The 288,358-nt window shown below is 39.7% G+C and overlaps 1 protein-coding gene, 1 long non-coding RNA gene and 1 other non-coding gene across 3 annotated transcripts; 1 reads left to right on the top strand and 2 right to left on the bottom strand.

The window, feature by feature from the left end:
• Nucleotides 1–120,347: 120,347 nt before the first annotated feature.
• On the bottom strand, nt 120,348–126,227 carry LOC143662682 (uncharacterized). The gene is made up of 3 exons (XR_013165543.1): nt 126,207–126,227; nt 122,368–122,456; nt 120,348–120,458 (listed from the first exon to the last, which is right to left on the bottom strand). It is a non-coding gene; the product is annotated as an uncharacterized LOC143662682 (long non-coding RNA).
• Nucleotides 126,228–153,085: 26,858 nt separating this feature from the next.
• On the bottom strand, nt 153,086–265,701 carry FNDC1 (fibronectin type III domain containing 1). The gene is made up of 23 exons (XM_077149399.1): nt 265,445–265,701; nt 231,067–231,261; nt 228,630–228,716; nt 228,160–228,228; nt 203,029–203,235; nt 196,863–196,961; nt 194,743–194,860; nt 192,685–192,872; nt 191,862–191,969; nt 188,872–189,060; nt 185,109–187,616; nt 183,244–183,344; nt 181,120–181,231; nt 179,659–180,264; nt 171,990–172,058; nt 170,419–170,562; nt 168,108–168,338; nt 165,728–165,836; nt 160,550–160,629; nt 157,886–157,915; nt 156,991–157,152; nt 155,486–155,608; nt 153,086–153,860 (listed from the first exon to the last, which is right to left on the bottom strand). Exons 1-23 carry the CDS (start codon nt 265,542–265,544, stop codon nt 153,745–153,747), a joined length of 5,751 nt encoding a protein of 1,916 aa, XP_077005514.1. The 5' UTR covers nt 265,545–265,701; the 3' UTR covers nt 153,086–153,744.
• Nucleotides 240,225–240,331, top strand: LOC143675154 (U6 spliceosomal RNA). The gene has a single exon (XR_013171398.1). It is a non-coding gene; the product is annotated as a U6 spliceosomal RNA (small nuclear RNA).
• Nucleotides 265,702–288,358: the final 22,657 nt, after the last annotated feature.

Here is a 288,358-nt window from a genome sequence, read left to right as displayed (position 1 = left end):
AGATCCAAATGGCATTGGGGCAGGGCTGAGAGGATCAAGTTGTAGGAAGCCATGATAGACTAGAGAGTTTCTGAACATTGGGAGTACTCATCATGTAACATTTTCTTATGACACTTTGCCAGCTGCTGTGATTTTATACAGTGGTGGATATAACAGCATCATTACTAATCTAGTAGTTCCTGGGACAGGATTCAATCACAAAAGGTGTAAGAAAGGCAAGGGCTACAATTGAGGCCCAGGAGAGTTATACATACCAGAAGAATAGACCTTGCCCACCCTCTCCAAAAAGGAAATCAAGCAATCCAGTTATGCATTCACCAGCAAATCCTATTCTCTCCAAATGAAAAGGCAGCTGCAAACCTCCACAGGAAGCTCTAGGGGCTGTTCTCTGGGGGCCTTGGACTTGATCTGAAGCATCTGGCATCCAGAGAAAGCTGATCAACTGAGAGCAAAGTCCTGGAGGGGTGCCACAATAATTAGAGCCAAGAATGTGACCAGGCTTTGAGAAACACATCACAGCACATAAGATGACAGCCTGTGTTTTCTTACCACCTATACAAATATTTGCAGATCCTTTCATTGTGATCTAAGCTGATGATAAACTTTTGGAAAATTTATAAGTATCTATTACACAAAACTTTCCTTTGCGCAGGTTTTTCCTTGAACTAAGATTCCTGATGTTAACTATTTACAAATATAAGAGGAAGTTTCTTAGAACAGATTGCCTCAAGAACCTTTTTTTTTTTAGATTGGGAAAAAATATATGTAGAATCGTATCATTCTGTGTCATATGACCTCTGGTTTTATCATCCATCAGTAACTTCAAGATCTCCAAAGAAACTGGCAGTGCCTAACAAAAATAATTCAATGCATAGCAGAGGTAAATAAGTTAGTTCCTTGGCTTCCCAGCAATCAATTTCAAAGTTCAGCCATTTAAGTTCCTACACTGCGAGAGATGGAGAAAAGGCTGAATCAGTCAGGATAAGATATATGTTATGCTGCAGTAACAAAAGACACCAAGAACCTGAAGTGGCTTGAATAGAAGTTCATTTCTTCTTCATGCTTCATATTGAATACAGATCAACAGGGAGCCCCACTCACTACTGTCGTAAGAATCCCAGCCTGACAGATCAACCACCATCTCTAATTGCTGATTGTAGTGCCAGAGGGAAAGAGAAGAGTGGTAACTAGCTTTCAGACTCTTAATGATTCCACTTGGAAATTATACATCTCACTTCCACTGACATTTTCATAGGCCAGAGTAAATCACACAGCCACACCTCCCTCTAAGGGGTTAGTGAAGTGAAATAAATAAATGGGCTCAGGTTTGGAGTGAAGCAGAAATTCTTAGTGAAAAATACTAATGACTATCACAGTACTTGTTTTCAACCTAAACATTGAAACATATGGTGCTGATTGTAAATGAAAAGAACATTCAAAAGGGGGTCTAAAGTAGTTGGAAATATTTCATAGAAGACCTGAATCAAAGTTGGACTTCAGGAAGGGGCAGGAGTTGGATAGATTGTGAGGAAGGCATGAATTACAAAATGGGGATAGACGGTATGGAAAAAGGTTCAGAGGTGGGACTAAATGTGACACTTGCAGAAGATAATGAGGAAACTGGCCTGACTTCTTAGTGCTCCCAGGACCCTTATCCCCCAAACATCTTTTTATTAGTTTGGGCTTCCTGAGGTACATAGCAGTGTAGAAAATATAGTTTAATCTGACTCATAGAATACTAGAAAAATGTAATGTCATGATACATATTTGCACAATAAAATAGGGAATGACTTTCAATAATATGTGGAAATTTATACATATGTTCCAACCTCCTCCCAATTCTGCACTGCCCTAATCATCATAACAACATATCATAAGTTGTTATGACCTAAAATAGTTAGGACATTAATAAAACAAGTTAGAAGAGACATAGTTTGATAGTTCCAACACTAATCTATTTGTACAGCTCTTGTAAAGGATAGTGCCTACCAGGTTCCAGTATGACCAAACTATTAACACTTGTACACTCAAACTCTTAGAAATAAGGAATGACACTTAAACCTGTACCCCTACCAAAATTCAGTTTGCACTCATCAAATAAATCAACTCCCAGAAGAAAGGCAAAGAATTCCCTCTAGCTGTCTCCCTATGCCCTACAGGCAAAAAGAAGCTACAAATAGGCCTCAAGGAAGTGCAAAAAACCACTAGTCCCTACCTTTAGACAAGAAATCGTAGATTATTAAAGAAGCTTTTATAAATCATTATGACTTTAACCTGGAAGAAAACATGAGTAAAAAGGCAAAGCAAAATTTTTTTTAAATGCTTTCCCCCTTAAACTAAGTACTTAGTATAGCTAATCCTGATTCTGTTTGAATATTCACATTTCAAGTCTTTCCAGTTTAGAGTGTAAAGTCCATGTTTAAGAGCAGTAGAAAATAAGATTAGATAAACAGGATGGATCAGATTATTCCTCAACATCTGGCAAAGAAGTAGACTTTATTGCCATGCAATAGGAAGGCACTATAGATTTTTTTATAGGGGAATGATATAAGGATATGACATAATCCTCGCTTGAGAAGATTAATCTGGAAACGGTATGCAAGGAAATTGGAAGAGCAGAAATTGACCTCCAATTTTTATCTTCACAGTACCACAAAACTACTGAAAATGCTGCAGAGTCAGAGAGAGCTCATAGAAAGATAACATATTCATTTTATTTGAGTGATGACTGAAGTCTAAACCAGAGAAATCAGAGAACTTTCTGTAAAGAAATCTTGGTAAAAGAACAGATTTAGAGAATAAAGCCAAGAGAAAGATAACTCCAGGCCTTCCAACCTGAGAAACTAGAAGAGTGGACCCTCAATCAAGATAGGTCTTAATTCTATGACTGAGTCTTTTATAAAAAGTACGCAATTCAGGCAGATCCGGGAGGAAGCCACAGGGAGCAGTCAGAAGCTGAAATCTAACAGAACCGGGAAGAGTATGGAGAGGCCAGGAGAGGCTGCCATGTGCATCGCCATGTGACAGAGGATCCAAGGACCAAGGACTCCAGCAGCCAACCTCAGAACATTACAGTCTTCAGGGAGGAAGTACCACATTGATGATGACTTGATTTGGATTTCTATCTTCGCCTCAGAACTGTGAGCTAATAAATACCCATTGTTTAACCCAACCCATTTCACAGTATTTGCCTGAGCAAATACCCAGAAAATGGAAACAGTGGCCAAGACTTTGTGTTAGTCATCTGGATATGCACAATGAGAGTAAAGGTACCCGGTAAGCACATGATATGTGCTTGTTGAGTGAGTGAGTAAAAGAATAAATGAATGAATGCAGAGTTGATAAGATTTATGATTCTGGCTATGATGAACTAACTTATAACAAACCAACTCTCTCACCAATTATGACTAGAAAGTTGAATAAAGTACACAAAAATATTTCTTAGAGGGCCTTGGAGAGCAAGATGGACAGGATTTGTGGAGCTGTCTTGGAGATAAAGAACACACATAGTCGGGCCTAACATTCTGTACCAATTTTCCTTTGAAGAATTTGCTAATTTATAAACAATGTGTGTCAAAAGGACTAAAAACCAAGAAGAAAGTGTCAACAAAGAAAGTAAGAAGTTAAGCAGACTGAAAGCAGTTTAACAAGATGGTAGCCCCAAAATTAGAATTCAGATCTATCAAGACACCTAACACTCATAGATCTAGGATCCCAGGAAGAAGGGATGTATGAAAAAAATGAACCTACCATTTACCAAGCTTTTCCCCTAAGGCTCTTATTGATTTAAAAGCAGTACCTAAGAGAATGAGAAGCTCTGCAGAATTTTCAGTAGTTTCATGGTGCTGTGAAGATAAAAATTGGAAGTCAAGACCCAACCAGGCTTTCAACTGGGATATCTGAACTACTACACTTTGGTATACAGGTGAACCACAGATAAACCAGTCTTCACAAAGCTTCTCATCACTTCAATCTCATACTGGATCTAAGTGACCTGCCCTTAATCCAGAAGCAAAAATATTGCCACTCTGGAGGAAGATAATTTTACCCAGGGCCTCTGTAATTTTTCATGTACAATGCATGGTATTCATTAAAAAATTATCAAGCATATTAAGAAAGAAGAGCACATGACTAAAGAGCAAAGAGATTATAGAAATAGACAAATTATTCAGATATTGGATTTATCAGTTATGGAATTTAACGTAACCATGATCAATAATTTCAGAAATTATCTGACAATATAGAAAACTTCACCAGAGAGCTAGTATCTATATAAAAAAATCTATTGACTTTCCTAGAACCGAAATATAATAACTGAATTACAAATTCTACGGATGACTTTAATGGCAGATTACCCCAGAAGAAAATATTAGTCTATTGGAAGACAGCTCAGAAGAAAACATGTAGATTGAATCAGAGAGGAAAAAAAGAAGGACAATACAGAAAAGAACAAAAGTCATATGAGACAGGGTAAAAAGGTCTAATATCTTTGTGATTGGAGTTTTAAAAGGAAAAGAGAAAGAAAATGAGACCACAGCAATGTCTGAAATATAGTGGCCAAGAATTTTCCAAAATTGATGAAAGACCCCCATCTTAGATTCAAGAAGCCCAATGATTCCCATATAGGATAAATTTTGAAAAGCCATACCTAAGCATATAGAACTTTTGAAGACTAATAACTGGTTGATATGTTGACAAATTTCACTCTTATAGTAGTCTTTTAATGAATGAAACTGAAAGCAACATTTCTGGAATGAATTTTCTTATTTTAACCCTAGAGAAGTATGACTGCCTAAAATGTTTCCATTTTCTTTCCTAAAAACCTCCTGATTTCTTGTTACATCAAGGCACATTTTAAACATATGAGCTGCAGCCAGATTCTCTCATTGTTCATGCTCAATCTTTTCCATTCAGATCTCTGCAGTAACAGATCTATAAATTATTCAGCAGAGCTCATTGCAGCTAAGTGAAGATAATTTAAACAAGAGAACAAAAACATAAGCTGATTTTCTAAAAGTGCCTTGAACATCCCTTAACAGATTGACCCAACAATGTGAGAAGGGCCACGTGCAATGTCTGCAAGGGAAGATAAAAATGGCTTGGAGAAAGTAAAAAGTTCAATCTCAGAGTATATGTATGTTATAATTCAAGATAATTAAAATGATCACATTAATGATTTAGTTCCAGGAGTATTAGCTCTAACAGTAAAGAGTAAAGAAGATTTTTAAGTTATTTCATGTGAAGTTGCATGGCCTTAGAGGAAATGCAGAACATCATTGCCATTTTAAACTAATCTAATGAATGTTGCCCGGTCATGTCACTCTCACAAAACCACTAATCATAAGAGCTAACTCTTTTCTTCTCTAGGGCATCTATAATTTAAATTTTCAAAAAGGACTTTGGTCCTGGGGAGGCCATGGTGGTTCAGTGGCAGAGTTCTCATCTGGCATGCTGGAAACCCGGGTTCAATTCCCAGTGCCTGCCCATGTAGGAAAAAAAAAAAAAAGGACATTAGTCTTCCTTTCCAATTTCATTATAACTCATCATTTTACTCATTTCAAATGAAGATGAGAAGCATATGTAAGACAGATAGCTGACAAGATGATATATATTTTCAAAACAATGAAGGCTAATCCCCCACATTCAGTCAGATGAGTAATTTGGAAGAACACCAGGGTTCTGCAGAAGACTGCTATGAAGGCATGTACATACACAATTTTTAGTAATGTGACAGTTTTGTCACAAAACTTTTGTGTTTTTCTTAAGAGATTAAAAGTTATCATTGTTCTCATCTTCTCCAAAGAATGAGCCAGTTTACCTACATGGTTGCCAAGTAAATCTTAAGGCTCTTTCAATTTTAGTGAAAAATAAAATTTATAGTTCCTACTTTTTTTATCCCAAAGGGGAACATTCAGAGAGTACCAGTACTGAGTATTGGATGTTTTCAGTAGAACTCAACACAGTTCATAATAGCGTGTCTATTCCCAGAGAATGAATTACTTCACCTATCCTCTGTGTAAAGGATATTATGACTAATACTTTGAATTCTTTCTTGAGCAAATGAATTACATTTATGAAATGTGAAGCCCAAAATAGAATGGAGCTTTAGGAACCGGGGACAGAAGAGCAGCACTTCCCTCACTTTAACACCCTGAGTGAATGTTCATCTCAAATCACAATACCAAAAGCCATCCACAGGCATTTCTCGAGTTATCCCAGGAGGCTCAGCCATGAAGCAAGTATTGGGATTGCATCACTCAGAGCATCAGAGCATATGGACCACATGCTAAAGGAGTTTACAGGCTAGCAGGGAAAGGAGTTACAGAAAATTGAATGTGAGACACAGAGAACATTTACCACACCACTCATCATAGAGATAAGACATGGTTCTCTATTAGCCTCCAGCCTCACAGTGAAAATCCATTTTCCTATCATGAGAGTTCAGTTCTGCATCCATCTCTGCCAATTATTTCCCATGTAACCTGACCATCAAGTACTACAAGAAGGAACAGAATTTATACATCTGAATGGCTCAAAGTAGTCATGTTGGGAAGTTTTATACAGCTGTATACTTAAGCCAGCAAGGCTGGCATCAACTGAGTCAAACCAAGATTGTTACCATGACAACCTGACACTTTTCAAGTCTTGCACAAGATTTTGTTTTATTTTAGAGTTTAGCTATCACTTCACTTTTTTCCTTTTACTTATTTTTCAATTTGCTTAGAGAAAAAAAATCTCTCTTGACATTCAGACACATCAAGTATTCGCTTCACTTCCTTTACTGCTTGGTAACATGTCTCCTAAAGTCTTCTTCCTTGCCCCACCATTCCGGACCAGTTGCTACCTAGGCCTGTTGATAGCACAGCTTTTCTCCAGGACCTCCCACCCATTCATCCCATGAGTTCTTCACCTCAATTCTGTATCAGAAGACACTGCCCGTATCCAATGTTTTCCTGTCCCTGCTGTCTTCCTTCTATCTGGTGGAGCGAATTCTCCATAGCAAGTACATGGGAAATGATTTCTTTTTTTAGACCTTGCATGTATTCTCATACATGATTGCTAGTTTAGCTTCCTATAAAAAGCTAGACTATGAGTTATTTTTCCCTCTAACTTTCAAAAGCAAATTTTCCATGACTTCTAGCTTCTGGAGTCACTCTTGAGACGATGATGCCATGTTGATTCCTGACTCTCTTCCAATCTCCCAGTTTGGAGTCTCTCTCCAAATCTCTCCCTCTCAATCCTTCTCTCTTTTTCAGTTTTTCTCTCTATCTCTCTTCCGCTCTTCCCCCACTGTTTTCTCTACCTCTCTCTTTCTCAAACCTAAACCCTCCCCCACCTCTCTCCACCTCTTTCCCTTTCTCATTCAATTTCACCCTCAATCCTCTCTCCCTCTCTCTTAATCCTTCTCAATCAACTTCTTTTCCTCTCCCTCTCTCTCTTTCTCTGTCTGTCTCTCTCACTAACTCTGTCTTTATCTTTCTCTCAAGAATCTCCTCTTTCCTGCTGTTCTGAAACCACAAAATTGCTCATAGTTGTGGGTCTTTTTACATTTATTATATTATGTTTTCAGTATGAACGTTTAATCTGGACAGTCATGTTTTTCAGTTCTGGACATTTTATTTATTTATTTTTTGCATTTATTTCTTTCATTGGTTCTTTCCTCCTGAAAAGTCAATTATTTGGACCTTTCTACTACTATTTTTTGCTCTCTCTCATTTCTCCTCTCCTTGTCTTTCTTTTTTACTTTCTTGTAAAAACTTCATCTGCTAATTTTTAATTTCTGTGATCATATTTTTAAATATCTAAATCCTTTTTCTTATTCTGTTTCATTTTTCTGTATAGCAGCCTATACTTCCTCCATGCATGCGCTAGCTTCTCTTATTGCCCAGAAGTCATTCATTACATTTGATTTTTAAGTTTCTTTCTGTATTACATGTTGTCTGTTTCTTCCATTGCCTTTTCTTTCTGTTTGAAGCTTTTATACTCATTTAAAGACTTTATATAAATGTTTGGTTATTCTTGGCTGTCTGTCACATTTATGAATAAGAGCTGAAAAGTAGAATTATAATTTAGGGCAGGGCTTATAGACAATGGGCTTCACTGTAGAATAATTAATTGACTGTTCCACCATGGCCCCAAATGCTGGTATTTAAAATTTTTCATCATCAGCCTTGTCCACATAGAGAGATCCTCCGATCTCCTGCCAGGGCTATGTAAGCCTACCTGTCAGTTCTGGCTGCTGAATGGGGAAAAAGGATGCTAGTTCTATATCAGTATTTTGATTTTCACTTTATTTCTCTCCCCTTTTAAAATTTTATAATGTTTTTTACTCTCCCCCCTTTTAAATTTAATGTTAATTCCATGTTCTCACCCATCAGCTAAGCTTGATGTCCCCAAATCCAGAACCTACATGGTTCAATATCACTATAAAGTAAACGTCCCACTTCTCCCAGAATGAGGAAGGCATGACTATCTGGTTATACGGGGTGAAAAAAAAGCATTTGGAAGCCTAATTCTCCTTTTAAAGATTTCCATCAATATTCCTGCTTTTTACCCTTTTTGCATCCTGACCTAATGCTTCTAATTCCTGAGTTTTTCCAGTGTTCTGTGACAGGAATAAGTCTGCACTTTATTTATCTACTTTCCATCTAGAGGTTTAGGTAGCAGCTGTCTCTGGGATTTAAAGCACTTATTTTTCCTCATTATTCTTTCCAGCTTCCAAAGTTATGACTTCTCTTGGCTACAGATATCTCCTCTCTTTTTCTTTTAATTTCTTTGGGTTTATGTTTTGTTATTCTTTTACTACCATTTTAGTGGGATAGACAGAAAAGATAAAAGTATGTTCAAACTTCTTTATTTAACTGGAAGTCAGTTATTACATATCTTTATTATATTACTGGATGTTTATATATCTTAAATTATAACTGGAGCAAAGTGGGAAGAGAGGGAAGGAGAAAGGGAGATAGTGGAACAAAGGACAAGAGAAAATAGGGCATAAAAAGAAGAAGGAAGGAAGAGAGAGAGAGAGAGAATGGAAATTGATGCAGGTTCAATCCAGAGTGTCATTGGCAATCAGAGAAGACCAATATGGTAAGTGGAACCTGCCAGGAAAAGATATTCAAGGCCATACAGATGGGAGGAGACATCGTGGGGGCCTAAGAAATGTTTTTTGGTTCAGAGTATGCATTCAGTTGGCACCCAGCAGTGCAGGGACATGGGCTCAGAACTTTGGGATAAGGTGTGAACAGAACCAAGAATAGTATTAGGTGCTGTGTTTGTCCAGGTCCTCCTAGAAGCATATGCCGAGATGGAATTAAACTTGCAAGATGGGGAGTGAGTGAAAAGAAATAGGGAGGAAGCTGGATACAGCTGGGAGAGCCATTAAATCACCAGGCAAGCTTGATCCTGGGTGAAGAAGAAAAGGAGAGAAGCTTGGGCGGAAGTTACCTACACCACTGTGCAATCTAAGGAAGGTTCATCAAAGTTGCCAGGGCTGTTTGAGTCAAAGTCATAGGACCAAAGTCCCATGTCTTCTAAGAAAGAATCTGTCTTAGTGTCTTTATGCTCTTTGTAATTGACCAGTAGCAGCCTATGAAAGGTAAGGATTTGGTCTCATACATGAGAGATATATTATCTGCTATTGACAATCCCACTGCCTGATAAGAAGGGCAGATCCAAGGAGCATCTTTCACTGAGCAGAGTGATATGATTGAGGATACAAGATTGAAGAATCAAGAAATTCTAATTGCTCTGATTCATTATAGATAGAGAGAGAGAGAGAGACGCAGGAAGAACAAGAAGGAAAATCCAAGAAGTGGAAGAGCTTGTACATAGTGAAGCTATGTAGACTGGTGGGGAAAGGAAGACAGGAAGAGATAGCAGGAAGTCAAGGAGAAAATGGGAAACCCTAACGTGGTTATTGGCTGTATTATGTATGCTTGATAATTCTTCAGTAAAATTGACATGCTTGGCCTCTGTTTTTGGCAATGTTCTCAGTATAACAACCTGAAATTCTCCTCTGTAATAAAATAATTTACACCACTCACAAATGCTTTATGGAATTGCATTTGTTTGGGGGTATGTGGCAAAGTGCTAGATCTTGTTATTCTAAGGATTGAAAAGGAAATTGAGAAGAAACTCAGTCTTACAGACTTGGACAACATTTTAGGTACTTGGGATATGCTTGGTGGGTGAACATATAAGTACATATAGCTCATGCCAGCCACACTTGACACCAGGTGAGGGCAGAAAGACTAATTCCTGCTACCCTGAAACCATCCCCTTCCTATGGTCAAATCAAATAATATTATTCTGTCCTTGACCAAGAGTGGCTCAGAGGGCAATGTCTAGCTGATTTGCAGTTTCCTAACCATGAAAGGATCTAGCCAAGCCAGGGGATCTAGGATTACTAGCACTCTTAGTCCTAGATGACAATAAAGATAATCTCACAGAAACAGTATACAGTAGGACTAAGGAATATTTTTGCATGCAGGCCACTCTGAGTTTATTCATATTCTTGCCAGGCAAGAGAGAGGATGCTAAGAATAGACTCTCAACAATATCTTGAGGAGGAAGTCAAAGAAGAATACAGGGATGGGCCTGTATTTAGGGTTAGAACTCAATTGATTTGAGGGTGGGATTTCAAAAGAAGGGAACAAGTAAAGATTGAATTAGACAGGCAAGTGGAAATCCCTTTTAGTTGGTCAGGGACACAGAGAAGGGTTTTTCCAGTAAGCTGTTTAATGGAACATCCTCTGGTCGTACATTTCCAGAGCAAGTTTTGGGCAATGGAACAGCTCTTGTTTTGTAAATTTTCATGTCTTACTTTATTCAATTCTCATTTCTCAAACTCAATAGATGAGTTATTCAGCAGATTAGACTAAGCCTAAGTCAAATATAGAAGAGAAAGAATATAGAATAGGCAAAACCCAAAGAAGCTGAGTTTTCCAGAACTGATAAAAGGCACAAATCCACAGATATAGAAGTACAATTAAGATAAATACTTCAAATGTCACACTTGAACACAATGCTATGAAACAAGTTAAAGTAACAGAAAACAGAAATCAACATCAAAGAAAAGCAACTAGAATAACAGACAACTTTTCAGCCCAAACAATGGAAGCTTGAAGACAATTGAATGACATATTCAGAGTACTGAGAAAAATAAATTAACTGTGTATCTTAAATTAAGAACTCGGTAAATTAACTTTGAAGGACAAAGGCAAAATACAAGCATTTTCATATGAAAAAAAGAAAACGAGAAGATTTACCACAGCCATAACTTCAACAAAGTAACTTTAAAAGGACATAGATCAGGAAGAGAAAATATCTCCAGAAGAAAGGTCAGAGCTCCAAGGACCATTGAACAAAAAAATTGTTAAAGATGAAGTAAATATAAAATCACAAGGTTTAGAAGAAACATTTTAGATAAAAATGTTTAGATTTTGTGATTAAAAAATCCAGAATTAAAATAATGGACAATAATAATATGCAAATTAAGAAGGGGAAATGGATTAAAAGAGATTATATTGTACATGTGAATTAAAAGTTTAAGATATTAATTAATTTCAGACTTTGTTAAGCAGACAAGGTAAAAGTTTAAGTTTAACCGCTAACAGAATAAAAAAAAAATGAATTTATAACTTTCAGTCAATGAGAAAAGATAGAATGATGAAAACGACAAACCGAATAAATCCAAAAAGAGGCAATAAAAGAGAAAAACTAAGGAGAGTAAATTAATGCTTAGATTATTTGAACAATACAATTAAAAGTTTGGCTTTAAAGGGCATATATAGAGGCTTACTACCAACTTTTAGAAAGTGAATGTATATTTTTCCCAAGTACATATGTAACAGTTTTTAATTACCCACATATCAAACCATAAAATAACCCTCAAGAAAATTCAAAGAATTGGTAAAAACACAGATCATAATTTTTTACCAATTGGAATTATTAGAGCTCAATAATAAAGAGAAAGATATTTAAAATCCCCAAACGCTTGGAAGTACGGAAACATTCTTCTAAATAAATCATAGGTTAAGGAAGAAATAATAATAAAAATTCAAAAATGTTTATAACTCAATAATAAAGCAAATTCTATACAGCAAAACTTGAAAGATGAAGCAAGGTACAGAGTGTGAAGTCTAAGTTCCAAGGTGGGGATCAGTCTGCCCCCTGTACTTAAGGGTATGCTTTGCTTAGTGTCAGGCACATATTCCTCCCCAGACTGCTTCACCCAGCAGGAGGGTTCAGGTTGAGGGAGCAAGCTTGCACCAACCGCTGGCCACAAACATTTCCCTTCATCTCCCCTTTTCCTGAAACCTAGCAATAGAGGGATGTTGAAGTTTGAACAAAAGAGATACCTTGATGCTTTGAGATAGAGACAAACAGCTCTTTTTAGAGGGGGTTGTGATATGTGCAACTCTAATGTGCCTCATATTTGGGAAGGTTTCCATCCCTACATCTGTCTTCTGGGTTTCTACAGAACTTTAAAAATAACTCTTCTATAGGACTTTCCCCCATTATAGTTCAGTTACATGCAGTGTTTCCATCACTAGATTTCCTTCTGTGTTTTATCAGTACCTAGCATAGAACTTGAAGATTGTTAAGAGTTCAAAGTATGTTTGTGGCAGAAAGGAAGGAAGAAAGGGAGAGAGGGAGACTAGGAGTAAAGACTGACAATGACTTGCATGACTTCTTATTCTTTGGGCTATCACACTTGCAGGTCTTGTCTTACCTCTTAGAACACCATCCATGAACACAAAAAGTGCTAGAAATTGCAGGAACCTACATCCTTCTCATATGTAAAATTAATACTTCTAACTATCATTGAAACAAGAGACTTGAGCAGTGTTAGAGATTGGTTTCCCCCTGAGTCAACCACATTCCCTTCCCTGGTCTCTCACATAAGAAAGAGTCATGTCTGAAAGCTGGTTAGCTGCGTGGATAAGAAAAAAACAATCATCATCACTTTGTACTTCATCTTCTTGTAGTGAAACCCTCAGAAATGATGGTGCACCTTCACACAGAAAATCTGACACTTTCAGGAAAAACATACTCCTGTGACCATAATGACTTCATGCCAGAAATCTAGCAGGCAGATTCCTATATTGTCTTGTGTCTCTGCGGTATGTGGAATTGTGGGTCCCCCAAAAGATATGTCCATATCCCAGAACCCGGGACTGTGACCTCATTTGGAAAAGGGCTCATTGCAGATGATGTTATTCTGGATTACCCGGGTTGGCCCCAAATCCAGTGAAAAGTGTTACGTATTTCCTTTAGTCTGCCAAAGCTGCCAGAATGCAACACACCAGAGATAGATTGGTTTTCAATACAAGGGGATTTATTGAGTTAAAAACTTACAGCTCTCCAGAGGAAAGGCAGCTAACTTTCATCTGAGGTTCTCTGTTATATGGGAATGCACAGGGCGATGTCTGTTGACCTTCTTTCCCAGCTTCTGGGTTCCAAAAGCTTTCCCCAGGGCAATTCCTTTCTGCATCTCCAAATGTCTGGGCTAGGCTGCCAGTGCTGAGATGAGGTATGCTGAGCTGCTTGGGCTGCGCTGCTATGAGCTCTCTTCTGACCTCTCTTTGAAGCCTCCAGCTAATTAAGTTAAGCATCACTCATTGCAGAAGGCATCCCCCCTTAGCCGACTGCACATGTAATCAGCCATAAATGAGTTTCATTTGCTTATGATTCAAGTCCACAGCAACAGAACTATGCATCATCACCTGGCCAAGCTGACACCTAAACTTAACCACCGCAGCATTCAGTTGTGTCCTCCCCCCACCCTCCCTGAATTTAGGTTCAAGTCATAATCCTGTATGAATGTAATCCTGTCTGCAAATAGGGTCTTTGAAGATGTTATTAGTTGGGATAAGGCCAAATTGGATTAGGATGGGTCCTAATCACATGACGGTGTCCTTATAAGTTGAGGAAATTGGACACAGATGATGAAAGAGACATGTGCTAAAGGCAGAGGTTGAATCATGACCCAAGCAAAAAATGCCATGGGTTGCTAGCAAGCTACTTCGTGAACCCTACAGACTTCAGAGAAAGCACGACTGTATTGACACCTTGATTTCAAATTTCTAGCCTTCAGAACTGTGAGGCAATAAATTTCAGCTATTTTAAGTTACCCATTTGTGGTACCTTGTTATGGCAAACCCAGGAAACTAAGAAAACAAATATCCTTATAAGAGAGACATAACGAATGAAACAGAGGAGAACGCCTCATGAATGTGAAGGCAGAGATTGGAATGATGCAGTCACAAGCCAAAGAATGCCTGGGACTACCAGAAGCTGGGAGAGGTGAGGAAAGGTTGTCTCCTAGAACCTTTGGAGGAAGGAAAGTCCTGCCAACACCTTGATTTCAGACTCTTGGCCTCCAGAACTATGAGAGAATAAATGTCTGCTGTTTTAAGCCACCAAGTTTGCAGTAATCTGTTATGACAGCCCTAGAAACTAATCCAGTCTCTATCTTCGATTACTGGTAGAGAGGAATATAACAACAGTTTTTTTGTTTTGTTTTTTTTTAAGTAGTAATTTGTTCTCCAATGACCTCCACAAGATTCTTGCCAGTGCCAGGACCCACTAAACTGTCTTAGTTGGTCTGATTAGCTAGTGGTAGCAAGCACAGAAAGCACTGCAAAGAGGGATGAAGAAATGGTGGGCTTTTGTTGGAGTGGGAGGGAAAAAACCACCATCCAACAAGTTCAAGCCAGAGTCAAGGACTACAAGGGTGATCCTGATATTGGGGGGAGGGAGGAGCTGCATAAAAGTTCCTTGGAACTCAGAGGGAAAGGACTTCAGAAAAGAAGGTGGTGATGCCAGTGAAGAAATGGGGTCTCCAAAGACAAACTACACTCTCAACAAATGGAGTCATCCCTCATGGGTCCTAATATCTCAGAAGGCTTTGGAATCAGGAAGCTCTTTCAAATATCTAATACATCCCTTAAGAGAAACAGACTGCTTTTGTTCCTATCTTCTCTCTCTCTAAGCCATATCTCTTCATTCACGTGAAGTTCGAAAGTAGGAGTTTCCCACAGACTCCCATAGAATTATTATGAACTTTCCTTTCAACTGTCTTTTCATTATTTTATACCATCTATTACTTATAGTAATTTATACTATATATTGTATTTTGTATTATCTTAAATTATATTTTCATTACTTCCTTTCCTCTAGATCTTCAATGTATCAAAAGTTGTTTCAGCTATGGGGTGCGGACCTGAGGGAAGAGTCTTCACCGTGCTGTCCTCATATATATATGTTCCCTACACGTATGACATAATATTTTAATTTTGGTGCTGTATTACTAATTAAAATGAGATAATAAAGGCAAATGTGTTTTTAAGTGGTACCAAAAATAATTAAGCATTCTGGGTTCCATGTAGTCACTAAAATCTCATCCATTTTCACCTTCATAAAGATCCTCAACCAATCATAAACCTGTATAATTTGTCTTTCCTACTTATATCAAGGATCTCAGACCACTCCCATTAATTTTCATAAGATTTCTCCTTTTCTTCTTTTCTAAAGGAAAATTGGGTTATTAAATGGTTCTTCTGTTTCTTCTTAAACAGGCAGATTAAGCTAACTCCCAAAACTGGCTGGCACTTGGCTCTTTTGAAATGTACATGATGTCTCTGATGTGATGAGAAATCTGACCCCACAGAGGTCTGGCCTTGCCTTTAAGAATGAGGGTATTGTTGGAAAGGACAGATACTCTTTCTATTGGTTAACAGGCTTTGATGTTCAAATCTCTGTAGCTATACAGGGGCCAATGTGAGAACAAGACTAATCCAAATCTCTCTGAAACAGGGGTCTGGTATATTTTAGTTCAAGCATATGTCCATAAGGTCCTGAGAGCTTGGTACCCCCAATCACCAGTAGGTTTATGTGTTCCTGCAGGGATCATTCTTAGCCCATGGCCCCCTGCTACATTTAGAACCTACACCATACACAGGCAGAGTAAGTAGGAAGAGATCAATGTGATTTGATTTTTTAGAAGCATGAGAATGTGCCAATTTACATTTACTCAATTTACATTCGCTCAAGGATGCTGTTCCTTCACCTACCACTGAAGTAAAGAAAAACACTTCTTAGAGAATTAATTTGCCCTAAGTCTTCCTCGCAGCATAAGCAATGGTTTTCATTCTCTTTCTGGAGTGCAGCTTTGGGAGCAGAATGAACATTATAAAGAGATGGAGGAAAGGAAACTATGTGGAAAAGAAGCCAAGGCCACCACAGATCAAAGGTGGTCATCTTTGATCCTTGAAAGGGAAGCCTTGGATTTGCCCTGCTCCTGCTTAGCTTCTCTCTCATTCTCCATATCCACTCAATTCCTAACCAGCCCTGGTCCATTCTCCACTAAGCAGCCATAATGTCACTTTAAGATGCAAGGGCGGTCACATAACACTCCTGCTTAAAGCTCTTCTGTGGCCTCCATTTTTGTTAGTATAAAAGAAAAGCTTTTATCTGGAACCCACAGACTGCTACAGAGCCTGGCTCCATGCACCACAACAGCCTCCTCTCTCCCCAGTCTCCCCCTCCCAGTCTACCTCCTACTGCCTGAACCACCTGAACTTCCCCACTCAGGTTTCACATGTGCTGCTTCCCTTGCTGGGACTGGTCCTCCTCTCTTGTCCTGACATTCTGTCCAATGCCACTTCTCTGAGCCCTGACTCCTGTCCCCTCCCATCACCAGTGTATACTAGGTCCCCTTATTATTCACCTCCATCATGTTTTTTACCTTTTCTTCATGGGATTTATGACAATATTTAATGGCACAGCTCTTTGTTTGCTTGGTTATCCAATGTCTGCCCTCCCGGTACAATGAAAGCTTCAAGCATACAGAGATTGAATCTGTTTTACTCATTTAACCATTGTTTCCACAGTGCTTGATGCATTGATTGACATATTGAAAGGGCTCAATAATTTGTTAATGAATGAATGAGTGAATGGACAAATGGCTGAGTTTAGATTTCAACAGTGTGCTCTGCCAGGGCCACTGGGATTCCAGTCAAGGCCGTGTTTCCAACCTTTCCTTTGTGGCTTCAGGCCTGGTGCTTGTGGTCATGTCTTCCTCTGTCCCCTCAACCAGGAACTGTCTTGCTCACCTCCACCCAGAGTTAAAAAGTACATGAAATCTCTATGCTTTGGAATAAGAAACTCTACCTTCTTAACCCAACTCCATGTTCTACAGTTAAAGAACTACTGATTATTAGTCCTGGAAGAGACCCCAGCAGCCATCTCCTGGTCTCTCCTGCCCTCATTTACTGATGAGAAACCTAAGGTTCTTGAGAAGTGAAAAGACTCATTAACACCCACAAAGGAAGTTATTGGCAGTGTCTGTTCAGGGCTTCTTGGCTCCAGACCCTGGGGCCAGAGCAGGAATTTTATACACTGGGCTTGCTGCTCAGACACTCTCACATGGCCAGTAACCTCTCCTTCCTATTCTTTGGATCAGTGCTTAGGATCCCAGGAGAGGGGGTTGTTCTTATTTTCCAAGCCATTATTCACAGTAAGCTCTGATTTCAGAATGGCTTTTGAGACATAACAATTTAGGATTTAAAGCAATATTGGTAAAGTCTAACTACACAGTGCTTTATCCAGCTCTTTGTGAAAATAATATTTCTACCATTTCCACTCTAAATATTTCACTTTTGGAACACCCATCCAACAAGCAAATGTCAGATTCATTTTGTTAATAGGTGCACTAGAGCACACACTGGGAAATCTGAGTATCTCTTCTTAGGGACTCCACAGGTCAACCAGATGCAATTTAATCAAGGAAAAAGGATTCTCCTCATCAGCTGCTGAAAGCGAATAAATGACTTGACACCCACAAAAGGAATGAGTAGTGCTTTCCAGCTTTAACAAGAGGTAAAATAATGCAAAAAGAATTAAATATTAAAATATGCCTGGAAAAGGTGATAAGATCCATTTGTAACAATACTGCTGTTCAGAAACAAAACTAATCTAACATAAGCAGCCTGAAATATTTTCATATGCAATAACAAAAATGAAGATTATTGGCCCCAGTGGTTCCTTGGGGATTATTTGTCTGTGAGCAGCATATGAAGAAACCTTTGGAACTGAATCCATATAACAGAAAACATCTGTTTGGGCATCTCTCAATTACAATAATTACAATATGCTACAGAGGAAAAAAAAACTGTGATTTAAAAATTCCACTTTGACATGTAAACTGGCCATTTCTGATTTCAACATTTCTTAGATTTCCTTGGCACCACAACTATGATGCTCCTTCAAATTGACCTCTTTGCCTTTTGCAGTTCTTAGAAACATTTGTCTCTCCATTTTCTTATGTAGTAAAGAGAGTTAACAGAAACATCAACAAAGAAAAACAGTGAGGTCAGTTTCAAAAATATTTCCATGTTAATATGTAATAAGATGGGGGAGATGGAGAGACCTGGATTGGCATAAACTGGAAACTCTTTGTCATTGGATGTGTCACTGATTTTAATTTTTCAGGTGGAGGATGCAAGGAATAAAGGGGGAAAATAACTGCTTCTTCCATCTTTAAAAACATCTTTGATCCCACATTGCCTTCTGATTGCTGTGCTCTCTCCCTTTTTCCCATTCCACAGCCAAGATCCCTAACCCGCACCCTCACTCTAAACACTCTAGCCACTCAAGCTTCCGTTTACTTACAATACATTGAAATGTAAACTTGGCTCTTCCCTGAAACCACCTGTCCTAAAGTCATCAGTGACGTCCTGATTGCCAAATACAATGCATATGGTATATGACGTCATAACTTCCTCTCCTTGAAATTCTCTCCTCTAATATTGGCTATTTATGTCTTCAGTCAGTATTTTACTGATCAGTTCCACCCATACCTTATAAGTTTTCTTAATCTTTTCAAAAAATTAGCTTTTGGCTTTGTTAATCACTTATTCTGTGTATTTTATTTCATTACTTTCTGCTCTTACTCTTAGTATTTCCTTTCCTTTCTTCTACTTTCTTTGCATTTATTTATTTTTTTTTAATTTATATATTTATATGCTGTATGGCAGGGGTCACAATTCATTCTTTTTCCATGTGAGTATCCTGTTATTTCAGCACCATTTGTTGAATTTTTGTTAGTTTGTTTGTTTCTTTCTTTCTTTGCTTGTTTGTTTTTTGGAGAAAGTACAGAAAACAAAAAAACTTCCGTGGGTCATTTGCACTTATTTTTGCTGTTCTTTTTCTAGTTTCTTGAGATAGCTGCTTAGTTCATTGAGTGTTTTTTTCAACCTATATCCTTTTCTAATATGTAGTTTTAGATGAAAATGTCCCTTCCCACATTGTTTAGCTGCATCTCACATATATTGAAAAAAAATAGTCTTTTTGTGGTGCTTTGCTTTCTTTGACCTATTATTTAATATATTTCTTAGTTTTTAAACATATGGTAGTTTCTAGTTATTTTCTATTTATCTTTCTAGTTACTAACTAGAAATAACTAATTTTCTAGTTATTGAACTGTGATCATATTATACACTGTGTAATTTTAATCCTTTGAAATTGTTGAGACTTATTCTAAACTGATGTATGGTGAGTTTTTGTACCTCTTCAATGTGCACTTGAAAAGAAAATATATTGTATTGTCATTGGGCACCTGTAATCAATAGTCAGTATTTTCAGTGCTTTTGCAGCCATTTGCAGATATGCAAAGAGAGGCAAAAAAAAAAAAAAATAGTTGGATCATGCACGCATTACCTGAGTTCAATCAGGCAAGGATCTGCCCGCTTGTTTCCACCCTCCTACTGTAAACACATGTCTTTTCATAATATATTTAGTGCCACATTTCTCACACTTTTGTGGGTTTTGTTGGTGATTTTATTATTTAAATTGACCCTCAAGCATAGTGCTTAAGTGCTGTCTTGTGTTTCAAAGTGCAAGAAGCCTGTGATGTGCCTTAGGGAAAAAATATGTTTGAGTTAGGTAAGCTTTGTCCAGGCATGAGTTATGGTGCCATTAGCCATGAGTTAAATGTCAATTAATCAACAATATACATTAAATAATGTATCCTTAAACAGAAACGTGCATAAAACAAGATTATGCATTGGCCAGTTAACAAAAATATTGTGATCAGAAGTCTGCAGGACATTAATTCTATATTTACCCTAGGAGAAGTGGTTCAGTATTCACTAATTCAGTGTTCACAGGGACTGTTATAGAACATTACTATAGTGAAAACAAGAATTGACTGTATTTCCTTTAGTGAGGGTCTGCTTTTGTTTGTCTGAAACTGTCTTTATTTCACCTTTATTCTTCAAGAATATATATGTGTTTATTTATTTATTTTTTGGTGGACAAGGCAGGTAGGTGCATGGGCTGGGAATCGTACTTCAAGGATATTTTTACTTGGAACTATAGCCTGTATTGCCAGTTATTTTCCTTCAGCATAGTAATAATATCATTCCACTATCTCCTGATATCCATTGTTGTTCTTGATGACTCAGCTATCTTTCTAACCATTGTGCCTTTTTTTAAAGTAATTCTTTTTCTCTCTGTCAGCCTTAAGGATTTAATTATGCCCTTTTTCACTCTGATAGAACTTTTTAAATTTAACCTGAGTAGGATTGTTGGGCTTTTTAAATCTATAGATTAATGTCTTTTAAGAAAATTTACAGCCATTATTTTGCCAAATATTGCTTATTCTCAAGATTCTGAGACTCCTCTACCTCCTTTATTTCTGCGTCTCCAATTGAACATGTAATGGATCTTCTAATTTTATTATCCATATAATATTCCCTTATTACCTCTAGCTTCCTTGCTTTATTTTGTATATTTTCTTCTGACCGACCTTCAGAAGAATTATTAGTCCCCTCTTCAAATATGTTTAATCTGCTGTGAAAATGATCCTTTTGGTTTTTAATTTAATTATTATATTTTAAGATCTAGAGTTTTACTTTGTTTTTATCTAAATCTTCTATGTCACCTGATATGGCTTCTAAATTTCTTCCAAAACTTCCAAACTTACTTTTTTTATTCCTTGGAAATATTAAGTATTAGCTGCTTTACAGAATGTCTCTCAAATTTCTATATCTGGTATCCTACTGAATATATTTCTGCAGTTTCTTGTTTCCACTGGTTCTTAGGTTAGCGCACAGCTTCATGTGCCTAGCTTTTTGTTTTGCTTTGCTTTGCTCACTGTATGATTGACACTGTATTTTAAAAATTTTTATAGAAGTACTTTGAAGGCTAAAATGATGTTGCAACTTTCCAGTTATGACTTTCATTTGCTTCTACAGGTGCCAGGAGTACCATCAGTACATTATCATTTATTTCAGGGTAACTCAAGATATTTTTGGTCAGCCAGATGACCCAGAACTGGTCTGTAGTTCACAGAAGAGATGTTCTAAGTCTAGATCACTTTTTTTCCTAGGGTGAAGCTCTGCTGAATATCAGAGTGAAGAATGTAAGGTCTATCTTGGCAGATCCTGAACTCCATCTTCAAGTCTCCCTAATCTGATAGGGCTGAAAAAGTGCTTCTCACTCTCTTAGCCTACTATGCCAGATTTGCACTTGACCTTTGGTCAAAAGCAGTCCCAAACACCAGTCTCACATCTCTGGATTTTCATCTTCTCCTTAATCTGGACCCAATAATTCCTCATTAACTATCTTATTAGCTCTTTGATGCATTTGATGAGTTTTTCTTTAAATGTTTTCTCATTTTTTGTTGGCTATTTTTAGTGGAATTATTGGTCTGAATTAACGCACCATCTTTATAAGAAGAAAAATCTCTTTTACAACTTTAGAGCAATATTCTTCATCTTTATTCACTGTTATGAAGTAAGTATCAGGTAGTATGTGCCATATTGGCAGGCTGAATTCTTAAACTGTAACATTCCTAGAGAACCAAATGCAGAAATTTGTTCAGTACTGGATAAAACTCTAATGAAGAAACACTGAACTTCTGCCAAACACTTTGTGTCCCCTCCACTGGGGCTCAGTTCCTTCTCTGTTCCATTTGGTCCCTCATTAATGACTAAGTTATTTCCCTCAGTTTCCCCTTGCTCCCTTGTTAGTCTCCCCAGAGTGCCTATTTTTACCCATGCCTTTGTGAAATCAATTCATCTTATAAATTGCTTTTGAATTCATTCTCATTTTTTGTTGTTTTGCATCTAAAAAAGTCAAAAGTGGTTGTTTTTCTTTATGAATTCAAAAGTCTCCATTTTTTTTCCTTAAAAAATTTAGTTCAATTATATCAAGCTAAGGGAGACTTTGAGGAGTGATGCTAAATGGGTGATTCATCAAGATGGTATTAATTGGGAGTGACCCCAAGACACTTGAAATAGTAAATATCACTTAAAAAGATGATTTTTCACGTTCAAAGCAATAATCATGTTAGTCATGTATTCTTTGTTGAGGCTTAAAGTGCCACACTAAAAGCAATTAAGCCTTATAGTCATTATAGAAATATATTCTTAAAATAATTATTTATTGCCTTGCATTGAGTTTTTTAGCCTTTCCCTGGTACTGGCCCTATTGTGCAAGAGGCTGCACTGCATTGCAAGCATCTCCATTCCCTACCTCCTTAAACACGCAACCTCCCTCCAGGAGGAGCATCTGTGAACATCATCCCCAGAGAAGAAGCAGCTATGGGGAAAAAACCAAAAAATATTCACAGCCCACAAGATTGAGATTATTAAAGTAAATGCAAACAAAATCCCTCTATTCCTCCTTTTGATATCTCCAAGAGAAAAAAATAGCCTTTAATCCTGCAAACTAACACAATGTTTCCATCCCAAATAAAACAAACATGGAAATCTTAAAATCCATGGCAAACAAGAAGTCAGGTAACCGCCCTACCAAAAGAGATACATACTTGTAAATAAAGAGACAAAGTAGTAAATATAAGTGACATTAATCACACATACCCATAATTTCTATAGCCACACCTCCCAAATGCCCACCTTTATCTTAATCCTCTCCCCCAATCAATAAACAGTCTAGTAAAATTAAATGCTTGTTATGGAACTGCAGGAGATAGATAGATAGATAGATAGATAGATAGATAGATAGATAGATAGATAGATAATAGATTAGATAGAGAACAATAAAGAAAATACAGTAAAATGTTAATATTTGAGGAATCTGAATAAGGGGTATGGAAATTCTTTGTACTAGGATAGAGAACAATAAAGAAAATACAGTAAAATGTTAATATTTGAGGAATCTGAATAAGGGGTATGGAAATTCTTTGTACTAGTCTTGTAATTTTTCTATAATCTGATATTTCAAAATCAAAAGTAAAATCAAAACTAAAAACAATACTGCAAAAAATCCTGATGCTTGTATTTCTGATCCACATGCTGAACAAATGGAAATAAATTTCTATGTCTAAATCTTTTTTATATAAATCAACACAAACAGCATCATCTCCTACCAGGCAAGTTACAAAACAGTCACATGTCTTCTGATATTCTCTTACATCAACAATATTCCCAAACTGCCTTCTGGAAGCCATGTCTTGTTACCATGATCAAACATAGGAATGTTCCAAGTCTCTATCATAAGTGTATTAAGTCATCACCTCTTTAGGAAGGGAACTTCTGTGGAAGGCTAAACTTATCTATTATGTCGACTTTTCTTGGTGACTTTTGGAGAAGGATCTTCTTCTGACTTTGTCCAAAATTGAAAAATCGCATTGCAATAGAGTCTATAGAGTGACCACACTACATGCTGACATCGCAGTCCCAAAAGTTTGAGTGTCTTCTCTAAAATGAACAAAAACCCGTAAATTACCATTTACCAAATGTTCGCCTTGGTGGACCTTTGAAATTTCAAATTTTATTTATCCATCCATGTGGGTTATAGTCATTTAAGAAAGCTTATCAGTTGTCTAACATAGAGCAGGTACTTGGAACTGACAATAGAGGCAACCATGAACAGGATATAGTTTCCTGCTAATCTATAGCATAGCAGGGCTCAGAAGTCAGTACTTCGCACTAGCATTTGGTGCCACATTACATATTAGCATATGCAAAGTATCATTTGAGTAATATTAATTAACCCTACACACATGCTAAACACCAGGCAGACCTTTGCAATGAACAAAAATTTAATGAGTAATTACCGGAGAGGGTGATTGTGCTAAAAATGAAGGCAATCACAAGATATGAGCATACTCTTTGGAAAACCTATGGGAGTTTAAACTGTCTTTGAGATCAGAAATGAATGTGTAAAAATGGAACTAAGAGCTTATATAAGCCTTTGAACCTGAAGTATTTCCTTCTTTGAAAGAAGCAGGCTATGAGTATAATGCACCTCTAATGGACAAGTTCCAGGCACTGTCAAACCAATGTGGAGAAAGATTTCCAGACCAAATTTTCCAGATACAGTTCAAATCAAAGAACTTACAGTAAAATTGGGCCACCAGCTCTTGTAATTTATGCTCACACTCCTTAACACATAAAGAGCACACAAACACACACACACATAGCCACCTTTGGGAAAAAGAAAGAGGAAGGACTGGGGGCTTAGCACAGCTGTAGGGCTAATGGCAGTATGCTTGGTGAACATAAGGGTCAGAGTGGGCTGGAGGTGATAGCCAAGGAAGAGTAAGCCTGCGGCCAGGTTTGCCATGGGAGTCTCTTAGTCAGATGATGACCCTGCCTTGACTCCAAGACTTCACCCTGGTTGCATTGGGGACCTAGGGAAACTCTGAGAGTCCAGGCATCTGCTCTATAGAAGAAAGGTAGCAGCTGGACAGGATGTAAGTGGTCATTCCAATGTTCTACAGGAAGGACAAGAATGCATTTTCAATGAGGGCAGCAGGGAGCCTTGGGAAATCAATGTATCAGAATTGAATGAAAGGGGCAAGAGCTGGATGAAAGGGGTGTGCTGGTTTGAAAGGATGTATGGACCCTAGAAAAGCCATGTTTAAATCCTAATCTCATTTTGTAAAGGCAGCAGTTTCTTCTAATCCCTATTCAGTACTGTATGTCTGAAACTTTCAGTAAACCATCTCCCTGGAGATAGGACTCAATCAAGAGTGATTGTTAAACTGGATTAAGTGGAGACGTGTCTCTACCCATTCTAGGCAGGTCTTGATTGGTTTACTGGAATCTTATAAAAGAGGAAATATTTTGGAGAAAGCTGGAGATTCTGAGAGAGCAGAGAATGATACAGTCATGAGAAGCAGAGAGTACACCAGCCAGCAACTTTTGGAGATAAAGAAGGAAAACACCCCCTGGGGAGCTTCATGAAACAGGTAGCCAGGAGAGAAAGCAAGCAGATGACTCTGTGTTTTCTATGTGCTTTTCCAGATGAGAGATAAACCTTGACTGTGTTTTCCATGAGCCTCTCACTTGAGAGAGAAACCCTGAACTTCACTGGCCTTCTTGAACCAAGGTATCTCTCCCTGAATACCTTAGATTGGACATTTTTATAGACTTGTTTTAATTGGGACTTTTTTTGGACTTAGAACTCTAAACTAGCAACTTATTAAATTCCCCTTTTAAAAGCCATTCCATTTCTGGTATATTGCATTACAACAGCTAGCAAAATAGAACAAGGGACAAGGCTTCAATCTGACACATTCACCTAGGACAGTAAGATTAGGCCTGGGAATAGCAAGTGCATTTCACCCCCTTGCCCTTGGCCCTTGACCCACACCTGTCTTTTCCAAACATGCTTTCCCCAGAAGACAACCCCTGTGGGGTACTGAAATTGCAGTCAGAATGTTTTTCTCTTTGGACTCCGCTCCATCTCAGCCACTAAGAGACTGTGGGGACATAAAATGGCACATGGAATTACTACGTATGGCCTTTCTATGGAGCCTCTTTCTGCCTCCTGTAGCCATCATGAAAGGTAACCTTAACCTTCTGCTTCTTCCAGAACTTTACCTCCTGGGCTGAGAGGTAAACCCAGTCATGTTCTAAGATGGGAAAATTCTTTGGGGTGGAAAATCTTATTCTAGTCACATGGCAAACAAGTCTGATAATTTGGAGTTCACACCTCATTCCATCTACATCCAAATAAGAGCTTGTGTTTTATGGGTCTGTATGTATACTAACTCATTTAAGACTCTCACTCACACTGTGAGGTAGGTGCAATTATTGCTTTTATTTTAGGGAAGAAGACAATTAGGAACCAGAGTTCTCAGTTGTAACAGGGCCTATAAAATCCTGTTTTGTGATGCTGTTTTTAAAATTAAATGAGACAACACCTATGGCAATATAAAAGATTTTACAAAGTTTCCATACACCAGGGTAACTTTCTAGAAACCTACAACCTCCAGATGGGTCCCTGAACCAGACAAGTCCTGAAACCTAGAGGGGCTAGCCTCTCCAGTACATCAATTATTTGCATTCCCCCACCCCATATTATTGACAACCCCTTCCAACATGAAAAAGTTAGAATGGCCATAGTCCTAATCCCCTAAAGAGTGGGAGAAAGATCAAAGGTGATGATGGAGTTATACAGAGAAGGTCCGGTTTAAGAAATAAATATAATTGCTGAATCGTTGTATTTTATATATATATATTATATTTCTTTTAGTTTCCAGTATCTTAGAGCAACTAGAAGTAAAAACCTAAAATTGTGGAATTGTAACCCATACCAAACTCCGAAATCTGTTCTACAACTAATTGTTGTACTGTGCTTTGAAATTTAATGCTTTTTTGTATATATGCTATTTTTCACACTCAAAAAAGTGATGATAAAAATATATAAATTCCTTTTAGTTTCCAATGTTCTGGAGCAGCTAGAAGGAAAAATCTGAGATGATGGCATAGTAGACCATGACAAACTCTGGGATTTGTCCTGTAACTACGTGTTGAAGAGTACTTTGGAAAGTATTGCTTTTTTCTTTCTTTGCTCTGTATATATGTTATATTATACAATAAAAGAATTTTTTTAAGTTAAAAAATAACTGACACTAAAAGTTTAGTAATTTCTCCAAAATTACATAGCTGCAAGTTATAGAATTGTGATTCTATCCAAATCAGTCTAATTTTAAAGTTCAGAGTCTTGTTACATAATGCCAAATGACTATGAAAAATCTAGTTTTCAAATTAACATTTTAGTTGGGAATTTACTATTTTGTTCCCTCTTGATGGCATCTTACACCATGCACAAATGTGGTTCAAACTTTACGGCACGTCAAATTGTGTTGTTGAGCTTTTAAATACTAAACATGCTTTTTAAATATGTTACTGCAATTAGATTTGTGAATATTTTTTTTTTTTTTTTTTTTTTTTAAAGGAAAGACAGAGAGAAGGAAGGAAGGATAGAAGGAAGGAAGAAAGGGAAACATCTTTAATCATTTTCTTGTTTTATTGTATTTTGTTTCTTTTGTTTTTGTTACATGGGCTGGGGCCGGGAATCGAACCGAGGTCCTCCGGCATAGCAGGCAAGCACTTTGCCCGCTGAGCCACCGCGGCCCGCCCAGATTTGTGAATATTTTGTTTAGGATTTTGATATCCGTTCTAGTTTGCTAGCTGCCAGAATGTGATATACCAGACAAAAATGGCACGTAAAAAGCGGAATTTATTAAGTTGCATGTTTACAGTTCTAAGGCCATGAGAAGGTCCAAATTAAAGCAAATCTACAAAAATCTTTGATCAAAGGCATCCAGGGAAAGATACGTTGGTTCAAGAAGGCGATGAAGTTCAGGATTTCTCTCTCAACTGAAAAGCCACATGGCAAACATGGCAACATCTGCTAGCTTTCTCTCCTGGCTTCTTGTTCCATGAAGCTTCCCCAGGGGCGTTTTCCTTCTTCATCACCAAAGATTTCTGTCTATGTGGACCATCGGCCTCATGGCTCTGCCCTGGTTCTGAGACTGTCTCCTCATTCTCAAGCTTTATCCAAAATGCTTCCTCTTTCAAAGGATTTCAGTAAATGAGTCAAGACCCACCTGGAATGGGTGGCGTCACATCTCCCTCTATTCAAAAGTTCATACGCACAGTTGGGTGAGTCACATATCTGTGGAGATAACCTAATCAAGTTTCCAACCTATATTATTGAACGGGGATTAAGAGAAACAGTTACTCCCATAAGATTGGTTAGGATTAAAACGTGGCTTTTCTAGGGTACATAAATCCTTTCAAAGCATGACGTTATCTATATTAATGAGAAAGATTGTCCTGCAATTTTCATGTAATGTCCTTGTCTGGTTTGAATACCAAGTTTATGCTGACCTCATAAAACAAATGAGGAAGTGTTCCCTCTTTCTCTACTTTCTGAGAGAATTTGTGTAAGATTGATGTTGGAAGAATTCACTGGTGAAGCCATTAGGGCCTGGAGTTTTGTGGGAAGGTTTTTAAAAGTGTAGACTCAATTTATTTAAAAGCATAAATAGATTTTATTCAAAGGATTGTTCAGATTTTCTAATCTTGTAAAATATATTTTTCTAGAAATTTACCCATTTCCATCTAAATTTTCAAATTGATTGGCATAAAGCTCTTCATAATCAATTATGATCTTTTTAATATCTACAATCTGTAGTGATCTCTTCTTTTTCACTTCCAAATTCATTACTTGTGTCTCTTTTTTTTCCATTTTCTTGACCAATCTTACAGGGAGCTTGTCAATATGTTAGTCTTTTTGAAGACTTAAATTTTAGCTTTGCTGATCGTTTATTGTATGTTTCTTTTTTATTTCATTAATTTCTTATTATTTTACTATGTCCTATTTTCTTTGGGTTTCTTTAGATTTAAAAAAAAATCTTCTTGAAAAGGACATTTTTGCTATTTAATGACAGCCTTTCTACTTGTCTAATATAAAAAAAAATTAAACCAGACTATAGGAGAGGACACATTATCATATGACATGAGGCAGAGGTTGAAGTTGAGACACTCCAAGGATTGCAGCAAGCTAGCACTAGAATCCCACCAAATCTGCAAGAAAGCAAGGCTTACTAGCCTTCTAAATGTGTTTAAACCTTTGATTAAAGAAGTGAATTGATTTCCATGAAGATGACAGAATAGCATTGGCTGAGTTCACCCCTACACCATGGAACAACTAGAGAAAAGACAAAAAATAACTAGGACAGTGGTTCCAGAGTACAAGTGACCAGAGAGAGACTTCTACATTATATAGGGAGGATCTGGATGTAAAATCAGAAAAATTATGATTGTGAGGACAGGATGAGTTTAGTCAGTTGTGACTGTACCTGGGGCAGGCTGTACTGCCAGGCTGGAGCAAGTTCAGAAAGAATGGTGCTCTTCCACACTCCCATCTCTGTAGCCAGCTTGGAAGAGCTTCCCTCCCAGCTCTGCAGCCAGGAGGTCCCATGTGGGAATCCAGAAGCATTATTGGTTTACCTATACACAAAGACCTTGCTGTGATGCATAGTGCTTCCCGGGCCCCTGCCTCAAGGCAGGCTGCTGTGGGCTCCCGGTTTGGACAGAGATGGGGGGCCCCTCCCCTCAGGAGGAGGTGGGGAATGCAGAGAAGAAAGACCTGACACTTGGCTGGCGAAAGTGACACTCTGGGTCCTTCTACCTCTGTCATTTCCCCACAGAGGCCCAGAGCACTCATGGCATGCATAGGCAGACAGGCAGAGATGAGGGCGTGAGCCATGCCACCAGGAACTCCTGGGCTGGCCATGGGCTGGGGGAGTCAAAACTTTCAGTTCCACAGCCCAAGGTCATTCCATGAGGGAGCCTGTGAATTACCAGACCCATTGTGCCCACAAGCAGATTCTCCAGTCTCACCTCCACCCCCACCCCTGGGGTAGTGGTGATACCTCAATTGATAGAAAAAAATAATCAATATAGTCCTTTAGCTAAAATGCTGTAGTCTTCAGTAGCTAGAAAAATGTCTTTTTTTTTAATATCACTTCACTCAAATAACCTTGAAGTTATTTTAAGCATAAAAAGCCCTTGTTGAAACATTTTGTTTTTGGTCTAATCTCAAAAGCTTACTCTCTGTTCCCAGAACTCCTTGCTTCCTATGCTTTCAGTAATGAAACATCAAATGAACTAATATCAGCACCTTCCTCCCTTTTGAAGGACAAGATCAAAAGCCAAATAATCGGGTGGGCCATGGTGGCTCAGCAGGCAGAGTTCTCACCTGTCATGCCCAAGACCTGGGTTTGATTCCCAGTGCCTGTCCATGCAAAAGAAATCCAAATAATCAACAACAAAAGGGGCCTCCAAGATAGCAGGACATGTTGGCCAAACCGTTTTTCCTCTTATATATTTTTTCCCCTTTTACTGTCTTCTGGATCCTGGCTATTTCTCTGTCTGTTTGGGTTTTAAAAGTCCAAGCCACCCTTCCAACCTTGAACTGGTCTTGGAAAGTTTTTATTCCAGTTCCTTGGTGATACTTCTTCAATAAAATCACCTTCTTACCAAGATTAAGAGACTTGTTTCTCTTTTTGGTGAGGAATCAAGCAAGCCTGAGTATTTAAGACTGTGTTTTCTGCATAGTTTTCAATATGCACAGTCAGGGAGAGGTGAGCTTGAAAAAAAGAGGTGACCCAAGAGGGCCATCTTCTAGGATGACAGGGAAAGTGCACTCTGGCAAACTGTCTTTCTCCATAGGTTTTAACCCTTAGAGTTGTACCTCCTGCACGAGCCTTGGATTGGCCTGCAGTATCTCTCATTTCCATAAGAGCTCGTATTTTTTCTATTTTTTCTTTCAAATCTTTGCACTTAAAGTCTATTTTGTCTGACATTAGTATAGCACAGAAATGTTCAGTCTTGAGGAGTTCCCATTTGTCTATTTTCTTTCTTTCTTTGCTTGTGCTTTTGGTGTGAGGTCTAAGAAGCTCCCTTCTATTACTAGGTCTTGAAGATGTTTCCCTATATTTTCTTCTAGGAGTTTTATAGTACTGGTCTTATATTTAGCTTTTTAATCCACTTTGAATTCATTTTTTATGGGGTATGAGGTAGCGGTCCTCTTTCATTCCTTTGGTTATGGATATTCAGTTCTCCCAACCTTATTTATTGAAGAGACTATTCTGTCCCAATTCAGTGGATTTGGGCCTTGTCAAAAATCATTTGACCATAGATCTGGGGGTCTATTTCTGAACTCTCAGCTCAATTCCATTGAGCAATATGTCAATCTTTATGCCAATATCATGCTGTTGTGATGACTATAGCCTTATAATAAATTTTAAAGTCAGGAAGTGTAAGTCCTCCCACTTTATTCTTCGTTTTTAGGATGTTTTTAACTATTTTAGGCCCTTTTCCCTTCTAAGAATTTTCTAACTAGCTTTTCCAAGTATTCAAAGTAGGTTGTTGGGATTTTGATTGGTATTGCATTGATTCTGTAGATCAATTTGGGTAGAATTGACATCTTAATGAAATTTAACCTTCTTATCCATGAACACAGAATGTCTTTCCATCTAGATCATCTTTGATTTCTTTTAGTAATGTTTTGTAGTTTTCTGTCTACTGGTCCTTTACGTCCCTGGTTAAATTTATTTCTACATACTTGATTCTTTTAGCTTTTTTTCTTAATTGCCTCCTTGGTTATGCAATTACTAGTGTATAGAAGCATTTTTGATTTTTGTGCATTAATCTTATATTCTGTCACTTTGCTGAATTTGTTTATTAGCTCAACTAGCTTTGTCACAGATTTCTCAGGATTCTCCAAATACAGAATCATGTCATCTGAAAATAATGGGAGTTTTACTTCTTCCTCTCTGATTTGGATGCATTTTATTTATTTTTCCTGACTAATTGCTCTAGCTAGCACTTATAGCACAATGTTGAATAATAGTGCTGACAGTGGGCATCCTTGTCTCATTCCTGATTTTAAGGGAAAGGCTTTCAGTCTTGCACTGTTGAGTATGATTCTGGCTATGAGTTTTTCATACTTGAGCTAATAGACAAATTCAACCAAGTGGTAGGATACAAGATTAATGCACAACAATCAGTAAAGTTTCTATACATAAGCAACGACCTATTTGAGAAGACAATTAAAAAAAAAGTTCCATTTCAAAATAGCAATCAGGAATTAGCATAACCAGAAATGTCAAGGATTTGTACACAGAAAACTGTAAAACATTGCTAAAAGAAATTAAAAATGACCCTAATAGATGGAAAGACTTTCCATGCTCATAAACAGGAAGGCTGAATGTCATTAACATGTCAATTCTGCCCAAATACCAATCAACATCCCAAAATCTGCTCTGAAAACTTGGAAAATCTAGTTAACAAATTTGTTTAAAAGGGAAAGAGACTCCAAATAGCTAAAGATACCCTTAAAAAGAAGAATGAAACGTGAAGACTATCACTTCCTGATTTTAAAGCTTACTATAAAGCCACAATGCTCAAAACAGCATGGTACTGGCACAAAGACAGAAGTACTGATCAATGGAATAAAATTGAGAGTGTGGAGAGAGACCACCAAATATATGGAAAATTGATTTTTGATAAGGCCCCCAAATCCACTGAACTGGGACAGAATGTTCTTTTCAGTAAATGGGCATAGGAGAATTGGATATCAAGAGCCAAAAGAATGAAAAAGGACCCCTACCTTACACACTTTGCAAAAACTAATTCAAAATGGATTAAAGACCTAAATGTAAAAGCCAGTACCATAAAACTTTAGGAGGAAAATGCAAGGAAACATCTTCAAGATCTAGTAATAGAAGGTATCTTCTTAAATTTTACATCTAAAGCACTAGCAGCAAAAGAAAAAATAGACAAATGGGAATATCTTAAGATTAAGAGTTTCTGTTTCTCAAGGACTTTGTCAAGAAAAAGGGGGAGGAAGGCAGTGAATTCAATGGGAGAAAATATTTGAAAACCACATATCAAGTAAAGGCTTGATATCCTGTATACATAAAGAAATCATAAAGCTCAACAACAAAAGAACAAACCACCCAATTATAAAATGGGCAAAGGATGTGAATTGACACTTTTTTGAAAAGCAAATATAGATGGTTGCAAATTACCTGAACAAATGCTCAGAAAATAAAAATGTTGGAGAGGATGTGGAGAAATTGGAACACATATTCACTGTTGATGGAAATGTAGAATGGTGAAGCCACTGTGTAAGACAGTTTGGCAATTCCTCAAAATACTAAATACTGAGTTGCCCTATGACCCAGCAATAACAATACTCAGTATCTACCCAGAAGAGCTGAAAGCAGTGACATGAACAGACATTTGTACATGGATGTTCATAGCAATCTCTATTTACAATCACCAAAAGACAGAAACAATCCATGTGCCCACAACGTACAAACAAAATGTGGCATATACATGCAATGGAATGTGATGCATCAGTAAGACCAAATGAGGCCCCGAAGCATATCACAATATGGATGAACCTTGAGGACATAATGCTGAGTGAAATAAGTCAGACACAAAAGGACAGATACTATATGATTTCACTATTATGACTAGTAAAGATAATCTCAGAGGTTACACTGTAGAATACAGCTGACCTAGGGGTACACAAAAGCTAGAGATGGGGGAAAGGCTACCCAGTGAGGTTGAATCTAAATGCAAGGGAATGGATAGAAGTTATGGCAACTAATTAGCAAGTTTATAAGCAACATTATCATATTAGAAGTGCATATGATTGAAAGGGGATGTATAGTGTCACGTATTCCACTGATTAAATCTACAATTATAAATAAGTTCTTGCATTAACTATTTTAGAGGTTCAATAGTGGACAAAGAGTCAATAGTAGAGGGGTATGAGGAAAAAGTAAAAATGCATGCTATGTATAGTCAATAGTTAACAAGAAGTTACCAACAGTACCATAGTTTGCTGATTTGAAAGGATTATGCGCCTTTGAAAAACTGTGGCTTAATCCCAATCCAGTCTTGTGGAAGCAATGTCTTTAGTCCCTATTCAACAGTGTAGGTTGGAATCTTTTAATTAGATTATCTCCACAGAGACGTGACCCACCCAATGTGGTCGGCTTCCATGGATTTGTGACTCCACTCATTTCAGGTGGGTCTTGATTAGTTTACTGGAATCCTTTAAAAGAGGAAGCACTTTGGAGACAGCAACAGAGCCATGAGAGAGCCATGAGAACCATGAAAGCCCGCTCAGCCAGAGACCTTTGGAGATGACGAAGGAATACATTCGCAGTGGAGATTCATGAAACAAGAACCTGGGAAAGAAAGCTAGAACACGTTCCCATGTTTGCCATGTGCTTTTCCAGTTGAGAGAGTAACCCTGAATATCATTGGCCTTCTTGAAACAAGTTATCTTTCCCTGGATGTCTTAGAGTGGACGTTTCTATAGCCTTGCTTTAATGTGGACATTTGTACAGTTTTAGAACTGTAAACATACAACTTATTAAATTCCCCCTTTTAAAAAGCCATTCCATTTCTGGTATATTGTATTTCTGGCAGCTAGCAAACTAGAATACACAGCAACACCGGGGGCAAATAATTGGGGGGAAGGATAAGTAATAAAGTGTAGCTTTGCTTTGACAGTTGGTGATACTATGTTTATAGGTTCTTTGTTGCTATAAACCAGTGAAAATTGTCTAAAATTGAGAGTGCTACCAATTGTACAACCAAGTGAGGATACTCTAAGACATGGTTTATTTTGGACATTATCCATACTGCCCAATAGATGGAGAGAGCCAAAAGGTACAATGACCGAGAAGCAGAATGACGAGCTGAAACATTTATATGATGGAATATGGCTACAAAAAGGAAGGATATTGAGAGGCACACAATGAACAGAATAAATGTTGGGGATAATGTATTGTGCAAAATAAGCCAGAAACAAAAGAACGTCCATGTTGAGGTCTCTTTCAGAAAATATTTATACGAAAATTGTAGCCTAGATTATAACCCTTATAGCAGCCACAGTTAGTCTGAAGTTGTAACTCTATTACTAAATTCTGAGACACTGAGCTATATGTGTACTCAGCTGGTGTTTCCCTGGAACTTTGAATAACTCTGTGACACTTAAGACCCAGAAATGGAGTGCTACAACCCTGAAAGTTAGCATAGCTATATATATTAGATAAAGTAGATGAAAAAGGGATCAGACCTCAATTAGAGTTAAAAACAAAGCCATTAAGAATCACTGATTGCATATGTAGAATGGAATGATTTCTAAAAAAAAAAAATATAAATTTTGTACCAAAAAAAAACAAAAAACAAAAAACAAAGCCAGTCTAGCTAGGTCTATGGTAAATTAGAATACAGGGTAAAAGATGATAGTGTATGTATCCTAGCCCTTCACCTACTACATGAGACCAAAGGCAGGGAGGTTTATTGTGTCTAGAACCTAAATCTTAGGTAACACAGAATCTAAATCAACCTGTCTGGATAGTTCATTTAAACAACCCAAACTCCTGAAGTCCAGAATGAGAATAAGGCAGGCTGACAATTCAAAAGTATTGCTACAGTTCCTTGAGAGTCCAAAGGGAAATTATATATACATGGAACTATTAAACTTTCTCATCTGGGAAACCCCTGGTGTCCTCTCAACCATTGGGGACTACCAAGAAAATAGACCAAGCCCTTGATCTTGAGGTTTGCCCTTATGATACTTATTTCTGTAGGGGAAAAGCTAAAACCACACATAACAAGGCCCAAGAGTTCCTTCTAGGAAATCTCTTTTCTTACTACTCAGAGGTGGCCTCTCTCTAAGCCCAAATCTGCAAGCAAAATTATTACCCTCCTGCCTATGTGGGACATGACATTCAGGGTGCAAATCTTCTTGATAACATAGGCTGTGACTTCTGGGGATGAGTCAGTCTAGCTCTGGCCCTGTGGGATTGACAACACCTTCTGGATGAAAAGTGTACAAAATCAGTCATCAGTGGCCAAGTGTGATCAAATAGAGTCAAGAGATGATTCTGGAGGCTACTCTTATAGAAGCTTCAGTTAGATAGTGCTAATTGCCATGATTTGCCAACCCCCAACCAATATCACTCCTGTTGACTCTTAAGAATATCTAGGGCTCAAACTGGAACTTTATAAAGGTTTCATTTCCTAAGTTTTCTTTCCTGGAACCTGTAATTCCCAGAAAGTTCCTAGGTCAGCTAATCCTGAAAACCCAAAGGGACCAACCTCTCCAAGATTATCAATTGATTACACCCCCCTATCCTCTAGTGTTGACACCCCTTCTCAACAAGAAAAAGTAAGATTGCGCATTGCCTAAATATCTCCACAGACTGTGAGAGGGATCAGAGAAGAAAGACGAGATATAACAGAGAAAATAGGATTTAACAAATGAGTATGACTGCTGAATCACTATATTAATATTCCTTCTAGTCTCCAGAATTTTGGAGCGGCTAGAAAGAAAAATCTGAGATAGTGGAATAGTATACCCAAAGACAAACTCTGAAATCTTTTCTGTAACTACTTACTTAAGTGTGTTTGAAAATCATTGTTTTTTCTTTCTTTGCTTTGTATATATGTTTTATTTTATAATAAAAAATGTTAAAAATGGATTTAGAGAAAAAAATATTTGTAAACTTCCTTGAGGTACAGGAGGAAAAAAATGAAATTTTTAAACATCCCCACCTGGGAAATTCCTGATATTCTCTCAAACACTAAGGACTCCCAATTTAATAAGCCAAGCCCTCAATCTTGAGGCTGGCCCTTATGAAACTTATTTCTGTAACAGTAAGCTAAACCTACTTATAAACATATCTAAGAGTCACCTTCAGGGAACCTCTTTTGTTGTTCAGATGTGGCCTCTCTCTAAGCCAAACTCTGCAAATAAACTTGCTACCCTCCCTGCTACGTGGGACATGACCTTCAGGGATGTAAGTCTCCCTGGCAACATGGGACATGACTCCCAGGAATGAGCTTGGCCCTGGCATTGTGGAATAAAGAATGTCTGGTTGACCAAAAGTGGGAAAAGAAATGTAATAAAATAAGGTTTCAGTGGCTAAGAGATTTTGAATAATGTCGAGAGATCATTCTCATGGTTCTTCTTATGCCAGATATTACAAATTGCTATGGTAGGGCAAGAGCCAACCACAGTATTCCTGATAACCCTAAAGAAAACACAGGGCTCTATCTAAGACTCTATAAAAGTTCTACCTATTGTTTATTTTTCAGAAACTTAAAACCTCCAAATTATTCCTATGCCAGATAAGCCTTGAAAATTAGAGGTACCAGTCGCTCCCTGAACATCAACCAGTTGCATTCCCTTATCCCATAATGTCAACATGCCTTTTCAACATGAAGAAATTAGAATGGTCATTGCCCAAATATCCCTGAAGATTGAGAAAAATGATCAAATGAGAGGGAGGAATTGTAACAGAGAAGTTGGGATTTAACAGAGGTATGGGGGGAAACTACTATTGTATGCCATCATCCATATTTAACAAGAAGACATCAACAGTACAACAGCAATACCGGGGGTAAATAGTTGGGGGCGGGGGGACAAGAGTTAAGGGGAGGTTTGGACTTTCTATTCAGTGAAGGTATGATTATCAGTTATTTTTTTCTCTTGCATGCAATGAAAATTGTCTAAAATTGAGAATGCTGATTGTACAACTAAGTGATGACAATGTGAGACATGGATTGTTGACTTTGGATATTATATATGTTGCCCAATGGATGAAGGTGGCTGAAGGATGCATTGACTGAGTAGAATAGCAAATATATACCCGTGGTGTATACATATGATTGAATATTGTGTTGCTGCTACAGAAAGCAACAAAATTGTGAAGCATGCAACAATGTGAGTGAACGTGGGGGGACATTATATGATGCCAAATAAGCCAGAAACAAGAGCACAAATATTGTATGATCTCATTTAGAAATACTTATGAGAATATTAGGGCCTAGACTGTAAGATCTTATAGCAGTCACATTTAGTCTAGAGTTGTAATTGTAATTTATAGAGTTTGAAAGACTGCAGTACATACGTATAACCTGGCATTTCTCTGGAACTTTGGGGACCTGTGTGACACCTAAGACTCACAGTGGGAGATCTGCAGGTCTGAAAGTCAGCATTGCCACATGTAACAGCTGTTAAAGAAACTGAAAAAGAGATCAGGCTTCAATTAGAGATAAGAATGAAACCAACCGGGTTAGGACTAAGGTAAATCAGAATACAGGGGTAAGGAGGACAATGTCTGCATTTTAGAACTTCACCTACTCTATGAGACCAAAGGAAGAGAGGTTTATTCTGTCCAAAACTTAAATTTTCTGTAGCACATAATCTAACTCAACCTGTCTGGATGGATCATTTAAATAGCCCAAACACAAGGAACCCAGAATGTGAATGACAGCTTTTAATTTTGTGTAGCTTAATGTAATGCCTGGATACATCCCAGAGTATGTTTAGCAGATAATTTTAAAGTATTGGCAAACTCCCTTGAGGAAAGGGAGAAAAAATATGGAACCATTAAACTTCACCACCAGGGAAACCTCTGATACTGCCTCAAATATTAGGGATTCCCAAGTCAATAGGCCAAGCCCTTGATCTTGAGGCTTGCTCTTGTGAAGCTTACTTATGTAACAGATAAGCTAAGCCTACCTTTAGTTATGCCTAAGAATTACTTCCAGAGGACCTCTTTTGTTGCTCAGATGTAGCCTCTCTCCTTCTAAACCCAACTCTCATTGCCCTCCCCACTATATGTGGCATGGCATCCAGGGGTGGAAAGTCTCCCTGGCCATGTGGGACATGACTCCCAGGGATGAGCCTAGCCCTGCACCATGGACTCAACAATGCCTTCCTGACCAAAAGGGGGAAAAGAATTGTAACAAAAAAGGTATCAGAGGCTGAGAGTTCAGATAGAGTCGAGAGGGTACTCTGACAGCTGCTCTTTTGCAAGCTTAGACTAGATATTGCTATTTATCATAGTTTGCCAAACCCCAATCAAAACATTCCTGCCAACCCTAAAGAGCACCTAGGGCTTTATCTGAGATTCTGCAAAGGTTCTGTGCACTATGATTACTTTCCAGAAACCTACAACCTCCACATGAGCTCAAAGATCAGATAAGTTCTGAAACCCAGAGGGGCTAGCCTCTCCAGAATATCAGTTAGTTCCATCCCCCTTCCCACACTTTCAACAGCCCTTTAAAACAGGAAAAGTGAGAATGGGCATAGCCCAAATACTCCTAAAGATCAAAGGAGAAGGTGAAGTTATAACAGAGAAGGTAGGATTTAACAAATGAGTATGACTACTGAATCATTATATTGATATTCCTTTTGTCCTCATTGTTTTGGAGCAACTAGAAGGAAAAACCTAAAATTGTTCAAGTGTAACCCATACCAAACTGAAATCTGTTCTGTAATTAAATGTTGCAGTGTGCTTTGAAATTGACTGCTTTTTGTATATGTTATTTTCACAATAAAAAATATATTTGTTTAATTAAAGAAATGTTCACAAATTACATATGATCTTAAACAACTTTATGCACTCTGTAATTTTATAAAGTTGCACATATGGGAATTCTTGAATTCTTTGCAGTTAAATAAACACATAGCTTTGCGACAAACCAATGAAATGAGAAAATATGCTTAAAGCATTTGTACGGTGCTAGAGTCAGGGCTTCGAATTATTTTTCTTCACAGAACCTAGGTAAAGTTGAACAGTCCCATCCAAACCTTATAACCAATAAGGACATTTCCTTTGGTCCTCTGATAGTGTTTGCTTCCCCACCCCCTCCACCTCCGACCTGAGACAACCCTGATATTAGAAGCTGCCCAAAGTTTGTGTTCCTGGTAGATGAACTTATGAAATTGCTCAGTGCTCACCAAACATTCTGTTTTCTTGCCTGCCTTTCAGGCTGCTTGCTGGCCCATAACCTGAGCCCCAGAAATAGAGTGTGTTTGGTTAGAGTCATAGCATCACCATCACCACTCAGATGCCCTCCTCTGGCCTTTTATCCTTGTGGGTTCTCAGGACAACGTTCCTACACAAACGAGAAGATGGAAAGGGTGTGTTTGGAAAATGCTTGCATTTTCAAACATTCTTACAGATCTGCTCAAAACGTTGACATCTGACTGCAGGGTGGATGAGATTGCCTCATCTGTGCCTTTGGGTTATGTCATCCATGAAAGGATTTTTCTGGAGCCACCTTCTCCTTGATGAGTGAATGCAGATCACTCCTACCTAGGTTCTTCACTATTTCCTGCAATCACTCTCACTTTCAGAAATTCCCTACAAATTTGAGTAAACCTACATCATGGTATTAGAAAATCAGTTATAACACATCAATGTAATGTTCAGTTAAATCTGACAAAAATCCCATCTGAAACCCTGCTAGTGACAGGAAGAAAGCTCCACACCTTCAATGACAAAGAACACCTGAGAGGAGAAAATAATAGGCTTGGGAACGAAGGCGTCCTCTCTCACCCATGTGTTGCGGATTGAATCACGCTTCCCCCCAGTGTTCATCCCCACAAAAGATCTGTTCAAACCTTAATCTGCACTCCCATGGGCATGAACTCAATTGTAAGTAGAACCTTCAAAAATATCATTCTTAGTTAGATTGTGCCAAATTAAATCAGGGTGGGTCTTAATCCATCTGAGATTCTGATGCAGTCAAAGAAAATCAGAGGAGGAGATAAAGAGAACTGACATCACCAGAATGTTGTTGACCCCAAGGAAAAAAGTATGGCCTTAACAACGTCTTCATTTTGGACTTCTAGCCCTCAAAACTGTGAGTCAAATAATAAATTCATGTTGTTTGTTTCAACCATTGTGTAGTATTTGTAATAGCAGCACTGCCAAACTATGCCACTCAGGCAAATGTATTTTCCCAACCAGGTGTTAAATCCATTGTCACTGATTCATACAAACATTTTCTTCTGGAATCCCCTTTCTGCATTCAGTATTTCATATATTCAATTAACATTTACTGAGCACTTCCTATATGCCATGAATTGTGCTGTGGACTATGGACAGAAAATTGAATAAAATAGAATATTTGTTATCATGGAACAAATATTCCAGTTGGAGAGACAGAAATGTAAAATCACAATGTTGTGAATGGGGGAACATGATGATTAGAAAATTAGCTCTGCTTGGAATGGCTACATAAGTCTTCAAAGAGAAGGTAGGAGTAGAAATGTTTTTGATGAATGAGTTGGATTTAATCAGAGAAATCAAAGGAAAAGTAAGAAAAGTTAGGGAATATAAAAAAGCAAATAACCTAGAATGAAGTGGCTCATGTTGAGTGACTTTCTCCTTGTAATGAATTATGCAGAGTAGTGATTAGATAGGAACCAGTAAACAGGAGAGTATGTGGGACTTAAGATGTAGAAAGTGCCTCAATACCCAAGATGTATAGAAACAGGAAATTTAAAAGCCCTACTTTCTTATAGTCAGCTTTGGTTAAGAATGTAGTTGAACTTAACTCATTTTATAAAGCCAACATCACCATAATACCAAAGCCAGACAAAGATATTACAAAAAAAAGAAAATTGCAGGTCAAGCTCTTTAATGAGCATACATGCAAAAATATTCAATAAAATACTTGCAAATCAAATCCAGCAGTACATTGAAAGAATTATACACCATAACTAAGTGGGATTTATTCCAGGTATTCAAGGCTGGCTCAACTTAAGAAAACCAATTAATGTAAATTACCATATCAACAAATCAAAGAAAAAAAAAAAGATCATTTCAATTGATGTACAAAAGGCATTTGACAAAATTCAACACCCTCTCTTGTTGAAAACACTTCAAAAGATAGGAATAGAAGGGAACTTCCTCAATATAATAAAGGGAATATATGGAAAAGCCCACAGCTAATATCATCCTCAATAGGGAATGACTGAAAGCTTTCCCTTAAGTTTAGGATCAAGAGAAGGATGCCCACTATGAACAGTTATTCAACACTGTGCTGAAGTTCTAGCCAGAGCAATTAGACTAACAAAAAGAAATAATAGGCATCCAGATTAGAAAGAAAGAAGTAAAACTCTCACTGCTTGCAGATGATATAATACTATGTGTTGAAAATCCTGAAACATCTACAGCAAAGCAACTAGAGCTAATAAATGAGTACAGCAAAGTGGCAGGGTACAAGATCAACACCAAAAACCAGTAGTGTTTCTATTCATTAGTGATGAGCAATCTGAGGAGGAAATCAAGAAAAAAATTCCATTTACAATAGCAACCAAAAGAATAAAATATTTAGGAATAAATTTAACTAAGGATACAAAGACCTATATACTGAAGACCATAAGAAATTGCTAAAAGAAATCATGAAAGACCTAAATAAACAGAAGGGCATGCCATGTTCATGGATTGGAAAACTAAATATAGTTAAGAAGTTGATTCTACCCAATTGATTTATAGATTCAATGCAATACCAATTAAAATTCCAACCACTTACTTTGCAAAAATAGAAAAAACAATAATCAAATTTATCTGGAAGGTCAGGGTGCCCTGAGTAGCTAAAAATATCTTGAGGAGGAAAAATGAAGTGGGAGGTCTCATGCTACCTGGACTTTAAAGCATGATATGAAGCTACAGTGGTCAAAACAGCATGGTACCAGCATAAAGATAAATATACTGACCAATGGAATCAAATTAAGTGTTTAGAAATAGAACCTCTGATCTATGGATAATCAATCTTTGATAAGGTGGTCAAGCCAGTCCAACTGGGACAGAACAGCAACTTCAATAAATGGTGCTTGGAGAACTGGATATCCCTATGCAAAAGAATGAAAAAGGATCCATATCTCATACCCTGTACAAAAATTAACTCAAAATGGACCTAAGACCTAAACATTAGAGCTAAGATTATAAAACTTTTAGAAGGAAATATAGGGAAATAACTTATAAAACTTTTAGTAGGAAGCAGTTTCCTAAACCTTATACCCAAGACACTAGTATTAAAAAAAAAGAAATAGATGAATGGGAACTCCTCGAAATTAAACACTTTTGTGCATCAAAGAACTTTGTCAAGAAAGTAAAAAGTTAGTCTGCACAATGGGAGACAATATTTGTAAGCCACATATCAGATAAAGGTTTAGTATCCAGAATATATAAAGAGATTTTTCAACTCAACAACCAAGAGATAAACAACCCAACTTTAAAAATGGGCAAAAAAACATGAACAGACACTTCACAGAAAAGGCAATTCAAATAGCTAAAAGGCAAATGAAAAGATGCTCAACTTCACTGGTTATTAGGGAAATGCGATCAAAACCACAATGAGTTATCATCTGAAACCCACTAGAATGGTGATTATAAAAACATAAAACAAACAAACAAACAAAAAAACACAGAAAATGACAAGTGCTAGAGAGGATATGGAGAAAGAGGCACACTTATCCATTGTCGGTAGACTGTAAAATGGTACAACCACTCTGAAATTCAGTATGGTCGTTCCTCAAGAAGCTAAGTATAGAATTTCCATGTGATCCAGCAATCCCATTACTAGGTATATATTCAGAGGACTTGAGGGCAAGGACACAAATGGACATTTGCACACCGATGTTTATAGCAGCATTATTTGCAATTGCCAAGAGATGGAAACAGCCCAAATGTCCATCAATGGATGAGTGGTAAACAGGCTGTGGTATATATGTACAGTGTAATATTACATAGATGTAAGACAGAATAAAGTCATGAAGCATATAACAAGGTAGATGAAACTTGAGACCATTATCAGGAGTGAAATTAGCCAGAAAGAAAAGGACAAATACTGTATGGTCTCACTAATATGAACTAGTATTAATGAGTGAACTTTGAGAGTTGAAGTTAAGAACATAGGTTACCAGTCAAAAAAAAAAAAAAAAAGAGCACACGTTATTAGGAGATAGAAATGGGGTAGAGATTGGGCATTTGGTGATGAAGGAATACATATTGTGCAAAAGGACTGATTGTAAACATTCAGAGAGAGATAACATGATACTCTCTGATTGTAGCACAATAATATAAGTACACTGACTACTCACTGAATGTATGCATGATTGAGGGAGAAGGGCTGGGGGCACGTATGAAACTAGAAGGAAAGATAGAGGATAAAGTCTCAGATGATATAATTTAGGAATGCCTAGAGTGGACAATGATTGTGAGTAAATGTGCAAATGAAAAAAACCTGTTTTTTGCACGAGGGAAACAAATTAATGTCAACATTGCAGGGTGTTGAAAATGGACAGTAAATGGGAGAAAGTACAATTAGTGCAAACTAGGGTCTGTAGTCAACGGTAACATTATAATATGCTTGACTAAATGAAACAAAGGCATTATGCCAAAACTAAATGTCAGCAGGCAGGGGGTGTAGGGAAAGGGTATGGATTCTTTGTGGAAGTAAAGGAAATGTCTTTATATGGATTATAGTGATGAGGCCATGTCTACATACTTAGGTTGGATTGAACAGTGTATAAATAAAACTGTTTAAAAATGAGCAGAGAGACTCTGCGTGACTCAGAAAGGAAAGAGATTCAGCCAGCACACTCCTCGCAAGCAAGGTCAGCAGCTTTTTGATATTCCAGAGAAGTAATAAATCACAATTTCTGACATCTTGACATGCTGCCGTGAGGAAGACTGAATTATCACAAATATAATGCTAAGGAGTATTTTCCAGCACTAGCAAATGAGGACCCTCATTTAACCACAGCAATTTGGATTCTCACTGTTTCTGGTCAAGATTATTTTCAGGGAAATCATGGACAAATAGTTGTAACGTGAGTGCCTTAGAAATTTTCTATGCCCGAGTCACATTGCTTTTCTGCATTTATGCAATGAACTCATGAGAAAATTCCCCAATGTGAAAAGCCACACTAGGGGTCTACTTCTGAGTTTTACATTATTATTATTTTTTAATGCAAAAGCATTATTTTCTGAATCATTGCTTTTTGTTAAATGTATTTGTAGATTGTTTTTGATATTGGAGAGGCCAAAACTTGAAAGTTTGTTTTATGAAATCTTAGTCTCTGGCCAGTTAATAAAGTAAAGGATCTTTCCATATGTAAGTGGGCATGAAAAAATACAGGCAGTGGTAAGTTTTTGGAAGAGAATGTAGGAAGGCCTGGGATGTTTATCTTTCTATGTAGAAAATCATGACTTTATATTTACCATGGACTATAGGAGACTAAAACTTAGAACTGCCTGTCAATAGGAAGGATAGCATATTTATTTCCCTAAGAGATTTATCATAAGTTCTATAGGATCCTGCAACAAGCTGGATTTGGAAACTTTACAGCTTTCTGTTTATTGTAACTTTATTATTTCTTGAATTAATATAGTACTTTTCCTTGAAGGTGTTTAGGATATATTAGATAGAGCTTTTAAGTAATAAAAAAAAATTTTAAATACCATAAGACATTTGAATGACTACACTTCAATTCCAAAAAAAAAAAAAAAAACAGTACTGGTAAAATTCAGGGGTTAGAGAGCTGGGTCTTTTGAATGTTGGATATAAATACCTCATTAATTCACCAATTCAGAATGATGCTTTAGATTTGGAATACAGGATTTTTGCCTTAAAATGTTGAAATAAGTAGCCCCTCTCCAGATTTCTGGACTTATAATACATTAGTTTGCCATCAAGGTCTACTATGAACGTTGTTTTATTAGATATAAAGGACATTAAAGAAATTCAGACAATTATAATCAGACTATATACCTGTATGATTTAAAACATTTTAAAATATTGCAATATTGTATTGTATTATTAATTGTAACATAAAAACATCAACTTAAGCATCAGTCTTCCACCAATGTACGATCAACATCTGTGCAGGCACTAAAGTTTTAGAAACTTTTTACAAACTGACCTAGTTGACGAATGAACTGGCCCTTTTGTGAAGCGATGAATGGAATCTACAGAAGTTCAAATAAACATTTAAAGTTTAAAAAAAAAAAAGAAGTACAGAGAGAAACCAGTGCTAGAGAAAAATACAGAGATACAGATGTACCTATTCACTGTCCATGGGGAAATGAGAGGTATATCTCCTTGGAGGGCAGTTTGGTGGTTCCACAAGAGACTAGGGGTGGGTTGCCATATGATCCTGAAACCCTGATGCTCAGTACATACCTGGAAGAGCTGAGTGTTGGGACAGGAATGTACATTTGTACACTGGTGATTATGACAGCAGTGTTCATGATTCACAATGAATGGAGGTGGCCTAAGGGTACAACAACTGAGAAATGGAAGGGGGAACTATGGTATATACATAAAATGGACTATTGAGCAGCTGCAAGGAGGAATGAAGTTGTGAGATATGCAGCTATGCGTATGAACCTTAAGGCCTGTATGTTGAATGAAATGTCAAGTACAAGAAGACAAATATTATCATGCCTCAATCATATGGACTAACTATAATATTAAAACTCAGTGAACCGAAGTCGATAGCATGATTATCAGCTTGGGCTATCTCAGGTTATTAGCTTGGGGTCTTTTGTAAAGGGTCCTAGATTGTAAGCTCTTACAACAGTCACATATATTCAGGAGTTGTAACTGTTATTTCTAAATTCTGAAATACTAAGCTGTTTGTATATAACCTGGTTGTTCACAGAAACATCAGGTATTTATATGACACCTGAGACTCAGAACTAGAACTTTGAAGCTATGAAAATCAGCAGTACCCCATGTAGGAACTGTTTAAAAAGTTGAAAAAGAGATCATACTTGGAGTGGAGATATGAAGGAAGCTGATCTGGATAGGACTAAGGTAGAGAAGAATACAGGGTAAAGGATGATATCGTCTCTATTTTGAAACTTCAACTTCCATGTGAGATCAAAAGGAGAGATATTTGTTTGGTTTAAAATTTATATTTTGGGTAATGCATTGCCTAATTTAACTTGTATGGTCAGTTTAGTTGAACAACATAAGTACATGGAATCTTTTTTTTTTTTTTTTTAACATGGGGAGGCACTGGGAATCAAACCTGGGTCCTCTGGCATGGCAGGCAAGCATTCTTGCCTGCTGAGCCACCGTGGCCCGCCCAATACATGTAATCTTGAACATGGTGTGAAATTTTGTTGATTTGTCCAGATTAGTGTGATGGCTCAATATAACCCAGAGTAATTTGGCAGTGAATAAAAAAGTATTTGCAAAGTCCCTGTTTTAGTTTGCTAGCTGCCAGAATGCAATATACCAGAAATTGAATGGCTTTTAAAAATGGGGAATTTACTAAGATGCCAGTTTACAATTCTAAGGCAGAGAAAATGTCCCAATTAAAGCACGTCTATAAAAATGTCCAAATTAAGACACCAACAAGAGGTTACCTTCACTCAAGAAAGGCCGAGGAAGTTCAGGGTTTCTCTCTCAGCTGGAAAGGCACATGGCGAACATGGTTATGTCTTCTAGCTTCCTCTCCAGGCCTCTTGCTTCATGAAGCTCCCCCAGGGGTATTCTCCTTCATCTCCAAAGGTCACTGACTGGTGGACTCTGTAGTTCTCGTGTCTCTGCTGCTGTCATCATCCAGCTTTCTCCAAAATGCTTCCTCTTTTAAAGGATTCCAGTAAAGTAATCAAGACCCAGCTGGAATGGGTGGAGTTATATCTCCCTCTATTCAAAAAATTGATAACCGCAATTGGGTGAATCACATCTCCGTGGAGATAACCTAGTCAAGTTTCCAATTTATAGTACTGGGATTTGTAGAAATCCCAGTACTATATATAGGGATTTGAAGAAACAGCGGCTCCCACAAAATTGATTAGGATTAAAACATGGCTTTTCTAGAGGACATAAATCCTTCCAAACTGGCACAATCCCCTTGCAGACTGGGGAGAGAAGAGAAAATATTGAACTTCCCCACTTGGAGAATTTCCTATATTCTCACAAGCAGTGGAGACAACCAAATCAATAGGTCAAGCCCTTGATCTTGGGGTTCGCCCCTGTGAATCTTATTCCTGCAAAGGATAGGCTAAGCCTACTAAGAATCACCTCCAGAGAACCTCTTTTGTTGCTCAGATGTGGCCTCTCTCTCTAAGTCAATTCAGCAAGTGAACTCGCTGCCCTTCCCCACCCCTACATGGGACATGACTCCCAGGGGTGTAAATCTCCCTGGCAACATGGGATAGAACCCCTTGGATAAGCCTGGACCTAACATCAAGGGACTGAGAAAGCCTTCTTGACTAAGAGGGGATGTAGTGAAATGAGACAAAATAAAGTTTCAGTGGCTGAGAAATTTCAAACAGTGTCAAGAGATTCTCCTGGAGGTTATTTTTATGCATTATACAGATATTTCTTTTTAGTTTACAGTTTATTGGAGTATCTGGAGGGAAGTACCTGAAACTGTTGAGCTGTATTCCAGCAGCCTTGATTCTTGAAGATGATTACAAAAAGATATAACTTTTACAGTGTGACTGTGTGATTGTAAAAAAAAAAAAAAAAAAGGAGGAGCTATAACAGAGAAAATAGGATTTAACAAATGAGCATGCCTGCTGAATCACTATATCAATATTTCTTCTAGCCTACAGTGTTTTTAAGCAGCTAGAAGGAAAAATCAGAAATAGTGAAATGGTAACCCATGGCAAACTCTGAGATCTGCTCTGTAACTACTTGCTGAAGTGTACTTTGAAAATTATAGCTTTTTCTTTCTTTTCTTTGTATATATGTTGTGTTTCACAATTAAAAAAAGTACTTTTTAAAAAAAGAATATAGTTGAAAGCACAGGCTATAAGTTTCAAATAGACCTTGAGAGAATGAAAAAGCTATTGACCCAAGCAACTTGAGACTATAAAGCACTCAGTTTGCTATTACATCTTATTACAAAATTATGATGGAAGATGGAGGACATTTATGTAAAACACCATTAAGACACTATGTTTTGGTTTTTGTTGACAAATTCTTATTCTGTATCTTGTCATCTTGAAGTGGAGCACAGGCTAGTTTGATTGCAGAAGATTGTCCTGTGAAATATTGACTATTAATTCACAAACTCTTATGGTTATCTCTTTTGAATATAACCCTTAATCTCTAGGTTATCCTTGCTGGCATGGTTAATATGGATATCTGTAGTTCATCACAACTTTTTTTCTTTTAGGAAATTGGATTGATTACAAGATGTTTATTGCAGGAGATTAGTTGACTCATTTAAATTATAACGTACACACCACCAATGTGGTAATCAACTCATTGTCTATGACTTCACTAACTTTATTCTGGAAAGCTCATGGGTAAATAAATAGCTTTACTTTCCTTATGAGGCAAAAAGCATCAAGAGTTGATCTTGGCTCTTATGCTACAGGCTGGCTTATGAAACAAACTGGATCTGATCAGATTAATTTCTTTAAAAACAATGCAAAGCAAGTTTTCGAAGCACGAATACATAAAATGCTCATATTGCAAAGACAAAGTTCACAAGAAACTCTGAATTACACAGACTTCTTTGTAAATGTGAGCTCCTTTGATACATTTTGCAAGCCTACCAACTCTCTTGAAAGGTGCCTAAGCCTTATCTGCAGCAGGATTAACATGTAAATCAGGGGCAGGGTGCTCTTTCTCTGGAGATCCACCCTTGTTCATCACTAACTGGTGGACCAGAGCAGAGAAAAATGGTGGTTTGTAGCATTACTTGGCTCTAAGGTTCATGGGGCAGAGACAATGTCCACCTTGTTTACCTTTGTATTCCCTACACCTCTAGCAGTGACTGGCATAGAAAGTGTGCAATTAACTTTCAGTGAATGAATGAAAAAGGAATAACCAATAAACTAATGTCAACCCTTTTTACCTATGGCATATATTCAGCTGCAGAATGTGTTTTAATTTCTTTTACTTTTTTCCCATGAAACACACAACCCTGTATTATATTGAAGCAAACATTGAATGATAGAATTACCATCTCACCAGAGTACAAAGAAACATACAATCAAAATATAATAGTTGTAACTAATTATATCCCTTATTTTACTGATGCCAAAACCCCGGAGAGAATATGTGATTGATTCTGAGTCTCTCTTTCCTTTCTGATTGAGCATGTATTGTGAACCAGATGCTAGGATAAATGCTGGGAATGAAAGGACAAGAGGGCCAAACTCTGCTCTCATGGAGCTCAGCATACAGTGAATGCAGAGGTTCCCAGACACAGTTCCTCAGGCAAAGCCAGGCTGGATACAGATAGAGAGTCTCCATACATGAATGCTAAAGCTGTCAGAATTGCAGAGCACTTACACAGTCTCAACATATCTTCCCACAAGATGCTGATTAATTACAAAGGGTAAAATAGTAAATTCACAATGGAGAAAACTGGCAGGCATTTTAACCAAAAGTCTGAAGTTCCCATGGGCAGTAATGCCGCTAATTACCAGCAGGTGTTTCTGATCTGGTGCACAGAGGACACAACATCACTTCTGTAGTGCTCGTGCCAAAGTGCATAACCTGGATCTAATCATAAGGAAGCAACATGATCCCAATTCAAGGGGCATTCTACAGGATCTCTGGCCTTTGATCTTCAAATACGCTAAGGTCATGAAAAACAATGAAGACTCGAAATGTTCCAGATAAAGTGAGGCAAAAGAGACATGGCAATGGAATGCAATGCAAGGTCTTAGACTTCCTTTTTCTATAACGGATATTGTAGGACCATTGGAAAAATTTCAATAAAGGTTTGAAAATTAAACAATACTATTGTATTGTTGTTAATTTACTGTTTTTGATGAATGTACAGTATATGTACAATAAATTCCTTCTTTTAGAAAATAAGGTAATTTAAGAGTAAAGGACACCATATCTGTAACTTTCTCTAAACAGAGAAATGTGTGTGTGTGTGTATGCGTGCATATGTGTGTGTGAGAAAGACGAAGAAAGAGTGAGAGAGAGCAAGAGAGCACAAATGTATTAAAATGTTAACATTTGGGGCATATGGATGCGATATTCAGGATTTCTTAATATGATTATTGCTACTTTTGTATAAGTCTGAAATTATGTGAATATTTATTCTGATTTAGTAGACCTAACGTAGGCCTAGGAATTTTTACTTTTTAACAAGCATCCCAGTCTCAGGAGTGCACAGACAGGGAGCTGGGGACTAGGAAGTAAGTCAAGCAGTTCCTTGAATGCGCTACCCTCACCAGTGCAGCCCCGTAACCTGCGACTCACCCCACATCCCACTCACCTGAACTCCATCACCCACCCCCACTCCCCCCACAAGTGCAGCCCAACCCACCTCTTCTGTGCCCCTCCCGAGCACTACCTCCCCCTCCCTTCTCTCTGCGGGTTGTTGTAAGGAAAAGCTGCGGGTCCTTATCTCTATACACAGGCTACACTGTCCCCAGTCTATACAGTCACACAGCCCCACCCCGGACCCCCCGAGCTCTGCGCATGGGTGCATCAGTTTACTGCACTCCTAGACCCACATAGGCACGCAGAACCCAATCATGTCCTCTAGCTCTGAGAAAGCACTGACCTGTGCTGGTGGACACATCTGCCCCCAGCCTGTGCAGGCTTAATACCAACCTGCAGCCATAGCTCGGCATATGTGCACAAAGAACCCCAAACCCTAAAATAGTGCACACCAGGGACACACACCCCAGACACATGTACCCTCACAGCCACATCCTCCTCTGCTGCTGGGCGCTGACATTCACAGACACCAGCAAAGCATACTCAACCTGCACCTACACCCATGCTGCAATGCATTACCACACTGCTGTGCCCTGCCCATGCCCTGCATCCTGCTACACATCCATTCCACAAACATAAGCCTTTAGACTACTAAAGGAAATCAACTTCCAAAGTAAATCAATCAAGATATTTATATGTGGCAAAAAAAAAAAACAGATCACTGAGCATTTCACAATGCAGACAGGTATAGCCCAGCCTAACAACCAAATTAAAATACCAGAAGAGACACAGACATTGAAACAACTAATCAAAGATGTTCATACAACTCTACTAAATAAAATAAATGGGATGGCTAATGATATAAAGGAGATCAAGAAGATGCTAGCAGAGCATAAAGAGGAATTTGAAAGAACAAATAGAAAAACAGCAGATATTACAGAGATGAAAGATTCTGTAGTCCAAATAAAAACCAAACTAGAGACACACAACAGAAGATTTGAAGAGGCAGAAGAAAGAATAATCAAACTAGAGGACAGGACAACTGATTTTGGACACGTAAAACAGCAAATGGCAAAAAAGATGGAAAAATTTTAATTGGATGTCAGGAAATGATGGACAAAACAAAGCACACAAATTTAAGGATCATTGGTGTCCCAGAAGGAGAAGAGAAGAGTAAAGGGCTAGGAAGATTAGTTGAGGATATAATGGGAGGAAACTTCCTAACCCTTATAAAAGACATAAATATGCAAGTCAAAGAAGCTCAATGAAATCCAAATATAATAAATCCAAATATGCCTTCCCCAAGACACATAATAATCAGTCTGTCAAATGTTGAAAAGAAGCAGAAAATCCTGAAAGTGGCAAGAGAAAACAATCTACTACATACAAGAGAAGCCACATAAGACTGAGTTCAGACTACTCAACTGGCACCATGAAGGCAAGAAGGCAGTGGTATGATATATTTAAGATCCTGAAAGAGAAAGACTTCCAGCCAAGAATTCTATAGCTTGCCAAATTGTCCTTCAAAACTGAGGGAGAGATAAAAATTTTCACAAACAAACAAACTAATCCTGAAAAAAATTGTCAACAAGAAACCAGCCCTACAAGAAATGCTAAAGGGAGTTCTGCCAGTTGAAAAAAAAAAAGACAAGAGAGGGAGGTCTGGAGGAGGGCACAGAATTGAAGGGTCCCAGAAAGAGTAATTTAAAGGATAAAAGGAGAAAGAAGAAAAAGAATACATAGAGCTGACAAATAAAATCCAAAAGATAAGATGGTGGATTCAAGAAATGCCTTTTCAGTAACAACTTTGAATGTTAATGGACTAAATTTACCAATTAAAAGATATAGATTGGCAGAATGGAATAATAAATATAATCCAGGTATATGCTGCTTACAAGAAACTCATCTTAGACACAAGGATACAAATAGATTGAAAGTGAAGGAATGGAAAAAAGACTTTCCACACGAGTTGTAACCAAAAGAAAGCAGGAGTAGCTATACTAATATCAGAGAAAATAGACTTTAAATGTAAAAACGTCATAAGAGACAAAGAAGGACACTATATGTTAATGAAAGGGACAATTCACGAAGATGAAATAACAATCATAAATGTTTATGCTCCCAATCAAGGAGTTCCAAAGTACATGAGACAGACATTGGTAAAACCGAAGGGAATGATAGATTTTTCAAGAATAATAGTAGGAGACTTTTGATTAGAAATGAAAGAGGAGACATAACTACTGACCTCACAGAAATAAAGGAGGTAATAACAGGATACTATGAACAACTTTATGCTAATAAATACAACAATTTAGAAGAAATGGACAGGTTCCTGGAAAGACATGAACAACCAACTTTGACTCAAGAAGAAATAGACGACCTCAACAAACCAATCACAAGTAAAGAGATTGAATTAGTTATTCAAAAACTCCCTAAAAAGAAAAGTCCAGGACCAGACGGCTTCACATGTGAATTCTATCAAACATTCCAGAAAGAATTAGTACCTACTCTCCTCAAACTCTTCAACATAATCGAAGTGGAGGGAAAACTACCTAATTCATTCTATGAAGCCAACATCACCCTCATACCAAAACCAGGCAAAGATATTACAAAAAAAGAAAACTACAGACCAATCTCTCTAATGAATACAGATGCAAAAATTCTCAATAAAATTCTAGCAAATCGTATCCAACAACACATTAAAAGAATTATACATCATGACCAAGTAGGATTCATCCCAGGTATGCAAGGATGGTTCAACATAAGAAAATCAATTAATGTAATACACCATATCAACAAATCAAAGCAGAAAAATCACATGATCATCTCAATTGATGCAGAGAAGGCATTTGACAAGATTCAACATCCTTTCCTGCTGAAAACACTTCAAAAGATAGGAATACAAGGGAACTTCCTTAAAATGATAGAGGGAATATATGAAAAACCCACAGCTAATATCATCCTCAATGGGGAAAAATTGAAAACTTTCCCCCTAAGATCAGGAACAAGACAAGGATGTCCACTATCACCACTATTATTCAACATTGTGTTGGAAGTTCTAGCCAGAGCAATTAGGCAAGAAAAAGAAATACAAGGCATCAAAATTGGAAAGGAAGAAGTAAAACTATCACTGTTTGCAGACGATATGATACTATATGTAGAAAACCCAGAAAAATCCACAACAAAATTACTAGAACTAATAAATGAGTACAGCAAAGTAGCAGGCTACAAGATCAACATTCAAAAATCTGTAGCTTTTCTATACACTAGTAATGAACAAGCTGAGGCGGAAATCAAGAAACGAATCCCATTTACAATCGCAACTAAAAGAATAAAATACCTAGGAATAAATTTAACCAAAGAGACAAAAAACCTATATAAAGAAAACTACAAAAAACTGTTAAAAGAAATCACAGAAGACCTAAATAGATGGAAGGGCATACCGTGTTCATGGATTGGAAGACTAAATATAGTCAAGATGTCAATCCTACCTAAATTGATTTACAGATTCAATGCAATACCAATCAAAATCCCAACAACTTATTTTTCAGAAATAGAAAAACCAATAAGCAAATTTATCTGGAAGGGCAGGGTGCCCCGAATTGCTAAAAACATCTTGAGGAAAAAAAACGAAGCTGGAGGTCTCGCGCTGCCTGACTTTAAGGCATATTATGAAGCCACAGTGGTCAAAACAGCATGGTATTGGCATAAAGATAGATATATTGACCAATGGAATCGAATAGAGTGCTCAGATATAGACCCTCTCATCTATGGACATTTGATCTTTGATAAGGCAGTCAAGCCAACTCACCTGGGACAGAACAGTCTCTTCAATAAATGGTGCCTAGAGAACTGGATATCCATATGCAAAAGAATGAAAGAAGACCCATCTCTCACACCCTATACAAAAGTTAACTCAAAATGGATCAAAGATCTAAACATTAGGTCTAAGACCATAAAACAGTTAGAGGAAAATGTTGGGAGATATCTTATGGATCTTACAACTGGAGGCGGTTTTATGGACCTTAAACCTAAAGCAAGAACACTGAAGAAGGAAATAAATAAATGGGAGCTCCTCAAAATTAAACACTTTTGTGCATCAAAGAACTTCATCAAGAAAGTAGAAAGACAGCCTACACAATGGGAGACAATATTAGGAAACGACATATCAGATAAAGGTCTAGTATCCAGAATTTATAAAGAGATTGTTCAACTCAACAACAAAAAGACAGCCAACCCAATTACAAAATGGGAAAAAGACTTAAACAGACACCTACCAGAAGAAGAAATACGGATGACCAAGAGGCACATGAAGAGATGCTCAATGTCCCTGGCCATTAGAGAAATGCAAATCAAAACCACAATGAGATATCATCTCACACCCACCAGAATGGCCATTATCAACAAAACAGAAAATGACAAGTGCTGGAGAGGATGCGGAGAAAGAGGCACACTTATCCACTGTTGGTGGGAATGTCAAAGGGTGCAACCACTGTGGAAGGCAGTTTGGCGGTTCCTCAAAAAGCTGAATATAGAATTGCCATACGACCCAGCAATACCATTGCTAGGTATCTACTCAAAGGACTTAAGGGCAAAGACACAAACGGACATTTGCACACCAATGTTTATAGCAGCGTTATTTACAATTGCAAAGAGATGGAAACAACCAAAATCTCCATCAACAGAAGAATGGCTAAACAAACTGTGGTATATACATACGATGGAATATTATGCAGCTTTAAGACAAGATAAACTTATGAACCATGTAATAACATGGATGGACCTAGAGAATATTATGCTGAGTGAATCCAGCCAAAAACTAAAGGACAAATACTGTATGGTCCCACTGATGTGAACGGACATTCGAGAATAAACTTGAAATATGTCATTGGTAACAGAGTTCAGCAGGAGTTAGAAACAGGGTAAGACAATGGGTAATTGAAGCTGAAGGGATACAGACCGTGCAACAGGACTAGATACAAAAACTCAAAAATGGACAGCACAATAATACCTAATTGTAAAGTAATCATGTTAAAACACTGAATGAAGCTGCATCTGAGCTATAGGGGTTTTTTTGTTTTTGTTTGCTTGTTGGTTTGTTTGTTGTTGTTGTTTTTTACTATTATTACTACTTTTATTTCTTTTCTTTATATTAACATTTTATATCTTTTTCTGTTGTGTTGCTAGTTCCTCTAAACCGATGCAAATGTACTAAGAAACAATGATCATGCATCTATGTGATGATGTTAAGAATTACTGAGTGCATATGTAGAATGGTATGATTTCTAAATGTTGTGTTAATTTCTTTTTTTTTCTTTCCGTTAATAAAAAAATAAAAAAAAGAATAATAGTAGGAGACTTCAATACACCACTCTACTCTATAGACAGAACAACCAGACAGAAGATCAGCAAGGAGACAGAGAAGTTAAAGAACTTGATAAATGAATTAGACCTAACAGACATATATAGGTCATTACACCCAAAACACTAGGATATACATTCTTCTCTATTGCTCATGGAACATTCTCCAGGGTAGATCATGCTGGGGCATAAAACAGGTCTTTATAAATTCAAAAACATTGAAATTATTCAAAGCACTTTCTCTGATCACAGCAGAATGAAGCTGGTTCTCAATAACCACCAAACAACAAGAATATTCACAAATATATGGGGATTAGATAACACCCTTTTAAATAACCAGCGAGTCAAAGAAGAAATTGCTAAAGAAATCAGTGGCTAACTGGAGATGAATGAAAATAAGAATACAACATATTAGAACTTAGGGGATGTGGCAAAGGCTGTGTTAAGAGGGAAATATATTGCCCTAAATGCCCATAATAAAAAAAAAAAAAGAAAGAGAGCAAAAATTGGGGACTTAACTGCTTACCTGGAGGACTTGAGAAAGAACAGTAAACTAACCCCAAAGCAAATAGAAGAGAGTTAAATGTATGGGAGAACAAAAGAACAATAGAAAGGATCAATAAAATCAAAAGTTGGTTCTTTGAGAAAATCAATAAAATTGATGGACAACTAGCAAGACTGACAAAGTAGAAAAGAGAGAGGATGCACATAAACAAAATCAGAAATGCGAAGGGGTGCGTTACCAGAGACGCTGAAGAAATAAAAGAAATCATGAGATGATACTATAAACAACTAAAATTGCTGATGATCTGTGAATTTTGGGCCTTATACATGATGCCTAATGAATGCAGGTGGCTGAAGGATGCATCAGCTGAGAAACAGATTGGCGAACAATGGTGTATACATATGACCCACTATTGTGTTGCTAAAAAAGGAATGAAATCATGAGGCATGCAACGAGGTGAATGAACCTGTGGGACATTTGTGAGGCAAAAAAAGCCAGAAGCGAAAGAACAACAATAGTATAGTCTCCTTTAGAAAATGCTTATAAGAAAACAGGGGCCTAGATTGTAAGCTCTTATAGCAGTCACATTTAGTCCAAGGTGGTAATTATTATTTCTGAATTTTGAGAGGCTGTTCTATATATATATGAAACCTACCCATATATAAATAACCTGGTATTAAGAGATAAGAATGAAGCCAATCAAGTCGTGTTTCAAGTAATTCAGAACACAGGGGTAAGGAAGACATTGTCTATATTTTAGAACCACACATACCAAAAGAAGAAAGGTTTATTTTGTCTGGAACCTACATTTTCTGCAGCACATAATCTAACTCAACCTATCTGTATAGATCATTTGAACAATTGAAACACAGGGAGCCTAGAATACGAAAGAGGGCCTTTAATCCTGTATAGGTGAATGTAGTACCTGGATGCATCCTAGAATTTATTAATCAGATAATCAAAGAGTATTGGCAAAGTTCCTTGAGGGATGGAAGAAAAAATATGTAACTATTAACCTTTACCATCAGTGTTGATACTGTATCAAACTTTAGGATATATACATACATACATACATATACCCAAATCAATAAGCCAAGCCTTTGATCTTGAGGTTTACTCTTGTGAAGCTTATGTAGGTAGTGGAGAAGCTTAGCCTACCTATAGGCATGCCTAAGAGTTACTCCTTGAGGATCTCTTTTGTTGCTCAGATATGGCCTCACTCTGTCTAAGCCCCCTCTGCAAGCGAAAACATTGCCCTCCCCCCTGATGTGAGACACGACATCCAGGGGTGCAAGTCTCCCTGGCGGCATGGGAGAAGACTCCCAAGGATGAGTCCAGCCCTGGCACCAGGAGATCAACAATTCCATCCTGACCAAAAGGCGGAAAAGAAGTGCAACTAATAAAGCATCAGTGGCAGAGAGAGTTCAAATAGAGTTGAAAGACTACTCTGGAGGTTGCTCTTATGCAAGCTTCAGTTAGACATTGCTACATATCATAACTTGCCAGACCCCAACCAAAATCATTCCAACCAATCCTAAAGAACACCCTGCACTATATAAAATTCTAAAAAGGTTCCATGCACTAGGGTAACTTCCCAGAAATGTACAGACTCCAGATATGTTCCTGGGCCAGATAAATCCTGAAGCCTAGAGAGCCCATCCTCTCCTCAACATCAGCTAGTTCCATCTCCGTACCACATATTATTGACAGCCCCTTCCAACATTAAAAAGTTAGAATGGCCATAGCCCAAATACCCATAAAGAGAGGGATAGAAAGATCAAAGGTGATGGTGGAGTTATATGGAGAAGACAGGATTTAACAAGTGACTATGATTGCTGAATCATTAAATTGATATCTCTTTTAGTCTCCAGTATCTTAGAGTAGCTAAAAGTAAAAACATAAAATTGTAGAATTGTAACCCATGTCAAACTCTGAAATCTGTTTTACAACTAATTGTGGTTTTGCTTTGAAATTTATTGCTTTTTTGTACATATGTCATTTTTCCCCCAAAAAAAGAAAAAAAATCAATTGTGATGATGAAAAATATTTATTCCCTCCCTATATTATGGAGCAGCTAGAAAGAAAAATCTGAGAGGATGGTATGGTAGCCCATGAGAAATGCTAGGATCTGTCCTGTTACTACTTGTTGAAGAGTGCTTTGAAAACTATTGCTTTTTCTTTCTTTGCTTTGCATATTTGCTATATTATACAATTTAAAAAGGTAAAAAAAAAAAAGACAAAAAACTATCCCAGGTGTTTCTGATTCAGCTTGTTCACAGTAGGACACTTGGGAAGTAGTAGTACAGTGATATTTGCCTATGATCACACAGCTAGGGACCAAGCCAAGACCACAGCTTCTCTTCACTTCCCATTCCACTATGCTTCTTAAAGGAAAATTAAGAATATCTTTAAGATTATCTTCATCTCCAGCTAATAAGTTAGAAGCTAGAAAATTAGAGAAAACAGAACAAGGAAAAGTGAACCCATCCAGGTCAAGATTAGTGCCCAAAATGAAACTCTCCATTTTCTAACTAAAGAAGAAACCTATGCCTATATCCCATATTTACTGCCTGTCATCAATACTATCATCCACCCAATCCCCTGGGCTAGAAAATCTGGGAGAAACCTGAGGCTTCTATTCCTCAGGCAGTGCCCATAGCCAAACAGTCCAAACCCTCCCGCCCTGAATGATCACACAACTGTCCTCTCTTACTGCCCATTTTCTCCCTAAATGAAATATAGTTTCATTTCTCACCAGGATAACTGCCATCCTCCCAAATGGTCTACTTACTTCCACTTTATCCTCATTCCCACCCCACCTCCCATCTTCCTCCACATTCCTGACACAGCAATTTTCAGAACAAATTCAAACTCCGGCACCCACAACTCTTCATATTCTGACTATTGACCCTCTGTGTACCTTTTTCTTCCCCTACTTCCCCATATACATTTTCGATTGCAATCTGATGGATATTCTTATTGTTAATGAGTAAGTCAGTTGAAGAAAGATAATTGCACTTTTTCCTTTTGCATTTTCTTGTATGTTACCTTCTTCCTTATTAAGCCAAAGACATCTATAAACAACAAACGCTGGTTTCCATATGGGATATGAGACCCCCATAACACTGGAGTGGCAAGTAACCTTGGAGTCGAGGCTGAGAGCGCAGGGTCCTGAGAACTGCGCCTCCAGAACCCGGTGCCCTTCACAAATCTACCTCCTTCCCACACCCCGTCCGCCGGCTCTCAGGCACTGCATCTTCTTTCTGACTGCTCTCAGAGCCAATAGCTGTGTAAGACCCATCGTTATAATACCCCAAAGTAAAAGGTGCTCTGCCCAGCAACAGGGTTAGGAACGGGTTTTATACTGTAGTGTTCACAGCCCAGAACTTGCAGCCGCCACGGGGTGCGCTGTGCCTGTGCGCAAGGGTCTGGGAGAGCCACGTGTGCGCCCCTCCCTCGCCCGGTCTCGGTTATGTCACCTCGCAAACCTGAAATTGCCCTTGGCTGAGATTTACTCCCATGGATCCAGCCTATGCTACAAATCAAGCCTTTTTTTTTTTTTTCTAGAGAACCATTTGCCATATCACTACTTTTCACCTAAATATGATTTTGAATGAACTGTATCCTACTCCTCTGGGAAAGAAATGGAACTAATTTTTTTGATCACTTACATTGGGCCAGGCAGACTGCTCGTTCTTCACTTAGGAGGGTGATCATACTTCCTTCTTATTCTTGTGTTAATCTTCCCAGCAGTTATGGCAAAATTCTGCTTTCATATCTCCAAGATAAGTACCTGAGTTTAGCTTATGATTTTACACACAGGTTGTATCCAAGAGATCATGACTAAAGACATGAAGAGATGCAAGGAAAATGTGGCTATTAGGAGCCTAGTAAGTGTATTCAAAATTCTGTTCGGTTTGTGTGTGTATTTTGTTTTTTGTTTTTTGTTTTTTTTTTTACTGCCACCAACCTCCTCATTCTTCTAACCCCAACGGTCCCATCAGCAGCTTCAGGAAGAACAAGAGTTTTTGAAAACAACAATGAGGTAAGAGCTGAACTGCCTGGATTGACCTGTGTCATAATCACTCATAAATAATGTGACTGTGAACAAGAAGCAAGCTAATAATAATGGCCACCTCTTAGCATTGTTTTGAAGCTTTAATATAACAGTGTACCTGAAACTACGTTGTAAATGGAAAAGCACTATGCATTTGAAAAATTAAAAACTAAATTATAATGAAACCCTGTCTCAAAAACTTGATATGTGACACATTTTGTAGGAGATATGTCTTCAGCTTCTTCCCAGCCAGATCAGTGAGTAACTGCACACTGACTCCCTGAGTTGGCTCTTTCACCTCCCTGAGAGTGATGTGGGGTCAAGGAGCTTCCAGGGAAGTGTAGCTGGCATTTCCCTGGCCCCTCCCCGGGCTATGGCTCCAGATCATACCAGTGGGTTGTCTGGGCTGAGAAAAGGAAAACTGGAGTGGTAAATTTGTCTTTATTCCCTGTTAATGTCACTGTCCTCATCTGTCTTATCTGTTTAGGGAACCCTGTATCTGCCCTGACATGTCCTCACCATCCCCTGCCTTCTTCTGCTGCTGCTGAAATTAGATAGCAGATCTGCTCCAGGGCTCATGCATGTGTTTTACCAAGAGCAATTTCGAGACCAAATGGGAATGGTGGAAATGTCAGGCTTTCTGTAGAATGATGCTCAAGAAATGCGTATGCAGGCAGCACTTTATGTTACCTATCAGATCCCAAGACAAGGTCATGTCTAACTCCACCTAAGGGCAGTGACAATACTGGATAAGTTAGCCCCTTGCAGTATGGCATGGTAACCCGTCACCTCCTACAGAGAGAGCAAGAGTTGGGCTGCAAAGTTATGTGTCCTAGCTCTGAGAGTTCACAAACAAGAGTTTTGCTGTGCCCTTCAGAATGCATGGAAGTCAGAGCACATGACACATCAGCAAGCCAGGAGTTATGGAGCCCTACAGCCCCATGAGTTCACACTTGCCTTGCAGCAGTGTGATCTGTGTGGTGAACTGGTTGTGTGTGTGTATGTGTGTGTGTGTGTGTGTGTGTGTGCCAGGAATCCATGGAGCCACAAACATCACTAAATAGTTGTTCCATACCAAGAAAGAGAAGGCTTGGTAGCCCTACTAAGCCCTACCAAATTTGCTCTGGGGTCCAAACTCTGTGGTTCACAATTCACTAAAAAAGAAAAGGACAGTGATTGCCAATGCCAGGAGGACACTGGCTTAATCTATCTAAAATGTGACTCAAAATTCATTAGAATCTTCAATTCTTAGAATGGGAGGCTATGAAAGAACCTGGCTACAAACTTCACTAGCTTGTGTAAACAGACAGAGCTGCTCTGGGAATTGACATATTTCTCCACAGTGGGGTTGAATAGAAGATGAATGTTCTAATAGTGACCCTACCCAACATGATCTCAAATACAACTTATTGGAAATAAATATAAACTAGCCATTGACTAACAAGATGTTTTCCTCTTGCTAAAAAAGGCAAAGAGCATGGTTGTTTTCAACATAGGTATTACAACTGGGCTGTTCAAGAAGTTCCAGTACTCAGGCTTGAGAGTGAGTGATTCAAGTTCCATGAGGTTGATTTAGGGCCATTGATGACAAGTCAAGGATTGATGGTGGGTGTTTGATGAAAAAAACAGAAGAAACAAAACAGTCTAATGAAGATGTGATTTCCCTTGGGAACAAGTGGCAAGATGGCGTGATGGGGAAGTTGTGATTTCCCTATGAACAGGGACTTCCTTTTGGGGAACTGAAGAGTAAGAGGAGCAGCTTCCTGGCACCCTGGAGGAATGGTTGGGATATTTGGGACCCCTGCCTTTGGTCTAGGGGAACAAGAAACCAAACCACGTGCTTTGACCTGGAGGGAGTTAGTGCAACTGCCAACATGTTGTCTCACTTCTTCCCCTCTGTTCCAAATATCCCAGCGCAGGGAAAGAGTAAAAAGGCAACACAATAATTAACTGAAATGCCTGGGTTATAAATTTAATTGGAGAAACCCCTAGAACATGTACTGCAGAAAACACAAGAACTAAGGTCTTGTCAAGAAACAGCAGGCAAACCCAGCCCTTGCCTTGGGAGGACAGACTAAAAATATTCTGTTTGAAAGTTACCTCCCACTAAGGTCACTGAGAACTGAGGACCCTGATTATATCCTGACCTGTTTGTCAGGGTCCTGCAGACCATCAGGGAAGAGATGACCACTGTGGGACTCATGCCGCAGAGCACTGGATGAAGTCATTGTTTTGTGCTATTATTCTAGTTTTCAAAGGGAAAATTCTGTCCCTAGAGAGGGAATCTTTGCCAAATTGCTCAGTTACCAAATGTGTATTTGCAGTTATATTTACAAACTCAGTCAATCTCCATACCCCTTTTAATCCCGTTAACCCATCATGGTTTATTCCCTGGCCTTGGAGACGAAAGCCTGTGTGGGGAAACCTCCCTCCACTGACTGCCCCTACAACCCACCCTACCACACTTAAAATCCTCTCCTCAGTGCGCGCTGGGAGGGACTGTTTCTTCATCACAGGTCACAATGTTCTTTGGTAGCTAAATTAATTTATTTCAAACTGCTTCTCTAATTCTTTTTCTCCAGTTTTCAGAAGAATTTCATTGAACGCCTGCTATGTATCTGACACTCTGCTATGCAGTGGAGATGCCAAGACAGTGTGCAGTAAGCTTTTAGATATATGAGGCCCAGCTCCACTGGCTTTACATATTCTAGCTCATTTAATCCTTCCAATAATCCTATGGGGGAAATATTAATGTTCCCGCTGTGCAGAAGAACAGTTGGAGGCATGGAAAATTTTTCCCAGTGTCAAACTGTTATCAAGTGTTGGAGTCACGATTTGAACCCAGCAATTCTGACTCCAAACCTCATGTTTTTAACCACTATGCTGTTCTAGGGCCTCACAGGCTAGTAGTAGAACCATCCTGCAGGTGACTAACAGCAAGCAGCATGTTAGTTGATGTCCTGGAGAGAGTCTGCAAGCAACCATGGGACACAAAGGGGGGCTTTACCTGGGAATTCTCTGCATTGAAGAAACTCTATTTCCGATTTGTCTACTTGCCTTCAAGCTCCACTCCCCCATCACCATGTGTCCAGGTGCTCAATCCCAGCTTACTGAACAAAGTCATGAATGGATGAAAAAATGTTCTCTACTTTGTGTGTTTATGGCCATAAGTATTGGTTTGGCCACTGCTGTTATCAGTTTATTCAGTTCCTCCCCAGTTCCTTTCTTGCTATTGGAAGATGTGTTCTCTAGAAGTGAGATGCTATTCAGACCTCAGCCCCTGGCACCCTGTTGAGTTTGAGAAGCTTTTCAGGGGTGGTTCCCTTGCCAGCTAGTACCTTGTGCTAGATCTTGCTCTTGCTTTTGCTTCCCACCCACCACCCCCACTATAGCACCTTTGGGAACCACAGAGGTCTTCATTTGGAAAATATTTATCAATCCCTATTTGTTCCAGGTAACTCTCTAGGTGCTGCCAATACTGAGGGAACAAAGGAGAAGAAAACAAAATTTTAAAACCCAGCTCACACGGAAATAGTGGAGGACAGATAATAAATACAAAAATAAATAAACAAATACAAATGCTCCCATCCAAATTCATTCATATCCTATGATAGCAGAAGCCAGGTGTTGAGGAATGCTGTGTGCAGAGGGGCAGCCGTGGCAGATGCTAGGCAGATGTGTAAAGCAGGGAGGGATGTGGTGAATGCATGGGGTTGTGGAGGCTGTGGTTTTCGACGGTTTGGAAAGATTTTGATGAATCGGGGACCCTTGAGTAAAGGGGAGATTGAGCCACACAAATAACTGGGGAAAGAGCATTATAATCAGAGGTTAGCAAATGCAAAGGTCCTGAGGCAAGAGTGTGTCTGACACATCAGTTGTTCAAAGGATTTTGGAAGATTGTGCAACCCTCCTCCCCCATGAGCATATTCCATATTTAAGCAACAGGGCAGCAGGAGGCTTTGAAGAAAAACAGAATTAGGTCTGAAGTCTTACTCCTCCACATACCTACCATGCATACTGGAACAAATTCCTTACAATTTCTGAGTCCTTTCCAAGTCTACCAAATGAAAAGTTGTAATATATAAAGTTGACATTACACAGCAAAAGCAAAATGAACAATAGTTATATATGTAATTCAGGGAAGAGGAGAATCTCATTTTATTCCAGTTCTCCATTTTCTAGGCTGACAATTTAGAACCAGAACTCTAGAAGAGCACTTAACTTCCCTCACCCTTCTGTTACTATGCGGCAGGGTCAACCTTCCACTTGGGGGTTATGAGGAGGACCTAACACCCACAGAAGGATTTGCAGGCCAGTAAGCAGTGTCATATCTACTGCCTCACTGGGATAGCTCAGGAGCTTCTAGGACAGAGGATTACTGTGATTAACCAACTTTACAGATGAAGATATTTGAAATGCAGAGAGATGATTTCTCCAAGGTCACTCAGTTATTCAGTGACAGAATTGGGAAATCAAGGCCATGAGATGGGATGTATTTGAGGCTACCTAAAGATAATTAGCTCATCTGCTACTACTGGGTTGGCCTATGTGTTGTCCCTGCTCAGGCAAGTGTAAGCTTGCTGTGAAAGGGGGTGGCTCTGTTGATTGTCAGACTACTGCTATAAATTGTCACCTGGTAATGGATAGAGACATAAGGCACTGTGACTCCAGTAATTACAGATGGCTAGGTAGGAAGTGGGTAGACTCTAAGGGTCTGGCTCCCCATTGGATACCCCTATGGGGATCCTGGAAGTCAGAAAGGAACAGCATGACAACACATAGGGTGGGAGTTCTCAGGGAGGGCAAACAAAATAAGCCAACCTCTTTCCTGTTTAGCTAAAGGTCAACCCTGTCTCTAACCAACGGAGACTTCTAATTTTATTTCCCTGTCTTGTTTTAATCTTATTTAACAGTTTATTTTCAGACTGCCTGGGGCTATGCAGTTCTATCAATAGTCGTAGAATCACACGATTTTCATGTGAAAAGGATGTTTGGAATCACTCACATTTTGTAAGTGACAGCACTGAGGCCCAAGGAGGTTTGGTGCCAAATTCAAGGTCACTCTTCTATCAGTGTAAACTAAGAACTAAAATACCTCCTATCTCTTGTAGTCTAAATTGCAGACCCACCTCGTTTTATTGTGCTTTGTAGATATTTCATGTTTTTTTTTTTACAAATTGCATGTTTTTTTTATAAATTGACAACTCCATGTCAAGCAAGTATATTAGTGCTCTTTTTCCAATAGCATATGCTCACTTTGTGTCTCTACATCATCTTTTGGTAATTCTTGCAATATTTCAAACTTTTTCACTATTATTATGTCTGTTATGCTGATCTGTGATCAGTGATCTTTGATGTTACAATTGTAATTGTTTGGGAACGTCACAAACTGCACCCACGTTAGAAGGTGAATTTAATCAATGAACGTGTGTGTTCTGTCTGCTCCACCAATCAGTCACTTTCCCATTTCTCTCCCTCTCCTCCAGCCTCCCTATTCTGAAACACAACAATATTGAAATTAGGCCAATTAATAACCCTAGAATGGCTTCTGAATATTCAAGTCAATCAAAAGGAAGAGTCAATTGCTGTGGTAAACTTCACTGTTGTCTGATTTTAAGAAAATGCTGCAACAACCCAACCTTCAGTAACCCGTATCAATCAAGATGTTGATGAGCCATCAACAATAATGCAAATCCCTCCACCAGTGAAAAGATTATGACTCGCTGAAGGCTCTGATGATGGTTAGCATTTTTAGCAATAAAGTATTCTTGAGGTATGTACATTGTTTTATAATATACTATAATAATGTGATGCTATTGCACACTTAATAGACTATAGTATAAACAACATAACTTTTATACGCACTGGGAAACCAAAAAGTTCATATAAATCAATGAAGTGACTCAGTATTCCATGGTATGGCCTGTGCCATACTTTATTTAACCAATCATCATTTGTGTCCATTCAGTTTCTAGTCTTTTCCTATTATGGAAATGCTGCCATGAATGTCTTTGCATGTATGTCATTACACACGAATGAATATAACTGAGGAATAAATTCCCTTAGTTAAAATTGTTGATTTCCAAAGCTTGTGCATTTTAAATTTTAATTTGCCTATTCCTCTTCATAGAGGTTGTAGCAATTTATACTACTGCCAGCAATATGTCACAGTGCTTACACTTTTGGCAACTCTCTGTATCAAACTTTCTGTATTTGCCATGTGTATAGATTTTTTTGATGGCATTTTCTTTTGGTTTCAGTGTCCTTTTTTCTTACAATAAGTGAGCCTGAAACCTTCACATGTTTTAAAATTATTCCTGTTTCCTTTTCTAAATGGCTGAATTTTTGCCTTTGTGTTGTTAATCTTATTCTTTTTGACTTGAAGGACCTTGTTATATATTAAGGAAATTATTTCTATGTCTGTGTTAAACAATGCAGATATTTCTTCCAGTTTACTGTATCCTTTCATGCTTTTCATAGTATTATATTGCTTTTTGTAAATTAAATTTATTTGCTTTTATTAAATGGCTTTTGCTAATTATATAGGTTCTGTATTATTACTCTTTAGGTATATATATACTTCCAACCATTTTTCATCTGCATATATAATTTTATAGAAGTGGGCTTGGACTGTACAAAATATTTCATTATCCACTTTTATTCCCATCTCTATATGGACATCTATATATGTCATTCCACATTTCTTTAAAAACCTTTTAAAATAATTACATTTCTTATTTTGTGATTTGGAGATACAATAAATTACTTAACCAACACCTTTACTATTTGTTGTTTAGGTTGTTTCCATTTTTTAAACCAACAAAAGCTACACATTCATGGTAATTTCATTAGGATAAAGTTCTAGAAATAAAACTTTTGGATCTAAGGACACATTTAAGGTTTTTTTATTTCACTTATATTTCATTTTTCCATTCAACACTGTTTAAAGGCCCCAATCAAATTAGACCAAAAAAAAGTTTGATAACATATGGGTTAATTTCTCTGAAGACAAGTATATATTCCTTTAGGGTAACATGAACATGTGTATATGCGAGGCTGAGGTCTCTGCAACCTATTTATGCCTCTTTGGGGGAAAAATAAGGAGATGTATTGGCAAATAATTTAATTTTACTTCAAGAAATAATTTCCCAACAAGCCTTTAATGTCCTGTTAGCAGGACATTAAATTTAATTCAGGTAAGCACATACTCAGTTCCCCCTTTACAAAGATGAATCATCAGACTTCTGGTTACCTAGACAGACTCTCCAACCTCCAGCACCTACTAAAAGTACTTCTTATTCCTAATCAGAAGAATATTACACTCATCCTAAAAGAAGACATTTGTGAAGTAATTTCCTATAAGCCTCTTCCTAGATACATCACATCCAACGCCTTAATAACCCCATGCAAACATGCACAAAATTCTTTAGATGAGTCTTTTCTTTACCGACAACAAAAGGGAAACAATATATTTTGTATCTAACCTTTTAATGTGAGGCCTAAGACAACTAAGTATTTCATAGAAAGACACATAATAAATGCATTTGATAGAGACGAGAATAAGGATAAAAGCAGTCACCTGCTTGCATTTAGCTTGGAGGGAAAAAAGCTATATACCGAAATATCAGACCAATGCACACCACACTACAAATTTTTAATACAATGTGATTAAATATTATTTCATACATTAAAGGAACTTTAAACTGACTTTCAGTTCCTGGGTTGCAAAATGGCTCATGACAAAGGAGGTCCACAAGGTGAGCACACTGCCCTGACACACCAGACTTCAGAAATGTGCAGATTGAAGGACAAGACTCACAGGAAACAGAGTAAGAAACAGAGACCTAAGCTCTGGCCAATCAATTTTGAACAAGTTCCCTCCTGCCTCAAGGTCCCAATAAGCCACTAGCACAGAGCTCACCTGCAACCACCATTAACAATTTTTTTTTTAACTATAAATTCCCAGTGCCCCACAAATGCTTTGGAACATCTGCTTTCGCCTTGGTGTTGACCAATTTGCAAATTGTTATACTGTTATAAAGCCTTCTTCTTTCGATTTGCAGTAGCAGTACTTTTGACAATTTTGGTGTCAGAAGTGGGATCAGAAGAGCTTTTCCTTTGTTCTGAGGTCTTGGACCTACACTGGTGCAAGTACCGCCTGAATCCTATAGGTTCTCTGGCTCTTCCAGCCTCTTTGAAGTTTGAAGGTAAGTTCTCTCAGATCCAAGCTCACCTTCCTTGCATTGCAGCTCTTCAAGATTTATTTTCAGTTTGTTACTAGAGTTTGGGAGTTTAGGGGATTACCTTTGCCTACTGCCCTGGTCATGAGTGTCAACAACTTAAAAAAGACTTCTGAGTTACCTTCAGGGACTCTGGCCCACTGCTTGTTAAAACACTGTTTCTTTCTGGACCAATGGCAAAATTTCCCCCCAGAATAGTCTAATCAGTGACCAATTTGGGGATCCTTTTCATGAGATAAACTTGTGTTTTTTCAGCTGAAATTAGAAAATCATGATTATAAGATAAGATAAATACAATGGGTGCTTATTATGATTGGTATTTAGAAGCCACATAATGGATTAAAGATTCTAAAATTGCATCCCTGAAAGATGCTCTCTCTAAATTATCTTGAGCAAATCAGGAACTAAAATCCCAAATGCATACCCCAAATTCCCCTGAGTCCATACCTTCTGCTCCACCACCTCTTTATCCCTCCTTGCCAGCTTACCCCTCTAAGCCAACCACCTATTTCTCTTCTTCCCTATAAGAACTTCCTGTCCATTCTGATCCCTATCTTCAAATGCCTTTCAAGATAAAATGTGTAGAAAACCCCAACTCTGATAGTGTTCAGAGGCCTAACAAAATTGCCTTCACTCCTTGGTCTAAAGGCCAAACCTCAGGCCACAGCTAAAGAAATCCCTTAGTCTAAAGAATATCTTCAAAAATGTACTGAAGATTTTCATACCTTAACTCAGTCCTATTAACCTACCTGCCTGACCTTTATCAACTCATTCACATGTTAGTTGGGTCTAGAGGAGCCAAAAATTGGATTAGAATGGCAAACTGGAAGCACTCAGGAAAAGATATGGCCATTAAAGTAGCACCATTTGGTCTAGATCAAGCTAAAATCATATCTTAATTGCCAGATACCACTCCTAAAGCCTTTCCCCACAAGATGGGTTAGAATAAGGTCCAAGGCTGCAAGCAGAATAAAGACCAACCTGTCTTTGATGTTCAAGAAAGACTACCTAAAACATTTGCCAAATATTCTGGACTATCCTTAGATGAACCTGGAACCAGAATTGCTTTCAATGCTATGTTTTTCAATGGGCTAAAGCCCGACCTTGCTAATTTAGTAAAAAGGCACAGGCTTGACTGGGAATCAGTCCCCATTACTGAGGTAACAAACTTAACTGAACAGTTAGCTCACACTCTGGGAACTGAAAAGGCCACTAAAGAAGCCTAACTACTTGCTTTACAATTTCAACAATAGCAGGGCCCTCCTAAATCATCTTATACCCCAAGATATCCTGTAGTCTGTCATTACTGCAAAAACCTGGGACACTGGTAAAAGGACTGCTTTAAATTAAAATGCAAACACTGCCAATACACGTCCTCCACGATGGAACGCCCATTGACTGTCCTTCAAGTGTATTTTTGGGTTGCTTGCATCCCTCACACTTAACCTACACAGGAAAATAAAACTCAAAATTAATTGAGAAACTTGTGTTTTCTTAATCGATACTGGTGCTTTTCTCCCTGCTATTAATCCCTCCCTTCTGAAGTAGCCCATATCTAAGAGTAAATACACTGTAGATATTGTGTTGGTTTCTAATCAAGTACAAACCACTTCCAAATTGGTCCCAATCTTAGTTACCCTAGTACTATTCACAGAAATACTTGTTTTCTGATACTGCATGAGTGAACCTATTAGGGCAAGGTCTCCTAAGTAAATGGAAATGTGATCTCAAGTGTAATGAAAAGGGGAAAATAATTTTATTTCTACCTGACCTGGAGTCTCCTTTAGGCCAAGAAGAACTTCTGCATCACCTGCATACATTGAGCCTACAGCAATCGGTAGATACTTATTCCTGTCCCCTGTCCCTAAAGAGTCATACTCCCAATCTCCTACAGATACAGGAAAAATTAAAAGCACAGAACAAATTCTAGTCCACATAGACCCCTCCAAACCTTTTTCCAAACTTTCCCAATATTCCCTCAAATCAGAAGGTATTAGAGGTTTTACTCCTATTATTCAAGACTTCATACTGAAGGGCTTAATAATGTCCTAGCCCCTGAAATACTCCCAACCTCCCTGTAAGAAAACCCAGAAGGAAAGGATGGAGATTTATCCAGGACCTAAGAGAAATAAATAAAATTGTTGTTCCTTGCTTCCCTGTAGTCCCAAATCCTCATCTACTCCTATCTCAGGTTCCTCCTTGAACTATCCATTTCACTATAGTTCACCCCTGCAGTAAATTCTTTATCATACAAGCCCACCCTTATGTCAATGTCTATTTGTGTTCACAGAGAATGAATCACAATATACCAGGACTGTTATGCCTCAAGGATTCATGGAATCGCCCAGTTAGTTTTATCAAACCCTTAAAAATGACTTACAAAATTTTCCCTTCAGGCTCCACTCTTAAACAATATATTGATGATCTCCCTGTATGTTCCTCTAACGAACAAATATGTCAGGTTGACACCCTATATTTGCTCCAAAATCAAGCGTCATAAATCCTCAAGAGATAAACTCCAATTCATGTAACAAGAAGTCAAATACTAGGGCACTTTCTTTACAGCTAGGGTACTCTAATAGATTTCAAAAGAATCTGGTTTATATAAGAGTTTCCCAAACCAGACAAAAATGCAACTAAGAGAATTCTTAGTTCTTTATGGGTATCCGAACTGTATACGAAACTTCTCCCTTCTGGCTCAACCTCTCTATGAACTCCTAAACTGTACTGAGCCTTTGAGCTGTCATCAAAACCATACTGATGCCTTTCACAATATGAAGGAAGCCCTAAGACAATACTGCCCTTGGTCTACCTAACTATGATCTTCCCTTTCAGCTGCATGTCCATGGAAGAATGGGAAATACCTTAGGAACATTAACCCAAGAACATGAGGGAGTCAAGAAGCCAATCGGATATTATGATATCCAAGCAAATCTTGTAGCCTGAGCATACCTGTCTTGTGTCCGGTAGTGGCTGCAAGACACTGTCTTAAAGTTACCACAGATACATTTATGCAAAACCAACCTGATCTTTTTGTTCTTCAAGCTGTGAACTTTGCTTAATTTTGCTTTAACTCAACAACTGTTTGCTATATGACTTACATCATTTGAACTTATGCTTCACTCTCCCCCTCATGTGTACATTCATAAGACCTTCCCCCTAAACCCTGCCATTCTGTTCCCACTTCTTGACAAAAGAGGACCCAGTCATGACTGCATAAGTTTTACTGAACCCCTAGTTTCCCATAGGCCCAACCTCAGGGAAACCCTAATAGACAACCCAGATATAATCCTCTTTTCTGAAGGATCATATTTAAAAATGAAGCCTCAGATGGCAGATGCCAAGCTGGATATTCAGTAACTACCTTAACAGAGGGTTTTAAGTGCAGCCTCTTTCCTAAAGAAACTTCTGCTCAACAGACAGAATTAATAGCCCTTACTTGAGTTCCCCAAATATCTAAAGGGTAAGAGCAAACATTTACACTGATAGCAGATATGCCTTTGGTATAGCACATGATTTTGGTATGCTCTGGAAATAAAGAGGTTCCTCATCTCCTCTGGAAATCCTGTTAAGGATGGAAAGCATGTAGCTAACCTATTTGAAGCTCCTTTGCCCTGCAAGGTTACTACACATATCAAAGTTAAAGCTCACACCCATGAAACCCTCAATTCAATGAAAGCAGGGAAAATAACTTGACTGATTGGTCACTAAGGTAGCAGCCCAAACTTTCTCATGAAAACCAATCAAGCTTTGTATGCTGAATCAAGCCTCCTGCTGTAAATAAACCTGATAACAATAAAATATGAAGAATTGGCAACTCCTAAAGAGAAATGCCTAAATTAGACCCTAGCCAAAACATCTAGATAGGGCCTAACAGTTACCCAATTTTACCAGATGCCCTAAAATTGTCAATATTCTGAGTTCTTCATTCACTAACATACTTCAGAACAGCCAAAATAATAAAAATGATGGAAAATATTGCTGGGGATGCTTTTATAATATCACACACCAGGTCTATACTTCTTGTTAAACATGTCAGCAATATAAGCCAGGAAAGCCATTAAAGTTTCCCATGGGACATTTTCCTTTAACTTTCAAGTCAATGCTAATATGGCAAATAGACTTTATCCACCTACTCCCTTCTCATGGTTGTAAATATGTGCTGGGAATGATCTGTTTATTCCCTCATGGAATAGAAGCCTACCCTTGTAAACAAGCTACTACCTCTTTTTGTAGCCAAGAAGCTGCTTAAAACATCACTCCAATTTGGGATGCTCCTACTGAAATTCATAAAGCAATCAAGGCACTCATTTTATAGGATAAATGATTAAAGAATTATGAAGAGTCTTCCCTGTATATCAAAAGCTGCATAGCCCATACTCCTCCAATCTTCTGGCCTGATGGAAAGGACCAATGGGACAATCAGACAACAATTAGCCAAGCTTAATGGCTCTCTAGAATTACCCTGGCCCAAAATACTTCCACTAGTCCTGCTCAACCCTCTTTGGAGAGCATAAACTCACCTTCTATGAAATTGCTACTGAAAGACCTTTACTACTTCCTTACATATTAGACCCTAATATTGCCCAGCAAGACCTATTTAAATTTTGTGAGGCACTAATGGACTATTCTTGAGCTTATGTTTCACTGGTTGAAGAAGCCTTTGGAGAAGAAGACCATCATCTGATTCTAACTGATCTCCAAAATCTGCAGCTTGGAGAATTTGTGTACTGGAAAAGGCATCAATTTAAAAAACTCCTTGGAACCTCAATGGAGAGGAATTTATCAGGTCCTCCTCATTAATGTACTACCAAGTTTGCTGGTGTAGGTCCTCAAATACACCTATTCCAACTTAAACTAGCACCACCTACTCATTGGAGAAGGACAGTCACCAGTCACTGGTGACCTCAAACTCACTCTAAAAAGAGTTTTAGGCCACCCAGAAGTAGATGACAACTGATATGAACAGCTTTCTCCAAGAGTTACAGATCTAGAAAAATGCATCTTTCCTTTTCTTTCTCCCTTCTTTTCCTTCCTGGTCCATTGCTATTTGCCATCTTTTTTCCCCAGTCATACAAAGGGCTGCCAGTCAGGGCAATCTATCAAATTGCTGGGTCTGTGTTAATCTTGACTCTACAGAAGCACCCCAGTTATTGACCATCTATACAGACATTCAGACCTGGATAGACATAAAAGGCATACTTCTCATAGACTAAGTATGAGAGAAAAGAGATGAGCACTCAGTAGGTAAATGACAGAAGTGGTCGTCTAATTGGACTTATCTTACACTTGAAGAAAAGAGAGCACCAAAAACATAAATTACCCAGACTGTAATTAATTTCTCTCTTATAAACTATGGCACTGGACCTTATCTAGGTACTATCCCAGCCAACCTCTACAATCACCCTTTGGTATGATCAAGAGGAAAGCAAGTGATATCCTCTCTACATTGACCCAATAACCAAATATGACTTTTCTGATAATGTACTTGACACTTAGGATTTCAAGCTAAATAAAACAGGCTTTTATACCACTGGAAATTTTTCAAGACATTGGAACACCAATATTATGCTGATATTGATTGATTATCAACTCTTATAATCACAATATCTATATAGACCAATTCTCAGGTTTTGCTAAGACACAAATCCCTAACAATATTTCACTCATTTATACCCATTTCGCACAGCCTATTATATCAACTACACTGCAATGTCCATCGTTCACACACCACTAGACCCCATAATTTTACAGACTTTGCCCACAAAGGGCAAACTCTGTAAACTCCTTTATATCTGGAAGTTGAGAAAGGCACGAACAAAACTGCTGAATTATGGGAAATACTTTAACTCCTAGTTCTGGCTAGTATAGGCTATTTCTTCTTATGTGGAAAGAACACTTATATAGCCTTTCCACCAGCCTGGAGTGGAACTTGTATAAGAGCAGCTTTATTCCCTGACCTAGAGAAGAGGGACCAATTAGAAACAAAAAATGAAACCAAACTGTGATCTTTCATTTATCAACTCAAAAACCATTTTTTGGAGCAGGATACTATAGAACCTAACCCATTAATTGAAAAGCCTGGAAATTTCTGAGAAGTATATTTTGGTTTCATGGAATTCCTTAATTTGAAAAAGCCATCTGAAGCATGTCAAAAACTATTTAGGGTACTTTTAATAATACCATCAAGACATTAGAGAACTTACAACCTGAGGAGATCACTTAGTGGTAGTCCTACAAAACTGTAGGATACACAATATCCTCACAGATGGGCAAGGAGGAATATGTGCTGTCTTAGGGGAGCAATGCTGTTTGCTTTTATGTAGATCAATCTGGCAAAATTGAACAAAACACTAAGAACATCAAGGGAAAGATTCAGATACTGTAAGAATCAGAGACTCCAGGTCTAAGAACTTATTTAGCTGGTTGAATCTTAGATCTTGGGGAAACCGGATTAGGGTTCAAACACTATCAATCTTTTGTCTCCTTTATGGTTCAGTGTTAGAGCTGGCTAAAAGAGATGCTTGTACAAGATTGGAAGGCAGAGTGAAGAAGCAGCTGTTATTCTTTGTAGGTCATTTTTAGATGGGGTGAGAGTCAGATGCAGAAGTGCTAGTGGGTTCTAACCTGTCCTTGACCTCCTCTGTTATGTCTCTAGTTCTTTTTCCTCTTCCTGCCCTGCTGACCAACAGCAGCCACAAGCCCCCCATCAGATGCAAGGGCAACAGCCCTCCATAGACTTCTCCATCAGCTCTCATTTGGGGACCCATTTTTGCAGCTGGGTGTGCCTGGGTCCCCAGAGTTCTCTGCAAATTCTGACTTTTCTTCTCACTAACTACTTCAGGGGGGCTGATGAATGACTTTTTCGATCCTCTTGTGTGGACCTCAGTTATGCTTCTCCTTGCATCATTGTGAAGGATCTAATTGTATAAATTAGTAGGTCATAGTAAACCTTGTGAAGGTCAGAATAGTATCTGTTTTGTTCATAGCTGTCACCCCAGTCCTTGCACCTAGAAGGTATTCATTGAATGTTGAGTTAGAATACCTGAAATAAATGATATCTCTTTTTATACAATACCCAGATTCTCAAATATCAAAGTGTGACCCTAGAAAGAGGATACATGAGAAACATGCTTTTGCTCTCTGGCTTAGAAACTTTATCGGGGCTGGGGGCAAGATGGCATTTTACTGAGGTTGGGGATTTAGTTTGTCCTCCTGAGCAGCTAATAAATAGCCAGGAACAGTACAGAACAACTGATGGGGCCACAACAGTGACCGGACACACAGCATACACCAGTCTGAACCAGCTGGACCGGCTGCAAGCCCACCCAGAACCGTGAGCTCCCCAAGCTGCAGTAGCTGGTGCCCCTCCCCCACAGGCTGATTCCCAAACTCCAGTTGTGGAATTAATTCACAAATTCTGACTCCTAAATTAGGCCCCTAGCTCAGCTGAACCTTGAGTAAAAGTGGAGGCCACTGGTTTTTGCCCTGGCACGGAGGGAGCAGAGCTGATGGGAAAAGAAAAGAAAAAGAAAAAAAAAATAGGTTATTTTGGATTTGAAAAGGTCTGGGCCCTGAAGGAAAGGAGGGGCACATAGGACATGGAGATACACAGAGCAATGTACCAACCTAAGTTCTTGATTGGAAAACACAAGAAACGGGGGTCCTGTTCTGAAAAGGATTTTTCTCTTTCATTTTGGTGGCTGTGTTTGTATAGGCTTGACTTTTCTTTGGATACAGCTGCAAGGCTTCTCGGGCTCCACTTCCCCAGGCATAAGCAGAATTAAGTTTGTTTGAGTGTTTCTCTGAAGTCTCTGCCTTCCCCAGGAGAGGGGTGGGACCCAGCTCGGGTGGATTCCCTCCCTCAAGGAGTTCAGACCCCAGGGTCTGGAAAAGTGAAGCGACTAAAACCAGCCTACAACCTCTCCTCTGTCTCCACCATTCCCCCAGCAGGGAGAGTCCACTGAAGTTAAAGATACTGCATCACCTTATGCTGGTGGGACCGGCAGGTAGACAAGCACCACATACTGGGTAGGATAGAAAAAACAAAGAGTCCAGAGACTTCACAGGAAAGCCTTTCAATCTGCTGGGTCTCACCCTCAAGGAAAACTGACACAGGTGACTCTTTCCTCCTGACAGGAGGCCAGTTTAGTCTGGGAAAATCTGGCTGGGGTCTATAATATCTAAGTAGACCCTCCTAAGGTGGGGGCAGGGGTGAGGAAAGGCACCATACAGGCAGGACAAGAAACAAGAAAACAAGAACTGAAAAATTCTGATCTGTTAAATAAAACCTAAGCTAGAGGTCCAGAATAAACTGAACTGAATGTCAAAGAACAGAAAGACCACAAAGTCATCCAGCAAGAAAATCCTAGGTAAAAAAAGTGAAAACAATCTCCAGAATAAACTGATTAAGGTAATTAAGTGCCTAGATATCAGCAAAAAATAATGAATCACACTAGGAAAATTGAAGATATGGCCCAGTCAAAGGAACAAATCAACAATTCAAATGAGATATGGGAGTTGAAACAATTAATTCAGAACATTTGAACAGGCATGGAAAACCTCATCAAAAATCAAATCAGTGAATTGAGAAAGGATATAAAGAAAGCAAGGAATGAACAAAAAGAAAAAATTGAAAGTTTGAAAAAACAAATCACAGAACTTATGGGAATGAAAGCCACAGTAGAAGAGATGAAGAAAACAATTGAAACCTAAAATGTCAGCTTTCAAGAAGCAGAAGAGAGGATTAATGAACTGGAGGGTGGGACATCTGAAATCCAACAAGCAAAAGAAAATGCAGGGAATTGGATGACAAGGTGGAGTGCACAAATATATGTGTTGTGTGTGTCCCATAAGGAGAAGAAAAGGGAAAAAGAAGAGAAAACTAATGGGGGAAATTATCTCTGAAAATTTCCCAACTCTTATGAAAGACTTAAAATTACAGATCCAAGAAGGGCAGCATACCACAAACAGAATAGATCCAAATAGATGTACTCCAAGACACTTATTAATCAAAATGTCAGATTTCAAAGAGAAAGAGAGAATCTTGAAAGCAGCAAGAGAAAAGCAATCCATCACATACAAGGGAAGCCCATTAAGACTATGCATAGATTTCTCAGCAGAAACCATGGAGGCAAGAAGACAGTGGAATGATATATTTGAATTACTAAAAGAGAAAAACTGCCAATCAAGAATTCTATATCCAGAAAAATTGTCCTTCAAAAATGAGGGAGAAATTAAAACATATTCAGACAAAACATCATTGAGAGAATTTGTGACCAAGAGACCAGCTCTGCAAGAAGTACTAAAGGGAGCCCTAGAGACAGATACAAAATGACAGGAGAGAGAGATGTGGAGAAGAGTGTAGAAATGAAGACTATCAGTAAAGGAAAATTAGATATGACATGTAAAATACAAAAAGCAAACCATAGAAGAAAGTACTGCCCATACAGTAATAACACTAAATATTAATGGACTAAAGTCTTCAATGAAAAGACATTGACTGACAGAATGGATTTAAAAACAGGACCCACTTATATGCTGTCTACAGGAAATGCATCTGAGACCCAAGGATAAATGTAGGTTGGAAGTGAAAGGTTGGGGAAAAATATTTCATGCAAATAACAATCAGGAAAGAACAGGAGTAGCTATACTAATATCCAACAAATTAGGCTTCAAATGTAAAACAGTTAACAGAGACAAAGAAAGACACTATTAATTAAAGGAACAATTCAACAAGACACAACATTCATAAATATTTATGCACTAAGCCAGAATGCTCCAAAATACATGAAGCAAACACTGAAAAGAGAAATAGACACATCTATCATAATATTTGGAGAGTTCAATTCCCCACTCTCATCAATGGACAGAACGTCTAGACAGAGGATCAACAAATAAACAGAGAATTTGAATAATACAATAAATGAGCTAGACTTAACAGATATTTATAGAACATTACTCCCCGCAACAGCAGGATGTATCTTTTACTCAACTGCTCATGGATCATTCTCAAGGATAGGCAATATACTGAGTCACAAAACAAGTCTCAATAAATTTTAAAAGATTGAAATCATACAAACCATATGATTTTTTGAAAATCATACATATGATTTCTCAGATCATAAAGGAATGAAGTTGGAAATCAATAATAGGCAGAGTGCCAGAAAACTCACAAATATGTGGAGGCTCAACAACACACTCTTAAACAACCGTGGGTCAAGGATTAAATTGCAAGAGAAATCAGTAAATATCCAAGGTAAATGAAAATGAAAACATAACATATCAAAATTTATGGAATGCAACAAAGGCAGTGCTAAGAGGAAAATTTGTTGCCTTAAATGCCTGTATCAAAAAAGAAGAAAGGGAATCGAGGAATTAACTGGCCACTTGGAAGAACTAGAGAAAGAACAGCAAGCTAACCCCAAAGCAAGTAAAAGGAAAGAAATAATGAAGGCTAAAGCAGAAATAAATGAAATTGAGACCATGACAACAATCAAGAAAATCAACAAAATCAGGAGTTGGTTCTATGAGAAAATCAATAAATTGATGGACCCTTAGTGAGGTTGACAAAAAGAAGAAGAGAGAGGATGCAAATAAATAAAATCAGAAATGGAAGAGGAGACATAATCATTGACCCCACAGAAATGAAGCAAGTAATGAGAGGATACAATGAACAACTTTATGCTAATAAACTCGACAATGTAGATGAAATGGACAACTTCCTAGAAAGGCATAAACAATTGACATTGACTTGAGAAGAAACAGACTACTTCAACAAACCAATCACAAGTAAAGAAATTGAATCAGTCATTAAGAAGCTCCCCAAAAAGAAAAGTCCAAGACTAGATGGCTTTACATGTGAATTCTACCAAACATCCAAGAAAGAATTAGTACCAACCCTGCCCAGACTCTTCAAAAATATTGAAGAGGGCGGGCCGCGGTGGCTCAGCGGGCAAAGTGCTTGCCTGCTATGCCGGAGGACCTCGGTTCGATTCCCGGCCCCAGCCCATGTAACAAAAACGGAGAAACAGAATACAATAAAACAAGAAAATGTTTAAAAATGTTTCCCTTTCTTCCTTCCTTCCTTCCTTCTATCCTTCCTTCCTTCTCTCTGTCTTTCCTTAAAAAAAAAAAAAAAAAAAAAAAAAAATATTGAAGAGGAGGGAAAGCTACCTAACTCATTCTACAAAGCCAACATCACCCACATACCAAAGCCAGACAAAGGTATTACAAAAGAAGAAAACTACAGACCAATGTCTCTGATGAATATAGGTGCAAAATCCTCAACAAAGAACTTTGTCAAGAAAGTAAAAAGACAGCATAAACAATGGGAGACAATATTTGGAAACAATATATCAGATAAAGGTCTAGTATCCAGAATATATAAAGAGATTGGTCAACTCAACAACAAAAAAGACAGAAAACCCAATTACAAAATGGGCAAAAGACTTGAACAGACACTTCTCAAAAGAGGAAATACAAATGGCCAAAAGGCACATGAAAAGAAGCTCAACTTTCCTGGCTCTTAGGGAAATGCAAATCAAAACCACAATGAGATATCATCTCATGCCCACCAGAATGGCCATTATCAATAAAACAGAAAATGACAAGTGCTGGAGAGGACATGGAGAAAGAGGCACACTTATTCACTGGTGGTGGGAATGTCAAATGGTACTACCACCGTGGAAGGCAGTTTGGTGGTTAAGTAGAATTAGGAAGCTAAGTATAGAATTACCATATGACCCTGCAATACCATTGCTAGGTATCTACTCAGAGGACATGAGGGCAAAGACACAAATGGACATTTGCACACCAATGTTTATAGCAGCATTATTTACAATGGCCAAAAGATTGAAACAGCCCAAATGTCCATCAACAGATGAGTGGCTAAACAAGCTGTAGCATATACATATATGGAATATTATGCAACTGTAAGACAGAATAAAGTTATGAAGTATATAACAACATGAATGGACCTTAAGGAAATTATGCTGAGTGACCTTAGCCAGAAACATAAGGACAAATACTGTATGGTCTCACTGATATAAACTAACATTAAGGAATGAACTTGGATAATTTCAGTTAAGAACAGAGGTCATCAGGAAATAGTAATAGGGTAGATATTGGGTAATTGGAATCACAGGGATATATATTGTGCAATGGGACAGATTGTAAAAATTCTGAAATGGATAGCACAATGCTACCTAACTGCAATACAATAATGTTAGAACACTGAATGTAGCTGAATGTGAGAATGATAGAGGGAGGAGGCCTGGGGGTGCAAATGAAATCAGAAGGAAAGATATATGATAAAGACTGAGATGGTATAATCTAGGAATGCCTAGAATGTATAATGATAGTGACTAAATGTACAATTTAAAAATGTTTTGCATGAGGAAGAAAAAGGAATGTCAATATTGCAGTGTGTTGAAAATAGATGGTAATTACTATTTTAAAACTTTAATGTATGTGTGAGACTAAAGCAAAAAAAAATGTCTATTTGGTACAAAATTTATATTTTGACTAGTGCATTTCCTAATATAACTTATGTGGACAGCTTAATTGAACACCATAGGTACATGGAACCTTAAGTAGGGCATGAGATTTTGTAGGTTTGTCCTGAGTGATGCCTCGATAAATCCCAGAAGGATAAAAAAAAGTATTGGCAAAGTCCTCTTGGGGTAATGGCAAGAAAGGGGGAAAATTCAGCTTCCCCAAGAGGAGAATTCTTGATATTCTCACAAGCAGTGGGGACAACCAAAGCAATAGGCTGAACCCCTAATCTTGGGGTTTGCTCATATGAAACTTAACCCTGCAAAGGATAGGTTAAGCCTACTTTAAATTAGGCCTAAAAACCCCCAAGAGAACCTCTTTTTTCTCTCAGATATGGCCTCTCTCTCTCTCTCAGCCAACATGACAAGCAAACTCCATCATAAATATATGCCATATCTTGTGTAGCCACTCATCCATTGAATACTTGGGCTGTTTCCATCTCCTGGCAATGGTGCATAATGCCACTATCAACATTGGTGTGAAAATGTCTGTTTATGTCCTTGCCTTCAGTTCTTCTGAATGTATACCTAGTAATGGGATCACTGGATCATATGGCAATTTTATACTTAGTTTCCTGGGGAACCGCCAAACTGCCTTCTAGAGCAGGTGCAACATTTCATATCCCACCAACAGTGGATACATGTGCTTCTTTCTCCACATCCTCTCCAGCACTTGTCATTTTCTGTTTTTTTTGATAATGGCCCTTCTAGTGAGTGTGAGATATCTCATTGTGTTTTTGATTTGTATTGTCCTAATATCCAGTGAAGTTGAGCTTCATTTCATATGCCTTTTAAGCATTGGTATTTCCTCATCTGAAAAGTGCCCACCCATGTCTTTACCCACTTTTGAATTGGGTTGTTTGTCTGTTTGTTGTTGAGCTGTAGAAAATTCTTTATATATTCTGGATATTAACACTGTATCTGATATGTGGTTTCCAAATATTGTCTGCCATTACATAGGCTGTGTTTTTACTTTCTGACAAAGTTCTTTGATGTAAAAGTGTTTAATTTTGAGGAAATCCCTTTTATCTAATTCTTTTTTCAATGCTCATGCTTCTGGTGTAAAGTCTAGGAAACCACCTCCTATCACAAGATTTATATTTTCTTACGTTGTCTTCTCACAGTTTCATGGTCTTATCTCTAATGTTTAGGTCTTTGACTCATTTTGAATTAATTTTTTGCATGGAATATGAGACATGGAACCTCTTTCATTCTTTTGCATATGCACCTTTTAGCACCATTTATTGAAGAGGCCACTCTGTCCCACCTGGGTTGGTTTGATCACCTTATCAAAGATCAGTTGTCCATAGATGAGAGGGTCTATCTTGGAGCATCAATTTGATTCTACTGCAGCTTTGTAATATGCTTTAAAGTCAAGTAGTGTGAGACTTCCCACTTTGTTTTTCTTTCTCAAGACATTTTAGCTATTCAGGGAACCTGCCCTTACAAATAATTTTGGTTATTGGATTTTCTTTTTCTGCAAAATAAGTGGTTAGGATTTTAATTTGTATTTCATTGAATCTATAAATCGATTTGGGTAGAATTGACATCTTAACTTTAGTCTTCTAATCCATGAACACAGTATGTCTTTCCATTTATTTAGGTCTTCCATGATTTCTTTTAGCAATTTCTTGTAGTTTTCTGTATATAGGTCTTTTGTGCTCTTGGTTGAATTTATTCTGAAATATTTGATTCTTTAGGTTGCTATTGTAAATGGAATTTTTTTTCTTGATTTCCTGCTCAGATTGTTCATTAGTAGTATAAATTGAAACTACTGCCTTTTGCTTGTTGATCTTGTACCCAGTTGTAAAACAGAATAAATTCATGAATCATGTAACATCATGTATGAACCTTGAGGCCACTATGCTGAGTGAAAAATAGCCAGAAAAAAAAAGGACAATTACTGTATGGTCTCACTAATATCAACTAACATTAATGAGTCAACTTCGAGAATTCACATTAAGAACACAGGTTATCAGGAGACAGAAAGATTTCACATGTGGTACTGAATAAGTACAGAATGTTTTGTAGGCCCAATTATAAAGATCCAGAAATGGATAGTACAATACTATTTGATGGTAGCATAATAATATATATACACTGAATGAAGAGAAGAAGAGTAATGTATTCCGTCTGGATTGCAGCATGGTGGCTTCATAGGAGACTAGGGGTGGGGTTGTTGTATGACCCTGCAACCTCATTGGAGGAACTGAGAGTGGGGATGCAAATGGACACTTGCACACTGGTGTTATTGGTGGCAGTGTTTGTGATTCACAATGGATGGAGGTGGCCTAAGGGTACATCAGCTGAGGAACAGAATGGGTAACTATGGCATATACATACAATACTACCGGATCAAACTCAGAGAATTGAAATCAAGAACAGGGATTACAGGTTAAGGCCTATTGTAAAGGTTCCTAGATTGTAAACTCTTATAGCAGTCACATCTATTCTGGAATTGTAACTGTTATTTCTAAATTCTGTGATGCTAGCTATTTGTGTATAACCTGGTCATTCCCTGGAACTTTGGGTATTTGTGTGACACCTGAGACTCAGAGTTAGAGCTCTGAAGCTATGAAAGTCAGCATAATCCCACACAGCAACTGTTTAAAAAGTTGAAAAAGTGATAAGACTTCAACTAGAGGTATGAGTGAAACTGATCTGGATAGGACTAAGGTAAATTATAATACAAGGTAAAGTTTGATATGGTCTATATTTCAACTTCTGTTGAGATCAAAGGAAGAAATGCTTATTTGGTGCAAAATTTATATTTTTGGTAGCACGCTATCTAATTTAACTTGTATGGTCAGTTTATTTGAACTCCTAAATTACATGGAATCTTCAATAGGGAGTGAGATCTTCTTAATTTGTACAGATTTGTGTGATGTATAACTATATGGCTTTATAAGGTATCCGTGTGATTTTGAAAACCTTGTGGGCAATGCTCCCTTTATTCAGAGTAGGGACAAATGAGTAAAAAAATAAGGACAATAAAATAAATAAATAATACATGGGATAAGGGATTTAAAAATTGGGGTAGAGTACAATACTAGCAGTCAATGAGAGAGACAGGTAAGGGGTATGTGATGTATGGGGTTTTCCTTTGTTCTTTTTATTTCTTTTTCTAGAGTGATGCAAATATTCTATAAATGATCATGGTGATGAATACACAACTATGTGATTATATTGTGAACCATTGATTGTATACTTTGGATAGTGAATGAAGATATCTCAATAAAAACAATTTTTAAAAGACTAAAAGAAAATTTTTAAACAATATGTTTTATAACTCTGACAGATGGAAGATTATAAAAAAGAATCTAAAATTATTTATCATCCCATTTCTTTCTGATATAAAAAATGCTTTCATAAAATTTTAGGCGCCTATTTTATTTGATGGTTGTTTGTTTATTACAGACATCCCTAGGAGAAAATTATAGAAACTTATTTCAAACTGAAACCCAGAGGGTTATTAAGTCAGTTGAATACTTGGGGAGTCCTAGAATCATCTATAGTTATAGCTAGATCAGGGGATGGTATCAAATGATATTGTCAGGGTGTTAGTTTTTTCTCTCTATGTCTGTCTATCTGTCCATCAAATTCATCTTTCTAATTTATATATATATATATAACCATTTTGTTTTATAAAACTTACATCAGGATTTTGACAACAACTCTAAACAAGTATCAAAATGAGTATTGCATTTAAAGTAGTACTCTGAGGAGGCTAAATCATTTAATGAAGGAATGCAATATCTTTATAATTTTTGTTTTGGAATTTCCTTCTGGTAGTATGGATTATAGCCACCAAAGAAAATTGATCTGTTAGTTTTTGGATTTTTTGCTTTTGTTTTTGCATGAGCAGACACAGGGAATCAAACCTGGGTCTCCGGCATGGCAGGCAAGAATTCTGCCTGCTGAACCACCATGGCTGGCCCTGATCTGTTAATTTTATGCTCATAGGACATTCACTGGTCCTAATCAGATAAACTTTTCTTATGGACGTTTGTCATTGTTTTGTAATTGTTCTCTTAACTTCTGAAATTTGGATTTCCAAACCATATCAGTAATAGTGGGATGCAGAGAATGCCTCACCCAGTTGGAGATGAAAGTGCCAGACACTTGCCTTCCTATAGACAGCCTTGCAGGTAGGGCATGGTACATGCCATTGCTCAGGTTCAACTTTGGAAGCAGAAACCAGTGACTCAGAGAGTGAGGGACCAGGAGTCTTCATTCAGATGGAGTTTCTAAGACAATTGTGTCAGTGGGGCTGGGGGTGGTGTCAGTGTCTGGAAGTAGAATTGTGTTGGTGGTACAACCTTTAGAGTCTTTTGCTTACTGGTGGTAGTGGTGATGATGTCCTCACTAGATGAGTTGTGCCCTCTGGTTATGGGCATTGATCTCATCTGTGTTTCATAGAACCCAGATCTCCATCCATTCTGGCAGTTTTGCCACCTCCCAGTATAATCACAAATTCCTTTTCTGTCAAAATCAACTGGAATTGGCTTCTGTTGCATGCACCTAATCCCCATGAACTGATGGCCTTCTGTTCCTCTGTGTTTTCTCACTATAGCTTTTGCGCTAACTTAAATATTACATTACTTTTTTTGCTTCTGCTACTTGAATCTTCTGGTATTAACTGGATAAGAGGGCCTAGGAGAAGAAATTTAAAAAAGAGAGTGCATGATTTTACTGAGCCTGGAAGGCAGAGAGAGCCCTGCTGGAGGTTCATCATAAATCAGGCCAGTGGATGCCTAATTCAGCAGGGGCAAGCTGCCAATCACAGGTACACGCTTGTCTTGCCAGTGCTGTTTCCACAACCCTGGTCCAGTCTAGCATCACCACTCACTTGGATTGCAGCCATATTTCCTAGTGTCAACCCCCTTCTACCCTTGCCCCACTAAAATTTTCTCAAAATACAGTGATTATATCAATTTTCAGTAAAAAACATCCATACATTCCTATTTCTTTCAAATAAAAGTATTTATGAGGCCTAAGATCCCACATTATTTTTCCTTTCCAAACATTCTTACTGTGGTGTTTGGTCCCTTAGGGAGACTAAGAGCTGGAAGGGATGCTGGGCAGGAGGGTCCACCTTGCCACTGTGCCCCAGGCAGTGCCCTTCCAGACCCCTCAGAGCATCTGGACTGTTCCACAAAGCAGGAAAGGGGAGGGAAGGGATGGGGAGTGGGGCAAGAGGGCTGATGTTAACTAGGTCTCCTTCTTGAATACAAGTCTTGACCTGCCGCAAGAGCCTGGGTTGAGAGCAAGACCGGGGGATGAATGGGGGTGGAATTGTCAGAAGTCAAAAAAAGTAATAAAATAAACACAACCCTTCAAAAAAAAAATGGACAGCCCAGGTGAGAGTGGGAGCACCTCCTATGCATGGTTCCCTCCCCCGATTTCTCACAAACAGAAGAAAAATAAATTAGGAGATGCAGTAGCTACTGCCAGCCACATTGCATGACCACCCACTCCCAGGCAGGCCTCAAGGGAGGGCAAGCTAGAGCTATTTCATCCAACCTGTCCCTGGTCCACAGAAGGGCCATGCTGTCAAGAAAGTCAGGCAAGGAAGCCAAGAGATGAGACAGTAGGGTTGGGGTGACAGGAGGACACTGTGTGGCACCAGCTGGATTTATCACAGCCAAGGGGAATCCATGGGGAAGAGCAGCAAGCATGCTTTCAGGAAGAGGATCTCCTGGGATGGAGAATGATCAAGTTCTCAGTCACCAGGGAGAGGAGTAGCTTCTAGAGGGCTGTGGGAAATGATGGCACAGGCTCTTCAGAGAAAGACAAAGGACCTCTGCACAGCAGCTTGGGGAAGGACATGCCCAGCTCTGGGGAAGGAGGCAGGGCACGGGGCTCAGTGTGGAGGGCAGGCAGAGCCCCTCACCCTCACCTCTGCAGGCCAGAACAGCCACCAGCCCACCTACTCAGAGTTGCACTGGGCTAAGCCCACAGTCCCCCAAACCCTTGAGCTCAAGTCCTGAGGTTGAGGATGGCCCATCTCGGTTATTGGCTTAGAGGGTATGACATTTTGAAAGGATTTATGTATCCTAGAAAAGCCATGTTTTAATTTTAATCAATCTTGTGAGAGCAACTGTTTCTTCTAATCCCTATTCCATACTATAGGTTGGAAATTGATTAGTTTATCTCCACTGAGATGTGACTCAATCAATTGTGGGTATTAAACTTGATTAGATGGAGATGTGTCTCCACCCATTCTATGTGGGCTTGATTAATTTACTGGGATCTTATAAAAGAGAAGACATTTTTGGAGTGAATGCCTTTTGAGAACGACAGGAGAGCAACAGAGCAGAGTCATGAGAATGCATGCTTCATCTCCAAGCAACCTTTGGAGATGAAGAAGGAGAACACCCACGGGAAGCTTCATGAAGCAAGAGGCCTGGAGAGGAAGCTAGAAGACATCGCCATGTTCATCATGGGCCCTTCCAGCTGAGAAATGCTGAATGTCATTGGCCTTCTTAAACCAAGGTATTTTTCCCTGGATGCTTTAAATTGGACGTTTCTATAGACTTGCCTTAATTGGGACATTTCCACCATCTAAAAACCGTAAAGTTGCGACTTATTAAAATCCTCTTTTTAAAAACCTTTCCATTTCTGGTATATTGCATTCTGGCAGCTAGCAAACTAGAACAGAGGGGACAGAGGGGAAGAAATTTAAGTGAGTCTAGGGAGAGCTAACAGGGAATTTCACCTGGCTTAAATGGGATCTGCCCTGAGCCAGCCTCCCAGGAAAGCCCAGAGATCCAGACTCCATTTTCCTCCTGGAGCAGTAAAAGGGACTTCTGTTTGTTTTGTTTTGTTTTAGTTTTTGCAGTTTAGAGGAAATTCTCTGTGCGACTGCAGTTGTGTAGGAGAGCTCTCCCCCCACCCCATCCCCTCCTTTACTTCCTTGGACTCCTGTGGGGGAAGTGGGGGAGGAGGAATTGGAGGAGGTTGCAGATACAGAACTGAGGGACCCCAAACTCCTACAAGCATCAGGTCTGGGTGGGGAGGACTCTACAATAGGCAGCTTCTCTATTTTTTGTCCCCCAGCTCCCACCCCCTCTTCCAAATCAGGACCTATCAGAGAAAGCCAAATAAGCTCCCTAACAATCACATAAGATGCCTGCCTATAGCTGGCCCTCCTCTGACTTCCCTATAGGAATAAACCTGAGCCTTCCTGCTACTCACTGTGAAACTTTTCCATGGCCCTGGGGTCTCTGACAAATGCACAAGATGGTGGCTGAACCCTTGCTATAGCCAGCTCTGAAGAAACAGCCTCTGCTCTCATTTGAATTGTCTTTCTTTCTCCAGAACTATTTCCCCCTTTTCCACAAACATGGAAGAAGAGATGGAGAAAGGCAGAAGAGGGGAGCAGGGTCCCAGGGAAAACATACCAGCCCAGTCTCTGCAGTTTAGCCCAGGTTGGGTGGAGCGGCCACAAGTCCCTCTTCTGGTCTCCCAATCAGTTCCTCGCAGCCTGTGGAAATTGAAGCCTCTCGGACACTGCGGAGACAATGTTTTCAAAGGCCCTGGAAGTGTTGCGTATCCTCTGCAGGTGAACCTCACTGACCCCACCGCAACATTTACATACCTCATCCTCCACTAGCAGAAAAGTCTGACCCAGCATGTAGGGCATGCTCAGCAGCCTGAATTTGTTGTTCCAGCCCCACTAACACCCATTTGTATCCAGCACCTGCCCATCTCTCAATCATCTTTTCAGGTTCCATAGAGGCTCATAATCTTCATCCTCCATGGAAAGTCTAGTGAGCACAGCCTGGCCTCTTGACATGTTTTGCTTTTTTGGTTACTGCCTCTGCTGCTGCCCAACACAGGTGGGACATCTCCATTTGCTCTCTGCTTTCAGATTCATTCTGGTTCCTTCTGGAAAACATGAAACACAGTTTTCTATATATGAACTTGAAAGGGAAATTGCTGAAAAAGATCCCAGTGGCCCCTACAAGAAGGAGTTGCTGAAGGAGAGACTGGACTCACACCACAGGGCAGATTCTTGCTGGAGCTACACAGTGAGGACTGAATTCCTTTTGGACAAGCACAGGAGAAATTCACTCAGTCTGGGGTCCCATCACTGCTGCTGATGTGTGGGTGGAGGTGGAGACAGGGGCACATTGGGGTGCAGTTCAGACCCTAGCTGAGCTTCACTGAGGCTTTCTTGGATTCCTAGTGCCAAAGGGTGGGGCCGGAGCAACTGTGACAAAGTCAGAGGCTCTGGATGTACTTGACCCTGGCTTGGTTGGGATGTCTTTGCCATTCCAGATGGAGGCTTGGCCAGTGCTGGTCCTCTCCAAAAGTGGGGCCTTCCTTCTGTGATTTGTGCTGTTGGAGAGGACACTGTTTCCTGAGGCTACAAAAGTGGTCTTCTTCCTCTCCAGACCAACTAGGGAGTTTGCAGGCACATAGGTTGTGCTCCAGACCTAGCACCCTGACCTCTGGCCTTTCACAGGCCATTTATTTTCTGTGTATTTCTGAGTACTCTTAGGGTATCATTTGCAGGAGGCAATAGAAGGTGGCTTAGGTTGGCAGAGGTGCTATGCTGTATGTGAGGATGGATTATTGCTACTGTTCAAATAGTTGGAGGTAAAGGCTTTAAGATGATGGGAGGCCTCCAGCTTGAATCTCTTATAACTCAAGAGCAGATAGATGGTCATCACCTCTTGTACCACCAGTCTGTCAGGGAGTTCTGAATCTTGTCCATGTGTAACCCAAGGAAAACATCCAATCAGTCTGCCAAGAATCCTTATACTCAGGGCTTACGTAAGTCTTCAGTTTGTCATCTTTATGACCCACTTTTATGGAAACCATGGATCTTTCATGGTTTGATCCAAAGTTCCTTTCTGGTGGGGACCAGGAATAAAACATTCCTTGAGCAGGTTTTCCTACTCCATGGACACAGTATGCTCTCTGCTCAGTAACTGCTTTCATAGCTCCTGACATCTTTATGTCTAAAGACAGGGATCACTGACCATTATATAGATGATGACACCCAGGCTCCACACATCTACCATGGATTATTGCAGTCTCAGCTCTGGAAGTGTTCCGGGACAGCATAAGGGAAACTGCTGCACAAGATAGATATACATCTTGTTGCCAAACGCAAATTCATGGCTTTAGCAAAAGTCTGCAGTCCATGTCATGCTCCAATTGCAGGTTTTTCTCCTCCAGGTCTCTAGGAACACTACGTTTCCATAACTGTACTGCACAGCAGACACCATTGGGAGGAATTTGTCACACACATCTTTTTCTTTCATACTGTCTTGAGCCGTGAGGTAATCAAATGCCTCTGATCCACTTCCAAACTACAGGACAAGGTTGTATGTTTTCTCACCCGCAATGTAGGAGGGTTCAACTTTCTCCATGTTCTCAACAACACTTGTTATTTTCATTTTTTTTTTTTTTTTGTACTCAATTCTGGTAACTGGTGGAGTGATTTTATTGAGATTTTGATTTCCATTTCCCTACCACCTAATGTTTTTGAACACATTTTCAAGTGCTTATTGGTCATTTGTATAACTTCTATGGTGAAATGTCCACTCATTTCCCTTGCTCATGTTTTATTTGGATTTTTTGTCTCCTTGTTGTTGAATTTTTGAAGTTCTTTATTTATTCTGTATATCAAACCCTTATCAGATGTATGATAAATAATTATTTTCTCCTGTTCTGTAGGTTATCTTTTTACTCTTTTGATAGTCTTTTGAAGTACAGTTTTTAAAATTTTGGTGAAGTCCCACTTATTTGTGTTTTCTTTTGTTGCTTATGGTTTTGGTGTCACGTCCATTGCTAAATCTGAGGTCATTAAAATTTATCCCTAGGTTTTATTCTAAGAGTTTTATGGACATAAGTCTTATATTTTGGTTATTGATTCATTTTGAATTAATTGTACATGGCATGAAGTAGGTGGACAGCTTTACTCTTTTTCATTTGGAAATGAAAAACTTTGGGTTAAACAATGAATTCCCCAGTGATAAGGACCTGGATACCTTTTGTGGCAGTCTCCAACTGCCCCAGACATCATCAAAAGATTTAATAATCTCTGCGGGGTGTTTGAGCTTGACAGTTATCTTCTATATGCTTGGCAGAGGATCCCTTTTGATTCACAGAGCTTCAGGTTGCTGTGGGAGCAGATACTAAGTGGGACCTAAAATGTCCTGCCTTTGGAATGTGAAAACATGCACCAAAAGTGTCTTACTCTAGATCACAGCAAGACAAGCACATTGGAGAAAATCATGACAGCTCCCTGGGGAATGTGAGCCATAGTTGGAGCTCCTTCTAGACTATGAGAATCTTCAGCAGACTGTATTGATTATGTCCCTTACACATGGGAAACATCCAGGACTCACTGATGGAGCCAAAGTACAAGTTATTGACAACCTATATGCTCTGGGTTGCAAGAGAACTGGTCCAGTGGCCTCCATCCTAGACCTGAAGCCCCAACCTTCACCTGATCTGAACAGCATGGTATTCCATCCTCACCCCATGTGGAATACTTGGTGTCTCTGCCAACCCCATGCAGTGGAGAGACAGTAAGCATACCATTGCAACATTTAATTACTACCCCAATAACATTCAAAAATAGAGAAAACATGTGCCCCGAGGAGGACCAGAAATCAGGGCAGAAGCCTGGAGCACAGCTCATGTGTCTGCCAGCCACTAGCAGGGCTTGAGAAGATGTCTATCCCCCTCCATAAACAGTGATGCCTCCACTAGCATGAATATAGGATGACTCCCAGGCTCAGCAGACATTCTCTGAGAAAATTTGGCTCAGGGTTGTTTTTCTTTAATAGTGCCCTAAGCCACTATATTATCAAACCCCTCAATACCACACTCTTATTCCATGACAAGATACACCGTTTTCTCTGCCTTTGGGGAGGATCAGCCATGGCCAGGCCTCCAACTAGACGGCAAAGACAGCTTTACCACACCAAGGGCCTCCAGGGGCTTCTGCTTCCATTGCTATCTCCCTGGCCTACTCGCCAGCACTAGAGATCCTAAACAGCTTGCAGCACAACTTGAAGCAGCCCATTCACTGGGAAGGACCATGTGTCACACCAAGCTGGGCAATGTTGTGCAAGGCAGGATGATGGTGTACAGACGCTGTGGCTGGGTCTCAGAAGGGTTCCTCTAAAAAGGATTCCAGAAACTCCATGGACTTCAATAGCACTACCATCAGAATCTCAAAAGAGTTTCTGCTTTTAAAATGCTTCCAGTTGTATGGAGACAAGATGAGGACTCAGGGCCCACTAGCCACTCCTCTGGTCTCCTAGTTGATTCCTGGAGGCTGTTTAATGCTGAAGCTCCTTCTTTGTTACTTTGGGAGCAATGGTTTTAAAGTCCCTGGAGTCCCAAATATCTTTTTTGTTGTTGTTGTACTTTGTAAAGAACTTGCCCTGGCAGTTTGCACACCTCCTCATCCAAGATGAGGACTCAGTGGCCCTTGTCTAGTGACTGTAAGGGGATCTGAAGCATAAGTCTCACAAGTTGAAGACTAGGACTGCAAATATCTTGGATCAGCTTCTATGATTTGGAAATAAAATCCCATGATCAGGCAACTAAATTGGATGCTTTTTGAATGACTGCTCCAAGGAGACTTTACATAAGTATATATATTTCATATATGTATTTATGAAATTTCGCCATCCTGCAAATGCACAACTGACTGTGTTTTAGAAGTTGGAGATAATCTTGGGTCTGAACACTCTCTCTGTATTGTTTATAAAATGAGAAAAGAGCCAAGGAGCTCATGTACTAAGGGAATCTTCTGCAACCTCATGAAGAAGGAAGATAGATCAGACTGGATATGAACTTTTCAAGAGGAGGCTGCTGTCATTACCATGCCAGGTTCCAAGCTAAGCAGTCTCCTGAGTTCTCTCCCCTGCATGTGCATTCGGGGTTAAAACATGATTCCTCACTAAGACCTGTCTAGGGCTTTAAAGGGAAGGGAAAGTCCTTCCCTGAGCAAAACTCTTGCCCATTTTCCTTCCTCTGTTTATTTTAGTTTAGGTAGCTAAGTCTCCATTTGCTTCAAGTAACAAAGCAAATGGAGTGCCTGACACATCCTTTCCCCCCAAAACTAGAATGGAGCACTGAAGAGTTTAGGGGACCCCAGCTCTGTGTCTTCTCTAGGTACTCAATATTATTTTTAAAGCAAGTCACAAGTATTTATAAACTGAATGAGGCCACTTAGCTATTAGATGATTTCCCTCCCTTCTGAGTCCTTGCACCTTCTGTGATTTTCTTTTTTGTGAAATCTAGAGAGAATCTAAAATCATGGGGAAACTAATTTTTATACAACCCCAGCAAACAAACAGTCCATCTCCTATCCCTATTGAAGAAGAATGAAAATTTCATGATGCTGTAAGGACCACAGCAATAAGCTTTGCTACTGCAGAAGGCAGTGTGATTCTTTTCTGAGATGGACCAGGGAGTGTCAAGTTAGAGCTCTTGGCAAATCTTACTGGAGCAGCCAGAAACATACTTCCAGTAGAAGTGAGATGACCAGCTTTTGGAAGATCAAGCATCCCCAGGAGTCCAAGAAGTTGGAAATAAGGAGGGTATGCGTTGGGAGAAGTGGTGGGTCAGGAAAGACAGAGAGCATTGATTCTGACCTTTGAGAGAACACCCGTAGTTGCTGGCAATGAGGTCCACAGCTCCAGTTTTATTCACTCCAATTTCCTTTGTTGTTAGGATTAGACATGTAAACAGAGTGTCTCCAAGGGTGTTTTAACTGCTTGGAACATTTGTTTGCTTTAACTAAGCCCTAAGACCGGCCATCCTCCAACTCAGCCTTCCACAAAGCATGATTTTCGTACCTTGCATCTGGAGCATTCATTCCAATCCAGACAGAAGAAAAGAGATCAAAAAGTGGGTGGGGCCTTAGGGAGGAACGTGTCAGAGAGGGCGTACACATTGTTCCAGCAAGAAAGCACCTCCTGTTGTACAGTTATTAACAACATCCAAGACAACTGCCTTCCCTGCTTCACAAAACGTACTGTGTCTAGGACTAGGCATTAATAGAGTCCAGTCCTGAAGATAGGGAGCTGAGTTCTGGGCAAAAGCTTTACCTTCAAATCAAAAAAGAAAGCTTGAGTAGCTGGAACATTAACATAATTCCAAGGAGTAGAAAGAACTCTATTTGGGGTAGATTTTCCACTCTCTGGAGCTCTCTGAAACTCTGAGAAAAATCCTTTTATTTTCATATCACCTGGAAGATCTGCTGGCAATAGCAATGTGTGTGTTCCCCAGTCCCTCTGCACTGCTGCTGACTACTGTTCTATGCTGGAACCTTCTTAAACGATTCCAGATATACCTTGTCACAGCTCAGCTCTTTCACCTTGTCTCCTCTACCCAGCTTTTGCTCTTGAATGTCCATGTTTGGAGAAATAGTTCAATCTGATGCTACTGCCCTTACCAAGACCGAAGTAATGGCAGCCCACCAAAGCATCTCAGCAGAAGAGCTTCTCCTATTACTCATGCTGAACTTTAAGCCAAGTTGTCATGCCCATCAGGTTAAATAACATAGCTCACTTAATTGAACAAAGTTGAGTGGATGTCAACTATGCTATGAGACTGCTCATAATTAGTCTTTTTCACTAACTGAAATACCAGCTCAAAATCCTCATTGCTACCAACTCAATACTCATTTCTTTAAATACTCCAGAGGTGGCTTAAATGTTGGCAGAAAAAAGCATAAATCAGCATCAAGTAAAAATGAAATGAAGGGGAAAGCTTATTAAAACCTCATCCTTGAGGTGAAATGCAGACATACGGAGATTTTGAGTGCTTTTAAAAATACTCTGACAACATGGAGAACTCAATTTGGGATAAGTTCCTCTACAGTGAATAGCATTGTAGAAAAATCCACAGGAAATTCCAAAATTAGTGAAAATATATAAAAACAGTGGCTAACTTGATTTGAAGAACTGAAATAAAAACTTTACTCTACAACATGTATGCCAGTTTAAAACTGTTATGTTTCCCAGGAAAGCCATGTGCTTTACTCCTGATTCAATATTGTTGGGTGGAATCCTTTTGATTAAGTCATTTCCATGGAGATGTGACCCACCGATTGTGGGTGGGACCTTTTGATTAGGTGGCTTCCATGGAGATGTATCTCCACCATTAAGGTGGGTCACTTACTGGAGTCCTTTAAAAGGAAACCATTTTGGAAAAAGCTTCAGAGCCAACACAGAGATGTTTGGAGATGCAGAAAGAAAACACCCCCAGGGGAAGCTGTTTGAAACCAAAAGCCAAAGGGCCAGCAGACACCAACCACATGCCTTCTCAACTGACAAAAATCTTCCAAACCCATTGGCCTTTCTTGAGTTAGGTATCTTTCCCTGGATGTCTTACTTTGAACATTTTTATTGCCTTAAAACTGTAAACTTGTAACTTAATAAATTCCCTTTATAAAAGCCAACCCATTTCTGGTATATTGCATTTCCAACAGGATTAACTAATTAAGCAACATGAAACACATTTTGGGAAATAACTGCCTTACTGTATTATATTCTTAATATCCATGGAGTCAAAACTGAGGCAATTTCAAAAAGCAGCACTTTAAATTCATTTGTATTTTACTCATCCCAAAAGAAGCTACTACATTTAGCAGATATTAAATGCACTATTTAACCTGGATCTGTCACCCCTTGCCCTCCACCCACCAAGAATCCATTGCCCAGTGTTTGGGAACCACTGGTCTATTATGGAAAATATCAACGATACTATAGGATTAAGTCTTAGAGAATTGAAGCCATCAAAAATGTAGCTGTTGCTTTGTAATCATTGGTTAGCTTAATTTGGTTAAATCTCAAGAGAAAAAAATCTCTCTTAGAGACACATGCTTTCATTTTTATTGGATTACCTTGATGGATGCTAAGCTGATACTCATAAAAATTCCTCTTCAATCAAAGGCAGCCAGGGAATCTTATTTTTTTTTTGAGGCTATTAATAAAAAATAGCTAAGTTCCCAGACAAAATATGAATGGAGATCACATTTCTGAGGAGGAATTCACTTAGTCCAAACCTGGTCAAGGTGAGCACCAGAATGGTTGCTGGACCATTTTACCTAATGTGGCCTTGGTGGCAACCAGCTCAAATAGCTGAAGACCATGGGGACTCTCCATGCATGTGAAATGGTCTCTCCTTCAGGAAACAACCACTTCAGGCAGGTGGGAATCCAGTGAGGAAGGTCTGTTGAGGAGAAAATATGGTTTCTCTCTTTTTATTCATTACTTCAGAGGAGTGGAGAAAAAGCTGTAGGTGTTGGAAGGACAAGAAGAGAGATATCAAGAATGGAAGGGGCTGAGAGCTGACTCAAAGAAAGTCTAGCAGTGAGGAGGGGGAGGTAGTGAGGAGAGGTGAGATGTTCATTTATGATGGTCACATGCAGCCCCCTCTCACCTGCCAGAGGCTGTGCATGGGGAATTGTTTTTCTGTGAGAAGATGTGATAGTAGAGCTGGTAGGAAAAGGAGGATGTTTGTAGAAAGGGATGTATGGAAATGGAGATTATGACGGGATGGCATGTTGGCCCAGGATGGAAGGGAACACTTGTGGGCTTCAGAAGCAGAGAGGGTAACCCTGTGTCCACACTGGCCTTCACTGTAGCTATGGGTCACTCCACTGGTAGCCACTGCCATGCCCAATGGAGCCCATCTTATGAAGACTGCCCACCTCAGTCTCTTCTAATTCCCATCCTCCTCTACAGCTCCAGGAGGCTGAGTATCTGATGTTTACAAAGGTAAAATCATGGAATTCTTCCGCATGCCTTGGAAAAACATTCTGACCCCAGCCTATGGCACGTCCTGAGCTCAGTGCAACAGAGATAAGTTCAGCCCAAGTCTGCAAAAACAAGAACAGGCCCAGGAAGGAAACCTGGGCTTTGGGCTTTGGGCAGAGGTGCCAAAGGTATAGGAAGTGTCTAGGAGGTGGGATTTTTCTTATCGTATGTTGGTTCTTAGCATTACCATTCTGTTCATTGGGAAATCATGGCCCAGAGAGGACAATTGACTTTGGTGGGGTCACACTGCTGTTTGGAGGCAGAGCCAGGATTAGAACCTGTGTTTCTTCTCCAGTTTCAGGGCACTCTCCATCCCTCTGTTCTTGCCCTCTATTCTTCAAAGTAGGTCATAATCTCAAGGGGAGGTTGTTTCTCATCCCCTCTCCAGGGTAGCACATGAGGAAGGGTATGGACATGTAGGATTATAGCCTTTACTGCACTTTTATTCCTTCTACACGATCCAGCATCTGTGCCCTGCTTTCATGCACACAACTTCCTGGTCCATCTCTAGCTGTTCCTCATGTCTGGGACAATCTATGATAACTTAATCTTCAGCAAACAGTTAATGATGGTAAGCTGTGTTCTCAGACTCCACAAATGACACATACACACATGGGTACACATGCACACAGCTGACACCAGGGGGCACAGCTTCCACCAGTGAAACCACACACACACACATCGACCATCCCCAGAGCCTCTGTGTGGCTTCCTTGCCCATCCGTACTGAGCTCTACCTTCTAGGCTCCCACTTGGCCAACAACTACAGAGCCCTCAGGATCCCAGACTGCTCCAGCTACAGCATTATGAGAACAGGGGTCAATGGGGGATGGAAGAAGGACAACAATAGAGTCTGATCTGAACAAGAATTCAATGAAAAGAGGGTCTCAAGACCAGGGCCACCACCAGCCCACACGGCATCTTTGTGGGAATTAGGAAAAGGCTGAATGGGTTACAAAAGCATTATGTCTTTGTGGACGGATGTGGAAAAGGCTGCCCAGCAGCTCCATGCCAGGGATCAGGGTTCATCTGAGCCAGGGAGGGTGTGGGCCCCCAGACAGCCCCTGGCCAGGCACTGTCTTGAGAGGTGATACCTGCCCAGCAGCTTACAGAGGCCCGGGTGGCAACACGACACTGGTTGCTTCCCTCTCTTCTTCCCTCCTCTCCAGAACACAGGACCAAAGAACAAAGGGGAGGTTAATTACTGAAGGAAAAATCCAGTAAAAACAAGAGGGATACCGAGGCAATGATGTAAAAGATGACAACCCAATTTTTTCAAATCATGGGCCATGCTTTCCAATTCTGTTGCAATTTACAGTATTGTAATCTGGTGGTTACTTCAAGGCACCAGTAATAGCACAGCTGGGTTGCACACCATCTCTGCGGAGAAAAAAAAACCCAGGGCGATTTATTCTCCTTTTCAAACAAGGCCATTGGAACACTGCTATGAAAACATCTTGTGGCTCCCCGCAGTCATTAGGTCACCCTTCTTTCACATACTAAGCCATTCGGTGCCTGTGCTTTCTTCTCTTCTACCTGATAGTCAGGGGATCGTCTCTGCTCACAGATCCATCTGTAACCGACTTTGCAGGAAACCTCACTCAGTGATTTAGTGCCTTCTTTCCTTTTAAAACTGGCTCCCCTTCCCGTCCCTCCTATTGCACATGCATCTTTGCCTCTCCTGGCCCGGTGTCCTCTTCTGGGTACATTTCCCAGCAGTCGGCTGACGTGTTCCTCCTGCATTTGGACATGAGTGCTGGGCTTTTTCCTGACCTACGGAGCAGTCAGCCAGCAGCTAGCCAGACAGTCTTAGTGAACAGGGCTATGGAAATTCAGCTGACGCGTGGAGCATTTCCAATATAAATTTCCCTTTTCTCACCACAACTTTATAGAATTTTGCAAAGAAGCACATCAGCACTTTTGCAAAGCAGGCTTTATTCTGAAAAGAATCGAGCCTGTCAAAGCCCTAAACTTTTATGTTGTTATTTTTAATGGTTTGATCAATTACCAAGCACATTATGTTCCTGTAACCTTACCCTTTGCCATAAGAAGAGGGTTAGAATACCAGGGGTTTTGAGAAGTCTGTTTGCCACATCAGCCGGAGTTTTATGTAACCCACCTCCTGTTCAGGGATTTGCTTAGTATATTTCCTCCTATGTTGTGCGATCCTGACCTTTTAATTTTATCCGCATTGCTGGGTTTTCAGTATAGTGGAGTACATTTAAATTCTGATTACCCAAGCCAAAATTTCCACAAAAATATCTTTCTACCCTCTGTTAATTTTTCAATGATGCTCCTGCAGAGAGAACTCGCTTGCTTCGGCTGATTTTACTCATATGGATAGGTCTGAACTGAGAAAATGTTATTAACTAAATGACAACCCTAGATAAAAGTATAGATGTTTTAGCAAATTCCAAAAACAATTTATAGGCTTTTATTCTTATTATGTCCTTTCTTGAAAACGAGGCTTTCCTTTTAGTTTCATAGCTTTCCTGTACTCTTCAAACTAAAAACCTGAAGCTCTCAAGTGGGCAAGTCCTTTTCATTAGCTTGAACTTAACATTTTAAAAGTGAATCAGACAGTAGTAATCGGTTAGAACTCACTTCAGAATTAACATTGGGAACTCCCTTAATTTATAATGTTTACACATTGATGTGCCAAAATAAAAACATGACAAGACGTTATTTGATTTAGAGGTATGTCAGAATTTAATGGCCTATGAACTCCTTGAGGGCACAACTGATGTCTAATTTCTTTTTTATCTGGACTCCTGAAAAAGTGGGTTTTTGAACTGAATGAAATGTAACACCAGTGAATTGCCAACCTGTTCTGATTCTAAGAGGCTGCAGGGTTCTATGACCTTGGCCTTGGTTTATACAATTGCCTCTGCAGAAAAGACATTGCCCCCACAACCAATGCCTTCTCATATTCCTAAGCCCCACATTTTCAAAGAAGTCTTCCCTTAAATTTGTTCCCTGCCCCCTGTTCCCATCACCACAGTAGAATTTTAAATATTTTTAGTGAGAAATATGCACACATGCAATTCAACCATATTATACAATCAATGGCTCACAGTATCATCACATAGTTGTATATTCTTCATCATGATTATTTTTTTCCAGAAAAAGAAATAAAAATAAGAAAACAGAACTCATACATCCCATAACCTTTACTTCTCCCTCTCATTAAAACACGGTATTTCAATCCACCCAATTTTTACCCTTTATTTTGTCCTATTATTTATTTACTTTTATCTTTATTTTTTTTATTCATCTGTCCATACCCTAGGTAAAAGGAGCATCAGACAAGATTTTCACAAATCACATAGTCACATTGTAAAAGCCATAGAGTTATACAGTTTCTTCAAAAATCAAGACTACTGGAATACAGTTGAACAATTTCAGGTACTTCCCTCTAGCCACTCTGTGTCAGTTTGATAGGCTTATGTACCCTAGAAAAGCCATGTTTTAAGCCTAGTCATCTTGTGGAGGTAGCCATTTCTTTTAATCCCTATTCAGTACTGTAGGTTGGAAGATTGATTAAATTATCTCCACGGAGATGTGACTCGCCCAGTCGTGGGTATTAATCTTTGATTAGAGGGAGCTGTGACTCCACCTAGTTGGGTCTTGATTAGATTATTGGAATCCTTTAAAAGAGGAAACATTTGGAAAAAATCAAGAAAGCCATAGAGTCATGAAAGCCACGGAGCCCACACAGCCAGAGACCTTTGGAGATGAAGAAACACTACACCCCCCGCGGAGTTTCATGAAACAAGAAGCCTGGAGAGAAAGCTAGTAGACATCGCCATGTTCCTCATGTGTCTTTCCAGTTGAAAGAGAAACCCTGAACTGCATCGGTTTTTCTTGAGTGAAGGTAGCCTCTTGTTGGTGCCTTAATGGACATTTTTATAGACTTGCTTTAATTGGGACGTTTTCATGTTCTTAGAACTGTAAATTTGCAACTTACTAAATTCCCCTTTTAAAAGCCATTCTGTTTCTGGTATACTGCCTTCCAGCAGCTAGCAGACTACAGCACACTCCATAAACTAAAAAGGGATATCTATATATGCATAAAAATAACCTCCAGGGAGATAACCTCTCAACTCTGTTTGAAATCTCTCAGCCACTGAGGCTTTATTTTTGCCTCATTTCTCTCTTCCCCCTTTTTTGTCAAGTAGTCTTTCTCATTCCCATGATACTGAGTCCTACCTGATACCTGGCATTTAGGTCCCACATTGCCAGGGAGATTTACACCCCTGGGAGTCATGTTCTACATAGGGGAAGGGCAGTAAGTTCACCTGCTAAATTGGCTTAGAGAGAGAGGCCACAATCTGAGGCCACAAAAAAGAGGTTTTCTAGGGATGACTATTAAGCATAATTATCAGTGGGCTTAGCTTTTCCATTACAGGAATAAGTTTCATAGGGGCAGGCCAAAGATTGAGAGCTCAGCTTATTGAATTGGTTGTCCCCACCGCTTGTAAGAATATCAGCAATTCCACAAATGAGAAAGTTGAATATTTCCTTCTTTCTTCCCAGGCTTCCAAAGCAACTTTGCAAATATATTTTTATTCTCTGCCCAAATTACTCTGGGATATATCGGGGCATCATGCTAACCTGTACAAGCCAACAAGACCTCATCCCCTATTCAAGATTCCTTGTGCTTATGATGTTCAAGTAAACTGACTATACAAGTTAAATTAGATAATGTGCTACCCAAATATAAATTTTACACCGAATAAACATCTCTCCCTTTGGTCTCGCACAGAGGTTGAAGTTTGTGCCATATCATCCTTTATGCAGTATTCTGATTTACCTTAAGCTTATCCAGATCAGCTTCACTCGTATCTCTAGACCAAGTATGATCACTTTTTCAGCTTTTTAAACACTTGTTGAATGGGGGTAATGCTGACTTTAAAGCTTCAGTGCTCTAACTCTGAGTCTCAGGTGTCATATAAACACCTGAAGTTTCAGGGGAAAATCAGGATATATGCAAATAGCTCAGTATCTCAGATTTTAGAAATATCGGTTGCAACTCTTAAATATATGTGGCTGCTATAAAAGCTTACAATCTAGGAAACTTTACAATGGGCCCCAACCTGATAAGTCATGCTCTCGATTTCAATTCTGAGTCTGTAAATTATAGTTAATCCATGTGTGAAGCATGATAATATTTACCTTTTTGTTTCTAACATTTTATTCAACATACTGTCATTAAGGTTCATTCTCTTAGTTGCATGCCTCACAACTTCATTCCTTCCTGCAACTGCTCAGTAGTTGTTGTAGATAAACACCACAATTCCCACTTTCATTCCTCAGTCATGTGCCTGTAGGCCACCTCCATCCGTTGCGAACCATGAGCACTGTGCAAATGTCCATTCGTGTCCCTACAGGACCCGGGGGTTGCAGAATCATACGGCAGCCCCACCCCTAGTCTCCTGTTGAACCACCACAGTGCCCCCAAAAGAGCTGCACCTCTCAGTTTCCCCACCAAAAGTGAATAGGTACATTTCTTTCTCTACAGTTTGTCTAGTGCTGGTTTCTTTCTGTTCATTTTTAAACACTTTTATTCATACATCAAACAATCCAAATAAGTAAATAGACGTGCCTTCACCACCATAATCTGTATGAAGACATTTTCTTCCTTTCCTCATAGAATCAATAGCCTTGCCCCTTGCTTGTTGACATTTAGATTTGGCATAATGCTTTTGTTACATTCAGTGGAAGCATATTACAACTATAGACCCTAGCTTGCATTTATTATACTTTTTCCTGTATACATTACATTTTCAACCCCTTGCAATGTTGACATTCATTTGTTCTCCCTCACGCAGAAACGTTTTTATATTTGTACATTTAATCACCATCATTCCTAAGCTATATTGTTTCAGTCTTTATCCTCTATCTTTCCTTTTGATTTAATACATGCTCTCAGCCCTTCTCCCTCAACCATACTCACATTCAGTTTCATCCAATGCACTTAAATTATTGTGCTACAATCAAGTAGTATTGTACTATCCATCTCTGGATCTTTATAATCAGTCCTGTGAAAAATTCTGTACCCCTTCAACACCAAATACCCAATCTCTACCCTCTTTCTATTTCCTGATAACCTATATTATTAATTCTAACTCTCAAAGTTCAGTCATTAATATTGCTTCATAATAGTGAGACCATACAATATTTGTCCTTTTGTTTCTGGCTAATTTCACTCCTGATAATGACCTCAAGTTTCATCCACCTTGTTAAATACTTCATGACTTTATTCGTCTTACAGCTGTGTAGTATTCCACTATATGTATATACCACAGCTTGTTTAGCCACTCATTCATTGATGGGCATTTGAGCTGTTTCCATCTCTTGGCAATCATAAATAATGCTGCTATGAACATCAGCATCAAAATATCTGTTTGTGTCCTTGTCTTCAGTTCTTCTAAATATATATTATTAATGGGATTGCTGGATCATACAGTAATTCTATACTTAGTTCCCTGAGGAATCACAAAACTGCCTTCCAGAGTGGTTGTACCATTTTACATTCTCACCAACAGTGGATAAGTGTGTTTCTTTCTCCACATGCTCTCTAGCACTTGTCATTTTCTGTCTTTATGGTAATGGCCATTCTAGTGGGTATGAGATGATATCTCATTGTGGTTTTTTGTTTTTTTTTTTTTTTTTAAGGAAAGACAGAGAGAAGGAAGAAAAGACAGAGAGAAGGAAGGAAGGAAGGAAGAAAGGGAAACATTTTTTAAACATTTTCTTGTTTTTATTGTATTCTGTTTCTCCGTTTTTGTTACATGGGCTGGGGCCGGGAATCGAACCGAGGTCCTCCGGCATAGCAGGCAAGCACTTTGCCCGCTGAGCCACCGCGGCCCGCCCTCATTGTGGTTTTGATTAGCATTTCCCTAACAGCCAGTGGAGTTGAACATCATTTCATGTGCCTTTGAGCCATTAGTACTTCATCTTCTGAATAGTGTCTATTCATGTCTTTTGCCCATTTTTTAATTGGGTTGTTTGTCTTTTTGTTGTTGAGTTGAAGAATGTCTTCATATATTCTGCATACTAAACCCTTATCTGGCATGTGGTTTCCAAATATTGTCTCCAATTGCTTAGGTGGGCTTTTTACTTTTCTGACAAAGTTCCTTGATGCACAGAAGTGTTTAATTTTGAGACGATCCCATTTATCTATTTCTTTTTTCAAGGTTTGTGCTTTGGGCGTAAGGTCAAGGAAACCACCTGCTATTACAAGATTTATAAAATATTTCCTTACATTTTCTTCCAAGAGTTTTGTGTTCTTAATTCTAATGTTTAGATCTTTGATCTATTTTTAGTTAATTTTTGTTAAGTTGTGAGATATGGATCCTCTTTCATTCTTCTGCATATAGATAGCCAGTTCTCCAAGCACCATTTATTGAAAGGGCTGCAGTTGGGTTGGCTTGACCATTTATCAAAGATCAGTTGTCTGTAGATCAGAGGGTTTATTTTTGAACACTCATTTTGATTCCTTTGGTCAGTATATCCATTTTTATGCCACTACTATGCTGTTTTTACCACTGTATCTTCATATTATGCTTTAAAGTCAGGTAGTGTGAGACTTCTCACTTCATTTTTCTTTCTCAAGGTATTTTTAGCTATTCAGGGCACCCTGCCCTTCCAAATGAATTTGGTTATTGTTTTCTATTTCTGCAAAGTGGGTGGTTGGGATTTTAATTGGTTTTGCATTAAAACTATAAATCTATTTGCATAAAATTCACATCTTAACTATATTTAGTCTTCCAATCCAGGAACATGGTATGCCCTTCCATTTTTTAGGTCTTCCATGATTTCTCTTAGATATTTCTTGCAGTCTTCTGTGTATAGGTTTTTTGTATTCTGAGTTAAATTTTTTCCTAAATATTTTATTCTTTTGGTTGCCACTGAAATGAATTTTTTTCTTGATTTCTTCCTCAGATTGCTCATCAGTAGGGTATAAAATCACTACTGACTTTTGAGTGTTGATCTTGTACCCTGTCACTCTTCTGTACTCATTCATTAGCTCTAGTAGCTCTGTTACAGATTTTTGTGGATTGTCAACATTGCATATAGTGTCATCTGCAAACAGTGAGAGTTTTACTTCTTCCTTTCCAATGTGAATTCCTTTTGCTTCATTTTCTTGTCTAATTGCTCTGGCTAGAACTTCCAGCACAATGTTGAATAACAACAATGACAGTTGGCATCCTTGTTTTGACCCTTCAGCCATTCTCCACTGAGGATAATGTTAGCTGTGGGGTTTTCATATATACACTTTATCATATTGAGGAAGTTCTGCATCAATTGAAATGATCATTTGGCTTCTCCACTTTGACTTATTGACATGATGTATTACATTAATTTATTTTCTTATGTTGAACTAGCCTTTCATAACTGGAATAAATCTCACTTGTTCATAGTGTATTATTCTTTTAATGTGGAACTGGATTATATTTGCAAGTCTTTTCCTGAGGACTTTAGCATGTATTTTTCATTAAAGAGATTTGTCTGTGATTTTCTTTTCTTGTAGTGTCTTTGTCTAACTTTGGTATGAGGGTGGTGCTGGCTTCATAGAATGAATTAGGTAGCTTTCCCTCATCTCCAATTTTTTCAAAGAGGTTGAGCAGGATTGATATTAATTCCTTCTTGAATGCCTGGGATTTTAATTGGTATTAAAATCTTCACATGCAGAACTTACATGTGAAGCCATTGGGTCCTGGACTTTTGGGGAGCTTCTTGATGAGTGATTCAATCTTTTTACTTGTGATTGGTTTGTTGAGGTCATCCATTTCTTTCTCAAGTCAATGTTGGTTGTTCATGCCTTTCTAGGAAGTTGTCCATTTCATCTACAATGTCTAGTTTATTAGCATATAGTTGCCTATAGTATCGTTTCATTACCTCCTTTATTTCTGTGGGGTCAGTGGTTATGTCCCCTCTTCCATTTCTGATTTTATTTATTTGCATCCTCTCTCTTTTTTTGTCAGCCTAGTTAAGGGTCCATCGATTTTATAAATTTTCTCAAAGACTCAACTTCTGATTTTGTTGATTTTCTCTATTGTTTTCATATTCTCAATTTCATTTGGTTCTGCTCTGATCTTTGTAATTTCTTTCCTTTTGTTTGCTTTTGGGTTAGTTTGCTATTCTTTCTCTAGTTTTTCCAAGTGAACAGCTAATTCCTTGCTTTTCACTCTTTCTTCTTTTTTAATATAGGCATTTAAGGCAATAAACATCCTCTCAGCACTGGCTTTGTTGCATCCCATAAATTCTGATATGTTGTGCTTTCATTTTCATTTGCCTTAAGATACTTACTGATTTCTCTTGTAATTTCTTCCTTGATCCAGTGGTTGTCTAAGAGTGTGTTGTTTAGCCTCCATATATTTGTGAATTTTATGACCTTCTTCTTGTTATTGATTTCTGACTTCATTCCATTATGATCTGAGAAAGTGTTTTGTATGATTTCAATCTTTTCAAATTTATTCAGTCTTGCTTTGTGACTCAGAATGTAATTTACCCTTGAAAATGATCCATGAGCACTTGAGAAAAATGTGCATCCTGCTATTGTGGGGTGTAATTTTCTGTAAATGTCTGTGAAGTTTAGTTCATTTATCATATTATTCAAAATCTCTGTTTCCTTATTAGTCCTCTGTCTAGATGTTCTATCTATTGATGAGAGCAGGGAATTGAAGTCTTCAATTATTATGGTAGAGGTGTGTTTGCCTCATGTATTTTGAAGCACTCTGGCTCAGTACATAAATATTTATGATTGTTTTATCTTCTTGTTGACTTGTTCCTTTCATTAACACATGGTGTCCTTTGTGTCTTTTAACTTTTTATATTTCAAGTCTAATTTGTTGAATATTAGTATAGCTATCCCCAATCTTTTCTGGTTGCTATTTGATTGAAATATCTTTTCCCAACCTTTCACTTTCAACCTATTTTTGCCCTTGGATCTAAAGTGAGTCCTTATAGACAGACATAGGTGGGTCCTGTTTTTTAATCCATCTGCCAGTCTATGTCTTTTGAATGGGGAGTTTAACCCATTAACATTTAGTGTTATTATTGTAAAGACAGTATTTTCTTCTACATTCTGTATTTTGGATTATATATGTCATATCTAATTTTTACTTTCTCTTTTTACCTTTACTGACAGTCTTCATTTCTACAATCTTCTCCAGACCTCTCTGTCCTGCCTTTTCTTATCTGCCTGTAGTGCTTCCTTTAATATTTCTTATAGAGCCAGTCTCTTAGTCACAAATTCTCTCAGTCATTGATAGTCTGAAAATATTTTAATCTTCCCTTCATTTTTGAAGAACAGTTTTGCTGTATATAGGATTCTTGGTTGGCAGTCTTTCTCTTACAGAATCTTAAATATATCATACCATTGCCTTCTCACCTCCATGGTTTCTGCTGACAAAACTGTATATAATCTTATCAAGCTTCCCTTGTATTTGATGGATTGCTTTTCTCTTGCTTTTTCCAAAATTCTCTGTCTTTGACATTTGACAATCTGATTAGTAAATGTCTTGGAGTATGTCTATTTGGATCTATTTTGTCTGGGGTATGCTGCACTTCTCAGATCTGTAATCTTATGTCTTTCATAAGATTTGGGAAATTTTCAGTGATTATTTCTTCCACTAGTCTTTTTCCTCCTTTTCCTTTCTCTTCTCCTTCTGGGACACTCACAACATGCATATTTGTCCATTACATGTTGGCATTCAGTTCCTTGACACCCTGCTCATATTTTTCCATTTTTCTCCCTATATTTTCTTTTCTGTGTCAGATTTCAAATGTTCAGTCCTCTAGTTCACTAATCCTTTCTTCTGCCTCTTCAAATCTATTGTTGTAGGTTTCCATTGTTTTTTTCATCTCTTCTATTGTGACTTTCATTCCTATATGTTCTGTTATTTGTTTTTTCAAACTTTTTAATACTTCTTTATATCCACCCAATGTTTTCTTTATATCCTCTCTCAACTCATTGATTTGATTTTTTATGAAATTTTGCATGTCTGTTCAAATATCCTGAATTAGTTGTTTCAATTCCTGTATCTCATTTGACAGTTGATTTGTTCCTTTGCCTGGGCCATATCTTCAATTTTCCTAGTATGACTTGTTATTTTTTTGCAAGTGTCTAAGCATTTGATTTTCTTAATTAGTTTATTCTAGAGGTTGTTTTCACTCTTTTACCTAGGATTTCCTTGCTGGATGTCTTTGTTCTCTATCTGTTCTTTGACATTCAGTTCAACTTATTCTTGACCTCTAGCATAGGTTTTGATTAACTGATCAGAATTTTTCAGTTCTTGTTTTGTCTATTTCTTGCCCTGCCTATATGGGACCTTTTTTTTTGGGGGGGGGTGTCTCCTCAGCTATTATAGACTCCAGTTAGATTTTTCCAGTCAGACAGACCCACATCTCAGGAGGAGAGAGCAGCCGCTGTCAGTTTTCCCATAGGGTAAGACCCAGCATGTTGTCAGGCTTTCCTATGAAGCCCCTAGTCTCTGCGCTGTTCTTATCTGGGCCAGCATGTGGCATTTATTCACCTGCAACTTCCCACTAGCTTATGTAGTACATTGAATTTCAGCAGACTCTCCCTTCCTGGAGTGTAGTTGAGATGGAGGTGAGGTAATAGGGGAGATATGGTTGCTTCTGTTTTCCAGCCCTTGGGACCTGAATTCCTTGAAAGAGGTATTCCACTTGACCTTGGCCCTGCCCTCTTTTCCTTGGGGGAAGATACACCCTTTAGGGAATTAACCCCTTTCACCTGACTAGTTTCTTTGTCCCTCAAACAAGCCTTAGTCTTCCTTTGCTTGTGGCAGTGCTGGAGCCTGAGAGTGCTTGTAGTTCTATGTAATGAACTGTTAAGAAGTAAAAACAAAACAAAACAAAAACAGCCTTTTCAAAGCAGGACCCTACTCTTCAGTTTTGCTAATCAGGAGCTTGAGTGGGTATGTGGCTCTATATATCTCCAGGGTCTATGTGACCCATTTCCTTGGGGCCCAGACCTTTTCCAGTATTTTGTGCTATCCAACTCAAAAATCCTCTGTGTGATTTTTCTTTTCCATCAGTTCTACCTCTTCTGTCTGTGGGGGCAAAAATTCCTAGTTCCCTTAATGCTTATTCCAGGTTTATCTGTGTTGGGAGCCTGTTTTCAGTAGTCAGAATTTGTTATTTAATTCTGTAATCAGAGCTTAGTTGAGCTAAGCCTTTGGTCCTAGTAAAGTCTATTTCCTTTCCCCTCTGGAGAACCAGCCTGTCTGCCCATGGGGGAGGGGGGCCAACCTACATGGCTTGGAGAACTTACAGATCTGGGTGGGATCTCAGCCCTTTCACCTGGTCTGGACTGCTCTATGATGTGTGTCCAGTCACTGATGTTCCCCTAGCTGTTGTTCTGTACTGTTTCTGGCTATTTACTAGCTGCTCTGAAGTACAAACTAAGTTCCACACCTCACTATGCTGCCATCTTGCCCTGCCTCCCTCAATGCTGCTTACTCTGTATCCCATCACACACTTTCTTGCACTTACAGATTTCCATGTGGACTCCATTTCTAGAACAGGGTTCTCAACCTCTGCAATATTGACATTTGGGCCAGACAATTTTTTGCTGGGGAGGTTGGGCTGTTCTGAGCATTGTAGGATATTTAGAGTATCCTTGGCTTCCACCCACCAGATGGCAGTAGCACTGTCCCCCAGTAGTGACAAATAAAATTGTTGCCAAACCTTGCCAAATGTCCCATGGGTGACAATATTCCTGATTAAGAACCATGTTTCTAGACTGTAAACTCGTGAGGATGATGGCTATGCTTTATTGATTTTTAAATTTTTATCACTTAATATAATCCCTGCTCTGTAGTAGGCATTCAGTATTTGTTCAATTATGAGAATCAAGTGAATCAATACATGCTACTACAATATTGATACTCAGTGAATGTCAACTATTCTGGAACTATTGCCCAATCTCAGCTATACATAGTGATGATACGGCCCACTTTATAAGTGTGTGGTGAGAACTAAGTAAGATGGCCATGCGACATGTCAGTGCCTGCCACCTGTGGGTGCATGGTCTTTTTCCTTCAGAACCTTAGGCTGACCTCTGAGATGGGCTATGGTTTTTGAAACCCTATCTGAAGCTCTGGACTTCTGATCAGAGTTGGTTCCAGATTTCTGATAACCAGGACTTTGGGACCATGGCATAGGTACTGGCTTTAGCAACTAGAACTTGCTTCTGATTGACTTCTGACTCCAGGCCTGACCTTGACCTCTCACCTCTCCTGACTCCTTATGTGTTGTAAACCTCAACTGCTACGTGTTTCTTGTCTCTATTCCACCCGATGAGTCTGCCCATTTTCAGAATGATTCTTTTTTTGCCATTCTTTGGGCCCTAAAATTAGGTTATTTGTAAAGTGCTGAAAACCTACAAGATTTTATACATTCATCTTGGCTCTGTGTATACAATACTAAAGAAAGCCCATTGAAAAGTAAAGAATTCTGCTAAACAATTGAGTATGGAGCACTACACCATATAAAATTACCCGCCTGACTAGTATTTTTTGTTATCTGAATTTTTGCTATTGTGTGAACACAGCTCATGACAGAAATCAGTAAGTAATAAATAATCAAAAGTCATGATTTAATTGATCACTGCTGTTAATACAAAATTTTTGTTAATACCGGAACTCTTCAATAATTATGGTTTCCTTTTAGATCCAGAGTAATATAAGAAATACAGAAAGTATGGCTTGAAGCTTAAGAAATATTCATCTCTTCATGATGCATATTGTCACCATCAAGCTGGCAATGTGACAATGCCATTCTTACTCAAAGGTATACACATTGGCAAAAGATTATATAGTTAATACTTTTCTCCACATTACAAACTCCACTCGTAATTCAGTTTCCTCCTCCTCCCTATTCACCAAAACAACATATATCTCATAGTAAGGATTATGATGTTAGCATGCTAACAAGATCAGAAAAGCTCATCTGTAAATGGGACTTTCACACGAATTTGGAGATGGTTGTCTTCCAAGGATTTGTATGATGCCTTTCTTTGTGTGGGCTCTTTCTTTTTTGATTCCTATAATAGCATTTCCCAAACATGGCTGCTCTTTTATTCATTTCTTTGACCATTCATTCATTTGCTTATTCATTCAACAGATGCGGAAAGAATCCTTAAGCTAACTCTGAAGGAAAAGAAGGAGTTCCCTAAGGCAAGATGTTAGCATAACATAGACAACTTTAAAGAAAATTTGATTTCTAGACCCCACTTTCAGACATTCTATTTGAGATTGGCTTGGAAGATGTATCTGTTAAAAGCATGTTTAAGAAACACTTAAGACTGTAAAATCTTACAGGAGCAAAGGTGAATGACCAGGAATTGCTCATCTATTGAGATGGCAACACAAGCGCTGGAGAACTATAAAGGCATCCTCTATGGAGACTCAGTAAAGAAAGTATAGGTTAGAATGAATCTGATATGTCCTCCAACTTAAAAATTCTTCCTCAGCTGATCTAGATAGGACTAAGATAGATCAGAATACAGGGTAAAGGATGATATCATCCATATTTTAAAACTTCAACTTCTGTATGAGACCAAGGGGAGAGATGTTTATTTGGTGCAATAATACCTAATTTGGGTAGCATAATACCTAATTTAATTTGCATGGTCAGTTAAGTTGAATACTATAAGTATAAGGAATCTTGAATATGGCGTGAGATTTTTTTGGTTTGTCCAGGTTAGTGTGATGCTCTGATATATCCCAGAATAATTTGGGCAGTGAATAAAGTATTTGCACAGTCCCCTTGGGGCACTGGGGAGAAAGGAGGAACCATCCAAGTTCCCTACTTAGAGAATTTCTGATGTTCTCACAAGTAGTGGGGACAAACAAATCAGTAGGTTGGTCCCTCAATTTTGGAGTTTGCCCCTATGAAACTTATTCCTGCAAAAGATAAGTTAAGCCTACTTAAAATTATGTCTAAGAGTTACCCCTGGAGAAACTCTTTTGTGGCTCAGATGTGGCCTTTCTCTAAGCCAACTCAGCAGGTGAACTCACTGTCCTCCCCGTTACATTGGACGTGACTCCCGGGGTGTAAATCTTCATGGCAATGTGAGACAAAACTCCCAGGATGAGCTGGGACCTGGCATCATGAGATTGAGAAAGACTTTTTGACCAAAAGGGGGAAGAGAGAAATGAGACAAAATAAAGTTTCAGTGGCTGAGAGATTTCAGTGTCAAGAGGTTATCCTGGAGATTATTCTTATGTATTATATAGATATCCCTTTTTAGTTTATGGTGTGTTGGAGTGGCTGGAGAGAAGTACCTGAAAATGTTGAGAGGTATTCCAGTAGCCTTGATTCTTGGAGACAATTGTATAAAGATATAACTTTTACAATGTGACTATGTGATTGTGAAAACTTGTGTCTGATGCTCGTTATCCAGGGTATGCACATATGAATAAAAAAATAGATATAAACAATAAGGGGATAAGGAGTAAAATAAACTGGGTTGATGGAAATGCTAGTGGTCAATGAGAGGGAGGGGTAAAGCGTATAGAATGCATGAGGGTTTTTTTCTTATTTCTTTTTCTGGAGTGATGCAAATGTTCTAAAAACAATCATGGTGATGAATACACAACTATGTGATGATATTGTGAGTCATTGATTGTACACCATGTATGGACTGTATGTGTGCAAAGAAGTGTTGCCAGAATGCAATATACCCGAAATATATACTAGGGGAATGGCTTTTAAAAAGGGGAATTTAATAGGCTGGTAGTTTACTTTTCAAAGGCCGAGAAAATGTCCCAATTAGAACAAGTCAATAGAAATGTTCAATCAAAGGTATCCATCCAGGGAAAGATACCTTGATTCAAGAAGGGTTTCTCTCTCAAGTGAGAAGGCACATGGCGAACACAGTCAGGGCTTCTCTCTCAGCTGGAAGGGCACACGGCAAACATGGTGTCATCTGCCAGCTTTCTCTTCTGGCTTCCAGTTTCATGAAGCTCTCCAGGAGGCATTTTCCTCCTTCATCTCCAAAAGTCTCTTGCTGGTGGGTTGTCTGCTTCATGGTGCTGCAGCATTCTCTGCTCTCTCTGAATCTCTCATTCTCCAAAATGTTTCCTCTTTTATATGACTCCAATAAACCAACCAAGACCCACCCAAATGGGTGGAGACATGTCGTCACCTAATCCAGTTTAACAACCACTCTTGACTAATTCCATCATCCAGGGAGATGATGTGATTGCAGTTTCAAACATACAGTATTGAATAGGGATCATTCTACCTTTATGAAATGGAATTTAGATTAAAACATGGCTTTTCTAGGGGACATACATCCTTTCGAGCCAGCACAAGTGTCGATAAAAAATATTTTTTAAAAATTCTTCCTAAACTGGGAGCTTAACATATTTTGACTCTCTTTGAGTTTTCCCCTTTTAAGTAAATTCCCATTTAAGAGTATTTTCTTATGCTCATCACCTCCAGCTCAGATTAGAGTCACAATCCCTTTTCAACTCAACAAATGGTTCAGCCTCCTATTGAGTGTTGGCCAAGTATACTCATCTTTATGCTCTTTCTGTTACTTACCAGTGTCTATGTGAAGCCTTTGGTCCCCTGCAATAGATCCCATTTCTTCAGAACCCTGAAGCTTGGAAAATTCATTGTGAAAGTTTATCTCAGAAAGCAATGTTCCAGCATTCTATTTAGTTATTTACAGCCTAAAAGCAGGATTGTGTTAAATGACTTAATTTTCCTTTTACCTTGTGTGACTCCAACTTTGAATTCAATAGAACTGAAGCCATAAATGGTATGAAAGCCAACTAACTATAAATGGCTGCCCAGCATTTCCCCAGCCAGGCCAAGAACGTGTAACTAAATTCTTTATCTTTTACATATACCAGATGTGATGGTTAATTTTATGTGTCAACTTGATGGCATCCAGTTATTTTTGATCAGGCCAGCACTGGCCTGATTGCTACCATGAAACTAATTCATAGATGGATTTATATATTTAGTCCGTTGATTGTATCTCTAATCAGAAAGGAGATTGCCCTCAATGATGATGGCTGTGCTCTCCAATCAGTTTGGAGGCCCTAAGCCAGAACTGACAATTTTATAAGTCAGAAAGAAGAATTTCTATCTCTACTCCAGATGGTCAGTTTCTTCTGGGGAATTCAATGCTACCTCATCTGAGTTTCCAACATGCAGCTTTTCCTGGGGAATTCAACTTTGCCTTCGTCAGAGTTTCCAACCTGCAGCCTGCCTTATGGGATTCAGACTTGCCAATTGGTCATGTGAGCCAATTCCTATAATAAATCTCTTAACATTTACAAATATATAAATATAAATATATAGATATATATCAGTTCTGTTTCTCTGGAGAACCCTGACTAGTGCACCTGACTTAAATAAGTGAAAGTCAAACTGCAAATTTCAGAGGCCCTAACTCTGAACTTGATGGCTCAATGAAGTGTGGGATCCAAGAGACTTTTTTAAATGGTATTTTGATAAATACAGCCCTTGGGGAGTCTTTAATGTGTTATTGAATGGGTGTCAAGAAGAAAATGTCAAAATACTAAAAAAAGAAACTCAAGTTTAATATTTCCAAGTCCATTAGAAATTTATTCATTCCCTCATTTCATGTACACAGAAGTGATCTCACACTGTCAAAGGGTAGGGTATTATGAAAACAATCAGGCACAGAAGTTCTAAAAACAGGACTTTGTGAGCGAATAGACAAGTGAGTGACACTAATGAAGAAAAGGACTATTTACTTCATTTGCTCAGATTTTCCCCCAATATAAATCATTTCCAGAATTTGTTATTTTTATCAGTGCCCAGCACAACTGTGTTGAATCAGATCTAACTGATTTAGATTCATTAACATGTGTTGCGCTGGAAGAGAAAGATTCTCTTGCCTAGGGTTTGCAACATTTTTTCCTCAATTACAGATCTTTCAGGGGGTTCCCATAAGATTGAGTTAGAAGCCAAAGGGAAGATAAGAGCTCAGGGCCCAGGGCTCGAGGTCAACCAGAACTGATACAGTTTCTCTGTTACTTATATTAGGTGCTGAATAAAGGTTATTTTGAAAAAAAAGCATTTTACTGCTTTAAAAACTAATTCAGTCTTCATCCCCATTGTGAAACTGAAACATGCCGAAAACTTAAGAACTATTCAAGGCTGCAGAGTTAGTTAGTGGCAAAGTTGAATGGAATCATGATCTTTTGCGTTTCAATTCAGAATGTAGATTTTGAAATCTCACTCTAAATTTCAGATTTTAAAACTCTGGTTAATCTCGCAAATGCTCCTTTGCAATAGTCTAAAAATTCATGTTGGGAGTAGTCTGGAAAAAAATTCAGTAAAGATTCATGTTGTTTTACTTTGTTCTTAACCAACACATCCTTGTAATTAATAACTAGGTTATTTTATACTTTCTTAAGCATAAAGCCTATGAGCACAGACCAAAATGAAATTCTCTAATTTTGAATTCCCTCAGAGCATTTGTATGTAATTTATTCCAGGGAAAGAAAAAAAAAGCCTTAGTTAGCATGCTGCTTCTCATCCACTGGTAGTGACTGACTGGAAAAGATTCTGAGTCCCCCACTGGCCTACAGAGATGATGTGAACAGTGATCTGCAATGCTTGTCCTAAACAAGAGGATGTGGAGTGTTCTGACTGCCTCAGTTTTGGTCATTCCTGGTCTCTCCTAACAACGAGGCTTTTGCTTACTAATTATCTTGGAATTGCCTGTTTTTCCCAATTTGACTGTTACTTTTCAAGTTCAGGGACCATAGCTGAAATGTCCAGCAAATTGCTATATATAAATGTAGGTGCAAATAAATATTTAATAAATGTGAAGGCATTGAGTTAAGTTGAAGTGAATCAATTCAAATGGAACCAAATTGAATTGTGATTGATCTCTAAAGAAACACTCTTAGCAAGAAACACACCTCGACTCAGAGACCAAAAATGTTGTCAGCATTACTTCAAAATAAAAATATCTAGGTTTCATTTTCAAATGTTTCCCAAAATGTAATTTCCATTAGCACATTGTTTCTAATAAATTTTTGTGTATCAGATATCAAATCTAAGGGGGTTGAAACAAAATTAACTATATTAACGTAAATGTATTTTGTTATGCTGTCCTTAGCAGCAGAGCTATGAGCAGTTATAAAAAATGGGAATGTAGAAAATGGAAAAATAGATTCTCAAAAAAAAAAGTTAGAGAATGATTGAAAACAGCAATGAACTGGAACACAGAAAGGAGCTAAATCCACAGAGATTTGCAAGCATAACAAGGATTGGAAGCTATCTTTCCAGTTATTTTTGAGTAACTTGCCTCTTCCCACAGAACTTTGATCTCAACTCTAGATCAACAGCTTTCTATTCTCAATGCAAAGTTGAGATTGCTGAAGGTGAGTGAAATGTGAGAAGACATGTGAGTCTAAGACTGATCTTTGAAGCAGTCTACTCTTTCTCGACTCAGTGGAAGAGGCTCCTTCAGCAAAGGGGCAGAAAAGGAGAGGTCAAAGAGGTGGGGTGGGGAATAGGGGGCCAGGAGAATGCGATATTCCAGACACCAGTAAGAAAGGAGGTGTCCTACTTCACTTCCTCCTCTTTGTCAATGGAGGTGGTGTCTCTTGCTATTTTCTAAGGTATCGCTCCTGTGCGATCTTCTACCTGATTAATGACAAAGTCAAACTTTGCTGGATTATTTCTAAATCATGGATGTGTCACAATTTGCTTTATTTTGCTGTGCTTCAGCATGGATTTCAGGTTAGGACCATCTCTAAGAAGAAATCTTATTTCTACATAGTGAACATGAAACTCAGTTCACTATGTGAACAAAAATACAGCTTACTCTGACTTTATGTCCCACTTCTCCAGTTCACTGGGTGATAGACCTAAATCTCAGTTCCTGCTGCTCTTTATCTGGGGTGTGGCTAAGTTGTATCAAGGCATCATGGATGTGGGAAGGAGAGATTTTGCCTCAATGATGTCTGCCTAAGCAGGTGTCTGCTGAGAGCTCCATCTATCCTCCCAAGGGTCTTGCCGCTTCCACAGGACTCTCTCATATATATTTATATATATATATATGGATGCCCCTCAGATTCTTCATATCTATCCTAGGTTTTCTTACTCACCAGCAGATGTGGCTGGAGAACAGTCTCTTCAGGTGTAGGAGAAAGGTGACCAACCAAACTTTTCTCAAAACCCTGCCAGTCAACATCTTGCTGATATTTGAACCATCTCATTCCTGCAAAGAGAGACTCTCCAAACACAAAGCCAGAAAGGTAATTACAGGCTCTAGTGCTCACAGCTTTATCTTCAGAGCCCGAATCTTTGTCAGACACATAGTTGGCAGTTGAAAAATATTTGCAGAATGAATTAATATTTGAGTAAATGGGTGGATGTCTGCTTTTCACACCATCACATCTCTTTCCTGAGATAATGAGCACAGCAAGACCAGCCACAACAATGGAAAGAAAAAAAGGGAGGAAAGAAATCATGAGAGGATGGAGAGCATAGGTTAATATTTCAAAAATAATATCCCTCTATGTGTACTTTGACCTGTATTTGTAAGGAATTCAAAGACAAAGCTCTTCAATTTAAGATCTACACTTTTAAATCAATTAAGCTTCTCCTAGAAAATAGATCCTTGTTTAAAATTTGTAGCCAGTTGAATCAAATGTTAATCCACCATGTATTTAATATGAGAGATTAGGTGGAATATAGGAGAAAAACTTTGGCCTTTACTCTTGATCAACTGTATGAACTTTCTGGGCCTCAGATTCCTCCTTTGTAAAATAAGAGACTTGGACTCTTCCATCGGTTCTTTCAACACATATTAGTTGACTGCTTGGAGCTCCAGGCACTGGGCTGGGTTCAGGAACACTGCTGTGAACAACAAACATCTCACCCTCTAGTAAGAATTTAAGACATTAAACAAAAACATCTAATTACAAAACACGCTGAGTGTGATGAAGATGTACAGAAGATTACAAGGCAGCCAAGGTCTCATCCAGCTCCAACATTCTCATTCTGTCATGCAATAGTGTTTTGGGGAAATCATGCCTTCCCATCGTGGAGTCGCCACATTTTAACAGGGGTCGCTTTTGAGAGTTCTGGCATATTAAGGGCGTGAGAAGAAATACTCGAGGCCCGCCGTTCTGCCTGGATCCCACCACCAGTTCATGAGGTCATCTTGTCAAGTCCTTTTCCCCAAAGCCTTACTAGAAAGATGGAAAGTCTATTGTTTTTCAAATACGTTTTTGGATGAGAATGCAGCATTTCTTAGCACCTTGACTATTTAATTCTTCGTTTCTTCTCATCTGTATCTTTCTAATCTCAACAGAATTCCATCTGCTACAGCTTGTCCTATGAGAGATGGAGGAACCCTGCCTTGGAACCTGCCATTACAACCCACTAGATTCTTAAAGCCCATTTTTATATCACCCTTCAGCTTTCTCCTCTGCAGAGAGATAGTCTCACTTCTGTGAAACTAACTTCATAGGTTTTCCTGCTTCCTCTGAATTCTTTCCAAGTCTCCTCTAAAGGGACAAAAACGAAACTTGGCCCAATCCTTTGGAAAGGGGCTGTCCAAAAACAAAAAGAATATTAGCTGTCTTTTCATTTCCCTTTCTTTTCCAACTTTGTGATGCAAGTGTTTCTTGATCTTGTTAGATCTCAAATAGCTTTTTTTCTTTTCTTTTTTTTTTTTGCGTGGTATATTGCAAAGTTTTTTTTTATCAATTAAAAAAAAATTAACAACATTTAGAAATCATTCCATTCTACATATGCAATCAGTAATTCTTAATATCATCACATAGATGTGTGATCATCATTTCTTAGTCAAATAGCTTTTATGATAGATTAGTATTCACTTACTCATATGTAACTCCAAACATAAGCAGTCTAAGTTCAGAACTTCAAAACAACATGAAAAAAGCAGTGAGCACCATAATCGCATCCATGCTAACCCAGGCTTTGCAAACAGAAGGTGCTCTGGATACATCTACATTAAATTTCTAAGTAATTACTGCATAAGTAAATTATCCGTTGTCCATATTGCTAATCAAAATTTGGCCTTCAGAAATTTATTCAATTCAGTTAAGTAAAAAAGTGGGATCTGTTTTGTGTGTGGGAGGGGGGGTGTATTGGTTCATTTTTTGTTGTTGTATTTTATCCTTAATTGTGTAGAGTGATTGGCATACATTTCATTTAGTGCAACACTTAATGAAATATTTCCTAGAAACAGCCTCTGGAAAAAATGGAATCTTTTTATTAGTCTGCTTTGTAATAAAATTACACTCAATACTTGAACATTTCTACAGTCTTGAGGTAGTCGTTTCCTAATTTTCTAAGAATATTAGGAGTAGAAAAGGTTTACAGAGGCTTTTAAAGATTTCAGAAATCCAGCAGCCATATGAATTGTGCTATTCATGCAAATTTTACAAATCTAGAGACCCTCATGTCTCAGAAATAGCAATAGACTGTTCAAGGGTCTCAGTATAATAGTCAAATGTAATTAAAAAAGAATACCATCTTTGACTGACATTTCTTAAAGAACATAAAAAATGTCCAGAATCCATGATCCTAGACTCTAGAATCATTCACTAAAATTGTTTCCACCCCCTACCTCCCTCACTCTTCAGCTTCCCCAGCCCTTCTTCCTTAACTCACTGAACAATGTCTTCTTTCTCAGCATATGACTTTCTATCCTTTTCATCCCCTTTCTGCATCACTCAGCATTCATTATTTAAATCTAATCTTTCTCTTACAGAATTATCTTTGGGGGATTTAATAGATGGAAATTCTGTAAATACTCCCACAATTAATGTTTTTCTTAAAGGTATTAGCCAGGATTATTTCAGTTTCAAGTTTCAGAAACTCAACTCAAATTGACTTGTACGCACAAACAAAGCTATTATATAACTGTGATGTTGCAGAGTACATTCAGGCATAGCTTAAATCACGTTTCCAGGAGTCCATTCCTCTTCCTGTCTTGGCTCTACTATCCCTCGTGCGAGCTTTGGGAATTGGAGACCTCTTTCCAGCTAGTGGCGGGATGGTCGCTAGCAGCTGTAGACTTTCGTCCTGTTCAGGCAGGCTAGAAAAGGGAGAGAGGAGAGAGGAAGAACAAAGCGTGGAGAAGCCCTTAAACAAGGACAGTTAATCAAGGTCAGGAGGGCCCGTGTCCAGCACAGACCCCTGCCAGGGGGTTACCCACTTACAGAAAACATCCAGTGACAGCTAACCCAACTGGAACCAAATAACCCCCACCTAAGTAAGTCATCTACAGAGAAGGATAATGCCAAGCAACCTGCCAAATGCACTATCTACCACCAGGCACCACCCTGGAAAGAAGGGAAAGTAGAAGAGAAAGGGGACAGAAAATAAGAAAAGCTACTCTATGAATGCAAATGGCCTCCATTGCCTATTTACCTCTCTTCTCCTTTACCTTTTTCTTTGCGAGTGCCCACATATCCTCTCACATGTGTGCTCAATAAATATTTTACCTATTTGCGCTCTCTGTACTGTGCTCTTGAATTCTTTCTTGCAGTATGTATGGCCAAGAACCTGGAAGCCAAAATCCAGCAACATCATCAACCTAACAACCCAGGTGGAGAAATTGCACCTCTTTGCAAAGCACTGCAGAAAGAATCCTGGGGTGAATGCTCATTTGACTATCTGGAATCATGGAAGTCTCTGAATCCTAAGAGGGTACATACTGTAATATCTCTTCTCACAGGCTCATGCCTGGAACTGGAGGATGGAGCAACCTCACTCAAATCAGATGGACAATGGGAGGATCGTGTTGATTCTCTTTTAGGGAAAATGGAAAAGTTTTAGCACGCTGGGCAAGCCAAAACAACAAGTGATAGTCAGGCTAGCTAGATTAATCTGTGATAACACACAATCCCTAAATCACAGGAGATAGACAACAGAGGTATATACTTTGCCCCAGCTACATATGTAATGCAAGTTCGCAGAAAGTTCTGCTCACTGTCGTCACACAGAATCCAGGCTGATGAAGATCCCATAGCCCCACATACCACCACAATCACCAAAACAGGAAAAGGGAGTGCTGGGATGCCACACATCAGCAATTCAGTCCTTCAAATTGGAGGCCTTGCACGACAGTGACTCTCGTGTGTCACTGACCAAAGCTGGACATATGTCTACTCCCAACATCAAGAGGAGAAAGCATTACAATCCTACTATGTGCTCAGAAGAAGGAGAACCAGACTATTTGAGAATAGCTCTTGTCTTTGGACATAAAGGTAAGAATGCCCTTAGCAAGGGACTACAGACACCACGGGCACCTTTCTGCAAAAGTTCCACAAACCATTCAAATCTTGTCAGCAGAGCCACGTTGACTTTTACAGCTATAGACACAACTCAGAGAGAACTAAAACCATCTTGGTGGGCAGGATGCCTCTGCAGTTCCAAGCAAACAGCACGATCCCACTTGCAGTGGGCTGAAAGGTGCCCCACAAAAGATATGTTCACCTTCTGGAGACTTTGAATGTGACCTTATTTGGAAAAAAGGATCTGTGCGGATGTAATTAAGCGAAGGCTCTCTAGATGAGATCAACCTGGATTATCTAGGGGGGTTCTAAATCCACTGATGAATATTCTTATGAGAAACAGAAGAGGAGAAAATACACAGTGAGGAGGCCAGGTAAAGATGGGTGCAGAGACTGGAGTGATGCAGCCACCAGCCAGCGAACACCCGACGCCACCAGAAGCTGGAAGAGGCAAGGAACAGATTCTCCCTTAAACCCCCAGACTGAGAACAACTCTGCTGACACCTTAACTTTGGACTTTTGGCCCCCAGAACTGTGAGAGAATAAATGCCTTTTGCTTTAAACCACCAATTTTGTGATGATTTGTTACAGGAGCCACAAGAAACTAATAAAGCAGTTTAGTTCCAATGCTCTCAATTCCTTGGAAAAAAAATATGCTGGGAGTCTGGTGTTTGGGAATGCTGTTTCAGGAGCCACATACTATCCTACCTGGGAGGCTTTTAGGCCCTCTGGCTGCCATCTTTCTCCTCCATACTCGATATCGATGTAGCAGTCACTACCTCAGAGCACTGTGAGACCTTAAATTTAATCAAAATAAAGAATATAGGTGAGAGCATTTGTTGCAAAGGAGCTGTTTTATGCCTTCTCAAGCATCCCAGAAAACATACCCATGCACATTCACAGGCAGCGCTGCATATGACATCTATAATGGAGAATAAACATTTTTTCCACAGTATTTAATCCTCCTGTTTTCCCCCTTCACTGTCTTTTTTTCCAGCTGCAGCCTCCCACATTTCTAAGATTCTCAACACATCATTACAGCTGAATTTTATCCTAACTCCAAAAGATAAAACAAACTTTGCAACTGATGACGTTTAAGATCCTCCCTGCAAGGCCTACCTGTGGAATGGCCATGCTTGCCCTGAGAACTGCGGCTGGCAGGCCTGGCGTCCAGTCAGCGGGACACACAAGCAGCACACAGGGGTCCTGGGACATCTGCACAGATTGGCACGTTTAATAAGCAAAGAAATTGTGTCTACTAATACGTGTAAAAATGTGTGGTTCAAATTCAGCAACCAGTTTTGATTATGTGAAATATGAAGAAAATAGCATAAAACAGACTGGTTCTTAGAAACGCCTCTTAAAATAGGCCTTACACATTTCTCAATGAGCTTGCAGCGTGTACAACACGTGTATATAGTTGGAACACCACATTCCATGTGCTCTTCGACAGCTTTTACAAACACTCTATATGGGCATCAGTAAACATAAGTGCCTAGAAAATTATCAAAATGCCCAGGCTCCACCACATACGGTGTTTACAATGCTGAGAAAAGGATGCAAGCAGTACTCACTCAGGGAGGGTTTTCCTCCCAAAGACACTGTACAACTAATTAGGTTTTCCATAGAAATATACAAATATAACTCTTGATAATTCCTACCTTATATAGATGGTATTTCCATAAATAGATGAAAATATAAGTCATTTCATGATGGTCACAAAATCCCTGCGGTTCCCTTTAAGGAAATCAAATTGGCAAAATTTGATAAGACATTTGGACAGGTCTTTGAGCGTCTTGATGAATTTGCAAGATAATGAATCCAGTACCAGTTTGAAACAGCACCAGTTTGTTCTGCACCAGTATCATAGCAGAAATTTCCCAAGTTCAAGCTCCTTTCCTCAAAGCACCAGGGGCAATGCCTGGTCCACCTGGCCTATGAGCAGCTGTCATAAAATAACTGAGAAAGATCAACTTAAAGTAGGAATCTCTCAAAAGCTGAGGGCTGTCCATATTGGCTAAGAGCAGAATCTACAGAAAATTAGTGACTTTGGGATTTCAGGCTGAGTTAAGATTTTTGTTATTTCCCAGTTGCAAAGAATGGGATTTTCTGCTTCATTTTTTATTTTTTTATTTTTTGCAAAGAAAAGACAGTCTTCTTGGCTCAAACTAACGTTAGTCAAGTAACTATAAATGTATGATCAACATAGGGATCAAGTTTCTATTAATATGTGGATAGCATTTGAATTTGAGGAAAACGTGCTATGCAAATGCATTTGGGATTTTAATCAAAACCAAAGCATATGAATAATGGTTATGTGTAATTAATGAGCCCATGACAATGCAAGCATTTCATCTGCAATAACATGGTTGAAATGACATAGGAAACAGTATGCATTTGTGAATGTGCCATTGGCTCTCAGAGACCAGTGGATTAAGGGGCGGACTGTTCATCAGATAGAAATAGTGACAATTTATTCAATGTTTACAACACTCTAGGCACTGTTCTAAACACTGTAAACTCATTTAATCCTTACAGTGGTCCTGTGAATTACTATCTGTAATTTTCCTGATTTCACCCCTTCCTATTCTGTAACTTTGGAAAAGTTGCCTCACCTCTCTCTGCCCCAGATTTTGTAAAGAGGGGATTTAACAGAACCTGTTTCATGAAAGCATGCATGTGAATGGTCTAGAATGGAGTCTGCCATTCATTCATTCAAACATGTGCCGGGCACTGTCCAGGCACTCTGGACACCTCAGTGTGATGAGCCAACGCAGCTCCTATGTCTGTGGGGTTCCTACCTGTTCTAGTTTGCTAGCTTCCAGAATGCAATATACCAGAAATGGAATGACTTTTAAAAAGGGAAATCTAATAAGTTGCTAGTTTACAGTTCTAAGGTGGAGAAAATGTCACAGTTAAGACAGGTCTATAGAAATGTCCAATCTAAGGCATCCAGGGAAAGATACCTTGGTTCAAGAAGGCCAATGAAGTTCAGGTTTGTCTCTCAAGTGGAAGGGCACAGGGCAAATACAGTCAGAGTTTCTCTCTCATCTGGAAAGGCACTTGGTGAACACAGTCAGGGTTCCTCTCTCATCTGAAAGGGCATGTGGTGAACACGGCGTCATTTGCTAGCTTATTCTCCTGGCTTCGTGTTTCATGAAGCTCCCTGGGAGGCATTTTCCTTCTTCATCTCCAAAGGTTGCTGGCTGGTGGACTCTGCTTCTCATGACTATGTCATTCTTCTCTGCTCTCTCTGAATCTCTCATTCTCCAAAATGTTTCCTCTTTTATAGGACCTCAGAAACTAATCAAGACCCACCCAAGTGGGTGGAGACATGCCTCCACTTAATTCAGCTTAACAACCACTCTTGATCAAATCACATCTCCAAGGAAATTATCTAATTACCGTTTCAAGCATACAGTACTGAATAGGGATTAGAAGAAAAGGTTGCCTTTACAAAATGGAATTAGGATTAAAACATGGTTTTTCTAAGGGTACATACATCATTTCAAACCAGCATAGCACCCTAAAGGGTAGAGACTGACAACTAACAACATGCATTATAAGTAAATTGCATAACATGTTAGAAAGTGGTAAGCATTATAGAAAATAAGAGAACATGGAGAGGCTAAGGCAGATATAGAGTATCAGGACAGGGGGAGGCATGGAGATTGCAATTTAAAATAGGGTGTCAGAGTAGAGCTCACAGAGAAGGAACATGAACAAAGGCTTGTAGGAGGTGACTAGTTAGCCATACATATGTCTGGGAAAAGATTGTTCTGGAAACAGAAACCAGACAGTACACAGCAGAACTGATTTCAAACCTGGGCAAGACTTGCCCTAGGCCCCATGCACAAACACACATGCAATGAATTTATTAAAAACAACATGTGGGCACCTCAGTCATTTGGAATTTAATGTTTAGTGCTGGCAGAGCACTGCCATAGCCTTAAACATCCGATCTTTTAATTAACACCATTGAGGCCCCAGGGGAATGTTTGTGATATTATTGAATCATGTCTCTCATGAAGACATATTCAAGTCCCAACAGCTAGTCTTGCAATTGTGAACTCATTTGTAAATAATACCTTCAGAGATCCTATTTGAACAAGGCCAAATTGAATCAGGGTAGGCCATAATCCAATATGACAGGACTCCTTATAAGCAGAAGAAATTTGGATGCAGTCAGTTAGTAGAAGCCAAAGAAGGAGAGAGAGAGAGAGATCACCATGTGATGGAGATAGAGACTGAGTTGCCATCAGAATTCTAGAGATTTCAGAAAAAACATGGCCTGCTGATATCTCGATGTTGGGCTTATAAGCCTCCAAAAACCTGTAAGACAATATATTCCTGTTGTTTAAGTCAAACCAGTGGATGGTATTAGACATAGCAGCCCTGGGAAGCTAAGACAACATGTCTCCATAACTCTTACCCTATGTCTTTGAAACAAGGTATGTGGACTTTGCTTTGTCCAAGAGCAGAGGCAGACTGTGCATTGTAGCAGCAGAAGTATTTAACTAAGAGAAAAGACAAATTCATTCACTTACCAGATCTTCAGCACAGATGTAATAGCTTCTTTCAAGAAGAATTTTTTTCTTTTCCCCGTGGTGTCAAATACATATTTTCTTGTTTAATATTCTAATTCTTGGTCTGGAGTTACAAATTTACATGGTATTCACAACAGTTGTATAAGGAGACTAAAGAATATTTTGCAATATTAAAAGATTCCTCTGCTCCTTAAATTTGTATATATGTGGGTCTAAACAAAATGCATACAAAGCATTGTATTAATTCTCTACACTGGCAACTGAATAGTCTTTGAATGCTGAAGCTGCAAAATAGTTGACTTTTTCTAAATTATTTAGTATGCTTTAATTAAAATTCTAAAACACCAAATTGAAAATGTTGGGCTTTGTTTAAATATTTATTTAATATTGGGATATTAGTTAATCACATTTCCATTCTGTCTATAATTTTAATAAATAATTTTGAAAAATAATAATTCTGAATAATATTGATTAATCATATTCCCATTCTGTCTTATAATTTTAATAGATAATTCTGAATAAGTTCATAACTCTTGAAAATGTGGGGGAAGAGATCCAAGATGGCGTCTTAGTAAGGTACATGCGTCTTAGTTCCTCCGACTCCAAATCAACTAATAGGTGAACAGAAACAGTACAGAACAGCTCCCGGGGCTACAGCAGGGAATGGACACACAGCGTAACCCAGTCTGGGCTGGTTAGTCTGACTGCAAAACTCGGCTGCGGTGAGTGAGATCCCTGAGCGGCGGGCGATTTCCCGAGCAGCCGCAGCTGCGGCGGTCCGAGCTAATCCCTCCCTCCTTCCCGGGCTGGCTGAGAGACGCGGAGAGACAAGCTTCCCAGCCAAGGTGGCCGGCGCCACACTTTTGCGGGCGGCTTCGAGTCTCGGCTTCGAGTCTGCAGCTACGAGTCTCGGATCAGAGGGCTATCCAAAGTCTGGGCTGGCAAGTCTGACTGCAACTCTTGGCTGCGGCGAGACCCCCGAGCAGCGCGCGATTTGCCGAGCAGCCGCAGCTGCGGCGGTCCGAGCTAATCCCTCCCTCCTTCCCGGGCCGGCTGAGAGTATCGGAGGAGCAAGTTTCCCAAGCCGAGGCAGGCGGCGCCCTTCTTTTGCGGGCTGCTTCGAGTCTCGGCTTTGAGTCCGCGGCTACGAATCTTAGATCAGAGGGCTATCCAAAGTCTGGGCTGGCTAGACTGACTGCGAGACTCGGCTGTGGTGAGACCCCCTAGCGGCGCGCGATTTCCCGATCAGCGGCAGCTGCGGTGGCCCGAGCTACTCCCTCCCTCCTTTCCGGGCTGGCTGAGAGTATTGGAGAAGCAAGTTTCCCAAGCCGAGGCAGGCGGCACCCCTCTTTTGCGGGCGGCTTTGAGTCTCTGCGTCGAGTCCGCGGATACGAGTCTCGGATAGGAGGGCTATCCAAGCCGCGGTAGCCCCCCCCCACGGGAGCCTTCCTGGTCCGGTGGGGAATCCCCCAGGCCTGCTGCGGCCCGCAACCAGCCACAGGGTCCCCTCAAGTCGCGGCAGCTGACGCCCCCACCACGCACGGCCCCTGAACCAACGGAGAGAATTGGATCCGAAATCCCCAGGCCACGGAGATCGGTGACTGGGGGAGACCCATTCCAAACACTTGAGACAAACGTGTGCCACGTGCGCCACGTACTGGGCAAGATAAGAAAAACAGATCCCAGAGATTTCACAGAAAAATCTTACAACCTTGCTGGGTCCAACACCCAGAGAAATCTGAATAAATGCCCAGACGCCAGCAGCAGAAGATAACTGTCCACGCTCAAAAGATTGAGAATATGGCTCAGTCAAAGGAACAAACCAATAGCTCAAATGAGACACAAGAGCTGAGACAACTAATGCTGAATATACGAACAGAAATGGAAAACCTCTTCAAAAACAAAATTGATAAATTGAGGGAGGACATGAAGAGGACATGGGCTGAACATAAAGAAGAAATAGAAAAACTGAAAAAACAAATCGCAGAACTTATGGAAGTGAAGGATAAAGTAGCAAACATAGAAAAAATAATGGATAGCTACAATGACAGATTTAAAGAGACAGAAGATAGAATTAGTGATTTGGAGGATGGAACATCTGAATTCCAAAAAGAAACAGAAACTATAGGGAAAAGAATGGAAAAATTTGAACAGGGTATCAGGGAACTCAAGGACAATATGAACCGCACAAATATACGTGTTGTGGGTGTCCCAGAAGGAGAAGAGAAGGGAAAAAGAGGAGAAAAACTAATGGAAGAAATTATCACTGAAAATTTCCCAACTCTTATGAAAGACCTAAAATTACAGATCCAAGAAGTGCAGCGCACCCCAAAGAGATTAGACCCAAATAGGTGTTCTCCAAGACACTTACTAGTTAGAATGTCAGAGGTCAAAGAGAAAGAGAGGATCTTGAAAGCAGCAAGAGAAAAACAATCCATTACATACAAGGGAAACCCAATAAGACTTTGTGTAGATTTCTCAGCAGAAACCATGGAAGCTAGAAGACAGTGGGATGATATATTTAAAATACTAAAAGAGAAAAACTGCCAACCAAGACTCCTATATCCAGCAAAATTATCCTTCAAAAATGAGGGAGAAATTAAAACATTCTCAGACAAAAAGTCACTGAAAGAATTTGTGACCAAGAGACCAGCTCTGCAAGAAATACTAAAGGGAGCACTAGAGTCAGATACAAAAAGACAGAAGAGAGAGATATGGAAAAGAGTGTAGAAAGAAGGAAAATCAGATATGATATATATAATACAAAAGGCAAAATGTTAGAGGAAAATATTATCCAAACAGTAATAACACTAAATGTCAATGGACTGAATTCCCCAATCAAAAGACATAGATTGGCAGAATGGATTAAAAAACAGGATCCTTCTATATGCTGTCTACAGGAAACACATCTTAGACCCAAAGATAAACATAGGTTGAAAGTGAAAGGTTGGGAAAAGATATTTCATGCAAATAACAACCAGAAAAGAGCAGGAGTGGCTATACTAATATCCAACAAATTAGACTTCAAATGTAAAACAGTTAAAAGAGACAAAGAAGGACACTATATACTAATAAAAGGAACAATTAAACAAGAAGACATAACAATCATAAATATTTACGCACCGAACCAGAATGCCCCAAAATACGTGAGGAATACACTGCAAACACTGAAAAGGGAAATAGACTCATATACCATAATAGTTGGAGACTTCAACTCACCACTCTCATCAAGGGACAGAACATCTAGACAGAGGATCAACAAAGAAATAGAGAATCTGAATATTACTATAAATGAACTAGACTTAATAGACATTTATAGGACATTACATCCCACAACAGCAGGATACACCTTTTTCTCAAGTGCTCATGGATCATTCTCAAAGATAGACCATATGCTGGGTCACAAAGCAAGTCTTAACAAATTTTAAAAGATTGAAATCTTACACAACACTTTCTCGGACCATAAAGGAATGATGTTGGAAATCAATAATAGGCAGAGTGCCAGAAAATTCACAAATACGTGGAGGCTCAACAACACACTCCTAAACAATGAGTGGGTCAAAGAAGAAATTGCTAGAGAAATTAGCAAATACCTCGAGGTGAATGAAAATGAAAACACAACATATCAAAACTTATGGGACGCAGCAAAGGCAGTGCTAAGAGGGAAATTTATTGCTCTAAATGCCTATATCAGAAAAGAAGAAAAGGCAAAAATTCAGGAATTAACTATCCATTTGGAAGAACTGGAGAAAGAACAACAAGCTAACCCCAAAGCAAGCAAAAGGAAAGAAATAACAAAGATTAGAGCACAAATAAATGAAATTGAAAACATGAAAACAATAGAGAAAATCAATAAGGCCAGAAGTTGGTTCTATGAGAAAATCAATAAGATTGATGGGCCCTTAGCAAGATTGACAAAAAGAAGAAGAGAGAGGATGCAAATAAATAAGATCAGAAATGGAAGAGGAGACATAACTACTGACCTCACAGAAATAAAGGAGGTAATAACAGGATACTATGAACAACTTTACGCTAATAAATACAACAATTTAGATGAAATGGACGGGTTCCTGGAAAGACATGAACAACCAACTTTGACTCAAGAAGAGATAGATGATCTCAACAAACCAATCACAAGTAAAGAAATCGAAGCAGTCATTCAAAAGCTTCCTAAAAAGAAAAGTCCAGGACCAGACGGCTTCACATGTGAATTCTATCAAACATTCCAGAAAGAATTAGTACCAACTCTCCTCAAACTCTTCAAAAAAATCGAAGTGGAGGGAAAACTACCTAATTCATTCTATGACGCCAACATTACCCTCATACCAAAACCAGGCAAAGATATTACAAGAAAAGAAAACTACAGGCCAATCTCTCTAATGAATATAGATGCAAAAATCCTCAATAAAATTCTAGCAAATCGTATCCAACAATACATTAAAAGAATTATTCATCATGACCAAGTAGGATTCATCCCAGGTATGCAAGGATGGTTCAACATAAGAAAATCAATTAATATAATACACCATATCAACAAATCAAAGCAGAAAAATCACATGATCATCTCAATTGATGCAGAGAAGGCATTTGACAAGATTCAACATCCTTTCCTGTTGAAAGCACTTCAAAGGATAAGAATACAAGGGAACTTCCTTAAAATGATAGAGGGAATATATGAAAAACCCACAGCTAATATCATCCTTAATGGGGAAAAATTGAAAACGTTCCCCCTAAGATCAGGAACAAGACAAGGATGTCCACTATCACCACTATTATTCAACATCGTGTTGGAGGTTCTAGCCAGAGCAATTAGACAAGAAAAAGAAATACAAGGCATCAAAATTGGAAAGGAAGAAGTAAAACTATCACTGTTTGCAGACGATATGATAATATACATCGAAAACCCGGAAAAATCCACAACAAAACTACTAGAGCTAATAAATGAGTACAGCAAAGTAGCAGGTTACAAGATCAACATTCAAAAATCTGTAGCATTTCTATACACTAGCAATGAACAAGCGGAGGGGAAAATCAAGAAACGAATCCCATTCACAATTGCAACTAAAAGAATAAAATACCTAGAAATAAATTTAACTAAAGAGACAAAAAACCTATATAAAGAAAACTACAAAAAACTGCTAAAAGAAATCACAGAAGACCTAAACAGATGGAAGGGCATACCGTGTTCATGGATTGGAAGACTAAATATAGTTAAGATGTCAATCCTACCTAAATTGATTTACAGATTCAATGCAATACCAATCAAAATCCCAACAACTTATTTTTCAGAAATAGAAAAACCAATAAGCAAATTTATCTGGAAGGGCAGGGTGCCCCGAATTGCTAAAAACATCTTGAGGAAAAAAAACGAAGCTGGAGGTCTTGCACTGCCTGACTTTAAGGCATATTATGAAGCCACAGTGGTCAAAACAGCATGGTATTGGCATAAAGATAGATATATCGACCAATGGAATCGAATAGAGTGCTCAGATATAGACCCTCTCATCTATGGACATTTGATCTTTGATAAGGCAGTCAAGCCAACTCACCTGGGACAGAACAGTCTCTTCAATAAATGGTGCCTAGAGAACTGGATATCCATATGCAAAAGAATGAAAGAAGACCCATATCTCACACCCTACACAAAAGTTAACTCGTAATGGATCAAAGATCTAAACATTAGGTCTAAGACCATAGAACAGTTAGAGGAAAATGTAGGGAGATATCTTATGAATCTTACAATTGGAGGCGGTTTTATGGACCTTACACCTAAAGCAAGAGCACTGAAGAAGGAAATAAATAAATGGGAACTCCTCAAAATTAAACACTTTTGTGCATCAAAGAACTTCATCAAGAAAGTAGAAAGACAGCCTACACAATGGGAATCAATATTTGGAAACGATATATCAGATAAAGGTCTAGTATCCAGAATTTATAATGAGATTGTTCAACTCAACAACAAAAAGATAGCCAACCCAATTACAAAATGGGAAAAAGACTTGAATAGACACCTCTCAGAGGAGGAAATACAAATGGCCAAAAGACACATGAAGAGATGCTCAATGTCCCTGGCCATTAGAGAAATGCAAATCAAAACCACAATGAGATATCATCTCACACCCACCAGAATGGCCATTATCAACAAAACAGAAAATGACAAGTGCTGGAGAGGATGCAGTGAAAGAGGCACACTTATCCACTGTTGGTGGGAATGTCAAATGGTGCAACCACTGTGGAAAGCAGTTTGGCGGTTCCTCAAAAAGCTGAATATAGAATTGCCATACGACCCAGCAATACCATTGCTGGGAATCTACTCAAAGGAATTAAAGGCAAAAACTCAAACAGACATTTGCACACCAATGTTTATAGCAGCGTTATTTACAATTGCAAAGAGATGGAAACAGCCAAAATGTCCATCAACAGACGAGTGGCTAAACAAACTGTGGTATATACATACGATGGAATATTATGCAGCTTTAAGGCAGGATAAACTTATGAAGCATGTAATAACATGGATGGACCTAGAGAACATTATGCTGAGTGAGTCTAGCCAAAAACTAAAAGACAAATACTGTATGGTTCCAATGATGTGAATCGACACTCGAGAATAAACTTGGAATATGTCATTGGTAACAGAGTTCAGCAGGAGTTAGAAACAGGGTAAGATAATGGGTAATTGGAGCTGATGGAATACAGTCTGTGCAATAGGACTAGATACAAAAACTCAAAAATGGACAGCACAATAATACCTAATTGTAAAGTAATCATGTTAAAATACTGAACGAAGCTGCATCCGAGCTATAGGTTCTTGTTTTGTTTTGTTTTGTTTGTTTTGTTCTTATTATTATTACTTTTATTTTTTTTCTCTATATTAACATTCTATATTTTTTTCTGTTATACTGCTAGTTCTTCTAAACCGATGCAAATGTACTAAGAAACGATGATCATGCATCTATGTGATGATGTTAAGAATTACTGATTGCATATGTAGAATGGTATGATGTCTAAAAAAAAAATGGTCAGCACAATACTGCCTAATTGTAATGTAATTATGTTGGAACGCTGAATGAAGCTGCATCTGATCTATAGGTTTTTTTTGTTTTTTTTTCTTTCTCTTATGTATTTTTGTACTTTTTATTTTTATTTGTGTTCTCTCTGTTTTATCACTTTATTTCTTTTTCTGTTGTCGTGCTATTTCTTTCTCTAAATCGATGCATATGTACTGAGAAATGATGACCATACACCTATGTGATGATATTAAGAATTACTGATTGCATATGTAGAATGGATTGATTTCTAATGTTGTGTTAGTTAATTTTTTTAATTAATAATAAAAAAAATGTGGGGGAAAACTTTAACTTTCAATTACTTATATTTAATTTACATTTTTGATGAAAATATCTTAAAATTTTGCATACTTTGAATATAATTACACTTCATTTTTAATGTTTTAAATCATTACTTTCAATAGAACACAAATTATATAGAAATAGTGATAACAACATAATATTTTACAGAAATAAAGACAAGAAAAAGAAACATAAAATAATTTTAAAATTATAGATATATTTATTACCCATTCAAATATCTCCAGTGTATCTGCAGAACACTGAGACATGAACAATAATTCTGAAATGTAGTAGTTTTTGATATCGTATAAACTTTGTCACATCAAATCAATAGCTTATACAAGTGCTTATTTATACATATTTATTTATTATGTTTATTTTATTTTTACGTGCTTTTTTCATTATAAAGTTATCTTGATTTGTAACTTCAAATTTAGACCCTTGTTATGTGGATCTCCATTTGCTCTCTTACTGTGGACCCTTGGCAATGAGCAGAGGACCTGGTTCGAGGAACAGACTGGAAGCCAAAGCAGCTGAAGCACACTGAGTGGGGGAAGGGAAGTGCGTGAAGTCCCAGAGAGAACCCGAGGAGTGGATCATGCGAGCCCTTGCAGACTGCTTATAGGAAGCCATTGCTTGGAGCAAAGAAGTGACATTATCTTACATTACGCAAGGGTCATTCTGGGTGCAATGTGGGGAAGAGAACATGGGGAACATGGCTAGAAGCTGGAGATGGGCTCGGAGGCTACTACAGGATCTAAGTGAGGCATTTGGTGGCTCAGATCAGGGTGGAAGCCAAGGAAGTGGTCAGAAGTCAGCTTCTGGATTTATTTTGAAGATAAACCAAAATGACTTCCTGATGGATTGGATGTGGTGTGTGAGAGACAGCAGTGAAGGGTGACTCTAAGGCACGTAGTAACTTCTCGATAACTGTTAGCTATTACCATCAACCTCCTAATTGTATAGATGGAGGAAAGGGGGCTTAGAGAAGGTTCACAGTTAATATGTGACAAAGTCAAGTTTCTCAGTCCAGTATGTTTGATGTCAACAGCCAATAGGCATAACTACTCTGCTATGTACTGGTTGTTAGTACATAAATAACATAACACAACATAAAATAACCTCCCTATTACATAAAACAATGCTTTATATTTCTGAGTAATAACTTGCAAATAAAATAGCAAGTCATGAAGTTCCACAACTATCTTTATTCCTTCTAAAGCACACATTCAAAAGTGATGCAGTCTCAAGTTTGTTTGTTTTTTAACAGATTGTGGTGATTTGAAGCTGTATGTACCGCCAGGAAATCATGGACTTAAAGTTAATCTATTCCTGTGGATACTAACCTTATTTACGTAGGACTTTTTGATGAGGTTACTTCCATTAAGGCATGACCCAAGGTGACTGTTAATTCTTTTACTGGAGTCCTTCATAAATGGAATGAATATGAAAAACAGAAAAAGCCATGGAAGTAAGAAGCTGAAAGAAACAAAACTTGGAAGAGAAGGGAGAGACCAGCAGACCCCACCATGTTCTTTGCCATGTGGCAGAGGAACCAAGGATTGTTGGCAGCTGGTCTTCAGAAAGAAAATATCATCTTGATGATGCCTTGATTTGTACATTTTCATGGTCCCACACTGTAAGCTAATAAATTCCCTTTGTTTAAGCCAACATATTTCATGGTATCTGCTTTAAGCAGCCTAGGCCGCTAAAATACAGAGACTAGTAGAACAACCTCCCTTGTGGCAAGGATGTACATACCTTGTGTCCAGAATTCACACATTTATTCTGATACTCAGGCACTTATTTCATAGCCCATTCAAATCAGTCCACCCAAGGCCAATGGACGACCTTCTTCAGAGCATAGTAAGAAGTAAAAATGTGGCCATACACTGATTTGCAACCAGAAAACAAATCATGCTAGCCTGTTTAAAGAGGGCAATGCCTAGGGTTAATTGAAGTCAATAAGCTGCAGCGATGCATAGAATGAAAAATGTACTTTAAAGAATCTTATATAAATGTAAATATGCAGATTTACCAAGCACGTCTATATTCAGAAACTTTTGCCGTATTTTTCTACCATTCTCTTCATTTGCTTTCATCTTTTGCAGAATAATGGTGGTGAGTTCTGCATATAATTGCAAATATTTTGGAGACGTACTTTAGGCAGAACCATATTCATAATTGTTGGCAGCTATCTGTGTAAGGTTAAGGTACTGTGTAAGCTGCTATAAACCAAAGACCTTAAAATAAAATGGTTTTGGTAGCATAGGATTTTTTCCTCCCTCATGTCACAGCCCAAAGGCAGCAGACAAGGGCTGTTAAAGTACTCCTGCCTTCTGCACTGGTTTACATCTCAGAGTTCAGAGCTGATGCTCCAGGCTTTTTTTCCTTAAATGCTTTGTTTTGAAATAATTTCAAACTTACAAGACAGTTGCAAAAATAATACAAATCCCATACAGAGAACTCCAACATACACCTCCCTCAGATACTCAGATCCACCGATTTTAACATTTTGCTACATTTGCTGTATCATTCTAACTGTCAATCCATCTGTCTATCTATTTTCTAAGCATTTGAGAGTAGGTTGTATACATCATGCTCCTAGAACACAATAATCTTTCCATGAACATATCCCAAGAACAAAGATATCCACTTATGTAACCACTTAATAAAATATCAAGTTCAAGAAATTTAACATTGATATAAATCTTACAGTTTATATTCCAATTTTTTCATACGTCCCAATAATATCCTCTTGGGCCTCCTCTCTTCCCTTTTCAGATCCAATTTAGGATCAGGTATTGCATTTAATTGTCATTGTCTTTTTAGTTGCTCTTTTTATTTTTTAACTGCGGAGACGTGTACAATATAAACTTTCCCATCTCACCCATGCCCAGAAATACTGTTCAGTGGGATTAATGACACTTACAATGTTGTGCTACCCTCACCACCCCTTTACCAGAACTTTCCCATCAGCCCAAACAGAAACCCTGCACTCCTCCGTGCCCCTGCCCCCCTTGCCTTACCTTAGTAACCTGCAACTCCATCTTCTATCCCCATGAAGAGGACTCATACAATTCTGATCCTGTGCATCTGTGTTTTGCACTCAGCATGATGTCTTCAGGGCTCATCCATGTAATGCAACATCGTAGAACTTTGTTTCTTTTTTAAAACTGAATAATAGTCCATGGTATATACATACTACATTTTGTTTCTCCATTCATCTGCTGATGAGCACTTGGATGGCTCCTACCTTTTGGCTATATTGTGAATACTGCTGCTATGAACTTTGATATACAAGTATCTGCCAAAATCCCTGCTTTAAATTCTTTGGGGTATATACATAGCATGGGATTGCTGGGTCATATAGTAGTTCCATGTTTAACTTTTTGAGGAACTGCCAAACTGTTTTCCACCACAACTACACTATTTTAAATCCCACCAACAATGTACAAGGGTTCCTGTATCTCCACATTTTCTGTTTTGTTTTTGTTTTTGTTTTTTATAACAGCATTCTAGTGTGTATGAGGTGGTGTTTCATTGTAGTTTTAATTTGCATTTCCATAATGGCCAGTTGTGATGGCCTGGAACTATATACTCCAGAAAAACATGCTCTTAAACTTAACCCATTACTATGGAGGTAACTCTTGTGAATAGAACCTTCTGATGAGGTTACTTCAGTTAAGGTATGGCCCAGCTGAATCGGGATGAGTCTTAACCCTGTTATGGAAGGCCTCATAGGGAAAGTCACACACAGAGAATGCCACAGAGGAAGCAGCCAGGAACTGAAAACCAACTGAACCTAGAAGGGAGAGAAGCCAGGAGAGGCTGCCAAGTGCATTGCCATGTGACAGACAAACAAAGACTAAGGATTTCTGGCACCCAGCCCCAGAACACCACAGTGTTCTGAAAGAAAGCACTGCCTTCATTGTGAATTTCTCCTAGCCTCAAAATGGTGAGTCAATAAATTCCCATTGTTTAAACCAAACCATTGTATGGTACTTGTTTTAGCATGAAGAAACTGAAATACCAATGAGGTTGAGCATCTTTTCATGTGCTTATTGCCCATTTGTTTTTCTTCTTTAGAGAAATGTCTATTCAAGTCTTTTGCCCATTTTTTAAATTGGGTTGTTTGTCTTTTTGTTATTGAGTTGTAGGAATTCTTTACATATTCTGGATATTAAACCAGACATGGTTTCAGAATATTTTCTCACATTCTGTGGATTGTCTTTTCAAGTTCTTGATAATGGCCTTTGATGCACAAAAGTTTTTAATTTTGATAAAGTCCAGTGATCTATTTTTTGTTTTGTTGCTCATGCTTTGGTAAATAAAGTCTAAGAACACATTGCTTAATACAAGGTCCTGAAGATATTCTCTATGTTTTCTTCTAAGAGTTGTATAGTTTCAGTTCTTATATTCAGGTTAGTAGTCTATTTTGAGTTAATTTTTGTATATGCTATATATGCATGTGAATATATAGATTTCCCAGCACCATTTGTTGAAGAAACTATTCTTTCCCCACTGAGTGGACTTGCCTCCCTTGTCAAAAATCAATTGGTCATGGATGTGTGGATTTATTTCTGCATCCTCAATTCAATGCCATTGGTCTTTATGTCTGTCCTTCTGCCAGTACCATACTGTTTTGATTACTGTAGCTTTGTAATAAGTTTTAAAATCAAGAAATGTGAGTTTTCCAACTTCATTCAAATTTGTCAAGATGGTTTTGCTATCTATTTGGGATCCCTTGCCCTTCCATATGAATTTTATGATTATCTTTTTTATTTCTGTGAAGAAAACTATTGGAATTTTGTTTGGTACTGCATTAAACTGTAAATCACTTTGGGTTCTACTGAACATTAATGATGTAAAGTCTTCCAATCCATGCCACTCTAGTTTTTGCCATTATGTTTGAATCCCAGCTGGAAAGAAAGGGAAATTTTTGAAGGAATTGAATACTTATTCCTTTTAACATCATGCTCTTTTAAGTGGCATTTGTTCTTTCTGTTTCTATCCCATTGGCCATAAATTAGTGACCTGGTCACAAGGAAAGATGTACCCAGCTAGAACATGGAAGATAAACACTGGTGGAGAGCTAGCCAGATCTCCAGAGTTTAAATCCTAGATCTCCCCTTATCACGTAGCCTTGTGCAAGTTCTACTTCTAAGTCATAGATAATAGGAACATCGAGCTCACAGGTTTGCTGTGAGGGTTAGATGAAATAATACTCACAACAATGCTTGGCAATGTGTAACCATTAACTGCCATTATTAAAATCAGTTCCTATATTACACTCCTTTCTAAATATTTTAGTAAATCCCTTATTAAATAAGTTCCTTTATTAAAATCAGGAGACACTCTAAAGAGTGAAAGTTGGTGTTTCTAATTCTTCCAGGATGATAAGCATAAATCAGGACCCTCCCAGGCATATATGGTCACCCTATTTATATAGCACTTGGTGTAACTAAAAAAAAATCACTGTCAAGTTTTATTTCCCATGTGTAAAAGCAGTTACAAGGAGGGGAAACAAGGCAAGGATACTAGATAATTTTTTTTTAATTATACTCCGAATACTAATTACATCTGTTCATAAATTCTTTATTAGATAGTTTCTGGAAATATTTTCCACTTATAAATTATTATCACCAAATTGTTTCTCATATTTTTTTACTCACCAGAAATTAAAGATTATATCTAAGTTCAACTGACTTTTTTAAGTGACCTGATATGGTTTTGGTCAAAAGAAACAAAGGCAAAAGTGCAGGTTTTAGCAACAGTATTTCATAGCAAAAACTACAAAGAATCCAATTTTATTTTCTGGTTGGTATGTAAGAATATGGACCAAAGAAGAATATGAGAAGATGTTTAACTTCACTAAGATTCAAAGAAATAAAAATTAAAAAGGTAAATAAAATTGGCAAAAATGATTTTTAAAAAATAACTGAAAAACCACAAAAACAAAATGTACCCTAGAAAAGCCATGTTTTAATACTGATCCAATCTTGTGGGATCAACAGCTTCTTTTAACCCCTTCAATAACATAGGTTGGCATCTTTTGGTTAGACTGTTTATTTGGGTATTAGCTTTTTGATTAGATGGAGATGTGACTCTGCCCATTCCAGGTGGGTCTTGATTAGTTTATTGGAAGCCTTTAAAAGAGGAAGCATTTTGGAAAGAGGGACAGAGCCACAAGAGCCCACATAGCAGAGACCTTTGGAAAATGTCCTCGGGGGAGCTTCATGAAACAAGAAGCCTGGAGAGAAAGTGAGCAGATAGTAGTCATGCTCGCCGTGGGCCTTTCCAGTTGAAAGAGAAACCCTGAAAGTCTTCAGCCTTCTTAAACCTATGTATCTTTCCCTGGATGCCTTAGATTGGACATTTCTATAACCTTGTTTTAATTTGGACATTTTCATAGTCTTAGAACTTTAAACTAGCAACTTAATAAATTCTGCTTTTCAAAAGCCATGCTGTTTCTGGCATATTGTAGTCCGGCAGCAAGCAAACTACAGTCACGATAATAGGGGGTTCCTTTTTGCAACTTAGTCTTTTCTAGAACATCCCTCATATTCTTCAGCCTGTGAGGCCTGTATAGTATAGCATAATTACATTTTTAAATAACATTTGGAATTTAAACCACAAGCTTGTAAATCATCTGTGGGTCAAAGGGAATATTAAAAGGTCTGTTTTAAAATATTTTGAATGAAATGAACATGAAAACACAATATATCAATATTTGTGAGATGCAGTTAAAACAGTGCTAAGAGGGAAATTAATATCATTAAAGTGTCCATATTAAAAAGTAGAAATTTCTCAAGTCAATGATCTAAGTTTTCACTATAAGAAATTAGAATGAGAAAAATGAATTAAACCTAAGGCAAGAAGAATCAAGGAAAAAATAAAGATAAGAGCAAATATTAATAAAATTGAAAATAAGAAAACAAGACAGAAAATGAAACTAAAAGCTGGTATTTGAAAAGATCAATCAGAATTATAAGCAACTAGCCAGACTCACCAAGATAAAAGAAGAAAAGAAGTGCTCATGTCATAAATGAATGAGGGAGGATCACTACACACCAAACAGATGGACTGGGACACTTCATGTTGTTAAGATATGAATTATCTATAGATTCAATGCAATGCAAATCAAAATCCCAGGAGGATTTCTTTCATAGAAATTGATAAGCTGTTTCTAAAATTCATATGGAAAGGCAAAGGAACTAGAATAGCCAAGACAATTTTGCAAAAGAAGAACAAAGTTGAAGAACTCACATTACCTGATTTCAAGATTTATTATAAAACTACAGAAATCAAAACAGTGTGCTGATGACATAAAAGATAGACCAATAGACCGGTAGAATAGAGAAGGGTCCAGAAATAGACCCCAACACATATGGTCAATTGATTTTCGACAAAGTCACAAAGGGATGCAATGGAGAAATGCTAGTTATTGAAAAAATAGAGCTGAAACAATTGTGTATCCATATACAGGAAAAAAAAGAACTTCAACCCCTATTTCACATCTTGTACAAAAATTAACTCAAAATGAGTTATACACCCCAAATTAAGAACTTAAATTATAAAACTTCTAGAATAAAACATAGGAGAAAATCTTTGCAATTTCTTAACTGTTACACTAAAAAGAAAATATAAAAGAAAATAATTGATAAATTGGACTTCAGCAAAATTTAAAACTTCTATACAGAAGACACTGTAAATAAAATTAAAAAGACAAGCCACAGACTAGGAGAAAGTGTGTGTTAATCATATATCTGAAAAAGGACTTGTTTTCAGAATGTATAAAACTCTCTTACAGCTCGATAATAAGTAAATAACTCAATTTAAAGAAATGGGCCAAAGATTTGAAAACAATTCACCAAAGAAGACATAAAGATGGCAAACGAACGCATAAAAGGATGGTCAATGTCATTACTCATTAAGGAAGGGCAAATTAAAACCACAGTGAGAAACCACTCCACACCTATTAGAATGACTACAATTTGAAAAAAGAAAAAACAACTGACAAATACGGGTACTGGTAAGGACAGAGAAAAACTAAAAGTCTCATATATTACTGGTGGATAAGGAAGATACTACAGACACTGTGGAAAAGTTTGACAGTTTCTTAACAAAGTTAGACATACATACATATACTTACCTTCTGCCTCAGCAGTTCTGCTCCTGAGTATTTATCCAAGAGAAATAAAAACTTAGGTTCGCACAAAATCCTATACATGACTGTTCATAGTGGTTTATACAGTAGTGTATATATATATATACTATGTTTATAGTAGTAGTAGTATAATCACCCAAAATTGGAAACTACCCAAATCCTTCACAATGGGGGATATTTATCCAAAGGAATCATACCCAGCAATAACAAGAATGAATTATGGATATTCTCAACAGCATGTATATGCTTCAAATGCATTATACTTAGTTAGGATGAAGGCAAATTCAAAGGCTACATCCTGTATAATTTCTTTTACATGACATTCTGGAAAAGGCAAAATTAAAGAAACAGAAAACATCCCAGTGGTTGTCAGGGTTTAGGGTGGGAAAAGAGAAATTGGGGGTTGGGGGTAATGAAGCTGTTCTTTATTTCAATCATAGTGCTGTTTATATGACTATATGCATTCATCAAAATCTGTACTTAGAATAGCCCCTGGCATTTGATAAGCACTTATTAAAATTAGCAATTATCGTAAAGTGGATGCATCCATAATAGTTGCCTCTTATTTCAACTGTGAACCAGGTTAGAAACTATTTTCCAACTCAGTAATTACAAATTAATTCAGAAATATCCTGACTTCATATGAGCCCTGAATTTATGCCAAGAAAATCTTCTGGACTGGTCAACAAATTTTGTACCTCTCTCAGCACCATTTGTTTCTCATTAACTAGAGCATTCCTAATGGATAAACATCATTCTCCAATTCAACATCAAAAACAGATAGGAGCCCTGGTCACCAAATAAATATTTCCTATACAACAGGACAACCCAGAAATGTTGCAAATGGAATTTAGAGAGTTTCATAGCAGCTGTGCTTCACATGGAAATAGAACAATAGAGATGACAGCACGCAGAGAGACAAATGAAAAAAAAAAGCCAGCATTTAGGTAGAATTTTCACAATCTTAAAAAATGTTCAACTTTTCGAATATTGTTTTAGTATAAACTGAACTCTGAAATAAACATGGACCATGTAATTAGGATTGATTCGTGCTACCTGACACATAGTATGCATTCAATGTTCGTCAAATTAGAGACGAATAAATGCCAAAAAAATGAAGAAAGCCAGATGCCGTGTCTAAAAATCATGGCATGCTGAGAGTACAAGTTTAGTTGCACACACTTTCCCAGCATCTCCTACCGAGACCTGGTCCAGAGTGTGCATGTAGGGCAGGTAGCGTCACATCCTCGTGAGCTCCTCGTCACACACCACCATGCCTGAATGAATCTGAAACCTTTATTAGAGGAGGACTTGCTCTCTGACAGACCTTTCAAGATCCATCTTTGAATCCTGTACTTTTTCTTCCTCAGGCAAATCCGTAATCTCCAAAACTCACGTTGTTATTGCTTGAGTCTTGCTAATGTGAGCAGATGGTATCCATGCCATGCTCACATAGGGTCACGTGAGGTGGCTGTGAGCAGAATGTGTATAGCTTCCAGAAAGAGGCAGGGGTTAGGAGAGATGCACAGCTCTTCTGAAACCAATAGTTGCAGGAGCTGGCTGCAAATGCAGGTGGGAAATAGTAGCACCAGGGTGGGTGGGCCTAGAGTAGCATAGATGTCTTTTCCCCTACATTTGATTAAGCTTTCAGAGGGCAACAAACACAGACTTTTTCTCCCACAGTCCTCATCTGCAGTTTATACAGCACTGAGTATGCAGTAGATACCTAAGAAATACTTGATAAACTGAATGTAATTAAATGAGAACTTAGTTCTAACGGTAGTGAAATCTGTTAGCTTAAACCGGTAATTTGGACCCCATTGGGTAAAAAAAGACACTGATTTAATTCTAATTATAATTTCCTGTCTATTCTAGTCACATATCATGGGGGCCCTGAGAGTAGAAGGTCAGTTCTTGTACAAGAGAGATTTGCAATAAATGAGGCCATATGATGCAGAGGTGAAATTGACTGCTCATTCTTCTCAACTGAGAAGATTGCCAGGAGTTCAGTGTTGACAATGCTACTACAGCTACTCACAGGTTCCTCAGGAAAGAACGCCTCCAATAATTAGAAATGTCTGTCAGCACTCAGCGAGGGAAGTGGTGGGCCACGTGCCTCAGACTTGCTATCCCTGCTGATGGAGAGATCAGGTGCCCAGAATTCTAGTCCCTGGTCTCTAACTAGTTGCATGACTTTGGCAAAGGTTACTTCAGCTTTCTGGGTCTCACTTTCGTTACCTGTAAAATAATTAGGATCACCACAACTATAAAAATGGGCTTCTCCCTACGAAAGATTCTGTTCACAGATTTCGTTTCTGCATTCCTTCAGACTTAGCGATAGTGACAGCTCGCTGAAGCAGAAGTCCTTGTGGCACACACCCACGCCTACATAAATAGTCCTTCTATTAAATCTTGACTTATCCAAATATGCATGTGACATCTGTCTACTCTTGGGTGACTGATTCCCCCTCACAATGCCTTTTTAAAAAGACAGTGTGATAAATGTTTGCTTAATTATTGAAATATTTACAAGGTCTGTGCTTGTATAGATGGCTGTATCATCTTAGCAGAAATGTGGCGAGGGTAGAGAACAAGGATAAAGAAGGATTGTGGAGCAGAATGAAGTTTTGTCAATGAGGGTGATCATTCCAGACCAAACAGAACAATGGTGCACTTAATAATAAGTGAGGAGCTTCCAGTATCTCTCTTAGTCTCTAATCTTCTCTGTTGGTATCATTGTTGGACTCTCTTTTTTTTTCTGTTTTTTTTAAATTAAAGCAGTTGTGAGTTTGCAAAAAAAAAAAAAAAAGAGCATCCTAAGAGTATAGAGTTCCCTCATAGCCCCTCCCCCGATGTCAAAATCTTGACTGGTGTTTTTCTCTCTCTCTCTCACACACACACACACACACAACACACCCACACACAAACACACACACATATACACACACACTCTTTCTCAAGAGAGAACCAGTTTGGATCCACCTGGAGCATCCTTACAACCACCGTCTAGCTCTGGCAACCATCTTAACCAATAAGCCACTGGCAGGGTAGCCAGCTTTTGCTTCTTCACAAAACTCCTTTTTACCAGAAAGGGACAGTAGATGGAAGGCACTTTGCAGGCCCCATGAGGGGTGCTGGTCATACCAGCATGGGTGTGCTGCAAAGACAAATAGAGCAGGTTAGAGAGAGAGCCAGGAAACAAAGCAGTTAATAGAGAGAACCCATCTCTAGAAAACTCCCCACTCCCCGCCCTCCACCACCACTCCTTCTCTAGCTTGGGGCTCAGCTTTCACTCCTCCATCTACCCATTGCCAGCTTACCTTCTGGAAGACTGAAGAAGGGAAAGACTTAGACCCACTGTGACTCAGGACTATTTGCATGTTTTCCCCCTCTGCTCAAGTCTTTGCTAACTGCAAATTCTCCCACTTTCTTTGAAGTGTTACCCTCTGACAGAAAGGAGAAAGCATAATAATCTTGAGCTGCCAAACTTTCATATTCCAGGTTCTAAGTTACAATGACATCTCAGGTATCAGGTGTCCGGTTTTCAAGTGAAAACCTTACCAAAGAAAAGGAGAAAGATGTCACAGCACTAGAAATAAGCTAACAAAAGACCTTTGGCAGACATTTCCCATGCCAGTGGGACTGCCTTGAGAAAACGACCCTCTGCTCTGTCTCTGAAACCAAAGAATCAGGGCCAGCAGCATGAAGAAATGCAATTAAAGCACAGCAGAGCCTAAACAAATGTCTGTTAGCATCCCTTCAGTTATTCACGTATTCATTATTTCATTCAAAGGTTGTTCCTTGACCACCTCCTATGTCGGGCTCTGGGATAGATGCTAGGGATGTGACAGTAAACAAACTTACAGACATAGTCTCTGCCTTCATGCAGTGGAAATTGCATGGCAAGTTTGCAGAAAAATAGAACTTCAATTAATTTTCCTTTTTCTAAAAGCTGCTAGCAGTTTTCTGTCATTGGAGGGGAAATTTCAGCTCATCTTGAGGTAGATACCCTTTACTCTGGGAAAATTGCAAAAGGGTCCTTTAATCAAAGAAATCTGAAGTAAATATCCAGTTGGAGGAGGTGTGGACAGGCATCACTGGGCTCCAGATCCCTGGATGGAAGAGCCCTAGTGTCCCTCCCTCTTCCCTGGTTAAGTCCAGGGCTTGAAGGTCGCTAGTAGTTGGGTGGATAGATTGAGATTGGAGCTCAGCATTTCCTTGGGGGGAGTGGGATCAAGACCCCTTTCCTTTAAGTTCTCAGTATAGCAACATAACAGGTTGAGTATGTTAGTCCTCTGTGAGTACAATGTCAGGAAATGAGCATTACTTAATTATTACTTTTTAAGATCAAGTGGGAAACCTCATATGCCAAGGTGGAAAAGGTTCGGTCTTAGATATCGTGGGTGCTCCCTCCCAAGCCCTGCATCCTTCTCTCCTGCCGTGTAGTGTCCTGAGCTCTTTCCCAGAAGGAAATTTGAGACCTCATCACCTTCTTTGATATCTTATGTATTTGTGTTCTGTCTGCTCCCACTAGAATATAAGCTCCATGAGGGCAGGGATTTTGTGTATTTTCGTCACTCCACAGTCACAGTATATAGAAGAGTGGCACATATTTGGATGCAATTGGCATTTGTTGAGTGAAGGAGAGTAGTGAATCATCACTGACTCTGCTCATGTCCAAGCTTCCATGGCAGGCAAACAGCCTTTCTGCTCCATGGGAGTGGGAAAGGGATTGCAGTAAGCTGGCAGCCTCTTTGTGCCTAGGGTCCACCCTCACTCATCCTCTGAGAGGCAGTGAAGAATTGGTCTACAGGTCATTACTCCTCCCAGAACCCCAAACTCATTTCCACTCTACAATCTGGAGGAACACTTCCTCTTCTCCACTATCCTTTGCACTTCTTCCCTCAACTGCACCTGCCCCCAAGACACTCACCTCACACTGTTTACCCTGTCCCCTCCCCACACTGGGCTGGTTTGAAAGTATTATGTACCCCAGAAGAGCCATGTTTTAATCCTGAGCCAATCTTGTTTGGGTGGCCTTTTCTTATAATCCTGATTCAATACTGCAAGGCTGAAACTTTTAGATTAGATTATTCCACAGAGATATGACATGCCCTATAGTGGGTGTGATCTTTTGATTAGATGGAGATATGACTTCACTCATTCTGGGTGGGTCTTGATTAGTTTACTGGAGTCCTTTAAAACAGGAAATATTTTGGAGAGAGTCAACAGAGAGAGCAGACACTTGGAGAACAATTGCTTCAGAGAACAGAGACACAGATGTTTGGAGATGCTGGAGCCCAGCAGACATTTGCCATGTGCTTTCCCATGAGATGTTAAGAAAGCCAGAACCTGAGAGAGCCAAGATATGAAATCCAACCCCAGAGAAGCAAAGTGAGGAACAGAGGCTGCAAGCAACAGAGCCTAGGAGCAAGGCACCAGCAGATGCCAACCTCATGACTTCCCAGACCACCCTTCCTTGAGCGAAGGTATCGTTCTCTGGATACCGTAGTTAGGATATATTTATGGCTTTAGAACTGTAAACTTGTAACTTATTAAATTCCCTTTATAAAGCCATTCCATTTCTGGTATATTGCATTCTGGCAGCTTAAGAAACTAATACACCCATCCATGATCTCAATGAGTTTTGAAAGAAATTAGGGGAGAAAATTGGCTTCAGAAATCTTCTGCTTTCACTTTGAAATACCAAATCTCCTTAAACAAGTAACATGAAGGCTTAGCTGCCATCTCAGAACTGGGAAGGAACAAATCTAAGACAAGAGACTAGTTGAGGAAAAACTGGGCTGCCAGGAGATCAAAAAAGAAAATGTACCCACTAAATTTAACCACCAAGAGTGATTGGGGCCCTGTGGTGAGTAAGTGTGTGAGGTAATAGCCACAGAAGACATGGTGTGGTGGGATGAGAAATGAATGGGGAAAAGGAGGAGGATGGGGGACAGAAAATTGAGGGGATTATTTTAGCTTGAAGGGAAGGAGAGCATGATGGTTTGGTTAACAAGGCAAATGGGATGATGGAAGAGTCTTTTTAAAAAGCTAAGAAAGGCTAGGGCATGTCTGAATGTTGGAAAAGTACTCTAAAGAAGGAAGATGCTGAAGTTAAAGGAGATCAAAGTATCTGAGAATATCTTGCTTGGAGAACAGAGACCAGCCTTAGGTCTGAGGAGAAGCAGCTCATTGCAAGAGGAATGGGTGTAGACACAGGTATGCTCACAGGAGATTGAGCACGTGGTAGCCCCATTTCGCTTTGTGAAGTGAGGTGACCTCGGGAAGTGGAGGAGGGGAGCATGAGCAGTGATGAGGAGGTAGAGTTTGAGAACAGTTGGATAAACCACTGTGGAAAGCACAGAATTTATTGGGAATCACAGAAGGGTTGCAGCCAGCAAGGGTACATTTTACTTCATTGATAATCTCATATTGAAAAGCATTCTTTTAATTCCTTATACTCATTTACCCTTTCAACAAGTATGGACTGTTGGGCCAACTCCATGCTAGGCTCTGGGGCAGGCAATATGGTCAGAGCAGATGTAGTGTGGGCAGAGTGTGGGGGGCAGAAGGCTGGAGTGGAGCAGGGGTGCTGTGAGGTGCTGTGGGGTCAAGGTGACCAAATCATGTAGGACCTTGAAGGCTGTAATCAGGAAGCTGGGCACCTCAGAGCTCCCAACAAATTTATCCCTAGGTTACTACAAAGACACTCCTACACAACACCTACCCCCAGCCCACATCATGAGCTGTCAGAAATTTACTTGTCAATGCTTTCGGGAATTTTCCATCTGTGGCTAATCCATTGTACCTTTTTTAGGAAGAATATTGGTTATTCATCTCATAGTTGGTCTGCTAACAGAAAGCTGCAGTGAGACTTTGCATATTTGATTGCTTTCTTATTTCTGCAGAAAATAATTTTCTTTGGGAACCTCTCAGCAAAGGAAAGAATGCACCTATTTTTTTTCTTTGAAAAACATAGGTGTGGTAGAGTGAATTTAGCCCATGATTTAAATATAAATACTTGGAATAGTTCTCAAACTTCTTTTAGTTTAAGAAGGAAGATTACTCCAATGGTAACTAGAAAAGACTGGAACATAAGAAAACATATGGCTGTTTATTGAATAAGCATGAAACTTTCAGTATATCCTAAGCACCGTCATTTCAAAACAATCAGTCACCTAATATATGTTTCATTGTCTTATTTTATTTCTCATTTATTTCTTATTTCTCATTAATTTATCATTTCTCTATGGATATTTGTCCTAGAGATGTCAGTCGTATCTCCTTACATATACAACCTATGCTTGCAAGGTAGGTCTAGGCAGCCATGTTCGTACCAGGTGACACCTTCACGTAGTTGACTGGACCAGGGTGTATACCCCGGACCCACACTGAGCCCATCAGAGCTTCACCCCAGAGGGACCATGATATGGAGAGACTAGGGCAGTCAGTTGAGAAAAGCTGGGTTATGAGGTCTAATAGACAGAACTCTGCACACCCTATGGCATTTGCAACCTACATGGTTGCATATGGCAGTCCTGTGTATAGATTAGGGGCCAGTGATTATTTGGGTCTTGTGTGGCCAGAGAAAGCCAGTCTGCAGAGATGAGAGTGGAGTGATGAACCACAGCGAAAGAGAAAGAGGGAGAGCATGTGGCCTAGAGATAAAACGGAGGCAAGAGTAGCTGCTTACTGGCCTGTCATTCCCCATGAGATCCAGCAGTACCTCTGGCACATGATTTCTCATCCTGAGAGGGCTTAAGCTAACCATACAGAAATCTCTTACTTAATACGTGAGAGCATTTCTGTTCTTTGCCATCGAACGATCTCTACCTGAATGAGTATTGCTTTCCCAACTTGGACTCGGAATGTTTTATGGTTAAATTTATCGGCTTCCATTTCTATATTAATTCTCTGTCACTTTTATCATAAATCTTTATGTTCTTAGTGCTCATTATGAATTTTTTTAAGTTTGTCCATTAATAACCTTCAAACCACAATCTAAACCTATGCCTCCATTCATACTAGGTATGCTCTGTGGTTTCGTACAGTTGACCAAGCTCAGCTTGAGAAATGAGCCATGGAGATGGTGGGAAAGACATTTTCCTTTTTTAACTCACTTCTTTTCCCCAATTACAAAATAGTTACATTTTATGGAGATGATTTTAAGACATCCATAGCATGGAAGATGTTACAAAAACTTGGGCTGAGTCTATTAGAATTGTTTTGTAATTATGCAGTAACTGTTTCCCATGCTGAGAGAGACAAAGCCATTTCACCCTCAACTCATCCTGACTTTCTCATCTCCTTCACCCTGCCAAACTGACAACAATATGTGCCTTCAATAGGTCAAAGGGCAAAAATTCATCTGGCAAAAGCTGGAAATTATGTTTTAACCAAGTGATTATATTAAATATGCATGAAACCTCCTAAACAGTATAATACTTTCTGAGGCTAAAGCACAAGCAAAGGGCTTGTCAGATAGGAAACTCTGGAACTCAGGGTCTGACCACAGAAAAACAGTTCACATTTTAGGAACTAGTCAATGATGGTCAGAAAATAAACACCATTTAAGCAAGAGAAAAGAGAAATAACATCTGTTAAGTATTATGTGCTTGTCTTTAAATTAGGACTTTTTAAAATATATTGCTTAAACCTCAAGAAAACCCTAACCCATGGGTCAGCAAACTTTTTCTAAAAGGAGCAAGCAGTAAATATTTTAGGCTTTGCAAACCACACACAGTCTCCGTCTCATATTTGTTTGTTTTGTTTTTGTATACAGCTCTCTAAATATGTAGAAATAATTCTTAGTTCACAGGCCATATAAAAACAAGCTGGAGATGGGAGGAGGGAGACAAAGGTGGTTCAGTGGTAGAACTCTTGCCCGCCATGCGGGAGACCCAGGTTTGAGTCCCAGGTTCGATTCCTGGATTCGATTCCCAGTCCATGCACCTCCCAAAAACAAACAAGCAAAACAAACAAAAACCAAACAAACAAAATTCAACAAATGGTGCTGAAATAACAGGATACTCACATGGAAAAATAATGAAATGTGATCCTGCCATACAGCATACAAAAAAAAAGAAGAGAGAAAAAAGCTGGGTGCTTCAAGCTGCCATTTGAAACATTTCCAGTTTTATCTAAAGTTTTACAGTAATGGGCATCTCACTGTTTTCCAATGATGCTCATTTGATAGTTGGGCTCTTCTAAAATTCTTTGCTATATTGAGCCAAATTTTCTTTTCCTCTAATTCATACATGTTTCTAATTCTGACCTTTAGAGTCAACAAGCTCTCTTTCTCCTCATTGCATTTTAAACAGATGAAGTCCTCTCTCTTTAGGAAGACATTCCCATTAATTACATCCTAACTTTCTATGAAATCATTTTACTACTTCAATGCCTCCTTCTTGGCATCTCCCTGCCAATGGCCTCCCTAAAGTGTGACTTCCAGACAGTTCTAGAAATGTGTGGTGATCACTGTAGAGTCATTTGAACTATTAGTCTAATTTGGATAAAATATTGATGATAGTCCTACCTAAGCTTAGATTCAGCTTTTTGTTTTTGTTTTTGTTTTGGCAACTATATCATTGGGGATGGGGTGGGGGTTGTAGTACTTTTCACCTAAAATTGCAAACATTTATTTTTAATGAAAGTTCAGAGTTCTATGATGCCATACAGCCTAAAGACTCCAGGCAGGGTTCAAAAATCATTGCGTAACTGAATGCTGGTGAATTCTTTACATTTCTGTGAAGTGTGCCTACAGTCCCTCTAAGGGAAACATGCCCTTTAGTATATGCCGTTCCCTTGAAGGAGCCATGTCCTTTAGCAAATGAAAAATGTGAACAGCAAGGGAAAGGTTGTCTGTTCTGAGGCTGTGCTTAGCCCTGATCCCCATTTTTCTAAAGCAGCTCCCCTAACCAGGGCAGGCCTGTTGGATAAATCAAATGTCTCAAGTATATGCTAATGAATTATTTATACCCGAGGAAACATTTTCAGGAACTGTGCAATCTGCTGCTGCTCTTTTCTTTAAGGGCCTCATTCAGGCATCTTTCTCTGTTCTCCAAAAGCGAATACCGATGACCAGATAGAAACTGGGGGATGCGGGGAGGCACAGAATAAAGGAAGCAATGTTTGTGTTTATTAGGAAGATTCAGTCATATTTAAAAATCTTATCTTCGGCTTTGCACTGTGAGGCATATTTGATTGTTGGCCAGTTGTGAAAAATAAGGTTTTTTTTTCACATACACGTTAAAAATAATCCCCCTTTCATGTACAGAAGACCCTGAAGCTACTTCAAGGTTTCTACCCTATTTTGCAAACTAAGATGGGAGTAATTTAGGAACTAGGTGTCTAATCTGTCTCCCTAAGGAATTCCAGGACTTTCCCAGACTCCCACAATGCTTGCATTTTCTTGACTGTCATTTACTATAGAAAAGGGATTGTGGAATTTGAGGAAAATGTCAGATGTCACAAAGAGATTGCAAAGTGACTTGTTTCCTTTTAAGTTTTACCTTCGAATCTACTAGGCATCCCAGGTTCTACCTCACCACAGATGACAGGGGACCCGAATGGGCAGTGCTGGCACTGAAAATAATTTGCTCCAGAAGCCTGGACTGCATTCTGCCATGAAATCATTTGCACAGCGGTACAGCCCACAGGCCCCAGAGAAGTGTTTGCCTCTAGCTCATTTCCACAGCTGCTTCTCTTATACGAAAACTTTTCTCTCTCTCTCTTTTCCTTTTTATTAGAGAAGTGGTGGGTTTACAGAAAAATCATGCATAAAATAAAGGGTTCCTATATACCACTCTATTACTAACACAGCAAAACTTTTATAGGAAAAAAGACAAAGCCTTCGTTCCACAGAGCTGCCTGAGGGACTTGGATGGGCCAAGCACACGGAAAGTACATCATGTTTTAAAAATAATTAGAATAAAATGTCTTTAAATAAACCTCTCTTACAGAGAAGTAAAATGTAAATATGGAGATAAGAAGGAAAGGGAAAAGGAATTTTTAAAAACTGGAATATTAAACCATGTGGGACCTAAAATCCTAATCTAGAAATGTACTGGAGATGGCCCAATAGAGGCACAAAATGCATTTCACCCATGGATATGGGAAGATCATCTTCTTGGGCAGAAAACACTCCATTTGCAGGGAATGTCACACGTCTAGATCCCTGGTACTCTCCCAGCGTGTCCCCATACTTTCCATAGTTCAGTAGCATCCACAGGAAAGTCATATATCTCTCCAGTACTGTTACATTACACAGAGAACATATTCCCTGGGCACTCGTAAAGAATGTTAATAAATAGCACCTTTGCTCCAAAAGTCCCACACACATTTATCTAATGAACTAGTAAAAATTTAGCAATTTTAATTAATGTTCTTGCAGACAAGTGTGTATATGTATATGCATATATACATATATATATATCAAAATTGAGAATTTACAAATAAGATTTGATACATTTAGTCTAGCGGTGGGTAAGTCCATAGAATAAATCAGAAGTAGCATATATTTCCTTTGGTGGTGTTTAAAGTAATTCAGTTCTGCAGAGAAAGTGATCTGAAGCTTAAATTCTGCTAGTTTGGGAGGCGGCCAGTGAGAAAATAGTGTTTAGCATTTCATGAAGCAAGCAAGCTGTTCCCTGGAGATACTGAAGTCTGAATTTTGTGCCTAAAAGGTTTGAAAAGCACATCGAAGCACTGGGCATCCCCTGTAGCTGCTTGTGTCCGATGTCTCTGGGGATGTGCTATTAAAATTTTTTAAATGTGGAGAAGCAAAGTCAGCAACCAAAATGCATCCCGTTTGAACGTCCAGGCCAAGAAGCAGGACCGAGTTCCAGACCAAAGATGATCGGAATGTACAGTATCCACTGCCTTCTTCTGACACCTGGGGCAGTAGGGCTTGTGCTGTCGTCTTGATTTTCCTCTCCAGACCAACAACTCACAGCCCCTAGTGCAAGTGAGTCAATGGGGCAGGTGAGGGTGAGCCTTCAGCATGATGTTCCTGTGGTTACCACTTCCCTGGGATGGTGACCCCGCACTCATACCAGCCCACATAGTAGTAGGGGGTGCCAAAGCCAATTTGGCCAAAGCTGACAGGCTCCTGCCGATACTGGCGATAGTAGCCTGGAAGGGCAAAAGAGAGGGAAAGAAAATTCATGAAAAGCACCTATACTTACAGGAAAAAAATCTGAGCTTTCCAACCTCCATTGGGACTGAAGATTTACCGGAGAAGTTGTTCTGAGGACAATTGGTACTTCCAAATATCTTTGTGTGGTGGGCCCAATAGCCTACCAAGCATGATTAGTGGGAAGAATCCAGCCCCCAGGTGTGCTACACAGGTGGGAAAGTATGAACACTGGTGCACTCTCCATAAGAGAAAGTCATTTTAGCCAATCATTATTGAGCGCTCCCTGCAGGGCAGGCCCTAAACTGGCAAACGATGGTGAACAAGATTCCCATCTGGTTCTCAGAGAACTTATGACCTCCCCGATCCTTTCCTTGCATAGAACCTAATCCTCCAATGGTTAATTCTTAGAATCTGCAGTAGACTTTTAGATCTTTCAGATAAATCTCTCAAAGGAAACAAGTGCTGTTGTACTTCTGACCGTTTCTCCGTTGAAGTAGAAGTGATGCCTCAACCTCCTCCAACAGATTTTGGCAAATCATTGACTGCTCTCACCCCATCAACCCCACTTACATAAAGGGCTCTCTGGCTTTCTATCAGTGTGTAGACTCAATCAACCAGCAGCCCCGTTTAGAGCTGATACAATAACTAGTCATAGAAACGCAGTGAAATGCAGATAATACATATAATAGTTTCCCTGGCCCCTGTAAGATGCTGAAAACATGAAGAAATATGATATGTCCTGTATGTTTATTTTATGGTTTTGTGTATTTTACTGTATTTTAATTCTTTGAAATACATCAGTCGTGTAGAAGCCTATGGTACTTTTTTCCAAACTAAAAATCAGAACGTCTTGCATCCTGAAAATGCCAGATCACTTAGAGTTGAGGGCAAACAAAGTGCTGGTCAGTTGATCTGTTTGTTTGCTTGTTTGGGGGATTGGAGGAATGGTAACATGTTATAAGTTGTTTACCCTTGAGATTAATATATTTCTCCTCACGTTATAACCCCACAATCAGATGGTTGATACAGTATCTCCTCAAGCATATCATGGCTGGTTTACATGTTTATTTACCGTTGCCTTCTTGTGTCTTTGCTCATGCCAGTCTCTGCCTGGAAGGCCTTTTCAATATTTGCATATCCAGCCAGTCTTTTCAACTAAGACCGTTTGCCTTTTCTGAAAACCTTCCCTAACAGCCTCAAGTGGCCTGCCTTCTTTGAATTCATATAGTGACTGCAATCTGTGTAATTTACCAACTGAAAATAGGACCATCACAAAATTCTTGTGATTATTTGTACTTTAAGTTGTCCATACTTATTAGCCTTTTTACACAATTAAATTTTCTTCCCAGCTGTAGAGAATGTTCTTGAGAGCTGGGATTAGGTCTTATATTCCTTTGTATATCTGCCTCCTTAAGGCCCAACCAAGCCCAGAACATGTTAGGAGTATTTTGTTCGTTTGTAGTTTTTATTTTTAGGATACAGAATGCTGCCAACATCCATCTCCAACCCATAAGTCAAAAGCAGAGCTACAGTGAATTCTCCCCTTATTTTAGACCCCAACTCCCACCATCCTGCCCCACCCCCCAACCCTGGTGATCTATCAGGCATTTGTTCATATTACCTTGAATGGGAGGTAGGGCTTCTATATAGGACTGAGGCCCCGTTCTTCCATCCAGGTGGGAATCTACAAATTGGCAATGGTCTTCACCTCTTCCCCAGCTGTCTCCAATGCTATAGAATGTATCTGCACAAAAGAATAGAATGGTCAGTGAAGAGTCAATGAATGGCACCAGGGTTAGGAGTCAGGCAAGTTTTGGATTCCATTTGAAATGGGTATATTACTTAGCTTCTGTGTGACATAATGACGTCAATCTCATATGTGTGACAAGGAATCAGCTAGCTTGGGTATGTTAAAAATTTAGCAAGTATTCAATAAATGGAAACTATTAGCATTATAGGCAGTTTCAGCCTATACATACATGGTAGACTTTTTTATTCCTTTGTTAAAGGGAATGAGAAAAAGTATAGTAGTCAGAGAATATATTATGAAACAACTATGAAAGGCTTGAAGGTTTATAAAAATAGAAAACCTATTTGCATGCATAACTAGAAGAAGGGGGGGTGCCTGTGTCCCGTGACGCTGTCCATGGTTCTGAACCACTGCTGCACAGTAGGGCAAAGTTGTTTCCCCCAATCTTGGAAGAGTGGCGATGGCTGTGGAACCACTCCTAAAAATTCTGAATGAGTAAAGGAGACAGGTGGTGGTAGAAGAGAAAGGAAAGAGCAAAAGGGGACAAATAAGATAGTGGTGGTTAGGAGAGGGGTATGTATATACGCTGGGAGAAACCAAGGTGGGGGGTGGGAGGGGAGACTGTTTTCATATTAGTTTTAAATGATCACATTTTTTAGTTTTAAATGATCACATTGTTTTGTTGGGCAGGCCAACAAAAACAAAAACTTGCCAGTGACAAACTAGAGACCACCTGAAGGAATGTTCTAAAATGTAAATACTAAAAAATTAAGAGATGTGCAAGCTTTAGTATAAAAAATAAGTCTCTGTATTCACTGGTAGAGGCTGGCCTTCCATGCAGAAGACCCGGTTCAATTCCTGGACCATGTACCCAAAAAAATAAAAACAAGTCTGTGTTGGTAGGTGAGGCAAATACTGAGCAGAAATGGCATGGGTGAAGTGTGAGGTGTACAAAGGACACGTGTTATTCTTCGTTTCAATTCCCTATCACATTGAAACAATATGATTTTTATTCCATCACTGAACAATTAATATTTCTGATATAGGTTTTGCCATGTACATTTGTTTCTCTATAAAGTTGTGGCAGGGTAAGAGATGATTTTTCCTCAATACTTCTGGCTTGCATATGTACCTATTATTGAAGTTGTGGCAAAGAAAATAGGTTCTTACTTAACAGGACTTTAGGCTTTATTCCTAAAATGTAGTGAATTTTTAAGAAATATTTTTGAGGGCCAATGCAGTTTTGTATCTGAGCCACAGGGCCACTTGATAGGTTCACACCTCCAGTACACTCTGATGCATATTCTTTGTCAAGTTGGAATCTCAGAAAATCAAATTCCATACCTTCCTATGGCCAACCATCCTCAAAGACCTACCTTTCAGGTTGTCACTGAGGTAGATCTTATACCTCAGTGAATTGCAAAGAACGACTCCCACAAACTTTCTGTACCACGTCCGCTTCACATATTGCCGGCCATGGCAGTCTGTGTAGCCAGGGTCATGCTTGAAACTGAAAGGGATCCAGATGGGCTCCCCACCTTAACGGCACCAAATAGATCCATTAGGCTTTGGTGTTTCACAGAGTTTATTTTTGCACAATGTCTCAGAAAATCTGACTTCAGCATTGGGCCCGGCCTCCCTCCCTCACAGGGCTTTTCTAAGCAAAGTGTACCTCATGTTTTCCTAACTCTCAAGTCAGTGTTTTCTTTCTGTTCCCCCTCTTTCTTGGTACTGAAACACAGAAGTCCAACTATGGATTTGCTTTTTTTTTCCAGAACACATTTAAAATATTTGCATTTCAATAAAGAATTCCTGGAGTTATAAAAAGCCTTTAAAACACAAGAAAAATAGACTGAATGGTACATTCTATCTTTTGGGACATGCCACTCCACTTGCTCCGAAGTCCCTCAGAATAGATTCTTAGTATTTACCATTCAGAAGACTTGTCCTGAACTTAAGCAATAAAGACTTATCAGTTTGTTTGAACACAAAAATTTGCGATACACCTAATGCATTATGCTTATCAATTTCATAGACATCGGCTACCCCATCGTGGTTTTTCACAGATATTGATTGCTATGTGTGACCCAACCAAACAATTCCCAGCTAGCTCTTTTCTTTAGATCACAATGTAGGGTACAAGGAAACCATAAAAATTGTCACAAATTTTGAAAATAAAAAGATATGGTCCACCATTTACATCTGTGAGTAATCACAACAATTTTCATACTCATTACAAGAAATTCAAGATTATCAAGAAGGAAAACTTACCTGGTGGTCTGACCACAAGCAGAGGATTGTCTGTAGAATGAAAAAGAAATAACTGACTTTATTATATTTCAAAATCATGCCACACCGTTGAAAGGTTTATTGTACTGGAACCAGCTAACCAAACTGGAGAAAATAAAGAAAAATCTAAGGTTTATTTAACAGATGCCCACATTTTTCTATAGTTTCTATTTTCTAACCCTTTCCTTTTGAGAAATACTCTTTTCTGGTCATATTGCCCAGTTATCTATATAGAAACAGTGGTTCTTTGAAAATAATAAGATTTTGGCATTGGGTACTACAAAATAATAGAGTCATTATTCAAAATGTCTACCTTCGCAACAGACATTTATAAATAGACAGTGATAAAAAAGAATGAACTGTTGATACACACAGCGTGGATAAATCTCAGTGATGATGCTGAGTGAAAGAAATAAGACAGAAAAGAGTTCTTACAGTGTGGTTCCATTTATGTAAAATTCTAGAAAGTGCAAACTCATCTAGAGTGACAGAAAACAGATCAGTGGTTTCCAAGGGCCAGGAGAGGAGGGGTGCAGAAAGGGGGAGGTGGATTATACAGCAGCAAGGGGAAACCTTGGGGGATGATGGAACTGTTCACTGTCCTGAGTATGCTGATGGCTTCAAGGGAAGAAATATACCTCAAAATTTATTAAATTGCATACTTTAAGTAGGTGCAGTTTATTGTATGCCAATTATACCACAATAAAGCTGTTTTTAAAAAAATGTCTATATCTTAGTCCAAATAGTGCCACTGAGAGAATATGAAACTAACTTTTAAAGGAATTCTGCTCTAGAAAAATTTCCTTTATACAAAACGCCATGGGCTAAGTAAACACGGGCCGGTCTGTTTAAATTTTATTTTTAAAATTATTATGCAGCAAAGTTGACTTTTTCTTGGTGTACAGTTGTGTGTATTTTAGCACCTGTATAGGTCCATGGAACCCCTCCACGATGAGGTTACAGAAGATCGTCTGTCTCTTTGTACAGACCATTTATTCCGACATTATCCACTATTAATGAAATAAAGTGGCATGCCATTAGCTTTACATGCAAATGATTGTCTTGCTCTCCTGCTCTCAACTTCTTACTTTCAATAATCTGCTGTAATCAACTGGGGCAGGGTTGAGGGGAACAATCTAAAACATCGACAGCATAGACAACAACAAAAACCTTACCGCACGGTGCAGCCTGTGCTACATACCTTTACTTTGTTCATTGATTTTTAGCTTATTGTATTTGGCAAATATCACAATTAAGTTACTTGATAATTTTCATGTTTTTAACTTAACTGCTTTCAGCAAGGTAACCCAAAATGAGAAACTTGGTGGAGATATGCAGAGCAGATAATTGTCAATTTTTGTTGTGCATGAGACTCTCTAGGGAGGTTACTGAAAATGAGTTTCCTGGGCCCTTCCGCCCAGCAAGCTGTTATTCAGAGAGCTGGGCTGGGACCCTGGATTTCCATCACACATGCCTTGCACAGCACACGGGATAGGCTGGGACTATGGTAAGAGCTTTTCTTGGAGAAGAAGAAAAGAACTGTTTATTCAAAATTTTGTATTTCCATTCCAGAAATTACATTTATATTACTTTCTACTTCCGGGTGGTTATAGGACTCAAGTTTCTTGGTAGAGTTAGATTTATTTTATCTGACTTTTCTATAGACCTTTATCACGTTAATGCAAACATAAACATAGAGACAGTCCTTACTTTAGCAAATTAACCACCAAATCGTGATTGTCTCCTGCTCTTTCTCAACTGCTAATGAGGAACACACTTCTTAATTGTAACAGCTATTTTTTTTCACACATTTTGATTCAGCAGATTTTGAAACATTACACTTAAAAACACCTTCCAATGACAAATCTTCTGAGATTAAACTGCTTGGAGGAAATAATGTAACCAAATGGAAGCCAGAGCCTATTTGTTGCAGAGCTGGCTCAGCTGGGCTTCTGTAAGTGGGCCTGGCTTGGAGCCATAGGTCCGTCTGAACACTCCAGCTGCATTTTCTGTCCAAAAAGGTCACTAACCCAAGAACTGTCACAGTGGGTCAGCTCTATTGTGTACTGCCTCGGGCCAAGGGCCACAGAACATTTTGTTTATGGGTCTGAGAGCTCTGCACACCAGCATCCCAAAATGCAGGGACATCCTCTGAGTGATGCTGTTTTTTAAGATTGAATAATATTTTAATCAAAGTCTCATTAATAAGTAAAACCATCTCTGCCTCCTTGTATAGAGACTTGACTAATTGCCTCTGGGACCAAATAACATTTATGCTTCTCCTTTTATTGTTTTCAATAAAAAACATTTTAGTAAAAAATTTTAGTAAATATTTCCAGATACATTCAAATTTCTTATCTCTTCCACATTGAAAACTAGATTTTTTCCGTTCCTTGAAATTTAACCCCTCCACTCCACTCCCCCGGCAGTTCCAGTAAAGGCTACTTTTAATTTTGTTATCCAAATTCTAACTTGGGAGAAAGAAAATAATGTATACTTTGTAAAGAAATATCCAAGATGATCTCAATAAATAGGAAAGTAAGGATATTATTTCCTTGGTTTTTCAATCATAGTCATTATTCTAGATCATTTGTTTTGTCTTTAAGAAAAGGAAAAAGACATGCAAGAATGTAAAGTCTTCTATACCTGACTCAGTAACAAATGAGACTGATGGGCTAATGGGTCCCAAGCCATAAGGATTTTGGGCTTGAACTTTGAAATAATACCTGAAATCAAAAGAAAAAAAAACGTTTATTGAGGAGAGAAATGTCTTTAATTTTTGTGTTATGAGACAGATTCCAAAACTACTGAATACCTATTTCGTGCAAGAGTTTCAGTCCTATTTTTCACAAATGCATACTCGTCTGGTGTTTCCTCACATTATTTCTGAACTTTCTCATTTTTTCTAAACTTTTCAAAACAATATGACTACCATAGCAAAGGCATATGACTCATATATGCCACATGCCTAGGTGATGTTAGGGGTATGTTAGGCAAATAGGTACTAGAAGAGTGTGCATTAACTTAGAGAATCAAGAGTTACCACTGCCCTGTGCAGACTCTTCCTAATTTCATCCCTGATGAGATGCTCCACTCTGATCCTGCTCGTTAGGCCCAGGTCCAAGCTTGAGCTCCGTAACCCAAGACAGGGAACTTGGCAGCAAAATACTGCAGAGAGCTATTCAAATCTTAATCAAATTCTTTCCACTGGAGACCAGGTAAGAAAGAGTCTGACGCAGTAATGATGCAACTCATTGTTGGGAGAGAGTGAACAAATCCAGATGTTGGCCTCCTTGGTGGAACTAACATGACAACGATGTTTTGGGTGCATGACAAGGGCTATGGTTGGCCCTGGAGCTGGGAATGGAGGGCCTCAGCAGTCACTAAGTTATACTGCCTGAGCTTCTGTGCTGCAAAGAAAGAGAAGTAAGTCCAGGAAGGGTAAGGAGAAAACGCCTGGAGAAAGAGGCTTTCTTGTAAGATTAAACTTTGCCTTGGAGCAGAGAATGTGTTAGAAAGAAAGCAGATTGTTTGTTGGATCATCTAGAGGGAGGTGATAGGCAAGTAGGCTGGGAGTCTCAAAAGCATGTTACTTTACACTTCTCAGAGCTAAAAGACAGAAAGTGTGTGGTCAGAAAAAGACTGGAGAGCGACGCCACAGTAGTGGCTCCCATATTTATTCTTAATCTTCTGTGTTTTCCTTCCTTCTGGGATTCCAGATATTATGTCCTCTCTTAGTACTTAGATACTTACAGGTGAAGGATTAGGATAAAAATCCCTGTGATTGGTGACTCTCCAGCATTTTAGAGAATTCAGAAAGAGCCATCTCCTATGACTTCTGGCTGGCAAGAATGTGACACCTCAATGTTATACTTGGATGACCACTGTTACTTTGGAATTAATAAAATACTGTAGGGGAAATGTCATGTCTGGATTGGTAGATAACCATGAAATTCCTGGTCCATTTGTAACATCAGGCAATCAAAATATTTATTTTATCAGGTCAGACATACTGATTAGATGTACTAATTAAAATGCATGGAATTTAAAAAGGTGAATTATCTACATTTAGAGAGTAAAGGTTAATGGTTATTCCATCTGCCCTAATAACAAGACTTTTCAGCTGTTGAGCATAACCCGGGGATTCTCTCTGGCCTCAAAATGTACAGCAATAGTTTACTCTGAGTTTGATTAAACAGAAAATAAAGAAAAATCCACTTGCTAAAATTAGTTGTCTTTTAAGTCTTTCAAGAAAGTCATTCACATCTCATTTAAGAGAATTCTTCTTCAATTTCATTAAAAAAAAAACAGACATGCACAACTAAAAACATATGAGTTTCCAAATCCCAATTTGCTCAGCAGTTTGTGTTTTTCCCAATTCTGCATACTTTGATTCAGTGGTTGTGGAGTTATTTAAGGCAAACGCTGCAGTCAGCTTAAGCACTGGATTTGGCATCTGTCAATGATGCAGGTCAAACTACACAGATACTTATTTCTTCTTTAAAAAAGGAAATCAAAACATAAAGAATGAGCTTATATTCAGAGGCCACATGTGATATTTCTGCTGAAAAGTTTCCTAAGCCATAGCTGGAATCAGCTGGCTACCACTTCCCCATTCTCCACAGAGGGAGCCCTTGCTGTAATTAGGGAGAAGGCAAAAGAGCTGATGAAAAGCTGAAAGACTATGCAGATTTCTTTTTTATATCAATTTTATTTTATGTTGAAAAGCTAAGTATACTTCAGATCTACATTCCCCATGTGCAGTGATTCTAGTCCCACAAAAGCCACATGCCACACTTCCAAAGACATGCTTCCATTTGAATTTCGCCTTATGTGTCAAAGTAAATTCAAATATGCTGATCTTGAAAACAATAAGAAATTATGAAAAACAGTCAAATTTCCATTTTCAAAACCCACACCGAACTTTTTCTATGGACTAAAACATGTATTTCATACTCAGAATATTCTCTCCCACATCCAAGTAATAAAAACAATCCACGCCTCGCCTTATATAAGCTTTTAGCCCCTTCCTTTGAATAACAATGATCCATTTTTGTACTCTGAATATGGATTTAAAATTTGAAGCCTCCAGTAACTTGGGCCCTGTGGATATGCCCACTTAAGTAAAAAATAAGACTCAATTATAAAGAACCAGAGGTGATCTTGACATGCCAACTCCTCTTAAAATCAGATTTCTGCTTGTATCTCTGGCAAGTCACTTTCCAAAGAGAAGCCCTAAGAACTGTGCTGAACAAAAGGGAAATGGAAGCCTCTGTGGAATCAACATATAGTCTACTAAAGTAACCCTCTCAAATCCATTTTGCATTAGGAAGATGCCAAAAATAAATGAGTGTCCTTGCATCATGTTCACAGTCTCCCAGGGCTCTGAGGAAAAGTATGTAGAAGGAGCCACCCATTCTATGTGTCCCAGCTACTCTCCATCAGAAGAACAAATAACCAGGTAGGTATCCTGGGAAGAAGGCTACACTAGCAGATGCTTCTCCCAGATTGTACATAAGGGTGCTGACTGTGGGTAGAGGGTAGGACAGAAGTGAGAACAGAATCCAGAGAATGCCTGAGAACGGCTCATCCAGCCACCTCTCACCCCTCACCCTTCTTCCCTTACTCCTCACCCCTCACCTGTCACTGCACTGCACATGGGTCTCCTTTCCTCTCAATAGCATAGCTAGCTTCAGGGCCCTCATTGCCTAAAGCAATTTTGCCTCATGCCACCTCTACCTTCTTTAGATCTTGCTTCTGCAGGGAAGCTTGCCTGTCCCCTCAAACCCCAGGCTCAGGGGAAAAATAAATCCCCTTATTTTCCACTCTTATAGCAAGGTGCACTGCTCCCTCATAATACCAGTTAAAGTCTATATTTATGTTACTTAAAAAATACCTGTCTCCTCTGCCAAACTTGAAGCTCTACAAGGACAGGGGCATGGGAATTTTGCTATCTCCTACCCAATCTATCCCCAGTGCATAACACAGTGCCCTGTGTAGTGTTAATACTCATACAGATTTACTGAATGATCCGCGGGTACCCAGTAACTGCCTATGAAAGAATGGATAATCCAGCATCTTATATAGTCATCTCCTGACATTATTCAAAACTCAACATCAGTCTGGCAGCAAGTTTCATGTATAAAACATGACACTGAGGGTCGGAAGAGTAAGATTCAAATTCTGCTGCAAGTAGCTGTGTGGCACACAATTTCTAGGGCCTCTTATAGTTTTTGATAGCACAACTGTGCTATAAATTAAAGTTGTCACTCTATACACATGCACACATACAATTAGACATTAACCCCATCTTCTCTAATTTTGTTGTTTTTCTTTTCTTTCATCTGTTTTTTTTTTTTTTAATTTCACTACTCTTAGGTAAAAATAAATACAAAGGCTTTTTCAGTTTCCTGGTTTGAGACTTATTTTTACTTTGCCAAATCCTGAGAGTCCTAACAGTTTATGAAAGCTCAGTTCAAGTAAGCCCAAATGGCACATTAAAATGCCCTGAAGAAAATCCCCAGCCAGTTCAGAAGCCTCTCTGCTCCCCTGGCTATTGCCCAGATTCTATTCCATTGAGCACATTTCTGTTTAATGAGTATTTTGTTCCAACCTGCTCTGTGTTCTTCTGACTATGTGGAAAATGAGACCTGAGGCCAACCATCATGGCACTTTGAGCTCTTTGCTAGGTAAATATGGCAATGGCAGTGTGCTAGAGCCATCTGTCATGGCTTGTGACAGATGATTAATAACTATTGGGGAATTTTGCAGGACCATTGGTAGCTTGATTTGGCCACTGTGGGAGTATTTATACCACAAAAAAATTGGCTAACACTGTAAATCAGGGCTTTTATTTTTTTCCAAGAGAGCCAGTTTCCCCACACACCACTGTTCAACCAGCACATGCCTGGTGCTTTGCCTGTGTCCACGCACCAGGAATTTTCCTGATGATCATTACCATCAAAACCAGACAGTACAAGAGAGGAAATGAACACTCACTCTCCTGTACCCTTGGGAACAAGTTTTGCATATTCCACACTCAGAGCTATAAATGCTGGATCCCAGCTTGGCACTCGGTCAGTCCCAGGTCACTTTCCAGTTTAGGAAGACAAGCTTGTAACCTCTATTAATGCGTAACTTCTGAAAAACTACATGACTTTGAACATCAGTTTATGAAAGTGTTTAGCAATTGTTAACTTCATTAATGGCACGTATGAAGGTGACACTGCCTAATGCCACCACACAGGTGACTAAAATGGGATCAATTCCCTTTCCAACACACAGAGCAACCTTTCTTTTCCCAACTGTAAAAAGTGTTTAATCTTTGGAAAATAGGGAACAAAATGTAAACAAAATAAACTGATTATTAAAAAACACATAGTAGGGGGCGGGCCGCGGTGGCTCAGCGGGCAAAGTGCTTGCCTGCTATGCCGGAGGACCTCGGTTCGATTCCCGGCCCCAGCCCATGTAACAAAAACGGAGAAACAGAATACAATAAAACAAGAAAATGTTTAAAAATGTTTCCCTTTCTTCCTTCCTTCCTTCCTTCTATCCTTCCTTCCTTCTCTCTGTCTTTCCTTTAAAAAAAAAAAATAAATAAAAAAATAAAAAAATAAAAAAAAAAAAAAAAACACATAGTAATTTTCTCCTAAGAAAATGCATGACCTATCTCACTGATATTCTATGAGAACTAAACCGAAACCACAAAAAGAAAAAAAAAAAATCATGAAAACATTTCAACTAATCCTTTCATTTTATTATCTGTGACCACGTAAACAAGGTCTCATTTTATTTTGCTGTTTTGAAATGACTGACACATCATACCTTGTGTTTGGCTTCAGGTTCTCAATGGGCAAATGAGTTACTGATGACGCCTGAGTAGACCACTTGTTCCTGATGAAATCCTCATAGGATGCACTATAAACCAAGTAACCTACAAACAGAAATAAGGAGGAATCCAGTGAACCTCAAGGAGCCAAATAACACAAGAGCTATTGCCAAATGGAGAAGGATAACAGTGAGGGGCTGGTGTAGGTCCAGTTGCGTGGGAAAAGTTCAAGAAGAGTGAGCTGCATGGTGGGTCAGCGGGATACAAAATCAGGACTCCAGATGCGGATAGCAAAAGTAAAGATATTCCTTGAAGACTGGTGGGTTGCCTAATTATCTTCCTTCTATCTTCTAAACTCCCTGGCAAATCCTATCTAATCTTGAATGAACAGAGGAAAAAGCAGCAGCAGAAAAAAGCAATGACCTTCACACTTAAGAATTTCCTGATAGAGATGTGCACAATTCTCCTTCACGTCCCATGAAGACCCCACCGATGGAGACTGCTATGCATGTGTGTATGGCTGAAAGACCCCAAACTCACAGTAATCTCTTCACCTATTTGGTAAAGGCTCTTCTTTTATTTCTACTTCAATATCTGTGCCTTCCCTTGACCCCACTGTGTAATGACAGCAGGCCAAGTAGCTTTTCTTTAGGTTTGTCTTGCAGGTAAAGAGTCGGTGCTCTATTTGCTTATTGATGAAGAGCGATCTTCATCTTCTTTTTTAGCCTTTTGGGGTCTGCTGCTGTTCCTCCTCACGATAGGGCTGGCATGTTCTACCTTAATCAGATGACAGCAGTACGCTCAACTTTACTAAGGAGGGTTCAAGTCTCTATAAATACCTCTTCTGAATTATTTTTGCGAGTTGCATGAGTTCTCAGAACTGGGGCACTGAGGTCTGGCTACAGGCTAGGTGAATGACATGTAACGGATATGGTGACAGTGAAGTATGTCGGGAGCTCCGGAAGTCTGAGAAAGCGTGACTGATGGCAAAGTGAACAAGTAAGCTTGTTTTTCAGATGCGGGCCCTCTACAGGAAAATAGAGGAATTGCGTCTGAATTAAGTTGCCAAGAAGATCAGGGGGAGTTGTGGGGTCTGAGGGCTCTTTCCTCACTGCGTGAGCCCTCAAGGGAGGATGACCGTGGCTGCATTCTCAGCCTGCAGCCAGGGTATGAGGCATCCTACGGCTCACAAGGACAGTGGAATATCTACATTAAGTAAGACTTGTTATGCAAGGGATCAGAAGCTGAATAGCTAAAAATAAGGTTTTCAACCATTTCCTCTGTATACCTGCTTGCTGAAAAATTGCCATTCATGAAACCATATTCAATTAATAAAATAATTTCCTGGCCATTTGGACTACATGCTTTCCTCCTTCCGTGACTGGTTTATTTGCTTTCTAGTAGAAACACAAAGGACTTCACAGACCCTGGTTTCTGTGGTCCACACAGCATATGCCCTGCAGGAATCAGTGCTTTTCAGTCACACCAAAGACTGAAACTTCTTAATTCTTCACCTTCGCTGCAACCCTTCTGCTTCCCACGGCAAAATGCCCAGGGGATTCCTTTCCGTGTCACTAGTCCTGCCTTTTGCGCAGCTGTGCAAACTACACAAAGACAAGACTTTCTTTGGATGTTCTTGGAAAATTTTTTCTCATTTTCAGAGATATCATCACCACCTCCCCTAAGACACACATAACAGTGCACACACATTCCTTCCTCATACCACACACACAGGGCCAGAATGAATCTTGGGCAGCAGAAGGAACTATTCAAAGAAAATATCAATACTCTTTCCGCAAAAACTTATTTCAACAGATTATTCTCAAATACATCCTTGGCAGAGTCACATGAACTTCTTAAAGGTCAAGTCCTAGGAGGCTCAAGAGCCTTGGGAATTTTTCCATCCTACCCAATTCTCACATAAGGAATTCAGAAGCACCCAAACTGGCTGTGCTTGCAGGCATAGGAAGAGGCTCAGTCTCAATCCAAGAGTTGACTATGGTACCAGTTGGTATCCTTTCATCACCCTTGCTACAGGATCTGCTCTTACAGGAGGCTGCTTGGGCTCCCTGATTATTTACAGGTTTATAGAATGCTAGTTAGAGTTGCAACAATAGTTTGCATATGAGGATCCAAGCCCATGGAGACAAAGTATCTAGCTTAAAGTAACATAAATCTGGGACTGCTCTTCTGAATTCTATTTTGTGCTTTTACACAACGCCACAAGGCTTCCCTTGCTGCCTACAGCTCTCCCTATTGAAGAAGACAACTATATCCATCCAAACATACAGATATACATTGGCTCATCCATCCTTTCTTGTTCTGTATTCCATCTACAAACCCATGAGAGTTCTGAGCCACCTGTCCAGAACACACCTGTTACCACGTCTCCTGGGTTGGCTTTGTCCCAATCCACGATGACAAACGAGTGGCAGCCTTCCATGGCCACCACGGTAATGTTGCGGGGGGTATACTGAGGGGGCAAGCTACTCTTCCTCAGGTCATTGGGAATGATTTCATCCAGGCTGTCCACTTGGAAGTGATCCAGAGCATCGGTCAGAGAGCAGGGGGCTGATGGGTCTTTATTTAGGTACGTCACATACGGAGCTGGAAAAGAGAAGAGACACCAGATGGGACTGCTGAAGGCTTTCTCTGGAGGGAGAAACTCCATGGAGTCAGACACAACATTCAGCCTCTCCCAAATGGACAGAGGCCCCAGGGCCCCCAGCCCAGATGTCAATCCCAAACGCACATTCCCAGGTCTCTCTAGTGATCATTCATGGATCCATGTTTATCTTCCAGTCTTGCGATTTTAAAAGATCCTGCTGCCATATCAACAACAGTGACTATGTCCTGAAAGTGATTTTGAAAGTTTCCCCAAACCACATATCAATGTAATATAGGCTTACAGTGTTATGCTATTCCTACGCCTAGAAATTTGGGAAAAGTGTGTGTCAGGGCTAGTGGACACTTAACTAGATTTCCTACTACTCACTTCATTCCCTACTCTGTCTTGAGGGTATGTACGCATGTGTGTGTACACTAATCAAAATGTACAGCCCTTAGCTTACCATCATTCAGCCCTGGGTAGTTAAGGGTTCACAACCCCCTACAACCATCTGGAATATCTGCACACAAACCCAGACCTGAACAGACTTCTTCAGCATTACTTCTCAGTACAATAATAGCTACATACATTTATAGACAGGTTTACAGGTATTTTTTACATACGTTATTGTAGTGGCGACAAGAGCTCTGTAAATAGTGCAGGAAATGAACTGTTGCCCCATGTCACAACCAAGCTGACTGATGCTAAGAGGATACCCACTAATCACTGGTCGAACAAGAGACTCTGGAGCTCCAGTGCCCAGTTGTCTTGATTATAGTCCACTCTTTAAGAAGTTAGAAATGCCATGGCATTTATTTGGGAGCTTTACACATGCAAGACTCTCAAGGACACTCAGGTATTAATTTCTAGTAATTTCTAAATGTTGTATCGGATCTTTTGGTACTAGGCTTTCATTCTCAGTGGCTGATAGGACTGAAAGCAATTTTTAGCTCCTCTACTTTCCAATAATTTCTATAAAATTAGACCTTTAAAGCTTGCCCATGGGTCTCCTCAGGAAGATTGGGGCGTAGTCCTCCTCTGCTTTATAAAGTCATAGACATATGAAAATAGCCAGACAATAGTAAGCCTTTCAGTGCTTAGAAAACTTCTTTGGAACAGCTAATAATAGCACTGAAAGCATTTCGATTTCTGTCATGGAACTTTAGAGAGGGGAAAGTCAGAACATTTGGTAAATCAGCCAGACTGTTACACCGCATGGAATAGCATTAACACTTGCCTCAGGAATGCTACCTCAGAGTAATAATCTTGTCCTTCAAGTACGTGTGGTTTAGGAACTCAATAACTACATCTCGGCTGGCAAGAGTCACTCCCTGCCCCTGTCAGAGCATTCGTTTGGAAACAGAGAAGTGCGATATTAGTTTAAGCTGTTGCTTGTCTCCACTTGGTAATATATTAATACAACTGACTCATTAGTGAACTTCGTTAAGGGCATGGGAAAAGAAGAGTCACGGTGGGGATAAAACACATTTTAGTTAAATAGAAGTTCCTACTTGAAAGTGTTTTAATAACTGAGAGAGAAGAGCAAATTAAATTTCCAGATTCCATGTCCTCCAGGCTCATGAAAATTATAAGAAATAACTTAAGAAAAACAGCGTTGGCTCTGTGATACTATAATAAGCGCTAGTGGCTCCATTTGCAAACAGCTCATTTTTTGATGAAACTAACAAACAACATGCAGACAAGGCCGAGTGGTAAGACTCGTTTTAGGAAAGTTGGCCACATGAAAAACAATTATTTTCCCTGGTCCCGATGACTTTAAAAAAGTGATCCTGACTTCCAGTCTAAACAAGACAACCCCTCCAAACCCTCCTCTGCCGGCTACCAAATGTTCGCCTGCATTCTCCCTTCCACTGACTTTCGCAGAAAGCAAAATAGCATGCATCTCAACCGGACTAGCTCACGGGGTCACCCCAAATGGAAACTTTTTGAGGATAACGTAGTCACAAAGTACACCGCCTTGGCAGGGCCAAAAGATTAGTTATGCTCTTCTTTTTCAAAGTACTAAAGAGCATACGCTTAAAAAACCCATGTTTCTCTTATTAAGGAAATTTTATTTACCAACAAATCGTTTCTTTCCAGCCAGATCAAATTCTTCTTCAGGAAAAGAGCTGATTGAGCCTTCTGGTGAAATAACATTCATTGCAGCCGTAGTAGTAGAGCCCGTGGTGGTGGGTGGTGGCCGTGAGGTCTCAAACTCATAATCTGAAAAGGGTATGAAGGCTTTATAATTGGGCACTTCAGATAAGGTACACTATTTGCAGTCAAAAGATATGTTCATGAGATGCAATCCTAGTCTAAAAAAGAAAAGAAGCAGAAAACAGCACATACACAAACACAGACTGAAATAAACTCTACGCCGAAACACAATTTGTTTCAAATAAAATAGTATTTTCTCCCCTATTGGTCCTCTCAGAAGAGCAGCTACAGACAGAAGAGAAGGAAAAAAAGAAACACATATGACCAGAAAAAATGAGGTTTTAGAAGCAGAGCTGAAGCGAACCTTAGAATGCATCCAATTTTATGCTGTTATGTCACTGGTCCAAGGCTCTTCTCTACCTGAATGATTTGCCCTTGTAGAGTCATAAAAGATTCACAAGAGAAAATATAAACTTGACTTTTTTTTTTTTTTGCCCTGTCTTTTGGGTATGGCCTTTTTGTAGGTGTGGGGTGGATAGGATTAATTCTGTTAAGAGAATTAATCCTTTAACCTTTCAAAAAATAATAATAAATGTCTGCTCCCCTTTCAACTGCTCAAAGAGAGTAAGAAAGGTGTTTAGCATTTTCAAAGGCACTAAAAAGCTTTTGTTTGCTTTTAACATCTGCTGTTTTTCTAAGTTAGTTTTGGTTTGAAAACCTTGGGATTAAACCACTACTTCAAATTTTATTTTGATTACATCAAAAGTGACATTATTGACACATTTGCCATTTAAGACAATTGGAGTTATAGATAATGGCAGGCAAGGTGAAGCACAACGGAGAACACCAAAGGCTGGCACTGTGGTGGGGAAAAGATTCCCACATGAATTTCTTCACCTGCAGAGTCAACTTATAAAACATGTGACTCAAAACAATCACAGGGTCAGAAGTATAATAACAACATCAGTGACCTTTAATTAAGTAATTGTTCCAGACACTAAACAAGGCATTTTAAATTCTCACTCTTGTAAATTTACCCCCACCTGAAAAAGATGGTATGAAACTGACACATCTACATCATCACATTTTTTACATAATTAGAAAAGAGGAGAAAAGGAAAGAGTGAGAAAGAGGAGGCTCAAGAAAGGAAGCAAGATGTTAGTTAAACAAGGTATTTTTACAGCTAAATGGGGAAGCGGACTGTGTTAGCCTTAGAGTTTCTTTAGAGGAGAGACTGAGGGAAAGAGAATAGGGGGTAAAACAGAAGCTGTTTTTTTATATCAAGTACCCTGCTTTTCTTTAGATTATCTATGTATTCTGGGGTGGCTTGAAAGGGAGTGGGGAATTGCCACCCTTCCCTAAGCCAGCCCTCGAAACTGCCACCAAGCTTAGAGTTCAGAAGGAAGCTGCCTTCAAGACCATCCATTTAGTAACTGAAATAAGATCCTATGACCAAGAAAGAAATCGTCCAAATAATTTTTTTAAATCAGTACCTTCATCGTATACAACGTATGCTTCTTCTGTAGGTATGGCTGTGCTGGCCTCCGATCCTGAGAAATCATCTACCGAGAAAGAGGGAATGGAGGCTCATAAAATGCTCTAGTGTTCCCTCTCAGTCTCTGCTAGAATCATACCCAGGGCACAGCAATTCAATCCCCACAATCGTTCCACGGAAATAAGTCACCCATGCCAGAAGCTCTTACAGCTTTGTCAGAGGGAAGGTCATCACACATGGAACTGGAACTCCGATTTTTCTTTCTTTTGTGCTCAGAAAAGTGCAAACAAAATGCCCCCGGGATGAAAAGAAGTACAGCTCCCAGAGGGTGCATTTCCAAATCTCTAACACAGTAACGCTCCCCACCTGGCCAGGTGCCAAGAGTAGGCCCTGGCATCGTCATTTCACAAGCCTGGAAACAGAGATTCTCAGAAAGCAGGGTAGGATGGAAAGGCAGTTGGAGATTGGAGCACATGGTGGTGACAAAAGTCACTTCAACTGCAAATACCTCTGTGCAGCCCACCTTCATTCTCTCTGCCCTCCTCAATCTCGCGGGTTAAAAACTCTAGAGCCAGGGTGACTTCCTGTCTTTCCGACATTCTAACTAAGGTAAATCGCACCATCTGGGAGTTCCCTGCGTGTCACGATTCCCTTTCAACTTCCACCCTCTCTCACTAACCCAGGAGGGAAATCTGTACTAATTAGATTACTTAATTTGCACATGAGGTATGGAGATAGTATTTCAATAGTTACCAATTTCTTCTTTCAGATAGGTTCGACTGTACACAAAACTATGAAATCTAGTGTGACTACAGAATTATACTTTAAATGCAATTTATAAAATTTTAGATGTGATTTCTTATGTGTCTTCCAGGAAACCCTAATTAGAAGAACAATTATTAAAATTCCTGTAATGACTGAAACGATCCAGTGGCATGGGTAACACAAGATCAAGGAAGGCAAGTGTTAAGTTTAAGCAAAAAAAGGCATGTTTTGCCTCAGTTTTCTGGGTAGTATGAAGAAAGTATGATGAAATTAATTACACTGTTCTTTACTCGGGAGATAAAGAGGCAGCCGTAAAAGGGAGAACATCACTCTGTAGCTGATAAAATCCAGAGGCAAAAGATTTTTTCACTCAAAAATTTCAGCAAAATTCCTTTTCTCTTTTTGACCTGACGCCCACAGCAATTATGTAGGACTCTTTAAACTCAATGTTTTCTTAAAAGGGAATGAGGTGGGGCAGGGGGAGACAAGAAGAAGTCACTACGACTTATTAAATGTCTTCTGTGCACCAGGCACTTTTATGTATATATTAATTAATTAGTTAATCCTCACAAAAGATCTGTGTGAAATGTAGAACTTACAATCCCCACTTCTTAGCCAAGGACAACAAGAATCTGGCAAAACCAAAAATGTGCCTGGAGTGACAAGGCTGGGAACGACCAAGCTGTAACAGATTTCAACTTCAAGCCACTGGCCCCAAAGACTGTACTTTATACATCATAAAACTGCCTCCACTTTCAAAAAGTAGAGCTAGACTATCAAATTGTTTGTAAAACTTAAGGAGCTCTATTAAAATATCATTCCAGTCTTATAAAAGGAACACTGTAGTAGAAAATATATAAACTTCCATTACTAAAACAATTATATGCACAAATTCTGAATTTTTTTTTATATTTGGGGAATCATTAATCATTCTTCAGAAATATGCTAATATAATAATTCTACCAGCCTTGTTCAGCCCAGTTTAATACCACTGTGGATGTTTGGGGGCCAAAGCAAACCCCATCAGATGAGGACACTGGCTAACTGGTGTTGCCTGCCCAGTGCCACTGAATTTTTGGGGGGGTTGGGGTGCATGGTCCAGGAACCGAGCCGAGGTCTCCCTCATGGAAGGCAAGCATTCTGCAGGACCACTGCATTTTATTGTGGAAGGCCCGGTGGCTACCACTCCGAGGTCCCGGGGAGATGTCCCTAGCACCTGCTGTTCCCTTGAGGTTAGAACTCTGGGCATATTCTCATGGCACCAAGGAAGGTTAACATGAAAGAAGATGTAAATTATCATCTTTCAGGGAGGTAGGACAGTCATGTCCATAAAATTATTAAACAAAATTTTCCTTTAGGTCATTCCAATGTCAATATGCCTGGATCCAAGAGGAATCACTTCTGAACTGGTTCAAATCAGACAGTTTGCAGAGTCACAACTAAAGTTCACGGTTATCTTGCCATTGTTTCCTGGGATACCATTTTCTGTTCCTTATCAATTTAACTTTTAACAATATCATCATCCCCCCCACACACTTTTTGATTCAGTTCCATTTCATCAGGGGTATTATTTTTAGCCAGGTCAAAAAGGAATAAATTTTATGATTTTTTTTTACATCTCAGAGTGAACATAAAGTGGGAAAATCTGTTGTTTCCTTTGTGGATTCTTGGTGTTGAGTGTAATTCCTTGAGGTGCTGAAATACTCCTAGTATTTTCAGTGGCCAGAAAAATGGTGCCTTTGATCTGCAAACTGGGATGACTTCTTGAGTTGAGTACAGTCAAGTCCTCTGGCATAAGTAAACATCCAACTGAGTGATTTAGTGTTTTTTTCCTAACACCAAGTCAGGCAGAATTTTTCTAGAATAACATCATCTTGACTCCCAAGTAAAAGAAAAACTGTAATTTCCAGATGTACTGAAACGAATTTACAAACAAGTTTTTTGGTTTCTTTCAGAGTTGACCAACAGAATCTGCCACACATGAATGCCATTTTGAACCACTTGGGACTGCGTAGCACTAGATGTTTTATAAGTCAAAACATCAATATCAAAACTTCAATCTCTTCATATAAAAGTACTTGCCATTCATAAACCGTGGTGGCATGGTTGGTCCTCTCAAATGGTTTATCCAAATGGTCATGAAAAAAAAAATGAATGCAAAGTGTCACCAAAGAATTGGACTTCAGCTCCAAAGATACTCTGCAAAAATGAAAACTAAAATTCTCAATAGAAGTTGAGAGAGAAGAGGTAAATGACAGCCATTTGAAATTCAAGAATATCTTTTACAAATTGTATGGTTGGTCCAGCTCAAGTGAATTTTCAAATATTTGCCTTGTATTTCCTGTCTTGAGAGAGAGCTGTGACACGGCCGAACTGTTTTCAATAATAACTGAAGTTTTTCTGAAATATACAGCAAGGTCATGTTACAAATTCTTGAGGATTCTCAGCTGGTTCACAACATTTCCAACTACACACAATATCATCAGATCTGTTGTAGAAAAGGAACCTGAAAAACAAAGATTACTGGCTATTAATAACTTCTCAGTTAGATAATGGAGAATGCTTATAGCTTAACGTATTGTTCAGATTTGCAATACTGTACAATTAGGTACCAGAAGGAATGAGAAATGAAGTAAAAGGCAATGTCTCAACTGCAAGGAGTTTATTATCTAGTGGGGAAGCCAGATCAAGCACGAGAGAGGAGTAAATGTAACAGTACATTGAAAAGATACATACAAGTGTGGCATCCAGAACAAATGATATTGCTTTACTGGATTGACTGAATCACTCAAGGTTTTTCCAAAGACATGATTCTAAAGCAGTGTTTCAAGGGAAAGAGGGACAGGATTTGAACAGAGAATACAAGACTTTGAGGTTTGAAGAGATGATTTTTAAAATAGAAGACTATAAACAAATTTTCAAGTAGAATGCAATGAAAAATAGTCAAAGGGCATGGAGAGGGCTCCTGGAGGGCAAGTTTTCATTCAGGGATCACTAATCCAGGTTAAGAATTATAATCACTACCATGGTAAACACTTCAGGCTTCTAAACTGAAAAGTGTGTGTGCAAAATATTGCTTGGTAATACTGGATGTATATACCTGCAGCCCCAGCACTTTCAGTATAAGTTCTGTACTAAATAATACTTGATAAAACAGGAAAACCAGAGCAAGAGGGAGAGAGAAGTGATGCAGGTGTTTCCACCAGATTCTGTATGATCTGGAGGCCAGACCCTCGCCTGCATCACAGCTTCTACTCTTGTAGAATCTCTGCCCTGAATGAAATTATGGTTTGTTTTTTAGTATGCATTTTTGCAATTCAAGGCCACTAAAAGATGTTCAACTAAGCTACAGCAAACTGTGCTGTGCTTTATAGACAATATATAGAATTTTCAAGAATAGTTTTGAACTCTATGTGAGTTTCAAATTCTACAAACCATCTTTAGAAGCTAACTCCTGCCCAAAACCCCCGCCTCTTCTGCCTTGCTCCATCATTAGCATTGGCATGTTGTACTCCAGGGATGTATGAAGCATCCTGCTTTGTGTTCTTAAGGAAATTCAGTGTCCAGTTCATGGTAACATTCAATAACATGAATGTATGTTGGGGTGAACCTCTAGAACTGAGGTGATTGGAGTCTGGGATAAAGAAGCTTAATAGGAAATGGTCATTTGAGTGTTAGGCCAGGAGGGCCAGTCTAGAGATGGAGAAAGGAGCAAATCTAAAGAATATGATGGAGGAAGAATTGGTGGGAATTGATGTGCCCTGACAACAGAGATGAAAGAGTAAAAGGCATCCAAAGAGCCACCAAGCTTTCAGGCCTGGGGAACTCTGATAGGCTCTTGTGAGACAGATCTTGATCCTGGCTTGCTCTATTTTATTTTATTTTATTTTGCCTTCTTTTTTCCTTGTTCTATTTTAAAAAGGAACAATCTGGCTTTCTAATGAGAGTTGCCCATTTCAGTTAGATTGTAAGCACCTTCAGGGGCACACTTATTGCTTAATTTTCTGTATCTCCCACAGAATCTTTTCAATTTCTGTGGAGCAGGTGATTATTGATTTCAGAATTAAATTATTGTCACAAAGATAAAGGTTAAGAAATATTTATCAACTGAACATACTCAGTTCTAAGTCATCATTTATCTAGACACAAAAAATTAGTTACACTCACTTTCACCTTCAGAAAGTATATTTTTAAAAAAACTGTTAACATTTTTAATTATTAGGGAAATGTAAATCAAAACGACAATGAAATACCATTTCCTATCCACTAGGAGGCTAATGATAAAACAGATGGATAATAACAAGTGTTGGTGAAGATGTAGAAAATTTGGAACACTCACACATTGCTAGTGGGAATATAAAATGGTGGTAGTCACTGTGAAAAACAGCTTGGCAGTTCCTCAAAAAGTTTAACAGAGTTACCATTTGACTCAGCAATTCCGCTCCTAGGTATATACCCAAGAGAAGTGAAAACAGGTGTTCAAGCAAAAACTTATATGTCAATATTCACAGCCATATTATTTATAATAGCCAAAAAGTGGAAATAACCCAAATGGCCATCAACTGCTGAATGGATAAAGTGTGCTATTCCCACACTATGGAATACTATTTATTATTTTGCAGTGAAAAAAAAAAAAAGAAGTACTGATACATGCTACAAACATGGATGAACCTTGAAAGCATTTTGTCTGAAAGAAGTCAGACAAAAAAGGGCACATAGCATATGATTCCACTTATATGAAATGTCCAGAATAGGAAAATGTATAAAGATTTAAAAAAAGCATATTAGTGTTTTCTAGGGGTTGGGAAGAGGAGGAAATGGAGAGTGACTGCTAATGGGTATGGTATTCTTTTAGGGGTAATGAAAATGTCTTGGAATTTAATGGTGATGATGGTTATGCAACTCTGTGAATATGGCAATAAACAATTAATGGCACATCTTAAAAGGCCTGAACTTTATGGTATGTGAATTATTTCCCAATAAAGCTGTTATTTTAAAAATTAAAAATAGCTATAATAGAAATAATACAGAGAAGAAAATGTTTACTGGAGCAGCAGAAATAAAAAATGGAAGACAGGCCATACAGAAAATATTTTTTTACATAGTAAATTATAATATATCATATTGCTTGAGAATATGTTGTTTTATCCAAATTTATTTTTTTTCCAAAGACTTTCTATTGACTTGTACTTATTTTCAAAATGCTGCCTACAGCAAATTATTAGCAGTTGGACACTTCTTTGACTTGCATTAGGGACTCAAAAGAATGGGCATGAGCAGGGTTAAACATATATATTTGTAAATCATGATTTGCAGAGAAAAGAACAAAAATATCAATTTTCATATCAAAACTCCAAACACACAAAGTAAATGAAGAGAACATGCCATAAGGCCTATGTAACAGCAGACAAATAAAATGCAAATAATAGTAATTAAAACCAAATCCAGGGTGGTGCAATGGTGGCTCAGTGGTAGAATTCTTGCCTACCATGCCAAAGACCCAGGTTTGACTCCTGAAGCTTGCCCATGCCAAATAAAAAAAAAAGAAAGCCAAATCCAAAATAGTCAGTCCTCTGTTTACAACCACTTATTAAATAATTATCTGTTCTAATGAGACTTCACTTTTTAAGAATAAGTACTCTAACGTATGCAGAAGTAAGAGGTCAAGAAAATAACATAATATTTTAATACCAGGAATGTAAAGGTAAATCCAAATTTGTACTCACTGGACAAATTGACAGCATAAAAATTTTCTTCCCAATGGTCCTCTTTCTTGGAATGAGTTTTCTTTTCTCCTTTAGTGTGGAATTTTAGATAAGTCATACTTTCCTGTTTACTTGGAACTTTTCCATGGAAAGACTGATTTCAAACAAAATTCTCACTTCAGACACAGCATTCAGGTTTAAATCAATTTGGCTTGTCATGGTTAATATGCTGTGTAAAAAATTCTGAGTATGCAAGTAATTCCTGATATGAGGGTCTTCACTCTTCGTTAGCTTAAAAAGACATAAGCTTTATAGCCAACATTGCAATTCACTTCAATCTGAAGGAAAGAAGATGAATGTGTCTTCTCCCTGCTTGATGCAATCTAGGACCATCTCTTTCAGCACCGTTTACAGAAAAGGAGATACCACAGCTCCACCATGACCTGACTAAAAGTCTTCAGCTGACAATCTTCAAGGAGAACGTACAAGTCTCAGTAGAGAGATGGAGCTCAGGGGCGGCAGGCACTGGGGAAACGGTTGCCTTCTTACCCAGTGTGAAATCCCTGCTCCCACAGGAAGCCCAGCCTTGCGCGGCTTAGCATTTTCCAAAGGGCGAGCTGCCTTCACTTGTCTATGCTGCTCAAAAAAGCTTTCATCTGAACATGCTTGGGGATTACTATTTTCCTAGAGATTCACAATGAGACAATTCAGTGATCTCAACAATCATGCAGTTAAAAAACTCATTTAACCTGGTTTAAATGACATAGTCAATTACCGAATCTTTTTTTTTATTTAATATAACCACTACGAATCTAATATCCAGAGGAACTCGCTTTGAGGCATGCTAGTCCAAACTAATGATGCACCGCACTTCAGCAAAGGTTTGTGACTTGGGCTGTGACAAGGGCTGCCAGATAAAATACAGAACTTCCAGTTAAATTTGAATTTTGGATCAACAATGAATGATTTTTAATACAAATATGCCCCCGGCAATGTTTGTATCCGCTCTATCTGGCCACCCTGGTTTATGACACATGAAGGCCCGACATGAAGCTTCTGGGGGTACAAATGCCTCTAGTTGTCATTTGGCTGTAAATGGCTGGCACAGCACTTACCCCGCAGCTGCGGCCCTTGAAACCCCACTCGGAAACGCAGCATACCGGCTAAGCAGGCTGCTGCGAGAACCAAGTCGGTTACCTTCGTCAGCGGAGCACGCAGGCATCCCATTCGCGCCCATTATCAGGTTGCCGTCTTCATCGTGCTGTTCCAGGGTGCCGGGTGGGCAGGTGGGCGTCGGGGTGGTGGGCTCGGGAGTGGTGGTGGTGGTGGTGGTGGTCTGCGTGGTAGTCCGGATCACAGTCGCTGGGCGCGCGGCGGTCCTGCGGCGGGGGTCGGGCATGCGGCGGGCGGCGGGCGGGCGGCGGGTGGCGGTGGTGGGCCGTGGGGTCGTGGTGGTGGGCCGAGGGGTCGTGGTGGTGGGCCGTGGGGTCGTGGTGGTGGGCCGTGGGGTCGTGGTGGTGGGCCGAGGGGTCGTGGTGGTGGGTTTAGGGGTCGTGGTGGTGGGCCGTGGGGTCGTGGTGGTGGGCCGAGGGGTCGTGGTGGTGGGCCGAGGGGTCGTGGTGGGGGGCCGTGGGGTGGTGGTGGGGGGCCTGGTGGTGGTTTTAACAACCTCCAAGCCCACCAAGGGCTTCCCTCCAAGGCTCAAAATGGGCTTATCCTGGGCACTGGCCAGGGGTTTGCCGTGCCGCCCCTGCCCAAAGAGGGGAAGGCCATCAGGGCTCACCACCGGGGTCCCTCCCAAATCTGAAACAAAATCAAAGAAAACCCATGCAGCATGGGGAAGGGCCTTGAACAGAAAACAAAGGGAAAGTCTCTTCTCAAAGCCTACTTATTAGCATATTTGAATCAGTAAAGGGCAAAGAAAGAATTAGCAAGATTTCAGCTGAAGTTAACAATAGACTTTGCTTTTGAGAAATTTCTGGGCTTTTTACATTGTCCACTGCTCTTGTTCATGTAGAATCATATTATCTCCACACCCCATTACTAAAATAATTCTCAATCTCTAGTAGAGAAAATAATGCTTTCTCTTTCATCACTCTTACACCCAAACAGAAAAAAGTGTTACTTTAGACTGGGATGGCAAACTTCTCTGTAAAGGGCTACAGAACAAATATTTTAGGTTTTGTGGGCCACTTTTGTCTCTGTCACAAGTAGTCAACTCTGCTGTTGTCATGGAGAAGCAGACATAGACAAGCCTTTGTACAGGAACGAGCCTTTCTATATTCCAATACAACCCTATTTATGGACAGTGAAATTTGAATTTCATTTAATTTTCACATTTTATTCTCCTTTTGATTTTTTTCCCTAACCATTTAAAAATGCAAGAACTATTCTTAGCCCACAAGCCTTACAGAACCAGGATTTGCCCTACAGACCGTAGTTTGCTGACTCCTGCACTAGGCCTCAGTTTCAAGAACATTCGTAGAGGGACCCACGATTCGAGGGCAGTGTGTACAGGAAGAGTAAAACCAAGTTTGCCCCTTTTGAGATGCTGCTTCCCAAATGGCTACAAGTAGCAGGACCAAGGAAGAGGAAAGAACATGTTCTCTTACTGCTAATTCAGTACACTTCTGTTCCGTAAAGACCATTCTTGCTTACCCACAATGGTTTGTCCATCTCCTCCTAGTTTAACCCGAAGAGGATTTCCTTGTGAATCCTGGAGGTACCTTCCTTCGCCATTTAACACTAACCCACGATCAAGGTCCACAACCTAAATTCAGGACATAGATGAAAAAATATAATGGACATTTCAAACCATTCATCATAAATCCAACTATATGTATATGTGCATGAAGCTTCCACCAAAGGAAATCAAAATGGGAGCAGGTAGTATAATCATTGTCAGTACCATTTATAAAGATTAAAAAGAATAGAATGCAAAACAGTCATATTTCCTATTATAATTGTTTACCCTTAGAGTATGTAAATTGCTTTAAGTTCTCAGGTATACAAAAAAGTTCAAAATATTTTAACCATTTATTATACTGTATCAAATGCTGAAAATTAAGAAATGACCTAAGTGATCATCAGTGGGGACAAACAGACTAAATAAATTATGGCCCATCCATATAATGGAATATTCTGGAGCCAATAGAAAAGAATATAGGAATATTGGAATTCTACATATATCAGCATATACTGCTATGGTGAAGAGAAAACTCAGATCACACACAGGACTGATACTTCACAAAAATAAAAATATATTCATTCACATATATGAGCTTACAACTGCAGAGAAAAAAAAGTCCAGAAAGGTATACCCTCAAACGGTTAACAGTAGTTATCTTTAAGTGGTAAGGAGGGTAATTTTCTGTTTCATATATTTTTTAATAGTTTTCACTTCTTGCAGCAAACATGTAATACTACTGTACTAAAAGCATAAAATGATTCAGCGTTCTGTTATTGTTAAAAATCAAAGTGGGTGTGGCCAAAGCAATTTAATTTATAATTCAATTGCCTAATATAGTATGCACACAAAAAAAATGTCATCTTCTAAGGAAGTACAAAATTGGTTAAAAAGAGCTATTATTATCTTTAGCAAGGAGCAAACGCATGTTCCACATGGGTGGTTCTCAAAGTGTGACTTCGGAGCATTGCCTGGGGACCTGTTCAAAATACAAATCACACACAGCCCTACCCCCTACCCTAGCTGTACTCTGACAAGCGCCCCAGTTATTCTGATGCAAACTGAAGTCTGATAATCACGCTCTATTCTCTGGGGCCTCCTGAGGAAACTCTGCAAACAGACACACATTCTGGGTGCTGATTTGGTAATTAAAATAAAATATATATATAAACTCTACTTTAAAAAGTCACCCCCAGGCCTTTTCCTCTCAAAATTGTCTACAGTGGCCTTTGCTCTAGTATGTATTCTTACTATTATAAGTTTCTGATTTTCTGAAAAATGGTAAAATGCCATAAATAGTAAAAATGTTAAAATCTTCAGATCACCTAGGACTAAAAATCTCATGAAGCCCTTTAAAATGTTTTCTTTATCCTTACAAAAATCCTGAGAATTCTACTCTGAATGATTTTTTGATTCTTTGATAAAAAACATTTTAAAGCCCAAAGCTCTGTAAAGCAATGTATTCTGCCCTTTTAGCATCTATTCTGCTTACCCCCCTAGCACTCCCCCACACCCGGCCCACCTAACTCCCCAAATATTTAACCCCCGGCAGTTAAAGTTCATTAGTTCAAACATATATATAAAATATTAACGTGTGATTTTTATGTTAAACAAATGACAATCGTTGAAAGAGTCAAAAGATGATCTGATAAAAACTGCCTATTTGCTTCAGGACTTTTTAGGGTTTTTTGTCTTTACCCTGCTTCCTTTTACAAAGGAATTGAGGCAATTTACAGAAAATATGTGTACTATTAAATCAAACAGGACCAGGAAAATAGAAGTACATTTGATAAGTCATTCATCAGGAGCTTGCTTTGGTTCGGTCATAAATTTGTATGATCTTCCTAACCAGCTAAGGCAAAGCGAGAAACTAAGACCCATGCCTTAACTTTACTATGAGAAGAAATCAAACTAATTACTCAGAAGAACAAGTTTTCTGAGCACTGAAAGAAATGATATACAAGGATCTTCACATATGAGTAGTTATAACTAGAAGGGAGAGGAAAAAAGACCGCTTCATTGTTATACAATGGCCATCACTTGTTTCTGTCCAACAGCATCAAAGCAACTGTTATGTGTAAAGAAGTTTACCCTACCCACTTGGTTCCTTGAGGGCCATTGATAATTCTTTGTCCATTTAGTTTTCCATTACTACCAGGAAGGACTTTACCATCGATATTTGGTCTACCGTTAAAACCTACACAGTAAAAAAAAAAAAAAAAAAAATCAAAACAATTTGGTAAATTCAACATTCCTAGAAAGCTGACATCGTACCAAAATATAAGTGGTAGCACATCGTTCCAAACAGAAACAATAAAAAAGCTTATGTCAATAGTTCCTATATGTTAGAAATGATAGTCTTAAATTATGCCTTCTACATAACAAACATGAATGTCTATTAAAAGCTCATTGAAGTCACAGTTATCTGATAATACTGGGAGAATGGGAGTCCCCCACATAAGTGAATTTTCCAGAAAAAGCTAAGTCTTTTGTAGGTTAGTAGCTTTTAATTTAGCCATTGGAAGGTGGGAGGCTAGAGAATGCCTTAGAAGCTTCTTTGCCCTTCTCAGCAGATTATACTAAACATGACAACTATTTCTAGCTGACTCCTGTCAAAATCATCTGCCATCACATATGAATGCACAGTGCTGTCTTCAAAGCTGACTGTACTCTGGGGAGGCTGCTTGAGAAGTATGTGCTAAGAGATAAAGTAAAAATCTCCAGTGAAAAACAAACAGAAGAAGAAGAAATCAGCTGCCATTTCAGGTGTTCTGTTTCTGTCCCTTCCTTTTTCTTGCCCCTTCTCTTCAACTCAGGCGGATTCTGGCCAGCTGCACCAGGCATGAGGCCTCACCAGGGAGGGCTTGGCGGTTCAGCCTCACCCACTGGATAAAGCAACTGGACATTCTGACACCTATTTGATTGTCAGAGACTTACTTTCCTCACTCATTCATTTATTTATCAAACATTTTTTGAGCTCCTACATGTTCAGAGAATGTGGGCTTAACATCTACTCTCAGGGTAGCAGATTTGCTTAAAATAGTCAATGCCAAAGAAAACCTGACCTCCATATGGGGCTTTGTTCTTTGTCTTAATGGGAGCTAAATTAATGCACTACACAGATTAACACATGCTAATATATTCATTTAAAGTTTTCTATGAAGCACCAATTGATCCCATGCAAGGGGAGTTCAAGTTACCACTTCACTAAATGCAGACTTAGGATAAATACCTTGGACCCTACCCTAGTGCCTTATACTAGTTCATGGCTGTATACACTCCATCCTCTTACAGAAATCTAAAACACACAGCCACTTGTGACTGCCTGCTTGTCTTTAGCATGCCTTCTTGGGAGATTTTAAACAACATTCACTGATTGGAGCAATTCACACCAAGAAATCCACATTTTTCCCAGGGTGTGTTGAATTGACGGTTTGGACACAAAATCAACAAGAACGAGACTGAGCCTAAATATCTAATTAGTTACTGTGGATTCCTTAAATATACGCTGACACATGAACAACTAAAAATAACCTAAATTCAGAAAACTGACTTTAGCCACATGGCTGAAGCACATTTTCAGATATTGAAAAAGTCAAAGTGGCAGAATGGGAGAGTGGAATGTCGAGGGCCGTGGAATTAGACCACTGAGGATTAGCAGGGCAGTGCAGCTGCTTCATAGCTGGCTGACCTCCCCCAAGACTCTCAAATCTCTGAAGCCAAGCTTCCTCCTCTGAAAAGCAGGATTAACAGAGCAAAACTATGAGATGGTTAAGAGGGTAGCATTATGCTATATTTATAAAACTCTTAATCCAGTGCTTGGACAAAGTAGAATCTCAATAAAGTAAAATAAAAAACAACGCCTCTCAGTAATTGTTACAAACACTAGTGAGCACCTTTAGAAAAAGGTTGTGATTTATTTTTAAAAACAAATTACCAAAAAAGAAAAAAAAACTACTACCTGTTCCATAAGAGGGTCTCGCAGGCTGGCGTGAGAAGGGGTTCCGAAACCGTGAGTTCATCATGCGCTGGCGCAGGGAAAGCATGGGGGTGGTTGAGGAGTAGAGGGGAGGGGCGCGGGTGGGGTACCGTGAGCGGGCTGGGGTGCTGACAGCTGGGGTAATAGTGCTGCGAGGGGAATATCTGGGGGGAATGAGAGGGACTCTTGGGGAACCTGGTGGGGGGGGAAGAGGCCGCTTTAAAGGAGTGGGGTTCTCTTCTTGCGGGGACTTCTCTTTGGGAGGGGGCAGCGCGATCACAGCTTTGAGCTGGTCCTTCTCTCTGCTTCCATCAGCCTCTTTGCTGCCAGTGGAGGAAGAGGGCCACTTTGGCACTGAAGCATCTTTTTTTCCTCCTTTTAAAAAATCCCCCTCTTCGTCCTCCTCAGTGGAGACAGACTGCTGAGATTTTGATGTCAGGGGCCTTTTGGATGGAGGCTCTGTTTTCGACCGTGTGGCCTGGAACACATCGTTTTTCTTCTCCACCACCTGCAATGGAGGTGGGACCCTGCCCAGGACCCGAGGATGGGAGTAAGGGTGGGGGCTGCCAGGCCTGCTGGGTCTCCGAGGGGAGCTTGTGCCTGAGACGGGCACTGCAGATGTGAGCCTGCCACGGTGCTTGCCATCAGAGCTTCCTGGCTGGGACGCCACCTGGCCGTGTTTGGACCGGGCAGGGAGCATGGGCACCCGCCCATCTGGGGCCTTCAGCTCTGTGCTGTCCTCTGGGCTGCTATCATAGCTGCTTGCTGAATCCCGGTTTTGATTCTGGGCAGGGGAGAGGAGCCCTCCGCGAGTGTTTGCCGTGAAGGACTGGCCAGCTTTTGACCTGTAAGGATCCGAGGAGTGGGTGCTCTCCTGCAAGGCGGAATAGGAACGTCCTGGCTGAGGTGGTTCCTGTTTGGATTTGGGGAACACGTGTCCCACCTCCTCATGCTGGTGGCCGTGGGGCTGCTGCTGGGACATAGAGTGGTGTGAGGGAGGAGGCTGGCCAGGCACTAGCCTTCTAGGAACACTGGATCCAGGATGGTGCTGAGACCGGGCCGTTGGAGGCCGGGCAGGGGAAAGCTGGCGCCCTGTGGGCACCGGCTGTGTTTTGGGGGAATGAGCCTCTGTGTCTGTGCTCTGTTGAACATCCTGTGCCTTGGAGGACGGAGACAGGGCTTTGCCCTGAGAATGTCGAGCTGCTAAAGCTGATGAAGTTGCTGTGGATTTGGGATTTTCGGAGAGGGGCTCTTTGCGTTGAATAATGGGCCCTCTCTGGAAGACCCTTCTTAGGTGGTCCGGCCCCCTTGAGGCAGGCTGCCTGGAGGAGGAAGGAATGAAGTCACTGAGAGCAGTGGCAGGAAGTGGCTTTTCATCTTCCGCCTCCTTTTCTTGGTCATCCCAGTGGACACTTGAGTCAAGCCTGTGATCAGAAGTTGGGTGAGAATTAACCTTAGAGAGAACTTGGGAGGGCACAGTGGACTGGGGGGAGCTGGAAGGCTGTAACCGCAGTTCCCGACTGCTACCAAACCTGTTTGGAAATCTGCCGTTGGCAGCAAAGGGCTTGTTTCTGAGCAAATTCAAATGTCTAGAAGAGGGCCGACTGGCTGGCAACCTGGCCAGGGACGTAGAGGCGGTGGCCTCTGCCTGCCTCCCTTTATATTCTTCCTCACTGTCACCGTCGCCAGCATGCGATGTCCTCCAAGTATGCACGGGAGCTTTCCCACCGTGGCGCACCGAGCTTCTCTCCCGCAGAGCGCTCGAGGCTGATGGGGGGCTGGAGGGGGCGGCCGGCAGAGAATGCTTCTCGAAGGAAGCCTCCTTAGGGAGGAGGGGGTCCGCAGCTCGTTCCTTAGCCTCGTCCTCGTCAACCGACTCGTTGTCAGCGGCGTTAGCGCGCAGGTGTGCGGAGGGCCTTCCCGCAGGGCGGTGGGCGCCGCCCTGTCTCAGCCGCCCAGTTTCCCTCTGGGTGTCGCTGTGCTGGGCCCAAGAGGAGGACGTGGGGGGAGACTGCTCTGCAGCAGCGGGGGAGAACACCGAGGCGCGGGGTTGGTCGGCGGTTTCCCGTCCCGACAACACGGGTATTCGCGCTCTAACTGGAGTCCGTCCAGGACCAAGGACAGAGTGGAAAGCGCGACTGGCAGGGGGTGGCCGCTGAGCTCGCCTTTGGTCTTGGGTCTCAGAGGATGATGTGGGTGGATCTGCGCGGGAATCCCGCTTCTCCTCGTCGGTGATCTCGGTGAACTGGAGAGCCAGATCCTCGGGCTTTTTAGGGGGAAGCTGCGGCTTTCTTGGCACCCCACCATTTGCCAATATTTTGTTCTTCAAGTCAGGAATAGAGTCCTTGGTGTTTCTACTTGGGGTAGAAACAGACAAGGGTGTGTGTTTTGCGGAAGCTGGAACTTTTGGAGACGATGAGGAAGGCTTGGGGTTTTCAGGTTTTGAACCATCCTCTGTTCTCTGCTGAACCTTCGACTCACGGGTACTAGCTGTAATAGATTTTAAAGAATTTACAGTCAAAAAGATCTCTTTTAAAGTTATATTCTGCCGTAACTAACAGATTTATTCCTAGAAAATGTGAAAATGTAGTTTCTATATAATAAGTCAGGTTTATAACAATGTGGTATATGAAGGAATTCTGAAATGAGTACTTTGAAGTAACTCATTGATATTGTAAATGCAAAATATTATGTAGAATTTTCCTAATATGACTGTCAGTATATTACAAATGCTCTACAGCTGTTCTTAACAATTAGGCAAGGTATCTTCATAAAGCTGATAGAAGACGTTGAATGTTCTGTATACAAAACTACACAGGGATGTACTAATTAATTGCGCCCTGCAGGTGATCAGAGTGAGCAATAAATCTGTCTTTATTTTATTTACAAATTTGTCATTTTTGAAGCATTACAGTAAGTTCTCTATGCCCTATCTTTACTTGCTTCCTCCCTCTTGCTTAAAATTCCTTTAACATTGGACACGTTTGTAATTCCACAATAAGACCTAAAATAAAAAGACTCCCAGCATTGGCGAAATATTATAATAAATGCAACCTACAATTTACTCTTTCTGGAGAGCAGGCTTGAAAGAGGAAAGGGTGCTGATTGCTGTAATGGGAGGGGAATTTCAAAAGCAATAGATACAAACTTCACCAGTTTTACAGTTTTTTCCAGGACAAAATTGTTTAATAATGCTGCGCATCATGCGTCCATACAGGACACGATGAAGGAGAGAGCTGTCAATTATCTGGCTTAAGCATGGAGATACCAAAAACAAAACAAGCACAGGCTAAAAAGACCCCACACTCTACTTTTGGATCTTTACTAATTTATTTGGCTTTGATACTGATCAAATAAACTAGGTAAGTGACCATTCTTCTGGGTAAAGTTGTACTCCAAAATAATGGAAAACAAACTAAAAATTTTCAAGGCTATTGAGAAGTTGAAGAGATGGCATTAAGCATGGTAACAAAAGTGTCACATCCTACCTCTAAAAATGTGCTTTGCACAAAAATGGAACCACTTGACATAAGATGAATATTAGCAGTCAATTACATTTTAGTCTTGAGGAAGGCTAATTTATGAAGTTACCACAAAAATACTTCAAAATCAATATGCAAACTTAGCCCTAAAAAGCACCAGCCCAGCTTTTCTAAACCCAAGACCATGATTCAAAGTAACACAAAACAAATAGCAGTAATGCAAAGAGAGAGGAGAAAGAGAAGCATGGGCACACAATGCTTACTTGTTGGCGTAGCGACAATGAAGGCTTTGGACTGAGGACCCTGTCCCCGCCGGTTTGCGGCCCGGATTTTGAAAAGATAGCGTTCCCCAGGCTGCAGACCATCCACCAGGGCAGAAGTGGTCTCTCCACGGTAGGTGAGGGACTTTGCTCCGAATGGTTTGAGAGCCGGGGCGTATGAAAGAATGTATTCTGAAATGATTTGGCAGACGGTTGGAAGGAGGAAACTGAAAACAGTCCTGTGTCCAGCAGACAGACTGTATGGGTAGGATGAATTAGAACGTGCATTACTAAAACTAACACACTGGCAATGCACGTCAGGTCAATAGCTGGAGCATAAAGACACAGCAGGAGGTGAGCTAACATACATTCAGCCTACCAGACAATGTCATGTACTTTATTCACTGACAGCTTCATATATTAAGCAAATTAAAAATATGGAACCCAGGAAGTCAGTTTTCATACAATTTACAAAAAAATTTACACCTGTTTGTTGCTTCTTCTTATGTTTATTTACTAATTTGCTGTAATGGAAATAATAGATTCTAAAAGGGAGAATCCAAGAAAAACGAAGTGACAACTGCTGGGAACGGATTCTGAGTAGCTGTTAACATCTTCAAGAGTTCCGGTTTATTAACCCAAAGTTATTTTTCTAGCTCATAAAGCCAGATAATGTCCACATCTGGACTGTAATTTCACTTTTGCACGAGTTATAAAAGTCCATACTCGATATATGTTCATAAGGATATATATGTTCACAGACTTTAATACTGTGAGGAAAAGTGACTTAGCAATAGATTTATATGACATCCATCTCCATCTTTAACTGCCTATACATCTATAAGCATATAATGGCCTTGAAGTTTCAAATGCATAACTAATTCAGTACAAGGAACTAGGCTGCTTATGTACTTACATGGAAATAGTGTAACATTAAAAAGTCAAATTTTAAAGCATAATTTTCACTTTCAACTAAAAACTGTCATGCTTATTTTCCTCTCAATGAACTCAAGCTTTTTAAACTTCCCAAATTAATTTGAGTAGAAGCTAAGAAAAATAATTTGAATTATAGAAAAATCAAGCAATTATTATATTTCTTAGAAGATCATGAAAGATCTTTTCTTTTCCCTAAATGTTTCACCTTTAAAAAAGTATATTACTAAAGAACTTGAAATGTTCTTTAGATCAGCATTGATCTAAAAAAGCACAGCATTCTTTTCTCATAGGAAATAGAAATGAAAAAAACAGTCATTTGTAGTGGTCAAAGGTAAGGGTTAAGAAAGTTCACTGCCTATATAATTTTGTAATTCAGACATTTTTAAATAGATTCCATTGATCTAAAAAATGTAATGTATCAAAATATATTTTTATTAAGTTCTTTGTTTCCCATACATAGAAAGTACCCCAGTGTAATTATGAATTTTGAATCCTACAACTAAATCTTTATGGGAATTATTTATGCAGGGATAAGATAAGTGAGTTCTTTTGGCCATAAAATCTCAGTAGCTATAATTAGTTTTGGCAATACCATTAATTAACTACCAAGGGGCTCCTTGCATCAAACAGCTATAAATATAAACTAAGATGTGAAAGAGGGAAAAAAATAAATAATCATGGTAATAAAGTCACTAGAGGATCAATAATTGACTTTTTAATAACTTAAAATAGTAGTCAGCCAAAAGACATCTTTCTTAAACTTTCAAAAGCCTTTGCAATTTCACAACAACATCTAATATAGAGAGCCAATGTTCAAATTGTCACAAAAAGGTCAGTTAAAGGGGACCAACTAAATACATATTCTCTTGATTTGTTTCTGAATTATCCCAATGAAAAAAAGAACAAGGATAGTTCAATCTATTTTTTTAGAAACTGGTAAGTGAGAAAACTCCTCACTGTCGTTTCACATCTATCTTCCTTAAACTTCTACTATTCCATGAAGAGATATCCTATACATCAGCAAAGATATGATAGGACATAAAAAATGAATCATCCCATCTTTTTAAATTAGGAGATTCTCAAAGGAGATTAATGGTAATTTTTAGGATTTCTTTCAGCTTATACTGACATTTTATGGTCTGAGCATATTAGACTTAAAGCTGTCTCCCAAAAATCTAATAATAACAAAAAGTACTCCTTTCTTGAATAAAAACTCCACTCCTTCCACCCTGAGGTGACATTTGTGTAGGTAATGCCGGTCAGCATCGATATGGCAGCCTCAACATGGTCACTGAAAATGCCTAAAGGATTCTTCGATACTTAAATTAAAAAGAGGGGCTTTGGACAGTGCGATGGTGGCTCAGTGGCAGAATTCCTACCTGCCATGCCAGAGACCCGGGTTCGATTTCCAGTGTCTACCCATGCAAAAAAAAAAATTAAAAAGAGAGAGACAGGATTTGTACTTTTATTCAGTATTCTCCACAGGTTATATTTTTAAATTTAGCTAGTCATGAATATCTTATTCTCTTTGTATTTTTAAAAATCTACAGTTTATTTTCTATTTTAAGATAATGTTTTCTTAAAAAAAAAAAAAGAAAGAAAAATAAAAAGAAATCCATTTTCCAGCAATTACATGAGTTGTTAAAACCCATCCAAAGTTTATATGGTCCCATTAAATATATTTATCATCCCGTGGGGTTTCTGGTAACTTCTACTGTCAGTGATCTTCAGTATAGAGGTATACTGAAAAGAAAACAAAGGCACTTTGTGAATGAGTAAAGGTTATGGTGTCACATTCATGAAACTGGAACCAAATTTTATGGAATTGAACACAAAAAGCCTGCTTATAGAGAAGATGGAAAGAAGAACAGTTATCTTCGTGAAATAGCCTTTGCCTTCGGGTTAGCACCTCTTATAGGCTATTGCTTCCTTGTTTCTTTTTCAGTCACTGAACCTGTGACTGAGAGCAGGGTTTATCAGAGTCTGTATACACATCTCTCTTGGGTATTTCACCTCCATGCAACTGCATCTTCTTCTTTAAGTAATGAGATTCCTACCTTTCACTTTCCCCTCAGTCTCAGGAAGTGCATCCCAAGAGGCTATGACAGCTGTGGGTTTGCCCTCGACTGGCCAGACATTCAAGTTCTCAGGAGCCATGGTAGGCGCTACAGATACAAAAGGAGTCAAGCATTTAAAAAATGGAAAATATGAAAAATAAATGGCAGATAGTCTTTATATACACATTTTTAATGAAAGAACTACAATGTCAATTCTTATACACAAAAGACAATTCTACACTTGTACTTTCTGCAATATAGTGATTTATCATCAGTTCTATTGACTTATATAGTGAGTTTAGACATATCCAAGGACATACTTTAAGCAATGAGAATTTCTCTCGTTGCTGAATATTGAAAAATTACAAAGAAAATTAAATTCTCACTCCAAATCCTTTTTAAAAAAGCTTGAAAAGATAGAGTCTTAAAGAAAACTTGTAGCCTTGGATATATGGCAAAATTCCCCCTCAAAATCAAACACAACTTCAGCCTTGGTAAAGAATGGTCTCTTCTATACTCTAGGCCATTCATGCTTCCAAGGGAGATTTAGATACACTGCACACTGAGATTTCATGTGCTCCACACAGCAGAAGAATAATCTGCCAACAAGAATGTCCAGTGAAGGAAAAACATCCTCAAGGAAACAGTTCCTTAACTTCTCGTGTCTATATGCAGAAAAACTATCACGATTTGGGGTTAACGTGACTTTAAAAAAAAATGTCCATGCTGACTTTTTCCACTCTTTGCTTCTTAAACTGTCTATAAGTCTTACGTTAGGGATAGAGCCTAGATTAAAATTCAAAAGGCCATGTTAAATACAGACCAGATTCTGGGGTTCTTTGGAAGACTGACGTACTCCATTTGCCATCTCTTTCACCCTGTGAAATACGGACTGCAAATTCATACATGGTGTCTGGGATCAGGTTCTCGACCAACACGCGTCTGTTAGGAATTTGCTTGTAATCCCACCTCGCTGACTCCCCTTTTTCTCGATAACGTACAGTGTACTGTCTATAAGAAAATGCAATACAATAATGTACCCAGTTAACCAAGTTCTATGGAACTGAACACTAGATTCTTTGCTGTTTTTCCTTCCCCGTAAGTGTTGGCTTTTGGAGGTTAACAAGGAAATCAAAGAGAGAAAAATCTAAACGTCTGACTATACTATTGGACCAAAGAATCTACTTAAGTTCCAGGCCAAAGGTCTCTAAAGTGGATCAGGAAAGATGGAGCTTAGCGTCTTTTCAAGGCCCAAAAGAGCAAGTGGAGAGTAAGAAGGGATAGAAGGGGGATAGATTTTAGAGGCAAGTGCCTTGTCAGGGATATGTGTGTGGATGGGTAAGTACGGCTCTGTGTATGTCTATGGTACAGAAAGGGGCAATATTCACAATTGGAATTGACCGACATAACTTGGTTCTCCAGAAAAGACAGACACAAAAGGACTCATTTTTTTGTGTGCAAAATCAGCCTGAGCCAGGCCTGTCTTCTCTAGGTTCACAAAGAAAAGAAACATGTGGTTTTGCCAAAACTTATCACCAGGAGAAGAAACAAAAATGTGTAACAAATAGAGCAAGTTAGAGGAGCTTATAAAAGGAACACTCGTGTGTGATTATCAGGGGGAAAAAAATATTGTTTTGTGACCAAAACAATGATACTCAAAAATCCCAGGCCCCTCAACATCCCAAGTCACAGAGGTTGTTTACTGGATTTCTTTGTCAGGAGATTCCCTTTGTGGACCCTTTTCAGTAGAGAGCATTTGATGAATAGAAATGTGCTATTCATTATATTTAATAAATCAAGATGAGAGTTCAGTTGAAGACATGGCATGCCGATTAACGCAACAGTTCTGCTAAGAAAACTCAAGCCTCCCGAAGTTTTCATTGAGATGTTGGAGATCAAAGATCCTAATTGGTAATCAGGAACACTACATGTTAGGGAAGGCCATATGGCTAGGAAGAAAATCACCGTGAATTTTTTGAGGTCTTTCAAAAGAAGCAGATGTCATTTTTTTACTGGCAGAGAGTGAACAAAACTATATCTGATTAGAACAAGAGTAAACCAGCATTATATTCTATTCATTTTAAAGTGCATTTCCCTTGCTGTTTGTGGATAGGTTCCAATATCAATATATAATGACTGCACTAGCAAATTTCTGGCTACATAAACTATTCAGAAATTTCACAAGTAAAATTTTGATGGTATATATTTATCTATCACCAGCTAAATATGGTATGCACTAGTGGCCTTTTTAATGTCAAAATTATTTTAATCTTATGATTGGTTTTTCTTATATTGCTATTGTCAATGAATATAAAAACCAGAAGATCAAGACATCATGGCTTATAAGAAATTAAGGTGCATTTTGATTGGCACAAAAGAGCTGGACATATATTCAAAGATCCATGAATGTTTAATGAGAAGTTACTACAGGCAAGGCATTAGACAAATATATACCACTTAACATAAAAATCCTTCCTCTAGTGGTAGGATTTCTTCTTTGCTAACAGGAAGGATGATCAGTCTCTTCCCAAGACAGTCTACAGCCTCCAGGCATAAATAGAACATAAATGAGACAAAGCAAAACATAAATGGGGACAAGGAAAGAAACACACTCTAGCAAATTGCCAAACAGAAAATTAAATGTAGAGCCAGTAAGAATTGCAACACCGCTGTGCGTACATGCACAAGACCCTGGTAAGTGTCTGATTTATGGAAAAAATAAATCAGGATTAACTAGCGTGCCATGGGATATTCTACCATTCAGCTACAAATGTGTTTGACATTCATATACGTCAGAAAATAAAATCATTAAAATAAATACATACCTCTGCAGGGCCAGAAAAACCACATCTTTCATATGTAAATAAAGACAAAAAAGTACCTTGACGCAACAACTTTCTTCTGTTTTTCCACAACAGGATCCACCCAGGCTACAAGCACAGATTGGGATGACATAACGCGGACGCTGATGTCTTCAGGTACGTCCAGCTCATCCTCTTCTGAAAGGACAATGGGACGTGTAGAAAAGCTGTCTCTAAGAAAAGGCTCTGCCCTGAGTTCCTGTGGCCATCAGAGTCTATTATTCACCTTGTATACGTTTTTTAACTGCTTATGCTTAATGAAGACAAAATGAAGTAGAAAATTTAACAATTATTTGATTGGTCAGTGGAGCAGAACAAATACCCACTCTTATTCTTCTTAAACAGTCTAAGAAATGGGTAGTCCTCTTTTAAAACTTCCCAACCCGAAGGACATAAAGAACAGTTCAAAACAGAATGCTCCCATACTACCTGGTTGTAGCACAATAATGTAAGTTCACTGAATGAAGCTGAATGTGAGTATGACAGAGGGAGAAGGGCTGGGGGCATATATGAAACCACAAGGTAGGATAGAAGATAAAGACTGAGACTATAATTTAGGAGTGCCTAGAGTGTACAACGATGGTGATTAAATGTACAAATTAAAAAAATGTTTTTGCAGGAGGAAGAACAAAGAATGCCAGTATTGCAGGGTGCTGATAATGGATGGTATATGGGAAAAAGTTCAGTCAATGCAAGCTAGGGTCTATAGTCACCAGTAACACTGTAATATGCTTCCACTGAATGTAACAAAGGCATAACGCCAAGACTAAATGTCAACAGGCCAGGGGGACTGGGAAAGAGGTATAGATTTTTTGTGGAAGAAAAGGAAATGTCTTCAGATAGAGCATGGTGGCAAAGGCATGTCTATACACTTAGACTGGCTTGTATGCTGTGTGAATAAAACTATTTAAAAACGAAAAACAGAATGCTCCACGTTGATCAAGGATACTCCAGGCAACTCAATGTTTTCTCAAAATACATTGGAAGTTTCTGGAAATGAATCAAATTTCTAGGGGAAGAAAAGCTCACTTCGAGCATTTCTCTTGTAATGATGTCATAAAATGAAAATCAAACAACTGTAAGTATCACATCAGGCTCAGTGTCTTCACATTTTAGGAAATGTGATTCCAAGACATTAAAATTTATAATTAGGTAAAAAACAGGTTTCAAGTTGCCGATTTTTTACAGAGGTCTATCTTTTTCATCACTAAAAGCCATCACTATCAGAATGCTGGCAGTTCTTATTCAATTTCTAACATGAAGGAGGACCCACAAAATTTCTTCAATCTGCCTTGGTTGTTTTTGTTTGTTTGTTTGTTTGTTCATTTGTTCCCGTTCAGAGAACTTTTCTCAAAAAAGATTAGGATTTTATTACTAATAATATGAGTAATTACTATACTAGGGGACGTGAAGGTGAAAATATATAACCTATTAGAATTTCTACAGCAGCAATTAATAAGTAATAAAACTGAAACTTGATATTGTGGAACCTCCATCATGCAATATTGAAAATTATAAAGTATTTCATGTTATGTCGTAAATTCATGAAAACCATTGCATTCCTGTTGTCTCCTTAAATTAAGGCACGTGGTCCAGAAAAGTTATAGCTAATTTGCTAATAGATGAATGATATATTTTTAAAACTCTGTGAATAGACAAGAAAAAAAGTGGCTCTTAGCAAATGGCCAATCATCAGCTATTAGCAAATCACTACTACATTTTTTTTCTCACTCTTCCCAACACCATTTTTATGGAAGTTTAGCTGCAGTGTACATCGTTTAAGTGTACATCTTGCCTACTGCTCCATCCATGCCTATTCCTCTACCTCTCAGTCTGTTCACAAGGCATTTTGTGTGAGCCGCAGGAGGTGCCTTTAAGCTCCTACCAAGGCAAATCTACTACCTACACTGTTCGGACTCTACAGTGACATATATTTCAGGGATGAAGTCACAAATACATCGCAAGAACACGGAAGCCTCTGAGTAAAAAGGAAACATGCTATTTTTAATCAAGTTTGCCCTGTTGTCTCCTTTATATTCAAGAAAATCCATGGAGTTCCTCGCACAGCCCGCATCATTTGGAAACAACACTGCATTCACGTTGGACCGTGGTCTGACTGAGTGCGTTATTACACACCTACCTGAAATTTTTCGCTTCGTCAAAGCAGCCCTGTAGACCGGCTGACTCTGGCCCTGGGAGTTCATGGACTGCAGGGAAACCACGTACACTGACTCGGAGGCTAGGACCAAAGGAATAAGATGCTGTAGTGCAGTGTTCTCCGGAGTGTTATGTCCCTCAGTTGTCTGAATCCCTCCCTGTCCCTTCCTCCTTCCCACTCCATCTTTCTGGAATCCCTAAGGACAACTTAAGATGAGTCTAAGAACTGCAGGAACTAAACTCAAAAAAGAACCCTATTGGGCGGGCCACAGTGGCTCAGTGGCAGAGTTCTCGCCTGCCGTGTCAGAGACCCGGGTTCAATTCCCAGTGGCTGCCCATGCAAGAAAAAAAAAGAGCACTATTATTTTAAAAACTGTGGAAATTTTTCCCTGATTCTTAAACTGGTTTCTGTCTCATCAGCATCAAAGAAAGACATTTAAAAAAAAATAAAAAGAATAGCATATATATATGCTATATATAATATATATATAAATTCTCTCATTTATTTTTACTTCCAAAACAGAGAAGTGGGGAGAGTATTTTGTTTATCTATGTCATCAAAAAGAAGAAAAAAAGGACAGTTAACAGGTCAGGTTAGCAGCTCATAGCATCATTCCCTTCTGGGTGTACTCTGGGTTTTTTGAATCTGAGATTGTCAGAACAGAGTCTGAGCCCCAGACAAAACTTTGCTATTCTTCCAGTCTGACCTTATTTTATAAGGAAGGAAAGGAAGCCAGAAAATTCTGGTGACTTGCCTAAGATCACACCCCTAAAAAGAACATGTGGTCTAAGCTGAATCCAAAATCACTAAGGTCAAACTCTTTTTACCAACCTTGCTATAGCATCCTTAATTAAAGAATAAAAATGTCACCACTCAACATATTTCAAATGGAAATAGTTACATTACTGGGTAGTGAGGCAAATTAGCAAAGGCACCACTAAGATACTAAAAGGAATTGAAAACATTTGAGCCCTTCCTTTACACATTGACAAAGTTTCTGATGGTAGGGGAAAATAAGCCTTTTGTTTTTACCATTATCATGTCAAATTAGAAGTAAAAGTAGACTTGTGTTCAAAAGCCTCACACAAAGAGACCTACTTATGTAAAGCAAATTGCTGTAGATCAAATCAGAGATTTCAAGGGATGAGGATAAGATTTGACAACCTGCTCTGATATATATATGTAGGCCAGGTCAATCTCAAGCAATGACATGATAAATTACTTAGACTAAGGCATTCACACTCCTTGAACTACAGAATTTTGAAATATATATTTTTTTTGTCAAACAGAGGAATCCATTTTATAACACTTGGATACACAAAATAGCAAACTAAGCTTCTAAACTGATGAGTCATTTCAGATCTATTCATTTCTTGGTTCTGTTGATGATGGAAGCATGCCAAGAGTAAATAAAGAAAAAAAATCTGTCATTTAACCTCAAAATCATGAAACATGTATAAATAACTAAAAATGAAAAGCAGTGTCCCATCATTCATCAAGCACCCCCAAGAAATAATTTCCCACAACTGAAATTTCTACATATTTGCAAAGTATTTCTGAAAGCACTTTTTTTGGATGATAAGATTCTGGATTTGCTGAGCTCTTTGCTCACCTACATCAGGTTAAGCACCTCCCTGGTGTGATGCATTCATTTCACATGCAAGTCTACATTCAATCCTAACAAAATCTCATGAAGAAGCTACCATTATCATCTCCATTTCACAGATGAGGACTCAGGCTCAGAGGATGAAATGACCCCCCAGGGTCATAGTGGGCAGGTGGCAGGGCCCAACTCTGGCCTGTGGAGCTTCCAAGCCTACTCTGAATAAATTCAAATGGAGGGGTGCAGGATTCAGAGCTAAATGGGCACCGGCCCCACAACAGGACCTCAAAATCAACATACAGGAAAGTCCCTGACATCTAGATCTACAATAATCTGTCTCTTTTTCATAGTGATATAATGAACAATATGCAATGGTATATTCTTCCAATACACCTGATGATTGAGTAAAGGGTGAACATCAAATATTCAAAATGATCACCAGCCCTGGAACCCCAGGCAACCTCCATCAGAGCCAACATACCCTTCCATTTCTCCTGACCTCAGGTGTGTGATAAAGCATAAATACGTAGTGTCTCCACTTAGACAGCTTTATCATCACTCTCTGAAGGACTTTAAAATCTCTCCACTCTTTCTCACTATCGCCTCCCACCTCAGATCCCTATCTTTGCTGTTTCCTAGGCCCCGAACACTCGCCTCAGTATTTCCACAGCTCACTCCCTCACCCTTTAGATCCTGGCTCCATTCTTTTGTGGGTCCTTCCTACCTCCCAACTCAAAACCAACCCCATGCTCAGCAAGGGCACTCCCTGCAGCCTGCGCCTGCTTTATTTTCTCTGGGCTTCTTTCTGATCACCATCTAAAACCAGTACATTCTACTCACTTTTGGGTTATTATCTGTCATTCCCTCCTGGAATATAAGTTTGGTAAGGGACTGCTGGAATCCCTAGACTCATAGCGAAAAGAAGATGCCCATTAAGAGACAATTAATGAATGATTAGGAAGGTGGGATTTCTGCTGACAGACCAGCAGGTCCAGGTCGCTCCAAGTCTCCTTTATGTGTGACCATTCTATGCAGTTAGGCATTTTCAATCGCATCCCCAGGATTAGAAACAGAATTAAAGAGTCCTAAGCAAGATAAAATACGGAGATGAGTTTCCCATTACACAGGAGTGCACCTCTACAACTTCTCAGGGAATTCACTTCATCACCACCACCTCCTCCCCAACAATGGACAAGCTGTCAGTGAAACCTTCTCCTCACTGTAGCCCCAGAAATCATTCAAAACAGCAAATCCAATGCTTTTAATGTGGTGACAATCCAAACACTAAGATGTTTGTTTGGAAGCCCAAGAGGCCTGTGCTATCCATTCAAGCTGGCATTGGGATCCAACCCAATATATATATATATATATATATATATATATATATATATATATATATATTGGGTTATATAAATTAAATATATATATATTTAATTTGTTATGCTCAGGTAAATCAGCGATTCTCTGCTAAATAAATGAAAAGATAGTAGAACCAGTCAGATGAAGAACTTGTCAACTCTTAATGACATTTTATTAGGTGATGGCTATGAAAACCCAGAACAAGGAAAAAATTCCACTCGAAAATGCTCTCCTACAGTGTCAGAAATGCAAAAAGCAATGAATCTACTCTCTTCCAGTATTTTGGATAGAATGTGGCTTGCATTTCCAAAGCAGCAACGAGCTTGTTCACTGCACAGTAAAACTCTTCTGGGGAAGGGGTGGGCTCAAGAATAAATGATTGGGAAAAGAGTCTCCAAATTAGTCTGTGGCCTCAGGTGACTGAGGATTGAGTCCTGCTGCTAGTACTAAAACTGCCCTTCACACAGCTCACACAACTTGGATTTCTCCATTTGCACCCAGTGATCCCTCATCAATTTGTGCAGTATGGGAGCGAAGAGAGGTAGCTGATGTCTTTCTCCTAGAAAAGGTCTGAAGTTCATCTTTGTGTTGGCTTCTCTGCTTTGCCTGGCTCACTCCTGCTTATGCCACATGTAAAGACCATGGCACACAGTGCACTGGCATGGAGCACTGACGACCACAAGAGATGGCTGAATCCAGCAGTGACTTCAGAAGGTATTGCAGGGGGTAGAATTTAGCCTGGCCTTCACCAAATATCTCCATCAGATGAAATCATACTAGTCAGGGTCTTCGACCAGAGAGACTTCTTGGGTGTTCTGAGAAGAGTGGAGCTGTTTGTTCAGACACCAAAAACGCTCTGTGGTTGTGCCTTCAGCAAAGCAGGGTCGAGTTCTCAGATGCAACTGTGGAGTATAGCTGGCCAAGCCTTCTCACAAGCAAATCTCTTCCTACCGCAGCCACTTCTAGCCTCGGGCTGTTCTCTGAGCCCCAAACCACTGAAATTGCTTGTTGCACCAGTGCTTACCCGGGAATGTGCTATAGGGCTGCCAGCTGTTCTTCTCTCCCTTCCTTCTACGGCTCCTCCTCATCTCACCAGAATCATTTCTCCCCATTTTCTAAGCCTGACATTGTCTGAGAAGACCTCACCTTTTATAATGAAGTAGACACCAGCCAGTGGGAACCTCCCCTGCCTTCTCACTGGGATCTTTCAGTCATATCACACAGACCTTCCACTCCTTACCCTATTTGTATTTTTTTTTGTAGCTGTTTTTCTTGGTGCTGTTTTGTCCTCCCATCTCCAGCCTCCCTATCACAGCAGATACTTGAAGCTGAGAGAGTCCTGACTACCTTATAAGTGAAAAGACCGATGGATCGTTCTAGAGTATTCTGAGACGGCGTGTTTCAGTTTCCTAAGCTGCTCAAAATAATATCATTCAGCTTAAACAATGGGAATTTATTCTCTCATGGGTAGAGTCCAGGAAAATGTTCAAATCGAGGCATCATAAAGACAATACTGTCTTCCCAAAGACTGGCTGCTGGCAACCCTGGGCTCCTCTGCCACATGGCAAGGCAGATAGTGGCATCTGGTGGCTGCTCTCTTCTCTTCTGGGTTTCATTGATTTCAGCTTCTTGCTTCTGTGGCTTTCTCCTCTATGTATTCGGTTTATAAAGGACTCCTGACTGAAGTGGGTTCCACTTTAATGGAAGTAGCCTCATCAAAAGGACCTACTTCCCTTGGGTTCACACCCACAAGAATGGAGGAGATTTAAGAACATGTTTTTCTGGGGTATATACTGCTTCAAACCATCACAGGGCCCTATCAATAATAACCTCTTCTTTGCCGAGTACTGAAGCAGATAGGAAAAGAGTCAGCAGTAGGGGCCAAAATATTTATTACTGATCATGGTAGGTTGAATTATGTATCCCAGAAAAAGAATGCTCTTAATCGTAATCCATTCCTGTGGTGTAGACCCATTGTAAACAAGACTTTTTGAATATGTTACTTTAGTTAAGGTGTAGCTTAACTGAGTAAGATTGGGCCCTAATCCTATTACTGGAATCTTTATAAAGAAAAAGCCATGTAGAAGAGCAAAAGCCAGAAGTCAATAGTACTAGGAAGAAAAAGGAAAGGACATAGCCCGTGACATGAATGCCAAGGAAACCCAGGGATTGCCAGTCTATCAGGATATGACCAACCCTGAGAGGAAGCAAGTCTTCTACCTTCTGAAGCCATGAGCCAATAAATTCCTAATGCTAAGCCAACCCATTGAATGGTATTTGTTATAGCAACTGGGAGACTAAAACACTGATAAAAACTAAGTTTGGAGAATGTGGCTTATATCAGGGGCAAAAGTACTTTCCAAGACTGTACTCAAATAGGCAATGTTTCCACCCAAGAAGCCCCGGGACCTGTAAGACTTAGAACACAGAAGACTAAGAATGTGTGCTTGGGTCTCCCCCAACAGACAGACATAGGAAGGGGCCAGCCATGCTTACCCAATGCCTCCTTCCAAACTCGTCCAATAGATAATGGGGTGCATGAAGGAATGGAGAGAGGAGCAGAAGCTTTATAGCTCTAGCCACTCTATCCATATGGAAGGACATACCAGAACATTACCCTTCTCAGAGTCTGTGTCCATCATCCAGGCCTGCCAATGAATAAGGTCAGCAAAACCAGGCTAGAATAATGCATGTCATCTCCCAGTCATAGCAAATGTTCCCCTTCAGCATTCCAAAACGAACACTTCCTTTACCAAATGACGGTTTGAAATGAGAGAAAGGCAGACCTAATTTGAGGCTTCATGCAAATCTCATCTCATCTAGATAGGACCCAAAGTTAATTGTCCTAAGATTCTACAACAAAGCTTCAAGAAACAAAATGATGAAGACAGATCCAAGACAGGAGAAGCAGTATCACCCCCTCTCACTTCCAGAAAACTCATCTGACTTCAGGGAATCTGGGCTATCAGATCAGGAAGCAACTGAAGGCCTGCCGCTAGCTAAAGTTTAAAATAATAAGAGGTTGGGACAGAGAGCAAAACAAAGAGTCTAACTTTTTAATAACTGTCATACCTGAAAAAAATGAAAATTACAACGAAAATATAATGTTCTGCCCTGAACAAACTTCTAAAAATTGAAACAATCACAAATATCAAAATATTGAAAACCAATGAACATGAAACTTACCTAGCTTTTTAATTTCGTGTGTTCGCTCATCTCTTGTCAGTGGAACATAATTCATCTTCCGGCCACTTTCTCCATAGCCCAAAAGGAAACCTCGTGACCTGCGTGGGCTCTTTGCTCCTGAAAGGCGTGGCGCTTTCCACTGGACGGAGAGCTTGTCATCAGAGGATCGGATGCGTACCCGTAAGGGTTTGTTTGGAACTTCCCTTTCTTAAGGAAAAGGGCATGACAGAGTATACCACTTAGATTTTACAATACTGTATATAAAGTCCATTGACACACTGAGCCGCAACAATTAGCAGCTGATCTCAAAACATCCAGTTTTGGTAACCAATCCTAGAAGAACTTTTTTTTTCCAATGGTCTCACTACTCCATCCACAGTTTCCTATCACATTTCTTACCAAGAGATCTCAGGAACTGATAATGAAAACATACCATGTTGTGAGGCGGCCAGCCAGCAGTCTTGGTGTTTTATAATGTTCCTTTTCATCTATTTCCTTTTGCTCTCTTAAGGCCCAAACTATATATTCTCTGGCAAGAGTTAAAGGTCAGTGTAAAACTATAGCAAGACACATTATGTGCTATTTATAACTGCCCTCCAGAAATTTTTATACCGTAATGTTGAAAAGATGAGCTTTCATTGCTTTGACAGTGAAACAGCAACAGCTAAATGCTAACCGATTTCTGGTTTGGAATCTTAATTTTTCTTACACTTACAAGACTGACACTGGTCTTGCCCCTCCAGGCCAACCCCAGTCATTGCCACACCATCGCTGCTACCCTCTGTCCCATGTGCTTCCCTCTTGCTAAATTAATCAACTCCAAGAAATCCTCTTGCTAAATAAATCAACCTCCAAAAAAATGCCCCATTGTTTAACTTTCTCCAAAACCCTGCATTCAGTGGGCAAGGCCCTAGTATTTAAAGTTTTGTTTTACATTAATAGGCGCTGTCATATTTGGGAACAAGGGTTTGGACCACATGACTACCACATTGTCCATGTATATTAGTAGACTAAGTTCTAGCACTTATGCAAGGATCACGTTAGGTCAAAGGGTCTCTCTATGCTAAGCCAGTTACTTCCCAAGCATTCTTCCTGAACTATATTCATTCACCCCATCATCAGTGCTGACTGATTTGAACAGACTTAGAAATTCCCAAGTTAGCTAACATTTCAACACTAAGATATAAAAACAAAAACTAATATAATGAATTAGAGTGAGCGGCAATAACATAATAAATTAGGAGTCATTAGAGATGGTTGTTCTGAAATGCAAGACCACCAGTTCCAACATTCTGAATCTAACCAAGAGGAAAATCCATTTGTAGGGTAGCTGGAGTTATCTCATGAGTCACTGGGCACCCTTCCTAAGTGGTCACTAAGAGAATACCAAGACCTGTTTCAACAAGTATTTTGCCAGATATACAGAGTAGCTGTTATTCAAAGGTTTTGTTTTAATTCTGTCATAGAGCCAATGGAATGATTATAAAACTTTGCCCTGCATCTGGTGTTGTGAAAGTAATCACTTTGGGGTATTATCAATGTGCTCACAATATCATTCTAAGAGATAGGCTCTATATGGAGTTAGGGTAAGAATATATATTTTTTTAATACTGAGTAAAATGTCTTGTAAAAAATACTTTATGAAAAACAAAATTCGGAAAAAGAACAGCAGATTTAGTCTTATTTAACAGTTGAAGTTTTGGTGTCTTTTAAGGTTAGTTGGCAGATTTTTGGAAGACATTCACCAGAACAAAGTACATAACCAAGATGCGTTTCTCAGGAGCAGTGTTTGTGGTTTTCAGATTTATAAAAAATTATGAAATAAATTTTACCTGCCATGAGAATCAAGAATAGAGGTCTAGAGAGAAACTTTTAAAAGAAGCAAAAACCTTTGCTTGATTCTCCCTTCACATCCTCTAAGTCATGTTTTTCTCTTGAATATCTGTAATACAAACTACCACCACACACATACAGACACACACACAGATCAGTTCTAACAAGAGGCCTCTCCCATTAAGTCATGCTTGAAGCTATCAGCCACAGACCATCTGGGACCATGAGTGCCAACCATCGTGGGTCAGGGTTTGATTTCCTGAGATGCCCAGCTTCGGGCAGGGATCAGGGGTGTATAACATTTTTATAAAGTCAATAAGGTAAAAATGATTTCTGCTAACAACAAGTGATGTTTCCTTTCATGAAAAGCTCATACATCTTTTTGAGTGTGTCTGTGTGTTGTATGTCAGGGTCACATTTCATTCTTTTTCCATGTTAGTATCCCATTATTGCAGGACCATTTGTTGAATTTTCTGTTTTTTTTTTTTCTTTGTTTGCTTGCTTGTTTGTTTTGAGAAGTGCACAGGCTGGGAATCAAACCCGGATCTCCTGCACAGTAGGTGAGAATTCTACCACTGAGCCACCCTTGCACCCACACTGGTCATGCATCTTTAAGGAAACCATACAGTGTGTGGGGTAGAGAAACGTGTCCTGCTCAGGCCACCACAGGCCATCCATCAGGCTGCATGAGTTTTCTCGGTAGGACTGGCAGGTTCACCATCCAATCAGCAGGGCTGCCCTGGCCCGCCTCCCCAGAGTCAGCAGTAAATGGACAGACGTTCATGGCACTGCCATTGGCTTGATGGCCTCAACATTGACCTCCACAATTCTTACTCTAAAGTCCTTTTTTGCCCCCACAATTTCACCCCAACTCCACTGCAGAAAACAAATGCGTCATCTTGGGGGTTCTGGAGGATCGCCAACAAAATGAGACAAATCTTCTTAAAACACATACATGTGTCTTATCCAAGTCAGTTAAAAAATATGTTATTGAGCAGACATAGGGCATTTTCTGCCCTATAGTTCTGCCCCAGTCCTGACACCGTTCCAACTGTGCATTCCAGAGTAGACACAGTGTTCCTGAAGATGCACTGTCACCGCTGGGAATTAGGGAGGGTGTCAGGTTTCTGGTCAGGACAAACAGAATCTGACTTCAGCAACCGCAGACATTCAACAGTAAAAGTGCTGAAGAAATGGTGATAAGGAAAAAGGTCATTTGAATTTCTTAAAGTGTTAGGGTCCCAGAGAAAGAAGAAGAGATGTGATTCCAAGGAGGACAAGGAACTGGGGTCCAGACGGTGCAGACTAGTTGCCACAGGTGTCCAGCCATGCCCTTGTCCTGATAGAGCCCACAGAGGTCACCCCAGACTACCACACCCAATACCCAGTCCAAAGGCAGGGCCTGACCCCTCAGATTGCACAGAGGACTCACATCCCAAGCCCTGATCCTACTGTCTCAGAGTTCTAGCAAGGGGCCAGGCCTGCTGGATGAGCAACAGGTACAAGGGCTGAAGTTGGCCTTGACAGCCAATCACATGACCCATTTTGTATAGAACTGTACAGTCTAATGAACTCTCACCTAATTTATCTTCATTATCCTTACAACAGCTCTGAGGTAAACAGGATAGATATTATCTTCCCCCACAAGAAAACTGAGGTTCAAAGAGGTTGAATAACTTGCCCAAGATCACATAACTGGAACATGTCAAGTAGAAAACAGTACCATCATTCGACTTCCAAGTTTCATGTTTTTAACGATGCCACTTCTGTGTAAGCTCTCCCCTCTCCTCATGCACCCTTCACCACTCACCCAGCTACTCCTGCTAATGAGTGTGAAACAAAGATTTGGAGCTGGGTGAGCCTCCTTTAGAGCGTAAACATAATGCTTTGCATAGGAGGTACTGAAAAAATAAATGTTTTTAAATGAACCACACAGTGTACTCAGCGGGTAGCAAATGACTAAAAGAGAAGAACTCTTGCCTGAGACAGCCCTGGGGGAAGTGATTCTGCATCGAGACCCACTTCTGGAGGTCGTGTCTCTGTGAAAACCACAGCCCAAACTGACTTGAAGTGAGAATGTCATCATCTAAACACAGTAGTCTAGCTTTCAAATCTTTGGGTTTAGAAATGCTAACCACATTTCTTTTAAGTCTTTTGAAATTTTTCTTTCTTTAATATTCTGCATCACATATACCGGCAAACATCTTTTATAAATCATCTCGTAATCCTCTTTTAAGCTGATGCACACATTTTAAAAAGTCCATATGCTTCAAATTTGCTTGCAATTAAATTATTTAAGTGTTTCCTCTAAGCTGTATATGATATCCTCACCAAAGTCTTCTGAAATTTTGTAATAAACCTCTGTTAAGTCTTTTATCTTGAAAACAGGAAGTCACAATTGCCAAGAGTAATCATATTCACATCCGCAAGTGCTGAGTGCATTTTAAACGTGGCAGAACACGTTCCCTCAATCCCTCTTGGTGCATCATAATCAGGTGAATCGTACTCAGAACTGGTTGATAACAGTAGACCTACAGTAATTTATTACACACCATCCACTTGGCAAGTGAGCTGTGTGAAATAATTACCATCTAGATTGCATTTGCCATCAGGAAGCCAGGCAGGATTAAAGCCTTTTCTGTTGATTTATATCACCAGCTAAGTAAACTGCCAAATATTCTGTAATAGTACAGAATCAAAATCCATTCTCTGTATAAAGAAAAATAATCAAAAATTCAACATAATACTTCTCCCATTTAAAATCAGATGCTAGTGTCATCATAAAGGGGAAGATGGTGGAGTAGGACGCTCCAGGAATCAGTCCCACCACAAGAACAATTATCAAGCAGTCAGGAACTGCCTAAATCAACTATTTTGAAACTCTGGAGTCCAGAACACCGCACAGCACCCAGGAAAAAGCAGGAGGAAGAGGCTGGTAAAACACTGGAAAGGCCGGTAAGCAGCTCTTTCTACACAGTGGTTACCAGCCACTCTCAACTCTCACGGCAGGCAGCAGTGGGGTCTGGCCCCTGGCATAGTTTACTGGTGCCAGAGAAAGACAGGAAAATCCACTTCCCCAAGACTGGGAGAGGCAGGGAGCAGGGAGGGCGGTGGAGAGTGGCCAGTCGCTGATCACTGCTTTAGCTTGGCACTCAGCTCTGATGATGGCCATTGCTCCAACCTGCCTGGGCAAAGGCTGTGGAGGAGACTTAAAGAGGTTGAGCTTCCTCAGAGCTACAGAGGACAGTTGGGGGACTGCGTTGACTGGGCAGGGGCCAAGTCAAGAAAACACAGCTCTGGGACCTGTGGAAGATGTCTCTGGCACACTTTGTGGCCTCTTCCACCTCTTCTCCCCAGGGAAGTTTGGAGCTTTGTGGATTTCTCATTAGAAACCACAGAGGCCTTGTTCCGGCTGGGAAAGACTGACTTGAGAAACCACTCTACGAGTACCTGACCCCCACCCCACTCCCACCCCAGAATTTGGATTCTATGCAAAAGTAGCTTAGGACGAGGAAAGCAGTATAAGAAATAATTATTACAGCCCATGGCCTGGGGCAAAGAATTAACTAAATGCTGCAGTGGAGAACCTGGAAGAGGGAGAAGGTTTGTTTCCTGGAAAATAGAAATGGCATTCAAACCCCTTTAAATAAGGGAACTCCTAAGGCCACTAGCAAGCACGAGCCCTGGGCAAGACACAGGCCCAGAAAAGACAGGGAGAACTTCACACTTTGCATTCATCTTGGGTTGCTATGCCTGACAGGAGGGCTGAACTCTGACAGAGCACCAGTCATTGCAGAGCCAATCGCAAAGGCAGTAAGAAGTTGTTAATTTCTTAAATTGGCTTGGTTTTCTTAGCCCTGACACTCATGATAATCTTTATCATATCACCAGCTGGTTACCAACTCTAGATAGACATGTCAGGGAAGAGATCCCAGAGTCAACACTTTAAAGCATTAAAATAAACAGTGCACAAAAAAAAAAAAAAGATTCTAAGACAAAGAAACGGGAAATGATGGCCCATCCAAAGGAAGAGGATAAAAATCCAGAAAACGTCAACAAAGATAACCAGACTGTAGACATACTGGGCAAAGACTTTTATAAAAATGATCTTTACCATGCTCAAGGAGATGAAAGAAAATACAGAGAAAGAACTAAAGGATATCAGGAAAACAACGAATAAGCAATTCGAGAATCACAATGAAGTGATAGAAATTTTAAAAAGGAATCAGAGTTGGTTCAACTACTGGAGTTGAAGTCAACAATAACTGATAAGAAAAATTCCCAAGAGGGTTTCAACAGCAGACTGGAGCTGGCAAAAGAAAGAATCAGCAAACACAAAGGCAAGACAATTGAAACGAGTCAGGTTGAGGAGAAAAATTAATTATTAAAAATGAAAATAGCCTAAGAGACCATTGGGACACACTCAGGCACACCAATACACACAGTATAAGAGTCCTAAGAGGACTCCTAGGGGCAGAGGAACTATTCAAAGATCGAATGACAGAAAATTTCCCAAATTTAGCAGAAGATGTGAAAATGCACATCCAAGAAGCCCAGAGAACACTAAATAGGATGAACTTGAAGAAAAATATGCCCTGTAACATAATGCTCTAACTGTTGAATGCAAATGACAAGGAGAGGCACACAGTTCTTAAGGTGTACAAAATGTTTAATAAAGTTGACTATAAATGTTTGGAAATGAATAGAGGAGAAGATAGGGCAATACTGTAAGTGTAATTAGCAATGCTGAGTGTGAGTATGGTTGTAAGGAGAAGTCTAGGGTCACGTATGCACTAGAAGGAAAGCTAAAGGATAAAACAGGGGACTGTATAACATAGAGAAATGCATTGTGGCTCGTGACTGTGGTTAATTGTACAAATATAAGAAAATTCTTACATAAACTAGAACAAACGTACATCACTATTACAAGGTATTGATAATAGAGTGATATATGGAAAATATATAATTAATGCAAAATAAGGCCTATAGCTAAGAGTAACATTGTAACATCCTTTCATCAATTTTAACAAAAGTACTGTATTAAAGCTAAGAGACAATAATTGGAAGGTTATAAGGAGCATGGGATTTTTTTTTTTCATTTTGGAGCCTTGAGAATATTCTCAAATTGATTGTGGTGGTGAGTGCATAACTATGTGCTCATACCAAGAACCAGTGAGTATACACTTGGGATGGATTGTATGGTACGTGAATAAAATTGTTAAAAAAAAAAAATGAAGCATTGTTACAATGTTACCACAAAAACCCAATGAACGGTGGTGATAGCACAACATGGTAAACACAATTACTCCATTTTAACAGTGCTGAAGTATATATCTGAATATGATTAAAAGGGGAAATGTTAATTATATATATGGTAAGTGAATAACATTTTTTTAGAAAATCCATGGAGCTACACTACACAGTGAACCCTAAGCAAAACCATGGACTTTAATAGTACAATTATAAAATTGTGCTATCATCAATTGTAACAAAATGCTCCACACAATGCAAGGTGTTGATGATGGAGTCGTACATGGAATCCTGTATTTAATGCATGATTGCTCTGTAAACCCACCACTTCTCTAATAAAGAAAAAACACACACACAATGAAAAAAATAATGAGAGATTTCTGAAAGCTGCCAGAGAAATGCAACATGCGCAATCCGAGCAAGTTCCATTTTGATTAAATGCCAATTCTTATCAGAAACCATAAAGACAAAAAGACAGTGGGTTGAAATACTTAAAAGGGTGAAAGAAAACAAGTGCCAACCAAAATTTTATATCTGGAAGAACTTCCATTTAAAAAATGAGAGTAAGAGTAAGACATTCCCAGGCAAACAAAAACTGATGAAGTTCATCACCACTAGACCTGCCCTACAAGCAATGATAAAAGGAGTCTGTCAGATTGAAAAGAAATGACACTAGGCAATGGTTCAAAGCAGCATAAAGAAATAAAGACTTCAGATAAAAGTAAATATTGGGGTAATTATAAATGCGAGTACTATTGAATTGCATTTCTTGGTATGCAACTCCAATTTTAACTCCTTATAGGTGTTAAAATGAAAATGTATAAAAAGTAATAAGTCTAACATTTGGGACACAAAATGTACAAAGATATAACTCATAACATACAAAAAAGGTGGGGATCAGAGGTGTATAGAAACAACAAACATGTATGCTATTAAAATCAAGCTGGTATCAAATCAAATATGATTATAATACGTTTAGGATGTTAAATTTTAACTTCATGGTAATCACAAGGAAAATAAGTGAAAATATATCCAGAGAGAATTGAGAAGGGACGCATATGGCACAATACAAAAATATCAAATAAATATGACAGTAGAAGAATTAGTGGAAGAATTGAGGAACAAAAAAAGAGTATAAAGCTTACAAAGATTAAATAGCAAAACAGCAGAAAAAAGTACTATTATCAATAGTAACTTTAAGTATAAATGGATTAAACTCTCCAATCAAAAACAGAGATTGGCAGATTAGATAAAGAAGCAGGGCCCAACTATGTGCTGTTTACAAGAGAATCACCTTAATTCAAAGACCTAAGTAGGTTGAAATTGAAAGGATGGAAAAAATATACCTTATAAGTGGTAACTAGAAGACAGCTGGGGTAGATACACTAATATCAGATATAGTAGACTTTAAGTCAAAAACTATTGTGAGGGACAAAGATGATCATTGTATATTGGCAAAAGGGTCAATTCAACAAGAAAACATAACAATTATAAATATATATGCCCCTAACAGCAGAACTCCAAAATAAATGAAGCAAACGCTGGCATGTTTGAAGGGTGAAATTGATGGCTCTACATTAACAGTAGTAGACTTTTTAGTATACCACTTATAGTAATGGGTAGACCATCTATACAAAAATGAATAAGAAAATACTAGACCTAATAAACATACATAGAACACTTCACCCAAAACAACAGAATATACATCCTCCTCAAGTGGACACGGATTATTCTCCAGAAAACATGACTTCTTAGGCCACGAAACAAGTAACAATGAATTTTTAATTATTGAAATCATACAATGTATCTTCTCTAACTACAATGGAATAAAGCTAGAAATGGAGAATTCAAAAATACGTGCAAACTAAACAATGCACTCTTAAACAACAACTGTGTTTAAGAGGAAATCCAAGGGGAATTAGGAAATATCTTGAGGCAAATGAAAATAAAATACAACATAGCAAAACTTATAGGATGTCACAAAGGAAGTGCTGACAGGGAAATTTATAGCTTCTAAACGCTTACCTTAAAAGACAAGAAAGATTTCAAATCAGAGGCAACCTTAAAACTGGAAGAATTAGAAAAAGAAGAGCAAACTAAACCCAAATCAACCAGAGGGAAGGAAATAACAAATATTAGAATGGAGAGAATTGAAATAGATAATTAAAATACACTAGAGAGAATCAGCAAAACCAAAAGTTATCAATCAAATTGACAAACTTTTAGCTACACAGACAAAGAAAAAAGACAGAGGACAGAAACAATTAAAATCAGAAATGAAGAGGGGCATTACTACCTATCCTAGTGAAATTAAAAGGACAAAGACAATACTATGAACAACTGAACACTAACAAATTAGATAACCTAGATGAAATGGAAAATTCCTAGAAAACTACCTATACTGACTTTAGAAAATCTCATCAAACCAATAACTACTAAAGAGATTGAACCAATAATCAAAAAACTCCCAACAAAGAAAAGCCCAAAATGATATGGCTTCAGAAGGGAATTTTACCAAACATTCCAGGAATAATTGATGCCAATAGTGCTCAACTTCTTCCTAGAAATTGAAGAAGAGGTGTGCCAGTTTGAAGCTATTATGTACTCCAGAAGAGCCATGTCCTTTAATCCTCATTCAATATTGCTGGGTGGCATCATTTTTATTGTTTCTTTAGAGATGTAACCACCCAATCATGGGTGGTAACTTTTGATTAGATGGTTTCCATGGAGATGTGTCTCCACCCATTCAGGGTGGGGTTGCTCACTGGAGCCCTTCAGAGGGAACCATTTTGGAGAAAGATTCAGAACCGACAGATTCACCAAAACTGATAGAGCCTAAAAAAACGACAGAGCCAACAGAGAAAGAGAGCTGAAACAGATGCTTGGGTCCCAGCAGACATCGCCATGAGATGTTAAGCAAGCTGGAACCTGGAGAGAGCCAAGGGAAGCCAAGAGATGAAGGTCAGCCTCAGAGAATCAAAGTGAGCAACCTCCACAGGAACAGAGGCTGAAGACAATGGAGCTCAGGAGCAAGGGACCAGTAGATGCCAGCCAGGGCACTTCCCGGCTGGCAAAGGTGTTCCTGACCATTGACCTTTCTTGAGTGAAGGTAACCTCTTGTTGCTGCCTGAATTTAAACGCTTTCACTTTCTTAGAACTCTGAACTTGTAACTTATTACACTCCCCTTTTCAAAAGCCATTCCAATTCTGGTATATCGTATTCTGGCAACTTGCAAACTAACACAGGAGGGAACACTCCTTAATTCATTCTATGATGCCATCATCATCCACATACCAATGCCATATAGAGATACCACAAGGAAAAAAATCTACAGATCAATATCTTATATGAATATAGATGTCAAAATCCTCAACAAAATACTAGCAAACCAAATTCAACAGCATTAAAAGACTAATACACCATGATTAAGTGGGATTTATCCCAAGTATGAAAGGGTTGTTCAGGGTAAGAAAAGCAAGTAATGAAATACACCACATTAACAAAATGAAGAATACAAAGCACATGATCATATCAATTGATGCAGAAAAGACATCTGCTAAAATCCTCCACCTTTTTTGAGGAAAACATTTAGAAAACTAGAAAAAGAAGGAAACGTCCTCAACACAATAAAACAAATATATTAAAATCCACAGCTAACATCATACTTAATGATGGAAGACTAAAAACCTTGCCTTTATGATTAGGAACAAGACTAGGTGAATAACTGTCACCAGTATTATTCAAATTGTACTAGAAGTTCTATCCAGGGAAATTACACAAGAAAAAGACATCCAACTTGGAAAGGAAAAAGTAAAACTTTCCCTATTTGCGGATGATATGGTCTTATATACAGAAAATCCTGGGGAAAACATGCAACAAAACTCCTAGAACTAATTCATAAATTCAGCAAAGTGGCAGAATACAAGATCAACACCCCAAAATCAGTACTGTTTCTGTATACAAGTAATGAACAATCTGAAGAAGTCAAGAATGAATTCCATTCATTAAGCAACTGAAAGAAACAAATATCTGGGAATAAATCTAACCAATGATGGATAGGACACAGAAAACTGCAAAGCATTGCTAAAATGAATTAAAGAAAACCTAAATAAATGTAAGGATAGTCTGTGTTCATGGTTTGGAAGACTAAATACTGTTAAGACATCAATACTAGCCAAGGCAATGTATGCTTCAATGCAATCCCAATCAAAATTCCAACAACTTTCTCTGCAGAAATGGAAAAAAACAATCATCAAATTTATATGGAAGCGTAAGAGGCCCTACCTTGTTAAAGCTATTTTGTTAAAGAAGAATAAAGTTGAAGGACTTTGAAGGACTTACCAGTCTTAAAACTTATCATAAAGCCACAGTAATCAAAACCACACAGTACTGGCACAAGGACAGACATATAAACCAATGGGATGGAACTGAGATCTCAGAAATCGACCCTCACATTTATGCCCAACTGATTTCTGACAAGGTGCCAAAGACCACTCTACTGGTAAAGAACAGTCTCTTCAACAAACAGTGCTGGGAAAACAGAATCTCTATTTGAAAAATAAAAAATAAAAAGAAGAAGGACCTTTACCTCACAACATTTATGAAAATCAACTCACAGTGGATCAAATACTTAGTATAAGAGCTAGGACTATCGAACTCTAGAAAAAAATGTAGAAAGCATCTTAAGAACCTTGTGTCAGTAACGGTTTCTTACACTTTAAACCCAAAGCACAAGCAACGCAAGACAAAATAGATAAATGGGACCTCATCAAAATTAAAAGCTTGTATTCCTCAAAGGACTTTATCATGAAACTAAAACAACAACTTACACAATGAGAGAAAATATTTGGAAACCACATATCCAATAAACTAATATTCATAATATATAAAGAAATCCTTTAACTTAACAACTAAATGACCAACAACCCAATTTAAAAATGGGCAAAGGACGTGAACAGACATCTCTCCAGAGAAGATTTACAAATGGCCAGATACCCAACATCATTATTTATCAGAAAAATGCAAATCAAAACCACAGTGAGATACCATTTCATACTCATTAGAATGGCTACTATTAATAAAACAGAAAATATTTAGAAACCACATATCTGTTAAGGGTTAATAACCAGAATATCTAAAGAAATCCTAAACTCAACAATGAAAAGAAAAAATAACCCAGTTAAAAAATGAGCAAAAATGAGGTGCAAGGATAGTTCAGTGGTAGAATTCTCGCCTGCCACGCAGGAGACCTGGGTTAGATTCCCAGTCCATGCACTTGCCAAAAAAAAATTTTCAACAAATGATGCTTCAATAACAGGTACTCACATGGAAAAATAATGAAATGTGACCCCACCATACAGCATACAAAAAAAAAGGGCAAAAGACTTGAACAAACATTTCTCCAAACAGAATATACATATGGATAAAAAGCACATAAAAAGATGCTCAACATCACTAACTATAAGGAAAATGCAAATCAAAACCACAGTGAGATATTTCACACCTACTAGAATGGTATTAAAAAAAAAAGAGAATAAAAAGTGTTGGAGAGGATGCCAAAAAATAGGGGCACTCATTTATTGCTGGTGGTCATGTAAAATGGTGCAGCCTCTGTAGAAGACAGTGTGGCAGTTCTTCAGAAAGTTAAGTAAAGAACTATAAAATGACCTGGCAATTCCACTACTAGATATATACCCCCAAAAATTGAAAGCAGGAACTTAAACTTGCATGCCAATCTTCATAGTGGTATTCTTCACAACTGCCAAAAGATGAAAACAATCCAAGGGTCCATCAATTGATAAATGGGTAAAATGTGATATGTGCATACAATGGAAAATTATTCAGCCATAAAAAAGATGAAGTCCTGATACATGTGATAACCTGGATGAACCCTGACGACATCATGTTGAGTGAAATAAGCCCGACACAAAATGTCAAAAGAACAAACATTGTATGAGCTCCCTGTTTTGAAACAGAACAAGCGAACTCAGAGAGTCTGAATATAGAGTACAGGTTACTGCAGATGGCAGGAGTGGGATAGGGGATGGGAAGTTAAGGTTTAGAATGTACAGAGTTCCCATTTGAAATAGTGGCAATCTTTTGGTAATGGGTGGTGGTGATGGGAGCACACCATTGTGAGCATAACTAATAGCACTGAAATATATATCTGCATATAATTAAAAGGGGAAATGTTGACTGTATAGATCGTGACAGAATAAAATTTATTTTATTTTATTTTATTTATTTATTTTTTTTACATGGGCAGGCACCAGGAATCAAACCCGGGTCCTCTGGCATGGCAGGCAAGCGTCCTTGCCTGCTGAGCCACCATGGCCCGCCCCAGAATAAAATTTAAAAACAATTAGTGAACACAGTGAACCCTAAGTTAAACCACGGATTTTAATTTATAGCACAATTCTAAAACTGTGCTATCATTAATTGTAAAAATGTTCCACACCAGTGCAAGGTGTTGGTGGTGAAGTGGTATATGAGAATCTGTATTTGATGCATGATTGTTCTAAAAATCCACAACTTTAATAAGGAGAAAAAAAAGGTTGTGAGCCACTAACGCAAGGTGTTAATAACGGGATGAATTGTAGCGAAAAATACACCTTAACATAAACTACAGACTACAGTTAATAGTACAGTTTTACTATTCATTCATCAGTGTAACAATGGTACCACACTGATGCGAAGTGTTAATGGGGACGAGGGAGTAACAGGGGAAGACCATATTTTTACATGATTTTTTTCTGTAAACCTAGAACTTCTCTATTTTTTTTTTAACCAAGGTGCTAATTAAGACATTCCCAGATAAAGAAAAGCAGAGGGAGTTCTTCCACACTAACCCAGTCCTACAAATTATGCTAAAGGAAGTTTTACAGATTGAAAGGAAAGGACAATAGCCAATCGATCAAAGCCAAACGAAGAAATAAAGATCGCTGGTAAGGGTAATGACATCAGTAAATTAAAATGCCACTATTATTGTATATTGGTTTGTAACACCACTTTTTACTTCCTAAAATATATAAAAAGGAGGCAAATGCATAAAATACAATAACAAATCAGTGGTTTTTGACTCATAATGTATAGAAATGTAATTTATGACATGTACAATATAAAATGGGGGGCAGAGATGTCTAGGAGCACAGTTTGTATACTATTAAAGCAAACGAGATCGTACAGGTTTAAGATGTTAAATTTAAGCCTTATGGTAACTACAAAGAAAATATCAAGGAATATGCAAACTCACAGATTCAGGAATTAGAGTATAAGCTGCCAGGAGCAGGGAACAGGGAAATGGGCATTTAATGCAAAATGGGTGTAGAGTCTCTGTTTGGGGACAGAGAGTTTTAGTAATGGACGGTGAGAGTACCACAGCATTGTGAATGTGACTAGCCCATCTATTGGCAGGCTCAGGAGTGGTTGAGATGGGAACATTTATTTTATATATATAATATATAAATGAAAAAATAAAGAAAGAGCAACTAAAGAGATAATGACAATTAAAAGTAATACATAATCCTGAACAGGATTTAACAAAGGAGAAGAGATGACTCAAAAGAACGTTATTTGTATATATGAAAAAATTGGAATATAGACTATAAGTTTTATATCATTGTTAAATTGCTTGAACTTGATAATTACTGAAATTGTTACATAAGTGAAAATCCTTGTTCATAGGTAATGTACAATAATTAGTGTTCAAGGAACATGATGAATATAAGCTACATTCAAGTGTGCAGAAATGGATTGGTAAATAGACAGATAGCTAAATAGATGGATAGACAGATTGATTAATTGATAGAAAGATTGATGGATAGATAGAATGATATGGGAAATTGGCAAAATGTTTAAGATTGGTTGATCTGGGTATCTGGAGAGATAAGGATATGCTTGAGTTCTCTGTATAGGGTTTGTGCTTATTTTTATAACTTTTCTGTAAGTTTGAAAGTACTGCAAAATAAAAAGGTTACAAAACAAAACAGGTGCACTGAGGAAAGTTCTGATAACGAGTCTGGTACTGGTCAGCCCCAGCCACAGTATGGCTGTGTGACTTGTATTGGGAAGAAGTCAGGATGCTAAGCCGAATGACAAAACTGAATGCATTTCCCCATCCTTCAGGGACACAAGAACAGAACCCTGAAACAATGTGTGTAGTCAATACACCCTTGCCCCATTTTCAGGGGCTGGGAAAAGAGAAGATCTCTTAGTAAAAAGTAAAGAGAGAGGAGAAGAGAAGAGAATCCTAATTTTCCCCAAGCCTAATCATTGCCAATTACTGATAATGCTATGAATTGTGGAAGCCCAAAGAGCCTTTATAAAAATTAAAAAGTAATATAAAAACACTAAGTTTCTTCAGTTCAAAATTTTTGCTGCCCACTTGAACCATATCAAGTATTTCAGAAACACGCCTTTCTAAGACCTCATGGCTATGGCTTGAGAATCATCAGATGGGGAAGCCACAGGAAACCCTACTCCACTGACAAAGAGTATACAAGGGGGCTGTGCAGCCGGAGGACAACCCCACAGGCTGTACTCAAAATCTGAGAGGACTGCCTCAGAAATAGGGCAAATACTTCAAGCCATCCAGGAACCAGTCAATTTCAACTACTTTGGTTTGTCTGTTTTCACCAAAGAAGTGCTGGATCACTTTATCGCTTAACAGAGCTCCTCAAACTCAAGGTGAACAAAAAGCAAAGAGAATGAGCTCAGTCCCCAAAGCCTGGAGCATGGCAATTTATTTACTATCCCACTTCTGTCTCAAACTGTATTTGAATTTTTTGGTCTACACCATCACATTTTGGCATTTGTTTTAAAGTAAAATTGGCATTTTAAATGACTTACTGCCAGAAACAGCTTATGATGTATACAGCTAGACCACCTTATACTTTCATGGCCTCCTGGCAGGGCCTGTACTCTGACTTCTTCTTTTCTTTTAAACACTCCATACCTCTTATCCCCCCTATTATTTATTTATTTGTTGTCTTTTTTTTTTTTTTACTCATCTGTCCATACCCTGGATAAAGGTACCATCAGACACAAATGTTTTCACAACCACATGGTCACACTGCGTAGTTATACGATTGTCATCAAGACTACTGGATTACAGTTCAACAGTTTCAGGTATTTTCTTCTAGTATTCTAATCTACTAAAAACTTAAGAGGGATATCTATATAATGCATAGGAATAATCTCTAGGATACTCTCTTGGCTCTGTTTGAAATCCCTCAGCCACTAAAGCTTAGTCTTATTTCTCTCTTCCCCCATTTTGGTCAAGAAGGCTTTCTCAATCCCATGATGCCAGGACCAGGCATATCCCAGGAGTCCTGTCCCACATTGCCAAGGAAATTTATATCCCTGGGAGTCATGTCCTACGAAGGGGGGAGGGCAGTGAGTTCACCTGCTGAGTTGGCTTAGAGAGAAAGGCCATGTCTGAGCAACAAAAGAGGTTCTCTGGGGGTGACTCTTAGGCATAATTATAAGTAGGCTTAGCTTTTCCTTTCAGGAAGAAGTTTCATAATGGCAAGCCCCAAAATTGAGGACTTGGCCTATTAAATTGGTAGTCCCCAATGCTTTCAAGAATGTTGGGTCTTCTCCAGGTGGAGAAGTTTGATACTTCCACCTTTTTCCCCAGTCCTTAAATGGAACTTTGCAAATACTTTTTTATTTTCTGTCCAGATTACTCTGGGATGTATTGGGGCATCACATTAACCTGTACAATCCAACAAGAGCTCACTCCCTATTCAAGGTTCTATGTAAGTATGGTGTTCAAATAAGCTGACCAGACAAGTTAAATTATATACCCCCAACTTCTGAGAACCCAGTAGGAGAAGTCCAGAGACTCACAGGATTGTTAGCAGCTTTAGGATGCTATCCACAATGGCAAGCAGTTACTGACTTTTTCATTGACACCAGGTTAGTGCCTTGAGTGTCAATGAGGATGAGTTCATGTCATCAGTTTCATTTTACAGGGTTGGGCCTGGGCTGGAAAATGCCAAGTGGCCCTTGAACATTAATCACTCATGACAACATTGATTTTTACCTGAACCCTGTGATTCTGGAAAATAGTGAAGGTAAAGAAATCCCCTATCCTTTGCATTCAGAAAAATGGCTTGTTACAACAAACCACCCTTCCTCATATGACTTAGCTATGACTCGTGGATACCCCCTTGTTTAGAAATGGACAATGACCAGGACACTCTAACCCACTATCAGCAATAAAACCAGACCAGGAAAGTCTGGTCTGCATCCAGGAAGCATATCTATAACAAACATCCCAAGAAGTCAAACCATAATCCCTGTAATAATTGACCCAAGATAGCCAGGATTTAATAACTGGTAACCTTCCTAATTTTTGTTCCACTTCCAGTGTGGGGGATCAACTAGAGAAAGTCCTGTTAACCAGTCACATAGGCTACCCCCTTCCAGCTTCCCCATGCCAACAGCCTCCAACCGGAACACATGTGATAGCTTCCCTTTTATCCCCTTCCTCTACCTGCCTGGAAGTCTTTGTCAAACACAAGTGATGGTGGCTGACTCCCTTGTTATAGCAAGCTCGGAATAAATAACTTTCATTTGTTTTCATCTGGGCGTTCTTCATTTATTTCCACATTCCCTATATTAATACAACAGAGAACTCAGCAGTGAAGACAAGAATTAAGAGGTTCCGCAACTGCTTCCATGCATATGTCTCTCGATTTTTACAGATCATAAAACTTATGTGGGGACTCTCGCCTTGCAATAAGCTGGTAGCCTTATTTTACTACTGTGCAGTTGGATCTAAAGTCTTTGTGTCCTACTAACAAGCAATGGGTTATCCACAAGCCTGGAAGACAACACCAGCTTCCTCAGTTATCTCACACTCCTCACAGCTTCTTACTTCACTGTGCCACCTGCAACATGAGCTTTTGAGGTAGCCCTTCTCTGAGTGTGTGGTCTACCCAGCTCCTTCACTTCCCACTGTTAGTCTAGTCCCCACTGCCACAGTGTGGAACATCAGAGAAGAATCTCCGGTGGCCAGCTGTGAAAGTCTCCTCCATAGGTGACATGGGGGCTACAGAGCTATATTTATCAGCTATACTTCCTGAGGTCCCATGAATGGCACAGAAGGCAAAGGAAGTAATAATTCTTTTCTAATTTCTCTGAAATGAAGACTTCTGCATCTATGCATCTACCAGTAACAGAGAGAGAGCACCTCACTGACTACGCAAACTAGGAGGAAAAAATTTTCAATATCCCAGTCTCAATTCAAGTGGGTTTTGTTTGTTTGTTGGGGTTGGGTCTTTTTTGTTGTTGTTGCTGTGTAAATTTGTCTATTTTAGTCTCTAATGTTCTTCTGTAGTGGTTTCATCTGGAAATAGAATGTTAAATACCAAACAGCTGTTTACTGGTAATAAAAGGCCTTGATTGGTTGCAGGACTATCGGTTACTTCAATTTTTCATTGTTATCCAACATACCATAAACGAAGACAAGGTCCAATTACACTATATGAGTAGGTTGATAATCCCAAAAAGAAAGTGCTCACTTTCCAGACTACTATTGGAATTTTGATAGATCTTCTGTAAGAAGCCAAGGCCCTCTTAGGAGGCATCACAGTCCCCTCTCTTCCCTCCTTTTCTCTCAGACATCAAAAGAAAAGCCCCCAGTGAAGAACCCATCAAAAATTGGCATCTGGTCTCCTACATGCTGATCTCATCAGAAGTATTCGGTTTTATTAAACAGTATTAGGTTCCAGGATAGGAAGGCAAAGTCAGCAAAGCACTTCATTTGAAGGCCACACAGACTGAATTCATCTCTCCACCACTTTCACCAACCTCTGCCCCCTCAGGTCTCCTGAGGAGCCCATAATTAGCCACCGAGATAAACATGAGCACTGACATCAGAAAAAAGGGGCTGCACCTCCCAGTGGCTCGTTTCCCAGGATAAGATTCTATGACCATTTACTGACATACATAGATGTAGACTATAACAGGCTGCTTTGATGAAATGCCACAAAAACACCACAAAAATGTTGATTTAAGCCCTGCTGTAGGAGAAAGGCTGCTACTAAGCTTTTCCTTTTCTAGCCAGGTCGATCACCCTGAATTTGTTCCACAGCATTTCTCTAAGGACTACGGGCTGGAACTCTGGAGTTCTTTGCTACTCCCCAAGGACATCTGGTTAAGTTAAATTAAACGGCATCCCACAGAAAACTCTATCACCCACTTCTTTATTGTGAAAGAACGGGCTCTAAGGTTTGGGTAGTCTGACCATATTCCAGCTTAAGAGGCTCCCATAAAGAGATTGGGTGCCTCAGGAAGAAGGCACCTGCTCCCCAAGAGGCAGAAGGGCTACCTCACAGCAGACACATCTGATTACATGAAGAACTCATCTACACAGACCAGCCACAGATATTCCATCTTTGAGGAACTCCAATAGACAAATGCATAAAACATCATTCTTTACCCAGGCCCCTCAAAGTAACAGGAGGCAAGAATTAAGAGCTCTGATGAATGCTAAAACCATGTTGTGAAGAGACAACCTGACCTGCCCAGAGTCACCCCCAGAATCAGCTCCTACCTAGACTAGGCAGAGGCAACCCTGATCTGCTTAGGGCAGCTCTGCCACCGTCCTGCACCCATGTCTTGTCCAGGGGTTCATGTCCTCTCCCATGGAGCAGAGACCGCCTCCAAATCCTTTCCACATATTTCTTGAGCATCTACTATGCGTGTGCCCCTGGGCTCTGGAGATACAAAGACGAATAAATCAAAGGGCCCTACCCTTGAGGACCTCACTATTCAGGCCATAAACCAGAAACTGATTTTGCCCTGAAAATTGCACACTTATCTGAATTAAACCCATAACCGCATAAGACAGCTGAGAAAATAGTGTCACAGGCATTTTTCATTCCCTGTTGGCCAAATACTTTATTGAAATTAGTCTGTGAAAAGAAGATAGTCTTCAACTCATAATTAATGAATAAAAAATTTTGAATTGAGATAAACTTTAAGCACTGGTCAAATACACAGTAGCCCCCCGCCCCCCCGGTCTCGGTTTCAGCATTATTTGATGAAGTCCCTGAAGCAGCAATGCCATATGTGATTTGCCTATCATTTACTGTGTGCCATCTTTTGCCCACAGTGAAAGTGACACATGTCAGTTTAAATAAATCAGCACAGCTGTCTCCATTCACTCATTTGGCAGAACTCCTGCCAATGCAAAAAGAGAAGGGACAGGCAGCACAGAAAAGGGGGCCCTTGGGAGAGACACTCTCCAACTTAATATTGGAAACCATTGTTTATTCTGTGCATCTTGTGTGCACATATCCAACACACAAACTGGGGTCCAGGGTTTTTTCCCTTACCTAATATGAATTTTGGATTTGCTGGCAGAAAATAGTCAAAGGAGGGTGAATAAATAGTTAAGTAGCCATTTTTCAATAATGCAATAATACAAACGGTTCCCAATTGCACAGCAGGCTTAGAATCACTCATTGAAAGTAGTGGAATTGGTCCACTTAAAGATTCATAAAATTACAAAGCTGGAAAGAACCTTAGAAAGCTTCTCGTTGAATCTCATCATTTTCCAGCTGAGGCACTGGCTCATCCCTGTGCTACTTGTCAGGGCCTAAATCTAAAGCCTGACCCAGACATTCAGATGGGAACAGTGTCAATGATTATGATTTGCCAGATTAATCGTGCTCTTAAACCAGTGGATTAAGAAAAAGCTTATCTCAAGACACCAGGTTTAGATCTTCAAATTCCACATCATTCACATTTAAATAGAGATAGGAAAGATGAGGAGATGAGTGCTCATTTTGATGAAATTGTGACAGAAAAGATAGAGGTGCATGCTTGGGGTACCCATTTCCATATGTCCAAAGACAATTCCTATGAAAAGAGTACTAGATAAGATGGTAAGGATTCCAAACTTTGGTTTTCCTAGTTTCATCATATCGGGGTGAAATAATTCATTCAACTTTTTGACCCAGACCCAGTGATTCAGGGTAAGGTTCCAAAGACAAATGCACCCCACACCTGCCCGTGGGTCTCATCATGCTTGCAAAGAAGCTTTAAGAGATGAATGTTTAAAAGTCAAAAGAGAGAAGATAAGGGATGTCACCCTGATGATCTCTCTTTTCCTGGGGAAGCAGAAAGAAAGGTCATTTGTTAGACATGAGAGGAATACAGGTGGAAGAAGGGGCCCAAAAAAAGTGGCAACATTCTGGATCAGCCACTGTGAAAGAAAGAAGGGAAACTGAGTAAGAACAAAGAGAATACTTGTCAAGCAGTACTGAAGACCCAGATGAGGTTAGAAAAACAGTTTCAACAAGTTATGATGATGATACAGATCAGCTTGGGTCTTGATTCCTCCCACAAGGTCCATAAAGCAGCATGCAGGAGCAAGGAAAACAAAGAGCTCCGGTGGTCCTGGAGAGGAGTTTAGCAGGCCAAAGAGTGGAGGCAGCTCAAATAACATGGGAGTTCACTGTGCTGATGTAAGTTTGGGTGAAATACTGGAGCCCAGATAATGTGAGGGACAAACAAGCAGGAGAGGGCTTCTAGCCTCTGGAACTGGGAAGGGTCTAATGACCCAAAGCTTGATCAGGTCTGAAAGCTCAAGCTTATGAAAGCAAGGCTGTTGAACAAGTGAAATTATTGTAGTCAGGGGAACTTCATAATTCTAAAACTGGAGGGGAGAAACTCTATCACGAGAGGCAGGAGGTGGCAGTTAGGAACCATGAAGATGGAATATTAACCGATCCATCGTCATGAGCATTGATGCTGTCCAGGATGCTTGGCGTGGAGCAGCACATGTTGAGCCAAGTACCCAAAGGCTATTTGGATGTAGGGAGCAACCTGGAAGTCAGTAGGTGGCTGTAATAAGGAAGGGAATGGATGGAACACAGGTGAATATCATGCTAGTATTAATCGGAAAATAACCAAAGAGTCATTATGAACTCTTCGCTGAACTTGAGTCTGAGCTATAGTGTAACTATCCAAGCTTCATGAACTCAAACATAATGTAAAGAAAATAGGCATAAAATAAGATGTTTATTTCAGTGCTGTGTCTAGTTTAGGTTCATAGTTTCAGAAAAACTCAGAGGATTAGATTCTTAGAAAACCATAAAATCATTTAAAACATATATGGCAATATTCAGAGCTTAAATTCACCAAAATCTAACCCTTCCTAGATGAAGAACTTGGTGAAAGCAGATTAACTGGTCCAGCCAGGTGACTGGGCAGGCTGGTAGCAGAATCGGGATGAGCCCCTTGTCCTAACTCCCAGAGCCATATGCAGCCACATAAAAGAGGTGAAACAAAATTGAGCAAGGAAGTCTGCAGAAAAGCTAAATAAGAGCATTCAAGGATGCCAGTAGAGTTGGGGCATCTCTTCCCCAGGGACAGAACATAGGGATATGGGTTTACATCCCAACAAAAGAGATTTTACAATCCCTCAAAGAAAATTTTCTGACTATGAGCTGAGCTACCCAAAGAGGACACCAAAATGTCTTCCCAAGAGTTGCATTATTTGTTCGCCCTGTCGCTTTGTGACCCCTAAGAATGTTCATATTTGGATCACTGACCATCCTGAGCAGTCTTGCCCACCTCTAGGTCTGCCTGGAACGATCTTCCTCCTCCTAACACAGCTTCACAGGTATAACCTCAATCTGGGGCGAGCACCTTAGCAGCACCTCCAGGCTCCGAACCCAACCCCTGGTTCCCTACCCGGCTTATGCTATTGTCACAGTGCCCAGTTAATGCTTTGTAATAATTTATTATTATTTACATTGTTTTTTGTTTGCTTTTTTATTGTCTTTCTTTCCTAATAGATTATAAGCATCCCTAAGGCAAGTCCTGTCTATCTTGTTCATCATTGTATCTCCAGCAACTAACAGTGCCTGGAAAATCACGGCACTGAATATTTGTGGAACCAATTAAATAATTAAAGCCCTATTTTTAGGCAAAGACATTGTGGTCGGGATAGGTTTAATCCAGCAAAAAGAGGCCTTCTGGAATTTGAAGTAAAGCCACTGTTTCCAGCAAGTAAAAAAAAAAAAAAAAAAAAAAAAAAAAAAGTTTTTCCACCAGTTTCAAATAAAACACGAAAAGAACATAAGATTCTGTCAGTTCAACACACTAAAGCAAATCTCTTTAGGCCTTACACCAGTTGCCAATGCCAATATCTACATTTTGAGGACAAATTATTTCCTTTTAATGAAGAGAAGTGGAATTCAGAACACTTCTCTTCTTTTGTTGAACAGATTTATCATATATTTAACCATATCTAAGAATAGTAGTATACTAAGCATATATTGCAAGCCTCGTAATAAAGGTACAAGTATATGTATGTTGATCATTTGTGGATAATTTCTTATAAATTATTCTTATGAACAACAAAATGCCACTTTTTTCCTAGGACATTTTAACCCCAACTCTGTATTCTGGTTATATGTGGGATTTTTTTTAAGTTCTCCTCCATATCATATGCTCCAAATTATTTTCAGTTAGGAATTTAATTTCTTCTAGTATCTTTTTTATCAAAATGTGTGACAAAGGTAGCAGAGTACTCTCTGTCAACCAGGGCCTGCAAAGGTTCCTGCAGAGAGAAGTTAAATTTAATCACAGTACAGAAAACCAATAATGAATTGAAACATATGTATCTCTGGTCTCTGAGTCCCACAATTTCTGTAATGTGTACCTACTCAGAAACACACACGAGAATGCATAAAAATGCAAAATGTAAGAAAATTACCTGTTCTAAAATTAGTGTCATTCAGAAACTTCATCAGGAAGATTATAAATATAGAATTGTATTTTAAAATACAAAATAAAACTTTCAAATACAAGGTGCAGTACATCTATCAATAAAGATTTATGTGTGTCTATGAGAACTTGCATGTGTGTCATCAGGGCTAGACAATCTCCAAAATAAGCATCTTTTTATATTTTGCACCTTTCCCTGGTGTACTGTCTTCACCATTTGCCTATGAATGTTTCCCAAAAATTTTCTGCTCTTCTCTCTTAATTCTCTCCCTTCAAAACACTTCCATAGCATGACTCCAAAATCCATGCCTCCCTCTTACATTTCTCTTCCAACCTTCCTTCCTCATCTCCAGTCACCTACAAATTAGGCTCATTACAACACTCCATCATCATCTAAATTTATCTTTCCTCATAAACAGGTTTCCTTTTCAGATTGCTTTTGTTCACCCATCCCCTTTTCACACAAAAGAGACTTAGAAAACTGCATACATCCATCAAATATGATCTGAGAAGCAGATTATGGCAATTAGTTGATAGGTTTCAACATACTCACCTTCCTCTCAGCAATATCAGTTTGATTTATTTAAAAACATGGTGTGTGACAATAAAGTATAGCTCTTCACAATACTGCTTTCGGGATATTATCCAACCATGCTCTGAAATAACTGCACTTGATTTGATTTGATATTTCGCCATTAATTAAACAACATTCAAGAAACACGCAAGAAACATAAACACTTCTCTCAATAAGTAAAACAATGTGACCAGACAACATCAACATCCAAATGATAAAACACACATATTTACAAATATGGAGCAGAGATGAAAGGCAGGCTATCTGGCATATCACAAAATATCCCCAGGCTTTAATAAAAAACAGCAAAACTCAATGCAACATATTTGTCAATAAAAGCCACTACTTGGTGAGTCCCATTCATTTTTGCCATTCACAGATAAGACGGCACAGATACCCTAATCGGGCCAGTTCTGCCATCATCTCGACCACCATATTTGCCAGTGAACAAACAGGACAATGGTATCTCCAGTGAACATATGAAGAGATGAAAATGCAGACATTTCCCCACATCAGAACATGAAAGAACGAAGTGAGATGGGAAACACTGACTGCAGTCTGGTACATCAGGTGCAGAGCAGATTGACCAAAAATGTATGGCATGTGTGTTAGTTTAGCGATGGCAACTCAATGAAGATTTGTGAGGACATGTGTGTGACGGAAGCACCACCCTCTTGCGAGATTGTGCTTCAGTGAAGACACGAACCAAATGAGCAAATAGTACCTGTGACGGTTTCATTAAATGGTCCTGGACCCTTAATGGGCAAACCATCAATCTTGATCCATTCACCTCCTAAATTAGGAAAATGCAACTTGATAATTAGAAAAGAGGACTATTGGATTTTCCACATTTCAGTGCAACCCTAATACATATATTAAATGATTTATTCAACAGTCTGACTGGACACCTTCACTTTATGGACAATACACACTATTCATCTTTTGCACATGACTTACTCTAGCAAGCACTCAAAAATGTCAGACAAAACCCTAACAGCCTACATTAAAATTGCTTTAAAAGAAGGGAAGTCTGTCCTAGTTTTTCAATCTTTTGGCTTTTTAGACAAGTCTAAATTTCCTTGTACAAGAACTCTTTAATAATTCTAAATCTGTACTGCCCTGAAGAAGCAAAGAGGGCTGTCTCTTCCAATCTAAGTAACAAAAATGGAGTCTCCAATTCTAGATAAGACTTACCAGGTAGGCTTTCAGCTCTGTAAACTGGACGGCTCACTCCACTGTGGTTTTCTGCAGTAACCAGCACAAAGTACACTACCCCCGGCTCTGAAATATATGGTTTATATCAAACCACCATTTCAAACCTCCAAGAATGTCACAGATTCACTAACTTTCTTATACCAGTTATAACAAAACATAAAAATCTGAATTAAGCAACAAATCTATCTTTTTTCATCAAAATCACTCCCATTTCGCTCAGGCAACTAAAACGCACCTGACCCAAAGAAAACAAAAGTTATTTCATACAAAACACACAGCACATGTAACAAATCTGGATTTCTGAACAGTCGAGAGTAAAAGCTTTTCAATGTATAATTCAAGTAGGATATATGAAAGCTCTGTTCACTGAATGTTTTAACATGCAGTGTCAGTAGCTACACATAATATTTTCCCATAGAAGTACCAAGTAGAAATCTCCAGAAAATATTAAGAAAATGTCAACGTAACTCATAAATTTAACACATGAGAAATTTTCTTTGCAATTCATAAAGCCTTATGAAATTTTCTCTGTTTTACAATAAAATATTCTCCTTACTATGCCTCCATGTTGTCTTTGTCTGTTGCACAAAAATGTGGCAAAATAATTCATGAGATCTTAAAAATGCTAATCTTGAGATAATCTGGCTTCACTTTTTTATTTACATCTAGGGTTCAAGGTTAAATAGCAGAGGTTTCTTTGAGCTCCTAAAGTTGTCAGGATGCAAAAGAAAACCAAGATGCTCCATAACAAAGTGATTGGACCCTGATCCTGCAGCTTCTAAAAGCAAAATCCTAATGTGCTGGTTTTCCTCAATGGGAATCAGTATCTTATAAAAGGTATTGAAGGTGTCAACTCCTTAAAGAGATGAATGCTTGTGGACATTTGCGAGTACAGAGAGTTGGAAAGGTAAGAAGTAGTTTTGTCAAAGCTATTAATGTTCATTTCATTTCTCAACATGAGAAGTATTCCTTTGACAAAATTTCAGTTCTCAAGCTGGAGACCCCAGAACAGTGACACAGCTGGTGTCATAGAGGCTGGGTTCCTGGGGTGCTGGAAACTAGTATGCTTTCTGCCTGGCCATGGCAGGGCTTGGTGGCATTTAGGGTTTGGCACAACCTGCTGGACTAATTGGGAAATGCTCAAGGTTCAGACAAGATGCAAAACCATGCTTTGCCAGGCACTTTCTCTATTTGCTCTGAGCTTATTTGTATTTCAAAGAGATTTAATACACATGTCTCTGATTCCCGCACAGTGAGCTCATCAGAAAGTTGCTCGGGAGACACTGTTTATTTTCCAATGAGCTCCCTAGCTCTCTCTACACATGTTTTTCTTCTCTGCTGCAATCATAACAACCCAGGTTTTGAACAAGCAAATAAGACCCTGATCATGCCTTCAGTTCAAGAGAATCCCCATTTAACCTCAGGGTTGGACAATGGGGGTGGGGGAGGACAACAATTATGTGGCCTCAGAGAAATGTGCCTTTAGCTGAAGCAGTGAGGAAAAGAATCTGGTCTCCTTTATCCCTCTTTTAGACACTTGCTGCTCTGTTATTCAGAGGGTGTAATATCATAATGCAGGAGGTGGAGAAGGAATGAGTGTGGTGGGTTGTGGCCAGGAGGCCAGTGCTGAGGCACCATGGCTTGGTTATGACCCACAGAAGGACGGCAGCAAGATGCCTGCATGGCGCAGGGGGTGAGTGTGGTTTTCATAGATGCTGGTTTCTGTTATTTCCTTATTAGCCATCTTAAGGTTAGGCCAAAAGATGATGGTAGAATAAATGGAGTTTCAAGCTACAGGAATCAAAAAAGCAGAAGACAGGGGATCCAGAGGATGCAACCTATAGCTTAGATTCAAACCCATCTACATCAACACTTAAAAAACAAAATATATAGGCAAAAGTTAAAAGAGTCCCAACTTCTAAAATCAAAGTAAATGGGGGAAAATATTACATCTTTGAACCAGATATGGCTCAGAATGCCATATCACACAACTCTACAAGGACTTACTACTTAAGTAGTCCCTAACTATTAAATTGTTTTCTAAATTAGAAATCTCAGTATCAGTCTGTTAAGTTCTCCACTTGGCAAGTTTCTACAAGGAAAAACAAAAGGTATCAACATATTTTCCAAAACCATACTTAAAACCTAAAAGTTGTTTCCTACATCAATTTGGAGAGAGAGCCTGGGAGACTTGAGTTAAAATGCACAATGGGAAAGCCCAGGTGGCAAGGTAAAGGGCTTTAAATAACAGCACCGGTGAGAAGAGTCTCAGAACTTGACTGCTGGTTCCAAAGAACCGCTAGGAACCTTGAGCCCATACCACATTTTGTCTCACGAACAGTCAACCCAAAATTGTAGCTGAGAATGCTGTTTTACACTTAAACCTCACTGGGAACAAGATCATAGTATCACTTACCCACATCCTCAATAAGGAAGGAATATGTCTCCGCATTCACCTTGATGTAGCTAAGACTTTTCAGTGACTTCCCATAGGCAATGTTGTAATGCTCCACGGGTCTACTGGTAGCATCTTTGGGCGGGTCCCACGTGACTTTCAGGCCCATTTTAGTGGACAGCAGTTTCACATGTCTTGGCTTCAGTGGGTGATCAACTACGCAAACAGTGCAACTATCAAACTGATGGTAATGGCAGTTTGGGAAGATGGATTTTTTTCAGTGTTCTCTGATACTATGAATGTTCAGTGTTTTTTCATCTGCTTGGTTCTAAAGATGTTAATTATAGTTGTATTTGGACATCATTACTGTATGGCAGTAAAACAAACATACCAAACCCACAAGCTTTTATGAATTTTGGATAACTGTGGGTGGTAAATTTAAACCAAAAATGAAATAAATCAAAATAAATACTTGGCATTTTCTGGCTTGATTATGTGGCCTTGCTGTTGCAAGAACAGCAAATTAGCAGTTTGACATATTCTTTCGATGCATTCGTATGTTGAATAAACTTTCGGTATCTCGCATGATAGAATTGGACAATATCTTTAAAACTTTCTGAGAAGAAAAATAATATGAAGCTATCATAATTGAGGAATAATATCCATTGTATTCAAAATGAAATAAAAGAAGCGTTCATTTCCATGAAGAAAATGAACTAAGGACATAACAGTTTAAAAGGGAGGTAAATCTCAGGTTTTATCTACATATCTGATGCTTATATATACCTAATTTAAGTGTTTCAATATCTGGGTCCAGAAGAAGAAAGACAAGTGATTAGGAAGCACAATTACACTTTTTATCATAAGTTAAAGAGTTCCAAAAATACAATGTTGATTTTCAAAATAAGATTTTGACAAACAAAAACACTCAGCTCACTATATAACTAATATTGTCACGTAATACAATATAAATAAATGTATGCTAAACAGTTATGCAACCTTCAAACATATTTTGAGGAAACTTGGATCTGAAACTGACTAATGATGCAAGGCGCTCTCAGGAAAGAAAAAAGGAACCTAAATAAGACAAAAACCTTTAAACTTAGCAACATTAAGAAAAAAGAATTTGGAATCTCATGGAGAAAGAAAGGGAGGGTGAATGTTTCATGATGATGCATACATTGGTTAGTATGTGATTTTAAGACTGAATGAAAATTCTGAACAGAATAAGATCAGATGGTTCTAAAATATATCAGTTATTCCTCCCCAAGTGGCCCTTTGCCTCTGGAGTAAATTGGTTAGCAAAGAACAGAACTCCTGAACCTCTGCTTAAAGAAATTCAAAGGAGAGGGAAAAAATCCAAATTGGGTGATTTACAAATTATTAGAAAATGAATACCCGTAACAGAGATAAACGCACCATGTCACACTAGGGTCACAGACCAAAAAGCTTTCCTCCCATCTTCAGAGGTGAGACTCCTATAAATCATGATGGGAGAAATCACAGGTAAGCAATCTTAGCAACAATGGCTATTCTTCAACAATTTCATGTACCCTTTCTCGCCTATACGAAGGTTTTCAGAATTTTCATTGCCAGAGAAAAGAGAGGCTCTTTTCCCTCAGTTTCTTTTATTTCAGTCAAGAAGTCGCTGCAAAAGCCTCTCCTGCTTCTATGCCTTCTGTTTGACTAACTTTTTCCAGTTGCAATCCCTATTTCCCTCAACAGCAGAAACCATTCCCAGGAATCAAACATCTCACATTGACCACTGACCAAAAGGTATACAGAAGAATCAAAGCAAGGAACCAAAAACTTTGTCAAGGGAATCATGGCTAGGTGTTTTTCCCAAGGAAGAAAATAAATTAATGAATGAAAAACTCTCTTCTTTACAGCTTAATTTGAAATCTCCTTTAAGGAAAGTTAGGTCTTCAACAGGCATTCTGAAACATAAGACGTGAGATTCATACACCATCACAAATTTTATTAGGCACTAGTGATTGAGTGATTGCATCAGTATACAACGGATAGGCCTGAGATGATTTCTTTTTATCGCCGATAGCAGAAAGGAACAACTTATAAATATTTGCATTGTTCTTCCCTACTATGCCTTGCATTTATCTTTGAACACAGTATAGCATAACTTCCAACTCACATCCAGAGTCCAGCTTCAAATAGCTGCATCAACCGAGAATAAGGAGAACCATTCAAAAACATCAAGGTGCTCTGATAAGATGAACAAAGTAAAGACAAGGGCCAGAGGAAAATACTTCAAAGCTTCTGGGTTGCCAAAGTTTAACGAACATCATTTCATTCTGCTTATCCAAATCAGAACTTCCAAGTGTGTCCAAGCATGCGTTTGTTAGTTTTCCTCTTGCCAATGACCAAGTACCATCAAATGGTATATCTCAGCTCAGTAATTGCCCTGTGCCAGCATTTGTATGTTAAGAAAAAGGGAATACAGTATATTGTCTACTCTGAAACATATAAAAATGGGACATTAAAACCGACAGAAAAGGGATGGTGAGTATTGAATGTCTACTATGGGCCACCCACTGCGCTAAACATTTAAACTTAGATCATTGCATGAGGCACGCATAAAACACACCCTGGGAGGTGTTATTTACCCTGGCCACATCACAGATGAAGAAGCCAAGGCCTAGAGGAGAGATGCTAAGGAAACTGCAAAGGTGAGAGCGAGTGGCAAATGCAAACCTGGCTTGGTCATACCCCAAAGCCACACACTTCTGCACAGCCCTCAGACCTTCGGAAACTGTCCTTTATCATAAATCACCAAATCCATTGAAAATGAACTCATTTAAGAAGGCCCTACCATCCCAAAATGAATTGTGAGGCCTCCTGAGTTGGCGTTTACCGTTTCTACCGCCCTCCCATCACACCTCCCCATGCCAGTCTCCTCTATGGGGGGGGGGGGGGGGCACTCTTAGCACCAGGTCCAGCAGTTGCACACCGTGGGTCCTCACCTCCTCCACATCTCACCCCAACCCCTCTCATATGAAATGGAATGAATGAATGATGCGCAGTCTCTTGGGAATACTTTCATACCTTCCACCAAGCCTTAAACCAAAGGAACGACTTTCTAATAGTGACATTTTAGGCCTTAGAGAGTTACCTTACGAAGACTGTTTTGAACATAAAGGTCTTTGGGGGATGCTGAAATCATACCTTAGATATAGCCCTACAGTGAGTGGATTCCTTGTAAGATCAGTCATCCTCAATTTAAGTTTCTCAAACAGCCGTAGGCCTATACCACTACTCCTTCTTACCCCGCTATCCCCAATGCACACATTCGGTCAGGTAAAGAAATACCACAGTGACTTGATTAGGAGATAACTTAATTCCCTGCCACTACCATAAATTTTGATATTTATTTGATTTTTTTGGTGTTACTTTTGATGCTTCTGAGTAAACACCAACCATGCCTAGCCCAGAAAGACCTGGGTTAAAAAAAAAAAAGATCAGGAAAGCTCAATAAAAGACCATTTTCTCTGTCTTTTCATGTGGCGACCCAGGGCCCAGACCCCTCTTAAACAGCCCACAACAAAGCTCCCTGTAAATATAAGCACAGATGTAAAATGGCATTGATTGTATCTTAGTCTTAAACGCTAATCCTAGTAAAACATTAGGTTTTAGACCCCCTTAATAATTATACTAGAGACCCAATGTCCTCACTCTATATGGAATATCTTTATTCTAAAATCATACATTCCTCCTTGCGCTCCCCCACCACGCAAAACTTCCAAACAGCTGCCACTGGAGAACTTCTCTTGTTAGTAAGTCCCAGTAAACCTATGTCAGCTTCTGTGCCTGATATATTTTTCGGTTTCTCAGCAGCTGCACCCTGTCTGGGCCAAAACATTCCACCTCACCCTTCATCTCCAGAAGCCTTAAATACTGAATGAATTCCTGAAACCAACACGTATCTGAGGAATAATCACTCCAGGCTGGCGCAAAGGAAATGTACATAAACAGAAAACTCATTAGTTGCTAGATGTATGTCAATTTGGGTACTATTCCTGATGTTTGCTTTGATGGTACCATGACTTCATTCCATAAAGTGAAATAAAGGCACAAAGTGTAAAAGTGGTTTCAGGGTGCGTCAGCTGCATTATCAGTTGTGTGATCCAGGATTCAGCATTCTGGTACGACTAAGATGAAAGATGACAAAGTCACTCCTTATTTATTTTTTAAAATAATATATATAACATAAACTTGCCATTTAACCATTTTATAATTCAGTGCATTAATTATATTCACAGTGTTGTATAACCAATTACCACTGTCCATTTCCAAATTTTTCCATTACCAGTAGAAAATCTGTACTCATGGAGCAGTAACACTTCATTTTCCTTTTCCCCAGACCCTGGAAACCTCTAATCTACTTTCTCTCTGTGTATGAATTTTCCTATTCTAGATATGGCATATAAGTGAAATCATACAATACCTGTCCTTTTGTGTCTGGCTTATTTCACTTAGCATGTTTTTTATGTCCATTCATGTTGTACTATGTATCAGAACTTCATTCCTTTTTATGGCTGAATAATATTCCATTGTGTATAACTCATTTTATCTATTCAGCTGTAGATAGGCACTTGGGTTTTCCCCACCTCTTGGCTATTGTGAATAATGCTGCTGTAAACATTGGTGTACAGGTATCTGTTTTAGTCCCTGCTTTCAATTATTTGAAGTATATACCTAGAAGTGGAATTGTGAGCTCATATGGTAATTCTAGGTTGAAATTTCTGAAGAACCATCAAACTGTTTTCCAGAACAGCTACACTATTTTATATTTCCACCAACAATGAACATGTGTTCCAATTTCTCCACATCCTGTGTTCTCAGAAACTTACAGTAGACTGCCATCTCTGGTACATAAATGAAGTGCATAATCTTTCATAGTATGATTTAGTATTCTCATCAATGAAGATAATATTGAGTACCTCTTTTAAAGCCATAACCCTACAAACTATCTCCCAAAAGAGAAAAGGAAACTTCAAACTTAAATATAACAGTAATTATATAGCCTACTCAAGGGAATATTGGGAGATAACTTTGCTGTGCTAAAACATGCATGGCAGGTTAGGGTGTTGACAAGCTCTTTTTCTATCTCTAAAATACAAAAAAGGGAAATGAGCTTCAGCAGTAGCCTAAGGGATTTTAGCTTAAATAAAAAGAATTTCCTGTCTGTGCCCTTGCCCATCTCCACCCATCCAAGGCTGTCTTTGTGAACAGAGACAGATGGTAAGACGCTCCAGAAAGAAGAAGGAAGCCAGCAAGAGTTTGTAATGACTCAAGCAATTTGATACAACAAAGTTATTTCCATAGTTCATAACAGTAAGCTTTACCCAGATTCAAGAATATCTAGCCAGGTATTGGGTGGCAAAATGGTATTTGGGGGATCTAGCAGCTACCCAGTGATTCTTAGGCTAGACTTTTCTGGGTCTGTCTGGGAATGGAAAATGAAGGCATCGTCAGCACCTAGATCTTGTGTTATGCTCTAGCTCCAAACTCCAGGCCCTAAGAGGGCCCCAGGAGGCTGGTTGGTCCAAGATCAAAGAATGCCTCCAAATGGATTCCAGGGTTCCAACATCTTATCTTAAAGGGTCTGCACTTCCTGTCGAGTGGCCTCAAAGGATCCTTCAGCTCTAAGAAACTCAGAAAACCAGAGTCCAGAGCTATATCCCTGGGCTGAAGTCCAGGCCAACCTGGCCTGATTCCCCCAACTGGGTGGATGGGGGCACAACACCTCACTGCCCTATGCTTACCTCCCCACTCTGATATCTCTCAACACCCAGCACTGCCCATATACCAGGTGCTAACTTAAAGCCTGTCTGACTGATGAGAAAGAAGTCAGGAGGGTTTAGACTAATGACTTCAACTCAGAGGTCTCAAACTCAAACAATTCAGACCAAGAAGATAAATCAAATGAGTTAAAACATATTTTGGCAAAAAAGGAGTACATATACTCCATCTTCGTTTCAGGCACCTGTTGACAAAAAGGAATTCAGGCCCAAGAATGTCAGATATTATAATTTTTTTTTTCCTAAGAAGTTAGAAATCATGAAACTTGCACGAAATCTCCCAATTTTTACATTAATGGTTACACTCATGCGCTAACTTGGCCAGATTATGGTGCCCAGTTGTTTGGTCAAGCAAGCACTGGCCTGAGGATATGTCATGAATTTAAATCATTAGTCAGCTGATTGCACTTATGGCTGGCTGCATACACAATCAACAAAGGAAATTGCCTTCAGCAATGAAAGACGTCTTGGCCAATCAGTTGAAGGCTTTAAAGGGAGAACTGATTATTTCAAAAGTCAAAAATAAGAATTTCCTTTTTTACTTCAGCCAGCCAGCCTCTCCTTGTGAATTCATCAAAACTTTCATCAGCATTCCTGACTTGCAGCTGCCCTGTGGAATTTGGACTTGCCAATTACCGTGGTCGCATGAGCCGATTCCTATAATAAGTTGCTTAACATTTACACACATACACATACATAGATGGATGAATGAATGGATGGATAGATAGATAGATACATAGATAGATAGACAGACAGACAGACAGATAGATAGAGACAGACCCTGTTTCTCTGGAGAACTCTGAATTTGTAATTCATTCAACTTTTAAAAACCCTATGTGGGGAAACTCACACACAGCCCAGTTGACCACTGACTGTCAGTCAATGACCCTGTCTTGGCCTTAGGAGAAACTCTTTAGTTGTTGATCCAGACAACTTGCCCTTGTCCTATTTCAATACTAAGACTCAGTGAGTCTGGGGGCCTATGAGAAGTGTCTAAGGATCAAGATTAAAGCTAAAGGCTGGAGAAGAATTAGAACTATCCCAACACCTTAAGACTTAAGCTAAAGTTCAAGAAAAAAATACCCCATCTCCAGACCTCCCTCTCTCCCTTGAGAGACCCAATGGCTATAAAATAAAAACTGTTCTGGGCTCCAAGGAAACAAGGAAGAATCATCCCATCCTTTGGTGATGGAGGTTTCAGACACAACAGATGTTTCAACTACTAACAATACTGATGGTTTCCGCTTGTCCTACTGCCTGTTTAACAATCTTATGTTAGTTTCAAACTGAAACTTTTCAAAATTAAACTCCATAACTTTCTGCTCCATATCTTTCTTGGTTTGAGCATCACCAACACCCAAATTAAATGCTCAGGGCCATGCCCAAGACTGCAAAAATATTTACTGTGGACACAACTAATATGTTTCCTAGGAAGAGAACTTTATTAAGGGCTATTTCTCAGAATAAAAACAAGGGAAGTTCAGAATCAACTAATAAAATGAATTAGTGATCAAAGCAATTCAATAATGACACAATTCAAGGACAAAACAAGCTTAGAAGATTGATTCAAAATAGTAACTGAATCTTCCTTGATCCAAAGTGTTGTTTCCATTTGTTTCTTTCTCTGTTGGTTTTATTTTTTTTAATGGCATATACTTAACTTCATTAAGTTCCCCAGGGAACTAAAAGAGAAAGATAGATGGTAAGTAGATTTGAGAAAGAGACAAGTTATAAGAGTACTAGTAAATGGGGAGAAACAAAGAAAGAACCATCTCCTACTTGGCATTCCTACTTGGCATGCTTAATTTGTATTTGTTCCCTCATAACTTTTGAAGTTGAGTGATTTTAGTGAAATATGTTATACCAATGAAAGTGCTGGCACTAAACAGGAATTCAATAAATATAAGATGAATGAATTGAGTACTTTTTAATTTGTTTTACAGTCAATCTACAAGCTTGAAACAAAACAGCAACTGATAAACATGGTTAAGTCTTTTAATTTTTTTGATTGCACTGAAACAGAGCTAACTTCACACAATCACTGTAGATAATAATGCTAAAACCACAGCTGAGGAAGAATAATCCACTAAAAAATTGAGGCAATTACTGAATCTGTGGCTGCAAGAAAAGTGAATGCTATTTCTTAGTTTTTCTACCAAATTTTTTTGAAGAAAATTACTCAAGAAACTAAAAAGGAGTTTGAGTAGATTTGAAAATCATTTTTCAATAACAGATTTTGAAAAACATGCTTTGGACCTCCAAACTCATACACATACTCTGCTACACAATCCAATGAGTCTTAGAGCACATCTGTTATAGTTTAAATAGAAAATGGAATATATTTGGGCAAGTAATAAGAAAGGGGCTATATGTCTCTACTGCTCTGATAAATAACCAATCCATTCTATTTGACATGTTTAAATGTATGAGGCAGTTTTCCTGAATTTTAAGCATGGGGCACAGAAGAGCTTATTATTAACATTTGAGTTCAAAAGGAATTCAAAAAAATAAGAAAGTAGTCAGGTAGAAATCAAAAACCAGGTTTATTATGGATAAGGTTGAATTGGAAAATGTGGTGCTACCACAGTCATGCTTCCTACTTCCTCCTCTCCCCTCTCCAGTTATGGCCCTTCCGATGAACACAGAAGGAAGAGTTAAGTCTGCAGCACAGATATCCCAGGACAGCTGCCTCACAGGGCAGGGACAGAGAGCCACAGGCCTAGCCTCCACCCATGAGCTCACACATGGAACCAGGAAAAAACAGATGCAGCCTCCTTGTGGGAACACAGACCCCAGGAAGGAGAGTGCACAGCTCTCTGGCTTCAGATCCATTAACACCACCAGGTGGGGAGGGTAGACTACTGGTTGTCAGACTCTCCCCATTCACCCATTAGACAGAGTTTACCTCATGGTGTGAAGGGAGGAGAGAGACCAGAGTGTCACTCTAGTGACATCATACTGGTGAAACATAAAGAGAGGAAAATGGAATTCCCCTTTGATGTACCTCAGCTGGTTGTTCTCTGATCTCATAAGTTGTGGTCAAGCTGGGCTGTGGCTGCCCCATTAGGAGAGTTGGTCAGGACAGACTTACTCCACCTTCATGAGTTTCCCCCAGTGCTAACCACTGCCCAATCCTGAATCTTCCTGGGTCTATAGGTAAGAGTTGCCCCACCCCACCTCACCCCCACTCCCAGAAGGTCCTAAAATGAGTAAGACTCATGTTTTAACAAACCCCCAAACCAAGCTGAACTCGAGGCTGAAAATCCATGCCCAGGCAATTCTATTCTAATCCCAAACTTTGCCCAGCTCATATGTCCAAAGTAGCTCACCAAAGTTTAAGCAATGAGATTAAATGAAAGCATAGTGCTCTCTTTGGCAGCACATACGCTAAAATTGGAATGATACAGAGAAGATGAGCATGGCCCCTGTGCAAGGATGACATGCAAATTCATGAAGCGTTCCATATTTTTTAATTAAAAAAAAGAGGAAAAAAAGGAAAGCATAAACATATTCTGATAATACAATACCAGTAACATAAAAAATGTCTCACTTTAATTTTAACATAAATCCCTCCCATTGCAAAATTCCCAGGGAAAATTTAAAGTCTAAAAGTTAAGACTTCTTCTTATTATTACTTAAAAGTAATATAGAAATTAAAACCCAAATATCTTTTCCTCCCTTACTTCTTATTCATGAAAATGCTTAGATGGAGGCTGAGTTCCCTCAGTAACTGTAGCCTCTATTATCTCTCTCTGGAATTGAGGTAGATTCTTCAGGATTCCCTGAAAGTAAAATAGTTGAATTCAAAGCTTCCTTCTTGCCTAAATTCTTAAAAATGTCCCCAAACCTTAAAACGGTCATAAGGCAGCAAATCCAAACTGAGTTGTATAAAAGACATATACTATTTCTGCCTACCCAAAAAATAAAGCCTCCTCAACTCTACTGGTTAACAACCTGCAACCCTGTGGCCTTGGGACCCCGGCCAGCCTGGGAGACTTTCCTGGAATTGTTCTAACTGGAGCTGGATGAGGGATGGTGACTTTGTTTTCCAGTGAGGAGATTGTGACGGTGAAATCTCATTGGAGTTGCAGTGGCCGGGACTCCAGTTACCACACAGAGAAGAGACCAAAAGGAAGAGAGTCTGGCTGATGGCAGAACCTTGGTCTTTGTCATCACAGAGACCAGCATCCCCCCTTGCCCTTCCTTGGTTTGGCTACATAGGGCAATGAGGCCTGGGATTTAAATCGGTTCAAGTCAGGCTTTGTCATTTGCAGGCAAAGCCTGATGGATCAATATATTATTAATCAGGATCTTCTATTAAAGTCAAAAATAACTGATGCTTCCCCCGCAGTCAGTGCATTTGGTTACAAAAAGCCAGCCAACACATCCCCAAAAGAGAATACCAGTAAGGCAAATCCCATCTGACCCTGCTGCCGCCCCTCACTGCTGGCTCAGGAGCCTAACCACGTTGGCAGGAGATGGTGAGAAGCAGGTAAGGACAACCTTAAACATGAAGAAAATACCAAAAGGAATGTTAAGTGCTTTTGAAATAAACTGGACCTTAAAACCCCAAAAATGCTAAAATTATTTAAGTAAATCATGGATTGCCTTTTAATGCAACAAAAGTTTCATGTTTATGTATGTTTTTCTATTTCATTCTTGCTTGAAATTCAAGTTATACTTTCCACTGAAAACTGTCAAATACTTCCCAGATTCTGAAATGATGAAAACACAGATCTCAGTGTAATCACAAATCTATTACAAAAATCCAACAGATAAACCAAAATGGTTGGGATGTACTAAAATTTCAGTATAGCTTGGGAGTAGGAAGAAATAGGATATACAACTTCTGACTGCTCACAGAAAAGGTGAGAAATTCAGTTATTATCCGTATGACCATACAGCACAGAAATTCAGAAATATCCAGATGGTGGGCAACATGTGAACAAAAACTTGGAGATGACTCACAGAATTTTTAATATCTTTCAAACGGCTGTTGGAATTACATTTTTGCCAAATAATTATGACCAAAAAAAAATTGAACTAAATCATAGGTTGTTTTTTGGGGGGCGTGGGCAGGCTCCGAGAAGCGAACCCAGGTCTTTGGCACGGCAGGAGAGAATTCTGCCACTGAGCCAACATTGCACCACCCAATCATGGGTTGTTTGTGAGACATAAAACTGATGTTAGTAACATTTACAGACCTTGATTGAATTTTCCACCTAGAAAGCTGACACTGGGTAGATATGGTCTGAACATTAAAATAATAGCCTGGCTCTTCTTCTGACATCTCACTCTGTGTATGAGGAACAATAAAAATGTTTCCACAGTTTGCATTTGGTTCTTCAGGGATAACTGGATAAAAAATAAAATCAAACTCCAGGTCTTCAGAATCTCTAAACTTACAGAACACTCCAGAGAGGTGAAAGTGCTTTAGCAATAAAACCTCTGACCCCACCATGGGAGGCCACACAGGGCTCTCCGACATCACAGAGAGAGCACAAAGCAACCAGATGTCCCGGAACCCATGGGAGATCAAGGGCAAGGAAGCAAACAGACCTCGTCTCCAGACTTTATCTCCTGGTTCACACTCCTCAAAGCTCAATCAACTTGTCTCCAAAAAAGCCCCTGCTGTATTCACCAGGTGAGGATACATACAAATAACTGCGGGAGAAGCTAGAGCCCCTCCAGTGTCCAGGGGTGCTCTTGCTTATGGAGCTGGAAAGACCCCATTACTCCCTGCCATCAGCACTTACAGATGAGCAGAGGCACCAGCTGGACTACGGTGCTCTCAGGAACTCCCTTGGCTCAAGCTCACCTCTCCTGCTACCTACTGAGGTTCTCAGCTAAACCTGGATCCCCTGTCATTGCCCACGGCCCCCCGTGACATCTTCCAGTTTTGCTAACAAAACGCCATTTCATTCAGACTTCAAGGCCAACTTCACATGCCAAAGTGCTTATAAAGGCACTTAATGGTCACTGAACATAATTGTGAGTCACATTGTTTCTTCAACAACTCAAAGAAGTTTAATCTCAAAAGGGGAGCCACTAGCTAATCTTTAAATAGAGTTTGTCAGTGTCCGTTTCCATATCCTCAAGACTGTCAGTGCTGCTACCACCTTCCCCAGTCTCTGTGCAAGTGTTTTCCACTTTGGTGAGTTCCAAGGTGATCCTGGCACTTGGGCTTCAGTAAACTCCACCCAAAATCCTGGTGTCACCTGACTCTGCCTGGGTCTAGCATTAAGGTGGATGCACACGAATCTGCCACACCCCCCACCAATACAGGAACCCCCCCCCCCCCCAGGAAAGAGTCCCAATGCTGCATCCACAGCTCTTTCTCTCCTTTGTTCCCCTTCTCCTCAGGGCTTGGTCCCCAACTCCTCACCCCCACCCACCCCCCAGGCCATCTGTACCCTACCTGTAGCTACAATTTCACAGTGCTGGCAAAGTAAATAAAGGCTCTTCTGCAGAGGCTCTCTCTTTACAGCAAGGGTTAATGGTACCTTACTGACAGAGCTTGATCCCAGATGTTTAAGAATGTAGTTTGTTTATTTTTATTTTAGGGAAAAATGGAATGAAGAGAGAAAGAAAGATTATTCATTAATGAAGTTTACCTCATATTATTTCCTTTCGTTATCTTTCTACATTTCTCCCTCCTGCTCCACCTGCCCCCACTTTAACTCAAGAAAGAGCTACACAGCAGAAAAATACAAAATTGGGAAGAATTAAAATAAAAAGCAAGTGGCAAAATTAAAATCAGAATCTCAGGCCAATAGTAACTGAGTCTAGTTTGCCCAGATGATATTCGCTAAATGAATCTGGCTTCCCCTTCAAGATATCTTCTGACTCATTTTAAGCTGGATTTTTGACAGCCCCATTCCAGTCAAATTTCCCAACTAATTTATAACACTTTAAAAGCTTGCATCAAATTCAGACACTGTCTTCCGGAGAAGATGGCGGCTTAGTAAGACGCGCGGGTCTTAGTTCCTCCTCCAGAAAAGCAACTAAAGAAACAGAAACAATACAAAACAGCTCCCGGAGTCACGACAGAGACCAAAAAGACAGCGTACCCCATTCTGGAACGGCTGAACGGGTAGGGAGAATCCACTGCGGTGAGATACCCGAGGGGCGCACGTTTTCCCGGCTGGGGCGGCTGGCGACTGGGGTCCCCTCCACGCACGTGGCTCCCCGGTCTGACTGGGAACATTGGATAGCAGGGCCCTCCCGTCACGCTTGGCGTCTCGGGCCAGCTGGGCAATTTGGACCGGCACTCCCCCAAGCTGCGGCCAGCGACCCCCGCCTCCACGCGCGGTTTCCCGGGCCGACTGCCCCGCAGACAAACGACCGCCACAAGCGCCACCTACTGGGCAGGAACAGAAAAACAGAGCCCAGAGATTCCACAGAAAAACCTTTCAACCAGCTGGGTCCCACACCCAGGGAAATCTGATCAAATGCCCAGACACCAGCAGAAAATAATGGATGACGCTCGGAAAATTGAAGATATGGCCCAGTCAAAGGAACAAACCAATAGTTCAAATGAGATACAGGAGCTGAGACAACTAATGCTGAATATACGAACAGAAATGGAAAAACTTTTCAAAAACCAAATCAATAAATTGAGGGAGGACATGAAGAAGACATGGGCTGAACAAAAAGAAGAAATAGAAAATCTGAAAAAACAAATCACAGAACTTGTGGGAGTGAAGGACAAAGAAGAAAAAATGGAAAAAACAATGGATACCTACAATGGTAGATCTAAAGAGACAGAAGCTACAATTAGTGAACTGGAGGATGGAACAACTGAATTCCAAAAAGAAACAGAAACTATAGGGAAAAGAATGGAAAAACTTGAGCAGGGAATCAGGGAACTGAATGACAATATGAAGCGCACAAATATACGTGTTGTGGGTGTCCCAGAAGGAGAAGAGAAGGGAAAAGGAGGAGAAAAACTAATGGAAGAAATTATCACTGAAAATTTCCCAACTCTTATGAAAGACCTAAATATACAGATCCAAGAAGTGCAGCGCACCCCAAAGAGAATAGACCCAAATAGGTGTTCTCCAAGACATTTACTAGTTAGAATGTCAGAGGTCAAAGAGAAAGAGAGGATCTTGAAAGCAGCAAGAGAAAAACAATCTGTCACATACAAGGGAAACCCAATATGACTATGTGTAGATTTCTCAGCAGAAACCATGGAAGCTAGAAGACAGTGGGATGATATATTTAAATCACTAAAAGAGAAAAACTGCCAACCAAGACTCCTATATCCAGCAAAATTGTCCTTCAAAAATGAGGGAGAAATTAAAACATTTATAGACAAAAAGTCACTGAGAGAATTTGTGACCAAGAGACCAGCTCTGCAAGAAATACTAAAGGGAGCACTAGAGTCAGATACGAAAAGACAGAAGAGAGAGGTATGGAGTAAAGTGTAGAAAGAAGGAAAATCAGATATGATATATATAATACAAAAGCCAAAATGGTAGAGGAAAATATTATCCAAACAGTAATAACACTAAAAGTTAATGGACTGAATTTCCCAATCAAAAGGCATAGAATGGCAGAATGGATTACGACCCAGCAATACCACTGCTAGGTATCTACTCAAAGGACTTAAGGGCAAAGACACAGACGGACATTTGCACACCAGTGTTTATAGCAGCATTATCTACAATTGCAAAGAGATGGAAACAGCCAAAATGTCCATCAACAGACGAGTGGCTAGACAAACTGTGGCGTATACCTACAATGGAATATTATGCAGCTTTAAGACAGACTAAACTTATGAAGCATGTAATAACATGGATGGACCTAGAGAACATTATGCTGAGTGAGTCTAGCCCAAAACTAAAGGACAAATACTGTATGGTCCCACTGATGTGAACCGACATTCGAGAATCAGCTTGGAATATATCATTGGTAACAGAGACCAGCAGGAGTTAGAAACAGGGTAAGATAATGGGTAATTGGAGCTGAAGGGATACAGACTGTGCAACAGGACTAGATACAAAAACTCAAAAATGGACAGCACAATAATACCTAAGTGTAATGTAACTAGGTTGGAACACTGAATGAAGCTGCACCTGAAATATGGTTTTTTGTTTGTTTGTTTGTGTGTTTGTATCTTTTGTTTTTGTTTTTTTCTTTTTCCTTTTTATATATATATATTTTATTAGTATTATTATTTTAATTCTCTTCTCTATATTAACATTCTATATCTTTTTCTGCTGTTTTGCTAGTTCTTTTCCTAAATCGATGCAAATGTACTAAGAAATGATGATCATACATCTATGTGATGATACTAAGAATTACTGAGTGCATGTGTAGAATGGAATGATTTCTAAATGTTGTGTTAATTTCTTTTCTTTTTTTTTGATTAATAAAAAAAATTAAAAAAAAAAAAAATTCAGACACTGCCACAGTAGACACTGTGGATTGGCTGCCCAAGAGCCATTTCCAGCTTCTTTCCTTGCTGTCTTCTATTTTAGAGACTGGAATACTAAAAATTCATGACTCATCTGTAAGCATCCCTTGCAGCTAGGGATGGCCTTGTAATCAATTCTAGCTTATGAAATATAAGAGGAAGTTCCTGCTTGCCACTTCTAGGAAATCATTTTAAAGAGGTCAGGCTCAATTGTCATGCATTTCTGGTCCTTTGTCACCTTCCTCCACTTTTGTTGTTGTTGTTTGTGATGCCAACATGACAGTTAGAGATTCAGCAGCCTTCCTAGAACATGAGGTTACAAAGCTAAGATTGATAACTTGGCCAGAGATGGAAAAATGAAAAAATCCTAGCTCCCTGATAGCCTGAGTGGACCACTGCACCAGCTCTAGTCTCTCTACTCCCAAGTGTATTGGTAAGTAAGATAAACAATTCCTTTATTGGTTTATGCCACTGTTCATCAGATATTATGTTTTTAGTAGCCCAATCCATTGACACCTCATACCACCACTTCAGGATCCATAAAATAAAGATACATTTTCCCATGATTTGCCATGATACGAACGAGAGCTGCTTTGTTTCAACTTTAATTTCTGACTGCTTGTTATTTTTAAGGGATGCACTTGGGGAATTTTTATTTTGATAATGCTGTGCCAGTTTTAAACTATTATGTACCTCAGAAAAGTCATGTCTTTTTTCCAGATCCAAACTTGTGGGTGGGGAGCAGCCATGTTTCTTTTAATCCTGATTCTACATTATGGGGGTAGAAATTTTGATTGGATTACTTTCCATGGAGATGTGACACACCCGGTTGTGGGTGTGGTCTTTCTGACTAGGTGGAGATGTGATTCTGCCCATTCCAGGTGGGTCTTGATTAGTTTACTGGAGTCCTTTAAAAGGGGAAATATTTTGGAGAAACCTCAGATTCAGAGCAGACACTTGGAGAACAGATTCAACAGAGCCAAATATGAAGCCCAGACATTTGAAGATGCAGGGCCCAGCAAATGTTGCCGTGTACCTTTCCATGAGATGCTAAACAAGCCAGAACCTGTAGAGAATCAAATGTAGCCAAGAGATGAAACCCAATCCTGGAGAAACTATGAAGAACCCCCACAGGAAACAGAGGCTGAAAGCAACAGAGCAGAGGATCAAGGGACCAGCAAATGCATGCAACGTGCCTTCCCAACTGACAGAGGTGTTCCAGACAGCATCAGCCTTTCTTGAGTGAAGGTAAACTCCTGTTGGTGCATTAATTTGGACATTTTCATGGCCTTACAGTTTAGAACTGTAAACTTGTAATGCAATAAATTCCCTTTTGAAAGCCATTTATTTCTTATATATTGTACTCCGGCAGTTTTAACAAATAAATACAGAATACCAATGTCTTATTTGTCAGTATGTCATCAACTTCAGTGAGCACCTCTGTGCAGAAAATGATGCAGTCAGAAATCAGAGTCAACTTAACCATCAGCCCTGACAGAATTTCATCTTTAGAATTTAAGGTTTAAAGCTCTTGGCCATTTTATTCAGGAACCAATGTAAGCAAAAGCTACTGTTCCAGAGGTGGGTATTAAAAGATTTTTCCCCCATCTAAGCCATCATCCTTTTCAGAACCACTTAGGAAAATGGAATTAAAGGGATACCAAAGATATATTTAGTTTTAACAGTGATAAGAAAAAAAAGAGACCCTGAAGAAAATATGCCTAATGGATAAGAAGGGACTACAGGACAAGGCTTGCTTTTGAAGGGAATCAGAAACTAGAAATCAGTACTTTCCAAGATTCTGAGGTATCTTTTGCAAATTCTTCTAATTCAATTCACAACTGAGAAATAGTTTCTTAAAGAATCACCATTGTTTGTTGGTCCAACTTAAACTCAGCCTACTAGAAGCTGCTTGACATGCCAGCCCCCAAAAAAAAAAAACACTGAAATTTCATCCCTTTTCCAAAAATGTGAAAGTCTTTGTCTAACTATGTTAGACACCTGGGCATCACTGTTGCACAAATCACCAGTCATTTCACTCAAAAATCTCCTTAAAAATATCCTTAGAAGAGAGGCCAAGCAAATGTTGTGGAGAGGTAGGTACGAAAGAGTAAATGAAACAGACCTGACCGGAAGCAGACCAGAGCAAGGACCCAGTAACAACTCAGATTGCCAATGAACCACTTTGTAATATTTGAGATAATTGTTTTTTGGTTATGAATGGACAAAGACAAACATTTATCCATGAGAAAGAAAAATATATACAGCACACATAACTTGATAAGCAAAGAATTTAAGTTTTTGCAGTGGATCCTTTTGTGATAAAGTAAAAAAATGTAAGGAAGTTAGGGGGAAAACAAGAGCAAACATTCATTGAATATCCACACATTGCAATCCACTTCATTTATTTAACCAGCACATATCTATTGAGTACCTATTCTATGTCAGATTCTAAGCTAGACACTGGGGATCACAGGTCATTAAAAAAGTTCTACATTATTGTAACAATTATCTCTTAATTTCCCATAACGACCCTATAAACTAGGCTTGGTTATCCCCATCTTTACTATTTGTCCAAGGACGCACAGCTAGTAAATGGTAATGGTCAACCCCAGACTTATCTGAAACCATAGACCATGTTCTTCCTATAATACATTGCTTCCTCTCAGATACAATTATAGCTCAGAGAGATAAATGTAGAACTGGAGAAAAATGAGAATGTTCAGGGATTGAATTATGTCCCCCACAAAAGAAACGCTCAAATCTTCATCCCCCCTTCCTGTGGGTGTGAACCCATTTGTAGTAGGTGTGAACCCACTTGTAGATGTTATTGTTAGCCAAGGTGTGGCCAAGTTAAATCAGGCTGGGCTTTAATCGGTACAAGCCCTCAGAAAGAGAAGAGATTCTGGTGCAGTTAGAGAAAGCCAGAGGAAGAAGTCAGAAGCCAAAAGTCAATGGAAACAAGGAGAGATCACTGCATGACAGTGGACTGCCATCACCAGAATGCTACTGACCCCAGGAGACAGCGTGACCTTGCTAAAATTTTGATTTTGGACATCTGCCTCCAAAGTCATGAGACAACAAATGTTTGCTCTTTAAGCCAACCCATTGTGTGGTATTTGTCATAACAGCACTGACAAACTAAGACAGAACCAAAGGTATAAAATTGAAAATCACCAGTGGTAGCTGACTTCATGGGGACACAAGAGCTCATTGCACTGAATAAGCTCTTGTGAATGTCAAGAAGACTTCATCTTGCCAAATTCTCATCTCTTGGTCTTCAATGTACTCTATGTCCGACAACAGCTGACTGCTTCTTCTCCTGGTAAACCTCACCTCCTGTCTCCCCTGACAACCCAGTCACCTGACTTCCAGAATGAGCCACCCTCTATTAGTTCCACATCCTTAGTCACTTCTTAGTCTCCTTGGCTGGCTCCTTCTTCTTTGCTAGAGTTCTAAAAGTTACAGTGTCTGGGAGCCCAGCCTGTTCTCTGCAAGCATGCCGTCTCTCTTCTTTCTCTAAGTTAGAACATTCAGTCCTATGCTTGCAAATACCGCCTACGTGCTGATGGCTCCTCACTCCAACCCTGGCTTCTCATCAGAGCTCCAATGTGTTCACCTGTCTACTCAAAATCTTCCCACAGAACACAAATGTCTCAGGTACGACAGGGGGAAGAACATTTTAAATTTGCAATAGTAGTGCTAACGAGGAGAAACAGAAAAAAAGCTATATCACGGGAGTCAGGGGGGCCAGGAGATTTTCAGGTAAAAGGAAAAGGTCATCAGTGTCAAGGGAAATAAAGGCTGAGAAGAGCCCATTTTTTTGCTTTTCATAATTAGGAGAGTACCCACCCCCACCCCCCCACTTCATGACCCCAAACAAAGCAGATGCCACCAAAGATTCTCTCTGCAAATATCGAACATAAACAGCTCTTTTACTATAAATGGAGCTAACAACTACACTAATGACCCTATAGGATTGATATAAGAATCCAATGTGAAAGAAATTCATAAAACACTCCACAAATGTGAAATAATATCAGTACCAGGAAGACAGGGCAAAGAACTGCTAATATCACCAGTTAAAACAATAGAAAATGGCCAGCACAAGTGTCAGTATTTTGTCTTTGGCTTTCAGTCAATTCTCCCTCCTTACACAACAGGAGACATGTTTGGATCCTCCTTTTTCTAAATCTTGGGAAATACACTCGGAATTACAATTTTAAAATCTTGAGAGTTGAAAGAAAATTTAGAAAAACTGATCCAAACTCCCCTCTTCAACCTGCCTATCAATTGCATGTCCAAAACAGATTTTACTACTTTCATGACTAGACAGTTATACCCGGTCAAATCCCAACGAGATTCCCTTAACTTCAAAGGTAAACATCTATGAATAGTAATTTAACTAGGCAACATAGAATTGCTAAGTAAGGAGCTGCTCTGGGGACACAGTTGAATTAATTTAAGGGTACGGAAGAAGGCCATGGTCTTCAACCCTCAGAGGGAAGCATGATATTGACACATGAAAGGAAGAGTAGGGATACCAGATATTTAATTTCAGCTGAGTGCTACTAACAATGAACAGTATTATGGTCCAGAGAAAAGGGGTGTGCTGGTTTGAAATGATGTATGGACCCTAGAAAAGCCATGTTCTAATCAATATCCCATTTCAAAACTATATGTTTGAAACTGTAATCAGATCATCTCCCTGGAGATGTGATTTAATTAAGAGTGGTTGTTAAACTGGATTAGGTGACAACATGTCTCCACCCATTTGGGTGGGTCTTGATGAGTTTCTGGAATCCTATAAAAGAGGAAACATTCTGGAGAATGAAAGAGATTCAGAGAGAGCAAAGAAGAACGACATAGCCACGAGAAGCAGAGAGCCCACAAGCCAGTGACCCTTGGAGATGAAGAAGGAAAACGTCTCCTGGGGAGCTTCATGAAACAGGAAGCCAGGAGTAGAAGCTAGCAGATGACACCTTGCTCGCCATGTGCCCTTCCAGATGACAGAGAGTCTGTGACTGTGTTCGCCATGTGCCTCCTCACTTGAAAGAGAAACCCTGAACTTCATCAGCCTTCTTGAACCAAGGTATCTTTCCCTGGATGCCTTTGATTGGACATTTCTATAGACTTGTTTTAACTGGGACATTTTCTCAACCTTAGAACTGTAAACTAGTAACTTATTAAATGCCCCTTTTTAAAAGCCATTCTGTTTCTGGTATGTTGCATTCCGGCAGCTAGCAAACCAGAACAAGGGGGAAAGGGAGTCCTCCCCCAGCGCTTCTGATCAGAGAACAATGACTGGTATTTGTGGGATTCAGGGAGAACATTTTACTAGTGATTTTCTCCCTGTGCAGGAGCACTGAGCTACTGACTTCCATGGGCTAAATTCTAAGAGGACAATTATTCAAACCCTCTCCCTGCCTCTAATCTATACTATCCTCTACCCTTCAGAAGGCTCTGAATTGCTTTGTCTAATGAGAACTCATTACAAGCTCAGAGCATCAGTGAATTCCCCCAGAACTCACCCTATACACATCAAGTTAAAACCCTGATGTTCTACAAGAGAAATGCACAATCCACTCAGATATATCCTGTGTTTCCTTCACCTGACCTCTTACTCCCTGGGTGTCAAAGTCAAAAATGTAATCATGACATAGCTGTGCAAATAAGATGGATCCAAGGCCTTAGGGGAGTTGAAGCATTTAGTATTGTCTACATCTCTTTTCTCTTCCCTCTGGGTGTACTTTCCTCAGGTCTCTGTTAGCAGCTATGCAGATTCCAAGAGTTCTTAACCACAAGAAGATGCTTGGCTTCTCCCAGCCCTTCAGAATGTAATAGAAGGAAGTTGGTGGGTGGGGTAGAAAGTTGCATGAAAAAGCAGATTGGGTCCAGGGCATGTGTTTCAGAAGAAAGGAAACATGCTGCTTTCAGAGTTATAGAAGAGTGTCATACGAAGAGTGTCATATGAAGAGTGTCATACGAAGAGTGTCATATGAAGAGTGTCATACGAAGAGTGTCATACGAAGAGTGTCATATGAAGAGTGTCATACGAAGAGTGTCATACGAAGAGTGTCATATGAAGAGTGTCATACGAAGAGTGTCATATGAAGAGTGTCATATGAAGAGTGTCATACGAAGAGTGTCAAAGGGGGACAGACCATGGCCCATGGGCATTTATGGGACAGCAAGTCTCTCCCTCCTCTCATCACCTAGAAGATCACAACTAGAGAATAAAATTGAGATAAAACAAAGACGATGGCACATCCCAAATTTACAATATCAAAGAGCACCCACCAGACAAAGTTCTCAGACAAATCTGGTGGTTTCTCTTGCTGATCATATATGAATACGATATACAAATCTGTATATACAATATACAAATATCTTGTACTTAGCACTAGATCTGGAGTAGAAGTTAATTACAAAGTATAAGAAGATCCTGCATTGCTACCCTTATCACATTCATTATTTAGTACCACATCAATCTCAGCTGCTTTATCATCAAGTCTTTGCAGCTTGTGCCTTAGAACCTACCCCAATGCCTGGCTCACAGAAGATCTTAATTGCTAAATTTAAGCGTGAAGGACCTAGCCAGGCTTGATCCAAGACCTAGACCCACTTGAATCCAGAGGTCTTTGGAACTCTTGGTGGACAAGCAGCACGATGCAACAAGGTGGCCATATCCTCCCACATCTCAACTATGGCCTACTGTTGGAAACTTCATGAACTCCTTCACCGCAAGGAGTAGGAGTCTTGGGAGCAGGCAGCCCATGCCACACCACCTCAGACTGCACTTCCAACACAAGCTGACACTCTTAAAAATGCACGTACTGCTCCCAAATGGGAAGGGTGAGCAGGAGGCAGGGAACTGTCACACATGCTTCGCCCACCCACACCTAGTCCCCAGAAGAGAATTCAAGTGCACACTCAGCTGATGTCAAGTCAACACACATGAAGAAATTTAATATATATCCTAGAGAATTAATGTCATTGAGACCAAAGAAAGCATACTCAGTCATTCAGCAAATATTTACAGAGCACCAAATAATTGGGGGCGGTACTCTTGACAGTGAAGGAAACCGACATATGTCCTACCCCCACAGAGCTCTTCCTTGTGGCAAAGGGCAGGCAATTATCAAATAAATAACTAAAACATATCATCAGAAGGTGATGCGGGTTGTGGAGGGGGCTAAGAAGCGCTAGGGAGTAGGGTAGAGTCACAGAGTTAAGACCTCATGAGAAGAGGACTTTGCAGAAAGAACCTGAAGAGGGTGAGGGATCAACCCAAAGATATTTACGGAGAGAGTTGTGCTGGCTGAGGCTACAGTAAATGCAAAGGCAGAAAGGAGGAGCCAAGAGAGGAGACGGAGTCCTGCAGAAGATACTCATGCAGAGCCTTGCAAACTTGTTAAGAGTTTGGCTTGTCCTCTGAAGGAGATGGGAAGCTGCTGGAAGGTTCTGACTCCAGCATCATGGGGCTCACTATAGCTGCCGTTTGGGGAATACTGTGTTGGAGGCCGGGGGCTGGGCAGAAGGCAGAAACAGGTAGTGGAGACATTATCACAGTAGTCTAGGCAAAGGTGTATGGTGGCTTGGACAGGGGCTGAAGCAGCCGTTCCCTGCTTTGTCAAAGGCATGCCATGAAATTACAATGCATGCAAACATATTTGCAAGTCAACATAGTGACATCAAGCAGAATGGGCACGATAAACACTCTGTTAAAAACAGGCTTTTACCAATCTTGAAAGGTTACACAATGTATAATCCCATTTATATGACATTCTTGAAACCTGAAATGATAAAATTGTAGAGATGAAAGGAGAACAGGTTAGTGGTTGCAGGGTTGTGGGGGCAAAGTAAATGGACAAGAGGAAGCTGGTCATGTCTCTCTATAAAAGGGTAGCACGAGGGGCCCTCGTGATAGAACTGGTCTGTTTCTGGACTGTGGTGGTGCATATGCAAATCTACACACATGGCCAAAATTACGTAGACTACGCACACACACCTGAAAATCCCTAATACTGGACTGGATCAATATTAATATCTGGGTTGGGAGATTACACTAGAGTTATGTCAGATGTTATCACAGGGGACAGACAGCAGAGGGCAGAAAGGATCTCTCTACATTATGTCTTACAATAGTACATGAATCCACAGCTATCTCAAAATAAAAACCTTTTAAAAAATGAAACTATTTTAAGCCTATGGCAAAGTCTAAAAACCTGACCCTTAGATCTGAAGGGGAAAAAAGGACACACCAGAAAAGACTATAGACGAATTATTATTTGAAGCGCCCTTTGAAACTGAACTAAAATAAAGATATTTTATTATTAAATTACAATTACAAAGGTTCCATGCACTAGGGTAACTTCCCAGAAACCTACAACCTCCAGATGGGTCCCTGGCCCAGATAAATTCTGAAACCTGGAGGGATCAGCCTCTCCAGAAAATCAGCTAGTTCCTTCCACTATCCCATAATATCGACAGCCCCTTCCAACAGGAAAAAGTTAGAATAGGCATAGCCCAGATACGTCTAAAAAGTGGGAGAAAGATCAAAGGTGATGGTGGAGTTATACAGAGAAGGTAGAGTTTAACAAATGAGTATGACTGCCGAATCATTATATTGATATTTCTGTTTGGTCTCTAGTGTCTCAGAGCAGCCTGAAGGAAAACAAAAAATCATGGAACTACAACCCACACAAATTTTTAAAAATCTGTTCTGTAACTACTTGTTAAAACATACTTGGAAATTTATTGCTTTTTTGCATATATGTTATATTTCCCAATTTTTAAAAGATGTTTTTAAAAAATCACAATTTGAACTAATTATGATATGCTGCTAACATGCTACTAGTGTGCCCACGATGGTCCTGGAACACACACCCCCACCCCCATTTCCCCACCACACACACCCCCACCCTCACCCCCTGGCAAGGCCGTGGAGCTGTCCTCATCAGCATTCCCTCATCTCGATTCTTCCCGTGGTTCACACCGACCCCGCCCTGCTCCAGGCCACCCCCCGGCTGCGGGGCTGAGACCACTTTTGACCCCTCCGAGGTCTTCCACCCTCTGAGCTCTGGCAGCCCATGAGCTAGAGGCGACTCTCTCTCCAGAGAGACGCAGTGTCAACGCCAATGAGGACATCTCGCAGCACGCTCCTTTGCTCAGATTGTTTTCCAAAATGCTAAATACTGCCAACCTCAGCACTGGTGCTTAAGGGACTCGGGTGACTCACACCCCCTCTGAGGTGTGATTCGGATTCACAACTCCGAGGTCTACTGCCTTTGAGCCAACAAGGATCCATCCCAGACAAAACCGCTTTCTAATCCTTAACCGATTCCATTTACTAATTACCTTTGGAGTGGAGCATCATAAAAGGCTTTTTGAAAGTCTAAATAAATGATATCCATTGATTTCCTCTTTAATTCAAATTTATTCCTCCTTCCACCCCCAACGAACTCCTAAAATTACTCAAATGGTTTTCTCTCATTGGAAACTACACGGATTTCTGCCCACAGTCCCACCCCCAACCCCTCCAAGCTAATTCACCCAACTGCTCAGTGCTGTTCCTTAAACTATAAATTTCTACCAGACTGCTCAGAGGACACGGGGCTCAGGGTACCTCGGAACCCTTTGCAAAAATAAGGATTGTTCTAGGAACACATGAGCCATTTCAGAAACCACAGAACAAAGACGAATCTTCAAATGAGATGTAACTGAAGACAAACAGAATAGTTGGTAAATGGTTTAAAGAGGAAACTCTGAAAGCCCCATATGAATGAGCAAATATAAAAGAACCCCTGACCACAACGAACCAAGGCATGGACTGTCTGTTCCAATGACCCAATTCCAGGCACTGTCTTCCACTCTGCCACCAGCGTGGCCACCTGCTAGCCCAACCGCTGTACTTATTTAAACTCCTCCTCGATGGCCATTGCTTTGGATTAAGGGCGAAGTCCAGGACCTTCCTGGTCTGGTTACTGCTGACCCCAGCTGCCCCAGATCCCACCGTACCCGCAGACGGCAGTGCTGCAGCTGCAATTCAGAGCACTGGTGGGCCCTTGCATGTGTCACCTCCTCCAGGCCTCTGTGTCTTTGCACACACAGCACTGCTGGTCCCTCCACCTGAAATGTCCTTCCTCACTGTTGTGGGATGAATGGGATGAAAATATTCATTGACGTTCTAACCCCCACTTCTGTGAATATGACCTTATTGGAAAATAGGGCCTGTGAAGATGTGATCAGCTAAGACGAGGCCAAACTGGATCATAACCTAATACGACTGGAGTCCTTATAAGAAGGGGAAATGTGGATACAAACACAGAGCGGTGAAGGCCATGTGATGATGGACAAGAGAAAGAAAGCCGTGTGGCAACAAAGCAAAGATGCATCCACAAGCCCAGGACAGCTGGCAAACACTGGAAGCTGCAGGCAGCCAGGAAGGACTGTTCCCCTATGGCCTTCAGAGGGCCCTGTTAATACCTTAATTTCACACTTTTGGCCTCCAGAACTCTGCAGGAATACATTTCTGTGGTTTTAAGCCACTTAACTGGTGGTACTTTGTTACGGCAGCCCTAGGAAATGGAGACAGCCACCTTCTTTCTCTAATGCCTATTCCCTCTTCAAAAATCAGCTCAAAAACCACCTCATCCAGGAAGTTCTCCTGGACTTCCCAGCCTGATTCTCTCCCGAGGCACCTGAGCATACCTCTGTGCCAACATTTCTCTCCTCAACTCCAGCCTGCACCTCTCTCGTGGTAGGGACTATGTTTATTTGATTTCCTATCAGCACTCTCTGACATTGCGTCCGACCTGGGTTAACACTGACAGTCTGACTAAATCAAATGCAGACTCACAGGGTCAGAACAGGGAAGAGTCCCAGACAACACCTCAGTCCATTCCCTCGTTTTTCAGATGAGAAAACAGGAGGCCTGTAAAGTTATGATTTTCCTGCAGTCACAAACTTTTGTGGCTGGGTTCCACCTAATAAAGTGGATGAAGATATGTGGCACTATAAATATTGCCTGAAAACACAATCCAACATTTAAATAACACATTTCCTTTGAGCAGTTCAAAACGCTTCAATACCATTAGCAATTACAGTCTCACCACCTCTATGAGAGGGAAAGATTTGTCAAGTCTACATATTAACAACTAATGTTTCCCAGCTTTGTCCCCTGATTTAAATGGTGCTTATTATAAACTTGAGTCTCTCGACACAAGGTAAGACCTCTGGGTGCCTTTTGGTCAAATTACAGTTATGACAGCTTCAAAATTTTAATTATCATCATCAGGATCAAGGAGTCTCAGAGAATCACTGTATTAAAGTTAAGAGTTTACGTAACAAGTCAGACATAACACAGCTTCAAGGAGCCTGCGCTGCAAGTTTTAACGGGACCTACTAAGAAAAAGACTCTTCCCAAGGTGATAATCTTGCTCATATACATATGCATATTTTGTTACATATTTTGTAACAGAGAGTAAGGTTTACTCCGCTTCATCTTAATTTAAGTCCCACTTGAGTCTATCTCATTTTGGTGTGTGGCAGGATGATTTGTGAACAGCCAACAGCGGTGCCACAGGAGTAGGCCTAGAAGAGGTGTTCTCAGTACACCAGAAATGGCAGCACTCACACTCACCTACAGCCCAACTAAGAACACAAGGGAAGTATAATAAACTCCCAAATCAACAGGGTCATCTGCAGAAAGACCACAGACTTTGGATCCAGAAGCTCAGAGTTCAAATTCTGAAACTACCACAAACTAGATTTTAAAAGTCACTTCAACCTCTCTGAACTCAATTCCCTCAGAAGGAAGATGAGGATATTAGCTACTTCCCAAGATTGTCGTGAAAATTAAATGAAATCGCAGTCAGGAAATGGTCAACTCTAAAGCACTTTTAACTGCCCGTTATTATTAAAAGCAAATAAAAACGCGCACCTAAAAAGTCACTGGGATGGAAATGGAATGATGTAGAATTTAAAGATTATGCTGATGCTCTAATTCTAAATCACTTCCTCCACAGATAGGAGCCCTCCATAGAAAATTGTATTATCGCTTTTCTAATCAGCATTCACAGCTCTCAAGGTTTTTACCCCCCCCCATCCCCCGATACAAAAATAAACGTTGAGGGTGGGAAGAGACTGAGGCTGAGCAATAAAAACCTACTGTAAATTTAGTGCTTAAGAAGGCAGTTTCTGAGGCCACGCCTCTCCCTTCCCCTCCTCCCTGCCCTGTCTTCCCGCTGCTGCCACGCAGGCCTGCCTGAGACGCCAGGGCTGCCCCAGTGGACCCCAGTTTTAGGATTAGGCTTCTAATTCCTTCCTTACCAAGGCTTAACTGAACATTACCAACATGCTGTCAAATTGATTCAATGCGGGATTTGTCCGCCCCTCCCCCAACTTCATAGCTGCAGGAAGTTCCAAAGAGTAGTCAGTCTGCAAGAAGACAAGCCCTAAAGAAAAAAAAAAAAAAAAACAGTGCAATGGAGATAAAGTTTGTCCTCATTTTCTGATCTCTATAAAGCCACAGCTACCGCTAAGGGCTTCTCTCAAACTAGAGCAGGAACAGAAGGAAGCAGCGGGAGATGGGAACGCCACGGAAGGCCAGGAGCGCCCTCTAAGGGCCACCGAGTGACGGCGCCGCCGCCGGGCGCGCGGGAGAAAAAGGCAGGGCTCTGCTGAGAGCCGGGCTCAGGTCCGCCGGTTGGAGAAAAGTGTCTTCCAAATGACATCACCTTCTACTGAAGGGCACAAAAATTTCTTATTCAAAATTTCTGAATTTTAACCATCTGGTTTAGATGGACAATGTTCCCTTAATGAAGATCTTATAATACAATTCCCAAAAATTAAATTCAATTCAGATTATTTGTAACTAAAATAAGGACAGCTTCCAGGAGGAAGGAAATAGCAGTGTACCCTCATGTGAATTACCAGTGTCTCCCTGATTCCAAGTACTTTTATATCTGTCTTCTAAAGTTGGTAAGAGTTATGGATGAAACAATATTCACCACCATGCCCTCCTCTCTGGAGGTACCAAAGTTTTCAGTTCTTAAGTATCCTAACATAAACTTTTGTGTATTCACAAATAAATATAGAAACGTATGTATTCTCTTTTCCCCTTTGTTTTTATGCCTTTAAATACTCACCTCTCTATTTTCTAACTGAAATAAGAGCTCTTGATAGCAAGCTTAATTATAACTCAAGAAATCCTTAAATTCCACAAGGAAGAAAGAAAAGCGGTCTGGTGCCTTAATTAGTGTATGGTGAGGAGCCTTTCCTGAAATGCACGCTGGTAGGCTCCCCGCCCCAGCCTCACCCCTTGCGGGTAGGCACGACCACAGCCCCCCAAAGATAGCCACGTCCTAATTCCTGGAACCTGTGAGTATGTACCTTCCATGGCAAAGAGGGATTTTGCAGTTGTGATTAAATCCAGGGCATATTATCCTGGATGGTCCAGGTGGGCCCAATGTAAGTGAAAAGAGGGAGACAGGAGAAACCACACAGCCAGAGACCACTGAAGACGAAGAAAGAAAATGCCCCTGGGGAAGCCACTGAAGAAGCCTGGAGAGAAAGCTCATGGATGTTGCCATGTGCTCTTCCAGCTGAGAGAGAAACCTTGAACATCACTGGCCTTCTTGAGCCAAGGTATATTTCCCTGGATGCCTTAGTTTGGGCATTTTTATAGGCTTGTCTTAATTTGGACATTTTCATGGTCTTAGAACCGTAAACTTGCAACTTAATAAATTCCCCTTTTTAAAAGCCCCACCAATAAAAGAAGGCCACAGGTGGGTCAGAATCAGAGAAGGAGATGTGAGGACAAAGGCAGAGGTCTGAGCGGTATAGGGCCATGGGCCATGCAATGTGTGTGGCCTCTAGAAGCTGGAAACGGCAAGGCTGTGGATTTTCTCCTAGAGCCTCCAGAAGGAACACAGGCCTTGATTTTAGCTCAGTGAGATCCATTTCAGATTTCTAACCTCCAGAACCATAGGACAATAAATCTGTGTTGTTTTAAGCCACTGAGTTTGTAGTAATTTTTTACAGCAGCCTCAGGAAACGAAAACAACCCTTCACTCCCTGTGCTTCCCTCTCCCCTGCCTGTTTTGGGGGAGTGGCCTTTATGATTTAAATATAGACATGAGGGAGGTAGATAAGACACATTTGATAATGCTCTGGAGCTATCTGGCAATAGCATGAATTGTCACGGGGTTAACTATCTTCGCCATATTGATCCACCTCTACTTTAACATCTAATTCTGTAGTGAATTTCATGCTCAACTGACGAATGAAACATGCCTTCCACCTGGCGAGCCCCGATGCACAAGATAAAAGAAAGAGATATTTCCATAGTCTGCTCTCAAACAGATAAGACAGAGAAGAGAAACGAGGAAGATTTCCTACCACTCACCCTATAGAGCTGGGGGCAGTCCAGGCCACAGGAAAGTCCCTAAGGCCTTTGGGGGATTGAAGGAATCTCCATTCACTTGGCCCATTCCAGAGTGGACACTGACTAGCTCAAGGCTCCCCCGGTGGGTAAATAACAGTCTGAGACTTGGATGTAGGCCTCTTGATTCTTAACCCATTTCCCTTTCTATATACCAGTGGTTCCCAAACTTTTTGGCCTCATTAATTAAATTAATGAGGATCTCAAATAAGTTTTGTTTATACGGGTTTTATCTATCAATATTTATTGTATTCACAATTAAAATTGAGAAAAGTTTAAATTATGTATTTGTGGATTCATTTTAAAAGGACAATAATAAATCATTACATGTTAACATAACCATACTTTTATGAAAAAAAAACTGTTTTTCAAAACAGAGAGAAATAGTGAGAAGAGTGGCAGTATTTTACATTTCCACAAATCTCCTTAACAGAAGACAAGTGGGTTCTCCTATCTGCTTATGCACTCAATCTATTGCAATATATTGTTTTGGTTGAAGCACCTGAAGAAAACCAGGCCTCACATACATATGAAGGTGGAAAAGGGAAAAGTATTTTAATAGCTTTTTGGGATAATTCTAGAAAATTTTTATACTACCCCAAAACTCATCAAGAAGCAGTTTCTTAAACATTAGTTGCAACGCAGAATCCAAAACCAGAATAAGAATTTTTCATATTTTGTTACCACGAAATCCACTGGGCTTTCTTGCACTCTGGATGAATCTTTTTCCTATGCATGATTTTCTGACACTGTGCATTGGGCATCTGTATTTATTGGTGCACTCAGTTATGCAGATCATCCAAATTTTGACACACTTTACAACACATTAGGTCAAAATCACATTCATTTATATCACCACCAATCACATCAGAAAAGTCTTTACATATTGGGTAGCTTTGAAGCTCATGGAGGTGAAGACGAGTTTGGAGAATTTCTGATTTTCACGCCAAAGCTCAAATTTCATAACTGGCAGTAAATCTTACTAGAAATAAATCTTTCTAGAAGTGGCAGGCTCACTTTGCTCATTTTCAAGAAAATGCTTGCCAAATCCCATCAGAATAATTACAGTTTGTATGCAGTCATTCTTTCAGGTAAACATGGTGTGCCATGAAAAGAGTAGCTGGTTCAGCTGGTAACTTAAGCTAGTGCATGCACACTTCTCCTTGAGCTGGCCATGGTACTTCTGTAGTCAGCCGAAGGACTTTGTGTGCATTTCCCATTTCTACACACAGAATATTAAAAAGGCAAGCATTCAAGGGCAGAGATTTGATCGAACCAATAAATTTTACAATTGCATAAAGGACATTCTTAAGAAATTAGCATTACTTAGCAGCAAAAGAGTGAAAAAATCAACAGCTACTAGTGTGCTTTGGCACCAGCAGATTGGTTCCCCAAGCTTCTGCACCCTCAGTGCAAATGTCAACACAGGGAAAAAGGCACCTATCTTATGGTATTATTTTGAAAATGTTTTTTGACCTCATGGATCTTCTGAAAGGGTCTTGGGGACCACCTCAGGGGCGTGCAAGCCATACCCCAAGAGCCACAACAATGTTCCATACTATCACGGTGTCTTCGGTGATCGACCACCTGCTGTCTCTTAGTCTACCCACCTACTAACTTAGGCCCCATTTCTTTTCCTTCAAGGAACTAAGTTCCCAAACAGCCTTCTCTTTTGCTAAAGTCTGTCCTTCTTTCCTGGGTCATACTGCCTCTCTTCCTCTTCCACTCCTTTTTGCAATGTCCAAACCAACTTACCAAATACATTTACACCAGTATATAGATGTCTAGCATTTGTTTAATGTGCTGTCCCTCCCAAGGCTATGTGTATTTTAAAAGTGCATTGTTCAAAATATACCACATCAATATTATGGATCAATAATGGGGAGAAGGGCAATGGGGAGGGTTAAAGGATATGAGAGGATCTGGCAAGACTGGCAAGAACCAAAGGTACAAAATGCTATTTAACAAAACCAGTGCCTCCTTCTCCCTCTGACCTTTTGCTCTTCACCACTTCCCTAAACAGTGTTTTCTTGAAACGTCATGCCAAGATACCAATTTCATTGCAACCCAAGAAAAAAAATGATAAAATAGTTCTCTTTCACTGAGCTGTGTATAAATCTGAAACAGAATCTCCAAGTCCTTACTGGGAGCCTCAGTCTTGGGCCATGTCAATGGAGGGGCTCTTATTCAACAGTTTTCCATTAATTCGAAATGAAATTCCTTTGTTAATTATAGAAGTACCAATATGGAAATCAAAACTTAGATAACATGTTTTGGCTTTGTTTCTTTTCATTAAAATATCTTCATGGTGTTTTTGGTATCAAATGAATGTCCACTTATGGTAAAATATAAGCAAAATAGAAACTTTTAAAAAGAAAATCAAATTCATCCACAGTGCCATATATGGTGGTTATCCATATGCTTTTAGAAAAATGTACCCTATCAAACTGGCAGGCACCATCATAATTTAATGGTTGCCTAGAAACCCATTGGAGGAGTGTATGTTGGGCAAGAGTGGCATGGGTAGGCGTTGCTTGTTTATTTTGTTTTGCTTTTTAATTTACCCCAAGTCGAAGTGTTTATTTAGATCTTCAGTGTACCCTGTAAGTCACCTCTGTTTTAAGGAAAGTGCCTCTGGAATTATAATTGTCTCACTATAAATGTGGCGCTGCAGTGATTTTCTTATAGAGATTCTAGGCCCAAGGCTTTGGGTAGGGAGGTCTGACACAGGCAGCTCGGTGGTCTCCACTCATTAATTCAACCAGAGAGAGAGAGAGAGAGAGAGAGCACAGCCTCCCTGGGGCCTGGCCTTAACATCCAGAATAAGTCAGGGAGTAAAGACTGTAACTGTGTACTGGCTAGACACACAGGAAGCCTTCTGAAGAAGCAGAAGGAATAAATCACATCCCCATGATTCCTTCCACAGCACCAGGAGCTCTCCAGGTTGCTAATGTCTGCTTCTTTCCTCCCATTATTTAATTTTAATGTGTAGATATTAGTTTCAGAATATGCTTGTCCTCCTTTGTCCATTTCTAGTCTGGTCATCATTTTACTGCAAATCCCACGTCAACATAATAGAGAGAAGTGCCAGCAAGCGTTCCAGCTCCAACATTCCACAGCCCAATAATCTACAGAGCAGAAGGCAAAAGAAGGAGCAGGGTGGTATACGGCAGGATTTAGGGAGCTATCACAAACAAACCCGACTTTAAGCACAGTCAGAGTTAGCAGGTGGAATATAATCGAAAAGGAAAAAAGCAGGAATCACCAGGAAGCCAATTTACCATTGGTTCCAAGTTCAGGCCCTTTTCTGAAACAAAAACTCTTCCAACACTCAGAAAGTTTCAACTTAAAAGGGGGGAAAAGCACATGAGATGTAGCTGTGGAAGTTGGAAGCCTTTAAGATGGATTTATTTCTGTCCAGTACTGTACAAAATATTCAGTAAATGCTTTCCTAAAGATTACTAAGCGAGGGGAGGAAATCCCTGCAGCTGGTACTGCCTTTTATGAAAAAAAAAATGGTATTTGGCATCAGAGCACGTGGCTGTGAATCTGAACCAAGCATAATGCATGTGCCCAACAAAGAGTGGCACCCCAACATTTTTCCCTTTTCGTCATAGTAAGAAAGCACTATAGACACTAAATAGCATCATGAAGCAAGTAGCCCTCATTGGAATAGTATCTCAATTTTTATAACCCAGCTGGGAATGAAGAGTTTCTATAGACAAGACTTCTGGGATCCCTACAAACATATGCGCTAAACAAAAGTCACTCAGCTTAATGTGTGAAGATGTCTGCAGAGAAGATGGAGACAAGGACCGCCAAAAGCTGAGGGATGAAAAACCCACCACAAATTTGTCTCTATGGAAAATGTGCAAGAAATGCGCCAGCAGCACTCTGGCATTCTGTGAAAAGCACTGCTCACACTTCGTCCCCCCAAATAGCATCTCTCTCTGCTCCAACCTTGGCCTTCCGAGAAGGGAAATTTTCCCAGCACTGACTCTCCCACTACCCTCTCCCTCCTCTGGAGGCAAATATCTGGCTGGAAACGTGCCCTGCTGGGTGGACGCGCCCCCTCTGCCCCTTGAAGCGGGACTTCCCACTAAGTCCATAGGAGCGCGGCTTCTCCCTGGGCCCCTAAGTATCCGACAGCATCCCCCGCAGTTCAGTGTCTCTCTGCTCTTCTAAAATTGTCCTGCCTCACTGTCTTCCTTCTGGTCTCCCATCCCTGCCCAGGGACAGGTGAAGGCGAGGAAAAGGATGCCCGCACACGCACACAAGCCCTCGGTGCCTCCGGGGAAATTCTGGAGAAAAAAAATTATTTCTCTCCGCCACGTCGAGAAGTAGCTTTCATGTGTGATTGCCCGAATCTCCCTGGGACAGAAATGGCCCAGGACACCACCACACGCGTTAGACAGCAGGGCAAAAACCGAAGGTTCTGAGGTCCTCTGGCGGGGACTGTGTCCCTTTGCTCACCGCCCGCGCGGAGCGCGACTTGTCCAGACCCCGTGTCCATCCCGAGCCGCCCTCTCCACGCGCCCGACCCCGCGAGCGATGAGGACGCACAGGTTAGTGACAAGACGCGTAGCCAGCACAGAGTGGGGAGGCGACCCCCGGAGCGACAGACGGGGCGGGTAGTGCATGGAGCGATGGAAAGAGTAGCAGCGACGAGAGCGTGGAGGAGCCCAGGGCAGCCCTGCCCTGGGGCGGGGCGCGTACCTGGGGCCCCCGCCGAGGAGGAGACGGGGAGCAGTGCGGCCAGGAGCAGCAGCGTCGCCCAGGGCCGTGGGCGCCGGGGCGCACCGGCCTTTGGCGCCATCGGGGAGCCCGGGGTTTGGGTGGGGAGCTGGCCGAAGGGCGTTGGACCCGGGCTCCTGGGAACCCGGAGGCGCAGCCGTCGGGTCTCCGCCACGAGTCCGTGTAGTTCTGCGCACTTCCGCGGGGAGCCGGCTGCGCCCTGGCCCACGCACCCAGCCGCCGCGCCCCGCCACTGAGGTGGCCCCACCGCGCCCGGGCCTTTCTAGCCGCCCGCGGGCGCCCCCTTCCGGAGCATGGGGGCGACGCGGGGCAGCGGGAGGGCCGAGCGCGGGTAGGCGGGCCGCGCGCGGAGGCCCCCGAGGGAGAGGGTGCCGCCGTGGTGTGTCTAAATATTCCGTGGCTAAAATGCCGGGGCAAGCGGCCAGGGAAGTTCCTCCCCTTGTCTAACCTCTCTCATTCTCTGGTTTGGGAAATGGCCCATCGTTTCCAATCGCTTCCAACCCCAGGAATGCACTTTATCCTCTTAAATAGCTATGTCTGGTTTGAACGTTGAGAACTGGGGCCAAGACCCTTCACCCCCATCTACACGTTGCAGTGGTATCTGCGGCTCACCCCGTACTTCCCACGCACCAAGCGCGCGGAGGAAGGGAATTGTTTTAATGGTTTTATACACACTGTTGTTCCTGGCTGTCATTTCCGTGCAGCACATGATGCTAAGTTGAAAAAGAAGCAGTCGGTAAGCGCGCCTTGTAGTCCAGACCAGTGACTTAACCGACCTCTCTTCCTCCTATTTCTATAAATTTAACGCTGCCTTGGGGTTGCAGGATTCCGGATTTCGACCTCGTTTGGAACAGCTCACTGACCTGTGCACGGAATGAGAGCGCCCCCGGAGGCAGCGCCGCCACCTGCGCTGGAAGCGCCCCTGTACCTCGCCGGGGTCTGGCCGAAGCTCTCTACTTCCCTCAGAGTCAGCTTCTCCAGCTTAACAACCCAAAGCTTAGCCAGATTTAAGTCCTTCTGCAGAGAGGGAGGGAAAAGACTGTTAGAGCATTAGTAGACTGATGGAAAACATAGAAATACAGTATCTCTTTTCTGAAACAAAACAGCAGCAACAGATAATCCATGATGATAAAGCACTAACTGGGACCTCTTGCCTAATTTGAGCATCCACGAAATTCATAATCCCAGGGCCTTTCTTTTGGTATAGTTATCCCCTGGTTCCCAAGGCAGGAATTGTTCTATGTTCATCTTACAAGTTCAGTGAGCTACCAGAGCTCTTGTCTTTTGCAAACATTTTAATGTTTAAATATTAAACACTTTCTTACATTACTCCCTAATATTTTGATATTTTCCCAAAGCCATTCCACTGAGCAAGGATTTTGTCTGCCCAGCTGCCTTCCCACCCTTCTGTGGGACATAGTAGTTCCCTTCTCCACTTCAACAATCGGCTCTGGTTGAGCCTGCCCACGCCCCCTCCTCACCCCTCAGTCTACACCCTCCTTAACTGATCCAGGGCACTGGTGAGCAGAGTTGGGCCATTCCGAGTCAGGACTTTTCTAAATGGAGCTGGTGAAAAGTCCTCTCTTCTTTGTCCTATCATTCATGGACATTGAAGGATAATCTCTGTGGTAGGCTGAAAAATGCCCTCTCCCGAAAGATAACCACATTCTAATCATTGGAACCAGCGAACATTACCACATATGGCAAAGTGGGGGGAGAGGGACCAGGGGGTCTTTGCAGATGCAATTAAGTTAAGCATCTTGAGATGAGGAGATTATCTTGGTGGGCCCTAAATGCAATCACGTGTAGAGGCAACTAGAGAGAGATTTAACACAGATAGTAGAGGTGAAGGCCAGGTGCCCACCACAGAGGCAGAGGTTGGGTGTGATGTGGCCACTAGCCAAGGAGTGCCAGCAGACACTGGAAGCTGGACGATGCGAGGCACAGATTCTCCCCTAGAGCCTCTGGACAGAGCACAGCCCTTCCGGCACCTTGATTTTGGCCAAGCAATAATGATTGCAAACTTCTGGCCTTGAGAACTGAGAGAATAAATTTTTTGTTGTTTTAAACCACAGTTTGTGAGAATTTTTTACAGCAGTCCTAGAAAATTATGTGGCTTTGGTTTCAGTCTCAAGGGACCCTAGCAAAGAGAATGATGACAACATAACGAGAGCAATGGAATGGGGGAAAATGTAATGGGTCTCAGCTTTGCCCCGGCACTTTCTGAATATTGGTTCTGGCAGATAAGTTTCCTATTTCCAAACCTAAATGGGATTTGTTTTTCTAGGTAACCAATAAGTCCTGACTAGTACATTACCCCTTGCCCTTAAGAGCAAAGAACCAAGATTTATGTTTATTTTCTATCTGCCTCCCAAGAGAGGCACTCATGGCACATAGTAAATTCCAGGAAATGCTGATAGGCTGCCATTCATTCATTCATTCAACACATACTTATCATGTGTCTACTATGTGCCAGCTACAGCTCTAGGCATTGGGGGATCTAAAACAGACAAATAGTAGATGTTATGACAGGTGAGGGGAAGGGGAGGGAGCTTACAGGTCATCCTAAAGACGTAGGCATTAACTCTGAATGGGATGGGAGGAGACATCAGAAAATTCCCATCCATGGAGCATCATGACCTAATTCACATGCTAAGCTGCCTGGAAGTAGGGAGACCAATAAACTGCCTCTTATAATCCAGGTGAGATAAGATGGTACCAGGACCCAAAGGATCATATTAAAGGGAAAGAGAAGTAATGAGATTCTGAATATATACTGAAGATACAATAAAATGATGTTCTGACTAATTCGGTGGGGGCAAAAGAGAAAGAGAATTGACAATATGCAAAGTCACATGATTCTTACCCTGGTCATTGACTCTCCATTGGAATTTTTGCAATTTCAGGATTCCATACTTCAATTTAATTAATGAAATTACCACATAACGTGATATATAAAAGCACATGGTGACAGGTCATCAAAGGGCAGTTTTCTTTCTCTATTATGAAATGCATGTACTTTTCTCTACATCCCCAGCATGTTATTTATTAGAGTGACTTCCTTCTGTAGCCATTTCAGAGGGAAGCGTAATGCAAAATTACCTCTACATTTAGAGCATTGACTAGTTCACAACAATCACCATGGACTGTTAGGTATTAAGTGAAATTTCTAACATTTATATGTACTGATTCTGATTCAATTACATATTCGAGAGTGCATGTTTAATTAAAAATGTCCTAATAGAAACTTTTAGGATTTCATGACTTTTTCAGCTAAAAGACCTTAACAAAACTGACCTAAAAATCATTGTCATCTGTCCTGAGTATGGCCATCTCAAAAGTATAAGCACATTGAAGTTTTCTTCCTGGTAGTCAATTTTTAATTCCTTCTGTCATTATTACTGTCCTGATAGTTTTTACTATTTTTTTCACATAATCTCTTAAACTCCAAGCTGTTGTTTCTTCTTTGTTCATCAAGGCAAAAGACTACCTCACTTTGGGACTGCACAGATCATCAGTTGTTAAAGTATGGTCCTTGATAAGCCTGCCTCCAACTTAGGTTTTTTTTTGGTCCTATAGCTTTAGGAAATCAGTCTATATCCATGTAATTTATCTCTGGTTCTAGTTATTTTTTAAAAAAATAACCATACAGCCAAAGAGCTCAACATTCTAGATACACATTGTCATGGCATTCCTATGTTATAAGGTAGACTAAAATGCTATTCTAATTTTAATATGGAAACCAAGTTTAAATGAGCATCCAGTACAAACTCGAGCAGGTTTTGAAAGTGCACATTTGCATACCATTTGTCTGACACCAAATCTTGTTCAAAATTTAATTTGGCTTATGTGACTCTTTAATTCGTTCTTAGCATCACATTTCAACACACACACACACACATATCAGTGTGCCTTCGCCTCAAAGAACTCACAGTCTGATGAGTACAGTGGAACATTCTACAATAGCCATTACACAATAGTTATGTGTACACAACTTTTGAAAGATTGCACATAAAAGCAGAGCAAAAGACAGGATGTTCATATGGTGCTTGGAATGATTGGGTGAGTGAATATTAATTCAGGCACAACAGATCTGAAGTAAAATAACAGTCTCTTGGATTCTGCGAACAGAAGGAAAAGGAAAAAGAAAATAGATGTGGACAAATAGTCTTCACTATCTCAATTTACTTTGGCATGGGAGAAAAAGAAGATAGGGATTACCTCTAATTGGCAAAAAATAAAGACAAATAAAATAATACTTCAGTACAAACTTAATACTTTATGAAACTTTTCAAGAGCAGAGTCCATTTCATTCCAATTCTCACAACTTTAGAGGTGCTTCAGATAGTAAACCAAGGCTGCAAGAAGTTGTATGGTTTGTTCCAGGTCCTCTGGCTGCTGAGTGTGAGTCAAACCTCAGTCTCCAAATTCCACTACCGTGACACCTCCCTAAAATCTACCTCTCTCAGATTTTCGATGAAGCCCTACAATCAAAGCAGAGAGTACAAATAAAAGTGTATTTTGCTTATCCCACATCCAGTACAGATTTATCAGAGACACTTCTTTATCATTCAAATAGTGATCCATCTTTCTCAACAGTTACACAAGATCCCCCACCATTCATCTTCTCAGGATTTGGAAGGTGTGAGAAAGAAATGGTGTCCCTTAGGAAACCTGCTGTAAATCCATCATTGCCTAAAGCATGGTTCCTCTGCACAGAGGTTCTAACTTGTTTCCACAGCAAGGCAATGCCAAGGCAAGTTCTCTACTTTTGTATAAATCTGCTTGGAATTAGTGAAACATAAAGGATTAAGGTGTTGAACTTAGCAATTCACTTTTTAAAAACCTTTTATTTTGAAATAAATTAAAACCCACAGGACAGTTGCAAAAATAATAAAAAAAAACCCATATACATAATTTCAACATACACACCACTGCCACCCCTGATACTCAGATTCACCAATTTTAACATTTTTCCACATCATTCTATCTATCCATTAATCAATCCATCATCTATCTGTCTATCTGTCTTCTGAATCTTTGAGAGAAGGTTGTATGCCTCATACTCCTGAACACATAATACTTCCATGTACATCCTAAGAACAAGCATATTCACTTATTTTATCTCCTTAAGTGCAGATATCAACTTCAAGAAATTTAACATTGATAAAGCTTACATTCTATATTCCTTTTTTTTTTTTTTAATGTCCCAATTGAGCCTTGTTCTAGTTTGCTAGCTGCTGGAATGCAACACACCAGAGATGGATTGGCTTTTAATAAAAGGGGATTTATTTTGTTAGTTCTTCAGAGGAAAGGCAACTAACTTTCATCTGAGGTTCTTTCTTACATGGGAAGCCTCAGGGTTATCTCTGCTGGCCTTCTCTCCAGGCCTCTGGGTTCCAACAACTTTCCCCAGGGTGATTCCTTTCTGCATCTCCAAAGGCCTGGGCTGAGCTGCGAGTGGTGAGATGAGGAATGCCGAGCTGCTTGGGCTGTGCTACACTGCACTCTCTCATTTATGCACCAGCCAATTAAGTCAAACGTCATTCACTGCAGCAGGAACGCCTCTTAGCCGACTGCAGATGTAATCAGCAACAGAAGAGGTTCACATACCATTGGCTCATGTCCGCAGCAACAAAACTATGTGCCTTCACCTGGCCAAGTGGACAATTGAATCTAACTACCACATGTCCACCCCTTGTCAACTTGGCAACTACATGCATCACCTTAAACAATATTAAGGTACAAAAAATTCTCTTCTGGCTGCGGACCTGTGAATCTCAAAACAAGTTGTCTGGTGCCAAAATGCAAAGGAGGGATAGTCACAGGATACAGGTTTTCATTTCCATAGGGAGAAATTGGAAGAAACACAGATGTAAAACCTGCAGGGCAAGCAGGTTTTAAAGTCTGAAAGTCTTCTATCCTTTGGCTTTAGAAAGTGGCAGTCCCACCTTTTCCAAGGGCCTATGAGGTGGCCCGCCTCTTTCCAAATCAACCTCAGGGAACATTTAGGGACCACCTTTTACTCAGCTCCACTCTCTCCAGGCATCGGGGCTGCACCTGGCCTCTCAGCCATCTCCGGGGCACACGCTCAACCCCTCCATGTGGTGGCAGCCAGGCTCTCCCCAGTCCCCCAAGGAGCATGCTATTCCTTCTCCAAGGCCAGAGGCTGCACGACTCTTCCACTGCAATGTGGTGGGAAACTCATCCTCGCCATTTAGGGTAAACTCACCCTCTCCATGCATATGGGTGGGTCCACTCGCCTGGCGGAGGTTTCTTGGCTTCAGACCTGAGCTTCCATGGTACTCACTGTGCAAACTCCAATTTTTCCCTTTTGTGTCCTCCTTTGCCAAGATTGGTAGTGGCTCTACTTACACCAACAATCTCTTCAAGCACTCCAGGACTTCTCAATCATTCTCTTCACAGTTCCTCCAAAATCTTCCCCTTAGCCATCCAAAAGACTGTTCCAACATATCTGGTATTTGCAAACCGCAGCAGCACCCCACTCTCTGGTATCAAATCTGTTCTAGTTTGCTAGCTGCCAGACTGCAACACACCAGAGATGGATTGGCTTTTAATAAAAGGGGATTTATTTCATTAGTTCTTCAGAGGAAAGGCAGTTTTCATCTGAGGTTCTTTCTTACGTGGGAAGGCTCAGGGTAATTGCTGCTAGCCTTTTCTACAGGCCTCTGAGTTCCAACAACTTTCCTCAGGGTAATTTCTTTCTGCATCTCCAAAGGCCTGGGCTGAGCTGCCAGTGCTGAGATGAGGTATGCTGAGCTGCTTGGCTGTGCTACGTAGCGCTCTCTCATTTAAGCACCAGCCAATTAAAGTCAAATGTCATTCATTGCAGCAGGCATGCCTCCTAACCAACTGCAGATGTAATTAGCAACAGATGAGGTTCACATACCATTGGCTCATGTCCGCAGCAACAAAACTATGTGCCTTCACCTGGCCAATTTGACAACTGAATCTAACTACCACAAGCCTTTTCTCCTCAATTCTTAGATCCCATTCAGGATCACGTATAGCATTTAATTGTCATTACCTCTTTAGTTTTTCTCTTTGTTCTTAATTGTGGAAAGATATATAGAACATAAATCTTCCCATCCCAACCCCTCCCAAGCATGCCATACAGTGGGATTAATCACATCAGGGTGCAGTACCCTCACCACAATCCGTTACTAGAACTTTCCCTCCATCCCAAACGGGAACCATACACTACCCATTGTCCCTGCCTCTTCCCCTGCTAACCCACACTCCGTCTCCTGTCTCTATGAGTTTGCATGTTCTCTGATATTTTCTTTGTGGTTACCATAGGGTGTAAATTTAATAAGCAATCTCGTTGGTTTGATGCCAACTTAACTTCAATATCATACATAAACTATGTTCCTATACTCCTCTGACCCCCACCTTTATGTAATTCTTATCACAAGTTACACATTTATGCATTATGAGTCGAAAACCATTGATTTATCATTGCATTTTATACATTTGTCTTTTAGACCCTGCAGGAAGTAAAAATACAATACTACTGCTATTTATATTTATCTATGATATTATCTTTACCAGAGTTCATTTGATTTCAGTCCCTTGTCTAATGTCCCCCCCCCCCTTTTTTGTATTCTATATGGCAGGGTCATACTTCATTATTTTTCCATGTGAGTATCCCATTTTTGCACCATCATTTGTTGAAGTTTTGTTTGTTTTGCTTGCTTGTTTGTTTTTTGTGAAGTACATGGACCGGGAATCAAACCCCAGTCTCCCGAATGGCAGGCGAGAATTCTACCAATGAACTACCCTTGCACCCCGCCCTGTCCTTTCCTTTTAACCTGCAGAAACTCCCTTTAGGATTTCTTACAGGGCCAATCTAGTGTGTGATGAACTTCCTCTGCTTTTGTTTATCAAGTAATGTCCTAATCCCACCCTCATTTTTGAAAGAGTTTTTCTGGATATAGAATTTTTGATAAGCCATTTTTTTCCTTTCTGCATGAAATATGTCATCCCACTGCCTTCCTGCCTCCATGGTTTCTGGTGAGAAATTGGCACTTAATCATCTTAAAGCTTTCTTTCACATGATAACTCTCTTGCAGCTTTCAGAATTCATTTCTGGCATTCAGCAATTTGATTCTAATATGTCATGGTCTGGATCTGTTTAGATTTATCCTGTTTGGATTTCATTGAGTATTTGGACGTGTTTATTCATGTCTTTCTTTAAGTTTGGGATGCTTTCAGACATCGTTTCTTCACATATTGTCTCTTCCCTTTCCTTCTCCTTCTGGGAGCCCTACAATATGTATACTGCTATGCTTGATGGTGTCTCACAGGTTCCTCAGGCTCTGCTCATTTCTCTTTCTTCTTTCTTCTTTTTGCTTCTCGGAATGGATGATTTCAATTGTCTTATCTTCAAATTCACTGATTTTTTTCTCCTACCAGCTCTAATCTGCTGTTACCTTTAGGGGATTTTTAATTTCTACCACTGTGGTCTTCAGCTCTTTTTGGCTCCTTTGCACAATTTCCATCTCTCTATTGACATCCTCTGGGTGTTCACCTATTGCGTTCCTGATTTCCTTTAGTACTTTGCCCATGTTTTCCTTTAGCTCTTTGAGCTTATTTAGGACCTTTTCTTTTTAAGTCTTTGTCTGGAATATCCCAGTTCTGATTCTCCTCATAATGGTTTCTAATGCTTTAATCTTCTCCTTTGGCTGGGCCGTCACTTTCTGTTTCTTTGTATGTTCTGTAATCTTTTGTGGAAACTTTGACATTTTTGTATTTTAATGTGTTATCACTGGAATTTAGACTCTGGGGCCTCTGTTCCTTAAGCTGTATTCAGCCAGTATTACAACAGAGGTTTCCTTAAATTCTAGGAGCAAACAAAAAAAAAGAGAAAAAAAATACCTTTACCAGTCTTCTCAGATTGACCTGTGTGAATCTGTTTATCCATACAGTGAGTTGAAAGAATAGCTCCAGGCCAAAGCATAAGGACCTCGCTGATCCTTTCTGCTCATGTGCCTTGTCTGAGGCATGTGTATATGTATGTGGTCTTAGGATTTCACCTATTTATGCAAATATGAATTGTCCCTCCTCCCTAGAAAATAATTTCCTCACAGTCCCAGCCACTATATTATATGTCTTATAGCCAGCAATCTCTCTTCCCCCAGGCAGGCACAGCTTGACTCTCCCACAGCATTCTGTACGAGAGTTCTGGGAGCTGCCTTCTATAGGCAGGGCAAGTTCTGGGACAGCAAGCCTGTGATGAACACACTGATTCAGGTCCTCAGGCTGCCACCAGACACACTGGCCCACATATACGTGCTCCCAGTAGGTGCACAAGGGATACTCTGCTCTCTTTGGAACTGGGACCAGGGCTCTGCCCTGAGAGCATGGGCCATCTCCACACCAAGCCAATAAGAAGATAGGAAAGGGCTAGTCAGGATGCCACAAGATCCTACTACTTTTATGATGCCTTTTTCTTGATTTAGCACCCTCCCTGTTTACTGCAGTCCTTTAACAGTTTTGTTTTGGCAGGGAGGTGCTTTTAGAAAAAGGTTTTTGCAAGTTCCTGCTGGTTGTTCAAAGCCTCTCTGGGGAGACAAGTTCCTGGAGCTTCTCACGGTACCACTGTGAAAGGACCAGGGCCCCTACATTCACTCCGGAGGATTCTGATTATGAATGTTTTTATTGGCATCATATAAACTAGCCCACAGATTTAAGTTCTATGTTTCTGTTCAGTGCCCCAGGTCAATAAGACGTATTTCAAATGGAAGCAGTTAGATATTCCAGCTCTACCAACTAACACATGCTATGAGCCTATGACTTCGGGTGTATTGAAAGAAATCATTCATTAACCCATTCCTTTATATAATTTTTGTCAAATACCTATTTTCATACCAGGTAATGTTCTAGGTTCTGGGGATACAGATGTGAATGAGACACAGACAGTCCTTGTCCCAAAGAACTCACAATATAATAAAAGAGATAAATAAAAAGCCCTCCTACAATTATAATCCAGTGAGACAAGTGCTATAATATTCAGGCCATCAAGCTAAAAGGAATTATTATAAACATTGCCTATCTCTTCTTTTGCTTGACTCTATGTGTGCCTTCTATGGCATACATAAGAGTGCATTCTTTCTAATCCTGTGCAATTGAAAAAAAAAGGTACAGTTTGGGGATAAGGCATTTGTAAATTTGGTGGAATGAGAGCTGAAAATGTACAGTCTTCAAGCTGTCGTGGACAGTTTTAAAAGTTGGCCCAGGCATTATGCTAAGAAAACATCTGACTGGCTGCCTTCCCAGCCTGCATTTTTCCTGACTCCTGGCCACTTGTCAGAACAGCAGATAGCCACCAGTGAATCAACAGTGCAGAGTTGCATACTAGGTCACACATATGTGTACAGAGCACAGTATACCAGCCGCACACACCTCAGACCCCATGCACATCAACAGGCACTCTCAAGATGGGAACAATCATTATTTGTTCAACAAGCCTTTAATGTGCACTGTTCAATACCTAGCCCATCGATACAGGCCACAGACTGTTCACCAATGAAATGTTACCTGGACTGGCCAACAGGAGGTTTGCCTTCAGCAGCCTTGGCAAACCAAAGAAAAGCCCAGTGAAATCCTAGTACCCTGGCAGGACCCTTCTCTCCCAAGAACACCTACTCTCTGACTATAGCAACATACTTCCTAGCGCAGCCCACCCTGGAAAAGGTGGAAAATAGACAGTTTGTTTCTGGTAACCCCCAACCACTTTACTCCTTGGTAGCATCTCCTCCAATACCACTTGCCAGGCACACAATACCCTTTGGCACTCAACTTCTCCCACCCATCAAACCTTCCTTCAAGGAAGGACCTGATCAACTCCTTCTTACTAAAATGTAAATGACTGATAAAGCTTCATGGAATCTTTTCTTTTCAGTGTGTGGTGCTTTGCAATTTCCCAAAACATGACCTCATTTGATCCTCAACAACCGTGAAGGAGGAAGTCATAATATTAGGCCCATTTTACAGAGGTAGAAACTGAGGTATGTACTCAGCCCATGTTTCTACAGTTAGTGATGGCAGAGCCAGGACTCAAATCCTGATACCCTCATAGCAAGCTCAGTGTTCTTTGCACTATAAGCCAGTCAAAAGAATTTTCCAATGTGGAATTACCAGTAATAGAACATTGGTAGGAAGACATTAAAACTAGCACCTCTTTTTTGTTTTTTAACAAATTTTCTGACTTTAGTCAAGGCACCACTTTCTGTATCAGTGTTAAAACAGCTCTCTCAGGTCACATTCGAGGAGCAAAGTAAGTTTATTTTCCCTACATCCTTTACAGTTTGCACAGAAGCTGGCATCCATCAAGAAACATTCTGCAATTTTGTACTATCCAAATCATGCTTTGTAATTATTTACATGTTGCTTTTGAACAGAAAAAAAATGTACTGGAGCTGTTTTATGGGTTATACCAATATTCATTCTTTGAAGAGACCTTATTTCTCTATTCTTGTTTAAGTTACGAATGACTCGACCCTTGACCCTCCTGCCTCCAAATCCAGTAAGAATTTCCAGTTCTCATCTTACTTGTTCACTCAGAAGCATTCAACACCTTGGACCCTTTTCTCATTCTGGAGTCATTCTTTCCCTTGGCTTCTGAAACACAAGCCCTGGTTTTTCTTCTACTTCTCCTGCCTCCCTCATCATCTCCTTTGCAGCCAAGAGCCCTTCCCTCCTCTTTTTCTCTCTTCCCCCTGGGAGAGCTAACCCTTGCCTGAGGCTAGCCTTTAGCCACCCTGGCTGGCTTTCAGTCCTTCTAGCCACCATGGGGCCTTTGTAGCAGTGAGTCTTTTTCTCTGTTCCTTTCTGCCTTCCTTCCTATGTTTCAAATCTCAGTTCATATTAAAGTTTTTCCTGAACTCTCTGATGAGCTAACACCTTTATATTCACTCAAAGCACCATATAATTTCCCTGTCCTTATCATGGCTGCATTTTTACCTTTATCTTTGTGATTATCCCTCATCCATCACCCCACTTTGATGGTAAGCCCCACAAGACAGGGGACCATGCCTGGTTTTGTGACTCATAGTAGGTGCACAGTAAATGTTTGTGGAGTGTTGTGCTGGTTTGAAAGGAAGTATGCCCCCTAGAAAAGCCATGTTTTAATCAAAATCCCATTCCATAATAGTAGAATAATCCCTATTCAATACTGTATGTTTGAAACTGTAATCAGATCATCTCCCGGGATGATGTGATTTAGTCAAAAGTGGTTGTTAAACTGGATTAGGTGACGGCATGTCTCCACCCATTTGGGTGGGTCTTGATTTGTTTCTGAAGTCCTATAAAAGAGGAAACATTTTGAAAAATGGGAGATTCGGAGAGAGCAGAGAATGCTGCAGCACCACGAAGCAGAGAGTCCACGAACCAGTGACCTTTGGAGATGAAGAAGGAAAACGCCTCCCAGGGAACTTCATGAAACTGGAAGCCAGGAGAGGAAGCTAGCAAATGATGCTGTGTTCCCCATGTGCCCTTCCAGCCGAGAGAGAAGCCCTGACCTTGTTCGCCATATGCCTTCTCACTTGAGAGAGAAACCCTGAACTTCATTGGCCTTCTTGAACCAAGGTATCTTTCCATGGATGCCTTAGATTGGACATTTCTATAGGCTTCTTTTAATTGGGACAATTTCTTGGCCTTTGAACTGTAAACTAGCAACTTATTAAATTCCCCTTTTTAAAAGCCATTCGGTTTCTGGTATATTGCATTCTGGCAGCTAGCAAACTACAACAAGTGCATATATACATGAGCAGATGGAGGACATTCTCAGTCCAATCATACCTGCTTGGTAAAATGGCTTCTGCCAGAAGAAAATATAAGCTCTGCCCCTTCCCTGCTGCCACCAGCCCATCCCCATACAGCCCTTGGCTGTGTTGAATACCCTCCACACATAACCAGGGACTCAGTGAACAGGGACCAGATGAGTCCAGGCAGAGAGATGCTCAGGCAAACCCAACTTAGAAATGCTAGATTTCCCACTCAATACTAGTAGGGCAGGGTGTTGTCTGGTAGTTTACAAGAGGACATTTATTTATTATTTCCACGGTGGGAGAGGGATGTGTGGCAGGTGATTTTACAACAAACAAAAGATTTTCATTAATTGGTGACACTCTGTTTGTTGTTTCCTTTGTTCCTGGAATAGATAGGCACTGAGTGACTTGGCCTTTGCAGACACAATAATTTTTTTAATAAGATTCTGTGGTTGATTCAGTAAATATAGATGAATCTCACTGCTGCCAGGAAGGAACCCATGGGCTCTTATATCTTCAGTGGTCCCCTGGCCTAACATTCTCATATAAGAAAGGCACAGGCTGAGAAACACTTCCTGGATGAAGGCTTTCTCCATCTGTCCATGACTGAAGTACTACCCATGCATATGGATGTTTTTTCCAGAAAGATTGTGTTCCAGTTTCTATGAGTGTGTAACAAACTACTCCAAACCCTAATTATAATTTATTACCTTTCAAAGTTTCTGTGGTTCACAATTTGGAAAACAACTTGGTCGAGTAGTTCTAGCTTGAAGGTCTCTCGAGTTGCATTTGGAATGTCAGCTGGGGCTGCAGTCATCTGAAGGTTTGATGGGTCCCTCATTCACTCACATGGCTGGCAAGTTAGTGTTGGCTATTGTAGACAGGGGGCTTTAGTGCCTCTCTGTGTGAGTCTCTCCACCAGGCTGCTTGAGTATCCTCATAGCATGGCATTTGGCTTTCACAGAGCAAGTGACACAAGCGTCCAAGGCAGAAGCTGCAATGCTTTCTATGACCTAGCCTCAGAAGACACCCACCATCATATTCTATTGGTAACGTAGACTGTCCTTGACTCAACATGGCAGGGGACTACACAAAAGCATGAGCCAGGAGGTGAAAATCATTGATGACTGACTTCAAAGCCGGCAACCATGAGCTGATAGTGTGATAGTATCCCTGCTTCCTCGCAAGTCACCAGGTTCACTGAAACAGTGATTTGTTTTTCTTTGAATCTTTATTCCATGCTTACTCACCTTTGGTCCAGCTGAGGGCTAAGGCCGTGCTGCTGGGCACCTGCACAGGCCTCATGGTGCCTCTCTTTCAAGGGTCAGAGTCCATGACATCCTGGTCCTGAACTGCCTTTCCCTCTTCTTCATGCCCTTGTGTCTGGTACCCCTCTCAGTGTGTCCTACTATACTGAGCCCTGAGGAAGTTTGTAACTGAATTATAACCTTACGGTTTGCTGTTACGGCCAGTATCCTTCTTGTGTGCTCATAAATTATGACATATATTGCAGCTCATAAATTTTATGCAGTGGGCATCCTGGGATGGACTCCACTTGCAGCCTTGTTGCAGTATCTGATGGACAGAAATAATGTGTGGTTTCTTCTTTGCTCCTCCACAGGGTCAGCCCTCCTCTGCCCTTCCTCTCACACTTCCCTATGCCTGGAGGTTCCCACCCATTTTCCTTTCACCTCATCAGTTCATTTCAACAGATGTTTCATCAAATCTTGTCCCACCTGTGCCAGCTGAATCTGTTGTGTACCCCAGAAAAGCCAAGTCCTTTAATCCTCATCCAATATTGCTGGGGGGGGATCTTTTTTATTATTTCCATAGAGATGTGACCCACCCAATTGTAGGTGGTAACTTTCGATTAGATGGTTTCTATGGAGATATGTCTCCACCCATTTAAGATGGGGTTGCATATTGGACCCCTTTAAGAGGTTGTTCTAGTTTGCTAGCTGCCAGAATGCAACACACCAGAGACAGATTGACTTTTAATAAAAGGGGATTTATTTTGTTAGTTCTTCAGAGGAAAGGCAGCTAACTTTCCACTGAGGTTCTTTCTTACATGAGAAGGCACAAGATGGTCTCTGCTGGCCTTCTCTCCAGGCCCCTGGGTTCCAACAACTTTCCCTGGGATGACTTCTTTCTGCACCTCCAAAGGCCTGGGCTGAGCTGCAAATGCTGAGATGAGGAATGCCGAGCTGCTTAGGCTGTGCTATGTTGCCATCTCTCATTTAAGCACCAGCCAATTAAGTCAAACATCCTTCATTGCAGCAGGCATGCCTCCTAGCCGACTGCAGATGTAAATCAGCAACAGATGAGGTTCACGTACCATTGGCTCATGTCCGCAGCAACAAAACTAGGTACACTCACCTGGCCAAGTTGACAACTGAATCTAACCACCACAGAGGTTAAAAGGGAACTATTTCAGAAAAAGCGTTAGAACCAACAGAGCCAACACAGCCAGAGACTTTTGGAGATACAAAAGGAAGGCACCCTTGGGGAAGCTCGTGAAATGAGGAGAGAAAGCTAGCAGATGTCACTGTGTGCCTTTCCAGCTGAGAGAGGGGTCCAGAAGCCAAAGACCCCAGCAGATGCCAGCCACATAACTTCCCAGATGACAGGGGTGTTCCTGATTCATTGGCCTTTCTTGAATCAAGGTATCTTTCCCTGGATGTCTTAGATTGGACCTTTTCATGGCCTTAGAACTGTAAACTTGCAACTTAATATACTCCCCTTTTCAAAAGGCATTCTGTTTCTGGTATATTGCATTCCAGCAGCTTATAAACTAAAACACCACTTTCTTCTGGAAGCCCTTCCTAACTAGACTCTCAAACAAATTTTTCACCAAATTCCTTTAGCACTTAAGGTCTGCATCACACAGTTTGTAGTCATGAGTCTTGTTGCTGACTAGATTGCAAAATTCCAAACCTTTTTAGTGGTACAGGCTCTCCAAGGAGAGACACTGCCAGGCCATCACAAACCAAAAATAAGAATCTCCTTGGCAAACTCAGTCTCCAAATGGATAATTAGTATCCCATATAACCACTAAGAATGTAGAGAACACACTAGTCTGTTAAAAAATCATTTTTCAAATGGCTTAATATAATTGAATTTCTCAAAAAACATGCATGGAATACTCATCTGCCTCAGGCATTATGACACATACTTATGACACAAACATGGTAAAATAGAGTGTCCGAAATTATTTTTTAGACCAATGAATGATACTTTGGTATCAACAAAGCATAAGTCCCAGGCATGTATTATTATTTTAATATGTGATTTGTCTGTGCAGTTTAATAAGCTTTATATCAGTAGAAGTTCACGTGCAGCAATCAAAATGTGGTCACTTTGCATAACGCAATAGTTGGCAAACTCCTAAACTAGGTGATTATTCAAACTGGACATTCTTTTTATGCGGCTGTTGACTTGGTTTGTACAGCTTAACAGGAAAACGCTTTTGGAATGTACTTTTTAAAGCAAGCCGTCTTGTTATGAATACTGGCAAGAAAGAAAATATGCAAAGTATGGAATGTCACAAGGAAAACTTGAAGGGGTTGCGCCACCAAATCTGATGACTGGTACTGGTTCTCCAAGGAGAGACACTGCCAGGCCTTCACAAACCAAAAAGAAGAGTCTCCTTGGCAAGCACCGTCTCCACATGGATAGTGAGGGACCTTCTCCCCACTCCCTTTGTCGCTGCCTTTGCTCTGATGTCCTTCTGAATATGGGTGGCCGTACAAGCCCTGGACTTACCATGATTCATTCCAATTGTGTCTCTGTGTCCTTTTTCCTCCCTCTTTTGTATATGAAACACAACTCAGTAGAAAACCTTTTTAGCTCTTCAGAATTAATTTCCCCATAAATCACCCACTGGGGTACATCCACGTCCAGTCCCACCCTCAACCTATAAAGCCACTGTGTGTAATTACACGTTTATGCCCATCACGGCCTTCTCAGGGGTATCTTCACCGTCCTCCTATAAACAGATGTCTTTTCTCTGTCAAACAAATATTACAAGTAAGGGTTGGAGGGAACAGAAAAGGGGAATGGCAATAAAAATGAAATAGAATAGAACCTGACCCCATAAAGCAGCTTTGTAGTAGCAGGAAAGATAGAGAAAAATAGCCCTAAGACAAAGCACAAAGTGATCATTTCCTGGGAGAAGGATATTTGTAAGACTGTTTAATGAGCAGGAGGCATAAAGAATGTTTAGTTGAGAGGCGATGGGAGGGGTCTTGGAAGAGTCAGTATTTGAGCCAGACTGAAAGAAAGATAAAACCTGGGGAAACAGAGGTGAAAGGATATTCTCACCACAGGGACCAGTGTGAAGGGGGCAAAAGAGGGACCGGAGAAGCCCAGGCAGGCTGGACCATAGGATGCATGAAAAGGATTAACAAGGGATAATGTTTTAAAGGGTGGCTCGAGCAAATAGTAGAAGGACTTAATATCAAGACTGGGGGGTTTGGATTTCATCTGCAGGCAAGATGAAGCCACTGAACAGAAAAGCCTATCAACCTGTCCTCACAAGCTTATTGTGAGGTGCATGGGAAATACTGTATATGGCAGTGTTTGAAAAAGGCAATGAGCTATACAAACCTAAGGGATTTAGGTTTGAAAGATGAAAGAAAGTATTATGGTCTAGAAAAATTAACCTGGCAGTCAAGTGCAGAATTAACTGGATAGGGTAAGAAATGAGGTAAAGAGGCAGTTAAGAGGCTATAGAAATTATCCAGATACAAGCTCATAAGGGCCTGAAAGAGAACTTCAGCAAAGAAATTAATTTACAGAAAAGATACTGTGAAGGCAGAATTAATAGAAAGTGTCAGGTGTGTGGAGAAAAGGTGGCTTAAGGGATACCATGATTAACCTTGGGCTTGCCACAAGGCCAGCACTGAACCTGAGCCCCTCCTTCACACTAATCTGAATTCTTCAGTGTCCTAGGTCAGATATACCTTCTGTCCCTGGCAAAAGCAAACACAAAACCTCTCTAAAGAAAAACATCCCAAATTTGGGCCCTTAGGATTTCCAGTTTAAAAACTGATCAAATATGAGATCATAAACACTTAAAGAAACATCATGAGAAAGGTCAACAGAAACAAGATTTAGAATCTCAAGTGCTCGAGATACTAGAATCATTACATTCAAAATATAAGATAATGCTTGTATTAGTCAGGATTCTCTAGAGAAACAGAACCAACAAGAGATATCTAAAAATATGAGATTTATAAAAGAGCATCATACAACCATGATGACGTAAGGGTTCAAAATCTGTAGGGCAGGCTGTAAAGCTGGCAATTCCAATAAAGTGTCTCCATGAAATTCACAGGAGAGGCTTGCTGGCTGAAGAAACAGTCAAAATTCCCTCTTCTCCCTTAAAAATTTTCAACCAATCGGATCAAATCCAACTGATTGGATTATCTTATTTGCAGGAGACACAACCTTAATTGATCATAGACGTAATCAGCCACAGAGGAAATCAACTGATTTATAGTTTAATAAACCAGCCTTCTAGTTTATCATTGAACCATGAAATACCTTAGCTGTAATGGTTAGGCCAGTGCTTGCCAGACCAGACAACTGGTCACCCAACCAAACAGCTGTCCAAGTTGACACTTGAATTTAATCATCACAGTCCCCCCCTTGTCAACTTGGAAGCTATATACATCACCTTAAACCATACTTAATCTCTAAAAAGAACACAATAACAAACATATGGTTTCATGTAACAATACTTAACTGTCCTGTGCACAACCAGAAATGCACTAAATCTCTCAAGAATAGGGTGCAAATCCTTAGGTAATATTCATTCTTAAATTTTATATCCTATAACTTAAATACTATAACAGAAACAATACCATTTATGTAATATGATAAGAAGAAAACAAGATATTTGATTTATGTACAAATATAAGCATGCTCATAACAAAACAAGGAATAAATATTCATACCATCACAGTCCTCATTTCTGTAACTGATCACGTGGTCGTAGTTCATATTTATCGTTACCTTCTTCCATTACCTATTCCATGCTCCCTTTAACCTCAGCAAACATTTCAGTTGGCCATGTTCTTTGCCTGGTGGGGTGACACAAACCTTCATTCCTGAAGTTTCTGGGCCATTCGTAGTCCTGCCTGGATTGTGTTGTTGCAGTTTTCCGTTGACTTTAATCATAGGCATGGTAGTACCAAGAGACACCCTAGGGGATCTCCTCCAATTCAGAAAAACTTCTCTTTTACCTCCATTGTTTGGTTGCAGTCTTATTTCCCCTTGATAGTCAGGGTCAATCACCCCCAGACAGAATAGTAATCCCCTTCTTTGCCTGATGATTTGGAGGCATGGGAAGCCCAAAGTGGCCAGGGAGCAGTCTTAACTTCCAGTTCCATGGAATCATTGTGTCTCTTGGTGGGGGCACTCCTACTTCTGGGATTAAGAGCTATAGACCAACAGAGCTTAAGGTTGCAGGAACAGGAAGCAAAAATTTTTCTAGTGGATCACTAGGGGTGATAGTGAGTGGTGCCACTCTCATTTCCACCCCTTGATTCCTGTACCTGTGAATCCTGGCTATGGGAGAAACAGCACCATAGAGTGGTTACTAATTCAGAGCATACACAGCCTCTTGAAGAACATTGTCCCAACCCTGTAAGTTATTGCCACCTCGTCGGTGCTGTAATTGGATCTTCAAAAGGCCATTTTACCATTCTAATCATCCAGCTTCCTCTGGATGACGGGGAACATGATAAGACTAGAGAATTCCATGAGCATTTCCCCATTCCCACACTATTTTTGCAGTGAAATGGGTTCCTTGATCAGAAGCAATGCTGTGTGGAACACCATGATGGTGGATAAGACGTTGTATAAGTCCACAAATGGTAGTTTTTATGGAAGCATTGTGTGCAGGGAAGGCAAACCCATATCTTGAATATGTGTCTATTCCAGTCAGAACAAATCGCTGCCGCTTCCATGATAGAAGTGGTCCAATGTAATCAATCTGCCACCATGTAGCAGGTTGATCACCTCGTGGAATACCACCATATCAGGGACTGAGTGTGGTCTCTGCTCCTGGCAGATTAAGCACTCAGCAGTGGCCATAGCAGGGTTGGCCTTGGTGAGTGGAAGTCCATGTTGTTGAGCCCATGCATAACCTCAATCCCTACCACCATGACCACTGTGCTGGTTTGAAAGGATGTATGGACCCTAGAAAAGCCATGTTTTAATCAAAATCCCATTTCATAAATAATCCCTATTCAATACTATAAGTTTGAAATTGTAATCTGATCATCTCCCTGGAGATGTGATTTAATCAAGGGTGTTTGTTAAACTGGATTAGGTGACAACACGTCTCCACCCATCTAGGTGGGTCTTGATAAGTTTCTGGAGTTCTATAAAAGAGGAAACATTTTGGAGAATGAAGGCGATTCAGAGAGAGCAGAGAATGCTGCAGCACCATGAAGCAGAGAGTCCATCAGCCAGCACTTTGGAGATGAAGAAGGAAAATGCCTCCCAGGGAGCTTCATGAAACAAGAAGCCAGGAGAAGAAGCTAGCAGATAACACTGTGTTCACCATGTGCCCTTCCAGATGAGAGAGGAACCCTGGCTGTGTTCACCATGTGCCTTTCCAGAAGAGAGAAAAACTGTGTTCACTATGTGCCCTTTCACTTGAGAGAGAAACCTTGAACTTCATCGGCCTTCTTGAACCAAGGTATCTCTCCCTGGATGCCTTTGATTGGACATTTCTATAGACTTGTCTTAACTGGGAAATTTTCTTGGCCTTAGAACTGTAAACTAGCAACTTAATAAATTCCCCTTTTTAAAAGTCATTCTGTTTCTGGTATATTGCATTCTGGCAGCTAGCAAACTAGAACAACCACTTTGTTCATGAGCCCATTGGGCAATAGCAGGAATGGCTGGGGAAAGAGGATGACCTGTATCCACAGAACAGGTCATCTTATCTACTTGATTATTAAAACCTACCTCTGCTGAAGTCATCCTCAGTTGAACATTAACAAGAGCCACAAATATCTTCATGTTTTTACTAACTCAGAAACATCTAATCCCAAACCTCTTCCCCAGACCTCTTTGTCAGCCATTTCCCAGTCATGCTCCTTCCAAGTACCTGACTATCCAGCCAAACCATTAGCAACAGCCCATGAGTCAATGTAAAAACACACCTCTGGCCAGTTCTGCTTCCAAACAAAATGAACAACGAGGTGCACTGCTCGAAGTTCCTCCCACTGGGAAGAATTCCCCTTACCACTGTCCTTCAGGGACATCCTGGAAAGAGGTTGCAGTGCTGCAGCTGTCCACTTTCGGGTGGTACCTGTATACCGTGCAGAACTATCTGTAAACCAGGCCTGAGTTTTCTTTTCCTCAATCAACTGACTGTAAAGAACTCCTTAAGAGGCCATAACTCTGGGCTGGTAAAGAGAAGGTAATGCATCAGGTGTGGGGGCCATGTGCAATTGGACCACTTCCTCATGTAGCTTACTTGTGCCTTCAGGACCTGCTCAAGTCCTATCACTTGTATATCATTTCCATTTTACGATGGAGTGCTGCTGTGCACACCCACCTTTATGGCTTGGTAGATCAGGCAACATCCAGCTCATGATAAGCAACTAGATTTCATAACTTGCTGGCCCATGGTTAAACATCCAGTCTCCAGTAAGGCCCAGTAGCAGGCCAAAAACTGTTTCTCAAAAGGAGAGTAGTTATCTGCAGAGGATGGTGTGTTGATTTTCTAAAGCTACTGAAATGTAATATACCATAAATGGAATGGCTTTTATACAGATAATTTATCACTTTACAAGTTCCCAGCTCTAAGGTCAGAAAAATGTCTAAACTAAGGCATCCAAGGAAAGATGGCTTGGCTCAAAAAAGGCCAATGACTGACACATGGGAAGGCATGTGGCTGGTGTCTGCTGGTCTTTGTTCTCAGTTCTATTGCTTCCATCTTCTAATGTTAGTAGTTTCTTCTCTAAGCATCTGTGGGCCTTCACTTAGCTCCTCTGGGACACAGTTCTGGTTTTGGTTTGCTCAGTATCTCATGGGAAAGATCATGGCAATGTTTGCTGGGCTCTGTCCATGCCTAAGCATCTGATCTCTCTGTCAGCACTCCAAGCATCTCCAAAAATCTATGTTTCTGAAAGCTCTGAAGACACTGTTCTCCAAGAGTCTTCATCTGAGGTATTTTTTAAAAATATTTTCCCCTTTAAAGGATTCCAGTAAACTAATCAAGAAACACCTTAAATGGGCAACGTCACATCTCCATCTACTCAAAAGGTCATACACACAATTGGTTGTATCATATTTCCATGGAAATAATCTAATCAAAGGGGTTCCACCCAAATATTGAGTGAGGATTAAAATCATGACTTTTCTGGGATACACAACAATTTCAAACTGGCACATTCCACCCTTTGGACCCTGTATTAGTTAGGGTTCTCTAGAGAAACAGAATCAACAGGGAACACTTGCAAATATAAAATTTATAAAAGTGTCTCACATGGCCATGGGAACGCAGTTTCCAAAATCCACCAGGCAGGCTGTAAAGCCAACAATTCCGATGGAGGGTCTAGACAAACTCCACAGGAGAGGCTCACCAACTGAAGCAGGAAGAGAGCCTGTCTCTTCTGAATCTTCCTCAAAAGGCTTCCAGTGATTAGATTAAGCATCACTCATTGCAGAAGACACTCCACTTTGGCTGATTACAAATGGAATCAGCTATGGACGCAGCTGACATGATCATGATTTAATTCTATGAAATGTCCTCATTGCAACAGACAGGCCAGTGCTTGTCCAATCAGATGAACAGGTACCACAACTTGGCCAAGTTGACACATGAACCTGACCATGACAGTCCACCCCTTATCAACTTGGCAGCTATACATACCACCTTAAACTATACCTAATTTCTAAATAAAAAACAATAAACACATATTTTCCTTTCACCTAACAATACTCTACTGTCCTGCATATAACTGGAAACACATTAAATCTCTCCAGAATAAGGTGCAAATCCTTGGGTAATATTCATTCTTAAACTTGATATCTTACAACTTAAATAGTATAACATGAACAA

Source organism: Tamandua tetradactyla, chromosome 2, assembly GCF_023851605.1.
Source record: "Tamandua tetradactyla isolate mTamTet1 chromosome 2, mTamTet1.pri, whole genome shotgun sequence".
NCBI classification, from domain to species: Eukaryota; Metazoa; Chordata; class Mammalia; order Pilosa; family Myrmecophagidae; genus Tamandua; species Tamandua tetradactyla.
This window is presented reverse-complemented; position numbering and strand designations above follow the sequence as displayed.

Excerpts from the sequence above, each read along its gene's own strand:
- FNDC1 (XM_077149399.1), bottom strand. The coding sequence starts at position 265,544 with ATGGCGCCAAAGGCCGGTGCGCCCCGGCGCCCACGGCCCTGGGCGACG. Across the intron at positions 196,962-203,028 it reads ACACGAAATTAAAAAGCTAG|CCTCCGAGTCAGTGTACGTG; the intron begins GTAAGTTTCATG and ends CTTTGGTCCTAG. Across the intron at positions 155,609-156,990 it reads CCTCAGTGACAACCTGAAAG|ATACATTCTATAGCATTGGA; the intron begins GTAGGTCTTTGA and ends TCTTTTGTGCAG.